Source organism: Patagioenas fasciata, chromosome 1, assembly GCF_037038585.1.
Source record: "Patagioenas fasciata isolate bPatFas1 chromosome 1, bPatFas1.hap1, whole genome shotgun sequence".
Lineage (NCBI taxonomy): Eukaryota > Metazoa > Chordata > Aves > Columbiformes > Columbidae > Patagioenas > Patagioenas fasciata.
In genome coordinates, this window is record NC_092520.1 from 118645233 (window position 1) to 118917157 (window position 271925).

Sequence of the window (271925 nt, forward strand, 5' to 3'; positions counted from 1 at the left end):
GGTTTTAAAGGCTCTAAAGGCACTAAAGGTCCTGTTGAACATTCTTCCTCTTGTTTCTTGCATATCTGATCGTAAGTTAAATAATAGCATGAACTCTGAGACAGTCATCATTAGGCTTCAGAGTCAACAAAATATTGAAGTGAAAGGAATGAATATAGGCCATTCCGAGCTGCTGTCTCCAGTTATTACAGAAGCTAGAGGCAACATGGCATCAATTTGCTGTCAGTCCAAGTGGGGAAGGCTATTTTTGCAATTATATGCTAGAGGCTATTTTTAATGAAGGATTAGAATTTGGAGCACAAGATGACAGCTTCCTAAAACAATAGTTCAGCTGCTGTGAGCCAACATCACTCATCCACTGAGTCGTGGCCCTGATCCGTCAAAGCACTGGATCTTCAAGGAGACTATTTGCATATTTTTTAGGTTTATTACTTCAGCACCTGGGAGCTTTTTGTCATGGGCAGGAGTACCACTGCGAAGGGCACTGTATAGAAAAACAGCCCTGTTCCTAGCACCTTACAGTCTAAGCTTTCTTCAGGTTTACGGTTGTGTTAGATTAAGGACTTTCTGCATCTCCTAATCTGTTTCTAGTAATGCAGATGTTATGGGACAGTGGGCAAGCATGTTATTTCTGTCTTCCAAACTGCATCAGTTAAAAAAAAAAAAAAGAACCAGGGAGAAATTTAAAAATGACAGGAGGAAATCCTTACTTGGGCTAGAATACAAGTAGGAAAATGCAGCTTATCAGCCCATAATGCTGAATCCAAACTGGTATTTTTTGTATTTAAGAACGTGCCCTGTAATACTCCATTTTGGAAAGTGTGTTCTCTTCTAAGAAGTCTGCAGTTTGGCTTCCAAAGCCACCAAGATCTTTACTATGTAATTAATTTACTCCATTAAAACATACTGCAAATTATTTGGCTGAAAGCAAGTCTTATTGAGGGGGTGAGTTGGATTCTCAGCTGCCAACCCTTAAGCTTAGTAAAGTAACACAATTAAAATGGGCTTAAATTGTCATTTTTGGAAGAGCACTGTTTCCCTTAGTGTTTTGGCTCATCACAACACAGACTGTTGACATGCACAAAAATCTAATGTAACATAGTGAGTCAAATTATTTGGCCAGTGTCACTCTGCAGAAGTCTGTCACTGTGTTAATACCCAGATTTGATAGATTTGGGAAAAACGTCATTATATATCCAGTGCTCAAACTCCTTCTGCTGGGAGTGTAGTGAAAACTATTGGACCTCTTATGTTTCATAAAATACTCTAGCAGGCAATTACCCTGGAGTTTTATGGTCATAACTTACCACGCAATTACGGAGCTTTACACAGAAATGTCTGCAGATAAATTAAAATAAACAAACTCCAGTGTGACTGCTGCTCAACAGAAACTCAAAGTGTCTTACAGTGGCAAAGAAGCACAGCCCTCGTATGCTTAGACTGTGGAGGCAGGAACAACAGAGGGAGGTTTAAGAAGGAAATGGAAAATGCAAAGCATCCCAAGATCTATATATATCCTGGAGAAAATGCTTTACAAGGAGACACTCTAGAAGCTCAGTGTATTTATTTTATTCAAGTAAGACTGAGAGGTTATATGATTTCAGCATGTAAATGCTTTCTCAGGTAGCAAATGCTGTTCAAAATATTAGAAGAGAGATATGTTGCAAAACCCAAAGGCTGAGGAGCTGAAGCCACACAATTCAGATCAGAACAAATGTATCTGGTTTTAATGCCACAGGACAGCAATTAAGCTTAGGAACTCTACACCACTAGAAATGGTAGGTTTTTAACATTTTTTGGCTTTTTCCATGTAAGACTGATCGCCTTTCTGAAGATATTATTTCATTGAAATACAAGTTATTTGCGTTTTATGTGTGTAATTTGGGATATGTAATGGTCTGTGATAATACAGAAGGCTAGACGAGATTACCACTTCCTGGCCTTCAACTCTATATGTTCTGGGAAACAAACAGATATAATTTCTTACAGCAAGGGGTTTCTCTTTGTACTAAAACATTCACATTTAAAATAAACTCTTTCTGAAGTGCCTAAGTCTGTCTACTAAGTAAAATGGGAGCCTTGGTTGACTAGTTCATGTTTAACTGTGTGATATCAGATCAGAAAATTCTGCCTACTGGTAGTGAAACAAGATCACCATCCCACTCTGCTCAATATTATAGAAACAGTGAATAACAGATAGCCACTACTCCCAAGAGCCCACACTTCAAACCTGACAAACAAGGGAAAAGTACAGCATTATGTCAGCAAATGTTCTGATAATTCTCCAGTTATTTTTCATGAAACGGCAATGTAGTATGGACAGTACCCTCCTAAGGAAACAGTCACCCACTTTGTCTGCATCATCTTCAATCTCCATGGTCCTCGTAGTGGGACTACACATCAACAAAGGCAAAAAAAGTTACTGCAAATAGGTGGAAGTCATATGTTTCTCCAAGAACTGCTCGATGTCCACTGGCAAAAGACATTTAATTCAGCCAATAAGTAATTACGCATTACAAAAGAAAGAATAAAAGTACAATAAAGCATAGTTACCAGTCTGAGTTCTACCCAACTGAGGTATTCCAATAGTAGTAATACAGAAGAGTCTCACTGAATTCCCTGCATTGGTTTCATTGGATTTGCACTCCTGTAAGTGGGAGCATAACTTAGGGTATTCTGTGCAATCATTTGTTTAACATCAGAAATGCAATAAGATATATGTTTTCTTTCTTTTTTTTTTTTTTTTTTAATTTAAAAAGAACATAACTTTGTGAACAAACAGACACTTCATAAAAGATGGACTGTCCCTGAAGATTTCCGGATGAAGATTACAAAATCAAATAGAAAATGTAGGGGTTTTTTACTTCCTTATAGTGCCATATGACATTTTCTGACTGAAAGAAAACTTCTGAGCTAAACCAACGGCTCGCAGTGAGGAAAATGCACACAGTAGGGAAATGTCTCCAAATACATCTCTAAAATATTATTTAGAGCATAATTAAAAGGAAATGCTATCCAATGCAATGAAAATAACCTTCAAAGTGTTCTGAAAGTTCAGAGGACCAGGATGGTAGGAGGAAGCAGACCTTCTAGAGGGACATGTCTTGCACTCAGTGTCCTGCTCCCCTCTCATTCAGCACAGGCACAGGACTGATGTTCTTTACTGCACGTCACTACAGGAGTGCTGCAGCTCCGGTGGCACTCATATGCATTACTCAATACAGACTTTTCCCCAGCTAAAAAGATGCATCATAAATGCAAAGCCCCATAATTGTCTCCTACTCAGGTTTTATTTGGATGATACATCATGTAACTGGTTATTGCAAAGGACCACACCTCGAAATTATAATTGTTGCCATCCTCCTGCGCCATATTTGCCCTAAATGCTTCCAGTGCCTTCCAAATTTGCTAATACATTTGACTGGTGTAGCAGCTTTTGATTGAATGTGCATTTCGTGTGTGTGTGTGTGTGTGCACCTGGGGCACCTGACCACTCCCTAGAGGATGCTGGGTTCACCCCGAGGGGCTGCCCAAGGCCCCCCATCCTGACTGCAGTGAGGGCACTGCCCCAGGCAGTGCCACAGCGAGGGAAGTGTTTCAGAGAGAGCCTTTGGCTGATCTGCATCTGCCCCATCACTCCAGCTGGAGGAGCAGGCAGGGTGGTTTGCCCCTCCATATACATAGGGGGCAAACTGGCAAATCTCTTCCACCTAGATACTTATTTCCTCATCAGACACCCCTGAGCCTGATGTGATATGCCTCTTTGGGGGTTTTAAATTACAAAACAAATAACAAAAGGTATGAAACCAACATAGTTTTGTGTCCTTTGAGTGCAAGATTTTCAAAAGTGACTAGTGATTTGAAAGGCTTCTATATGACACATTCATCTCCAGCAGAGACCTCCTTAAAGTGACACAACTTCCAGACACCAGGTACTCGTCATTTCCTAAATGTCTAGAGTCTTTCAAAGGTCTCAAGATGAGCATTCAAATGCTGATACCAATAAATCACTAAAGTGCATTGGAAAAACCTGAGCCCAAAATGTACCTAACTGCAAAAGACTGATTTCGGCTGCTTGACATCAGAACCCACAAGTTGCATTTTCTGAGGCCAAGAGCAAGGCTTACTTTCTCTGATAAAGTGTCTTGCAAAAGGATCTCATTGCATCTGATGGAAAATTAACACAGTGCAAAGATCACAAAAGACTATGACCTTTCTCCTATATAAATATTTAATCAAGTACTTGACCTCACTGGATTACAAATTAACAGTAATTGGGACCCAAAAGGTTTTCTCCTCTTAACAGTTTTTTTTCAACTGAACATGTTACTAAATTGGTTCAACTATATTTTTTTTTTAGTAGAAGTGAATTTGTTACTTACAAAAAACATATTGAGGGACATTAGGAAGACTGCCATCCTTCTTATTAGTTTAGTGAATCCATGTATTCCTCTTCTTCTGCACAAAGGTGGTCACCCATAGTGCCTAAGCTTCACCTGAAAAGACTGTAGACATGAGGCACAATGTTGTTTTTCCTGGACCCCACTCCCAGACAGCAGGTGAGATGCTCAGCGACCCATGTTAATATCCTCTTTTCCTGACACATGTACACAACAGAAACAGGAAAACTTCCTCCAAAGCATTTGAACATTTCCCAAAGCAGCAGAGGATGGATTTTTATCTAAGCTGGGACCTCAGATCTGTTCATGATGATTTTTTTAGTCTGGATATTTTGTTTGTAATCATCCTATTAAATAATATGCACATGCTGTAAAGATTATGTGGGCATGCCTGTCCATTCACACAGCTCATGAGTCCATAATCTGCACTCAAGCAAAACTACCACTGAAGTTTCCAAGAGGATTTTGATTTGCCCCAGGCTTTTTGACTCAAAAAAAAAAATTCTTTCTTTCTTCATTACTGTAGCAGTCTCCACTACTTATGTCGTGTTTTTATCAACAATGCAATTATTCACCCTGAGTTTTCAAAAGTTCATAAAGCATACAGAAAAAATTGATATGAAAGGGAACAGCCAGCACGTTTTTGGGAGAGGACTTTTACTGGAATAAAATAATTTGGTTCAGCTGTGTGCAAGCTAAAAGAGAAAAAAACACAAGTATGTCAGTTTTGTGGGATCAGTTGCTCTTTCTTTATATCTGTAATTGTAAACCAGCTTTGAAATGACAACTCTGTGTTAGGACAGAGATTCATTCCTGTCTGCCAAGTGCCATGGGTGTATTTAGTACCTTGCCCTACAAGAAAAATCACTGCGTGACAATGATGTCTATCCTCCTGAACAAGAAGGGTCACATCCCCTAGGACTGCACATTTGCAGCTTCCATCTCAGTTGCAGCCTTTTAGATCTAGCAAAACCTGCTCTGGATGACTGGAGACTGACCCAGGTACAGAACATGAAGAGGAAGACTATGGAAGGAAGAGCGCAGAGTGGCCACAGTGTAAGTGAAAGGGGAACTCAAAGAAATGACTGCGGGAAACAGGTCTTCAGATTGATTCAACTATTCCCCAAGTTAACCTCACTGCAAGGGCTGATGGAAGTACAAAGGTGACTTTGTGCTCAGTCTTGACTGATAAGTACTGGTGATCAAAGAGCCATGTTGTTCTTGAAGCTCCTGAAGACCAGAAGACTAAGGTCATGCTTACCTTCACCCTGGCAATAGACTAATCCATCCTAAACACCAGGCCCCTACACACCACATGTGCTGCACCAGGCTTGTTCTGGGCTAGCTAATCAGGAGAATTCTTCAGCTCTTTCATAAGGTCACCTTGTAGTTCTAATTTAAAAAAGAACAGGGCTATCAGCCAAATACCAAACCCTAAATAAGTTTTCCTGTAAGCACAATATCAATATGAGAAGTTTGTCTGTGAAGTCCATTCACTGGCTCCAATCCCAGAATGTAAACCAGGTGATGTATCTTCACTCTTCTTTTCTGACAGCAGCAATCTTGCCGAAGTCTGTATTTCTGGGCTGTGGCAAACACCTGGTCACTGTTACAGTTCTGTGTCCATTTTGGCTTCTCTAGGCTGTTTGCCAAAAATCACAGTTATATGTCGTTCTTCGATTAAGGCTTGTCTCTGAGTCTCAGATATCTGTGCAGACTTCTATGGCTGATTTTCCCTTTTTTCTCAGGGTTGTCTTGGAACAAGTGTATTCTGAGCAAATTCTTTCCTATGCAGAGAGCATGCTCTGTTTTGCCTCTGGATACCTATAGTTAAATACTCTTTGAGTTGCTCATATATGGGTACCTATGGGATTTGGGACACCATCCACCATGGCCCCCAGCTGCCACTCTAGTAATACACAGTTCTCCTTTAAGTCCCACCTCATCGCTTGTGGATGTTTTCGGCATGTCTGTGGACCTTTAATGGAACAAGAAGCTTATATGTGGGTAAGTGAATCAAGCCTTTGATGTGTTACGTTAAAATGCATACACTGTAGAAGCATTTGGGAGCTAAGAATTAGCAAACTGGAGTGCAATAATATCTATTCCCTTTCTTAACAGTTATGTATCAGATGTAATGCATCTGATCACAGCTAAACCTGTGGTCTTTTCAATTAGTTATATGCCTTGAGAGATGCTATGCTTATCCACAAAAATCATGTTTCATTTCTGGTTCTGGAACCTGAAGTGTATGAATAATATAGACATTACAGTCTAACTTACAGAGAACTACTTGATGCAGTTAAGGTAGTCTTTATTTTTGTTCACCATTTATGACATCTTTCTTCATCTGTGACTGAAGTACAGCTCCACTAGCATGTTTGTAGAGTACTGATTCCAAGGTGTCCTTGTTGAAGAATGTCTTCCCTACATTTTCTTTTGCCTCACTGTGATACCTGCCATTCTTATACTTCTTGCGACTGATCTCCAGATGATCCAATGTGAGCATGAGAAGTGTTGTTTTAATCATTGTCTGCTTATAGTTTGTGTGACTTCTTGCATAACTCATCCTACATTCAGGATAAATACAGAGCTTCATACATTTGTAGCCATCATACACTCTGTTACAGCTCATTCTCAGTCACCTGGTTGCACGTCATTAAGCAAAGCATATCATCATGACAGATGACTGCGGTAAGTTTGGTAATGCTTCACTGAGTCCTTTCTTGTGTTTCATAAAACAGTGATCTTAGTGTCTTGTCTTTTGATTCTAAACAAAATCACAGAACTTTCTGTGGCTGTTTGCATGTTCTATTTAGAATATGCATTCATACACCTTTCCCGTATCACTGTCGAGGCCCTTGAGGCCACTGCTGTAGATGAGTTAGGTATCACTCATTTTGTGGTCTATTTCTCTCATTAGCTTGAGATGGACAATTTGGTGTTGTTCAGTTTAAGGTTATTTCTTCTTGCAATTTCCAGTATTCTCCACAATCACTCCTGATGTTCAATAGTGATGCTGCCCCTTTCTATTATGTCATTCACACATATTTTCATTCCTGGGAGACCTCCTTGTGTTTGGGTTGTTGTGCTGCAATATGCTTCTGGTGCTAAATGGATTCCAAAAAGCAATCTCAAGAAGCAGCATCTGCAAAATAGTGATTTGAAAGCAAATTTTGAAGTGTTCAGTGTCCAGGGAATCTGCCAAAACCCTCCCTCTGTATCTAATCTTCTGAAGAACTTGGCTTCTGCCATCTCAGTGAACATTTTGTTCCTTGAGAGCAAATGGAAATGTTTCCCGTTCTAAATGATCTTGTTCAGCATCTTGTGGTCACTGCAAAATCTAAGACCAACACTTTTTGCTATTTTTCTGTGCAGCTACAAAGAACAAACCCGTTTTACTGCCCTGGCTGATCCTGTGAATGAAGCCATCTGTTGTCATGTTTTGCTGCACTTTATTAGTGCCACATGTAAGAGATTCTGTATCTTCCATTAACTGTACCTTGAATGTCACCAGGTGACCCCTTTTTTCTGCAAGTACACTTCACTTCACGCATTGGCACATTCACGTCTGGTTCAGGTTTGTTCCTGGGGTTATGAATCTACTGGGCTTTGGCACACAAAAAAGTGTGTGACGAGACCAAGCTTATGCCCATGGACTATTTGCTCTCCTTAGTACATTACCGTAACGTCTTGTTTTATTCTTCGTGCCTTTGAACATCAGTGACACTTCACACTTGGCCAGGCCTGGAATTTGTCCCTTGCTTTCAGATTTCAGTCTCACCTTTGACTTCTCCAACTTTATACTTTCTTTTGAACAAGTGTGTTTCAGTTTCTCTCACTTCTTTCATTTGTGCTCCTGGGCTTAATTTGTGCATCACATGGAGGCCATTTGTGCTTTGTTTTATTAGCCATTCTTTTGACTTTGCAGCATCTTTCTTCATTGAGCAAATGCACAGCTCACCTCTGCACACTATTTATCCATTTCTTTACCTGCTCTCGTCTGAGTTCTGAGTGCTTTTGCAAATGCACGGCTTCTTTTCCTTTCTTCATATTGGCACACATACTGGCCTTTTTACATTCCTTTGCATCAACTGCCAGAGGTATTTTTTACCTTTCTTTTAAAAAAAGTATCTGCATTTCTCCTACAGAGCCATTTGACTGGTGTTCCCAGTCATGGACTCAAACATTTATTCTGAGTATTCAGAGAACTTTGAACTGATCCACCACAAAGTGTGTGGTTTTGAAAAAGGGCACTTTTCAATGGCCTAAATTCACAAGGACTGGTCTGGTAGTTTTGAGTCTGTGATAAATTACTCTATTATTCCTTCTATATTATCAATAATACCTCTTCAAAAGTTGTTTCTCTTTTTTTTTTTTGTTTTTCCCTGGGGAGACTTGAATGATCAAATGTCCATTTCTTCCACTTTTCTGTCATGAAAATTATGGTACTTCTATGCAACAAACTCAGTCAAAAATTGTGTTCCTCATCTGTTTTATTTGCCTTTACAGCTTTCATGTAACCTCTACATATCTGTCTGAGCTTTCTCCTTACCTGTTCAGCATTCACTGTGATTTTAAAACATTGGAGACTTTTATCTACTCCAGACACTGACTCTTTAGCAGGAAGAAAAACAAACTTCTATTTTGCTGCTCAGGGAACAGCCCCAGTTGGCTCTGCTTTTGTTTTGTTTTTCTAAACCCTGAAATAGATCCTCTTGGTGGCCTGCTGATGAAATTGGGGAGCTACTCTAATTGTGCCTCTATGCGATGAAAGTAGCATCTCCAATCCATAAATCAGAAACAGCCCCATAAGACATCCTGTGAGCGATCACCACATTTCTAGCTCTCATGACTCTACAGGCAATCACAGAAGATTTGCAGACCTGCCAACTCTCCATCGGTTTGTGAAAGTTAGTCCTAATGAGGACAGGGAAATGTCACACCAGATTACATTGTCCTGGATTTTTTACCAAATCCAAACCCCTCTGTTTCACTTCCCTCTTCCTCTTACCACTTGTCCCCTTTCTTGGACTCTGAACACCCTTGTTTGTAATACTCACACAGGCAGACCTTCAGCTTGATGCGCCACTAAGGCACAGTCCTAAATTTGGAGGTGCAGCAGATACATCAATACTATACAACAGGCATCACCTGTAACTTCATGCTTTTAGTAATGTATTTGCAGGGAAACCTATGGCATTATTTTATAAGTCAAACAAAAACAACCATGAAAAATGATGAAGCTGTGTAACAGAAGATTTGAAAGATTTGAAAGGCAAATGCATGGGCAAGTATTTAATATACTGCAGCTAACCTGAGTCAACCTAATACAGTTTGTCCCCCCCCTTTCTCTGAAACTGCATTGCCAACCTTCCTGCCAGGCTTTATGCTCGACCACTTTCAACCAGAGCAAAATTATTTTGTCTTCTCTCCTGTGTAAGAAAAAAACCTCACTGACCATCATGTCTGTGAGCTATTTCTGTTTCTCGGAGTTCTTTCTGTTTCATTCACTTCTCTCTGTATTGATACTGAGTTTTGCTTCATATTTGTTATCAGCACAGTGGCAGAAATTTGTATACGTGGACCAGAAATAGCTGAGAAGTTTGGGTTGGAGATTTTTTTTCCTCCTTATATTTTTTTCCTTTTTTTAAGTGGGAAAATTGTTGTGAAAACAATAAACTGTATCTCTTCACAAGCCTAGTATAAGCACTCTGAAGTTCACTTAGAGCCTAATCCTTAGTACTAAATTAGACCAGTTTATCCTGGAGAAGGACTCGCCATGTAGCTTTGGGATTTTAACTGTCATAATGTTCTTCAATAATGTAGCAGGCGGCTGAGGGCTGAAGTATTATATTCAGCCCTTTGAAGTATGCAGCAGGGTAGGTTGTATTGCTGAAATGAAAGTGAGCGTGTCAGAGGGGTTACAGGGTGGGTGGAGTGCTGTGGTGATAGGGAGATAATGTTAGGACCATTGTATTTTGTTCAGCTAAAGTCTTCTTTCAGACTTGAGGTTTTCCTGGTGTGCAGACTGCTCTGACGAAACATGCTTCTGATGAATCTTTATTTTATATATATATATATATATATATATACATGTATTTAAATTTTAAAAAAATACTGTTCCAAAGTAAGCATGCAACAATGATCCCAAATGATGATACTGATGTACACTAATTCCCTTAGAGTGGTTTCTTCACTTGTTTGCTTTTGGAAATGAAAGAAATGAAATTCCAGCTTTGTACATCAGAGAGTGTATTGTCTTTCATGTTTAATTCTTTATTCTCAGGGTTTGGCCTTATTTTAAGAGTCAAAATATTTGCACGCAAGGAAAAGTATTCATCTGAAACCACTCCAATTATATAGGTATACTCTAACACTAAAGAATCTCTGGGTACATCATTCAAAACCACCCAAGTGACTTAGGTGCCTGTATGAATTTCCAAGATGGAACTGAAGGATTTGTGAGTGAGGGAGTGGGCTGAAAGCCCAATCCAAAAAGAGGCATCAATTTTTAATCTTGCAACAAGAGCTGAACTCTAATTTAAATTTCAATTTCATTCAGTGTAAATATTTTCAAAGATTTTGCATTTAATACGCCAGTGATAAGCAGGAATTTTTCTGAAGTCATTACCATCCAGATATTGTAGTGTAAGAACAGCAAGTCATGAGCTATATGTAAAAAAAAAAAAAAAAGCTTAGAAGCAAAAATGTAAGATTAACTGGTCATACATGCTTTCCAATAGGGATAAAAAAATAAACTAGCATAAATAATAAAAAGTCACTTTTTCCCAACTCTTTACCTCCTTCATGATATTTGTAAAGCTTTTTTTTTTATTATTTTGTACACCATTTTATCCCTGGCAATATTTTCATGATAATTGTACTTAATTTTAACACTATCCACAGCCACACCCTTTATGCTAAAAATCCTGTTCCTTTGCATGAGCGTCTCTTGTGTTAAAGTAAAAATATGCCATTGCAATGCAACCAGTCCATCCCACTGTGCATTTCACTTGTGCATTGAGTGTTCTCTGTAAATAAGAAGAAAAACCTACAAACTCTTAGCATCCAAACAATTGTTCCTTTTAATGTAGAAACTCAAGCTAAGGTCTAGAATAGGCAGATATTAAACACGATTAGTCTAAATATGTGCCTAAGGACAGCTTTATGGTAATTCTATGTAGCGCCCCCTCCACAGTTCATTGAGTTAAATAGAAAAGCACAAACATGAGGCAAATATGGAAAATGCCATTACAGTATTTTGAGAAAAGCAGCAACTCAGTGTCTATGAAAATTTAATAACCATTGACTTTTTTTTTTTTACTATTATTTTTTACTGTGAATCCAGGACAAACTTTTATTTGACAACCGTATGTCCTTTAAAAGAGATCCATAGGTCTTCAAAGAAGCCAGACTGTTCTTCCCTCTCTCTTCCCCTCTCTCCCTCTCTCTCAATCTCTCTCTGTCTCCCTTTTTAATGCCCACATCTCCACTATCAGGAACAAATATGATTTCTGATTGAACATCACTTTATTTGCCAGTTCTGTGGTCTTTTCTTATCTTGTTCCACACTTCTCAGGCTTTGTGGTTAAATTATGTATTAAGGTCAATGTCAAAACACGGAAGATCTGTAATCTACAGGGAGCTCCCTTTTATTCGTTATTACAGTGAAGGCTGAGCGCAACTGTCAGGGAGCTTGGGATGTGCTCAGCATGGAGGCTTGCTACACAGCAGGGCTCTACAAAGCCTCTCTCCTTGTTCTCCCAGGACGAACCCTTGATAGATTTACCCAGATAACCCATCTCACTTTAAAGCTCTCTTGTCTCTGCTTCAATCTGAAAGCTGTCAAGTGCACCTATATAGTAATGTCATAAATCAAACGTAAAATGTGTACACTGGAGACACTGCGAGTGTCATGTATTCACTTGTACTTTGAGATCTTCTAAAGTAAAATGGTGTCAGAATAAGGAAGGCTGGGAGGAATGCTTTTTCCTTAAAAACGACAGAATATTTGAAAAGGTTAGTTGTAAACTTTTTTAAAAAACTTTTGTTGTTATAAAGCCAAATTCTCATTTATCCTAAATTAATCAGGGACAGCTATTTAGTAAAAAAAAAAAAATAAAAATAGAAGTTGCAAGATAACTATCTGTAAACAATGTGATTTAATGCAAGACCATGTATTGATTTTGTTTCTTTGGTTTTGTTCTTGACAAGCATTTGTCAACACGGATTTGTATTAGTTCCCAGGTTTGTTTATTAAAGACGCATCATTCTTTCCCTGAACTAGAAACAATTCTCTTGCAGCAGGAGTAAAGCATCAAAGAGAGATCCTAAAACAAGATGCCAAACATGACAAGAAAGAACAGGAGCCTTCATTGTAGAAGGTACCACTGCTGAACTTAATTTTTTTCTTATCCTCAGATACAGGGAATTTTAATTTTTTATTGGCAAAAAAGGCTTGCTGTTTCTTATTTAGTGGACTCCGCTTTTTTTTTCTTTTTCCTTGGGGCAGGGAAGGGTTGCATTTGCAACATCCTAGTTGTCTCATAATCAGATAACTCCTAGTAAAATATCCTACAAAACTGGTCCCACAATTCAGACTTTCTTGACTTTAAATGTTCTGGCTCAAAGCATTTCTATTTTGAGGCCAGTTTGCAGATGATGCTTAATTAAAGGTACCCATGAATCACACTATATTGGGAGGTCATTAATCTATACATTCCATACTGCATCCCAAACAAGTTTGACAAGTTTGCATCATTAATCTGCAAAGAGCACTAGCATAACTTCGAAAGAATCTCACCCATAGAAGCCCTGAAAGAGGATTGTCTCTCCTTTTAAATCATCTGGAAGTGAAAAGTATCCAGTTCAGCTGGGATCCAGAGTGCGTGCGCTTTCTGGTGGAGGGCGAGGGGAGGCCCAAGAGGTGTTCAGCTCTGGAGACAGATGTGTGAGACTGAGCTATAAACCAGCTGGTGCCAAAGGTCACCCCAGAGGGTGCCAGATTTTTTTAGGCTGGGGAACCAGCCTGAACAGGATGTGATACTCATTTTTTCATTCGCTCTCCTACTGATGGCTCCATTTCTTTGCAGCTCCTTCACCAAACACACCTATGGTCTGCTTAAGTTCATGGAGGTACTTGGATCTCTTGAAGCTATAAAATCATTCGTCTTTATTTCTGTGTACATCACGCAATATTTCAAAAGGCTTCAGGTATAGGCAGTGACTTTCTCTGTAGTCCATACTACTAAAAGAGACATCTTTGCTACATGAGGTGTTACTTTTGCACTTTCCTAATCTATATCTTTTGTCTTGTTTTCATTTGAAACAAAGGTCTTTCTGCATGATAGCATCTGTTTCCTCCCCTCTGAGTTTGAAAATGCTGCAGGATCGCTTTGCCATAAAGATCTCAACAAGATTTCTCAGGAGCCACAATACAAGAACATAAGAGTGACCATGCTGGATCAGATCAGAGGTCCATTTGCCCAGTATGCTGTCTCCATCTTTGGCCTGCCAAAGAGCATAGAACTGTAGAATCATTTTGGTTGGAAGAGACCCTCAAGATCATCGAGTCCAACCATAACCTAACTCTAGCACTAAACTATGCCCCTAAAAACCTCGTCTACACGTCTTTTAAACACCTCCAGGGATGGTGACTCAACCACTGCCCTGGGCAGCCCGTTCCAATGCCTGACAACCCTTTCTGTGAAGAAATTTTTCCTAATATCCAATCTAAACCTCCCCTGGTGCAACTTGAGGCCATTTCCTCTCGTCCTATCACCTGTTACTTTGGAGAAGAGACCAACCCCCTTCATGGTACAACCTCCTTTCAGGTAGTTGCAGAGTGGTAAGGTCTCCCCTCAGCCCCCTTTTTTCCAGGCTAAACAGCCTCAGTTCCCTCAGCTGCTCCTCATCAGACTTGTGCTCCAGGCCCCTCATCAGATTCATCGCCCTCCTCTGTACTCTCTCTAGTACCTCGAAGTCTTTCTTATTATGAGGGGCTCAAATCTGAACACAGGATTCAAGACAGGGCCTCACCAGTGCCAAGTTCAGTGGCACGATCACTTCTCTAGTCCTGTTGGCCACACTATTCCTGATACAAGCCAGGATGCTGTTGGCCTTTTTTGCCACCTGGGCACCCTGCTGACTCATGTTCAGCTGGCTGTCAATCAACACCCCCAGGTCCTTTTCTGCCAGGCAGCTTTCCAGCCATTCTTCCTGAGCCTGTAGCGCTGCCTGGGGTTGTTGTGACCGAAGTGCAGGACCTCGCACTTGGCCTTATTAAACCTCATACAATTGGACTCAGCTCAGCAATCCAGCTGGTCCAGATTCCTCTGTATGGCCTTCCTACCCTCCAGCAGATCAACACTGACACTCAACTGTCATCTGCAAACTTACTAAGGGTGCACTCAATCCCCTTGTCCAGATCATTGATAAAGAGATTAAACAGAACTGGCCCCAATACTGAGTCTTGGGGAACACCACTCATGACCGACTGCCAACTGGATTTGGCTCTGTTCACCACAACTCTTTGAGCTGGGCCCTCCAGCTGGTTCTTTATCCATTGCAGAGTACAGCCATCCAGGCCATGAGCTGCCAGCTTCTCCAGGAGAATGCTGCGGGATACAGTCTCAAAGGCCATCTGAAGTCTAAGTACACAACATCCACAGTCTTTCCCTCATCTACTAGTTGAGTCACCTTGTCATAGAAGGAGATCAGGTTGGTCAAACAGGATCTGCCTTTCATAAATCTATGTTGACTGGGCCTGATCGCATGGTTTTCTAGTATGTGGTTCCCCAGATCCTCCTTCTGTCCCTTCTTGCAGATGGGCGCCATGTTAGCGAACTTCCAGTCAACTGGGACCTCTTCAGTTAGCCAAGATTGCTGATAGATAATGCAAAGTGAGTTAGTGATCATAGAAACAAGTCAAGTAGTGATATTTCCACCAAATTGCTCACAGTCCCCAACAATTTGTTATTTCACAACCTCCTGAGCCAAAGATGGCATCTTTGTATTTAATAGACATCAATGGATGTTTCTTCCACGAGTGTGTCCATTCACTGTGTCAGTTTTTAAATTCAAGCATCCACAGCCTAACTACATACTCTGTCAAGAACTGCCCCACTTCACACTTTTGAACAGCTCACCCAAGATCCATAAAGTGGAAAAAAAGCAGACAAATGCTAAAAAACACCTGCCTTAAAGGAGTCTAGAAGGGGTTAGAGGCTCTCTTGTTTTCTTGTAATTTGAAATATTTTTATTATTCCAAGCAGGAGAGGACTCTGTGCTTTGTACTTTGAAGTGCATCTAGACCTACAACTCTACTAGTGTTGTTGTCTGTAAAGACAAGGTTTTGTAAGGAGAGCATTCCCAATTTGTGCATCTCCCCCTTTACTAGTAGAATTTTTCTTGTTCCCTCTTAAATATTTTATTCATCACTGAAGATGAGAAAGTCTGAAAAAAGCTTTTTTTCCCATCATCCTTCAGCCAGATTTCTTTGGGGTGATCCTCAAGTAATGTCAATTTTCTGTGCTACTGAAAAGTAAATGACCATGATATCACCATTGTATCTCTGCGTTGAAGGTTTAAATTCTACTAAAGGCATTGGCTATGAGAAAGAAAATATCTTGGCTGGATACCTCAATGTGTGAATCTTTGTACACTTTCTCAGGTGAATACCACTCTATTGAGGGTGATTATTACTAGAATTAAGGATTTGCCTGTTGATAATCATGATTTTCCAGACTGATGAATTTTAGAAAAGGTAAATAGAGCTGTGCTTTCAGATAAAAGTACAGTTTAAGTTTTCCAAAGAAAATATACTTTGTCTAAAGCTATTCATTAGAATAAAAATAATTTCACTTTCTTTAGCTGTCCAAAAAAAAAAAATAACAACCCACGTTCAGATTTTACAGAGCCCTTCCTCACAGAAAAGTTCTTGTAGCCTCTCAAAAGTATCTCTGGGTTCCAAGAGTACCGTGAACTTTTCTGCTTAATGTAGTAACAACTAGTACAACATAACTTTTTTTCTCCTTTTTGTTTTTAATAAAAGACAAGTAGGTTTGTTGTTCAATGTTCTTTTTGTAGAGGTCGGAGAGTACATCCTAAAAGTTCATGGTTACATTATTATCAGCAGGAGCTGATCAAGAGAGGAATGAACAGTCAAAAATACAAATCACACTATCATCCATATTTTGCACCTGCCAATTCTTTTCACTGTCAACATTCCTAAGTGGGAGCAACAGTAAAGTCCCTGAAACCCCTACAGATTTTTTAACAGGTCACTCCAGAAAGCAAGTTTAGGGCTTCCTTTAAATTCACGTTTTTATATTCTCAAGCCGTTGAGTGTCAGGCTTACCACTGCTCCACTTTATATATATGCTTTCCACTTCAGAAAGAAAAGCCATGGTGCAGCTGAAGCAAACCCTATCTGAAGAGCCATGAAAATAACTTCTGACTACCAGGCCTAATTAATGCCTCCATGCTGACCTCTACATCCAGCCCATATCAAAAATGTTACAGCAAAGCTGATTCAACATGAACTCAAGATCAGGCAAGACCTGGTATTAATGAATACTAATGAACAGTAATTACTGGAACTCTGCCACAAAAACCCACTGCAGAGACATATGCTAATGGGCTTTACACAACCAGGCACAGGACTTCACATCCACTAAGAAACTTCTGCTGGACTAAGAGCAAAAGGAACCATATGTCACAGGCAGCCCTGTTTGCACCTATTTCCTCCCTCACCCCCTTAAGCCTGACATCCAGCTTTTGCCCCCTATACAGGCCAGCTCAGCTCCAGCTCAGTTCTGGTTTTCTTGGCAGGCACAGGGGGTCATTTGCATCAACGTGGTGGCTGGGTTTGCCTTTCTGCTCTTGTTTCTCCCTCAAGACGGGAAAAAACATTACCTGTAGAGGGGAAAGGGATTTTAGTGGGACAGCTCTTGGTCCATAACAATTGTGCAGATAATATTACCTGCCAGTGGGAAGACATAATGAGAAGCTGGATCAACGTATGATATCTGGACGTTCCCTGATATATTTAATGGAAAAATTACCCTCCAGAAGGAACACACAAGATATTTTTAAACATGGTGGTGGTCAGTTTGACAAGCCTCCTCCCTTCTGTAACGTCCAGTGATGGACCTACCCCACTGAGAGGATGCCTCGACCGCAGTGAAAATTGCACATGAGATGACTTTGACTTTCTCTTAATTTCCGAGGCCTAATCCTGGCAATAAAGGAATAGTCACAAGAGTAAACGTAACATAATCAAGCCCCCAAGTGAGCTGTTTATGCAATAAACTTACTATTCTTGGTTAATGAAAGAGGTCAGCATGCAAAAAGCAATCAGACTTAAGCCTGCATCAAGCATCTAAAGCTGTGAGTGTGGGACAGCATGGAGCAAGAATACCCCAAACTAAAGATGGAAGAGGGATTATCTATTCCTTTCTGGACCCACAGATGCTTGATTTGCACAAGCTCCATTATCTGTGTTTTTTATTGAAGTCTTAGCTCCTGGAACGATATAATTAGGTTCTCAGCTTTCATTTTACTTAGTAAGCAAGTTTCTAACCCTGGTGGGTGTGGACAAAAGCTTGTAAATACGACCCATGTGAACACTAATGGCTCCAAAGCAGAGTGCTAATAAAAAAAGTCTAACGTTCATTGGCTTGTTTTAATTATGTGATTTAAGACAGCCTCCTCTTTGGAGCAGATGTTGAATTGCAACACTTAAAATTTAGGACTATGTGCAAGCTATGTAGGGATTGGGCTGAGACTGCTGCCTGCCAAATGATTTGCGCTCATCTTTGAGCACAGCACATCATGACTGGCCCTGCTGCTTCCCTCTGAAACCCCTCAGTTACCAGGTTCTTGCTGACCATACTTCACTCAAGCTGTTTAACATGCCCTGAATTTGCAATCTGTTAGTGACAGCTATTGTGCTGGTCTTTGTGCCCATAGAGATAGGAAGGAGTTTCTGGGTGGAAAAATTGACCATCCCTGACCATTTCCATGGAGACACAAATAAAATAGAGAGCATAAGGGTACAGGGCACAAGGGCACAGGTTTACCTCTTCATTTGACTGCATGCTCCTACCCATACCTTTAACATTTGAGAGGGTTTGACTTTTGTCTAGCATGAGATGAGAGCTTAACTTCTTGACATAAAGAAGAGAAATGACCAACATGACAAGCAGCCACACGCTGCACTCTGTAGGGTCATGAACACTAAGAAACACAGGGAGCTTGCAGTCCGCACTGCCGGTCGTCATGTACCCAGCCACTGGCTTAGCTGTCATTTACCACACTGTCCATCCAGATTTGTTGTGATTTGTGACTTTGATGTTCAGCTCTTCTCCAAGGGTAGTTTGGTGAGCTGGGGATGGAGAGGTTGTTGTGTTTTGAGGGGTTGCTTTAGCTGGTGTGTTCACTCTGGAAGAATGTTGGCTACAACTGCTGACATTTAAAAGTTTCTAGCCTTCTGGTTAGCACAAAACTATTTCCATTTTTCCCCCTTTAAACAAAAGCCTAAACTCTACAGAATATGAACCTACCACATCATCCATAGCAACGCACCAAACAATAGAGAGTCATCCCGTGGGCAAGCTGTTTGATATCTGGTTCTTCTGTACTTTTCCATCTCCTCTCCAGCCTCCTCCCTTCTCTTCTCCCTGCTGCATTCATATCTTGCTAACTGAAATTGAACTAAACAGGACATCATGATGTACCTGTAACAGTCAGCAGAACAGGAGGTATATTTGCCAGCTCTAACTATTTAGGAAAAACATGCACCAGCCAGCTGAAAGGCCTCAATACACTTGACCTTCAGTCTGAAATTGCAAGCAACAGAGTTGTTTTGCTACCACCCAGGCAACACATGAAAATCCATACTTCTTGTCCTCTAGGATGTTAGTGGAGTTATCCATTACTAGAAATTAAGAAGTCCTATGCTTTCCTTGTCTCTTGACCAGCACTTTTCTGCCTAGCACTTTGGAACTGCTCTTGCTCATTTAAGTACCTTCTGATATTCCCCACATTGCAGAGTTTATGGAATGAGATGTTCTTTTGTTTGTTTGTTTGTTTGTTTTCCCCACAAGCAGAAATGGTTTTTTTTTCCTCATTTTCTCTTGTCCAAAAGTAGGAAATCAATTTAACTACAGGTGGCTGGATTGTTTCTGGAAGAGATCCACAGTATCTTTAATTAGCTACTACAAGCTGAAGGAAAAAAATGCAGTGTCTGTCTGGTTTGGCTGTAGAGCTGCTCCTCCTCATCTGCTCACCAGAACAAAAGCTTTTGTGTCAGTCAGCTGTTAAGCTAGAATTAGATTTTCTTGATCAAGCAAGTTTTACAGAATTGAGTACATTAACATTGTTGGTCATCTTTATCAACATATGCCTTTCTTCCAAGTTTTTCTCATATGATTTTTCTGTAGCTGAAACAGACAATGCAGTTTTCATAGGCTAGACTTCAGTAGTACAAAGGAGGTACACAATCTGTGAAGTCTCTCAATTCAGCATAAAACATTGTAAGCATCCATTACCATTTTTCAAACTATTAAAGGGTAATTAGTGAGGTACAACACCTATTTAAGTCAACATTTAACCATCTGCTTATTTCAGTGGAACCAGCAAGTACATCTGATGGAAAGTGCTCTTGCTACCAAGGTCAGTCACTTGTCAGGCATATAGACCCACATCTTGATAATTTATCCTTAGAGCTGTTTAGTGTCCAGGTAGACTTTAAGGAGGTGGGGTTGAATCTTTTGATATATGAAATCCTAGGCAACACTTGCCCTGAATCTTGTCAGCTGTCCTTTTCTTCTAGCAGAGGGCAGCTGCATTTGCAAAGACCGTAGCAGCAAAAGTCAGCTTTGAAGACAATTTAGTTCAGCCTACTAGTCACAAGACACAGGTGCAGATTTGCTAGAGGACAGACAAGGACAGCAGCTCTCAAACAGCCAAGGCCACTGGAGCACAGACATACTCCCCGTCACATTATGTGACGTTACAAACAATAAAACCCACTTTTCTAACTTGTCGTGTAGTGAACATGCTACATTTGAGAAGCTTTTGAAAGCTGGCCTCTTCCTAAACCTCACCTGCTATTTCTGAGCTCTTCCTTTTTGGATGTGGTGAAACTTTACCTGTATTTATGAAGGGTTTCAGGTTCCAAGGAAGCATGTGAGTCTGGTAAGTACCTGAAATGCTTGGATGTTTCAAAATACAGCATCTTTTAAGCATAAATGAAAGGTAGCTTCAACCTCCAAAGTCAAAATGAAACCCACAACACTGGTAACATGTAGTGTTGCTCCCTCCTGAGCCTGCTCCCCATGTCATGTTCTTCAAAGAGCTGCACGAATATTAACAAAGCTCCACACTTCTCATCACAGACTTTTTAAATATGGTGGAATTCATGAGGGATGAAAGATTTAAGCAGTTTTAACCACACAATACATCAATTCCAGATTGGGACTCAAGCATTAAAACTTTATAGAACCAGATTGCAAGTTAGTTCAACACATCACTGCCAACCTTTAAAATATGGGATAAGCATAGAAACTTTCCATGTTCCAGCAATGGAAACAAATCAGATGCTCAGCAGGTAGGATTTTACATAGTATCAGTCATGAAGCACTTGAGCGATTAATATTTTAAGGGAAGATGACACAGTTTTTGTGCTTGAAATTCAAATCCTTGAAGGCCAATCCAAGGTTATCAAGATAAAGATCAAGTCAAGGTGAAAAAGCACAGAACTTGCAAGCCAAGTCACAAAGCACTGCACAACTACAATCCAAAGCAGAGTAGAATAAAATATAAAGTATGCCAGATGTAGCTATTTTAAAAAGCTAAGGAAAACTATGATCCTACAAATCTTTGGCTGACATCATTTCAAAACTAGTAGACTCCAACATACCCTTCCCATTACTAGCTGGTTATGGGAGTGCTAAGCTGTTAGCAGTCATTACATCATCAAAGAAGACATCGCTTTAATATGCTGTCAGAACAACATGCATCCCTTAAATATTCCATAAAGAAATGAGAGCACCACTGTGAGGGGAAGCAAATGGTGTTTTAAGATATGCCTTGCTGGTATCCTTGCATTGCATCATTCAGGGCTCAGTGAGCAGGTGGTTAAATAACATATTGAAATCACTGAGGTTTCTGGGCTGGAGGTGGACCAAAAGAAGTGTGTCATGAAAATGAATCACTCATCTTTTATGCTGTGTTGTAGATAGCAAAGAGAAAAATCTGGACTTGATAATCAATGACGAAAACATTCTACTAATTCTGCAGATTTAGTGAATAGTAAGACTGGCTGCTCATGTTGGTGACTGCCTAAAGAGCATTGTTATGTGCAGATGGTTGCCTAAGTGAGTTTTTCCGCTGACTTCACTGTGCCGTAGACCACATCCTACGGTGCTGAAATCTAATTTGATTACAGATAGATCAATGAGTTTTTAACTGAATCTTTAAAGATATGTTCACTCAAACTCAGTGTTCCCATGCTTCTTTATTCAGTCATAGCTTGGTGCTATCGTGTTTTACTGCTTTTGACAGGAAATGTTATTAGAGCATTTTAAAAAATATTTTCAAAGGGTGTCCTTCGCATGGTGTCTCTAAATTCAAAAAATGTTTAAATGCCCAACTTACAAAAAATAATCTCTTTCCCCATTAATTTATTCATCTTCTTTTATCCTTCGATTCTTTCCTTTGTAAATCTGCTGAAGATAAACCTCACTTTGAGCCACCTGGTCAGAATATATGTTGTAACTTGCCAGACAGAATTCTTTATACTGATAGTAATTTAATTAAAGCTGTTATCTTGCAGTGTTAGAGAAGTTTCTCAGTATATAAGTAATGGGCAAGTAACTGTGCAAACGATATCTGTCAGTAATGTGGGTGGAAGGTGTGTCATGAACCTCTGAAATTCCAGTTTTGTACAAGGAAAAGCTAATTAGAGGTGTTACTTCTGGATCTCACTATGCCCCTGCCTAGAATCTTGATTTCACATTTAGGTTCTCTTTCCTTTGATAGATACCACATTTCACAGTAGGCAACACAGGGATAGTCTCCAAGTATATCCGTGTTTCTCGTCTGAAGGCATGTGTGTTCATTCTTGACAGCTGTTACTTGCTACTTGTTCATCTTCACCCTAATGAGGATGGATACTTATTAACATTAGCAGAGGAATTGTATTTCACCCATATATCATGTGCATGTATGTGTATGCAAATGGCTATACTGCAAATGCAGCAACTTTTTGTTGTTAGGTACCACAACAGAACCCACTGAGGTTTTTCAGTTTCTCCAACTTGTATAGTCAGCGCCACCAGTAATAATCCACTCCTCCAGACAAGCTGTATCACCTAGCAAAGCAAAAAGTTTCCAAATAACATAGATTTTTGCTTTCATCTCTCCCATCTCTGTTGGAGGATTGGTGAGGTGAATGATTATGTTGCAGAAAGTGATTGCTGATGTGAAGGAGAAAAAAAAAAAATTACGTGTTCTGTACCCTGTTTCAAATACAAAAGCAGACAACAGATTCACAGTGTTTTTTCCCCTCCCTTAGAATACACAGGTCCTGGAAAAGGTCATTGCTTGGTACTCTTTGTGGCATTTCCCATCAAGATGCCCTGTTACTGAGAGTTGTACAAACACACAATTGTCTTCTCACAGTAGCAAAATGTAAATCAAGGAAATGAAAGTGAAAGAGAGCTTCTGAGAAGCTCTTTCCTCAGAAAGAGCTTGTGGCCAGATCAGGGTGAGAACTGAGCCGGACATCTGAGATATCAGACCTGTGTTTTATCTGTTCATAGCAGTGCTCAAGTCACAGGGAGTACCTGATCAATGGCACCTCCCTGTCTATGAAAGAAAAATAAAGAAAAGGGAGATGCCTTGACAGAAATCTGTGTTTGCCAGTAACAAAAAAACCACTAAGGAATAATGCATTCGCTCTTTGGCCATGAAGCTGTTCAGTTTGTGTTCCCTTTTTTTTTTTTTCTTCTTTATAATGTTCCTGCCCTGATCAAAAAGTGTTGTCAGTCTGTGCATACAACAGAGATTTCCAGAGCTTTAGCACCAAACTTCCGTATAACACCTCCCTTTGTTTTGCCACTAGCCTTTCCGCATGCCAGGAAGTACTGTGGATCCAGGGTGCAGGCAGTGAAATCGTAACACCCAAAACATTATGGAGAAAGAGCAGAATTTTCCCTTTAGTCAATCCCTGACTATACTGTGTTGTCCCTGAAGATACCATCCTGCTCTTTTCCCATTGTATCCATATTGTCAAAAGTGATAAGCCAAAAACTTTCTTTTATACAGCTGAAAAGATATATTTCCCAAGTCTCCTTTCAGATTTTATTGCACCGTTTTTGTCACAGATGCGATTAATGTGTGTATGCAAGCACTCTTCATTCTAGATTCTTTATTTTTTATTAAAACAACCATTTTGCATTTTTTCTATAACTTCTTTTTACTCTTAACAAAGATCTTCCTGTTCCTTTCTCTGTTTCCTTTCTGAACTCAAGTATTCAATCCAATTAAATTATCATCTTTATCCAGTATTTAGCATGAAGAGTCTTACTGTTTAATACATGCAGTCATCTCTTTCTTCTGTCCAATACTTAGTTTTTTCTTTGACTGTTTGTACCTTGAGGAAGATACATATTTCATCAAAAGATTCAATAACACATTAAACATATACCCCCTCCTACCTTCAAAAGATCATGTTTAACCCCCTCTTAATATGGTGAGGTATGCAGCCTTCATCCAGTTTCTACTGAAGACAATGAAAATATAAATTCTGTCTTTGAAGCAGATAATTCAAGCTCTTGACGAGATCCTTCAGCAAATTCAGGGCATTTCCAGGAGGAGGCATCATTTTCATAAATGGAGAAAGTCACCAATCTTGAAGCTATCAATCTGATGTTCTCATGTGCTTAAAATCTATTAAAACTACTCCTTTAAAGAAATAGAGATAAAAAGCTCAGAATACCATGTGACATAAAATAACCTATCACGGCAATAAATCAGAGGTTCTGACTGTGATTACAGATATTATCTCTTATTACCTGCAAACGAAAATATAAGCCAGATACCCTATTTTGTATCCAGAATGTCTCTAGCGGCTTAGCAGCTTTCTAATGAATATCAGCTTAAAATAAGCTCATCTCCTTAGAGATCTGCTTCTGTGAAGGCAATATTCCCAAAGAAAACCCATGACTGCTAAGTAACCTTTGTTATACTCATATGGCAATGATCTATTGGCCAAGGAAGCATGTTCACTTTGTATAATTCTTGGTAAAAGGTATTTTTTTTCCCTGGGAGGTTTTAAGAAAATATCCCTTTAAAATGTTGATGTAAAACTAATTCTCTTTCCTGACTGATTAATAAAAAATATTGCTACCGTGGAGGAGAAATGTCAATGAATGTGACAGCAATCTGGGCTTGATTTGAAAAACAGTAGAAGAAAGGAGGAAGACTGTAAGAAAAATATATAAAGGTAACACTTTTAAAACAATCTACTCTGATGGAGTCAAAGTTTTTAAAATTTTGCATGTGAAACTTAGTTTTTATCGTTTATGTGTACTTTGCATCAATTTATATTGGAGAATCCTAGTGGGCTCATGATGCAATTTTTATTCATCCCATAAAAGCTGTCAAAAAATCACCATATAGTACCTTTTGCTAAATAAATCAAATAAAAAGAAAACCCATTATTTTACTGCACTTTTCTGACAGCCACCATGCAGTAACGGCAAACTTTTTCAGCAACTAATCTGTATCCAGCATAATTACAATGTTTAATAGTTTAGTTTTGACATATTTGTTACTTACCTCATTATCTCCCTATAAACCTAGATCATCACATTTAATGATATTTCAAAAATCCTACATCCATGTTGAAAAGTTTTAGGCAACAGCCTTTCCCTTGCTCTTTCAGTACCTCTGGATTTTGTTGTTTGATTAGTGGATTCCCTGTCCTCGTTTAAATATGCTAAAACACTCACCTCTTCTGATTAGCAGAGCCTGCCATGCAAAGCCTTTGTGTTGTACTTTCAACTGATTTGTACTGTATTACACCGAGATCCAAGTATGTGCCTGCTCTTTTCTATTGAACTCATTTATCTTTGACGGTCAGCCTCACATGTGCATTTGGTGTCAAGTGTTGGAGAGAGAAGCAGGCACAGAAATGCCTCTTCTCCTTACTCTTAATTTTTGTACTGAAGGGAATGTGGATTCAATGCCTAGCAATCGCCTTTCAAGTCGGCAGCAGAACCACAGATAATTATCAGAGTTTGGATTTGAAAACACCGTGCCAGACAAAAGGCTTCTTGACAAGTCTGCCTCTAGGGGATGGGAAAACGTAGCAGGATGAAAATCACAGCGGTCTAGTACAATGAGCAAAAGTAGTGTATAACCAGTTCTTGGGTCAAGCTTCCATAGCTGTTTAGAGATGTTGTTGGTACCATTCCTCAACCAGGCTAGAGGAGGGTTGAGGAGGTGCTCTGTGTCTTTCTGTGTCTGTATTTCTAGGGTTTCTAATAAAACAAAAGGACTTCTGGCTTTTTTCCAGCTGTTTATCTTCCATTTTGACTGATTTCAATGCAAATAAAGCAGTAGTTACTATATGTTGCCTATTACAATAACATAGGGTAAAACCCAGTTTGCTAAGGCAGTCAATAGCTCAGGTGGAAAAACTGAAGCCTCCAGCATCTCTATCCCTGGTACACCTTCTGTGCTAACTGAGCAAATGTGGCAGCTCTGCACCGAGCAAGGCATCCAAGCAGAGAAACCGAGGTGAAAGACTATACTCGGAATTATTCTAAGAACAAAAAGCTGGACCTCTATCTTCAGCTCCTTTGTACATGTAGACAAACTTTTGGATAGCGGTCAGATGTATCTCTCTGCTGAGATACTGTAGAGCTGATATCACTCAGGAGTCAGATCTGAAACTTTAGTACAAGCATCCTTAACACCAGTTCTGTTAATATTACCAGCTTCATGGGTCAAGCTTCAAAATGGTACACCTACTTTTTTTATCTAGCTGTCTTTGATTACCTCAGATGAGCACTTGTGGATTAATGTGTGGTATCCCTGAAAGGGACATGAGGCACAAGGCACATCTTACTGACTCAGAGGAGTCATGCTGGCATCTCTGAGGTCAGAACTGAGCCTACAGGCTGTAAAGCACTATCAGCATTCATCAATATGCTGTTCAAACCATACAGCTGCACTGGAAGCATGTGTATGGGCAGCATACTGTGGTCAGCATAATCCATACCAAAAAGCATACTGCCTGCAGAGCACCTACGTCCCAACACACAGTTCAGTAGCTCCATTGCAGCAAGACTAGGAATGGTCAGTCTTCCTCCAGGATGAATAGGTGATACAAGTTGCCTTTATTCTGACCACATTGCCTGCAGCTTTCTCAGCCATGTGTAACAAACATTTAACACCCCCCAAAATCCAGTTGACACGGAGACGGTACAAAAGCCTCTTCGATTTCGGTTCTTCTATCCCTGAAAACAAAATCAAGTTTGGTGCTAATGGACAGTCAAGTAGAGGCAATTAAGACGGGGGAAGGGCATCCCTAGCTCACTGATTATTCTGTGTCAAATGGACCATATACTAGGGAATTAATCCCAGAGGAGAATGCTGAGTTTCCATGTGGCAGCCTTTTAGGAGGGAAATCTGGGAATCACTAGAACCTGAATGTTTCCATGTCTTGATGAAGATATTATTTTTCAATGTGCAAAAACAATGAAAAAAAAAAAAAGAAAAGGGGGGGAACCAAAGGAAAACACTTTTCCCCTATTAAGTAAGTCTGATAAAAACTGTTCTTTCATCTGGCTTTTGATACTCAAATGCACTTTCCCATTCGCAGTTGGATGGAGATTTTTTTTCAAGTTCAACCTTAATTTATTTATCTTAAAGCAGGCAATGTACTGTAATTTTACAATAAAGGACTCCCAATCAAAGCTTACCTTATCCAGAGGTAATTAATACAAAGATTGTTGAATTAAAGATGTGAGTCTTGACACTTTGGCGGGGGGTAAGGGACATGGTCTCAAAGGCCCAAATTATGCCTGAAACAGACCAATTAACACCATGTATCTTCTTTTATGTTAACTTCAATTAAGGTTTCTTAAAATTTTTAAAGTTATTTTCTTCTTTACAATCTCAGAATGTCAGAAATGTACATCAAAGAAAAACATTTCAGTGTGAACACCATAGGTAACGCTCATTTGCACACAAATCTGCATATTGCAAAGGAGTTCAGAGCCCATTTTGCATGAATTATTGCCGGATGTGAGTCAATGAATTAAACAGATAAAAAATAACAACCATCCAAGTGATGATAAGCTGCACCTACTTATGTTGACATAATGAATTTCAAAAAAGAACGTCAGAATTTGAGTTAAGTTACAGCGGAAATAAAGAGGTGATTTAAACTACAATGCTAGCCAAGCCTATGTATTCTAAAATACTTTTCAAATTCATTTTGCTTATCATGATTCACAGTTCCTGCACTGGAAAAAGGATATTCTTTTTTCTACCAGATGAAACAGAAATGGATAAAATTTCACATTCTTTTCTGTCTTGGTTTTGACAGTAAATCCATTGACTTTTTTTGAGCGTTAGATACAGCATGTCTTCTATGTAGCTTTTATTCTGCAGTCATCTATCTATAAAATCAGTTTGTCCTTGTACAATTACTCTTGCAAGATGCCATCTCTTCATTTGCCATTGATTTGCCAGAACCTCATTCTTTTCCTTGTGCGGGTGCAAGCAATGTATTTCTGAAAGTGTCACAGCAGAAAAGGAACATAGGCTAGCACGACTACTGCAGAAATAGCTGACTAAAGAAACAGTTGATTCTTCAAAGAGTCAGATTTTAATGACAAATAAATCACCAGGTAAAAAGCAGAAATCCAAAGGTTTTCAATGTAAAGCATTGGGTTTTAGAGTCAAATTTATCCCTTCTAGAACCTGTATGTTGCTCCCACTGACTCCGGTATGCTCTCTCCTAAATCAGAACAGGCTGCAAAGAATGGATTACTCTGCTGGGGACTTTTCTCTTTCACAAATTCTCCACACATGGAGCAATATATATATATATTTTTTTTTTCCTAAGCTTGTTTGCTCTTTGTAATTGTTTGACTGATTGCTTATGAATATATTTGGGTTTACTGATTTTCCACCAGTATTCATAACAGGTGTTCCACAGGGTTTCACCATTTAGAATTCAAACCCCAGATTATGTGAGTGGTTATATATGTCAATTGGCATGCTGCTTCTCTCCTCATCAGATGACATCCCTTTTATAAAAAGAATGGTAGCTCGAGAAGTCTGAAGTAGACTGCATTTATTAAAAAAAAAAAAAAGGGGGGGGGGGCTTTCAGGAGAAAGTAATAAGTAGGATCACAAAAATTCTGATTGTACATAAGGGGAAAATATTCCACGGTGAGAGGGGTTATGAATGGGAACAGGCTGCACATAGAGGCTGTGCAATCTCTCTGTCCTTGGAGACATTCAAAATGTGACTGGAAAAACTCTGAGCAGCCTGATCTCACTTGGAAGTTGGGCCTGCTTGGAGAAGGGGGTTGGACCAAACATCCTCCAGAGGTCCCTTCTGACCTTAATCTGTCCATGACTCTAATCTGTGACTCTACAGCCTCAATATTAATGGGAAAAGAATTGCCAGAATTTGACTGGGCCAAAAGCCTGATGTGGTTAACAGCAGCGTCTACATTTTCTCACATATTCTCTCTGCTCTCCTAATAGCTGCCACACTCACTATGACATTTAAGCCAGTGACAACCCAGAACGCATGCCCAGAGCACAACCTGGGTGGTTTTGTGAGTAGCAAGTCTACTGTGGATTACACTTTTCAATAGTTTATTACATTTATTAAAGCAATTATAGGAGCTTGTCCTTTAAAGAGCTTCAGGAGAAGTGGAGCATGACCCCAGCTTCCACTACATTAAAAATAGCTTAATCATTCCCAACAACCACAGGAACAAGTAATGGTTAAGGTCAAATGCAGGTTTTGTATGCACTTTACCCTCTGAACACCCTCAAAAGTTTGGAAGTTATAGTAAATTTTACACCTGTACTACCTCCATCATTTTATGTTTGTGATCACAGGGCAAAAAGAAAAAAAAAAAAAAAAGGAAGAAGAAAGAAAAAGCCAGCTCAGCTCAGATTTAAGGGCTCAAATTCCATCTGTTTTAACTCATTTTTTCTCTGAGCTGTCAGTATTTTTTAAAGACCAACTGTGATAAAAATTATCTTTGATCAACAATTCTGAAAACACTGGCCCTTGGCCAGAACTCATCTGTTTCTCAGTTTGGGCTCAATTCAAAAGTCTCTACTTTTGCGTGAACTCTGCCATGAAACTCCTAAAGAACTGCAAACTTCAATGGGAGGGAACTATCCTGTTGGCATGGCAGAAAAAGTGTCCTACCCTTGCTACCTAAGCCCTTTCCTAAAATTGGTCATAGAGCCTCATTCTTCCAAGCATCCCAAATCTCACTCATTGGGACAAAGAAAATATCTTGTTTGATTAAGTGTGAACTTTGCACTTAGTAAAAGAGACATCCTAATCTCTTTTGGTTTTAAACCAGAAAAATTCTGCCTGTAATATGGATGTTTTGTTCCTCAGCTGCAGACTGGGAAGAAAGACTGTGGCAGCTGACGTTTAGCCAGCTGATGGGATTGTATCAGCAAGCTGGTGTTTTCAATGTTAAGCCTGTGTACAGAGATTCAACTGTGAGGAATGCAGGTGATCCACGTGCTAATTTAGGACTGACAGTGGACCTTTGTCCAAAAAGTTTTAAACCACTGGTTGAAACAACCACCACTCCTACAAAGAGAAAGAGGTGCCCATTTAGCATCCTTTTCAAAGAACACAACATCTGACCAGGAGGCCCAGCCATTAGTGTTTTACCACTGTAATACTGAGTATGAGTCTAACTCCTGCTCGTTTAACCTCAAAGAAAGGAAAAGAGCTAGAAAAAAAATAGGAAAAAAATATTCTATCCTTCTTATGCACTCTTCCTTATCAGAAAGTTAATAGTAAGTATAATCTATGCTACTGTTGGTGATCTGCAAAAGGGACTGAGAGGCCATTGGGCAAGTGGGGCAATCCTACAGAGTATGGTAGCAGGGCAGGGTAGTAGAGGAAGGACTAGCTGGCTGTGAATATTCATTTAGGGACAGGTTATTAATGCTATTTAAGCACCTAACCTCCCATTAGAAATAAGCTGTGAGGCACCTGAATTGGTGCATTCAAACCTCAGGAAAACACTGAATGCTTTAATTTATGGCCAACCCCTTTAAAACAGAATTGCAGAATTCAGTCTGCAAACATCATCATGAACTAAACCCTACAGAATTCTCACAAGTATTACTATTAGGCCAAGTAATCATCTCCATAGGTAAATGATGGAAGCACTGTTACTTGAGTTATTTAAAGCTAGATTGGACAATCCTCCAGGGATTATTTTTGAGGGAGAAAGTGAGGACTTTGTTAAGATTAAACTGAGGCTATAAATAGGAAGACATTAATGCAGTGCAGGATTACTGAAACAGCAATGCTGTTTTGTGAGTATTTTATAATCTGAAACTAGGGAAATTCTCACTTCCCACAGCAGTCTCCACCATCCCCAATTGCTCCTATTACTTTGACCAGTAATAACACCCTGTGGCTTTTCATTCATTTTGCAATGTTGTAACTTCTACCTTTCTTCTCATCAGATGTTAGACAGGGAGATCTTGTGCTGTTCCTGTGAGCCTGTGTGTGGCTTTTGATTTCAAGGTCTCCAACCCACATGCGTTTGGTTGATTCAGGAGGGCTTGGACCCTAAGAGCAAAAGTCTTAGAGCAATATGGTAAAAATAAGCACAATTTGGCACCTCTGTGCTGTGCCTCCAGAATGAGGAATGCATTAAGAGAGTCTCCAGTCTCTGCAGTGAGGAGCAGGTAAAGATGTGTTGCTCATCCATTTAAAAGCAGGCAGCATTTCAGTCTACATTTCAGCAGTGTTTGGAAGGTGTCATGGAAATATATTTTGATTCAACTAGCTGGCAGAATAAGTTCAAGGTTAACAAAGTGGTCATCTGGAAGCGGTTGGTGTCTCCTCAGCTTCCTGCCATTGTAAGAATTTATATGTATGCAAGTGAAGGCAAAGCAGAAGTAGAAAATCATCAGAAAAAATCTGTAGTATGTTCCCCCTACCTGAATGTAAAGACATGCACCATGTACAAAGCCCACAACAGCAAGGATTTTCAGGCAATATGTGCTATCCACAAAGGCAGGATTTAAAAGGAACCCCTCTCAACATGAGAGCTTGATGGTTTGAGGAACCCACTCATCTACTTCTTCTGTATCTTTTTGTTTGTTTGTTTTAATTTAGAGTAACTACTTCCTTTGCCTGACTTTGTGGAAGACGCTTCTTCATCAGATTTCTAAATCATGGGATTTCTAATTCTGAGCCATAGCATCACTACAGGCATGAACATACAGTACAGTTTATCATTAAAATAAACCTTTTCTTCAAGTGCCTTCTTTAAATGGGGTTTATGTGCCTGTCAGCGTGAGCCAGAGTAGCACATATGTGCACCTCTGAGATCCATAAGGTTGATTCTGAATTCGCTATGAAAATGAGAGGTGACACACAGCACTGTGGGATATTCAATCATTTCTGACCCACCCACATGCTTGGCTTGTCAAGACCATGTCATTGTGTTCTCCACCAGCTTCTAATAGGCCTGCAAACAGCACTTGGAGCAGGAGCTTGCTCTTTTCCCCTTGGACTTTAGTGTGTAGGTTTAAGACAAAGCTGAGGAAAATATTCCATAGGCACACGCACCAGAGCTGGTCAGATAGCTTCAATAGGCTGGGTGGCATCCACACACGCAAACAAACATACTTGAATGTGCACAGGAAAACATTCAGCTGGCCTAATTTCCAATCCTGCTCTCGCCCATCTTTCTTGTAATGTTGCTACACCCGTTGAATATTCCTGTGGGCATAGCGGGTGAGCTGTGGGGACAGGTATGTGAAATACCTACAGGAGTCCTATCAAGAAAATTACTGTTCATGAAAACAAATAATAGCAGCACTTCCGCTCTCCCCATGAATGCACAAGGGGACACATTGTGAAACATGTCAAGCCATTTACTAGCTCTTGTCTCGGTTCTTGCCATGAGTCCTCGTTGCTTCTTACTGAATACTAGTCCTTTCTAATAGTTAAAAAAATCCTTGTTACTGTGGCATTCCAGAAAGCACAAGCCATGCTCAGACCCCTCTGCTAGTGCAGTCAACATCTTTCTTCTTCTGCCTGAGCAACAGCATTCAACTGCAGCTCACACAGAAGAAAAGCCCAGCACCCCCAACACTGTGACAAGTAGACCCTCAGAGACCAAGACCCACCCCTTTCTACCACTGCTGTGTGTGGCCTTCAGGCTTAAGAACGCTTTTCTATTGCTGTAGTCACTACTTGTTTTAAGCCAAAATTTTACATTAGATGTTAGCAAAGGAAAATGTTCTTCTAAGCATTGTTTGAGTACCCAGGGTGAAGTAGATTCAGTGCACATGATGCTATGGAAATTGTGAATCACCCCAAGAGAATAAATACCAACCTTGCTTTTTTCTCATTCTGAAAACAAAAACAAAACCACAACAACAACAAAAAAAAAAAAAAAAAAAAAAAAAAAAACAGACAAAAAAAACCCTTTTCAAATGTAAAAACTTGCATTTCACTTCCCATCAGTATTATACATGGTCAAAGTCCTTTCAGTAGCAGTAGTTTGATTTTTATTTTAAGGGCAAGAATGCACAGAGTGCTTTCTCCTCCGGACTTGCAAATGCAGACATGCCACAGGACATTTTCCAAATCCCTCCTGCTAAACCTGGTTTAAAGTCAGCACACAAAAACTGCAGCACACACAAACTGCAGCACACAGGCTACAGTTGCTGTCCACATCGAAGACAGAATTAGCAGGAAGGCATTTCCTCATCGAAAAGACATAAAAAAATCACTGTTGCATCTCCTCCGTCACAGATTCCGAAACACTGCTGTGTGCTGTTCTGAACACTTTTATTTCAAATTATTTATCTGAAGGACCTCTCAGTTCAGCCAAATACAGGTCCCCAGAAGAAAACAAACTCAGTCTATAATAACAGAGAGTCACTGAGTCCACTCATCACAGCTTAGTCTTGCCCAACAGATTCATTTTTCCATTTCCATTCAGCTCTATGACCACATATTGATTATTTCCCATAGTTCTAATTACATACATTTGTAGCACGGGTATTTTCAGAGCTGCAATTTCTGCCAGGAGAATAATACTGAGAAAAAGAAATTCATGCAGCTATCAGGCTAAAAACATTTAAGTCTCATAAGAACTTGTTTAACAGTGAACATTGGTGTCAGTGTTCAGTGGCACTGCTATGCTAGGATTCTGAACGGGAAACTGTTTTACGAGATGTTGCCATTGCAAATATCATATGATCTGGCAAATTTTAAATGTGACCTTTGGAAGGCAAAGGTAAACTTCTGAAAGTCCATGTTAGGAAACTGAAGCTCTTCCTGCAGTCTACCTAGCCTGGTTTGTTGTACTGCTAACTCTCATCCCCCTCAGAAGATTTTAATTTGACACTTTTCAGCTATTCACCACTCTTCATCCCACAAGTCCTGTACAAACCTCAAATTGTAAAGTGAAAAAAAAGTCTTGAGTTTATTTTGTAGTATTTTGGGGCTTAGATTCTTCGGCACTTTTTATGATACTATGAAAACGTGTGTTATAGGTGACTCCTGCGATGGAGTGTCTTTTTCGCAGTGCTGAACAGCCCAGAAACAAACGTCAGCTACAAAGCAAGGTCCAGTAATTAAGTAAGTCCTAAAAGCCATTTGCCGTTGAAAAAGTGCACTTTCTATAAAAGCTGTGTAGCAGAAGGTTAACTAACGCACAGGTGACTGCCCCAACCAGAGCTGTAATAGCAAGGCTGCTTCTGTCATTCAACTGCCATTCTATTCATTAAATTAACAATTCTCAATATGCTTTGGATAAAATACCACAATTGTCAAGCTGCAATTGAGAAAGGTAAACATAAACATTAAAAGCATGCAAAAAGTCTTCTGTAATTACCTGCACCTTTACATTACAGTTATTCAATATTATTGCACAAGGCAGAGGAAGGAGCAAGGTGAATATATGGAACATCATTTAACCAAGAAGCCCAAAGTTTACTCTAAACACTTTTTCTTTAACTCTTTGAGAAATAAGTCATTAAATAAGCACAAGAGAGAATATACTCATTACTCAGCTTAGGTTAAAAACAATAAGATACTTTCAGTCTCTTTTCAGACCAGTTTGCTAGTGTTTCTTTGGTGTGATGTTTATGTGTAATGCAGTTAATAAAAAGGGATCTGATTCACCATGTTCTCTGCTCCCGTAGACACTGATATCTGAGAAAAGCCCTATCAAGCCAGAAGGACAACATACAGTGCAGATAACTACCAGAGACACCGGGCAGCATGAATGGGAGCTCAGGGAGACATTCAGAGGTGAGTTACATCTAAGTAATTAGGAATCTTTATTTCTTACATTTTTTTTCCTCTAGTGCTTGCCCAGGACTGTGGACAATATTTTTCCCTTTCCAGGTAACAGGATTTAGGATGGAAAAAAAAGTAAAACAGATCATTTTACTTTTTCCCGAAGTCCAGTGGGCTCTGCCTGGATGCAGCGAAATAAGTCTAACAAACCACTAGCGCAAAGAACAAATTCAATACTATTATGTATTGAAAAGCCCGTTTAGGTACCATATCAGTAGATTATACTGTCATCTAGTGGCAACTACTTAACTTGCACCCCAAAATACTGGAGACGGTCTGCAGGCCGTGTATAGCTACTAAGGAATTTTCTCTTGACCAGCTTTCTAAAACAGTGAAATTATCAAGGACACTTTCAAGGAATATCACCATAATAATGGAAGACACGGAGACACATTGTGGACTTGATGCTCCTGCATACATTCAAAATAAAAGGCCTCTAAAAAACTATCTCAGAAGATGCAGAGCCCACCTAAACTTATCCTACTTACTGAATAGTAGAAGGTAAAAACCATGAGTTGAAAGTCAGAGAAAAGCCAGAGCTCTCTATTGTGATGCAAAGAAAAACATATAAGTCCCTAACACTTCGCGTTAGAGACTAGTTGGTGATATTTTATTCTTTTTCACAGGAATGCATTTTACGGGATGTCACTGACATAAGAATGCATAAAGCCAAATATTAACTTGGAAAAGATTTAGAAATAAAGTCAATGGGATTTCCAGATGTTCAGAGAACATAAGCTAATGGAAGGAGAAGAACAAATTAATCACTAGACAAATATGAGAAGTGGTTTAAGCACAATTAAGAACCCACAGGCCTATTTAAGAGCCACAACACTAAGTGTTCCCCCCATTCTAGCATAAAACTGCCTATAAAATATTTGTTTAAAGGATTGTTAGAGTCAATCTGCTATTGACAGAGCCGGTCAGAAATAGTGCAATGGCATTGAACAGTTTATCAAGCTGATGTACTGACCAGTCTGCCCAGAGAAACACCAGATTTGAACATCAAAGCACAAAATTCTCCCCCTTTCACCTGAAAAAAGAAATTGGGTTTAAGATCATTGTAAGAAACTAATTTAGTTAAATTAGGTGGAAGAAACAGTGGCTTTCAATTTTGTTATGTCACCAATGAAAGTACATAGCGTGTAGTATTCTGCTCTTACCTTTCTGAAGGATAGTACAGATACAAAAAAAAGAGTCAGAATAGAAGTCAAAGGAGGAGAAACAAAACTGCAAAGAAACAAGAGGCTTAGCCTGAGCAAACACTGAAGGATGGGCCTGAGGGAAAAACGGACAAGACCTAGAGGGCCAGATGCTGACTGAAAGGGAGGAGTATGGACACAGATACTGTGTATTGCTCTTTAGTCCATTCTGGTGTCCAGAGACAGGGATGGGTAAGACTTGGGGGAAGAGAGGATGCACAGCCCTGTGGCTGTGACCTTGTCCTGTGACAGACACCCCCTGCATCCTTCTCCCATGGATAAAGCTCTACCTGCCCAGGGAAACAGATGTTTGTACATCCAGATATGCACCCAAGAAGCATCTGCTCCTGTGACTACAATACCACAGATTTAACCAAAGTTTTTGGACCAGAAAAGGGTCGTGACTCTAACACTCACATTCTGCCCATAGCTCACATATAAAGCATCAGTGTAAGAGAAAGTAAACATGACAAAGTTATTTCTTGCCTGCAACAAGAAGGCTGCCTTTCAGAAATGCTGCTGTTGTTTGTTTGTTTGTTTTTCAGGCAGATGGTTATACTGTTCTTCCAAATTATTTTATATTCCATTTCTTGCACATCCTGATATTTTTTTCACTTTTGTGAATTGCTGTGGGATGCTAATACTTGCTGGACTAGACGTTCGGGTTGGACTTGTGCGGATGTCCTGGTTGTGAAATCCTGCGTAATCCATTGTCTATTATCCATCTCCCAAGCCATTCAGTTTACAAGTGAATTCTCTTTTTATGGCTGTAGCGAGAAAACTTTCTGCCTTTTACAACTCATGAGGAAAGACAGTGTTCCCTAATTTATTTATACTTATATTTTTGTAATTTGCACAAATGAAATGATCTACAGGAAGGGATTCTCAGTAGTATAAATACATGTTATCACAAAGAACACATTTGTAATAGCATTAAAGAAACTTCAAAACTAAAAAGCATTTTGATTGCAGCAGGCCGTCTAATATGCATACCCCTCACTGAAATTAAGTTACATTAGCTAACCAGTGAAGAAATAAGAGAAGCAATATCTTGGTGTGAATTAACAATGCTGGTTCTGAAAGACAGTTAACTAAGATCTGAAACAGGCAATTACAAATAAGAAACCAAAATATTAAGAATTAGTACATGTTCTGAAATTTGACAACACTTCCACTTAATGAATATTTTTTTAATCTTTTAGGTAAGAAAAGCATGACTAAATATCAAACATCAAGGGAGGATAATTCATTAATCTAGCTGTGGCTGTAGCTCATGTTTACAGAGGAGAAAGGTTTTTTCTAAACCCATATTATCATACAGTTACTGCTACCAATACTCATTGCCCCAAGAGCAGCAGCCCCGAACAAGAAACTCCAGTGCTAGGCACCACACAGGAAGAAATAACCTTCATTAGATGCTGTTCAGGAGACAACAGATGGATGGAGACAGACCACTGACTGCAAGGACGTGATGAGGAGGCAGGAGGAACCGCTGTTCCAGAGCATGGACAGCCCAGAACCTCTCTCTGCTTTGAGAACACTTAATCAAGGATTCTAAAACCCTCCACAATGAGATAATTTGATGGATTTTCTTCACTTCATAGATAGTAAGACAATCTCAGCAAAAATACTCCCTGAACAAGTATGTTTTACATGTACAGATGATAATTACTGTACTGCTTTTGGGGACCCATGCCAGGGAAGTCTGTGGTGTCCCACAAAGGTGCCTCATTGCCCAGATACAACGTTCAGAAAGCAAAAGCCCTACAGCATAAGCAGCCCCTTGTGCACAGGTACATCTCGTCCACGCACTGTGCCCAGCTCGTGACAGAGCGGAGGACTGGCGCGAGTCTGCCCATTCTCAGCCTCTTGCTTTAACAAGTGAAGACAGCCACTCTGCAACACATATCCCTCTGCTATAAGCTCATAGTTTAAGACACATCACTCGATAGCTTTAATTCTAACTGCTGAAACAGTATAAGCATCATATTTCTATGGACCAACCTAATGTTCAGTTTGTATGCTCTTATGATCTTGTATTGATTACACCTTGCATTTTTCCATTATTTTTTATATAATGAACTCTCAGCAATGGGGGAGGCTGGAGACAGAATAACTCAGACAAAGTAAGAACATGGATAATACAAAACAGATGTAAATTACATTGTAAGAACAGAATAAATATGCTTAACTTCGAAAAATGAAGTTGATATGAAGAATGAGGTAGTAAGCATAATGAAAATGAGGTGGTAGGGGGGAAGTGGTTAATCCACAACCCAAATAATCTTCATGCAGCTAATCAGAAGTTGATTGTCCATGTTTACACCTGCAGTAAGGCCTGCTTCTGCTCTTCTGACCAAAAATTCCAGCCCTTGGCTTGTGTGTGCCTGGGACTGTAGCAACTAGGGGGTGAGATTTGACATTTGATCTGTCTTGAGGAGAGACATCCAGTCTTCCATGGATATAGAGGCTTTCAAATTGTAATTAGTGAAGGTGGTAATCATGACTGGTACCTAATGCTTTGCAGGCCACAGATTTCTAGCAGACCACAGACATTTGGAGGTGGAAGCTAATGGAAAGCAGCTCCCAGGTTCCATGTGCATGCTGCACTTTCTTCAAAACATCCTCACTGATTGCTACACTGAGACAAATTCCAGCCTGGCAAAACAGCCATTTTTGATGCACTTCTACAAAATCAAGATGTGCTTTAAACCCTCAGAACTTTAAAAAAACCAAACAAACAAACAAAAAACAACAACAAAACAAAACAAACAACGGTTAATACATCCTGCCACTGCAAACAAGAGATTTTGCCCCATCTCTTCACACTACAGATATCAGTTCCTCTGTCCTACAAGTGCAGTCACAGATAGGTTTTCATGCTTTGAGTTTTGTTCTAATGAAGTAAGAGCAAGAAAATCAGAAAAGCCGTGGAGATTTTATAACATTTTGAAAGCTGCTCTGAAAATCTCCCATGCTAAAAAGACATTATGTCCTATCCAAACCATGGTCCCCAAGGCAATTCCAGAAAACAAGGTTAATGAAGAAATTACTTAAGATCATAGCACCTGTTTTCAATAGTGACTGAGAAGGGCAGGGAAAAAGTGCCAAGGGACCAGTCAGTCTGGAAGATTTTGGAGTTGGAGGCTTCTGCTGCAACACAAAAACTTAATTCAAGAGCTCCTTCTAGTTTCTGACAAAAGCACTTGATTATTCCAAGAGGTTTTGGGTGCTCTTGAAAAATCAAATTTATTTATTTACACTGCTGCAAAGACCTTTGAGGAAAACTGGAAATGTGCCTGGTGCTGGATAAAATCTCAAAGAATTTACAACCAAAATGGATGGAACAAATGCATTCGTTTTACAAACGGCAAACTGAAGCCTCAAATTACACTGAAAGACCATGATAGAGCTCAACATTCAATTTACGTTCCTAAACTGACTTAATGTTTTACGTACAAATACCTTTGTCTTTTAATCGTGCCAATTTACTTAGGTTTACAAAGGTTATTAAAATTGACAATGAGAGTAAAAACTGACACAGTTTAAAGCATGAAATAGGAGAACAAGCAACGCAATCTGGTGTCCAGTGCAGATTCCTGGAGCCTAATTTCTGCTGAAGTTCACCAGCACAGGAGTTCCTCTCAACTAGGTACCAGTGATAGTCTATGGTCAGCCGAGGAAGACTAAACAGCACTCAGCTGACTGAGACCGGCACAAAATTAATGTGACCACAACTGTGTGCCAGTATATCAACACTTGTTCTCATTTAGACTACCTCTCTTGTGAGAATTAATGACCTTGAACAGAAATATCTTAGCTATGAGAAAATCAGCAATGGCAGAGGCGAAGCAGAAACACAGATGACATTAATACTAGCCATATATATTTAAAATTTACTTCCTTAGTTTATGTGAACACATCATTTTTATTAGGAGTCTGAAAATTAGATGAGATCAAGTCCTTTCAAGCTCCATTACTTTCAGGAAATGCAGAAACAAAGACCAGTTCAACTTGTAAATTACATCAAATTGTTGTAGCTTGGCTCCTTCTGCCCTTTTAACTCAAATCTGCACTTGCGTTGATTGCACTTAGTAAGGCTACATCCATACAGAACTCCCAACACTCCAGTACCACAGGTCACACAGCCACCCCAGGGCAAAAATCGTTTCAGCTGCAGACCATATCCCACAGCACGGATGTTCCTCTCACACTTCTGTCTAAGGACCTTTTTTTCAACAGTGGTCATAAGCAGATCTTTCAAGGAGAGTAAGTGTGAGCCAAGCACACCTGATGCTTCATCCCAACCTCTTCCAGCCTCCAACTGTTTTCAGTTCAGGGAACTTGGTGTGGTTTGTCAGTCTGGAAACTCCAACAGATTTCTCTTCTGAGCACTCACTCTCCCCTGAATCACATGACAAATTTTGGTTCCAACTAAGTCCACTAAGCATTGAATGAAGAACAACCAAAAAAGTCTGTTTGTTTTGAACCTGGCTACAGACCTATGTGGACCTCCAATGTGACCCACTACAGCTGCTCTTATATTCTTGTACAGACACCTGGTTTATGAGATAAAATCTGAGGCTCATACCTAATTTTATCATATAACAGATGGAAAAGAGCTGGCTACTTCAAATGAGATTCCCAGCAGTCATCTGGCCCACAGTGTTAGCGAAATTAACTGTGAGGAAAAGCTGGAGAGAAGGGTGTTTAATAGAACCACTGACTTTTCAGGCTAAGGCCACAGGGACACATCTATGTCAGATGAGGATTCATATAGCCCTCACGCTTCTGCTCTCTCACCACCTCTGTCATTTGCCTCCAAGCTACAAGAGGCATCAGTTTTCCCTTCTGCAGTACAAGAGGAGGAGCAATTTGACAATATCACCGGAGCTGGGATACTAGTTCAGGATGAAGAAAACACTCAAATTCTGCCTTAACCTTCCACATCTCTTGTCTCCCAGGAGAGGGCTCCAGCCACCCAGCAGCAGACCGTATTCGTGGCAAAGTGCTCTCCAATCATTCATTCGCTGCCAGGGAACTGTGGCAGGAGGAAATCCAAAAAATTGACACCTGGTAACACAGGCAGCTGCTCTTGGCATGCCCCATGTGAGGTATGGGGAGACAGCACTCCCATCCCTTGTTCAAATGCTGCTTCTGTATTTCATGCTGAGTACCCTGGGCAGGTACTCACATCGTGAAAAATCCCTAAGTCTTAGTCATGAGAGGCACACAGAGATGCAGATACATGCCGGGGTGGTTTCAGTCCTCGGCATTCACAGGAGCAGAAGTTCAGGTGTCCATTGTCCACCTGTAAATATGCAGTGCTACTTGAGATGTCCCAGGGTACCTGGTTCAGCCTCCAGCTGCCTCTCCAGAGGCTGCAAGTCTGCCATAGGACCTGAGACATGATTGCCAGGCTTGTGCAAATGTTTCCTTTATCCACTGAAATGCTTCAAATGTTCTTCAATGTCTGGGTGTAGGTAACCACGCTGAGCTCTCCTGTGCTTTCCCTAATCAGTGGAACTTCACAGTCAGTATTGGACACCATAAGATCAGGCATAGGATTTGAGGTCTGCACATTGCACATTAATCCTCCTTTAAATGCTCCTTAGGAACCTATATTCTCCCACAGAGCAAGAACTTGCTGGCTGCCACATCTCACAGTGAGGGTGTAGGCTAGGTGTCCTGCATTGCTGATGGACTTTCCCATTCTCTCCTATGCGGTGCCACCCTGCTAATGAAAAAAACATGGAAAGTAATTTCTACTGGATGTGATATCTTACATTTAGGAGCCACAGTATGGTATGGCTATGAATCTCATGACTCTGCTTCATTTTTCCCCACTCTGATTGCAAGAAGTTTCTTATTGTACTAATAAACTATTTCTCTTTAAAGTGAGTTCTTGGAATAGGTTTAGATTGGATAGGTTTAGATTGTTAGTCCTCAGAAGAAAAGCACTATTTTTCATTAAGGGACAGATCCACCAGAGAGACATGAAGTGACATCCTCATGAAAGGTTTTTTTCTAATAAATTTCCAGACTTTAGCTAAGTATACATAAAGGATAAATCTCAGCAATTTGTTACTAACTGGAGAATGATCCCACCTGTGAAGGCTGAATTTGTTGTTCAGGATGTTCATGGGGATTGCTGTTCAGGACCTTCACAGAGATTTGTTCTCACTTCAGAGCGTGTATCTGATCTGGTCTCTCTGAGGCATGGAGAAGATTTGAGCCAGGCCTTTGTAGTCAAATAACATGTTTCACAGCTATGTATCTTTTAATAGTCACAAAACCCACATTTCCTGCATATGATGTTGTTTTAGGTAGTCCTGCAAGGGACAGGGAGTTGGGCTCCAGGAGCCTTATAGGTCCCTTCCAACTAGACATATTCTATAATTTTCATTACAAGTAGAGCATCTGACACATTAAGGTTATTTCCTTGATTATGAGCCAGCTCTTATTCTTACTGATGTCTTAGTTCTACCTAGTTTGCTGCAAATAGCTTGGACAAGCAGGAGGTGGTTTGCCTGAGTTATTTGAATACATGATATTTGTAATTTGCACCGAGTGATCCTTATCTTAAATCAATAATCAGACACTTCTCCTCCTTCATTAGATAATAAAATTCAGTGAGAGAAAAAGGTACAAATAAATAATGCAGAATAACAACTGTTTACATTAATATTGCATTACATATGTCACACTAAGACATTAACAAATCCAATGTCATTGACAAGCCACAAAGTCTGAGAGGGACACAGACATTGACAAACACAAGCTGAGTGTAACGGAATTTTTGCCAGGTCCTTACATTGCAGCATCCAGGCAGCTGTAGCCTGTATTGCTGTGGTATCTAAAAAAATAGGATTATTTGTATACACCATTGAGTTTTTTTATAAGCCACAGGGACACAAAATTGTAAGAGTCTCTTTTTTCTTACTTCTTTTCCTTTCACCTAAAAATTACACTAATTCAGTGTATTTCTGCAGAAACCTTACTGAAGGTTTTCGTTAAGTACTTTTTTGAATAAGGGCCAAAGATCATAAAATTAAGAATTTAGGACTGCAGAAATCAAATTAATAATCTGGTGTGCCTGGGGGAGCGTACAAGAAACCACCATAAAATAATAACAATAGTAATGGTTGCATATGTATATAAGAATGTGGGGGGAGTGCACATGTGTGTGTGTTTATATTTACAGCAGAGAAAGGTGTATTAGGCAATATATATTAGTAAAACATCCCTGAAAATTATTTGTAGAAGATGCAATGGAGACCATGCAGAACATACTAGTATTAATAGCTGTCAAGAACAAAATCATGCATCAAGCAAACTCTTTCTCACGTGCCTCTCATGCAACTACTTGCAGGACTGAACACCCAGGATGTGATGGGCTTTTGGGGAGATACTTGCTGACACAAAGGCACCACCTGAAGGGACCTTCACATTCCTGTGGAGCTGGTTAAAAGCCTCTTACAGGGAAATTTATTAGGACCTCTGTCATACATAACTTAAACTTACACATAAACACTGATCTTGATCCAGAGTCCACTGAAACAGTGAAAATGTCCATTTTCTTTGATGAGTGTTCTATTACCTCTCTTCTTTTTTTTTTGCTAAGTTCATGCTTCAGTTGAATCCAGCTCAGCTATTCAACTGTATGACGGCAAAGCCTAGTTCCACAGAACATATTCATGGCTTCTAGAAATTAATTTTATAACTGAAAATTGTAAGATCTTCAAATAGTCAAAGTATGGGGTGTTTGCCTTCTGGGTTTTAGACCCTACAGAGCCAAATGCATTTGCATTCCATTTTTAAGTTGCTCCTACTTAGAAATTCACTTTGCTTTTGTTAATGAAAATGGGGTCTCTTTTATAGACATTTGCTGAGGATCTAAAGCTTAAAGAAATACATATTTAAAGAAAGCACAAGGGCTAGCTTGTGTTGACTTGCAGTTAACTTGTGTTAACTATGCTAAATGAGGTTGAATCACAAATCTGGGGAAAATAGTATCATTGAACAGTAAATTTTACAAAAACTGATTTTCTAAGGAGGCAGAATATTTACCAATCCAAATCAACTCTTACAGAGTCTTTTAGCCAGAAAAAAAAAAAATTAAGAAAAATTGTCATCAATGTCAAAACACTTCTCAAAATTTTTTTTGAGTGAAATGTTTTATTTCAGAAACATTGACACCTTGTATCCTCATTTTCCAAATAGGACACTGAAATTTTCTATTTGGAAAGGCACTTTTTGCTTACAAATTGAACTGAGCTTCAGAAAGGAGGCATTAGAAAGGGTTAAATAATCTGATAATTAAATACAAGTAATTGCCTCCAAGCAGGTGATCTTGGCATTGTTTTTTAAAACAAAAAATCTTCAAATCCGTCGTGACTATCTGTGAGGAAACCCATAGCTGCTTAGCTGTGAGGAGATGGCTTAGTAGTTTGAAATGGTTAAGAAGGACTTGTCTTCCTAAATTTGACTGCCAGTTTTGACAATGTTTCCTCAATGACCTTGAATACATCACTCAATGCTCTGTGCTTCAGCTTCCTCGTCTATCTACTTGGATTTTACTAGGATTGTATCGAAATCATCTCGTGTCAAGAATATTCATTTGCCATCACGAATTGTCATTTACTTATCAGTTTATCTGTGACAAGGCTGTCCTGTAATGTCATCATCATCTTATTAACCAGTATTTTTATCCCACTATGGATTATAGGAGTTTGGTTGGTGTGGTTATTTCCATTCCTCTAAGTAATCAAGTGATTTTTATAGTGTGTTTTTATGCATTTCTGAAATGTTCTAGCTCACATTTGCTCCTTGGTAGTGTTTCCTTCAAAAATAATTTTATTGAGCTGTGGAAAAGAATGAAAAGAAATATCACGTATGCATGGTGTGGATGCAATTCCTTCCTTCATGAGGGAAGGTTTCTCACATGACCTACTGCATGCTTATGCTTTTTGCTTTCCTCACAAGGAAATTAAATGAGTTTCCACAACGCAGATTTAATTGCCAGTAAAATCCCAACCCGCTGGCACAGGGCATTACCAGCAAGGCAAAGCAGCTCACACAGGAGGTACTTGTGCTTAATCTGTGCTCTGGGACCTCTCGGAAGTTTTGCAATATCAATCACTGGGACTAAGCCGTCAGGAAGCTATTTGCACACAGCAGGTTTCCAAATTCCTATTCTCTTTGCACTCCACTTGGTGGCCCCTGGCAGCCCGCAGCTGCCGGGTGGCACCTGGACAGGGACATGTGGGGCCTCCTCTCCCAGGGGACCCACGTGGGATGTGGCACTGCTGCAGGCACAGTGACAGCTCCAAGTAGTGTGGTTTCTCAGGCACTTGCTGACCAAAAGTGTCTCTCTTCCAGCAACAAGCAAGGGACAAAAATACTGGACAATTCCTGGTACCCATGAGTTCCATTTTGTAGCAAATGGAAGCATCTTGCTCCTAAACTATAAGAACCTGAACAAATGTATTTATCTATTTTACACATGGATTATTTTTGAATTCTGGATACATTTGCACTCTTTCTAGGACCAGGGAAACCCCCCAGCTATGTCTTGCCAGGCTCTGCCTCAACTTCTAAATAAAACAGCCCAGGGACTATTCTCTCTCAAATCCCCATGGTTAAATTCTCCCCAAGCAGGGTGACCAAGTCTGAATCACCTTATGGGAATAGTCCCAGGCAAGCATTGGGCTGCCTGGCAGAGGATCCGTCTGCCCTGGCCAAAATTGGTGCTCAGCCCCTTGCTAAGGCTCCAGCCCCTGTACTGCAACTGGAGCATCTTGGAGTCACCAATGAATCTATCCCAGAGGCAAAGGCAGAATAACACTGCTACCATCTTAACGGTGGGACACTAACATTAGCAGAGTTAAATTCACAGAATCATAGAATAGTTTGGGTAGGAAGGGACATTCAAAGACCATCCAGTCCAAACCCCTGCACTGAGCAGGGACATCTTCAACTAGATCAGGTTGCTCAGAGCCCCGTCCAGCCTGGCCTGGAATGTCTGTGGGGATGGGGCATCTACCACCTCTCTGGGCAACCTGGGCCAGTGTTTCCCCACCCTCAGTGTCTTCATGTCTCACCTGAATCTCCCCTTGTCCTATTGCAACTGGCCCTGCTAAAAGGTCTGTCCCTTTCTGGGAAACCCGTTCCAGTATTTTACCACCCTCATTGTTAAAAATCTCTTCCTTATGTGTAACCTGAATGTCCCCTCTTCTAGTTTAAAAACATTACCCCTTGTCATCTCATAACACATTCTCCTAAAAAGTCTGTCCCCATCTTACTCATAGGCTCCTTCCATGCCCAAGATGGCAGCAGTTTCCTGTGGGAGAGATGGGCAAAGTCCCATGTCACTGTCTGACCACCCAAGAGCTTTTATTAAAAAACTGTTCTGGAAATGAAGAAGAGCCCCAGTAGATTCCTATAGCCTCTCTAGAGCACAAATTATCACTTGAATGCTTCAAAAGCTTGAAGGGGTAAATCTTCAGCTGGTGTGAATTCAGTTTAGCTACGGCAACATGCACAAACACAGTCAAGGGAGAAACTGAGGGGAAATTCAGGTCACTTGTGGACCTAACTTTTGTCTATGGAAAGCAGAGTGGCTGATTTCATAGCTTAAGGACCATCTATTTCATGGTTTTCCAGTTTGAGATGGTGAGCAATGAACAGAAAAAGCTCTTCCAATTACAGTACATATGTGATTTTGAGGATGTTATTCGTTGAATACTTTAAATTAAATAACAAGTTTGGCTGACAGTAATTTTGTATGTGGCTTCATAGTTTTTATTTAAAGCCAGCAATGATGCCTCACAAATTCTTTAACAGGACCCTGGTACAGGCCCAGCTACTTTGCTGAACAGAAGTGGGTTTCATCACCCATCCAAAGATGAGCAAATGCTTCATTCCTTGAATTGTTCCTGGCAAAAAGGTCGGAAAAAACATGAACTTCCTTTTTAATACTGATCTATGTTTCTATTTTATTCATTTTTCCATTAGGACCAGTTCCAGATTTTTCTGTTACTCGCTGAAACATTCACAGAATATCTTCTATCATCTCATTCTCTTACAGAAAGAAAAAGTATACTTAACTCCGTAAAAGATGTGTTTAGCATGAAAACCTGTAAATTTGACTAGCCATTTTTTAATATCTCTTTCATTGCAGGGACCTGTTTCTGGAAGAGCAAATGTGCCCAAGTTTCCAAACTAGTAATGCATATTTTCATACGTTTGTATTTTTTTGATAAGGGCTTTGTTTTCTAATGTGATGCCCAATGCAATAGTCATACAAACTCAGTTTTAAAGCTGCTAATTTCGTACATGTTGGAATTAAGGGCAAAAATTGCGGTTGAATCTTCCACTAAATGTTTGGCACCTGCTTCCTTTCACTGCATGCCAGCACAGACAACCTTTCATTCAAATACTTAAACTGTGTTTATAACCTCCCATGTTTTTCTGAAGACGTCACAGAAGACAGAGAACTAGTTTACATGCTACAGCTTTTTTGGATCCTTTTTGCTGCACGTTGGGTATTTGCAGGGTTCCTGTTTGTCACTGCTAAGTACCATCAGGGCTGTACTTATGCTTGCTGGGTTCTTCCTGCTATTATGATACCCAGGTGGTTTTTTAACATAAAAAGACCTGGATTTTACATAATTAGAAGAAAGCATGTTGATCAAAAGACTGAGTTTTGTATTGTACTTTCAAAGAAGTAGGTACAGACAGAGCTTGTTAATGTAAAGCATGAAGTTGCCCTGATCTTCAGAGACTCCATTTCCTCTGAAGGGACATCTCTCACAAGCAAATCTTCCATCATCGTTTATGTTCCGTGCCAGGCCAAATCCCAAAGAAACCAGTGGAAGCTCATATTCATTGTCTCTAAGGTTGGTCCTCCACTGACTTGACAATGTGGATGATCAAACTATCAGAGATGTCTAAGGAAACACACACGCAGTTGCTGCTGCAGAATGGCAAAAACAAGACACACTAACATCTACGCTGCTACCGCTGGACAACCAGCACAGCCCAGCAGAGAAGATTCTTAAGCAAAACAGACTTTTCTCTGGATGTTTCATTTGCCTCAGGGTGGCTCAAAGAACATTTTCTCAGAGTGTGTGCATCTTTAAAATTAGGGCAGTACCTCTGCAAGAAAGAAGTATGGTAATAAAAAAAGACACCTGGAAGTCTGTTTTCTTCAGGAATTGTGTTCTCCATCACTGGCGTTCACTTCCCCATTGGCCTTGAGGAATCACTGCTGCATATATTTTGGCTGATTACCAAAACCAAGCAAGAAGGACTGCAGGTATTCAAAATGCCCCCCGATCTTTTCCATTACACCACGATGAATACTGCAGTCTGTTGTACACATAGGGTCTGGTTGCATTCCCATCAAAGTTAGAGGTGAATTTCCCATTGATTTTAGCAGTGCAACACAGGGCCTTTACAAAACAGACAGGACACCTTTGTATTTCCTACTGAATGTGAAAAAGCAAAACCTGAGTACCAAAGTGTTTGATCAAAAAGAAAACAAACACCTTACGGACTTTCTAATAACTTTTCCCCCAATAAAAAGAGTTAAGTTGGTCTGAAATTATTATACCTGTTTGAACAGAAAGCATATTTTCCTCCTAGCTAGGCATTATACCATTCAATCTATGAACACAGAGATGTAATATAAAGTAATAAAGAGGAAATAGAACATAAAGTAAGATTCAGACATATTAAATTGTTTAATGAAAACACAAGAGAAAAAGAGTGAATAGAAAATTTGTTTTCCTTTATTGAGAAAAATCCCTTTTCAAATGCTTAATCAATAATAAGGTTCATATTTCCTGACTTGAGCTATTTTTTACATTTATTATTTTTAGAAAATTATTAAATATCTTTAATAAATATAGATTGTCATTTTTCTGCAGCCCAGCCTGGCAGTATCCTGGATTGATTGTTCTCTGCTTACTCTGTTTCCTTTTTGTAGCTGTCTACAGGCTATTAAATATCTGGAGTCTGGTGATAAGGATATAAGAATGTAAGATTTCCATCAGTGCGTGAGGCCTTAAACCCACCTACTCCACCATCTTCTGCCCGAGTCTCTATGGTACAGAGCACTTCTCAACCTTCTACCTCCATGGTGTGGAATATCAGAATTGTCACTTAACCCCTGGAAAGCTGTGGAGCACACATCTTCTCTCAGGATGCAGTGGGAGCTTTCCATATTCTGCTCAGTATGGCCAGCTTTCTCCCAGTACCGGGCTCCAGGCACCCAATGCCAGCACCCATGGCCGGCACCCAAACCTTTGCATGCAGTTCTCAAAGGAAGAGGGGGGAAAGGAAAAGGGAACAGAAAGTTCCCAATGCCTGGGAATGCTGGAGTGGAAAAGGAGGCCCAAGGTATCTGCAGCAATGGTGCAGGGAGAGCTGTGGTTTGGGGAGTTCTAAGAGGTAGGTGTGTAGACAGGCAGCAGTCAGGCGTGCTAGGAGAGAAGTACCACCCGCTGGTAATAGGTGGTGGGCACAAAGGGGGAAAGGTGCAGGTGGCTCTCAGCCATATGAAGATGTAAAATTGTGGTCACTCGTGGAACAGCTCATTTCTTCTCTATTTGCTTTGTGATCTGATGTCAAGACAGCAATCCAGTTCCTACAAGTATGTGAGAATCACTGTTTTGGACAGCAAGTATCCAAAAAATGAGTCCAGGAGAACTTATGGAAGATGGAGGTCCTTCTGGATTGGCACCTGATTGCCAGTTGGGAGGCTTCCAGCATGGCACCTATGCTTAGGTTGTACTTATTCTTTGGCAACTGGTCCCTTTTTTTTTTTTTTTAAGGCTTCTATAGTGACAACAGTTTCTAGAGGGTGTGTGATCTGCAAATAGCCAGTTCTCCACATTTCCCCACCCCAGACCACCAGGTACGTAAGCCCACCACTCTCTTTCCCTGGAAAATACCCTGTGAGTACGTCTTGAGAGAACATCAAAATATAGTGAATATCGGCTGAGGTTCCTTTAACCACATTTTAAATATAAATAAATGGGTGGGAAAACAAGTGTGTGCAGAGTGGGGTGCCTGGTTTGAGCTGCACCAATGGCCAAGTGGCAGGTGGGTCGGGGGGCCGGAGTCCTCCACGTACTGTGTCTGCCATGCAGCATCAACTGCAGGGCAGGAGAAGCTCCTGGAGATGCTTTGGATGGTTGTGGTGAAGTGAGGGAAGCCACAGAAGGGGGTCAGGTAGACAGAGAGTAATGCACCCTAGTGTACTGAAGTAATCTTATTTACATATCCCAGTTAAATTTGGCTGTTTTCTAAGGAGTATCACTATAGGCAGTATGCACGTATCACCTGGAGCATTATCTCCTTCCATCATAAACCTCTAATGATGGTTTATAAACAGAAATGCGGTCAAGCTCGAAATAAGCTGCCACAGAAAATGCTGACATCTCTAAATACCAAGCGTATGAGAGAGGTATTTTTTTCTCATTAAAAATATTGCATTTGTTTTTCTCAGAGGAAGCAGAACTCATAAGACAAATCAACATCACATTACCTAATCTTTCTCATTTTCATTTTTAATTCCCCCAGCACAGTGCTGGGATAGCTCTGCTCCTTTGCACCCAGTGCCATGACAACCAACAGACTCACCAGGTATGTGCATCCTGTGCTGCTTGTTACCTGGTGAAAAATGTACACACCAAACACTCAAACCCTTTTAAAACTTACTAAATATAAATAACTAATATGATTTGACCCAGATAGCTGAATGTAATGTATCATAACATCCTGATACTATTAAAAAAAAAAAAAAAAAAAAAAAAAACAAACAAAACACCACACAACTAAGTGTAAAAGTATTTAAGTATTTATATAAGTGATGGAGACTAAGTAAAGTTGCTACAATGAGTTCATCAGTTGTACTATGTTTTAAGAGAAACTCCTGAAATGAAATGCTTTCAAAGTGTGAAACAGAGAAACATGAGTACGGTATTCAAGACTTAGGTACTCATTTTATGTTATAAACACAAATTTTCATGAACAGTGTAGTTAAAGCATTTTGAAGGTGTACTTTTACAAATTGTATACATTACAAATCTGCATTATTCCTATCCTCAAAGAAAAATGTATTTTAAGTTGCCTTTACAGCTCTAGCTTTTGCACCTTATTGAAACCTAAAGTGCACAGGTAAAATACTGTAGTATTTGGCTATGAAACCAACTGTAGTCACATACAAGTTTAAACGCAAATAAGCAAAATAAAGAGATGTCAATTTCCTGCAACTAGCCATTACGCAAACACCATTTATGAATACAGATGTACCCAACTCAACCACCAGTCTTGTGTTTCTCTTTCATCTTGCAGTTGACATGTGCTATAAATTTCATGTGATACTAATGTCCAGTTTGCATTTGATGTGCAAACACCAACAACATGTCCAGCTTTACTTCCTGTCCTTATAAATTATGTTAGCATTTTCACACATAACATATTTAAATGTCCTGATGTTTTCCCTAAGAAGCACCATCGCTCTGGCAGCTGGCCTTTGCAAGAGAACGTAAGATTCTCGTCCGAACAACGACAAAGAACTATAACACCAAGCCTCACACTGTTCACCCCACTCAAGACTTTCATTTAATTGGCATGTCCTTATCTCAGCCAAAGTTAAATGAATGCATTTGCTGGTAATACAGGAAAAAGGCCTAGCATTGGTACCCTATGACCCAGGTAAAAAAATTGCTTTAAAGATGAAGAGTTTGAGCTTCTCTGATTGATTTTAACCTTATTCAGTTTAATTCTTGTGTTCTCCAATCAGTATTTACTCCAGTGTTCTTCCCTCATGTCACTGAATTGCCAAAACCTTTACTTTGTATTTGATTTTATTTTCTTCCCTTACATGCCTCTGCAAACACTTAACTGCTTTTTCAGTTTCCCAGATAACATCCAGAGATGTTCAGACATTAACAGCTTTGCTTCCAGCTACTGACCAGCCATATAAATCTGTTCACACACCACAGCTCTCTTAATGCAAGTTGGGTTCAACTCTGTCCCAAACTCCAATACAAAAACTGTTTGAAATCTGCTGATTTAAACCAGTGTTCCACTAAAAACACAAAAACAACCACCTTAGTGACCCTGATGTTTTTTACACATTTGAATCTGTCAGGAAGCCCAAAACAAATTAATTTCACTCGTAGCTGGGAGACAAATAAAATTCATTTGTGTGGAGGTTTCCCAGTAAACTAATTCCATTAGACTCACCACTGCCTCTCATCTGGTACCACACTCATTCAGCTTTTGCTCAGAAAGAGGAAAAGGCAGCTTCTTCTTCTGCCATCCCTGATTCACACCACATGAGCTCCAGTGAAGACGCACAAGTTCACTTGAGGCTGGAATGTGGCCCACAGGAGCTGGTGAAATCAGTTTTTCTCTGCTTGAGATCAAACTACACTCACAGAAGGGCAGCAGAAAGAACGGCTGTAGGAAAACATAACTGAACTGCTTGTACGTGATGTCCTCTGTGGAATGTTTTATAAAGTTTTTATTCCTCTCCTTCATGACAGTCTATGTGGAAAGAGGAAGATAAACATTTAACTAACATGTGAGAATACTTCTCAAGGTCACCCCAATTAACTATTATTGGAACTTTTTTCTTTTCTTTTTTTCTGGTTTGCAGCTGTTGCGAGAGAATTCCTTTCACTGAAGTATCCGCTGGCTGTAGTTTCCAACAGAAAATCTATTAACTGGAGTTGAATATCAAGACTAGCACGTATGTACAGCTGCACTATTGAAATGCATGTTTTCTGCTCATCTCTTGCATGCTATTCCACTTTTTTTAAGTTTAAATAAGTGTTTGAAAGAAGAGGATGGGGTTATAAGATTGAGAGAAAATATACGTAGAAATGAAAGCATCAGATAGTCCCTGTTGAAGATATTTATTAAAAAGGGAACCATAAAAATGAAGCTACATATATGAGCCAGGGTTGATTGTACTCAACTATCTATGAAATGTCTGTACATTTCTATGAGCAGAAACAGAAGCGTGAGAGAAGTGTGTTTTCAGCAAATGAGGAAGACTGACTGAATGATGCACAAGCACCATTAGCCACAGTCCTTGGAGACCCAAACCAAACAGATCACTGCTCGTGTGAGAAGCAGCAGCTAAATAGCATAGAAAATTAAGAAGCTCAATGAGCAGGACTATGGTCTGACATTGTAGAGGATAATAAGCAAAGGCAAACAAAGACAGTAAGTGATGTCAAGGACAGAGAAATCAGCTGCTTTTCACATATTCACAGATCTGGCAATTCTGCATTTTGGAGCTGAGAATGATTTTTGCTGAGCCAGTGCCTACCAGACTGGAATGGTGCTCTTTTACAGCTCCAGTTCTGTATGCAGTAGTAGTTGCAGTGTCTCTACAGCAAATTCCTTTCCAGTTCTTCAGCACACCTGACAAAATACTTGCTGCTTCTTCATCTGCACAGTGCTGAAGTTTCAAACAGAAGTTACTTTAATTTATTCAGTATGCTGTCCTCTTTCCCACATTGCTGTTGCACTGGATTGCCCTAAGCCCAAGGTCACTCTGTGTTTCCCAGCTTGTCATATATTAAAGTTGGGGCAGCCTCCTCTAAGCCCTGTTTTACACCTGCTCCTTGGGATTAGATGACCACCTGGGGATCATGTGAAAAATAATTAAATTAGAAACTCCTCGCCCTCCTTTGGACACATAAAACTGGACTTTTGATGGGAACTATTCCAGGGAGAGCACACCTCAGGGACTGCTCCAGTGGGCGAGAATTCCTGAGCTCTCAGGAGCACATGACAGGACAGAAGCACCAGCCAAGCTTCTCAAATCTTTCAAGCCCAGGCAGGTGTCATAGGAATCCAAGGCCCTGTTGTGCCATGTTTACATTTCAAACCCCCACTACATGTACCCCGTCACCTTTTTCAGTGAATGCAGCCCACAGGAAAGCAGATACCAACAGAGTTTTCTTCTTGCATCACTGCAGTCAGCGTCACAGCTTCTCTGTTTCTTATCTTCAGCAAAGCATTCAGTCTACCAGTGAGAACCCTAATTTGAGGCTGAAATGAGTGAAAAAGGAGGCTTGATACAGTATTTGCTAGGTACCATGTACGCATGAAAAAGAAAGAAGAGTAAATTTCTGCTGCATTTAAAGATATAGACTTCAGCATTTTAGTTTTTCTCCTCTCTCTGTCAGCTCAATGCTGCTTTTAAGCATGTTGTTTTCTGGCCATCTTAATTTTCAATGCGCTATTCCTGTGTCATTCTCACTGTCACAAGAACCAATATATGGTAACAGCATTACATGGGCAGGGGCATTAGCATTGCAATAGCGTCTGGAGACATGTACACGTGGTTTATTATTTATCATATATTTTTGACTGGGTCTTTTCCCTTTTACCCCCTTGCCCATCTTTCAGGACTTTGTGCTAAGGCTGCACAGCACTGAGAGGCTATAATGCACATCTTTGTTTTACTTAGATGAACTGGTCAGAAAAAAGAATTCTGTTCCTACAAATATAAAATCACCTTGGCTAAATATGACACTAACTTGTATAGGCTCTAGGAATGACAAAACCTGCTCCCTGGTTTCCAAGACAGATACATATGTGATCACATCCTTGCTCAAAAATTCAACAACTAAATCCCTGTGACAATGCGAGTTTTGCCATACAGAAAATGGAAGATGGATAGTTTCTCAGCAAGTGTCAGTTCCTTCTCCTAGCCCTGGAAGAAGCCAACAAAAATCCTGAGAAACTATTTACAGCCTCATTTACAGTATTTTATTCTGTGTTACAGCAGAATGCAGTTAGAAGGGAGGCACATGACTGTATTATCTTCTTACATGATAAAACAGACGGACTGAGAAGGCAAAATTCAAAGAAGATATGTTACTTGAGTTTCACATAATAATACTTCACAAGCAGCAGTTTTTTACTTTTAGAAGTATGTACATTACTTTCATTACTGCCACAAATGTCCAGGTAAATGAAACCAGCTTATATAAGGAATCAGACCAAGAACACCTGCTACTCCTAACAGCAACTGTCTGTTATATTAATATATGCTGCTTATTGACCTGTTCCATAAACTGCATTTAATTCTGTTTATCAAAGTTGTTTATGTGAAACTAATTAAGAACATCAAGACTGTTGTTTCATAGTCACTAACACATAGACAACAGAAATGTCATTTAAAAGATGTGTTAAATAAAACACTGGTTTGGTTTTTCAGCTCTGGCTGCCTAAATCTGTACTTTCTGGAAGCATACAGCATCATGCAGACTTGTCAGTGCTGCACATCAGGGAGAATGAATGCAGCCAACTTCTGGGCTGCCACCAGCAACAATAAAGGACACAAAATGACAACAATCCTTCCACATAAACACCATTTTTATTTTTGCTGAGATCTAGACTTCTTGTTTCATGGTATTTTTATAGACTACAGTTCATATGCATTACATTACATGAAGCAGTTATGATGTAAGAATATTGTTACACTCCCTTTTACAGTTACATTATGAAACAGTGCAAAATGAAAGGAAAAAAAATGCTTTCAGTACAACACTGAGCCAGCATTGCACTTCAGGAGAAAAATACAGTTCAGACCCCGGCTTGTAGCATTCAAAAATCTTTCTTCTGCACAATCATGGATTTTATTCAGATATTCAGAATGAGGAATATTCTGCTATAAGAGACATAGATGCCATTTGTTACTGGGAGAAAGGTCTTTTACGAATGCTAGTATAAGACAGCTTTATGTTCCTCCAACATATATTTACCTGATTTGCCGTGAATGTACTGCTTCTTCAAGTACCTCGAAAACAGCAGCAAAAAGAGAGGCATGGTCCATTGGTCCCAAGAGTACACGCATTACTGCCTCACAAAACGCTGGAAGACTGAAATTTCTGTTAGAAGAGAAAATAGATAAAGCAATAGATCGGAATTGTTAATTTTAACTCTGCCTAGCCCATCCCAAATAATACAAAAATTTTCTTGTGATTTGAAAATTACTATACAATTTAAGTGAATTAAAAAGGTGATGAAACATTACAAAGAGATAGAGAGGCATGTGTCTTTTTATATAATAGAAGAGTGTTTATATCATGTCCTTATCATTTGTGAGAGACAGACATCTATCTGACACATTGACTTTGATAGGAAGGAGAGAGATGATTCTTCCTTCAATGGATAACATGAATATGTACATATCTTGCTTGATTCACAAGTACAAATATACTTGCATGTCTTCTGACAGTTCATAATGCAATTTATAAGCTTCACTTCAGAAACAGTAAGTCTAACACTCCCAGTAAAAGTTTAAGAATTTCTTAGTGCTGATGATGGAACATATCACTATAAATGCGATCTCAAGTAACTGCAGTGGCAATAGGGGAGATACAGCGTGTGCACAGCCTCTGTTACATGCATGTATAGAAAGAGAAGCGCAAAAAATCTTGTCCCTTTGCAGGTTCACATTGTTCCCATTTCCTAAAAAGACAAGATTAGGCATGTGCCAGTTACACCAGTTCCTACAATGCAGGAAAACAGAAAGGATCCTTTAGCTGTGGCAGTAATGAGAGATACTTTATATTTTTCATTACTCAAACGTTTTTAAAAGTTGTCTTGTAACTGAGGTCAAGGTTGCCAGTGAGGTTAATACAAGTTTCCACCTGTGCTAAGAAGTGAAGACTCATGGGAAATGGAAGAGAGTTTTCTTATTCTCTTCCAAAGCAACATTCACCTGGGAGGCCTTCAGAGACTCCAGACAAAGACCAGTGCCTCACTCCTTTAATACGGCTAGAAGTATCCCGTCTTGATTCTATGGCATGAAGAGGAACGAGTACCACAGTAAAATGCACAGATCCTTTACATCTTAAGTTATTTAGAACAGATGAATTTGAAGCTTCCTTATTCATCCTCAGAGGAGTTGTCTAAGAAGTTCAATATTCAAAGTTATGTATTTTTAAGCAAAACACTTAAAATGGTATCAGTAGCATACCAGATGATGGGTGTTTTGTGCCCTGTTCACATAAAGGCCCTTTCAACTCACTCTGTTTCAGCCTTTGGGGACAGCAGGAACGGAGGCTTTGGCTGATGAACTGCGCAGAGGTACCACTGAGGAATCCATGCACACATCTCTAGCAATACAATTTTCATGTTCTTTCTTCAGCAGAGAGCAACATGGTCACTAGAGAATATAAGAATGAGTTTCCTAAAGCTTAATAGGCTTCTTTTTCGCACATCTAGCAGTAACTCATCCACAGTAAGCCTTTGTACTTTACTATGGACCACCAGTATGTGTTTGGTCTACTCAGTTTAGACATTCTCATTTCTCTCACACTGACTGTACTTTTCTCTGTCCTGAGAGGATGCTGCAAAAGTCTGTAAAACACCATTTCAAGTTCAAAACTCAAGAGTTTTCACCTGGTATTTAATCTTTCACTTTCTCCAGTTGGGATCTCCCTTCCCATCAGGCAAGGCTGGCAAGTCCATCAACATGCATATGTATTGTTCTCAGCTGAATTGTGTCATTGGCAATCAGATTATGGCAAATAAAAGGTATGGCCTAGAGGGAATTCTGCTTTGGCTCTTAGTTGCGTGTGAAACAGAGAAGAAGGGATGGGATGTTTCTTTTCTCTTTGTAAGAACCAGGTACCAAAAGAAATAATTAATTGTAGAAATTCTATACCTAACAATCTGATATATTAAAAAAAAAAAAAAAACTATACTGTAATATACTCATGTAATGTAATTATAAGTTTGGGGTTACCTTTTTGTGTGTATTTCTTTCTTTATGATTGCAAGCTAATCATTGCACTCTGTACTTACGCAAAGCAACCTCTTAGACAAGTCTTGGTTAAGAACTTTACCAAATGATAGCTGTATTTCAATAAGCCTATGATCCAACAGACAACAAAGTAAACAGGAAAAGCTCTGCTGGAGCCAGACTCTCTCTGGGTTTTTAAGCTGTTTCCATATGTAAAGCAAATACTACATGCATACATATTTATGGACAGGACAGAACAAGTTTAGATTTAACTGTTGATATGCATGTGTGCATACCACAGTATGCAACTTGTTGTTAATAAAAAAAAACTAATAAACAAGGCCTTGTGAGTTTACTTTTTATTAGAAAAGTTCAATAAACACAAGTGCTGGCTTTTTCGAAATTTGCTCTCACCTAATAACCTCAGCATAACTTATTCTACCCACTGAAAATTTTCACTGTTTATCAGTTTAAAATTGATCACTCTTTTTGGTTCACTCTTGCAATAATGGCTCTGCAGCTGAAAGAAAAGGTGTTTATTCTTATAAACAAAAGGAACACAGTTATATTCATGTTAGGATATTTCCCTCATATTGTAGAGTTACAAAAATGGAGAACTAAACATTTTGAGGGAATTGCCACTCTGCAAATTTCTATTAAATGGAAGAAACAATTCCACAGAGCATGGCTACCCAGTTCTGGCAGCTTCTGGCTGCTTTTATTCCGCTTACATTTTACCGAATAAAACTGTCTTCTACTACACTTGCATCTTTATTTGTCCCACGAAAGTAGTATCCCGCTGGCTGCAGCATTAAGTTTCGCCAAGACCGTTAACAGCTCAAGGTGTTCAACATCTCACTTAAATTCTGATCCAAAATATACTGAGATAACAGATGTATTCCTTCTTATCAGAGTACATTTCGCATCACAGTTCCCTGGGCAGGCTCTTTTTCCACCAGGTGGTCTCTTAACACCATTTGCACCCGTGGCTGTTCAGAAATCATGTTGTTGCCATGTGGGTAGGAAATCTCCTTATATCCGATGTGTACACACCTGCATCCTGCTGGCTAAAGCCATGCTCCCTTAAAGTCAGAGATGAACCCTCCAGCAATATCGACAGGAGATGGAATGGATCCTTCGGACAGCATACCGTGGCCCACAAAAACAACAGTGTTTGCAAGTTGCTAAAGTTGAAAACATCAAGGTTAAAATTATGTATTATGTGTACTGACACGGCCATAAAGATACTGTCACCTACTCAAGAGAGCTCCCTCTGGGTGTCCATCTCCAAAAAGATATCTTCCACTCTTTGTGGACTTTTACAAATATCTTGGTAAACCAGCAACAAACTGAAGAACAGTTTTGTAAAGGGCAGTCCCATACTGTTAAGCATTTGATGCTTATTTTCCATGAGTCGAGTAAGGGTCTTATGACAGACAGTGACTTTTTTTTTTTTAATACTTTTTTCCCTCCATTCTCTCACTTCTCCAGGGGCAGTACAGCCACAGAGGGACAAGGTGGGAGTTGGAATAGCTCCAAGGAGCCTGGATCATCCCCTGGGCTGCCATCCATGATGCAGAGTAGTAAAAATTGCACTGTCCCTTCACCAGCATGCACTTTGACGCTAATTATGCCAGCCCAGGAGCTCAGGGACATATAGCACCACGTGGCCATGTTGCTCTAGCAAAGTACCTTGTCTCCTGCTCCATCTGTGTAATATTTTCCCCATGGTGAAATACAATAGTGCTGAGCTTACTGCCTTGCCCATTGGGAAATCTGGACCATTGAATGCTTGATGGTATAATCCTATCACTGTGTGGAAAAGCACTTGTAATATTTAAAAAGTCTTCCCAAAAGTATTTAATTAAGTAGGTCATTCTCTTACCTAGATGACATATTTCCTTCACTTCACTACAGAGCAGTCATGAGGTTGTGCTTTCAAGCAGTGTTTTACTATTTAAGCCACGGGTGTCAAACTCATTTTCACCGGGGGCCACGTCAGTCTCACAGTTGCCTTCAAAGGGCCAAAGGCCATTTTAGGACTGCATAAATGTAGAAGTAGTTACATTTATACAGTCCTAAAATGGAATTCGGCCCTTTGAAGGCAACTGCCAGGCTGACGTGGCCCCGGGTGAAAATGAGTTTGACACCCCTGATCTAAGCAATTTGCCTGCACTAAGCTACCAAATGCATACGTGGCCTTTAACTGTTTCTCTCTGACTTTCTACACCATTTATTTGGCCTTGCAAGTGCATGCTGGTACCCAGGCCCCAATTCCCATAGAGTTCATCCAAGCTGAGGATTTCCAGCACCTTGCAAGAGACACACAGTGCCAATCATCCTTAAGCCTTTTGTATAACCCTTGTCTTTCTTTGCTGCCACCATCCTCCATTCCTAAAGTGACACCTCTGAAGGGAACTGAAGGTTTTCTGCTGTATCTTCACACATTCACAACATGTCTAGTTCTACTTGGTGCCTGTCTCTGCCCGACCTGCTTTACTGCATAACCTCTATTTTGCTGTATTCTCCAGCAACCCACAGTCCATCAAAGTTAATGAAAAAGATGAAGTTCCTCTCTATAGTCCAGTTGGTCGACACTGGTGCTCATTCTCTTTCTCAGATCTTAGGAGTTAATAATAAAATTTCTGCAGCAGGTCAACTGCACAGAACTTTATTACCAAACACTGAGGTTTAAGTTTGCTTTGAAACATCCAGTGCATTAATTTTATTTTACATTTATTTTCACATTATTTTTGTATAATTTCTTCTAATTCTAATAAACACTTGGTTTAATTTTCTGCACTGTATATATTTTCCTTTGTTCCCACCACCCAAGTACTCGTTTAATGGTTAGCTATAAATTTGCATTTGTTTGATCTCAGGTGTCTTTCTGCCTAAAGAATTAATGGTGCTTTTGATAATATATACTCCAAAGGTATATTGTTTTGAACAACTCTTTTGACCTACTTGTTTCCATAATGTTTGAGGTTTCTGTCAATGTGATTTCTCTTTATCATTTTTCTTCCCTTCCCTTTACCAGAGGCTGATTTTCTTCTAACAACCTATTTCATTTCAGTTCAGTAAAACTCCCTTTATTTTTTAATTTTCTTAGGTTATTGAAGTCCCTAGATTCCAAAAACATTAATTTTACATTTTGTCAAATAGAAGGAAGTTCAGTAGATTCAAATAGAACCAGACTAAATAATCTTACCTATGTGACGTCCTTTTTCCTTCACTTTGAAAAATTCAGCAACTGTGGATGAAATTCTTGTTCCTATGTTAGGTTGAAAAGAAAATTAAAGAAAGTCTTATTTCAACTTAAAAAAAAAATCAAATCTCTATATAAGTAATATGCAGACACTCCTTATCCATCATGTAGGAATTTTATTTTACAAAGAACCCAATCTTGTAATCCAATCTGAACAGAAGAGCACTTTCGTCTCCACTGAAAGCCAGTGAATCTATTAGGCATTAGGCTTACAGAGGTGTTCTGGCACTCGGAAATACAGACAGGCACACAGCAAGAGCTTAAAAAAAAAAATGTACAGAAAATTAATTCCCACTGAAATAATTTCATTCCAGCTCATTTCAGTGTCTATAACACAACTCTTTATACTTAGAATGAAACAAGCCAACAAAATTGAACCACAATTTTGTTTTACAAAATATCCAAGAATTGAGATTTCTGTACCGTGGAACCAGAAAAGGCCACTTTGGGGAAGGTTCAGGCCATGTGTTCTAAATGACCTCTGAATTTAGGGGAAGATGATTCATTTCTATGAACTCTGTCACACGTTCAGAGATGTGTTGAGTACTGTGTCATTGTTTCTGCTTCCTAACAACACTGAGTGCATGTGCTCACAAAGCAACAGAAGTCCTAATTTCACATGTGCACATACAGTCCTTGCATGAACAGAGAATGAAGGTTGTGAATGCTAATTTCAGTTTTTTAAAAGGGAACTATTTTGTTGAAAGGCAAAATAGCTTCATAGTCAATATAAAATGCTTTCAATAATCACACAGTAGTACAAATACACCAAAAAGGCAATGTTCAGGTTATTACACTGAGTCTGAAGATTTGCTTTCCAGGTTATACCTCAGGGACAACTGTGTTTGCCTTCAAGAGTAACAACATTTCCAAATTACTTTTCATAGAATATGAGAAAAGTTTCACTAAGTTCTAGCTAATATTGGATCCAACCCAAACTCAGAACCAGTACTTGCAATATGAATGAAGTGCTCCTTAATATTAAAATGTATTTGAAAGGCTGGTTATGTATGGTAAAGTCTATTCTAACTAGGCAGATTATAAATGGTTATGTATTGATAAGCTATTAAAAATTATCACTTACCCAATATAGAAAGGTGTCTCTAAATACCATAGTGCTTTCATCTTGGAAAGAACAAAAGCTTAGGAAATGACTGCACACAAACCTGACAAGTACAGACACAAAAGAAGAACCCCTGAGCTATCTCAGGCTAGTATGGTAAATCCCTCTATAAATTACACAGCAAGTTCAGGAAGTTGCTAAATTAGTGTTCTAGGATCTCACAGGAAACCTTTCCGCTAACAAATGCCTTCCACAAGAGGAAGTCTACCCTGAAGGCACAGGTGTAATGGTGGCAGCAACACCAGTCACACAGCCGAGAACTCGGCAAGAGAAGCTGTTTGCTAAATCTCTTTCTCCGTAATGGGTAACATTTCAGAAGTGGTCACATCAGACAATGTCTTGTTCATTTTATGAGTTCTCAGAATCTACACTAAAATAAATAAACACTCAAATAAACCGAGATAAAATGAAGCATTTTTATGGCATAATGCCACCATGCCTCTACAATTATTTTGAACATTTATCATTTAACAAAATAAGTTAAGGAGGGAAAAGTGCAGAAATTGTCATAATAAGCTGCCTTAGAGGGGAAAATGATTATAAATATTTGAGAATTGTTCTTCCTTAACAAGACAATTTTGTGCATATAAATTTTTGCAATTAGGTATTCATTATTTCTCCTGTACCATTGATTAACAAGCTAAAACTGCAATGGTTAAGACTATGAAGAATTGGAGACTCCATGTTCACATGGACTTTTACTATCTCTTTATAACTGATTGAGAATGTTTTCTCATTTCTGTTTTTTTAAAGAAAAAAAAAAAGTTTAAACTGCTTGACAAATATTTCATTGTCCTTATGCAGCTCACTGCTGCCACTTGTTTGGAAAAATGAAAGCTAAGTTGAAAAATGCACCTTTTCCATTTTCATCTCTAATTGAATTCTCTCTTGACCCCCTTATTCCCCATGGCTGTATTTCAGGTTTTGATGATAAGAAAAAGAATTTTGTATTTGGATAATACAATTTTCTCACTTGCCTTCAGCGACCTTCAGCTCAATTTCCTCTCCCCAGAGACACTGTATATTACAGAATTGAATCAAATTCCTTATTCATAGGAAAAAAGTTCCAATTTAATCTGAATATTCAGCATTTTACACTGGTCAGGGTGATGGATGGCAAATTGAAATGCTTTTGGTTCAGGTAATCAAATGGTAGAATTTAGGCTTGTATTGAAAAAAATAATGAAGTCTATTCAATATTCTCATAAGGTGCAAAAAATGCACATTACATGGTCGAACTGTTTTTTTTTTCTTATTACCTAACCAATAACATCTCCATTGCAAAAAGTACAGTAAAACATTAAGAATTTATGTAAGTTAGAAAATCTGAAAAGCAGACACCGTTGAGGTAAAATGCAGGCATCTTCCCAAGAGTGCTCAAATGAACAAGTACAAAACCGGGGGAAAAACAGATCTGTTTCCAGTATGTACTTGCAGTGTTCAATGCTGGTTTACTGAAGCCTTTTAGTATGTTTTTAAGTGCTTTTAGAGAAAGAAACAGTCTTTTGAATTATTTCAAGTTGTGTGGTGTACTGAGCTGTTGTAATGCTTCATTTCCATGCCCAAATTTTTTGTTAATTAGCAGTATCAGGTATCTCATTATTTCTGAAGGACTACCCGTTTCATTTTGGAACAATCTTGCTGCTTTTGAAGTTCAACCCCAAAACAACAATTGATTTGAGCAACTTCAGCTTGGCACTACCCCACTCACATAGCATGTTTGGACACTTGGACAAGACGTCTCCAGGAAAACAAGGGAATAACAACTATGCATAAATATGGTTTGGTTTAAAAACTCCATCAACAGTCCTTTCTTTACTTCTAGAGATGAATGGAATTATGGAAACTATTTTGGCTTTAAATACTGAATTAAGGTTGTTTTTTATTTATTTTGAGTATTTAAGTCACAAGGAATGCTTAACTGTAGGCACCACTAGCATTTAATTAAAATTGTGATGCAGCACCTAAACATTATTTTTTATAGGTTAAAGTGAATAGATAGTGAATAAGTACACAAAGGAATAAAGCACAGGGTGTTTTACATAATCAGAAATAAAAAAATGAAGTTAGGATGTCATGGAACAGGATTTAAGCACATGATTTTGAAGTAATTCAAGTAGAAGCTTGCATTCTGTCCTGAATAGGATGGAAAGTAAGTGTGTACTTCTGAGTACCCTGTTAGCTGCATTTCAAGGTCCAGAGCACTAAGGACATTTGCTCTATGTAGTTACTTCTGCTGACATTTATTTGGAGCTTCTTTTGTGAACACCTCTGTGGGAATATAAAAACTGTGAGACGCACACACAAAAGAAATTTGTACAACATAGTAAAAAACAAATTAGAAAAATGTTTCAATTTTGTTGAAAAGTTGCATTTGGATCTTGATCCTTCCAAAAAAGTTCTTGTACACTTCCTTGTAGAAGGCCTAGGTAGGGAGTCAGAACAGTATGGCACTTAAAAGTCAGGAAATGCTGGCATTAAAATACTAATACAATCTGGTTTCACATTAACATGGGGAATATTCCCAAAAGCAGTATTAGCCTGTGGATGCTAAGCCCCATAGGAGAACTTTCACAACTAAGGGGTACCACCAGGCTCTTCTGGAGGGCAGTTCAGATCTAGAACCCAGCCCAAGCCCAGCAAAGTCTGCAGCACTCAGATAAATTTGATCCCCATGAATGTTCCCCATACGTTCAAATTATATTCTTTAGCCTCAATTATTTTCCCCAGTACATATGTATGACATTATGCAAGCTTTATCTTTTTTTAGTCTGCACTTTTCTCATTTCCATAATAGTCCAGTATTCTAATGACTCAGATCTTTATGAGTTCAAATATTGGATCTACATCTTGGCAGTTGCTGACTGCTGTCACATTTACTTCTCTTTCCAGCTGATAATATTAAAAGATGAACATTAATTACAGGGACTATTTCTCTAACCTTGTCTTGGGGACAGACGATTTAGTTGGGAACAGTAGAGTCTGTCACAGCTGCAGTCTATTTGATAAGTGCTGCTTAAAAGCCAGACTACTTGTCTGCAGGGTATGCTGCCTCATTGACGGCTGGGGGAGACGGGGGCTCTTAAAAGGAGTAACTTGGCTCAAGGTAGCCGTTCGATAGTGCACCTCAAGTGCCTTCTTCAGAGAGAAGGACAAACAGCATTGTGACAGTGCGCAAAATACTCTGATCCAGCATTTCAAGGGCTTTTTTTCTTCCTCTGTGGATAACGCCAGTAAAGCTGGAGGGGAGCAGAGGCTTCCACGTGAGCTGGCACCCCATGGTGTGAATGTAGAAACACAGAATCACAAAACAGTTTGGGTTGGAAGGGACATTCAAAGGCCATCTGGTCCAACCCCCTGCAATGAGCACGGACACCTTCAACCAGATCAGGTTGCTCAGAGCCCCGTCCAGCCTGGCCTGGAATGTCTCCAGGGATGGGGCATCTACCACCCCTCTGGGCAACCTGGGCCAGTGTTTCACCACCCTCAGTGTCTTCATGTCTCACCTGAATCTCTCCTCTTTTAGTTTAAAACCATCACCCCTTGTCCTATTGCAACAGGCCCTGCTAAAAAGTCTGTCCCCATCTTTCTTATAGGCCCCTTTTAAGTACTGCAAGGCCACAATAAGGTCTCCCCAGACCAGCTTGGGTAGCAATTTAATGAAGCAGCTGAAGCTAATGCCATTTTTTGGCACCACATAAGAGAGTCTGTTGTAGGGTCACATATATGCATATAAGGGGTCATGTACCAGCAAATTTTCAGGAAATAGTAGACATGCACATTATTAGACTGAATTGCTGTCTGGCTCCAATATCTGAAATATGTAACCAACTCTTAACCCTAAGTCTCAGGGCGCTGATGCATTTAAATCACAAAAACGTGTAGGTTTTTTCTGTCTTAAACTAAGTTTCATGAGTAGGAAAAAAATATCACAAATCTAGCACCAGGTTCTATACAGAAATACTTGTAGAGCAGTCCTGCACGAATTAGTGCCAGTACTGACACAATATTTAGATTAATAAACAATTCTCAAAATCTGAGATTGCTTCTAAAATCTCAGTTTTAAAGAAATTAATCTGGAGGTCTTATACTTTCTTAATCAGATTCTTGAGCCATTAATTTTATATTTTCAAGACTTTCTTTGAAACCATGAGGGCTCTCAACATACATGTTTAATGGAAGATAATATTATTTCATAATCATGGAACTCTGGAGCTGGAGCTTTATAAGAAAAACACTAAATCTTATTAAACTAGTGATAAAGTTATTGGTGTTGGCAACCTTGCAGACATATTCCTAGAGCTGTACAGTGTTTTCCTCCTCTGACAACTGTAACTAAAAGGACTTTAATGAGAGCAAAAGAATGTGGCTCTGCCTATCCAGGATCTTTAGGAATTTTCACTTTTCTCTAATGAAAATGAAAACAAATACGTGCTTTTTTGTTTTCTATGAGCTTTTATGGACATCTGAACTGACTTCTGTAATGAAGAAGGATTAAGCAAACTCGGAGAAATGATAAATGTGGTTTGTACTAGTGTACTAATTAGCTCATAAATTTAGAAATAGTTAATCTTTAAGTTTTGCTGAATTAAAATAGCAGTCAAATCACAGATCAGATCTTGGAACCAGAGTAATGCAGTGGTGAATTAAAACCCCCTGAGCATAGGTGTCTGATCCCATAGTATTATGAAAACTTGAAATGTTGCTACTGGCTTTGAAGAGCACAAGGTGAATTTAAACAAAGTTGTAAAATATTACTCAAGCAGCCAGATACTTAACAGATAATAATAAAAATATGTGATTTATTAGGTGTGTGCTTCTCATTGTGTTGTATTCCAACTATTAACTATGCTAATTATTTTTAGTTCAGTGTGCTAATCAGAGCATTGAGAGCTAGCATAATCCCGTGTTTTAGTGCAGTTTCCATTTCATGTGTGTGTGTGTATATATATAGATATACACACAGATATTCAAAGACCATGCCCCAGAAATACACGTTCTCTCAGAAACAGTTCTGGGTGCCAAGTGATAAAAATATACTTGCCCATTAGATGATTTACATGCCTTTAGAACAGTCAAAGCAGAAAAAGTGTATAGGCACCATCTGTTTTACACTGCCCCCTTGATAATCTGACAAAGACTGCGCTGATAAAACACAGGAAAATGTGTATTCTATCCTAAAACAACTTTGGATCTCAGCTCTTCGGACTGGTCCTAGCCAGCTGGTGGAGATGCAAGTGCCAAGCATCGGGGCATGGTTTATGGTAGGGCAGCAGACACGTGGTTGGCAGACACTGCATACATACATAAACAATAGCTCAGAGTCTGCTCTCCCCTGTAATGGTTGCACCAGGACAAGGTTAGAAGAGAACTGGGCTCGGTAACATTCAACGCGAAGAATGAATGGACTCCCATTCTCACACCCCATAAACATCCTCCTGCACACCTTGTTAAACACCACCCCAGAGACTGCTTTTCAAGCAGTTTTTCGTAAACTCCATGTGACCTGGATACAATGCTAGATAAAACCATTGGATAAAATACAGCACTAGAAATATGTGAACCTGGGATTAGAAGATCAGGGTGACTTAATGAGGAACCAACCTTCACATCTGGACTGCTGTGAACATTGCCCAATCCAAGGCCCCTGTGGAAAATAAACCAACACATCGATAGTAATTCAGTAAAATGTACAAGAAATGTTCATTGCTAGCCCTGCAGTGATATGCAGTAGGAATTAATCTAAAAACATGATGGTAAACAACTGCTGAACCAATTTTCTTCTTTGGCTTGCAGTGCACCTGCTGTTAAAATCTCTACATTTTACTCTCTTTTTTTCTTGCAGAAATGTAAATACTCCCACATTAAATCAACTGCTTGTGTAAAGAGATACACAGTGACAAGGCCTTAGTCTATCTACACAGTGTGACAAGGAGGAAATAAAACATGTCTGCAAGTACAGTGTTTAAATGCCTGTACGCATAACACAAGCTGGCAAGTTATAAACCAATTTGTAATTATACCTCCAACTTGCTCTGAAGGACATGTGCAACAGCAAACTATTAACCAGATCCTATATTACTGCAGTATTTCACCTCAAAGTGGTAGCAGACAGAAAATTCAAGACTCAATATCAGGCTCTTGTGAGAGCATCCCTGGCTGCCAAACATGTGCACCAAGCCAGCATTGCTGACAATATTTGTCTGCAGATGATGCTACTTCTGGAGGCCAGTAGTTCACCATCCTAGATCTATTTTTGGTGAGCTGCTGCAAGAAAGGATAAAGTGGTATGGTTAGCTGCTCTGGGTGCCTAGTTTAAGGAACTCCTTGTTATTACCATTGTCTTATCCTGTCCCTTCAGTTTCAGTGAGGCTGCAAAGGGCACCAAAAATCTTCTCCATTCCCCCCAAAATAGCACCAGGACTAGCAATTTTTGTTTGAGTGACAGAATGCTAGACTTTCTATTTCACTAAGTGGAAAGCCACATTTATACTCCCCTGAAGTCTCTCTGATTGCATACCATAAGCAGGTTGACAAGGAACATCACCCTGGCAATGCAACCTCAATGAGCCCTTCTGGCCAAAATTTTCAATTACGGCAACTTAAATAAAAGTGACCAGCTTGTCAGAGATATTCAGCACACTTACTTTCAACTAAGTTAGCACATTAGGAAATCAGGACACGGTTATTTTAGTGCTTATATATAGGTTAGAACCGAGCTTCAGATGCCTAAATTTGAGAACTGTGAAATGTGTCAGCAAAAGCACTATAAGAAGCCTGATCAAAATGCAATATTCTCCTTAAAGCAACATCCTAAAGAGGCACTGTAGTTCTCTTCCATATATGACAAGCATATGAAAAGCTCTAGGATAAGGTCTCATTAAGATGCTGCAGTGAACTGCACTTTGATCTCAAGCACGTGTTCCACCTCAACCACATACTCCATGCAATGATGACTCTACTTTTGAGACGTGATGAAACAACATCTAACACAGCCCTGTGCAACCAGCTAAACATAACACCGCGACACATTTATCCTACCTAACTCTAGACTTCTAAAATGGTGTTGTGTATGCCTCAGATACTAATTGAGATTCTTATTAATTAAGGGGGAGAAACAGGCACTTTTAAGTCACGACACACGTGACTTAGGTTAGACGTTTACATCAGGATAACATTAATCAGGCCTTAGAAATGCTGCTGTACTCCCACCAAATACAGAGGGAGTGGAAACCCTCTTTCAAACCCAGACATCTAAGTTGTACATATTACAGAAGGCCAGGCCTCATTGAGAAATGCTGATCAAGAACAGGAATCTTCCCAATGAACACTGTTGTCCTGTGTCACTGTAACAGTGACAGATAAAGACAAAGCAGGACTTTGATATTTAGCCACTAGCGTATATTGGCAGTACTTCTAACACCACACTGTACGTCAAGACCAGTAAAACAAGATCAGAAACCAGCTGTATGCAACAGAGCCAACAAGAACTGGAAGCTAGTGTGGCTCTGCAGATTCTGCAGCAGGGTTAGCACCTACACGCGCTACATGGAGGGAGGTACTGTGCTACATGGACATACTAGTATGGGTGTACTAACTCCACTGCATGTGTAGTTAGGCCCAAGCACTCCTATTATTAATTAGTACGAATGATGTGGGCTCTTATATCTCTACAAACACACATCCCCAGCAGTAGATACACTGCTGAGCAGACCTGATCCATTCAGAGACACATTCAAAATAACCCTGTCAATTGCAAATATCAGCATGACCTGGTGATGATGCCCAAAGCACTTTCTGTTTAACAGAAGACATGTGGAATTGATTCCTCTCTCATACCAGTGTTAATCATGATAAAGCCTAATAAAGTCAGAGTTAGAATTGTTTTGAATATACACTTGCATACACCAGAGAATACTGCAACTGTGTGTATTTCTCAGAGGGTTTTTTTCATTTCTTTTTTCTTATTTCTCCCTTTCCTCTGGGAGATCTCATTGCCAGTTTCAACAAAGGGCATCATCTCTATGCAGATGATATCCAACTCTACAACTCTGTCAACTCACTCTCTGATCCCTTTCTTGCCACCTGTCTTCAACATGTCAATCAACAGATGGCTACAGCATCATTAAGGAATGCTTCAAAGGCATTCAAAATGTTTTAAAAGTCCTCTTTGTTCCATGTCTGTGGCTCTGCTATCAGTCTTCTTAATTCAGCTCTTCAGTTCTCCGCCAAAAATCTTGCTGCTATCCATAACACAGAGGTTTCATTTCCTCTTCTCCTGCTTTAAAGCTACTTCCATAATATTTACAAATGTATCCATACTGTGACATCTGCTTCTGCTGTCACATTGAATGCTTTACTCTAGTTTAAAATAATGCCATTTTGTCCACTTCAGTTTTCTAAGAAACATACTTTCTAAACTCCACTATCCAATGGGCAGGAAACAGAGTACTACTCTGCTTCAAAAAGTGGAGATTCCCTCAAGAACTTTCAATACTCTACAGGTTTTCTTGAATGCAGAATCTAATTTTAAGACTTGTGAAAATATATTTCAGTGCCTATATCAGTAAGTCAAAGCCCTCTGATATACTTCGAAGAGTAATATGGGTTTTGCCAGAAGACAATAATATTTTGAATATTATCAAGATATAATTGTGTGGAACTGCACCAGATCCCCATTACGGTAGTTGTCTTTTGCTTCGCCTCAGCCCTTTCTTACCTTTTTGTCCTCAGATCTCCAAGACCCCAGAAATAAGAAAGTAAGCCCATTCCTTCACTTACCTTTTTTTTCAGTATTGTCTGCATTTTTAGGCCTTCCCTTCAAGCCACCATAACAGCAAACGGTGACAACTCTGGCACAACCTGTTCCACAGTAGTAGTTGGGATAATAGCCCATCATAAATCTGGATCACCTCTCACAGTAAAGGAAGAATGTAAAACAAACAAAAGCGAAGTGTACCTACATGAGGAAAAGACAATGTAGTGGAAACAGGGATCTGATGTAAACCCACAGACAACTCGCTGACATACAAAATATCAAGGAAAAGAATGATACGAGGCAAGGCTCTTCCATGTAACACCCCTTTGACAACTGCACCTGGAGAGCTTCACAGGAGTGCCTGTGAATGCTGGCAATGACAAGTTCCCAGTGTATGTTGCCCAGTGCAAAAAGGGTCTCTGAACAGATTGACACACTTTGCTCTCTAAATAAGGGTGCTATCTTTTTATTTGCTGCTGCCTCCACTTCCCCCTCATTTGTAAACCTGTAAGAGCAGTGACAACAATTGTTTGTGTAGCAGTACAACAGAAAAAGAATGATTAAATTTTATTTATTATTATTATTTATCAAATTATATTACATAGCTGTGGGATTCAAGGGTTCTCACATACTTCTACATATATGTGTCCTTTTCCTTCTGTTCCTTTCACACCCTTCTTAGTTCTAATGACACACTCATTTTGTGTAGCAAAGAGGTGTTTTTGTCAGATTTTCGCCTTTACCTACAATATGCTGTACATTTACCCAGGAAGTGGTCGAATCACCATCCCTGGAGGCAATTAAAAAAAACTTGTAAATGCGATGCTTAGGGACACGGTTTAGTGGTGGACTTGGCAGTGTTTGGTTGACGGCTGGACTCGATCTTAATAGTCTCTTAGAACCTGAATGATTCTACAATTTTATGTCCTCGTCTAATGGGATTTAGCAGCTGGAACAAGCAAAGGTAAGATCACGTAATCCGTCAGCTCCTCTCAGAAAGCCAGTGAGGGAAAAGCAGCCTGAGAACTGAGGCTGTGTCAAAGCTACCCCGTTCAGCGCAGGTGACAGCACCGGGAGCAGAGGCCATCGCGGGACCTCCGCAGCCACACAGCCCCCAAGCCCGCAGCGCAGGGCGCCGGGCGCCTCAGCACTAAACCCGCAGCTTTTGGGCGGGAGGCCCAACCGCCCAGCCCGAGCCCCTCGCTCTCCTCGCCCTGTCCCACAGCGCTGCAGTCTCGGCCCCGAGAGGGGCTCTAGCGACGAAGCAAAGGCCGATCCACCAGCTCCCCAGAGACATAGGCTGATTCCCCCCCCGCCACCCCTGCGCGGCCACGCCGGGTGCGAACTCCCGACCCCGCGCTCCCCATTAAAAACAGCAGTGCCGCAAGGGCTGCTGGGAATGCGGGGGATGAAGTGTGGGCAAAAACTAGCCCCTCCCCCTCTCGCTACCATGGTGACCGTTCGCCGCGTCGCCGTCACGTGGGAGGGCGGGCGGAGCTCTCGCGAGATGTGGGCGGGCAGGGCGGCTTGGGGCAGACCGGAAGGAGGCGCGGGTTTGAAGGCAGCGGCGGGAGGGGCGGCGCGGGGCAGGTGGGTGGTTGTGCCTCCTTTTCGCGCGTTCCCCTCGGGGTCGCTGACGCGGCGTGAAGCCGCTTCGTCTCTGAGCTGCTGAGGAGAGAGGGGCGGCCTCTGCCCCTCTGCCCGCCCGCAGCCGTCTCCTCGGGGAGCAGGTGCCAGCAGGTGTGTGGTGTCGACGGTAGTGGTTCGTTCCGCTCCTGGGGCGGTGCCGCCGTCATCCCGCCTCGGCCTGCCCGTTCTGGGCTGGCCTTTCCACAGAGCTGCCCGCTCCCCGAGGCGGCCCCCGCAGCTGCCACCCCGCGCCTGCGCTGCGGCTCGGCTGGCCCTGAGCCCGCCGCTTTTAAACGGCCCTTCGGTTTTGGCAACGTAATAACTGCTATTAGACATAAAGGCTTAAAAAATTTAGCTGGTGCAGTATTGTAAGACTTATAGTTCTGCTATGGGATGAAGACTGGGCTTCGATTTTAATAGCACATTCTATTGCTAGATGTTATTCATTCACGTTTTTGAGTGTTTAAATTAAACTTCTTTAGCGATGTAGTTGCATATCTTTGCTGCCTTCTACATATGGATCAAATAATGCTAAAGGCTTAAAAAAAAAAAAAAAAAAACAACACCAGGAGGAAGCACAGGGTTTAGTTAAGCTGTGCCAGATCAGATTGTACTGTACCAGATATGATTGTGGTCATGGCAATAGTAACTTGGGTTCTGTTCTCAGTATTTATCGCTGTCTACAACTTATTCCTGTCTGCAACTACCTGAAAGGAGGTTGTAGCATGGTGGGTGTTGGTCTCTTCTCACAAATAGCAAGTGACAGGACAAGAGGAAATGGCCTCAGGTTGTACCAGAGGAGGTTTAGATTGGATATTAGAAAAAAAATTCTTTATGGAAAGGGTTGTCAGTCATTTGGACAGGCTACCCAGGGAAGTGGTGGAGTCACCATCCCTGGAGGGGTTTAAGAGACATTTATATGAGGTTCTTAGGGGCATGGTTTAGTGCTAGAGTTAGATTAGGTTATGGTTGGACTTGATTATCCTGAGGGTCTTTTCCAGCTGAAATGATTCTGTGATTCTGTGGTTTAGCTCCAGTCCTCTGTCCTCTGGCTCTCTAAAATATTCTGGATGCTTCAGGTGAGCACCTGAACCTGAAATTGTACTATCTCAGTTCTTGAGTCATATTGGGTTTCACATTAGCTTAAAAAAAAAAAAAAAAGTGAATGCCAAACAGATCAGTTCTTAAAATATCAAATGACTGTGCAGTACCAAGTGGGCAGGCAAATCAAATTCTGAGGAAGGGCCTTTAGGAATTCAGCTGGGCATCACTCACATGGGAATGCATCTTGTGCTGCAATATGCAAAGCAAGATTTTAAATTGGAAGCACAGACTTCAGAATGAAATTTGAGCCTTTGGTCTTAGCTCTAAATCTCTTGACTGAAAGACTCGCTTCTAAAAATCTTAATTGTGCTATCACCAAGACTTCACGTGAACTGCTGAGACACTTAGTTCTTAGCAAGTTCAATTATAAGCATTTTTGGGGGCTATTTGTTATGATGAATGTGTATTTTAATACATGTTCTTGGAAAACATTTCTTAGATGTTCCTCTTAGAGAGAACCTGAGTGCAGTTTCTTTCTCTGCAGTCTACATCATTTGCACAGTATGATTTTAAAGAAATTATCCTCTTGATTTTGCTCTGACATATTAACGGCTTATACTTCCAAAATGTTGTTGTAGTTGTGTGTATATTGCAACACCTGTTGGTATGTTGAGGGAGTAAATATCAAAACTTTGTTAAAACTGTAACATTAAATAATAGTATTTTTCTTAACAGGAATCCTGAAGTTTGTGAAACACCGAAAGTCAAGTGGAATAAGTAGATGATTGTCAAACTTTTGGTTTGAATTTGATCCAACAAAAAGGGATACTGATAGAAAATGTCACCTGGGAAAGTTCTGAAACCTGTACTGAAAATGAAGGTGGATGAACTCTTCCGGTGCTGGTTAAGTCAGCCTGCAACTCAGCTGGCACTAAAGGACTGCTTGAGAAGAATCAAGAATGAGGAGAAAGCTGTGATTAGTAATGGAGATTCAGGCAATGGTAAAAATGAGAGATCTGCTAATAAAAATTCCAATTCCAAGCAATGCATATTGGGAGATACTGGGTTGTCTTTGATGTCTCTCAATCCTCCTCAGCTTTCTACTACTCTTCCATTGGCAACTCCAGCCACCCCAAGGAACATTTCTAATGTTAGAGCAACGCGTCGATCCTCAGGAACCAGAGTAGTAAGTTTGTTTTTTACTCATTAGAGCTATTTGTTTAAATAGAAGTGAATTTTGTGTTTGTTGTATCAGCAAATTATTCAAGTAATTTCCCCACAGGAGGTGTCAGGAGTGGAGTGAAGCAGTGGCGCTGAACACAAAATGTCCCTGTTTTTGTGTCATTAGCACTAGTGGCTAGGTGGCTTAAACTTCCAAAAGCATGTCTTGACTTCTTGCAGCTCTGTTGCTTTTTATAATCCACTCATGCCTGACATAAAATGAGAAATTAATTGTTTTCTAGTTGCAATAATTTTTCTGTCAAGAGCAATATTGCCCTTGTTCTTTAAAACTGCAGGGGCATCTTAAAAATTCCATAGCCAGTACAGCTGATTAGATTTGGTATTTCTACCTGTGTTTTGAGCTGTTGTTTCAAACATCATGTTAGACTGATCTGTGTTGCAATTAATTTGCATGTTATGCTTGCTTCACTGGGTGAAAAGTCAAAACAAGTGATTCTTGCTTTCTGAAGTATTGCCTTTCCTATGCAATAAGGTTAGGGCTAGTATCTGCATTCTTGTGGTTTTTAACAGTCATGAACAAACTAGAAGTGGTGGAAAAGCTAGAAATAACATCATTATAAAAATGCAGTTTTCAATAATGTCTTTGTGTCCACTGAGCCCTCCAGAGTTGGAGAATGAAAGAAATAATTGTAAAAGCTGAAACTTGGCTAGATAGGTCGGATAGGCATGACTAACCCCATGTCATTTGTGAAGTACATATCACACTTAATATTAAAAGAAAAATCTAGCATTTTATTAGATATGGTAGTTTACAAAGGCTATTTAGTTTACTAAATAGACCACAGTTGCTGGCTACCTCTTGTTTACCTTAGTTTTGTCAGAGGTAACCCAATCCAGATGTTGATGTTTCAGATGCCATGCTTTCAGTAACAGGCCCTTCCAAATGCAATGTAATTGTGGATAAATGTAAGTCCCTGTGTTTGTTTGCAGGGTTATTTTTATAACATACTGCCTTGACTGCAAATATTCCTTTGTCTACTGATACCAGGCACTATTGTTAGTACAAGACTCAAAGAATATGCATATTAACAAAGTGGTTGTTTTGGTACTGCATGGTACACTCAATGCTTTCTTTCTAAGAAGGTCTTGGTTTATAATAGACAATGCCTTTTATGCAAGAATGACACCCCTGCCCCCAACCTGAGATTTTTTTCTTAGCATTCAGTTCAGGTCAACCTAATTTCTAGCCCTTTTCAGAAATTGTAAAAACAAAACTGGATAGAAAATGATGTGGTGACAGACAAAACTAAGCATCGTGTGTATAAGTTACCTTATATTAAAGGAGTTGTTAAGGTGCATGCTGTTTCTGCTATAGGACTATAAAATCATATCATTTGATAACAGTGGTAAGTTGTAAGTGGTCAACAGTCCAAATCACTCTACATACTTGGGTATCTAACTCAATACACTGGGCAAACCTCCTGGTGTCCCAGGGAAGCCTTCTCAGGTTGGTAATGGTAGAAGTTAGAGCTGAGGATGTTTGAGTCTTGGTTACTTCTTGTCTGTTATTGGTGTGTATTGAATGTATATATTTACCTTTCCACCCACAAGAGTAACGATGCGACTGTGGTTTTGCACTAAGACATTTTATCTGAAATGTTGCATTGATTTTATAAATATTAATATTCAAATCTAGCTTGACAATTTGGAGTCCCGACTTCTTAATGTTGAGACAGCACACTTCCAATCTAAAGTTTGTCTAGATTGACTTGAAATTAATAGGGACTTGTGTTTTATGTGTAATCACTAGCCAGACAGCAGGGCATGACAACTGTTTTACTTTTTTTTCTTTATGTTCATACCATTTTATTTCCTGTTCTAGTGAAATGCAGAAAGTGAGCAGATGCACAGCTTATTCTTGTATTGGATAAAAATAAGCAATGGAAGAGTTTCCATTAAAAGCCACTGTTACTTGATGTACTTGATTGCTAATTTGTGTACTATAATTTGTGTGTCTTCGTTGATGTCTTTAACTAGATCCCATAAAGAACTAGGAGAGATTAATGAAGTGTTATATTCTGTACTTAACTGGAATTCCTTTTGTAGTGCTGAGGGAGAACCTAGAGGGCCAGGTTGTTGGCTTTGTTTTGGTGGGTTTTGTTGTTGCTTTTTGGGGTTGTTGGTTTTTTTTGAGAAGTTTCCAAGCAATGAGAAACTTATTTGTGACTTTATTATTCAGCTGAGCTGAAGCTTCATCCAAAAGTTTCTTAGTCTTCAGGGAGCAGGCATCAGCCCTTAAAATACCACCAAAGTTGCATAATTGCATGTTCTGCCCCAACTGTGTATTTTCTCATAGAAAGCAAAATATAACACTTTTCCTTCTCATATATCCATAAACTAACTGCTGCAGTGTCAAAAGTAATGCATCTGGTTTTGTGTACTTAATCATGGTTCACAAATCAAGCCGCAATGGTTTTACCTACCTCATTTAAGGAAGTTTGAGGTCCTTGTCTTATTTATATAAATGGAATCATATTTTTCAGACAGCTTTTTAAAAAATAAAGCTTGTACTGTAGGTCAGATAATACAGATTTAAATTCTATGTAGCAGTCCTAGAAAATGCTAAAAGTTAACATGCTTAACCTTGGGTGCCTGAGGGTGATATTAGGAAAGAGCTTTTACATTCAGCTATAAAGAGCTGGAGAATTACTTCTTTCAGGACTATGTAACTCAATTTAGGCATCTTCTTGTTAAACTCTTTCTTACTGTATACAGGAATTCTCCTAATGCAGTGTACAGGCAGTAAACTCATTTTGGCAGGATACGTTTTCAGTATCACTGAACTGAATCAATACATTTGATTATCGGTAAGGTTGCTGTACACCTTTTCCAGTTTCTTAAAATGCAACTTTTTTTGAAGGACACCAAACAATAATGCCGATAACAGAAAGCTGTCATCATCAGGTTATTATTAGGTACTAAGTATGAATGTGTAGGTTTCCGTACTTGTTAGAAAAACATGTTTTGCAGAATGGAAGCATTCTTGGAAGACTTGTCTGGAAACTAATCAGATATTTAATCTTTTAGCACCTTAAACAGTAGCATATGAGCAAAACGTGTTGGTGTTCTGATGGCAACTGTTAAACAGTATTAAAAGTACTGTAGCTGACAGCTATTCTATTCAAGGAGATCTTTTCTCTTTTTCAGAGGTTAGCTTGTAATGGAAGTTTGAGGGTTATTTTTATCCAAAATTCAGAAGTTGCCATGCATTTTTGCTGAAACATTAATGTCTTGTCAGAGGAGATTTGCTGTCTTTCAAGATTGTTGAAGTCCTCCAGTGATTAGTGAGTCTAAAGTACTTTCTCAGACAGTGAAAGCACCTACATGGTCTTTATGTTAAAGAGGAAACAAAACCTGAGGTGCTTCGAAGAGGAGTTTGTTCATCTGAACAAGGCACTTAAAGCCATGTTCTGGAAAAACACTAATTCAGAATAAACTGTTGGATTAATCTACACGTACATTTTGAAATCTAGACAGAACTTTACCAAGAAAATTCCTCTTGTGATGTATGTTACTGCAAGTGAAAACAAAACAGTGTTTGTTTAGGGTATGGGCTTGTTTTGTTTTCTTTAGGGTAGCAGTTCCCCTTCACTTGCATAGTGTCATTCAGAGTGAGGTTGGTCTCTGGCTGCATCCATTGTACCAACACTGTAATTGCAAAGTTCTGGTCATCTTCTTTATGTGATGTGAAGTGCTTGCTAGTGCTCAGTATTCTGCAAGTAGTCTTGTGATTTGTATATACTGAATGTCTTAAAACAACAGGAAATCAAAGGCATAGAAAAGTCTCAATGTTTAAGTCTTGAATATTTTATGAGTATGCTCTTGTAAAGAAATTCTAGAGCTGTGACTTGTGACTTTCAAACTTGTCATAGCTTTCTTCTAACCCTTATCACTACTGTACATGGATTTAACAGCATTTCTGGCACTCTAGATTATCTTAAACATATGGGGTGTACACAATTGCACACTGTTCATCATATTGTCAAAAATGCCAAGCCTCAAGGCCTAAAAGATGCCGCAGGCAAGATGTTTAATCCTAACCAGCTGGTGGGCAAGGCATCTGGGGAAACAATTCACAGAATTCCCTTTGGGCATTTTAGGGGGTGGTGGTGCAGGGAGAATGTGATATGATCTGAAATACTTGAAAGTTATTTTCCGTTTCTCTGCAGGGTCAACCTTTAAGATAAAGGTACTTCTCAGACTAGCTTCTGTATATCCTTTGCTGTTCCTGCTTGTTATCTTGTGACTATTATTAAAACTCATTGTCCCGTATTTCTGTAATTCATAATTTTTGTACTGCTTTACTGTATTGCTGCACAGCTTTTTTCATCGTTACCACTCTTGCCAAATTATTGTTAGCAGTTGATTCAAATGGAGTGGTGCTACTATAACCGATTTTAGTTGGAAGGGAGACTAGAATGAAACCTGTAACACTGACAGAAGTTTGAGCATAGTAACAGTTGCTTTTTGAAACAAATTAGTTCTGAGGACCTGAACGAAAGGCTAGCTGGGCTTACACCTACATCTCTTAGACCAGTGGTGGACTGTCTCTGTGTTCTGCAGGTGTGCTCTGTGTCATAAAACATCAGAAAAGAAGAATTACAGTGTTTGAATCCCGACAGCTTTTCACTGAAGTAGTTACTAAGCTTTGATGTCAACCTTGAAATTTCAACTGTCCAGTCTTACGTGTTGTCTGCATCCGAGTTATTTACTATTCCTTAATACTAGTAGCAATGTCAGATACTAACTCTGGGCTTTGTAAGCTGTATTAGCATTGCACTGCACAGAACTGAGTGTGGTCTAGCACATACGCTCCCTAACTCCGTATTATGCAAAGCTTGTGTTAATAGTGCTGTGTCCCATCATTAAGTGGGGAGGATGGTGGACTTGGCTTCCAACTCAAGCCCGTGACTTAAAAGGCAGACTGTAAATAACCTGTTATCAAACTGATGTACTTTTGTGATGATAACAGGGCACTATGACAGATGTCAGCACTAATGTGTTCACAATAAAGGACCTTCTGTGGTACCAACAAAGGAAGGACAGCCAGAACTTCATATTAATGTCTGGAAGAGTACAGCTATAGGTGTTCCTAGAAAATAATTATTAGTTTCAAGTGTGGTGAAATAATAGTAGTCAGCATAAGCAGCACTGGTAGTATGTTGTGTTATTCTTAAGCTTTGCTGTACTGAATAGCTTGGAATAGAAGAATCCTTATCCTGATTAGAGAACCAGGTATTCATTTTATGTATGAGAAACTGTAAGTTATTCGCTGTTGTAGGTTTTCAGCAGTGCTCCTTATTCTAACTGCATGTTGTACCCTGGGACATAAATTTCACACATTTATTTGTAGTAGTATTAAATTTGTTTACACATTGTGCTTTGTTAGAAGAAATAGTGATCTTTTGTCCTCTTTTAGAGTGGTAGTTGCACTTGAAAGATATCTCTGTCTTTCTGGAAACTCAAATCTTTCTTACATGCTGCATCCAGTCTTAAGAGTTTTTGGCATTTCCAGTGCTGAAAAATTGAGTTCAGAATTATACGTGGCTTTCTTCAAGTTTAAAATTCACCTGAATCCTGACACAGGACAAACTCAAATATTTGGATGAAATTTATTTATCACAGGCAGTGCCTCCTGTGTGAGTGACTGTCATGTAAAAGCAGACAAACAAAAAAAAAGTTCATAGCTGTATGAGATCATTACTTTCTTAGAGTTGCTTCTTTCTGCCGAGTCTTTCAAAACATTTAAGTTTAATTATAGCTTTACATAAGTCATTTGAACAGTTCATTCTTTTAACAGGTGGTCAGTCTGGGAGGAAATTAGATATTGATATAGAGGAGATAGCTTTCCTTTTTTCCTTCATGATGCTTGGGAACTCATCTTACATTTTTGAGAACCTCTCCATGTGCCCTACACTTATTCTGTCAGCAAGAAATAAGCTTGAAGGCAAAAGTATGTATGGGCTTACTTCATTACAAAACGATTAATGCAGTTCATCCAGAGAACTACTTTATTCAATGGTAGACCTAGTCAATGACTGCACAGAATTTTCCAGCAAGCAGTGTTATGAGAAAAATTAGATGGCTGAGTCTTGCAAATTTAGATGCTTCACACACACAACTGTCTTGAAAAATTGGAAGTTAAGCAATTTAAGTAGTTGCATTGCTTCGAGAAGATATCAGTTAAGTGTGCTTGTTGTTTACAGCAATCCACAACAAATGGTTACTACATTTAATGTTTTAACTGTGGTATAATATGTAAACAGTTCCCTCATGCTGGGTTGGATTAGTGTGGTGTTCTCATCTTCAAGTTAGCCAGATTGTACAAATGTCTTGGTAGATAAGATTAGTTTGTATTCTGCAAACAACAAATATAACTTAAAATGGGTCTGTAGAAAGCTAGCCATTGATCAAGAGATGTGTTCTGGTACTTCACGTTAAATGTGCTCCTTTTGCATAGCAATTGCTATTCTATATAAAAAGAATAAGTAGCTAGAAACCATAAGAGCCACCCATGTACCATTCTTTGACCATGGGTTCTTGCAGTGATAATGGGCTCTTAGGGCTTTTGGCTTATTTGCTTAAATAACTTTGTGCATACTACTTAGTTTCGTTTCATATGGAACTAGCTTTACCTATTTGTTCTATGCAAATCTTACTAGAAACTTGCTGATTTCAATGCAACAAATAAGACAAGCTAGAAGACTACAAGGAGACTTTCCCAACATTTGTAGAAATCCATATGCAAGGAAGATGTGGGGAAAGACCTGAGTAGGTGATGAGGGGAAACATCGCAAAATATCTATAAAATTGAGTTGTAAACGTGCCCACAATGAACAAGGTTCAACTGGGCCGCCTTCATGTTATCTGGACAAAACAAGGCTTGTAGACCTTATGAAATTATTTGACCTGATCTGTTTTTAGAATTAAGCAGAACCAGGAGAACAGTTTCTAAATAGTTTTATTTCTTCATAAGCTAGATTTGTATTGATAAACAGTTAACATTCTAGAGTTCATAAATATTTCTACTAGATATGATCCTCACTGATGTATCGTATGTAATCATCATCCTTGTGATATACTTCATCGACTAAGAAATAAACTATTTGAAATCGGGTAATGCTGAAAGCACTTGATGAGCTAGATTTTTCTTCCTTCTGTCTACTAATAGCCTTTATGAATAGTCACCATTTACAGCAAATACTTCTTAAAAGCCTTTTGTTGTAACTTAAGATTTTAAACAAAAAAAAAAAAAATCACTAATTTTATTGTTACTTGCTGCTAACACACTAAGGAATACCGTGTAAAATTTTGACTACATGCTTATTTATCAAGTAACAAATGTAAGCTTAATATTTTAGAAATATCTTCTAGAATGTTTGAAAAAAAAAAAAAAAAATCACATAAAGACTTCCAGTGATGGAGAATGGAGGAAATGGCTAGTCATAGAATCCTAGAATAGTTTGGGTTGGAAGGGACCTTCAAAGGCCATCTAGTCCAACCCCCTGCACTGAGCAGGGACATCTTCAACTAGATCAGGTTGCTCAGAGCCCCGTCCAGCCTGGCCTGGAATGTCTCCAGGGATGGGGCATCGACCACCTCTCTGGGAAACCTGGGCCAGTGTTTCACCACCTTCATTGTAAAAAAATTCTTATCATAGAATGTCCTGAGTTGGAAGGGACCAAGAGTACTGTTGCTGTTCCAGCAATGTATTTGTATTGTTGCACCTCTGCAAGTTGTCTCATTTCTTAAGTCTTATTACCTCGTGTGCAGTGATGGGCCCTTCAGTTGTCATACTGGAAGTTAAAGTTCAGTTTGTTGCCAGTGACCAGCTTCTGGGCTCTGCCTTCTTTCTGTGCTTTGTCTGTACTCTGCTTGCAAGTTTAGAAGTGTGATTATATTTATTTATTTATTTATTTATTATTCACCTTTAGCTCTGTAGAAACCAGTGCTGTTTCTATTGCCTCTCCATTTCCTATACCAGCAATGATTTCATACTGATTTACCAATAACAAGATGGTCAGTTCAAGAGTAAGTCTCTATAGGGGTTCTGCCAAGAATGCCATTGTCAGTTGGTGAATTACAGTTTGCAGTCTTACTGACTGACTTGTAGAACAAGGTCTGTATCTTAAGTTTCCCTGTTTGTTGGTTTTGCTTTCGGATCTTCAGGGAGGGAAATCCCAAGTGTATAAGCAAGAAGCTGTCCTGCAGCTGTCACTGACTCAGAATTATTGTCTTGTGATTTCAGGGACTAAATTGCATGTCATGTTAGCTTGTGATGGTGGAATTAAAGTAGTGGTTGTACTTTCATACACCAATCATTCTAGTTTTGGAAATGAATAAATTCCAAGATATGTGTTTTTGAAAGGATTAATTGAAAATTCAGTTCATGTCAAAATGATGAAGTACTGAACAGCTAGTCCAATGTTTAAATTAGGTGCTGGACAGTTATAAAACATTGTCATTCATGTTCTTCATACCGGATTACTCTGTCAACTTCTAAATTAAGGTGACACAAAGTAAATAATACCAATCTAGAAATTACTAAATATCAAAAATGGCCTGTGCGACTTTGAAAAGTTGCATAACATCAGACTCCACTATAAAACCTGCTCTCTCCAGCAGGAAAATCTTAGTGGTATTCTGAATCAGCCTAAACTAATTCTTCATCTCAACATATTTTGCTATTCAGAGGCTTACCTTGGTAAAGTTACAAATGTGAATGTTGTGGACTATAGCTTCCTCTGTGGATAAACTGTGTTCACCTAAAAATGCAAAGTCTCAGCATCTTATTAGAGCAAGTGTGAATTTAATTTGTATAATCCATGCAGGATATTTTACTTATGTCTTTCTCTGTTAAATAGCAGCCTTGGATTGGGGCTACCTGCTTTTCATGATCGGATAAATAAGGTCATCTGAAGATCATGAATGATAAATTGGTTCCCTCTGTAGAGCACCATTCCAACAACCTGTTTCTGTTAAAACTCTGTTTATGCTATACAAAAATAAAATGTAAACTGATAATGTTTTCTGAAGATGGCAGAGAATATGAGAATTGTTCTGAAAGGAATATAAACAATCCATTAGCTGCCAGGCTTCAGTTTAGTGTTGATGCTTGCTGAAGCTAGTCTGACACATGCAGTGAGCAGTGTCAAAAGGCCCATGCAATGTCTTTGGAGTCCAGGCAGTGTAACCATAGCAAGGTGACATGTATCTTATCTTTGTTATAATCTGATAACAACCCATGGCATGATGTACATACATGGCATTCTTTTGGTAATGTGCAGAGAATCTGATCGGCCCATTCTTCCTGGGCTACCCATATGACTTATATCTCACATCTAACTGATGTCTTTTTATTCACCATCTTGCCTCCTAAAAATTCTGGATTCTTCCAGCAACTGTGGAAAGAACCTCCAGGCATTGCTGTAATCCAAGAGTACTGGCAAACATAAGCAATCATTAGAGAAGGCATGTACATGCAAGACTTCCAGGTTTTTTATTTGTCTGTGTGTTCTACAGGAGAGGCATTGCGCCTTCCAAGAAAAACAAAATATGCATCTAGACCCAGGTTCACGTGGACTTCCTTCCAAGGCCAAAGGATCAGTTTCTCCCTGTGAATTTGTATTTCTGAACTACACAGTTACAACGGGTAGCAGTTCATAGTTGTAGCACACCATCCTCAAAACACTATGTATAACTATAGAGCAATCAATTTAGGTAGCTGGTAGTGGGGTGAGAGTATAACAACTTGATTCTTTCTGTGATCTAGACATTGTAAACTTTGTCTCCCTTGAGTTTTGTCAGTGTACTGCTGAAAAGGGGTGCCTCATCCAAAGGGGAGTTAGGGATGGATAGTAATACTTCATTATTCTGTTTGACTCGCAAGTGCATTGTCCTCTTGTTCTCATCCCCTACAGAGCAGTTAGAAATGGGAAGTCACTAGCAAGAAGCAAGTTAGGTAAGTGTCTGAATAACTGAGAAAACTCATTATTTGGGAATCCCATTAAACCCCATTCCTTATGCATCAGTATAAGGGTGGATAGGTTTCAGTCTTATGCAACCTTATTTCAGGATAGAGTCAGGAGGTTTGGGAAATTGAATTCACAAATATTGATTTTTATTTTAATATTGAAAAATCAGTATCAGTGGGTTTCTTTGCCACTCCCAAGTGGGCTACCTTGTCAATAGATGTTAATGTTCTTGATTGCTTAGGCACTTAGATGGATAAAAAGCAGAATTTTCTTTGCTACTTCAAATTTATTCTCGTATTTTTCCATTCTCTAGACATTTCATGTTTTATAGTACCTGCTGTACTAAAATTCAAGGTCAGTATATCTTCCTATGTACTGTGGTCTCCTGAAACGGGAATGTTTTATTTATTGTTCATAATAATGTAAAATAACACACTTGGACAGCTGAGACTTTAGTCCATTGCTATAAAGAGGTTTTCCTCTGCAAGGGTCTTTGAAGACTTCAGAAAGAATTCTAAAACTCCCTCTCAAGAGAAGCACTATAATTCTTCATTCATTTGTTTAGACTATGTCAATATTGGATGCTGTTATATATAGTGTTAAGCTGAAAGCCACCAAGCCGGCCTAAGTTGTGTGTTCTCACTTTGTAGGTCATAAAATCAAGTCTGACTGAGATGAACATTGCCTTCTAATCTTTCCACTCATTTTTCACTGCTGTTAGAACCATGATCCACAGGCTACCACTGGTCTGCAGCAGTAAATTAAAGATCTGCAGACTAATGTAAATAATGCACCTAATCAATGAGCATTTTGTTTACTGAAGTACAATGTCACTTGCATCTACTATTATGCAACATCTTTTGCAGAAATTGAATCAGGTTTGTTAGAAGTTCAGTCTGACTGTGGAGCTTTGATCTAAGGCACTAGGAACCAGTTAATTACCAAAAGCCCAATATTTATGCAAATAATGGGGCATATCTAGTTCCAGCATCTTCCAGTAAATGGAAGGCCAGGTATAGACTATCTGGTCAAGAAATAACTCTTGATAATATTAAATAATGGTGATAGTTTAGTCACAATCTTTTGTGAAGATTGAGGGGAAAAAGAGAACCCAGCATTCCAGGGTTCTTTGTATTGTTCGCTTCTTTTCTTAGTCTAGCAAAGAACTGCTGCTTTCATTTGTCTTCTGATATATTTATGTAATTTCTTCTTTGACTTTCTTTCCTCGTAGTAGCTGTGTTCTACTCAGCATTGTTAGCTGCTTGGCTTCTTTTACACAGATCTAGATTTATAGATAGATAGATATACCTGAACTGTTTGATTGTACTAGTAGTGCCTTTTTTCCACCGTAAACATCTGAAGTATATCTGTAGTAATAAATTAGTCATACTGTTTCATCTCTTTTCTATACTGGTAACAATGCTACTTTGCCTTAGTTATCTTCACTGAGCTTTTCTGCCTTACTCGAGTTTCACAAGCCTTTAGCTGACTGTTGTGGAGACAGGAAAGTTCTCTCTCCACAATTAACCCAGGAGCTACTCTAATTTCTGCAGCATCTCAGGCTGAGGGATTCTGTGGGGTTGCACGCTGTTGCCATTGGGCTCGCTCATTGTGCTTAATTTAAACTGTCTCCAAAGACCAAACAGGCTTTCTGTCATCTTGGTTCACATGCTACTGGGTTGAGGACTGGAACCCAGCAACTAAAGGTTTTTGTATGACTGAATAAATCTTATTACGTATATTATTATTCATATATAATTATTAATTACTAATATATATTACATATATTGTTATTAATATACACATATTCCCTATAATCTATTAAGACTTTAGATCTGTCAGTGTGTGCTTCTGAACAGGAAATTGCATTTTTGTAGGCAAATGCTTAAGGTTTTTTCAGGTATTCTTCACGTTTCTATTTCTTTCACATTACCCAAACTATTAGTGATCCTCATCTTTGTCTCTCTTCAATACTTTTGTATTAAGGCCATGTAAATGCTGCACTGCTATTGTATATGTTCAGATCTCTGAAGTGGTAAACTGTTTAGCCAGAGTCCCTTGAGTCAGATCCATTCATAGTGTGTATCTTTAGCTTTGGAAGGAAGCTCTGAGCATGTACCTTCCCCTCTGTTTATCCAGGTAATAATAAGCTGCCAGGATACTTGAACAACTCCATGGCTGTCATCCAGCCCTTCACCCAGGAAAGGATTTTGCCATAGCTTTCACTGGAGAGAATTCAGATATAGAATAAATGTAATACTATACCTGAATGCTCCTAGTTCAATCTGGATGGAAGCTGACTTTCCCTTTCCCCTGGGGCTAATTCAGGACTGAAAAGGTTAAAAGAGGTCTTAGGGGGTTCTTGACCACATCACTTTACAAAAGATTGTATCCCCTCATACGTGGTAGTACAAAACTCTTTTCCATTCAGATGGTGAAAAGGAGGTGAGTTATAGCTGCCAGTGTAATTACCTTTCACAGTGTATTGCAACTAAATGCTCAATTGCATGTAGATTCTTTGTATATTACAGCCTGTGAACTACAGGTATGCAAACAACTGCTAGGTTTGAAACCAGACTAGCAACAATAGTGCCGAAACAATATTAATCTAACAATGGGATTGACTTAATAATTCACTGCCTGAAGAAGATATGACCAAAAAACACAGACTATTCAAAATACCAAACACAATATGCTGGTTAAGTGATGATGGACTCTGAGCTCCATTTGAAGAAGAAAAAGGGAAATATGCAACTTTTTCCAAAGTGGAGACTGGAACACTGATTTCTTACTGATGTTCCTTCAGCAGGTTCAGATGAACCGGAGCTCTGTGTCAGCTCTCCCTGTGGTGGTCAGTCATCTTAATGACGTGCTACAGCCACCTCAAACAAGGCTGTGAACAGGGCAGTGAATGTGAGCGCAACCCCTAGTGAAAAGGGGTGAAAACAAAAAGCAATTTAGGTGAGAAGATACCTTTCCTTACTTAAAAGTATGGCCTATTTTGCTGAACCTGAAATGCAATCTGCCTTGCAATACAACCTTCCTGACCTTCCCCAAACATCTTGGTCTGGAATGGGCATCTGTTGCCAGAGCAGGATTCTTCCCCTACTCTTAACACCTCAATCCTTCAGCTCAAGTTCCAGGCAGCATGCTGCTCTTGGGTGCTGCACACCCAGCTCCCTGCTGGCTTCCCTGTCACCCCACAGTTATCACAGGTTGGTTGATTTGATCTTCCTACAAGACAGTGAGTGACAACCAGTTTTGCTCAATGCAGTTTGATCGTCTGGTCATGCCAACCACAACATGTCTGACTCTCGCCTTGTCAATTCCTTTCTTGTTCTCCAGCTTCCGAAAGAAATAAATATCTTCATAACAAGTTGCAATAAAGAAGCCCTGGGGGGACTGAAACTGGATACTAAATGAAAAACAAGAAAACAGGCTTTTTGTCATCATTCACTTTCTAACAATAAACTAAAAAGGATCCAATTAAGACAAATCATGTTTCACTAGTACTCTTTCATTAACATTTAATTTCACTAGTACTCTTTCCTTAACCTTACCAGGATATTTACTGTGGGCCTTTAATATATTGTTACATGACAGAATGGCTATGAATGGATGAATAGGGCTAAAGATTATAGGTAACACAGCACAGGGGTAAAATAATGCTGTCCAGTAAGAGAAACCTTGAACTTTGTGGTGAAAGAGTTGTTTTAATGTTTCTTGGGCTATGTATATCTTTGTGTAACCAAGAAAGTGGCCTTATTTGAAGCATGAGGAATGAAAACAGAGTAAGACTGACCAAATCTTTCCCTTTATGCCGTTAGTAACGAAACTTGTGCATAACAAGTTACAGACTTGTAAAATACTGACATCTTAGAGAATTTGGGGGTGCTAAAAGTATTCACAGCTTGGACTGGAATAGCAAGAGTTGCTGTACTCACAGCTTCAATTGTGATATTTGAAAAAAACTTCATCAAAATAGCAGCATTTCCTAAAGATTGCTATGGGAAGGGAATGCTCATTACAATGTAAAATCTTCACCACTTACCAATTAATGTACCTAAAACCATAGAGGAGGAAGGGCAGAAGATCACTTTAATTTCCACGAAAGCTTATCAGATTTTTTCTAGGAAAAAGATTGCTGTGAACTAAAACATGGCCTCACCCCCCCATAAAATGTATTTGAGATTCAATAAACTGAAAATAGAGTAGTAGCTGACTCTAGCACTACTGAAATGTGACACGTATGCAATCTAGTATGTTAGTGTTTATAAAACTCCTGTCTAAGAAAAAAAAAGTATCCTGTCAACAACTTTCAGATTTTCATACATCATTGATATTTCTAATGTAATTTTACTGTGAAACACGATTTGAAGCAGCACTTCGTTATGGTAACGTTTGCCTCATTTCTGCTACTACTTTCTGACTTAGCATTTGAATTATTAGATTCTTGAGATGAAGTAAATTAGATCTAGATGAATGTAAAAAAACAAAACAAAACAAACCTATTTTGTGAAACTGTGTGAGCTGAAAGTCCATCTACAGCTCTTTCTGTCATTGCTTTCGTTTCCCCAGTGTAACAGGGTTCCTGCTAAAGGACTGCAGAGTTTAAAAGGAATTTAATTGTTGTATAATATGAAAGCCTTATCCTTCGGTGAGGTACTTCATTGAAGCTAGACAGTGAGCGTTTTGTGACAGAGGAAAAGCTGAGGGGGATGGGAAGGAGGAGGAGGAGGAAGCTACAGAATGACCAGGGCTAGCTTCTCTGCATTCCTGTAAGGCTTGCGTTTTTAAAATTGGAAGCTGCTTTTATAGATGCTTCTCCAAACAGGTTTGTTTTTTTCCGTACTGTCCCATTTAGACTTTGGAATGCGTGTACGAAAGGCCAGGCCCCCAAAGTGACTTTACAGTCTGTTTTTGCGATTCCAGCCAAGTTCCCTTTAATGTATGGAGCAGGCGAAGTTGAGCTGACTCTCTTGTAATATCACAGAACTCGGGTGCAGCTGCTGCTTTAAGTGCCACTGTGCGATAATACAACAGCTCTGCTATTTACTGGGACTCAAGTGCCTGGACTGGCACACAGAGACATTATATGAAATCCGAAAGCATGAGGATAAAGGAGATTTCTTTGCGGCAAGATCCCGACCTAAGAAAGGAGTTGGCATTGCTAGCTCGAGGATGTGATTTTGTTTTACCTTCTAGATTCAAGAAGAGACTGAAAGCTTTTCAGCAAGTCCAGGTTTGTCTTTCAGTTCTTATACCATTAAGTTACTGTTGTCAGTTGTACCTTCACAGCCACGCAAATTTCAGGAAATACATGCAAGTTTTTCATCAGCTAGCAGCATTTCGGTAGTCTGTTCCATATATGATGATTTTTTTGTGTTTTAGAAGACTGTGCAGGAAGTTTTCTGCAAACAAAAACAGAGCGTTTACTGAAGCGTGTAGCATAGATAAAGTATGATGTTTGCACAGAGGCATATGCAGTGGAAAGTTGGCACACTTAATGCTATTAGGCTTTTAAAGACTGTTTTACTTAATCTGCATCATTGTAATCTGCATGCATTTCCCAAGGGGTTTTCATTTGCCTTTTACTGAAACTGGGCATATAAAATATACCGAAATAGGCTGTAACTTTACTAACTCAAACATTATGTTAAAATGTGCTTTCATGCTTACATGATGACCCTGAATTCCTTTTGATCATGTTTATTTTGGACTTTGTATTTGGATAAGATCCGTTGTTGCTACATGGTTTGCACATGTACCTCTTTGCTGTTTTGCAGCAATGAGTTAAATCCACCATTTTAAAGTGAGCTCATAATTGAAAATAGAAGCATTTGAAACATGTAATTAGTAGGAAAACTACTTACAGAGTAAATGTTCAAAGAGATATTTTGAGAGGGAGAAAAAGCATACAACTGTCTTATTGGAGAAACTGAAAGTTGTTATTTGCTCCAACACACTTAACTTTAAGGCTTTTGGTGGTGTATGAAAGTATTCACTTTGTCCTTACCTCACCTTCACATCCAATTCATGTACTAAAAGTATATCAGTGATAAGATATGTGACTGTTTCTTTTACTCTTTATCTAAATCAAGGAAAGTTTAGCAGTTGAATAAAAGTTGCCTTATGTTCAGATTTCTGGTTTTTAAAATCATTCTAAATATAGACGACTACTTAAATTTTATTTCAGTGCAGTAGTGTCCCTTTCAGGTGACCTTCAAGAGAGGACTGTAGAGCCCTATGACCCTAAAAATGTGTTAGGCTTCTGTCTTCTACATTATTAGTTTTAGCTGAGCTATATAAGCAATGTTTATACTTCTTTGTGCAAAGCAGAATCCAAGTAGTGACCCTGCTCTTTTATGCCATTCAGCATAAAGCTGTGAATGAAAGGATTTTATGACTTGAATCTTTTGCAGAGAACTGGAGAGAGAGGAGGAAACTTGTTGACTAGAGATAACAGGAAAAGAAATTATCTTAGTTACCTAAAGGTAGCAGTATCAATTAATATTTAGACACCTCAGAGCATGAGACAAGTTTAGTCATGGCATCCTGTTGTAAACAAACAACTGTTACCTTGTGTGCTGCCCCTTAACTTGATCTGCTCTCCATCAAATGGTAGTTGGATCACTTGCACTTTTGCTGGGCTTTTTTATGTTGAACTAGAAGACATCTCAATGTATTATGGCAGTGCATATCTACTGGCAACTAAGTGTTTCAGTAAACAGCTTGTCTAATCTGTAGGGTTTTTTTCTGGTTTTAGCATGCTGCCGGCTATAAACTTACAATGCGAGCATATATATTTCATTTTGCACTGGGTAAATGGCAATTGTAGAATAATGTATGTTAAACCACCTAATTATATTACAGACAAAACTCTGTTGGCAAAACAGAGTTAACAGGAGAATAAAACTAAATTCTCATGTCTGCTTTTGCTCAATTTGTTATGTTTTACCTGAGGTTCCTTTTTTTAATGGTACTTCGCTTCAACTTCATGATTTTAAGGAGATCTAAATAAACAAAATATGAGTGCTGATAACTGTTGGTATAGACGAAGATGGACATTCTTTACCTCGCATTTCATATTAGTGTTAATTTCAAGTTATCCTTGTGGGTTAGGTGCCTGTCAAAGAATAGCTATTTATCATCTACATAATCATTGACAAAATTTCATGTTGAAATTAAAAGCTGCTTACAGCTTTTGTAGAATAACGTGACATTTTTTTCATGTTTCACTTGCTAAAGCTTCACTGCTATTGGAGTTTACAACCTCTTATATCACTGGAATATTCTTTCAGACAGAGCAGTTCATGACTATGATGTAAAATAAGATAAAATCGAGCAGAAATGAAAGACAATCTGTTTTTCTGTACTTATAAGAGTGTGGTATCATAAGAGTGTAGTATAATTTTTCATATCCATGTAGTTTCTATAACTTATTCAACAAATGGCAGATTCTCTTCAAGAGGTTTATTGCTATTAAAGCTACTCCTTTAAAATATGAGTAATAGTGGTGGATGGTGAGAGAACATGGGGCTCAACACCTGTTCTGAGGTGGGTTGAAGTGACTGGGTTTTAGGAATTCTAAGGCAGTGGCTTTTTTCATAGAGCCATGTGAGTATCTTTGTAGGTAATCCCTGTGTTTTGGGAGGAGTGGAGCATAGCAAATTGAGTTTGGTGAAAATCTTTAAGTAGACAGCTAGTAGTGAGGTGGGTGGAGCAGGCTGTTTCTCAGTGATTGCATTTATTAATGAAAATTGATAAAACTGAGCACAATAGGGCTTTCTGGAAAGATCAGTTTCTCAAAAGGGATGTGAAACAATACACAACTGTTGAAGTGTTCTCTCTTACTTAGGGGAACTGAATGTTTTTGATACATAACTGCATAAAACTCAGTAGACTAATTTCAGTCTGTCTTCTGTTGTTGCTTGTAAGAAAGACCTTACTTAGCTAATTTAATACCTATGGAATATAGTGAAAGCAGCACTTGAAGATGCACCGTGTCCATCTTGCTCATCAATTTCTCTGAAACTTTGGACAGAGAAGAAGCTATCACTGTGTCAAATGTACTGGCAACTTAAAGATGTGAACTGAAAGGCTTATTACTGGCTGATAGCTGAGTAGAGTGTTTTAGCCCACAGCTGCTGACATCCATACCTGTCAGAGATGGAATGTAAGCAGCATCATTACCCAGGCTATGTGAGGAAAATGTCTGAAGCTGGAACCAAAATGATAACAGAATAAAATACATCTGTGCACAGTGGCACAGTTATACCCATGTGTTACGACATGGCTGTGTTAGCTAAACTAGGAAAACAGGTATTTTTTGCTACTTAGAGGCCACATCACTTTGTAGAATAGTTGAGTTCTAGATTTAAAACTAGATTATTTTTTTTTTAAAGTCAAATCTGTGCTGAATGTGATTTTAAAAAGAAAAAAAAAAAGCTGGCCTAAGTCTTGAATTAATCCTCTGAATGTCAGTGTGAGAACTGAGTACTGGCATATTTTGTGATACTTTTAATGCCATACCTTTATCTACTCTTACTATTTGGTGATTCCTGTAGTTGCGTGCGTCATATCTCAGCATGGAAATGGAGAGCTGCTGGTTCCATGACCACCTGTTGATGATACTAAATGTTGCTCATGCGTGCTATTTATGTCAGCTGTATGAGAAGTATTTCTTCAACTTCTGCAGTGCCTAGCAAGTTTGGCTTTATTCTGAGTGAAGGAGGTTGAGACGTTAGTGCCTCTTATCACTTTTGCACCCCTCTTACCAAAATGCTTTGTACATCCTGGTGACACATTCAAGACGGCAACAAATACAGAGCCTGTGGGTGCTAATGCGTGCTGGGCTGGTGTGTGCTTGTGCTGTGGGGCACTGATTCTTCCCATCATGAAGATAACCTTCCCCTTTCTGAGGTAAAATGAATTTTAAGAAGTTTAAGTGAGGCAGTTGGGTTTACAACTGCAGTCTCAGAAGTGGGTTGTGTAATAATTAGAGGTCTGGCAGGCCAGCTTTCCTATTAGCATCAATTTTCTAATTTAATGTCATTTGGAGACCTTTTAACACCACAGAGGGAGGATTCAATGTCCATTTTTACATAATAGTTTTACATCAGACACACATGCTTTTTTTTTTTTTTTTCAAAGAACAAAACCCAACTGTTCGGGCTGAGGAGTAGAGCAGGGAATGGAAATCTCATTCTGAGTGTAGCTAATTGTTACACTTGATGCTAGTTTGCTGACATAATGCAAATTTTCTGGAGCAAGTGCCAGCATTTAGGATAGAATGAAAATATCTAAACTGCTCACTGAGACTGGCTAGTTATGATGAGAGGTTTTCCATAAATGATCCCTTGGTAATGGTTTGCCAGGCCTTAAGCTCTAGCCTCTTAAAGGAAGCTGTAATCAAACCGGTGGGTTCTTTTACCACTTCTGCAGTGGAGACTCCTGCTTCAAGAGTAAAATGTATTGGCTGCCTTGTGGTAGCAGCTGCTTTACCTGCTCATGGCTGGTGTAAAATTTATGCAGATGCATACTATTCTCTAGAAAAGCCAATATTGTTCAAGTTCATGTTACAACCTTCTTGCATGCATGATTTAAGAGTCAAGGTGTCAGTTCCCTCTGCAGCTAATTTTTTTCACCCAACAATTCAGACATTGAAGAGTTCAGATTTATTTATTTTTCCCTTGTATTAAAAGTTTCACTGGCCTTTTCTCTGTTTTAACATACTTCCCATACCTTTATAATCACTAATGCTACTAATAGCAGATGTTCTATGACTGTTGACAGTAGTACTTCGTGTGCTAGAAAGCATGAAACAGTTTGGCACATCTTCATGTAAAATATCCTTCAACTTTTACAGGATCAGAGGGGTAGGAGATTGGTTTTGCAGTTGTCCAAATGAGTATTTGTTGGGGCATTACCAGATGAGAAGTTGACAGAAAACTTGCTCCAAATGTTGATTTGGCAGCTTAGTCACAAGGCCAAGCTTCTTGATATTTTTCATATTTGAGCAGATTTTTCCTCAGCTCAATTGCATTGGGCAACTGAAACTTGTTTTGTCGTAAACATGGAAGGGTTGGAAGCTATTGCAGAGTTGAAGAATTAAGTGGATGTCTGACTTAGCCCCATTTGTTACTTTTGGCATTGAACTGGTGGCCTGTCCTGACAAGGGCTGTTTCCTGTAGGCGAATGTTAGAATTGCCTCAGGTGTAACTGACTGTCAGTTTTTCCCCATTAAAATGATGCTCAGGCAGTCAAAACTCCTTTGCAGATAGTGACTCCCAGTGTGGGCCATTGGCTATGTACAATCAAGATGATCATGTACTCAGAGCATCTTTCCAGCTTGTCTTCTGAAAGCCATTGGGGCAACAGAGTATCCTGGTAAAGAATAAGAGTAGTGATTGAGCCTACGATCGGAGTATATTCCAAGAAAGCTGCAACTATATGGCAAACTGGATATATTAGTGACTGGGATACTTGACATAATTTGTAAAATGGAGGCTGCTTGACAACAACTCACAGCCAGTGACTACAATTTTTGTACCACTTCTGTCTTACTGAAAAATGTAGAAGTTGCCTTTCACAGGAAAGATTTTTCTGAAGAATCTTGCTTTTTTTTTTTTCCCCCCATTTTGTAATCTGTACCTCTTTCCTTTTGTGAGTTAGCAGGGCAGGTGTAGGCAGCAAAAAGTATTTTCACTGCTCAGCCACAGCAAACTGCTAGAGGATCCTACTTCTTGTAAAGCCTTTGGTAAAAAGTTTTATCAGCAAATAAAGCAAGTTAGTCATGGCTTTGGGGCACAGATAACTCCCTCCTCCATTTCCATTCAACACCCATCCCAGGGCATTTCTGAATAAATCACTAAACTCTTTTTAACTATGTAACAGGAACTCTTTTGATGCTGAAGCTCTGTGTGACTGTACAAAAACCCTCAGCATATGCAGCCATGTTCGGAGGTGTTTCTCCAGAAATTATGCATTTAAAATAGCATCCTCCAGTTCCCAGGAGGACTTCATGATTTGTCTAGGTCAGCTATACCAAACTGCAAATCAGGAGAAATGTAGTATTTCCAAAATCAGAGTTGTAGAACTTGAGTAAGAGATCTGTTAGTGCAACATATGTGTTACTGTGACTGAGGAGATTTGGAAGTGTGTGCTACACTGGTTAGGTATCGTGCAGAAAAGTGAGAGTTCAGTCTTCACTGAACTAGTGAAAATCAGTTTTTGACCATTTGAAAGCTTTCCAGTGTTTGTTTATCGCATGCTACTTTTGTATGTGCATATGTAATACGACTTCTCTGTGGCGACCATTTACACATGCTTTTAGTTGAATGTAGGTTTAATTTTGATATGTGAGATGGTGTGTATGCAATATATTTCATGGTTCTGGGTGGAAGCTTTCCCTGGATGCCACTACCTATGGTCTCCTCCTACATGAGAATTAACACACTGTCCCAAATGGGTTTGTGTAGATGATCCAAAGTTTGCATGGTCTGCTTAAATACTGAGGCTTCAGTGCTTTCTCTTGAAATTTTGGCTGTTTAAACATGTCTTGGTTAAATTCAAGGGGAAGAGAGCTACTGATAGCTATAGCACTATTAAAAAAAAAAAAAGGAAATCACTTTTTAAGCTGTAGTAGGATTTTCAAGATTATCCAGTCATGGCCTTCACCACAGCAATTTCACTCAGACTGGGTGGGTGTGCTTCTTTTCGTAGCTTTCATGCAACTAGCTGAGCTACTTCTTACTCTCTTGTCTTGAGACTTAAAATAAAGAGAGAAACTATCTTCATGTATAACCTCAAAATTAGAAGTTACTATACAAATGGTACTTCAGTGATGAAGTAGACCTCAATTCTAGTTTGATAGTAAGCTGAATTTTCCAACATTAAATTTTGAAATGTATGTAGCTTCTTATCCCTGCTACTTCTTAGCTGTGGATACTCTAGAAGGATTGATGTTTTGCTGTTGAAATTGATGTTTGCTCTCAACATGGGCCACATTACTAGTGAGTTACTGCATTAAAGGTAGAGCAGAATTTGATAATTTGCCTGATTCGCGTTGTCAGCGGACAGAAGGGGGAACAGATCAGTTAGATTTGCCGTTTGCTTTATCTCAACTTACAGTAACATTGTCTGCGCTATGAACTTCTGAACACAGTGAGCTTGGCATATAATGAAATATACAAAAGATTCCCACCCTTCAGAGCTGTTTTTATATGTTTATCACAAATAAGAAATTGAGTATAGTTTTAGGCCATTCTAACTCCATCATATTCCTTTACATTTTACATTTCCTACATTCCTTTACATTTACATTCCTTTCCACTACATTTTAACTGTTGAAACATGAAGAAGGATCCTTAGGTTCTTCACTGCTCTAAACCTCACTGGATCTCTTTTCATTTGCTCATGGAGCTGCTACTTGATGGAACATGTCAATCCCAGAAATCCGGGGCTCTTTCATTCTGCCAAAATGAGACAGAGCAGTATATTGCTCAGTTTCTAGAGTAAAGCTGGTTTAGCATTGAGAATTATCATTTGCGCTGAATCACAAGACCAAATGACCATAGGCTTTTGTACAGCAATAGGCTTGAGTAAACTGCCAAAAACATGCATAAATGAAATAAGAACGGTAGCAGTAAGATCTGTGTAAAACTGAGATGAGGGCACAACCTGGCATGCAGGCAGAAGGTTCCCAACACGTTTTGTCAGAATTTGAAGGTGAACATGGAATTGCTAACTAGAACACAGGCTGCATTGGGAGGGTTGCTGAGCCTTGCTCCTTTGAGTTAATTCAGGTGACAAGTGTGTATAAAATTATAAACAGTGCAGTACTTTTTTTTCTTCTAATTCTAAATGGCTAGAATTTTATGGAAAAGTGAACTTTTCCATTTCCTTTCTCTCATTGTAGCACAAATTTTGAGTGAATACAGACCAAACTGGATCAGAGGACTGATCTAAGGCTAGCAGCAAAAGTAGGCTGGTCTAAAACTGCATCAAGGTTAAAATTAATAGATGTTTATCTCTTGCTGTGGAAAGGAGAGAGTAGCATGTATGATAAAATTAGTCTCTACAGCACATCCAAAAGCAGCTGACAGACAGTGACTGAAGGATAGCAAACTGAAGTCCTGGGATAGGAAGGAGCAACTGGGACTAAAACATTGTTTGACAGAAGAAAGACTTCTGCATATATAGCCTGCCACCTTTTTCTAGCATAGCTTCATGCTCTGAAAGGGTGTCTCTGAGCTTTTTCATTCACATATGTCTTTCTAATCAAGTTAGGCAAGATGAATCACAATCTTTGTCTGGTTTTAAGCCTAATGGAACTTATTTCAAACAATACTGCCACAGTATTCCTCTCATCTTCTTTATGTTAGCATCAGAACCATGTTACTTCTAAGTGGAATCAACTGTGTGAGATTGGATGAGGACAATTTTTTTAAAAAAAAACTTGCATTTTAGCTGTGTTGGTGACCAGAGGTGATTCACTGTATTGCTGCACTACCACTAATGCTGACAAAGATCAGCAAACTCTATGTGTGAGAGGGGGTGAAGATGCAAGTGTACGGTGGTGCAGCTTGCTCTATGCCTTGCTGTGAAACTTCATTATTAAGCTTTCAGAGCTGTTTTCAAGCTATTTTCAGGGCAATAGCTAGATTTGGAGAGGAAAAAAAAAAAAAAAAAACTTTGAAAACTTGAAGTTGTCAAAGGACCATCTTTCACAGAGGAAAAAATACTGTTCAGCATATAAAGCTTAATGGGAAGTGGTACAGCCAGTGAAGTTTTGCAATAATAAATCTGTCTTTTTAATTTGACTAGAAAAAGGCTAGTGAAAAGCATGCAGAGAACAAGGTACAAACATCACTTAACTGGAAATCTGAATGTCTGCCACAAGGTCGAGAGAGCTGGTGTTACAGAAGAGATGTTTCTCTTGGCTTGTCCTCAGGCAAGTTCAGGTAGTAAGCTTACTTTACCTATCCTGAAGCAGATCTTTTGAAAGCTCCTCAATATGCCAAAATATTTGAGGTACTGGAACAGATTTTTCTAAAGTAATGTCTTTTCCTTCCAAATAAGACTGAATAATTTTCTAGGTAATAGTGACATAAATATTTTACCTGTTGTCTTCAAGATTGAAATTCCATAAAGCTACTGATTATGTCACTTGCTGATGTAGAGGGAAATGTTGACTTTCACTGTGCAATCAAAGAGATAGTAAGTTAAAGAAGAAATATCCGTGTGACTTTTATTGGCCAGACTTAGACTAACAGCTATAAAAACAGAGATGGGAAGGTGGGTCAGGTACTCCTTTTGAACCTGCGTACTGGTAACATTTTCTTACATTCACAATTACCATCTAACTTTGACGGACTGTAAGACACCTTGTATTCTGCAAGAACTTCCTGAATTTAATAAAGGAGAGACTTTTCATTTAGAATAAAATAGTGTAGCAGAAGCTTAGAATTTATTTTCAAGTTCAGGTGCTAAACAGCCCTTAGGTCGCATCAGTACCACCCTATTGCTCTCTGGGTCTCTGTGTTGACTTGTTTTTTACTGTGTATTGGGAACTTTGTTCAGTGTCTGCTTTTGTTGTTAGGTGGTTTATAAGCATTGTACCTGGGTGGTTGCTGGGATGTTAGAATTTAAAAGGCAGAATAGCATACTTTTGCAGAAAATCCTCAGAGCTCATTATGCACTTTGTTTTACCCAAGTAACATTAGCATGAAGTGTGATATATGAGAATAGAAGACCTAGTCTATTGAAGAAGTAGATTAACTTATGAATTGCACATGTGAAAAGTTGTCGAGGTTTGATTACAGGGTGACAATAAAATCGTGGTAGATTTATTGTTAGCCCTCTCTCTCCCCTTCCCACTCAGGACAGGCGATCGGGAGGGAAAGAAGGACTGAGAGAAGCGAGTTGGAAAAATTAAAAATGTTTTACTAATGCTACTAATAAAAATAGAGAAAATACTACAAAATACACAAAACCAATCTCGAAAGTCCCGGCAAATGCTCCAGCAGAGGTAGGGCTGGCACCCAGAAGTCCTGAGTTGGACTCTGCATCCAGCCGGAACTGGATTCAGTCTGTCACTAGGCCTCAGTTTGGAGGGGCGACTTGCAAGGTCCTTTCCTCATGTCGACCATAAGGGAAAGGGGATGAGATCCTGGTGATCTCCCACTTTTATACAAAGTATCATGTGAATGGAATGGAATGGAATGCTTAGTTGGTCTGTTCCAGTTCACCTCCTGCTTGCACATATGACAAGATGCATCATTATCAAATGATCTTGCATTCCATTGCTATGTCTACCAAAACATGTATCTAGCTTTTCAGAAAACTGCAGTTAATAAAAAGACTTTAGCTAACAGGGAAATTCACTAAAAGATAAACGTGTTTTTAACAAAACCAGGACAAAAATATTGCAACTTTTTTCTTAAATTCTTTAGTTAAAAATACTTAGGACATAAATGAAACTTTCACCTATTTGATAGGTAAAAATATAGTATTTACAGTATTTAATGCCATTTTTTTTGTTTGGGATTGTGGTGTATGACTTCTGAGTAAAAACTTAATGTGAGGTTAGATGTAAATGAGGTAGAGTTTTTGTGGTTCCTGTTGTTTTGACCCTGTTGTATGTATTCCATTGACATTTTTCTAATATGGCTATCCTTATGGAAATTCATGTCTAATAATACCAAAAGAGCTGAATGCTAACTCTGTAAATATGTTTTAGTTTTTTTTTTTAGAGAAAAAGGCATGAAGTGTTGGTGTCTGTCAGATATTAGAAAGCACTAGTGTTTCTGAATGAAGTTATCTTTTTTGTTGTAGTCATGTTCAAACAATGCGAATACCGTATCAGTTCAATGAGCATGTATCTCAATCAGTAAGCTGTCTAAAAAATACTGCATTCATAAACATATTTACCTTTTTTCCTTTTCCAGCAAGTCTTTTTTACTTGAGGTTTCACTCCCTTGTGTTTGAATCCACATCTTTAACTCCTTTGTGAGGTTCAGTACCTCTGAGTGGTAGTCTTTATGTGCAAATATTGACCGAGTCCAGTCTTAAAATATGTGGGAACAAGCACCACCTTCCTTTTTATTTCGGAAACACATCCTGGTGTTTAACAATTCCATCATAACACCTGCTCATTCTTTTATTTGAGAAAGATGGAAAAGGGCACTTCATTTTAAAATCTCTCTTCATTTTTGCTGAGAACCAAGTTAACTGCTGAGTGCAGCTCATCTGTTGGTAGATGTAAGGCGACTACCTAGCAAGAAAGCTGACATTCTGTCTTTGGAGTGAGGTGTATCTGTGTTCTCTGGTATATACCAACATATGGCTATCCTGTAAGTATAATAATGGTTTTATTTTCTGTTCACTGGCAACAGCTGGAAAAGTATCTGGATCCAGATTTGCAAAATCAAATGGAAAGTTTTCCCTTTGCACAGTGACCCCACTGGGATATAGATGTCCACTTCCTCCTTTGTAAAAGTCAAGGCAAGTAAGTGTTGGAGAGCTGTGGACAGTCCTTGTGGTTGTATGTCTGGAATGAGAACTGGTTATGTATTAAAGGTTTCCTTGAGTTCTTGTATAGACAAATCTTAAGTTTGTTTACATTATTATAAACAAGAGATTTTCAAGGAACCCTCGCTTGCCATCTCTTGGGTAAAACTTAAATAGCGGTGGCAGCTTTACAATAAATACACTTACAGCTTCTGGACTTCCCATATATTTATTGCAAAGGTTCATGTGTGCTATTCAGTCCTGACACTTCAGCACCCTCCTGTTTAGATGAGTTATTTACAAGCTTATAAAGCTGTTATCCTTAACTCCAAGCATGTTATTTTTTGTATTCTTTCTTGTCAAGTTGCAGTGAAAATCTTCACTTAACCAAACCAGTCTGCTTTGTCAGTTTGGCTTACTGGTAACAGTATTAAAGGTTTTAACTTAGAGTCATAACAAACTGTAGATTGCTTTCAAAATGTTAAACTGACCACTGAAATGGAATAGTTGTGTAAAAAGGCTTTTCCATTCAAAGATTCAGTGTTAGCAGACTTCTAGCAGTTCTTGTTAATGAAGAAATTCCCTGGATAAAGTTCTGATAAATTTTAGAACAGTTTTATCTCGCACAATTAGTGCATTTTGATTGCTTGAAATAACAGAACTGTCTCTTCTCATCAGCTGTACATCAGCTGCACTTCACAGAAGTAACTAGCTGAAATTATAAAAGCAGTGGAGCCTGCTGAGCGCTTTTAGTATCATGTATTCCTTCAGCAGAGCACCTTCAGTTGTACAAGTAGCCTTTTGGTTGTTGGATGGGATTCAGGCTGAGAGAAGAATCCCTGGCCCCTCAGGGGAAGGTGAGGAAAGAAAGAAGATACAACACTAACTTCAGGGTGCATTAGTTGGAGCTGATAGCTTTGGACAGCCAGTTTCTTTCTTTGGTACCGGCTCTTAGCCCTGTGTTGACTGACATTAACAGGACAATTCAGTTGTCAAACTGCGAGCTGCAGGTGGCATTTAAGAAGCATTTAAGTGCGCTCGGAACATCCGCGTGGCAGATGCAGAGCGAGATCCGAGCTCCAAGCTGACTGCTGGATATAATGTGGAATATTAAAGGGCATTTTGGGTTGTGCCCTAGATGGTATTCTCACTAGATGCCTACATGTAGGCACCAAATAAATCTATCAGGAATGATAGTGAAGTGATCATACACTTTCTAATGCAAATGAAGCGTTCTTATAGTTTCTTCTTTCACTGACTTTGAGAAACCAGCATGTAGAAACAGACAACATCTTTCAATACAGGGAGCGTTAATTCTTTGTCATTCAGTGAGAGTTTTGTATTCCATACTTGGTTTTAGAGTTGAGTATATGTACTGTCTTACAGATTAAGTATTGTGTATTTTCACACTAAGTATACTGAATTCAAAGTAATGCTTAAACGTAACATTTTCATCTTAAAAAAATGACTGATAATAGCAAAAAAAAATTATGAATCTGTTGGTCAACTTCTTCCTCATAATCATGGTCTGGAACATGTTTACAACAAAGATGAAAAATAAGTCTTTATTGTATAACTCTTTTAAAAACACTCAAGGAAGTTACATGTCAGGATTTGTAATAAGACCTGTCCTAGTACATCTCCACATGCATTTAAGTACAGCTATTACAAATTGAAATAGTTTGTTGTGTACTCTGAGGTATCTGAAGTAAATTAGTAGTTTCTGAAATAATGTAAAGTTTGCAATGAACAAATAGTTCTGTTGATAGACTTTCTTCTTCTCTCATGCCCTTTTCCAGTGTAGTCTGGAAACTACTCTTCCCCTACCTTTCCTTTTGAAATATACTTTCTTTTTTAATCTCAGGCTCTAAATTTTCCTATCTGTGGATTTTGAAAATACCTTGTCTGTCTATACTACATCTTGACATACTGATCTACCTCATGCTACCTGAAAAGTTCAACGGAGATTAGTAGTCCATAATTGACACTTACCCTTTTCTCAGATGAGGCACACCTAGTTGGGCATCTCTGAAGAACTGGAAGACCTGCCACTTCATTGGCAATTTGAAAAGCTCACACAGGGACAGCTATCGAGATAGATCTTTAAATGGATAAAAAGGGAAATGAAATAACTGTGCTGTTTGGGACAAACATAGCAGTTTGAGTAAAGATGGTTTGATTGCTGGTGCTCAGAAGCATGTTGACTGTCTGGCTGTGGGGTACTAGTCCAAGGAACAGGTCTTGAGTGTGTTTTGCATAGGGTAACTGCTAGGGCTCCACTGAAGTGCCACTGCTAGGTTTCTAAAACAAAACAAGGTGTTAACTATATACATTATTTGTAGTGACAGTGGTAATGTTACTTAGAGAATAAGATGTTACTATCTTTCTTCTTGCCAAAAGTTTGGAAGTCTACAGTTGGAAGGGATTTCTTGATGCCTTGTGGCACTTCTGTTCTAAGCTGACACCTCATTAGCTGGACCACTGAACTAACGATGAGGTAGCAAAAGTGTAATTTACAGGATTCTCAGAAAATGTCAGGCTTTGGACTCTAGGTATCATGAGTTCAAGTTAAATCTATGAAATAAAGCTTGTAACTCACTTGAGGTAATTCTGCAGTTGTGAAAAGGAATGCTGCCTCAAATGTGGAGGAGGGAGAAGAAAGGTTAATTCAGACTTTTTTTTTTGGCATGTGTAGCCTTCCACTGAAGGCTCCTGGGTTGGAACTCTGCAAATTAAAATCTGCTGTCTGTAAGCACCCAGATCTTTCACAGACTTAAGGAAGGATTTTGATCATGGTAGGAAAGCTGGATATTTTTACAGGCACTCTGACAGAGGTCATAAGGAGTAAAATGAGGGTTGGAGTGTTTTGGGGTTGTTTGGGTTTAATGGTTGTTTGTTGTGGTTGTCCTCCCCCCCAAATTCTGGTTGGAAATGAGAGATGAACATATTTAACACTAGGATGAGCCACCCTATAGCATTAACCATTGTTTTAAAATTTGAACAGTGGCCTTGGGATGAAAGACTTCATGTTTAATTGCTAATTTTGAGTTGCCACAAACTCTATTGTTACTTGTTATCTTGTTTCTCTCCCTTACTAGCCTTTCTTTTGGAAACTAAGTACAAGGTAAATTCTTCTTTACTGAAGCTAAATGCATTTAAATAATTTCTCTTGTTACTGGTCATCTATTTTTCTTAATAGTAGGGTATATAATGAATTCTTTATAAACACCTTTCTAAACACTCATGCCATAATTGTGTATAATTTACAAAAAATCCCTCTGCAGGAATCATATACTAACTTTATAAAGTCTAGCATTTTTTAGGATTCTAAAAAAAAAAAATCTTCACTGTAATGAGATTAAACAGGTTGATGTTTTGTAACAAAGTTGTCATGCTTATTTCAAAAGTTTGAAGTTGTGAAACTAGAAATATTTTAAAGGCAAATTTTTTGTGACCTGTCTGTTAAGTCAGAAGTTGAAGTTTTTTCTTCTGAAACTGATAGTATAACCTGAGTTATTTCAGATGTCTCCAAGAAGCTGTCGAGTGTATTAATCTTGAAACTTGATATGTTGAAGCCTGAAGTTGTTTTTATTAATTTTTTAACATCCTAGAAATCTTTCTAAATGACAGGTTTTGGAAATACTCATGAATTTTTCCGCTGTGCTCTCATTCTTAAATAGCTTATTCAGCTTGTCATCAGAAATCTTTTTGAAGGTGTGTTGTAACAGATAATACCAAGAGATTCAAGTCATCCTCAGATGACTGTTATATGTGAATTCATTGTACCTGACTGTCAAATATGTATTTATCTATTTAGGTTCAGACAAAGAAGGAAGAAACTTTGCCACCATCACTTAGTCAAAACATTCCAACTTTCTATTTTCCTCGAGGATGTCCTAAGGAAAAAGTGAATATAGATGCTGTGATTGCCAAAATTGAGAGAACATTCTCTGAGTTTCCAAATGAGAGGGCAACATTAGAAGACATGGGGAAGGTTGCAAAGGTGAGAACTTGCTGTCTCTCTGCTTTTAGAACTGTTCACCTAAGGAAAGGAAACATGAGTTCCACATGCTTTTTCTTACATTGTGTATTTTCATCTCCTACAATGTAGAAATTCAACATTGTTTATAGCACAGTTGTGTGGAAATCTTTGCATTAATTATGTCTTAAGTATCCCTACATACTGCTTACAAAAAGAAACAAACTTTACAACAAAACTTGAACTATTTTTTTTGTTGCATAAACAACCAAATACTGAAGGGCACATTCTGTGTTCTTATTGACCAACAGACTTAAGGCAAAAGCACTGTTAATATGCATTTTGTTTTCAAGTGTCCACAGTTTTTTCTTATTCAGCATTATCATGAACATCCATTGTAAAGACATTGAAGGACAGAATGGTTTGGTAACTTGAGATTATAGACCTGTCATTATTACTGAAGAGATAATTTAGATTTATGGCAGAGAATACTGAGCTTAGAAAGTGGGAAATATTTTTTTATTTCTGTGTAAAAGACAATAAGCTAGTTAAATTAAGTTTCTATTTTGTTACATTGAATCAACACGTTAAATACTACTGCAAGTCATGGTCTTGGTAATGCATCTCAGGTTCTCATCCCTGTTTCTGTCAGTTTGTGTTTAAAGTCCAGGGTCTAGAAAATAGAAACAAAGACTTTTCACAAGAGCAGGACTGGGGATTCAGAAACTCCTTGTTTGCCTCAGCAGAAGCATTTAACCGCGAAGCCGAATGATAGGATTCCTGCCTTCCACAGCTCCTTTCCATGTACAAGTGAGGAGAGGTAGAAGAGATCCTTCCCTTTCAACAAGGAAGGTGGAAGGGTCCAGTCCCCTGCGATTCGGTGGTGAAAGGCAGCCTCCTAAAGCATAGGGAAAATCCTCAAAGTCTGAGAACAGTATTCATAAAACTCAATTTTTTAAGATTTTTTTAAAGTACTGGTTAAAGTATGGCATGAGAAGTAACTGCTCCATGTGACCTTATACATCCTGCTGTATTCACGAACTTGTTTGAGATCCACATGAGATTCTCAGCGATGACAGCATGACTGACTACACAAAATCATAATTTTAGGTGAGAATCACAGAATGTCCTGAGTTGAAAGGGACCCACAATGATCATCAAATCCAACTCCTGTCCCTGCATGTGACAACCCCACAGTTCACGCCATGTGTCTGAGGGTGTTGTCCAGTGTCTTCTTGAACACTGTCAGGCTTGGGGCCGTGACACCTCCCTGGGGAGCCTGTTCCAGTGCTCCACCACCCTCTGGGGGAAGAACCTTTTCCTCATGTCCAACCTGAACCTCCCCTGGCACATCTTCCTGCCATTCCCTTGGGTCCTGTCACTGGTCACCAGAGAGAAGAGATCAGCGCCTGCCCCTCATCCTCCCCTTGTGAGGAAGCTGTAGCCCCATGAGGTCTCCTCTCAGTTGCCTCTTCTCCACGCTGAACAAACCAAGTGACTTTAGCCACTCCTCATACGGTTTTGCCTCCAAACCCTTCAACAACTTTGTAGCCCTCTTCTGGACATTCTCCAGTGGCTTCATATCCTTTTTATACTGTGGCACCCAGCTGTGACCCAGAGGGCCATGAAGTTGGTGAAGAGGTAGGTACTTACCTCTTATGACTGAGAAAACTTGGAGCAGACACAGAAACAGCCCTGTAGATATATGGGAGTATTGAAGTTGTGAAGGTGTGACTTTTGGGGATCCTGAAGCAAGATCCTGCTGCTCAGGGCAGGCTGACCTACCACTTAAAATTGGGTAGAAGACATGCATGCATATGCAAGGATGTAGACAAGTTGAGCCATCCTCTGAACCAGACAAATATAAACTTGCTCCAGTTCAGAAGTTGTGTAACTGTTTGTGTTGTCTTGAGCTCAGCTTGAAGATATCCAGCCCTTTAGCAGAGCTTATTAATGTGGAGTCTGTTCAGCTGCTTGGAGCATGGACAGAGCAGACATGTGACTGCATTCATCTGTTAGCAGTGCTGCAAGTTGCCCTGTGTTTTGCTTTCCACTTTTGGATTTCAGCTTAAAGCAGTTGCTTAAAATTCTTTTGGAAAGTGCAGTTGGTCTCAGAGACAGTTTAAAAAAAATCTGTGCCTTAATGTTTTCTTCTTAACGCTTGGAAAACGTAATTTTTGAAAGATTTATAAATGAGGGAGTAACCCTCAGATAAGCAATCGATGAATGACTTCGTGTATACTTTAATTCTAGGCTTGTGAATGCCCGCTTTACTGGAAAGGTCCTTTGTTTTATTGTGCTGGAGGTGAACGAACAGGATATGTGTCAGTTCATAAATTTGTTGCGATGTGGCGGAAGTAAGTAGATTACTTTTTTTAGAAGTACTGCATTTTTTTAATTGAAATGTGATATTTTAAGCTCTGAATGAAATCTAATCTGTAAAGGGGAATAAAACATTTTCCCGTAATCAGCTATTGACAGCAAACTTGTACCTGGGAAAATGGAAGTAAATCATCACTTTAACTTAAACAAACAAATCTTTATTTACAGTGTTCATAAATTTGTAAAGTGTTTGGTAAATGACTGGCCATTTATGGGAAAAGTGAAAACCATGGCCATAACTTTTAGATGCCAGTTCTGGACAAATTACTTTTTCTTTTTTCTAGTTCTCCTTACGGTTTTAAGTGAAAAATGTCCTTTCACGTAATCAATAACATGGAGTACCCACCTCCTTTAATATAAATGTATGATACAGTACTGCTTTGGTAAGTTTACTTGGAGTGTACTTTGCCATTTGTAATTAGCTCTCGAATTAAATGTTGTGGTTGCCATTTCGTAGGCCTTGCTCTGGGATGCCCATACAAGGTAGCTTGAGCAATTTTCTGTGTAGAGTATTAAATGGAAATATTTACATTTCAGAATACTTCAGACCTGCTATGACGATGCTGCAAAGTTTGTTCATCTTCTAATGAACCCTGGATGCAACTACTTGGTGCAGGAAGACTTCATTCCTTTTTTACAAGTAAATTGCAACTAAAACTAGTTCTGGAAACACAACAAAATTATGAGCTGGCAGAGTCCTGGTTTTTGAGTTTGGTTTGTTCTTGTTTGGTTGTTTTTTTGTGTTGTTTTGGTTTTTTGTTTTGTTTTTCTTTTTTTTTAGCTAAACATACTTTTTCATGGTATTTGTTAAAGTTTATTGATAGTATTTAGTGTAACTCACTTCATATGGTCCACTGAGATGCTAATGAGTGACTTATTTTACAGTTAATAATTTTTTATAAAGTAAGACCTTTTTAAGAGCTATAGTAAGATGCAAGTATTTAAAATTGCTTGCAGGAATACTACATGTATCAGAGAGTCCTTATGGTTTAGAAAAGCAGGGCATCTTTAAGTCAAAGATGCCCTTTGACAGGCAAAGTGGCATATGAATTCCAGGCCTAATACAGTTTCTCTCAAAGAGTGGCAAACACCACCTTTGCTAATGAATGAACAAAACCTACGTTAGCTTTTACTGAATCATAGTCAGCCACAGAATTACAAGCTACAATGGTCAACAGTGTTCAAAATAATCTTCCCATATAAAATACAGGAAAGCTTTTGTTTATCTGGCTTCTTTAAAAGATTATTTTTTAAAAGTCAGCAGTTTTATTTGCATGAAGCATGTTCCAATTGTAATTATCATTAATGATTGTGGTAGTTAATTTGAACTGTTTTGGCTAAGGAAGCAGAATTGCTGTTCTGTGTGAATTTATATAGTCACTATTGAATACTGTTTGGGATGTTGTTATTCCTTTTCTTGTAGGATGTGGTGAATAGTCATCCTGGCCTATCATTTTTAAAAGAAGCAGCTGAATTTCATTCTCGGTACATCACCACAGTAAGTGATTTTTTTTTTTTAATTTGGAAAAGCTACTTTTTGTTAAGTAAGCAGGAAAAACAATTATTAAGATTAGTCAATATGTATAAACATCTTCATCTATGGAGAAAAGGTATATATTCTGTCAGTCTTCATTTCTTCATAACTAGAAATCTTGTGAAGAAAGACTCAATTTCTTAAGCGTTTTTTCTTAACTTCTATAAGAATTTGCTGAACTTAATACTAATAGCAAAAGCACTGAATTGTAGTAGTGTAGGATAAGTTAATGAACAGTAAATGAAGAGCAGACTGTTATCTTAAACACTTGATTGTGGCTATAGACTGCACTGATTAGAATCTTGACCTTACTCTTGGTTTTATGAAACGGAATTTTGAATGAAAGGTCTACGTTAACGTGATTATGTTCAGTATTAAGTAAAATAATGGTAATATCGAAGCTGCTTGCCACTTTACTCTCTTGGGATTTTTCTTTCTAAGCAGGTTTTAGACATGAAAACTTCCATTTCTCTCTTCCCAGGGTTATGTGACTAAAGTATTTGTTCTGCGCCCAAGGGAAAAATCAGTGACATTAAATTTTCTCATCTGTAGACTAGACAGCTGATTCCACTGAAGTCTCAGAAGATTAAAATTCTTCAAAATGACATTCAGTTCACTTTGTGCATGTGAAAAATACCTTAATGAATGTTCTCTGACAAAAAACCATGTAGAGTTCATCATCTTTTATCCAGTTTATACTTTGACCCAGACCAAACTGTGGCAGATTTTTGAAAGCATTTGGTTTTGGTTCCTCATATCCTTCTTGTAGAAACTGCCAGCCTATCAAGTATGTCTGACTGCATTAGGTTTTGCTTCTTGTTATAATGATTACATGAGCTCCCAGAACTTTCTTGTCAGATGTCACTGAAGGAAATGTTCTGCCTCTGAGTAGTTTTGTTCTTTAATGGATTCTGGGTTGTCTCAAAGCCTGCTCTGCTTAAAATTGTCCTGAAGGACCATGGGAGGGAAAATGTCCTGCCATTCGTAGTTACTTTTCTTTGGACGAACAGGTTAATTTGACTAGGCCTGAGTGTAGCAATATTGAATAAATTAGTGCTGGCGGTACTTTACTAGCAAAATTGAGTATGATCTTCAACAGAAATCTGTGTTAAATCAAACATTCCAAAAGTAAACTAGTATTGTTGTGAATATAGCAAGAATATTTGGAATACTACTCCATAGATCAAGAAACAGCAGGACTATCTGCCCTGTCTTGTCCTGTTTTAGGATGGAGTAACTGTTGCTCAATACAACCTTCTAAAATTCTGTCCTGCGCGTTATTAGTAATAATTACGGATGTTTCTTCTGTAAGATGAAGTAAGGCACTTCATACCTTCGTTCAAAGTAGCTTTACCTTGCTACGTGAAGCTTCATCTGAAGGATTTTGTCAGCATTGCAGTTGAATATGTAATGTCTGTTCATGCTAACTTCCAGTTACAAGATAAACGATCTGGTTTTCTGCTGTATTTGTTTGTATATACATACATGTATACCTGAGTATGCATATATATGTCACACATGTCTCTTTAGTGAAGCAGGTGTCTTGTAAGTGTTGTTCAACTAGTCAGTTGTCTGCTGGCATATGGTTTGGTTGGTTGGTCAGTCTAGTGTTCAAGATAGAGCTGAAATATATGAAAGTTCAACATATGTTCAGGATAAAGCTGAAATATATTAAAATGCTTTCCCAGACAAGTGAGATATTGCATTTAATCTGCCAGTATGTTGTGTACTTATCTGAACTATGAATTATTAAAATTGTAATCTCTATATTGCACCAGTTCCTCTCCGTTCAGACAAACCACTGTGCAGCATAGTAAAGAAAGCAGTTCTCTGACAATTTGCTTATATTCTGCTTCAGTTCTCTTTAGAAAACAGGGGTTTTTTTAAGTCTGTTCCCAGTTGTCTTTAGCAAACATTCAATTTGGGTTTTATTTTTAGACCAGTTAAATGTGTAACAGATGAGATAATGACATACAGATGGATTAAGTTGCAAAGCTAAGGCAAAGCCTTTTTAGAAAAAATTGCTTTGTAGTGTAAGCCAAAAATGGGCCTTTCCTAAACTCACAATTAGATTTGAGCTAATTAAGTTTCAGAAGTAGTCCAGTCTATTCTCTTTTCTGGATTTACTGAACCAGCTGTTCTTATTCAAAGAAAGAGCTGCAGAGCTTGCTCTGTGCTACAGTTTAAGCTTTATTTTCAAACTTTGTTACTCTTCTATTTGTGATTTAGAAATGATTGGTTTGTTTAAACTATTGACTTACTGCAATTAAAGTCTGAAGTGATTAAAAACTTAAATAATAAAATCTTTCTTTACTTTGGAAGCGGTTTTATTTGGGGGAAAAGGATTCCTAAAGAGGTGGGGTTTTTTTGGCTAGTAACGAATGTGTTGTAAATGAAATGGTACACTTGCAATATTTGGTCTTGCTAATTAGCAGGTATAATCTATCTTCAGTTAAGCACTTATAGTTTGTAATACGTTTACATTTTCTTGTCTGCTTTTGTTAGTGGTGAATGACTGACTTGAAATGCATATCTGATTAACTTATATCAAACTAATTAAGGTGCATACTGAATTCAGTTAAGAAACAGAAAAAAACTTTTTTAAAAGTCTTATGTTTGTAAATTAAAGCTAAGCAAATTATGCTGAATGGATGAGTTTATCAAAATAATGTATGTGTCAAACTGATTTAAACAGATGTGTGGGATGCTTAACTGGATGCATTTGTTTCTGATTCTGATATTAGTCAACGCACAAGAACTAATTGTCTTTCTTGCATAGATTTTTTTTTTTTTAATGTCCTTCAGTTAGAAAACATTTATGTACTACTTTTACAGTTTGGGGTTTTTTCCAAGTAATTTTAAATAGAATAAAATTAAATGGAGAAAAGCATATTCTCTCTGCAGTTGCAGGAAGTATTTATGTCAAATGTTGATTTAAGAAGCGGCAACATTCCCCTGTACTCTGATCCTTAAACAGTCCCAATCTATTTCTGTAACTTCATAAATGAAGTAAAATACTCTTATAGTAAATATAGGTCTTTAAATCTGAAGTAATGAGATCTATTAAGAGGTTTATTATATCATAACCTGTAGGTCTCAAATACTGGGAGACAGTGAAATTGCCAATAGACATATTCTGGATTGCATACAAGTATTCTGTAGCATTACTGTATGAGATATGAGTACTGCAAAACTGAAATAAGACTTATCAAGATTAGTTTAAATAAAGATTTAGAAGTGACCTGGTAATATAAGAGAAGCACCAACTTGCTAAGTAACAAGAATGGACATAAGGGGAAGATGGAGTTCTGTAATGCAGCTGATCGAAGACTTTTTTTGACAAATGTTTGGGAGGGTATTTAGTTAGCATACCTAAGATCACCTTTCCATTTTCTATTTCTTGCAGGTTATACAGAGAATATTTTATACAGTAAATAGGTCCTGGTCTGGGAAAATAACTTGTAACGAGCTCAGGAAAAGCAACTTTTTGCAGGTACGTAATGTCTAAGATTTCACAAGACAGATGTTTCTACAAGTTTAAAAACCCCATTAACTAAATGCTTAAGTGAGTAACATAAGTAGCATTTCTTCCTTTTCCAAAAACTAGTGAAGGCTCAGTTGCATTAGCTCTCATACACTAGAATATGTTTTAAATGTCATCTTCTATCTGAACCTGTATAAATGCGTAGGTGATTAGCAGAAGTCTCGCTGATCTCATTCTGCTGTGGACACATTCAGTTTCTACTTGGTGTGTTCAGTCCTTGCTGTCATGCTGCATGATGTGCACTGTCTCTGCAAGATAAAAATTGTTCTTCTGAAATAGTATTAGACATTAACTTTGTTATGAGAACTCAGATCATTCAACAAATGTCTTACAAATTCTTTAATGTGTTCTGTTTATCCTTCTGGTAATAGAATGTGGCATTATTGGAAGAGGAAGCTGATATTAACCAGCTGACAGATTACTTCTCGTATGAGCACTTTTATGTTATCTATTGCAAATTTTGGGAGCTGGATACAGACCACGACCTGTATATTGACCGGAAGGATTTAGCTCGACATAATGATCATGGTATGACAAATAAAGCACCTTCGTTTATGTGTATTAAATGTCCTGTAAACTTTCAGTGGAGGAAGTGGTTGACTGCCAAGGCCAGTGTTCACAAGTCTCTTGGCATAGCTAATTCTGCTGACTAATGAAATAGAGGACAAGTCATCTGTGATGCTGCTTTGTGTCTAGCAATACCAAATTTGATGAAAATTATGAATTTTGAATTCTGATCATTTAAGTCTCGGTATATTATAACCTCCACTTGGCAGTTTTGGGTTGTTATCTTGGAAACAATCCATTTTACTGATATTATTCAAGTGGTGTGGTTTTTGTGGCAAAGTATGGAAACAGTAGAAAAGGGAAACATATGTGCAGGTACTTTGCTTATTATAAAGTTTTGCTAATTCAGCTGCAGTACATTTTATTTTAATACTGTTTAGCAGCTTTGTTTTCTGCATTCACAATATACAGTCACTGTGATTCTGTAGTCTTGCACACTTGTACCTATCTTAAATAATCTTGTAGCATTTATGGATCTGTTGAGATTTTTTCAACGTTTTGTGTCCATTATAATCTTAAAAGTCTCTTCAGGACTGGAAAGCTTACTTAAGAAGAAAGATTTTGGAATATTATCCCACATTAGAAAGAATAAAGACAATTCTGATGGATTGCTTCTGGAAACTTGCTCACTGAAGTCTGACAACGCTTTAGGAAACTGAGAAGGGAAAGCTTCTTTCGCTTGATTGTTCTGCTTAGTACATTCTGGAAAGGAAACAGAACTAATACTACGCCACTTCCAGTATAGTTTTGCACCCTTTAAACTGTGGAATACTGGTTAAAGCTTAACAGCTGCTGCTTAATGAGAACTAGACTAAATCAGAGCATAAAATGGATATGAAAACCCATCTTTAGTCTTACATTTCTATTGTTTGCATGTCAAAATGAGATAATCAGGTTTCATAAATCCCTTCCTTTTGTACTGTCACTGGTCTAAAATTAGGCTGCATCAAACACTTAGTATACTAAGAAAAATATTAATGTATGTAGCTACTGTTCAGAAGGTTGAACAACTTCAGTATTTCAAAAGTAGATAAGAAGCAGCAGCACATATGCCTGAAACAAATTTACTATCCTGTAGTTAAGCAGGGACTGGTGTCCTTACTAGAATAATACAGTTAAAGCTTCACCGTGAGTGTATAAAACAGATGAATTGTTTGAATGGTTAACCACCTGCTTTAATTATCAGTATTTCTACAATGCTGAAAAAATATTACAGAGCTAGAATTATGCACAGTAATTATTCTGTGAGAATAGTATCATGTGCTGCTTTGAATACAGTCCACAAATTCTTCAGGATAAATTGAATATCCTTTACAGAGGTAGTGCTCAGTTAAGACATGTCTCTAAAATCCCTGAAATGGTTTCAAAATTAGAAGCCTGGATCAGAACTATGTCAAAAATAGACCCGTGTCAGAATGAGTTAGGTATGCTCATTATGTATTAACATGCCAATTCTATTTTGGCTCTTTGTCAAAACCAAGGTCATATAAACTGTAATGGCACTTCAAAACATGATTTACTTGTCAAAGAACTGGTAAATGCTGTCTTACTAATTGGTCAATTTCATGACTGTTATTGTGCTACTATTTCTGCATCAAACCTGCATTCAAAGTTGGTTGGTTCTAGCTTTGCTTTGGAGACTGCGTTAAGTGATCTCCAAGAGACCTCAAAGGGATTAATGAGAGGTGCACTTGATCTTTCTCACAGATGTGTATATATTCGAGGTTTCCAGTAAACTCGGCAACTGACAATACAAAGCAAAAATAACTTGTATTTAATTGACACTGTTTTAAACCTTTTTCCACAGCAATATCAAATAGGATGATAGAGAGGATCTTCTCAGGAGCAGTAACAAGGTACTTACTTTATATGCTAAACTAAATCCAATTTAATATTTATGTATTTGCTTGTTGAATGAGGTGTGACATTCCCAGAAAAAAAAACACCTTCCTCTTGAAATGGAACAGTGAATTTCCAGATTTTTAGTATTGTGGTTTCAACTCTAGTAGTACTGGAGTGCCCTTGGAACCTTGGCTTAGTACAAGTTCAGTCTTCTTTCTTTACCTGACTGAAAACTCACCATAGGATATTCTGTGGTTTTGCGGGGATGGGAATGAAGAAGGGAAGAAATGTTTGCATTGTCATTTTTCCATCCCACAAACCTGCCAAATTTTCCAAGGGAACTGGGCTTTTCAGTACTTCTGATAGAATCAATGCTTATTGTATCAACAGATATTTTTACAGTATCTCCAGTTGAGTTTAGTCACATTTTTGACAGTCATTCTTCATTGTTCCCACTTGGATTGGCTTATTCTTGTGTAGTTACAGCATTTAACTCACGTTTGAAACATTTTGCTAGCACAATTTCTGCAGCTAGAAAGTGACTGATAAACAGAAGTAACAGAACAAAAGCTGAAGATAGTGAAATGAGGCTTGACTCCTTTATGCAAGTTTTTTGGGCAAGACAAAACATACTTCTTATGTTGCCGAGCATTTTGAGAATAAAACAGCAAAAAAGGGATTTGAGGAATGAAATTCAATATGACTTTTTACTAGAAATATTGACTGTATATCTTCAGAAAGTATTTGGATGATGTGTTCTGTGGTGTAAGAGTAGAAACAGACAACTATGTTCTTGCCACAAACACTTCCTGCATGTTTTTATTTCATCTTTATCTTTGTATTTCCGTTCCAATACTTTTACCTAGTAGAGTTCTGTACAGCTTTAAGATCTCATCACTTTCACCTGAATAGAAATTGTAAAAAGCATGTCTGCTTGTATATTTATATATATGTATATATACACATATATGTATATATGTGTGTGTGTGTATATATATATTTCTATTTTTTTTATGAATTGATGTATTTTTTCTGTTAACAATTAAGTAGTGGTATTGTTGCCTGTGAAGGAAAGCTATAAGTCCTTCTGGACAGAGTGCTGCCTTCTTCCAGCTGCTGCCTTCTTCTTTAAATACTCGTTGCAGTAGAAACAGAACAGAGTGCACAAGCTCCTTGTCCAGAATGATCAGTGTTGTTTATGATAAGTCACCTGAGGAAACACTGCATCCTTTAGGATGCACCAAGGAAAGTAATGTTTAACTTTGGTTAGTGAAAGCTGAGTGTTTTAAAATAAATTTTCTATCTTTTCCCCTATTGACCTTCAAGGGGTAGGAAAGCACAAAAAGATGGAAAAATTAGCTATGCTGATTTTGTCTGGTTTTTGATATCTGAAGAGGACAAGAAGACACCAACTAGGTAAGAATGGATTTGTGTGTTAGCAGGTTTTCCAGTCCTTAAATAGCAACCACTGATGTTCAGTGGGAACTGTACTAGAAGAAGCTAAATGATAAAAACATGAGTGGAAAGCTGGCCCAGTTCATAGCATCATTCTTACTTATCAGTGTCTCCTGTTGTTGCTGTTGTGAAAGTCTATTTTAATGACTTCTAAAGGCTAATTAACTGTTACTGTTCCATATGCTGTGTGTGGCCTCCTTAGAGACAGGGTCATAGACATGCAACATGAAGGAAGTTGCAGCTGCTCCGTGATGCCAGTGACTTTGGGAAACCAGGCAGCCAGCATTACCTGTAGGATATTGATAAGAAAGCTGTTGAGTGATGTGTCGCTGCCTTGTTCAGTATGAAAACAGAACTTGCATTTTTATTCATGATTCATTTTCTCATTGGCTCCCTTGAGGTTTTTATGTAAAGCCACATGTTTTAGTTGTCTCCTCTTTCACCCACCCATGTGTGTTTTCAAATGCAGTATCATATGGCACAGCAAATACCTGAAACTCCTACCACAATAGGTGGTGTTTAATGACTTCCTATGGTATAAGTGAATGTAGTCTTAATTCTAGTTTTGCATCTGTAAGTAACATAGCCTTTAAAACAGGCAATAAAAATTCTTAAAATTCTGTTTGTGTAAACAGTTCTTTGCTTTTAATTACTGAATTTCAGCATTGAATACTGGTTTCGCTGCATGGATCTTGATGGAGATGGTGCTTTGTCTATGTATGAATTGGAGTATTTTTATGAAGAACAGTGCCAAAAATTAGATAACATGGCCATAGAACCTTTGCCATTTGAAGACTGTTTGTGCCAGATGCTGGATCTTGTGAAGCCACAATATGAAGGTAATAAAATCTGTTTCCATCTCTAGCTCCTGTTTCTCTGGGTTAGGAGATAGTGCACCCTTAAGAGCGCTCAGTTGGTCACGTGAAGAATATGGCTTTGTGTTGTCTTTTCTCTGAAGTCTGTTAGAGCTTGTTAATCAAATGGTCTTCCAACAGTAGGCAGGTGTTCATTTTCATACTAAAATGTAGTATGCTGCTTTTGAATTCTATGCAGGCTTTTATTTTGGGCTTGTAACCATGTTTAGCCTTAAAGGACATCTTGTCACTATCTGGCTGAGGTGGTGGTTTCAAAAAAAGCTCACGACTATTCTGTTCACTTCTCTCTTACCTGTTCCAGCATTCATTTAGTTGAGATTTCTTCAGAGAGAACAGTTTCTAAACAGTGTTTTTCTCTGTAGATCAGTAATGACTTATTTGAGGTTAGAAGCGTAAACTGCCCCTAGGAAATTCCTGTCAAGGGGCATAAAGATAACTGAATACTAAATTGGTTTTGGCTATTTTTTACATTAATTTGAACCTTCAGCAACCTGCATTCTACCTTCCTGCATTTGACATATATGATCTTTAGCTGATTAAACTTCACTTTATATTTTACACCTGAAAAAAAAAACGCATTAAGTGAGCATGGTGCTCACTTCATAGTTGCTCTTCTGTGCTGCTTAATACTAAAAATATTTTTGTATGCTTTGGTAAACATATTACTGTGGTGTCAAGAGGGATATCTTGCATGTTCATGGCCTCCACCTCTGATACTTGTGTCACAAGTTGATAAAAGCCGTGATGGATTAGTCTTCAGGAATTTGTTGAGCTCAACTGAGGTCAGCAGGTATCTAAACTTAATATCTCAACACTTGACCACAGTTAGCACTAATAACCCTTATTATAGTTGTTCTTTTCAATGTGAATTTCAGAGTGTAAAAGGACTTGGCATACAGTCTGGTTGCTATGATTGTGCGGGCTCCACATTGCAATAAATTTAGAACTTGCCTATTTGCTCTTGCGGTGTTTAATAGGAGCAGCAACCTCTATCATGTATACTAATGTTTGCCATTTTTATGGTAAAAAAAAAATGCTGACCATCTTATTTCATGCTTTTGTTTAGCAAGTGTAATGTTGTGCTAGTGTTTCACATTTAGACATTTCTAGATGAAGCGCTGAGTATTTCCAACTTGAATTTGAATTTCATTTTTTTTTTTGGTCCTTGAGGGATGAATAGTGGTAGTCATCTACGTGAGTGTTAGCTGTCTAAGCTCCCACTGCAATAAATGGAAACTGGAGAGCAAGTCAATGAACCAAATATAGGTGTCTGACTTAAATGGGGAGCTTATATAACTGGGATTCAAATCAGTTGCTTGGTTGTGGAGAGCTGCTGCCACTTGAGATGGCCCAACACATCAGACATCTGTGTGGGCCTGACAGATACACCACAGGTGCCGTGAGGGATTTGTGTCGCTCTGGGGCGCCAGCTGTAGGGCAGGAGGGACACACTGAAGTACTTCAGATGGTGACAGACACGAGCGTGGTGGCCATTTCCAAATGGGATCCTTCTTCTGCTTCCCTCTGGTGTCCTTGAGTTATACTTTGTTAGAGGCTGGGACAGTAGACTGAGGAAATACTGTTCTAAGTCTGCTCTTATTGAGCTCTTCCATGACATCTGCAGTTAGGCCCTCTTTGACTGACGACAGAAGGCTGCCTGTATTTCAGGTGAATCAATAAAGCAGAGTTTTAAGGACAGACTTTCCTTATATGTCTGGTGTCTTTCAGTCTTCCTGCAGAAGCTTAATATTGAACTTTGAAATAAGGTAACATTTCTGAGCAACCTGACAAATACTTCTAATACTTGACAGATCCACTGATCTGAGTCTTTAAAGTGTCACTTTATAAAATACAAACAAAACACCTCTGAGCATTTGGCTTTCTTCTCAAGCAGTAAATATCCAGCTGGACAAGTGTAGCAAACTAGTCCCTATGAAAAATTCATTTGTGTGGAGCACAGTCACACAGTGTCATCTGTCACATGTTTGTCACTTCAAGACTGGAGGAGAAAGGGCCAGAGGAGATTCCTATTTGCTACCCAAGCACTGCTTGACAAGGAACAGCTAGCTCAGGGGAGACTTCTACATCTTGAAGAAGCTTAGAGAATTAGCTTAAATTATTTTTAATAGCTATGTGAGGCAGACTGCATGTCACTCCAGCACATTGAAGGACAGTAGGATGACAGCTAAAGCAAGTGACAAATCTGAAACATGTAAAAGTTCTGTCCGTTGTGAAGGACACTTCTCTAGGTGTGTATTTCATCTGTTCGCTTCTCTCCAATTGTGTTGAGCATCAATGACAAATGTTCTTAAGCATAATGATGACTTAACTTTTGAATAACATTCCTCCTTTTTGGAGAAAAGATAGTGTCAGTTCTAAACATGTCTCGTAATCTTCATTATAGGAAAAATTACTCTGCATGATTTAAAGCAATGCAAGTTGACAGATGTGTTTTTTGATACTTTTTTCAACATTGAAAAATACCTTGACCATGAACAGAAGGATCAGTTTTCTATGTTGCGGGTGAGTATGAAGCTTTAAAAGTGTGTTTAGCTATGTGCTTAACAATTAATATGTGTTTTTATAACCTGCAATGTGGTTGTTTAGGATGGTGAAGGTGAAAGCCAGGAGGTCTCTGACTGGGAGAGATACGCTGCTGAAGAGTATGATATCTTGGTAGCAGAAGAGGCAGCAGGTGACCAGTGGAATGACGGGTAAGAATGTAGCAGGAGGGCTGGTACAAATCCTCGCTATTAATCATCACCATCACTATCATCCTTGATGCTATTTCTGTAGAACGTTGCTGTTTGTTACATTTCATGGTGTGCTCAGTAAGGGAGGAAGAACCTTGCTTATATCTTGCATTAAATATTACTTGACAGTTTGTGATCACATTGGTTTTGTCAGAGGTCCTACTTTGAATTTTGGAATTAAAATAAGATTTGAATAAGCTTCAACTCTAAACAAAATACAACATCAATTTTTGTAGTTCATTGTTAAATGAATGAAGACCTTCATTAAGAGATTTGGGGAGAAAAAAAGTCTTACTTCTGAACTCAGTTATATCAGCTTGGAAGTATTTTATCAAGGTCCTCTAACAGTAGATAAGATAGTAAATCTTACTGGTTCAAAATCACTCCTTTACTTTTGCTATGTAGTTTCCAGAACCTCTTGGAATCCAAAGTCCCAAATTTGCCATTCATTGTTTCCCTTATTTAAAAAGATAAGGAAAACAAGTACAAATTTAACATGGTTTAGGCGTTAGATTGATGAGACTGTCTACAGAAAATGTATTTTCCTGCATCAGTATTCCATTTTAAAGTGTCTCTGATTCTTGCCAAGCGTTTAGAGAATGACTAACTCAATATTTAAGAGACTAAGGGAAGAAGGTGCATCAACAGGTGAGACTGAGAGCCCAAGCTTGAGACAGAACTGACTAACATTTAGGAGCCTTGAGGTACTGTTAAATCTGAAGATCTTAAATCTTAACTAGAACCACTTTCTCGATGTTTTCCACCTTTGTTTTAACCTTGTTTTCTCTCTTGTGCTGGTCAGTTTGTGCACTTCTGTTGCTGTAGTTCTGTCTCCACCTTCCTGTTTTAAAATTCTGCTGCTGTTTTGATTTTCTAGAATTTGAGCGGTAACCCCATTTAGCCCATTTTCAGATGCAAAATTGTGAAATTCAGATGGGTTGTGACTAAATTTGTCTCAAGGTTACCTGAGAGTTGATGGTTCAATGCAGATTTCCTGGATTCCATTAAGATCCTATTATTCTACCTTGCAGCTCTTAAAGCCTCTTATATCTTTGCTGTGGAATTCCATAAGAAACCAGTTATTTTGTCAATTGGGATATACTGGGGGTTCAGAAGTATTCCAACTGGTCTGTGAAAGCTCATCCTTCAGCTAGATTGGCAAGGAGGGATTTCAGCTGGTCCTGTGGCGTTCTGTCCCGAGACCTCATGCGGTGTCACCAGCAACTGAAACGAGGCAAAATATCCTTTTGACATCAGTAGTAAGGGACCTGTGTGTCAGGAAAGCAGGTTGACTCTGTGCCTCTGGTTAAAGGTTTGAAATTGCTGGACTGTGGTAGACAAGTGTAATTTTGTAAAGTTCTGAGATAATGTTTAGGCACAATTCCACTCGCAAGTGAAAAAGGGATATAAAGCAAGAACCTCAAGATACTTTTATTCAAGTTCAGTTATGAGTTCATTGACTGCAGCTGTTTCTCTGAGCTAGAAGTATCTCTGTGATTATTGCTTAGACTAAGTTGTTTTATTTTCATGTATTTCAGATCACTTCTTTTCCATGAAAAATTTATTCAAGGTGTACCTGAAACTGTGGTTCTGTGGCTTTACACAGAAAGTGGACAAAATAGAAACTAAAGTACAAAATGTCTCTAAAGTTAAACCTTTGGATTATATTTAATAATTTACCTTAAATTTTCACTCTCTGGTAAACTTCTAACAGGTCTTAGACACTTATATTTTGAGGTACTTCCATGATGTTTGTTCTCTCAGCAGCACAGGCACAGTCTTCTTTATATGTCCATGCAATTACAGCCTAAGTAATACAGACATTATTCTGGAACTTATGGTATGTAAAGCAGAATCCTAATAACCCTAGAACTGGAAAAAAATGCACTTTCACTGTAAATGCACTCCTTAAGGAAAGCCAGCATGTTATTCTAAGAATATAGTGGAGTGTGCTGGGATATGGAGATGTATGATGCTAAAACATCCAGTTTCTCATTACTTTTGAGCCTGGTCTTTGTGAACGCAAGCATCGCTTTGGTTACAGGTTGCCTCTGCTTCTGGTATTAGTAGAAAAAAAACCTGACAATTCAAGAAAAATACTGCATCCTGTGGAAGCACAGCCCCAAAAATCATGCATTTTATGAATGTAATGACTTTCTGTAAACTACTTGGGTTTGATGCATAAGCCATAGCCTAACTGGTGGCTCTCCACACAGAAGGGTAAAAACTTCCATCCAAGTGTTCCTCAAGTTTTGTTGCTTTCTTTCCTTGGAGTATAGGTTGTAATGCTCAATGTGTCCTTTAACTACCACTTAATAATTTGGCCAAGTGTTTCAAGTATCATATACAAAAACCACATGTCAGATGTATTTGCACGGACTAAATAGAAACAAACAAGTATTTCGCTTCATTTTACTGGTTTCTGCAGACCCTTACATCAGAAGGTTGTGAAGGCTGTTGCATTTCAATGGCTGAATTGAGGGTTTTTTGTTCTTATGAAGAGTAAAGGTTACCTTCCAAATTGTTTATCAAATAAGCAACTGAATCCTAGCTCTGAGCAAAAAGAGGAAAATCTAAAGAAAATCTATTCTGATCTGTCTCAGGGAGACATTGTCAAATCTGACTTAAAGTTTCAACACTTCCTGAAAGTGAAGGTCAGCAAATGTCTTCAAAACTTAACACTGAAGCAGGACTGTCTGAATAATTTTTTGCATACATGTGTCCTGAAAAATGAAGTTTATTTTCTACTGCTGAAGCTGAGAGAAACACAAGCCTACTAAACATTTTCTTGCTGCTGTTAGGAGAGTTCAATGAACAAAAATATTTACAAAAACATAGTATGGGCATTTCCTTAAAATCATTTACTGCTTTTAAAGGGTTGTAAGGCCTGTCCAAACTGAAGTGACTGTTTGACAATCCAGTATTTTTTAATTATTATTTGATTACCTCTGTGGTAAATATTTTCCTGACATTGCTATTAAAACAGTTGATCTGAAACTTGGGAGTACACAGAAATCTAGAAATAGGCTCATTTCTCTACATTCCCATGAGCTTCGGAAATGTGAGGAGGGGGGGAAAAAGGACTTTTTAGAGGTGTTTTTTAGCAGGATGTTTGTATTTTTTTAAAAAACCTCCATGCTGGGAGGGAGCGATAGACTTTCTAATACTGTGAGAAGTAACCGAAATCATTTCAGTGCCCAGATGTGTAAAACTGGAGCAGCGTTTCTAAATTTTCTTGACTTAAATATCTTGGAAATGGGTGAAAGTGACATTTCATGAGGCCACTCAAGCTTTGCAAGAGAGTGGGATTTCCATTTGATCCAATAATGTTTGAATAACAATCTTCTGAGTAGATGGGACCTTCAAATGGTATCTCAGATATCTTCATGCTGCCATTTGAATGACTGGAGAAGCTGCTGGCCCCTCTCTGTAGCACTGTGCAATAAACAAATCCAAAAGGTGCATTCAAGATGTTTCTATTTGGATAGGAAAAAAAAAAAGGCAAACAAAAACCCCTCAAAAAGATGAAATTAATTGTGTAGAAGACTATAAATGACAGATTTGTGAGACAAAACTGTTGTTAGGGCAGAATCTTTCTTCCAAATCCTTGTTTTCAAATGTGTAGCTCAGTAAAGTAACTCTCTTAGAATGACTTTTGTTCCCTGTTCAAATCAGTGGTGAACTTGTGGGAGAAACCCAAGGCGTTCCCTTCACTGCATGAACACTGATGGATGCTCACTCAGTTGAGGCTTTAATAGCCCGAGAAGGATAAAGTAATTAAAAAAAAATCAGGAACTATTTCTACTCACTGTTTAATCTTTACCTGATGTTATCAAAGCATCTTTATTTTGCTAGATTTCTTTTATTCAAAATAATGCTGAAGCTGGCTTCAATTTTGTAATAGTTTATCTACGAAGAGTGGCTTAATATGTTTAATAGTTTACCTATGAAGTGTTTCAATAGACTTGCATTCACAACTGAAAATGTTCTGCCTCCCATCTCTGCTACTCTGTTCTAGTGTTCATAGAAAATCCTTAGTATTTAACTCTTCTTTGCACTTATGACTTTGTCTGCAAGAACACTTCTCTCAGTCACCACATAATGCCATTATAGTCCCATTTGAAGAACAGGTGCTGCAGTTTCTAAAGCTCCTTTCTTGCCTGGTCTTGTCAAGCAGATGGAAATGATCCTGTGCTGGGATGAGGTTCAGTAGCATTTGGGAAGATGTGCAAAAAATAGTCAACTGCACCCAGGAAATGGTCGATTCTTCAATCTGATGTCATAAATCTCTACAGAGATTTATGTTTAATTTTTTTCAATGGCTGTCAATGACAGATTGATCTCACCTAAATGATGCTGAAGCAGATATTCTTTGAATCATAGAATAGTTTGGGTTGGAAGGGGCCTTCCGAGGTCATCTAGTCCAATCCCCTGCAATGAGCAGAGACATCTTCAACCAGATCAGGTTGCTCAGAGCCTGGCCTGGAATGTCTGTGGGGATGGGGCATCTACCACCTTCACTGACCATCAACCTTCACTGACTTGAGTCAGTTAAACATCACATTTCATTCTCCATCTGTTCATTTTTATCAGCAGCAAGTGGTTATCAGTAATTTCACGTTAAACAACTGCCTTTTGCTTTCTGTCATCTGCTTTAAATAAACAGTTGGTTGCTATCACTTCCTGTGCTCTGTCTATTTTAATGATAGTATTCTTTCTCTTTTGTTGTATCTACTACAGGTGTAGCTTGTTCTACCTAATTCAGCATAATTTCAGCTTGCTTGAAAGAAATGGGAAGGGTTTCTGTCAAGCACTTGTCATGCATTTGACCATTTCTAACTTAAGAATAGTCCACCAGAGCAGTATGTGCTTGGAATCCTTTCAGTAGTGCTGTGTATCTCACTAAGTTCTGCATGTGATGGAAGAGTAAGCAAGCTTACATTTAAAGTGATTCTAACAGAAAGCTAGTGCTGCTTCAGCATATGTGTTTACTATAAATACAAAATATTGGAAATTATCTTCTTCCTGCAGGTGTCCTGTTAGTGCTCTAACATTTAGGCACTTCCCAACATAGCTAGGCTCTTGCATTTTCTCTCTTTGCCTGCCCGTAGGTATGAAGCAGAACTGAATCCTGTAGACCATCAGAAGGCCAGTGTCCTAAAGTATCAAATGGAAAAAAGACCATTTTTTGAAATGCCTTCCCATCTGGCTGGTGTAGACTTGGATGAATATGACTACGAAGAGGACTTTGAGTAGTGGTTACTTTCGGTCAGCACTTGCATAAGAGGAGGGACAGTCTGCAGCAGGTCTGCTACACACCTGTACATTTCAGTGGGTTTTGGTTCCAGGAGGTCAGCTTAGTTCTGTGCTAAAAATATTTAATCACTACACTACCTTTTAAACAAAAGAAGCGCGTTTGTATGGAATGATGAAACTTTTTGTATTTATTCAATAGTCTATAGTTTGTAAAATCGATTAAAATATTTATTTACAGATGTTGCGTAATTCCTTTTTGGAAGAATAACAATATTTGACTTTAGAGAAAAGTAATCTATTGCTTTTAAGAGAACTGTATAATTCTCTCTAAGTTGATGTGTGGTGCACTGACCATCTCCATCCCATACGTGAACAGCTATTCCTGTCTTGCTATGGGAGGTAAGGAGGCAATTTATATATACCTGGCTTCTGATGCTTTTATGCTCATAGACAGCCCAAGGGTGTTTATGCCTTGGCAAGGAAAAGACATGAATGTAAGTGCACAATTCCGTGCTCACTTACTGACAGAGTTCCATTTGACAAGCTGGGCATATCAGTGCACAAGGAAAGCAAACGCCTGAGAAAAGTTGCTTCTCTTCTCCATGTAGTCCTTGTTTGCCCCCATTTTAATTTTGCTTGCCCTTTTGAACTTCAGTCTTTTCATCAATGTTCATTATAAAAAGATTGAAGTCTGGCTTAGTGTTCATACTTGATCCAAAATAAGTGTGTTAATTCATGTAGAAGGAACCAATTTTTTTAAAAAATTCCTTTGTATAAATGTTACTTGATCAGTGATGTGCACTAATTTGTTGTGGGCATTCAGTACTTTTGTCTATCCCCCCTTCAGTTGTTTGCTATTGACACATTCCATGGATATTCATCAGTGTCACAGCAGCTTCAAAGTGTTGCCTCACTCTTACTGTTAAACAGATTTTATTGAGAAAAAAAAAAAAATGTACAAAAAGATGTAAGTTATTTTTTTGGTTGCAGTGTAGATCTGTTAAAATGTTTTAAAATCATGTTTGTATTTTCAAATAAAGATTTTCATACATGTAATTTATCAGTTCTCATTATTATGTACTGCATACAATTAACTTGTTACTGTTACAGAACCATTTCACATGTATGCAGTCTGGTTGGACAATTCCACCAAGCTGCATATTCAAAGCCATCAAGCTCTACCAGGTTTCTCCTCACCCCAAAGACACTGCTGAACAGCTGGATGTGGCACAGAAAAATCTGTTCCACTCAACCCTTCACACAGTCTCAGGTAGAGACTTACAAACTTGTGTATCTTAAGTAATGAAACTCATCACTAAGATCTGTTAGTGAACCTTAACCAAGGAACATTCAAATCAAAGGATTTTTTTCAAAATGAAATCAGGGTTGATTATTCCAATTTTAATGGAAACTCATCACATTTTCCAGTGTTGGTCAGATACCTTGCACTACTTGCTTGTGGCTTGGGTTTTTTTTAAGCAGCAAAGAGATAGAGTAGCTTTATGTTACACTTTGTTCCCTTCGGTGCTGTGGGAAAGGACCAACTGACTTTCTGGCAGATGATTCTGAATGTCCATCGTTGCTCAAGGGGTGGGGACTTTTCCCTACCTGTAAACCTGCAGCTGGAACCCCCCTTCTTAAAGGGGTTTGTAAATGGGCACATAAAGCCAAGGGCTTTCTCATCACAAGGGGATGTTTCTCCATTAAATAAACAGCCACAGTGGAAGGTAGATTCCCTTCTGCAAAACCTGTAGCTGTTGTTGCCACTGTGTGTTTAACAAAGTGCCTGTTAAATCCCCCTCCCTTTTTTCCTAAAGGATTTGAACAGCTGTAGGATAGTAAATCATTGTTGTTACTGTGGAAGTGACTCTTCTTGCAATACATGAACTAGAAAGATTACCGCACCTTCGCCCAGCAGGGTAATTCCCAGCCCTAGTCCTTCATTACAAGAATGAAAGCATAGAATCATGGCATGTCCTGAGCTGGAAGGGACCAACTCCTGTCCCTGCATATGACAACCCCACAGTTCACACCATGTGTCTGAGGGTGTTGTCCAGTCTCTTCTTGAACACTGTCAGGCTTGGGGCTGTGACACCTCCCTGGGGAGCCTGTTCCAGTGCTCCACCACCCTCTGGGGGAAGAACCTTTTCCTGATGCATCTCCATGTGATGCCATCCCAGGTGTGTTTTCTTAGTCCAAGTCCAGCTGTACTCTGCCTACCTGGTAAGTATTTAGGCCTAGATCTACAAATTGAGGTGGATGAGGGAAACATCATAACAGTCCAGGGGAGTCACAGGGGAACTGAGAACAAGTTGATCTGGCTGATAATCAGCATTATTTAGGGGAGTGCTGCCCCTCTCCTCTTATCAGCCTATTGGCACTTCAGGATACCCAATACTGAGAGACATTCATGGGAGCTCACTGCTAACTCTGTTTAGTAACATGGCAAACTAGAAGGCCAATAGCACTGCTGCTCTGCTTTCACCAGACCTGGTGTGGGAAGAGCACTTGCACTTTCAGCACTAATGGACAGTAATGACTATGTAGATTAATTTTACACACAATTAAAAAAAATATACAAAATTAAAGCTTGATGACAGGATTAGTGCAGTGTACAATTCCATGGAGCAGTGACAAAGGGTCAGTGAACACAGCCAGCACTCCCCAGCCTCCTGCCTCTGAAACACTCTCATTTGCAAATTCTTAATGGAAAAACTACCTTTGAAGGGCCATGTTTACAGTCTATTTACATCATTGTCTTTTCAGGCTTTATATTTTCAGAGTAAATACTGCATGATATATAAGGAGTTTCTTCCAGAGGAAAATAGTCAACTGGTCCACTGTTTCTTTCTTTGTTGCTTAGAAGCCTTGATACAAGTCTCCTGCAAGCATGTCCTGATCCTCACAGACCACTAACCACATCTCCGTCAGCACTGGAATTTAGAAATACTTTCAGAGTATTTGATTCAGGTTTTCCATCTTACAGGCAGGAAATGGTGCTGCCAAGTCAAGGAAATGAGTAGATACCCATCTTATCTCAAATGATGGGTGATACATCCAATAGAACACTGCCCCCTATTTCAATAAGTGTGACTCAGCTAGTTTGCAGAGTCTTTGACTCAATATTTGTCAGTACCCTGATTCCAATCCTTAGAGGCTGGGAACTGTTCCAAAGCAGCATCGAGGACCAGGATGCAGCAGAGTAATGATGTTCACAATGCCCACAACCTCAGGAGCACAACAGCCAAATCAGTAACACCACAAACAGCAACATGGAGAAATCAACTGCTGTGCTGGTGTGCAGCTGGTTCTGGGTGGGTACCCACGGGCACAGATTTGACTTCATCCACATCTCCTGCTGCCTTGGCTGATGCCATCACAACCCCATTTTCAGGTAAACAATTTGCAGAAAAAAACGGCAATCTTCTTCACTTCCATGTATCCTCTCAGCTCCTTAACTGTCCTTTACCAGAAAAAAAAAAAAGATTACATCAGTCTCATACTATCAAGAAAATGTCATGTAAGAGCACATGAGGAATCAGAATAAAAGTGTAGCCTTCAAACGTTTAGCAGCGTGATCGCACCTGGCTCTCGACTTAGCTTCCACAAAAGGAAAGAAGCTTTTCTATACCGCAAGGAACTCAGAAAAGGCACTACAGGAAAAGGCCATATACTAGCGAAATAGCGCAATTCCTGTATGGTGTTCATCTTGGTCCAAAGATTTAAATTATAATTTTATTATCTATCTATCTATCTATCTATCTATCTATCTATCTATCTATCTATCTATCTATCATCTTCAATAGGAGCTACTCCAAGCATATGGTCCAAATAGTCTACATTTTAAAAGGCATATAACTGGAAGAAAAGGCAGAAGTCCTTTTTTCCTTCTAGTCTTCCTTAATGAACCCCAAGCACCACTCAGATATGAAAATAAACCATTTGTTCAGCTATGCTGGCTGCCACTCCAAGCCCACAGTGTTCCCGTGCTTCCCTTCAAATCCCCAGCTGGTTTGGGGACAATTTAATCTCCCCAACAGCCTTCACTGGAAAACAGCAAGAAACAAGGGACAATCCAGTGAGAGCCCTGGGCTGACCAGTGATCAGACACATCCTGAGTCTTTCCATCTGAAGAGCACAATGCAAACTCCATTTTTGAAGGGGACGTTCCCTGCAGGCCTTGCAGCAGTGCCATCTCTGCAATGGGTCAGTAACGTGAAGCAACTGCAGCAAATGGTTCTTAATCAAGGAGCTTCATAGTATGGGGAAAAAAGGAAACTGGATCCTCCTCAGAATGCACCCCAGCTGCTGTTCAGTGTACCTAAGGATGTCTAGATCCTACAATGAGAATTGCCTTAAAAATACAGATTGAGCTGAAGAAGGAGACTACAGCAGCATCTGGAAAGGGAAGAGGGGAGAAGCCCTTTTCTCAGTCTGGAAGGGGCCACAAAAGAGCAGCCGCTTTGCTGCTAGATGGGTACTCATGAGATTTTGAACTCACATTCATCCACCTCAACTACAGCTGTCCTCAGAGACAGAAAACATAAGATGGAATTAATTACCTGGTCTGCACCAACAACGTCAACATCAACATCTTCAATTGAGTCTTCTGCTTGACCCTCCTTCGAGACATCTTCCGTCTTAATCTCAGCTTTGCTGGAAATTGAAAAAACAAACAAACAAAAAACAAACAACAAAATAAGTCACGAGAAAATTTGTTACCGAGGTTGCACCTTGCACAAGCGTGCTTAAAGCAGAGCAGTTCATGTATTCAGATCTGCTGCAGAGATGATAGCCATGTAAGGTAGCCCAAAATTTCTGGCCCAGTATTTCCCAGGTACGAAAGAGGTTATGCTCTGAGGAATTTCCAATAAAGCAGTTCAGAAATAAAACATTCATTTAAACAGCAGCTGGATCTGTAATCACGTACATGTTTAATAAATTTTTGTTCTATGTTACATGTATTCACCAGGTCCATTCAACAAGTGTCCCAAATCCTAGAAAAATATACGTTGTGCTGGGATTTGTGTTCCATCTTTTAAGTTATCGATATGGGAAACAGAACACAACACCTCAATAAATGAACAGTATTAAAGGAAAATATTCCAACTGAGCACTTCAAGTGCTTTACAGAGCTCAAAAGTAGACTCCAGCCTCCCTATTTCTGCAACACCTCTTACACCCAAGTTCTGTGGGGTTTCACTCAGGTGTGTGTGCATGCTGCACACAGACACACGCCTCTCTGGATGCAAGTCACCAGATACACAGTACAAGAATCCTCCTTCATTTCCAGAGATGCAGAAAACACTCATCATCAGGCTGCAGCAAACAGCCAGCGAGTGACTGAGAGCACAGCCTCCTCATCAGGACCAGAGACAAGAAACATGGGATGGAGAACCCTTTCCTTGTCTTCTTTTCTGCACACTCGGTCTTAGTCTGAGAAGGTGCAGAAGCCCTGTGACAGTGGGGGACAATCAGGCTAAAGCAGCAAATGCAGATATTGGACTAAGGAAACAAAAGAAACAACCGTCTCTGGGACACAGAAAGACAGGAGGGGCACACCCCCTGTGCATTTTGCCCATGGAAGTATTAAAAAAAAACAGAAGCAGAGGTGGATAGAGAGACCATAGCCATGAACACCAGGGCAAGCGAAGAAGCTTGTAAGACAAAACTCTCACCAGTATCTTCTCTGCAGCCCTCCTGGACAAAGGAATGGCAAATGCTCCTGCAAGCACACCTCTCGAGATTTTAGCCTCTTTCTGCTTTTCCCCGCTACAGAGGCCAGCCGGGTAGCACACCGCAGGTCTGGAGCTTTGCTTGCTGCTTCGGTCTGGCTGGTTTCAGGCAAAGACCCTGTAACAGACAGTGAACAGGCTCGTTCTCCAGCCTCACTCACAAAGGTCTTGAGATGGACGTTTCCAACAGGTCCCCCACAGCGCTGAAGCAATGGGGCCAAGCTCAAAGGGAGATTTGGAGCAAAGCATTCATTTATTGAAGGAACCAGCTAAAAAGCCACATAAAAGAAAAGCAGTTTACTTTGCCCACTGGTCATTTTTGCAACCTGGATTTATGATCTTGGCTCTGGTCCACAAGTGCTATCAGTACTGTTGAGCCTATGTAACCCTCCAGAAAGGAGGGCCTTTGGGACACAAAGGAACAAGCTTTCTGAAGGTGGGTCAAAGATGAGAAATTAAAGGATGCTCTGGAAAAATTCCCTTTCTTCCACATACAACTGCACATGTCCATAGCATTTAGCATTTTTACTGGCAATTAGTTTCATTGTGGCTTTACTACATTTAACTAAGAAGTCCCACCATATCAGTGCAGTGAATACCTCAATACAGATTGCAAGTCCATGAGAGCTGTTAAAGCCTGGATCTAGCCCACCTAACTAGAACTCTTTAAGTGAGGAGTATAATCCTATAGGCTCCCTAGAAATTCAGCAGAAAGAAACACCCCAGGAGATTATTTGGCCCAGATCATCTGAATCACCTTCTGGACATACATCTCCTGTCTCAATTATCTACAAGGCCTAAAGCAACAACACCCATAACTTAACAACTGAAAGCAACGAACCAAGTCTCAATGGCACAGACAAATGCCAGAGCTCAGTGCAGAGCAGAATTTGAGATTATTTGAATTCAGCTGATGTAAAGCCTCCAGACCAAACTTCCTGCTATTAAGTGACGAACAGGTCTCTTACAACAACAAAGCTGAAGGCAAAAGCCACAGCTCAAACTGGAAAGTCCACAACATCCAATGCACTGTGGTACTGCTAAAGCAAAGCATGAAGTGCATTTTTGCTGGGACAAAGCAAATACAGCTGGTCCAGAACAGGCAAGTTATCATACCATTGGACAATTTCCTTTTAAAAGAAGATGTCTTGGATGTGCCCACAGAAGACGACTCTCCTGGACTGCCGAGGACAAAGCCCTCCTCATCTTCATTTGCCAGTAAAGAGTTTCTGTAGAAAATCAACGGCTGCCAGTCATCTCCTCTGCAAGGCAGTGGTTCTGCTATATACCTTTGTAAGTAAGTGTACCTGGAGAAAACCAAGAGCAAGCTTAAGAAAATTCAGCATCTTTCCCCTCAATATCTAGGGAAGTTATTGCTAGAAAGTTATTTTCCCTTTACCCTCCAAAGGTGCAGACAGAACTGTCAAAGAAAAAGCAAGGGCACCCCTTTTCTCAGAAATATCTGATATGTCTGACGCTTAAACGCGTCCTTGAATTTTAACATTAGAAACAACACTTGATTCACAGGAATTACAGAATTACATCAGTCTCTAGAAAGAACTTGCCATGCAGGAAAAGTCCCTGCCAGTTGCTGCTGCCACGAGCAGCCAGGACGGAGCAGAACTCTGCGAGGATGAGCCCCTTCTCCCAGCGGCCCTCTCTGCCTCATGGGCTGCAACACAAAGGAGATCCCAGGCAAGAGATGCTCCTTGTGATTCAAGCCACAGCAGGTCTGGTAATGGGGTATTTATGCCATGAATGCCTCTTTTGTCAAAATTTTTAAAAAGAACAACCAATAAACCCACTTTTCTACAATATCATCTCAAAATCAACCCAATTCTCCCATGTTCCAAATAAAATGTCAAGTGTCTGCAAGGAGGAGTTAACAGCTCTGCAGGTGTGGCAACACAGAGGGTGTGGAAAATGTTCATTCCAATCCCTGTTCTGCCTGATTCAACCCACAGACTTGAATCCCAGGTGAAGTCACCGCCTTTTCTGGAGCTAAGGGGTCTCCTTCAAACATTCTTTTTGAAAAGCAAGAAGTTTCTGACAAAGTCTTTTTGACCAATTCCTACTTCATAACAATAAGGAAAGAAAGCTAAAGTCTGACTTGGGATTAGAAACTGGATATTCACTATATTTCAGCTGCGGCTCATCACTTTAAAATCAAGCCCAGTGTTGTTAAAACAGACCCCATCTCAGCAAATACCAGAAGTGACAGTTTTAACGCCAGCCTGTACACTACATTATTCTTGCTTTGATTAGGAGTGTGGCCTGGAAAATATCAGACATTTAATTTGCTTTGCAAAACAAGAAAACCAGTGCTGGGAAGAGGTTAGGGTAAGCACTAACTCTGAAACAATTAGAGTCACAGACCCTGGGGGCCCCAGGGATCAAGAAACCCTGGTAATGGGATTTGTTGGTTTCGAACAAGACCGTATTGTAACTACTGCTTTAGGGTCTAATCCAACTGCTATCAGTGTCAATGGAAAGACTCCTACTGATTCAGGAATCAGGCCCCTTTGTGCTGCTTGTTATTCAATAATTAATTTCTCGTGTGCATTTTGTGGCACGGAGCAATTGACAAGTCAGATATTTTACAGCTACAGGCTGAGTAATTAGAGGGGAGGAGGTTAAAATCCATACACTTTGATGGTGTTGAAATATACTCCTTTCTAACAAATGCCCATATTCTGTATCTCATCTGTTACAGGTACATTCACATATGTTAACATACAGACCTGGACATCAATCCTATGATTAATAATAAAAATGAAAATAACCAGATGCTTATTTCTAAAAGTTCATGTTGACCTAAAACATTCCATCCAGTAATTTATGATGGAGCTAAACCTAAATATTTCTAAGAGGAAATATAATCTCCAGCCCCTGCAAGGCATCTTAGGCCTCCCAGAATAGAAACTGTTACTCTAGAAACATGGTCTGAATGTAGTTGCGGATAAACTTGCAATTTCCCCCCTTGTGAATTTGATTGTTTCCCCTTTGTTCCCAGCAGCAGTGGGAGGGTCCAAAGCAGTTAAGAAGTGAAGTCAAAGAGCATTCCCTGCTAGGTTCTCTATTTCCCACAAAAGTTTTCAATGAAGAAACCTACCTGAATGTACCTAATACATTCAGAAATACACTTCTGGAATACATGTACTGGTCAAAAAGTTAAATACAGCCCCAGGAAAAAATCATCAGGATTTAGCTTTAAATCTGCCTACATTAATCATGAAATATTTTCCCCCTGTTTAATTAAAAAATACTCCTTGGAGGTAAATTAAAACAGAAATCTACTTATTGCACAAGTGTCATCAAATACAAGGTAACAGCTCTTCAAAAATCAGGTAACATGGACAGAGTCGCACAGAAACTGCACAAAACCAATTCTAGTCATAGATCTCAAATGCAAGAACAGAAATAGAAGTTATGACTACCCATAGATTATCCACTTGAGATTTACTAGGGGCTGTAATCAGCATATGTCAAATATTTTTCTTCTGTATTTTGCATTTTGGATTTGAATCCATTTTTTCAATACATTATACGAGCAACTGGCAATCATTAATAAACTGTGTTTGTCATGTAAAGTAACAGGAAAGTAGACATTTTACCACTCTTGACCCATGGATGTTAACCTCCAACTTAAGACAAAGTGGCTCAAGTGCAAACAAGTTACACAGAGCTCAGCAATACGTAGTTGTTGGGGTTTTTTTCCCATTTCTGCTGACTACTTCTCTAAAGCGTAACTTTTCCTGTCAAGTACCAGAGTGATTTGTTCAGAAGTTCAAAAAGGCAGATGTGAATCAATGTTTCATCTTACATTCCCGTGTCTTCATATATGCTCTCATGAAGATGTAAATACCTATTAGATATTTTGCAATAGTTGTTACAGTATCTGTAAACAGAAGACTGAAGTGCAGAGATCCGGATCCAAAATAAGCAGCAAATAGAAGGAAGGTCAAATAGAAAGAAAAAAATTACTTCCTTCCCAAAAAATAACTGGAGTTCATGCAGGTGAAGAAGGAAGAAAGAGACATAAACATACGTCTCTCTGTTCAGATACATAATATCGCATGATGCTAAAATAAGGCTATCATTCGTATCTTATTAAATGTAAATACTTAAACCATATACCCTGGATCAGGGTATATTCCCCTATAAATAGTAAATTCTTGAATTTAAATATTCCCATTATGAATAGTGTCATGTATATTTCTATTCCAGATATATTCCATGGAACTCAGGTAATTCAGACCTGAAGCTTCGGAATTACAAAATAATGATCCAGGCATTACCTCTTCCTTGATCTTCTCAGTTTACTTTTCTGCTCAGAAAAGTATTCCTGGCACTCCACTAGCCAGTCAAGTTACAAATCTCTCCTACCAAGTTAACGTCTTTCCCGTAGAATTGCCACATGTGGCCACAACTATGTCTAAAAAGGATCTAGAATGCATACTGCACATACAATTGGAAATTACTACTACTACAAAATTCTACAAGTGTCTCTCAAACTAACAGCCTCAGGGGCAGATTAATTTCAAAAGTCTTCTGAAAAGCCGTTGAGCAGCTTCCGCAACACTGAAGGTCAAGTCTCCCAGTACAAGAACTTAACTTACACTAGTCTTTTGTCAGGCTTTAGCAGCTTGTTGGAAAATTCACTGATGATTAACAGAAAGTTCAAGTTAGGAGGTAAGCATTTTCCATCTACTCCAGCAGCTCCTTGAAAAGCAAATTCAATCCCTTCCCTATTGGAAGAAAAAACAGAGAGAGGTGAGAGTAATAAAACAGACAACTGACAAAAGCAATGACCATGGACAAAGTGATGCTACACGGCACATACTTGTGTATCATAGCCACGGATTCTCTACATTTCACCTGGTCCCAGCCAAATGTTAGTGAAAAGCGACGAGCGAGTTCTTTAATATTTGTGAAGGAAGCAGAGGAGAAGTCCACGTCACTACTTCTGTCCTGGCTTTCTGCATGTGCCTGAAACAGCTACAAAAGAAGTCTCCAATAAGCAACCATATGTAATCCTACTGGCAAACAAAGCACCAGGAGGGCGCAGAGATGTACACAGCAAGCAACAGCGAGCTTAGGCAGACAGAAGCCTTACAAAAGAGCAGGTAAGCCCACGACTGGAACAACAAGAAGGAAATGACAAGAAGGACACTGTTGTGCTTAACAGTGAAGCATGAATTATAAATAAATAAATACGTGCGTACACAGAAAACCGATTCCTGAAGATGTTGCTTTCACTGAGCCCAGCTCCTGTTGGGACTTCTGAATCAAGCTCAAGAGGCCTAATTTACCTGAGAGGCTTTCAGAATATCAGAATGCAGACAGAAAGTTTGGCAGCAGCATAGTCCAATTTCTGACAGTGAGACCGGGTCAAAAATAAGTCTCAAGCCAAATTAACTATGTTTGGGGTTGTTTTCCTCACAGAACATGGAGGCAGCTTATTCCCTTCAACCTGTTAACTTTCAAGGTCAAGCAAAGGCCAAAAAGGGCCTGTTGTCTATGTGATACCTAAACACAAAGTCCTGACTATGTCAGCAGAATATATGCAGCCAAATGCTGCTCGGCCTCATCTAAGCTCAGATTTCAGTGGCTTGTTCACAGATCTAAGCCCCTGGCAATGCCTGTGAAATAAGCAAAGCTCACGTATCAGTACCCCCCAAGGAGGAGCCCGCTCTGTGGCTCACGGCAGGACTTCAAGCTGGAAGCAGCTCTGGGCATTGGCAGCGCCGGCAAAAGCGCTGCTAAAATAGCTTAACTGGCCTCATCAGCCAGCAGCTGCAAGCCCCAGCAACTGAGACCCTTCAGAAGAGCTGCGGCACGCTTGCTTTCAGAAAAAAAATACTGCAGATACTGGGGATTAGAGCTGGTCAGCCACAGATGCGTTTGTGCTTCATCAGATTCAAAGGGAACTGAAGCTGTCCGTAAAACACAGGATAATATCCTTAACCTTTGTTAGGAGATACCTACCATGTCCCAAGAAACACTCTGTAATCTCCCATCAATCCTAACACTATGCATTTGAAGATTAAACACAAGACAAAAAAATGTGCGCAAAATTACATTTTTTAAAAGATGTAATGATTTTAAAGGAGTTTTAATTACAACATGCAAAACCAACATACACATAGGAAGTACAGGCAAAGAAACAATTTATTCCAGTAGGATTTTTAATGAATTTGAATAATTACAGCAAAGTAGGTAAAAAAACTCCAATATGAATACAGCTGTCATAAGAGCCCCTAGCCTCTTGCTTTCATCTTAACCTTACCTGCTGCAGGCAGAGAATCAGTGTCTTGGCACTCTGAATTTTGTTATTGTGCCTCGTCTTGCTTAACATTTCTTTAATTATGTCTCCAAAATCACTGTACGTCTATTAATGGTAACAAAATAAATAAGAATTATCATTCTCCTTCTTTAGCACTGGGAGTACATAAAACACGTGACTGTGTTCATGTTACACAAGAAGTTCATAAACATTCCCAATATCAGAACACCTCAGCTAAAAGATGAAAAACAGATTTTTAAAAATATATTATTTAATAACATATTTATATTTAATATATTTAATAGTATTTATTATTATATTAATATATTTAATAATATAAATATATATTATATCTATTTAACATATGTAACGCAATGTTACGGTCATTTAGGAGCAATGTGAGGATTAAAGTTACACTGAAATTCTTGAGTATTTATTATAACAGAAGAACAAAGCCGAATCAGGAGAGAAATAGAGTTTTCTGTATTTAATCAGTGCTCGTCTTGGGCCCAATGAAGTAAAGAACAAGATCCATATTCAGGTATTTCCAGAGTCCTGTTAGTTGACTCAAGGAAAGTGCCCACTCTGTGGTGTTCTCAGACCTCCTGAAACCCACTTCTGAGTGGCTGAGGCTTTACCAGTTGTCTAAACACCAGGATTCATGTGAAATCTGGGCCATCTGCACATGGACTGTGTGAGCTGTATAAAATAAGCTGACGCCTTCAGCACGAGAATCTCCATAGCTAAAATGCTCCCCCAGCCATAAACTGCTTCTCTGGAGAAGCCAAGGAGCAGATGTTCTGATAGACATGCCCTCTACTCAATTTTCACTTACTTCATCTGCAGGGAGGGACCTTTGCAGAGCAAAGAGGAGAGATTTGTCCCACTCTTGCTTCATTTTCTAGCCCTTTTGGGATTATACAAGGATTCTGAGCCATAAGACTATTAACCCCACAACTTTCACAAACACTGGAGTCACTTTCAAAAACCAAAATGCACTAATAGGTAAAGCAACCCTATCTAAAACATTACCTTCACATAATACTTATAGATCTCAGCAGCCGCCGTCATCTCTACCACATTATGCACTATTAACTTGCAATATGCTGCGAGAAGACTCCGCTTTTTGTGCAAGTCGTCAAGTTTGCAACTTTCATCCTTTCTCTCCTCCTCTTCTGTCAGGTCTAGGGAAACAAAAGCATTGAAGCTTTGTTCTACCGCTTTATTCAAGATATCTCAATTTTAATGACCAGCTTTCATGCAAATAGCACAGACTCAGCTGTTCAGTCAACACGCTAAGCAACAGATGCAGGCGCTCATTCCTGTGCATATCAGAAAACACAGGTTTATTTCCATTTCAAAGCTTACAGCTGATGACAGTGAAAACGAGTTATTTCCAGAGTCTTCTACTCTGATCTTCATAGGGCTTTCGCATCTCTACTAGTCAGAATCTCCTTGTACAACACTGCTCACAGCTACAGAACAGAACCAAACAGAGTGCAGAATAAAAGGCACACCAAATGGAAGAGACCACATTTGTTTTTTTCCTAGAATAACACAGATGCTAGAAAATCAGCACATATCCAATCAGAAAACCTACAAAAGTTGCCATACACAGTCAGTAAGAGTTCAGATGAAACTCTCCAAGTGGTTATCAGCAAGAGTGAAAGAAAAAAGTCATTTCATGCCATTAAGAAAAATCAGGTCTCTGGAACAAGGGTTAATTACTAGCTGGATAACTTGTAGAAAACAAATACTCTTAAGAGTCTTCCAAAAAGCTATGAAGGTGCTTGGGGAGAGCTTCTTTCAGCAGGAGAGCTGAGATACACTCTTTCCTGCTGCGGATATCATCTATCAACTGCCAAAAGGCTTCAGTCTTTGAACTCAAATTTTGATGTGGACTGTTTCTGCTTCTAGCATGACTGTGAGCCTGGAAACAAAAATAAGGCAAGTAACATTCTGTGATTCTGTGACTGATCAGAAGCATCTGCAAATCAGAGTGAAAACTAAAATGGATTAGCTGCCAGCTGTGCACAGGGACAAGGACACCCATAGCATGACAGAATTGCTCGTTCAGGAAAGAATCTGTGATGGGATGACAGGGAACCTTTGTGGGGAGGACTGAGAAATTGAAAGCATCATACAAAATGGGTTTGAAACAGATCTCAGGCCATCTAAGCCAAAACAGGATCAATTTTATCAGTTTCAGATACAAAACATATGCATTCTGAAACATAACCTGCTTCAAATACTCCCACTAGGATACTACAACCTACTTGAGCAATTTGTTCTATTGTATCTCCACTTTTATCAATAAGGATTCTCTTCTACTATCTCCCTGTTGCAATTCAGGCCCATCATTTCTGGCATATACACTGTGATCTGAAGAAGCATAGTGCCCAGAACTGACAAAGAACTCCATCTGAACAGCTGAGGGACAAGAGTTTGGCCCAGTAATCTAGAACAATGCTTGGTTTTTCAAAGCATGACACTTGAACTCAGCCTCAAAAACACAATGAACTAACAATCTCTGTTCAAAACACTCTCAAAAAGAAACCAGCCTTCACAATAACAGCCTCAATATGGCATCTGAATGTGGTCGAAAAAGAAGACAGAGCAAAAAGTACTACTTCCCACTAAATCTGCCTTCCCCCCAAAAATCAAAATCCACTAGTCCTTTACTCTGACGGCTTAGAAGTGTCCATGCCTTGACAGAGTCACACTGTTACACCGCAAGGCATTGTTCTACCACCACCATCTGTATCACCAGCCCATCAAATAGTTTTACATTCTTACCTATCCCTGCATCACATCAGCCTTTTCCATCCTGCCAGTAAATTGGCAGCTATTTCCTGTGCTTGATCCACAGCAGTGGATACAGACCAGTGAATAACAGGTCAGCCACTTTGTTTGTAAAGAGCCCAAACAAAAAAACAAACTAAAACCAAACAAACAAAACAAAAAATAACAAGAAAAGCAACAAAGCCCCAACACTACCAAAAAAAAGACCAGCCCCTTTTCCTATTACATTCAGTGCAGATGACAAAGTAGTAGATTGTTTCTCCAGTGATGAAGATGTCTAACCTTTGCTTTCCTCTTCTTCCTCCATGAAAACATGTTTCTGGATAAACAAAAGCAGTTTTTCCTGAAGTGATGTGCTAGGAAGATAATATAGAAGTCCGACTGCTTCTTCATTATCATTTGAATCCTGATGACTCAAAATAAGCAACCAGTCACAGAGTATCATGAAGGCCTGTATCGAGCAAAAACCAAAGAAGCATTTACAGACGTTACTTTTCACGCCAACTCCACTTTGCGTCTTCATCAAACAGCACAAGTCACAATCTGCCGTCTATCCCACTTCTTCCTCGCAAGCTAAAGATTTCTGTTTGCCTCAAGGTGTGGTAAAATGCCACAGCTAAGCCCTTCTAGAACTTGTACCTTAGGATACAGGATATACAAGCACCATGCATGAACAGCACCTAAAGCTTTTCAACCTTCCATGGGAAAAAAGAAAAGATCTCTTACGCTAGCAAATCTCTCTTTTAACACATGAATCACTAGACAATTTCTCCATTTTTTTTATTTTTTAAGTATTATTCATAGCAAGTTATTAATAAAACAATAACAACAACCAGTACACTGATCAGTCTAACCGGAAAACACAATGATTATCGACTGTTAAACTCAGTCATTCAGATTCAGGTCTTGATTCTGCAGATGGACTTATGCAGATATACTTCTGTGGTTGATCAAAGCACTAATTTCTGTATCACTTTAACTAACGTAACTTTAATTTTGCTTTAAAATAAATAGTTGAAGATTGTTTTCTTAAGAGAGTTATTCCTCTGCTAAGAGACAAAAAAATGCAAAAATCAATAGAAGAAAATACTAGTATGAAAAGAAAGGCAAGTATTTAAAAGGAGGACTGTAGATAAATTCCAGTTAAGTGACAGAGAAACACAAACCTTTTCTCTTACATCTTTTTCCTTATGGTGGAGGAACCACGTGCAAATCTGACTGAAACGTCTCAGCTGTCTTCTTAGTGCAAAAAGAGTCTCCTAAAAACATATTTAGGAAAAGTGACAGAATAAATACATTAGGGACTGAAACTCAACAGGGAATTACAGAACAAACAACAGTTCCATCTCTCTTCCACTGATACTATTCATTTAAGATAGCATAGCTGATGACATTAGGAAAGAAGCTGACATCTCACAGTGGCAAGAGCTTCCTAGTTATGAACAACTTTCAAAACATGTCATCTTCAGGCACAATATCTGGGATAGAAAGGTCAATCCATAAAAATATATACTTCCCCTCATACTCTGGTGCAGAAACGTTACAATTAGTAGTAGGACATGTGCATCTGTCACACTTCTGAGGCTAGTGATATTCAGCAAGTCACAAATTCTTTGTTTCTCCATCTGTAGGATGGGCAGCTCTAATAGCAGGTATTCCCTTATTCATTTATCCATTTCAGCTTATTCTTATAGAGGAATGATAATAATTTCCACTTTAGAGATGGAAGTAGAGTCTTAAGACTCTGGTCCATCCCAGCTAATTTTCAATGTGGACTGCCTTCTGGAGTGGGTCTTCTCTGTTGACTACAAAGGGAACGCAATTTAACTACACTTCTAACTTTGGCACTCAGGAACTTGGACACCTCTATTTGTTAAGATGGATCCAGCAAGAGACATTATTTGATTTGCCCACAGCCACATAAAAGACTTTCTGATCCTTCACCTGGTGCCAGCTGTTGCACTGCACTGAGCTCCGAGCGGTCAATAGAAGCGGAATGACCTTACAGGAGGGCTGGATTTCACGCTACGCAACTGTATAAAAAAGGAGATCCATCCCAGAGCACGCTGAGAAGCAGTAGAACATTGAGGGAGGAGGGGAGGGAAGAAACAGTTCTAGAGCTCCTGTCCAGGAAATGTTCTTTTTTGCTCTGGGAACTTCACTCTCTGCTGACATCCAGATTTGGCTCTGCAGAGTGGGCCGTAACATTGCGCTTCCAATCAAAATCTGCTCCCATATGAAAGCCTAAATTAAAAAAAAATATACTGCCCGATTATCAGTCAAGCCAACCATGTCTGGACTGAAAGGCAGAACATACGAGAGCAGTGAGAGATGCAGATGTCCACACAGGAATGGAATGGGACGGGAATAGACAGTGAATCAGTCACCAAACGGGTAACCTCCCAGCCAGCATTTCTCAGGCAAAACAAATGCCCGTGTCAGCGTCCTGTTCTGTGCACACAGGAGCACCAGGGGAAGGGGACAGAATGACAGAAGTTGCAGCACTCAGTGTGGCCAGAAAACACCGTAAAGAGGAGCCGCACAGGTACACATCCACACGTGAACCAAAACACCAAAGAGCTTTCGTCTCTGGTGTCTTAAACAAGTCTCTTTGCTGAAATACCTGCCAGAGCCTGGTGCTATATAAAACCCATTAAGAAAGTAAGTAGCCAGCTAATGAGAAAATTACCTCTTTCCTCCAACTTTCTGCCAGAAATATATAGGTAAAACAAGAAAATAAATGCAATACAAAGCAACAGGACTTCCTGGAGTTTTCACTGAATATTTTTTGTTGATTAAAACAACAAAACAACAAACTGTTTGGCAGTGGAACAAGTTCCTTATCTCCATCAAGCCCCAGGAATTCAATGCATGTGTTTTGCAATAAAAATAGAAGTGAACCACTGTTCACTTATTCTCTTGCAGACTGAAAAGCATAAACATTTTTTTTTGGGGGGTGGGCAAGACAGAGCGAAAATGCCTCAGCTCTGTTTGGTTTCCTCAAGAAAACACACAAATTATCTTCATGACAAAGCCGGTTTTCTTCTGGAGATCTGAGAACAGAAAAGCAACTTAAACTTCTAGAAGCACAACCCTGAATTTCAAAATCATGTAGAGTGGCCAACCTTGGGAGAATTTTCCAAAACTGCAGCTAGTTGCCACAGGAGAGAAAAATAGGTGCACTGGAGAGCTGGCAGGATCATCTGCAAATAAAAACATGCCCTTTATTTACATGAAAGGCTCAACAGCAAAAAGCTTAGGATTAAACAAATCATCCAAGCCTGACATTTTGCATGCTGCTTCCACAACCATTCCTGTACTGTAAAGTATTTAGACCGCAAAATAAACGTACTGGGTTTCTATATAAGGAAACGTTGCCTCCTGAGAAACTTCATTACCAAGGTGCTGCTTCTGCAGAACTCCAACGTCTTGACAAGTTCAGTGGAAAGTAACCATGTACCAAAAAGAGTGTTCACAGAGGCTAACCTTAGCTTAGCTTCTTTGGATTTCTCTACAGTCTTTGGTGAAAGGCAGGCTCCTCCAGAGGGCAATTCATAGCAGAAGCCAAACCTTGGCACTCTGATGCTCCATCTAAAGGAGTCCACCTCTACCCAGTGGCTGCAGGCTCTCTCTACCCAGCTAGATTTCATCCCTTTCCAAATAACCTCAAGTTCTCTCCTGAAAATGAGGGGCTGACTAATACCCATGACTGCTAGAGTACTTCACCTTGTAATCCCAGGACATTCCACCGTCTTGGCACGGTCAGTGTTTGAGTTGAGGCAACCAGGCAACCAAAAGGCTGCAGTGGAGACAACTGGTAATTACAAACCATCTTCACCGAGTCAATCTGCAAGCAACAGGTCTGACGTACTCCAATGTCTGGTCACCTGCTATCTACAAGGGGCTCCTCACAGTCCTAACAATCTCCTATGTACTGAGAGCAAGTCTGTGCAATCAATGGGAAGTACTGAGCAAGACAAAGGATCAGTCCAGATGTCAGTTGATTACTCTATCAGAGCTTCAGACAGTGTCCAAAATAAAGAACTCTATGGCATGAATCTACCGATTCAAATAACGTTATACCAAAGACCACCTCCGTTTCTCAGATTGCCTCATAGGACACTGATATATAGGATTATTTAGTATTTCCTAATTTTCCTGCTTTCAACAAGAAAAACCTCTTTCAGTGTTAAATATTAACAACTCACCAGAACAGGCAAACTCCCATGTTCCATTTCAAACACCAGCAACCTCAAAGTCTTGTCATACAGATTCCACTTGGTGAGATCATGGGCACTGCAAGCAAAAAAGAAACAATAAAGATACACTAAGCAAGAAATGAAATCTCACCCGACCAAACAGGTTAAATGTATCCTATTTTTGCCTTCATCTAATGTACAGCAATAACTGTAAACAACTAACTATGCATTATAAAGGGAGGGGAATGAAATTGAGTTTTTCATGATCCAACCCTGCAACCTTTAGTCCATAGCTTTACAGTTCGCATTCCTACCACAAAACTGCAATGTTGTGAGAAGGAAAACCAGTTTGAGCTCTGTACTTTTTCCTATACTCTGTCCACACTCTTTAAGTGCCCAAAAAGGTCTGTTGAAGAATTTTCCCACCCTGCTTTAAACAAGTGTTTCTATTACCCTTGAGTGTTCGCAACTCAACATTAGACTTCTCTTTGCAACAACAGAGCAGCATGCAGGATAGGTAAAAGACACACTGAGAAGAAAGCCCAGTTCCCCCACACTCTACTGTCTTGCATGATAATTTACTTGGTGAACAATCCCCAGTGAACCCAGCTTTTGAGAAATGTGTGTTTTAGCAAAAGAAAATCAAATAAACTAAGACAAAGCAGATTACATCTGCTGGGAAAAAAAGACTGCATTCACTATGCCCTCTTCAGACTGACCACCAGTGTTGAGAGTAAGGCAGGGCAAAAGCATCCAGCCAGGAGGGAGGCACCAGAGAGAGGATCTCTGTGTCCACTCTGACATCCCAATTCTGCAGCACACACTTCTTAGCCACATTAAGGCTGATGCTCCAACCTCAGTAAGGAGTCCAAAAAGAATGCCATATCCAAGAGCACAGTTCCGTTAAGAAGAAATCTTGGAGTAACTCTCAGAGGGATCATTTTCATTCTCTCATGAAAAATCTTATTAAACCAACCAAACAAAAGCAATTCTCACTTTGCACCTGCTAGGTCAACACTTCAGTATATGGAAGAGTAAACTGTGCAAATAAACAACTCACTTATGAAAAGCTGCTACTCTTGTCAAAGCAGAGTTCATCTGGGAAATCTCTCCTGCATCCATACAAAATCCTTCTTCCTAAATTACGAAAGTTTGGGAAAGAGAAAGGAATTAGCCAGTGCAGGGCAAGGTAACTGCTATGTTCTCTTCCCAACCAACCCACAGGCTTGAATTACTCTCCTCCAGCTCTACCCAGTCTCTTCACCTTTAACCACACTACTCATGTCCTTCTCTACAGTAAAAAGAAAACAACACATTGACCGCACAGAAATTTTGTGTAAGTTAAGGTCCCTGTCATTAATAAACCCACGGCATCCTCTCTGTATGACAGCATTGCTAACACACAAGGAAAAATTAGCAATCAGGCTAACACAGAAGTGCTAACCCTCAGACTCTCAGGCCATCCATGGTCCCTCACACAGTTGTTAGGGATCTCTGAAAAGCTAACTGTTCACATGCTGCTGACTGTCCTTGCTTCCAGCTGCCAGATCACATTCAAAGATAGCTAAAAATATATTAAATACTTTCCCATAGATGCAATTGCTGCAGTTTCCACAAGTATACTACGTGATTATGGGAGATGGTATATACAATCAGGAATTAGAAGGGTGGGGTTCCAGGAGAAAATCTCTTTATTTAGATATGGATCACACTATGAAGGAGTTGAAGAATCCCTGGTCTAGCACTTATCTTGTTTCTCGTAAGTGCAGATTCTCCCACATTGACATAGATATCTATTTGAGACCAACAAAATAAAACCAATCTGAGGTTAGAGGATTTTTTGGCTTGACACATTTTACAATATCCCAGTGTCCAATAAAAACCTACCAGTGTTAAGTCTCATACCATGACACCTGTTCATGACGGCACAGTTGATCAGATCAGCTGCAAGCTCCTGTTGTTCAGTTCAGCCAGCAAGCTATTCATATCACCAACAGCTGTTTCTGCTTTTTAGAACTAATGAAAAACTGTGAGGGAGACTCTGCAGTCCTCCTTCAAGGGGAAAGTCATCATTTGAAAGACTTGAAAACTATACAGTCTGCCTTACAGCCTGCTGTTTGGTTTTAGTTGTTGTAGTTTTTGTTTGGTTTTGGTTTGTTTATCTAGTACTATCTCTACAGCCAAAGTGATAGCACAAAGGGCATCTTGTGTACAGCCAAACATGCAGAAATTCCAAATTATACCTTTCAGGGAACAGTTTCATCACCTATAAATCCAGAGCACTTCTTAGCTGATCTTGCACGTAGTATTCTTGGCACAGTAATGAAGCAACTATGAAGCTTAGGTTGAGAATATTGAGAAGACATAAAATGACCTCATGCTGGTGTGGGCTATACCTCATTTATTATTTTTGCTACTCTATTCCTGCCAAAGCACATCTGCTTCACTAAAATGTAAACAGTTGATCTTTTCAGAGGCACAAAGCCATCCTTGAAAGCTCTGCTCCTCTCAAGCAGGGGGACAGCAGGGAAAGAAGAGTTTCATATCCCCCTCTTAATTTTTTTGTCATCTTTTTTCATAGGGAAACAGTCTCTTTATCTCCACCATGAGTCACACTCACTTTTTGCCAGAAGCCATCTAGTAGCTGGTTAAGCTGTCCCATCAACTCATCAATCAGTTGAGTTCGGGCACGATCCACCTGGCTGTAGATGGCAATTTCTTCACTGCAAAGGATATAGTAAGTCCTGGAGGAAGCCTCAAGAACAGACAGGTCAGAGTGTTTGGCCACAATGTCTTTTACCTCTCTCAGCAAAGCATCCAAGTGCTGCAAGTGATAAAAGGGATATCATAGGTAAATTGTACACAAATGCACTTATGCTTTAGATACATTTCACTAGGCTCAAATGTCTCTATGGGTCAATACAACCAACACGAAATAAATGCCAATCTAAGGAGCAAAAGGGCAGGATTAGAGGGTACAACCTTTTTTTTTTTTTCCCTCTGGATTTATAGCTCTTTTTTCATTATTATTGTCTTTGTATATTCTTAAAGAATGAAGCAACTGCTTGAAGTTGTATTTTAGCAATACATGTTTGGCACTACATAAAAATAAAGACAAAGGCAGGGAATAAAAACTGCCTTTCCAAAGGGCAGGTGTGTCTCCAAACAATGGAAGCTGACTCCCTCAGGAGGAGAGCATGGAGAATGTTTTACACCACGTCAGCAACTGAGGTCCTCATTCTTAGTGAGAGGAGGTAACTTGTGCTCTTCTGCTGACTCTCTCTCTTCCCCTTAACGTTTTGTGCTGAAATTAACCTAGGAGTGTTCGCCTAACATTACCTCCCTGTTTAAGAATACATTATGCTATTTCAAGGATTTCATCTATCTGTTTCTGACCACCCCTCTCCCACCAGCAGATACACTATCTCCATTCTTATCTTTCAGTTACTGCCATTCCCCAGCAGCTGGGAGTCAATCTTCAAGGAGAATGAAACCTATTCCGTAGGAAACTCCTGGGAGGCAGCAGCTTAGACACATGGCATAACCCACCCCCTCTCCACCCAACAATGAAAAACCCAGGGCCGAGCCTACCCACATGAAACCACAAATCATTTTCTCCCAGAGCCAGTCACAGCACATCAGAACTGACAAGCACTAGGGCTTTTCTTTGGCAGACCGAAATAAAAAAAGTAAAGGCTGAATAAGACCACTTTCCTCAAGGTACGAGACCATTTATTTTTATTTCAGTCTCCCGCTTGTTCCAAGTCACACTAAGCTTTGTACATTGTCACATCGCTTTAGTGCTTTCCACATGAACCAACTACCCCAATTTCTGTTTACCTTCTCTAGATGTCCTGTCCTGTAAACATCTAAATCATAATACTGAGGAATCTGTAGAAGATTTGCCACTTTTTGTGCATCTGTTGAATACTGCAGAGAAAAAAAAATAGGATATGAGTACACTGTAGGAATTGTAATGAAATATTTAACATGCATTCACAGAGCAGCTGTTAGTTACCTTTGCCAAGAGCCGAGGAAGCACCACAATAAAGTGTTCAGTAATTTTGGTACAATCTTCCAACTGTATTTTCTTCTCTTTTAGTGACACGATCTGCAGATACAGCATTTCATTTCAATTATAAAATCTCTTAGATTTGAGTGGAATTTTACATGTAACCCGCAGTTAACTGACACGCCTTTGTCTAAAGCATATCGAGCTAAGATAAAGATACTTTTCCATGGAGACAACCAGATGCTTTATTTTTTTTGTTAACCTTAAATTAGATGCAAATTGCTGAACAGCTATATCTCGTGGATAAAATGCTCACCATTTGTCAATAATGTGTTTCAACTGGCTTTCCTCTAATGCTTACCTCCTTCAACTTCCACTACTAATAAGATCTAGAGGTCAAAAGACACTGTGTAATTTCATGAAAATAAGCCATTTTATTTCCAAAGATGTACCTACAACTACGAACATTCTGTCTGGCAAAGCACATAAGGCAAAGAGAATGTGATTATAGGACAATAAATAAGACTAAGATGCACTGACTTTTTTGGTTGCGCCTCTGCCCACTGGAGGATGACCTTCAGCTGCTTCTCTAACCGTTGCGAGGATAATTTCAATGAGAACATTTTCATGGGCATCACTCAGTGCTGTAAGCAAATCAGTCTCCTTTCAGCATCGCACGAAAGAAAAATGAAGATGCAGCAACAGCTAATGTAAAGCCTACTAATTTATATGAGCAACTGTGGAAGGACACTACAGAAAGAACAATGCAGTGTTGCTAAATAAACACCTAGAGAGTGCTTGATTTAATTTGAAGAAAATTATTTTCTACATTTACTGAACACAAAAGCAGTTATTCCTCTCATGGCTAAACTTTTTAGGTCAGTTGGGCTCCCAAAAACAGGGGTAGCTTTAGTGAGGCCTATCCTGTCTGACTGCTATCTCATTTAGGACAAATCTGCTTCTTTGATTACCAAACTAGTTTAACTCACCGGGTCTACAAACTTTTATTTCAATCACACAACTACATCCTGTAATACTAAAGCAACTATTATTTAAGTTCAATATACTTCTACCAAAAACTAATCCTGTGGAGTGTTAGACATATACAAACTCAGCACATTACTCATTTTCTTCTCAGGTGTGAACAGTAGCCTGACAATACTGCACTTCAATCACTTAGTAATTTTTGATTCTTAAGTTTTGGACAAACAAACAAAACAAATAAATGCTATGTAAGCATTATGGCTTAATTATATAAGTATTCTTGCAAAGTTTCTGAACTTATTACGTCAATACAAAGTACTGAGTAAAACAAGTATGTTGATACAAATAACACATGGGCAGTGCATTGAGTTGCGTCTGCTTTGTGACCCTTGGGAACCACAATTTGGTATCAGAAGGTATTGCAACATGGAATGACCCTAAACTAGCTGAAGGTAAAGTTTAAGAAAACATATGAAGAGATTCATTCAAATAAAACTAAGCTCTTTTCTTACCCACCTTCTCCATCTTCTTCACCATTTCTTAATAGAAGAGTGGTCATGCACTCCCAGTCCTTCAGGAATTTGCCTGCCCAGTCCCACAAGCTGTCTATGAGGTATGCAACATGCTTGTGTAGCTAGGGATTAAAAACAGAAGCTTACAGAAACAAGTACATCATTAAAAGAAATACAGCTTCATATGTTTCTCTCCCTTTTTGCAATTACAAAGCTTTGTCATTCACGCATATATTCACACACAGTATTCCAATATATTTTGTTTGAGGCTAATAAACATTTAAACACCATGCCTTCAATGTGATAAAAAGCAGGAAAGTGAGGGGAAAAAAAAGCAGGAAAAGCAGGAAAAAAGCTTTACTTTTCTCCCTTTTTTTTTTTTGGGGGGGGGGGGGCGGGGGTGGGTTAGGGGGACAGGATACCTTTTCTCTGTAATTTAAGTAACCTTTTAAAACTAGCTTCTGCGTTGCTTTTATGTTGCTAACCATAACAGCTGAAAATCCAACCTTGGGACTAGAAATGAGTCAACATTTTAAGCAATGTCTGGAAAATTCTTTGCAGAAAGACTCAAAAACTTCTGTGCCTGAGACACTTTGGCCAGACATAGGTCTGCACCCCTGCAAAAGCCAAAGAGTGAAGTACAGCACTCATGCTGATACAACTCTCAGCGAAACTAAATGGTTCTTAATCAGCATAGAGCCATGGTACAGCAACCCAGATCTGCCTGCAGAAAGACAAGGACACATCAAAAAATCCTCACTTGGTGGCATTAGTCTTTTGGGCTGTTTTCAGAAGCTGCTTCAGCATTAATTCTCACCATCGGCATAGATGTAAATTAGTTTTAACACAACAGTACAGAAATGTCTTCATTAAAAGCTCATCCTAGAGAGCGACAACATCCCAAACACCAAACATTTCAGAGCTCACCACCAGCAAGAGCTTTCAAAAGGAAAGCAGTAGTTGAATTAACATGCAATACTGGATTTAAAAGGCCTGCTGCAGGGACTATTCTCCTCACCTCACTCTCCAGGGAAAAACGTATTAATCTTTTCAATTGGTCACTACTTGCCCCAAACTTCCCTCCTCCTTTGGGCTGAACTTCTTCATCTCCCTCACGACTAAGCAGCCTGCCAACAGAAAAGGAAGTCAGTCCACTCCTGCCACATTCTCCTTATGCTCTTTTGCCAATGTAACTCTAATTCTGTCAAGATCCCAGGGACTGTATTTTTTCAAAGTGTCTACTTATTAACTCCAAATCACATTAGACTTTTTAATCAGATGAAAGGAAATAGGATTAGATTGTTTTCCATTATGAGAGATCTGCTGTCTCTGTGGATGCAGAGACTATTTCTGACAGTTTCACAGGTACCCTGCCAGCTTTCTGGACAACAGATGCAGATTCCACAGGGTTGAACATATAATGAGGTAGGCATTTGCTCATGCTTGAAAAGGCGCTTGCTTTAGTCTGAATTTAAACCTTAATAACAGAGCAAAGATATTACTACCCGACCATTACATCATGGTACATTTTTGAACTGAAGCTTCTCAAAGAAAGTATAGTATCTGGTATTTGTAAGAAGCAATTTACTCAACTTCTCTACTTCTTCCTCTTCTGCTTGAAGTATGAAGCACAATCTGACACTTCAATTTCCATTTCTCTCTTTATCCAAAATGAGTGCTCAAAAAAAGTGCTAATCCCAGGATAAATACAGGAAGGTCATCCCCATGGATTAATGGAAGGCCCAAATGTCTTGGATTTAAGAGCAGGACCACACTACTCAATGTCAGTAGAAGCTTATACTTTCAGAAGGTGCTCCTGCTGGTATAATTTAGGCTAGCTAAGTAAGTAAATAAAGTTAAACATACAGACATTGAGGAGATTTCATGCAAACCAATGAGAAGGAAAAAAAAAGCATAAGTATTTATACTAAAATTTCTACCAGTATGACCAGGGAAAGGAGGATGTCACTAACAGTTCTATCACAGTAGAGCAAGCACTTCTGTACTGGCAAAAATGCCAGAGAGAACAACTGGGCAAACAAGAAAAAGGAAGAAATTTACAGGGTCAACGTGTCTACACTGCACTGGGAAGCTGGGTGGAAAAAGTAAAGTTATCAGGGCAACCGCTTCAGTGGTAAAAAACAGCGGTGTTCTGAGAGTAAAAACACCTGATTTATGATAGAATATTAGGACCAGCACAAAAGACTAAGACTAGCAGACGTGATAGAAGACTCATCAAAACAGAAATCTATCTTCATTTGTCTTTGTGTTGGACTTGGCTCCACAAACCCCAGAATGTCAGCAATTCAGCTAGATAGAAAGAGACAGCTAGGAGGCAATTCTGCATGTGTGAGAAACACAAATAATTATTATTTCTGAATTCTTCCCCACAAAAGTCTTGCCAAAATATTTTTATTTTCATTTCTCTTTGTAAGGCAAAATTATTTCTCTCAGCCATAGAGACAGCATATTTATTTCTTTTCTTTTTAGCATGCCAACTCCATTCACTTCATGCAACCATTGTTATAAGAAGCCCATTTATAAGAGTTACTCCTGGGAAAGATAAACCCTGTACTTCATTAACCTGACAGAAAATTGGGAGGGCTTCTTAATCAGCTGCTTCTCTCATTATTCAAAGCCTTTACAATGTATAAGGCAACTTCCAAAGGGAGAAGAGGAGGCCATTTTTGCAATTAATCACCAAAGCTACGGAAATCCAGCAGATGCCAGGTGATGAATTAGCTTGTAAGAAGCAAAGCAACGAGAAAAGAAAGTAGAAAGAAAGAAGGTATGCTCTCAACATAGCACGGCATCTGTGGATCAGTCAGTTGTTTCATATTCTCTGTTAGTCTTGCAACTTTTCTCATGCTTAACGTGCCAGAGCTGTGCAGGGGAACAAATGATTACCCCCAGACAGTATTTCCCTTCTGATTCAGCAGAAGAAAGCACATCTACTATCCTCGTGGTACACACTTCCAGCAGAAAAATGAATGCTTAATGTCCCTCTTAAATAAATCCACCTTCATTACGAAACGAATGAGAATATGCAAGAAATAGGCAGGCAGAGATACCTTTTATATAGGAATTCCCCAGCTGCTACTGCAAGCGGACGGTGTGTGGTATAAACAAACAGGTATAACGCTTCACAGTCTTCAGCTGATAACACATCCTCACAGTTCCTAGGCAAAGATAACAACAGAAGTTACAGTTCAGTTTTATCTGCAAAGAATATTATGAATGCTTTTACTAGGCCTGATTCTCCACAGCCATGCAACTTGTTTACATAATTAAATTTTTGTAGGACATATCTAAAAATACTATCAAACAAACTTGGCAATGTTCTTTTACTCATTTTGTAGAGAAACAGAGGTCTGCACAAGCCATGATGAATCAGGCCCACTGCATGCACACGAACATTAATTTACAGTATAATTACGGTTGATTAGTGGTCATGATAAAAAGAGTAACAGCAATAAAATAGGAAAATCATGCCTCTACTTTATGCTTAAATATTCACCGTAAAGGAAAATAAACAAGGAGAAGTCATCATTTTGCAGTACAAATTATTTTAAAACCTACATTCTGTTACACTAGGTTTATACAGAGTCACACGTAAAAAGAAATCAAAACACATTCTTGATAGCATGCTTTTGATCATGGCCTATCTGCACAAACACACTCCAGGACACAATTTTTTCCATTCAGGTACACATCTTGAGAATGCCACATGCCAACTAGTAAACCTAGAACACTCTGTGAGAGGTAGAAATTGCATTTTACAAAAAGGAAACTGAAGCAGCAAGGTTGAATAACCCACTGAAGAGACAGCACAGGAGTGAAGCCCAAAGCAAGGATTACAGTTTCAAAGTGCCCATTTCTTACTGCCATAGCAATGTCATTGGACAAAGCTACTTCAAAGAACGAAAGCAACATGTGAGATTCTTACACTTAATGCAACCAGGTAAGGGGAAGGTTTTTATTGATCACTACACTCAACCCTCAGGTAGCAACAGTTTTAAACCATCTACAGATGTGATCCAATACCTTCTCTAAAACCGGGGATTCGTGCTCTTCATTTGCTGGGGGTGATGTCTTACAAAAATTAGCAGCCCTTCCTGCACTTGCCCTTGTCTCCAAACCCATTGCATCCTTGAGCATCCTCACAAGTCACAAAGCCCCTAAACATCCTCCAATGTGACTGAAAAAAATAAATGAACTCACGTTAGGTGAGAATATCACTGGCGTAACCCTTGCAGGTATCTTTCAGTGCTGTCTGGGATTTTAAATCGGGGGTGAGGAGGCTGAGAAGAAGACAGCACCCATTTCTCAAAACCAGTAGCCTCTCATTTATAGAAGCTGATACCCCATGAACTTTAGCTTTACAATGTATTTACTCGTGTATCACTTGAATTTTCCACATTTTTCTGTGGTTGCTTACAATGGTCACTGGAACAGTAAAAAGGTCTCTAACTGTAAGTGCTGATGGTACATGTCCAAAAGCGATGGGTCAATCTCGTAAGATAATGCTTGCCCTCAACCAAAAATAAAGTTGCCTGACAGGCAGGTTTTGGTGGCCTCTTTTAACATGCGACTCCTCTGAGTACATATATGCAGTAATAGGATGTACAGAAAGTGCTCTGAGTGTATATATATCATGAAATCGGCATAAAGGAAAATATTTATGCCACTCTTATTCAACCATCTACAGAATTTGGGAAATAGACTAAAAATGTGTTTATTGAGGTTAAATAGTAAGAAACTGAAAGCGGTAACACAGTGCATTGGAGTATATGAATAAGCATCGGTGTGTCCTGGTGAAGCCATGAATGACGTATCAAATTTATTAAACTTCTACAAGTTTAACAAGTGAGAATAAAAGACTAAGAACAAATTGCACTTACAGGAGTAAAAATACATGACAGAGCAAGTCCTTATATTAAAAGGGTATGGGGAATTTACTGAAATAAACTACAAGTCTGACAGGTTTCTTTCATTCTTTTCAACATCAATGATTTTGTTCTTTTAAAGTGACAATTTCTATGAAGCTGTTCTTGCCACTTTCTCTCTACATATATTTTTTAAAAACTGTGGACAGCTTGAAAAAGAAATTTCTGTACAAACATACTGTGATGTACAGTGGACCAACAAAGACTCAACACAGCTGAGGGTAGACCACCTCTGGAGATGCCCAACTCCAAGCTCCTGCTCAGAGGAGCATCAGCTACAGCAGGTTGCTAAGGGTTGCATCAAACCAGGTTTTGAATATCTACAAAGTCAGAAACTCCACCACTCCTCTGGCAACCTGTTCCAGTGTTGGACCACCCGTGCAGTGAAAAAAAAAACATTTTTCTTATGCTTAAATGGAATTTCCTGTATGAACATGCCAGTCAAATATACACTTTTTTTAATATATGTTTGAAATTTTTATTCTTTCTATTTCAGGCTTTCTCTTCTTGGCACATTCATAGAAATAGTGAATGGAACACCTGTGTGTCTCTATTTAAAAAAAAATTAATCCTTGCCTCAATTGTTCAGATAGCTCGAAGAGCTCAGCAACATGCCTGCCCTCTCTTTGGGTAGAAATTAGGACTCTGCCTTTCCAGTACAAATGAAACTGTCTTTCCTTAGAAATTTCCTTTCCCTAGGAAGTGATCCTGGTGGACAACAACTTGAACATGAGCCAGCATTGCTGGATAAGGGAAGAGCAACTGAGGTCATCTACCTGGATTTCTGCAAAGCATTTGACATTGTCCTGCATGACACCCTTGTCTCTAAATTGGACAGATTGAGAGCAGCCCTGAGGAGAAGGACTTGGGGGTGTTGGTTGATGAGAAGCTCAACACGTGCCAGCAATATGCGTGTGCAGCCACAAAGCCAACTGTTTCCCGGGCTGCATCAAAAGGAGCATGGTCAGCAGGCCAATGGAGGTGATTCTGCCCCTCTACTCCACTCTCGTGAGACCCCACCTGGAGTGCTGCGTCCAGCTCTGGGGCCTCCAACATAAGAGGGACATGAACCTGTTGGACCAAGTTCAGAGGAGGGCCACAAACATGATCAGAGGGCTGGAACACCTCTCCAGTGAAGACAGACTGAGAGAGTTGGGGTTGTTCAGCCTGAAGAAGAGAAGGCTCCAGGGACAGCTTACAGCAGCCTTCCAGTACCTAAAGGGGACCTACAAGAAAGCTGGAGAGGGTGTTTTTACAAGGGCACATAGTGACAGCACAAGGGGCAATGGCTTTTAACTGAGAGTAGATTTAGATAAGATACAAGGAAGAAATTATTTGCTATGAGGGTGGTGAGGCACTCGAACAGGCTGCCCAGAGAAGCTGTGGATGCCCCATCCCTGGAAGTGTTCAAGGCCAGGCTGGATGGGGCTCTGAGCAAACTGGTCTAGTGGAAGTAACCCTTCCTATAGCAGGGTGGGATTGGAACTGGATGGTCATTAAGGTCCCTTCCAATCCAAACCATTCTATGAATGTGCCATCACCACAAGGAAGGCACATGGTACCCTGGGCTGCATTAAGAGGTGTGTGGCCAGCAGGTCGAGAAAGGTGACTTTTCCCCTCCACTCAGCACCAGTGAGGCCACATCTGGAGTGCTGCATCCAGTACTGGACCCCCAAGCACAAGATACTTGGACATACTGAGGAGAGTCCAAGGAAGAGACACAAAGATGATCAAGGGACTGGAGCATCTCTCCTGTGAGGGAAGGCTGAGAGAGCTGGGACTGTTCGGTCTGGAGAAGAGAAGGCTCGAGAGGGAACTTATCAATGTGTGTAAGCACTTGCAGGGAAGGTGCAAAGAGGCTCTGTGCAGTGACAGGACCAGAGGCAATGGACACAAATAGAAACGCAAGAGCTTCCCTCTGAACACCAGAAAACACATTTTTACTGTGAGGGTGACAAAGCACTGGCACAGGCTGCTCAAAGTCTCCATTGCAAGAGATACTCAAAAGCCATCTGGATGTAATCCTGGGCAACTGGCTCTAGGTGGCCCTGCTTGAGAAGGGGCTTGGACCAGATGACCTCCAGGGTCCCTTCTGACTTCAGCCATTCTGTGATTCTGAAATCCCAACCCCTTTAACTTAGTCTTCAAAGAGGCCAGTAATTTTCCCCAGTTACACTAATCTACAGCAGAGTTATTTCCTCCCTCCTGAAGACAAGGAGGCCAGCTGCAATAGCTCTGGCCATGTATGAAGCACACCCTAATAGCACAGAAGCCAAGGAGAGGAAAACAACCCATTTTCTTTGCAGCACAGGCTGACAGACACTCATGACACCACTTAAACACCTGTTTGGGTTTTTTTACTTCCTTGAATGGGAGGGAATACCTGTATGTACTACTACTACTTTTCACATACTGCTCAGCCACTTACTCTCTGTGATACAATGAGGTTTATGCTCATAATTCTCACTCAAATGAGTCCTTAGAGGTTTTACTTGCTTCTGGAAGTAGCAGCTACTACTACCACAGTAAATGGTGCCTTTCTTTCTACATATGTAAGCCAATCACCAAACATTCAAATACTTCAAATACAGCAATAATACTGCTGCAAATTTACAGCCCTCAGAATGCCAAGCAACAGATAGCGCTTAAGCCAGAAGTGCCTGCCAGTGTTTAGGTGCCTAAAAATAAACAGGCATAGCCTTCCACATACCAATGCAATGACATACCATTTTCTCTGCACTTCAGTGTGAAAATGTCATGAAGAAGAAGTTGGGATATTCTAGGGAAAGATCACAGACCCATTTTGTTCTGCATATGGTACCAGCTGAAAGATTTCATATCTTGTTTTTTGTTCAATTCTATTGTACGCAAGAGACATGACTGCTGGGGTCGCCTCTGTCTGCGCTATTGCTTGTGCCAAGGATAACCAACAAAATCACAACAGTAAAATAAAAATGCACCCGATGCACTTTTCAAAATTTTGCAGCCTTATTCTTTTTGTTTGTAACGGCTGTGCGGGGAAAGATTTGGCAGATATTATGGGGACATTGGTAATCCAAGCTATAGCATCTCAATCAAAAATAATCTGTTAATTTTGCATTTAGAATTAATTCAAGTTAAGCATCCAAATCTGCAAATATGTTATAAAACATTTATGCGCTGAGCACTATCAACCAAAAAATAAATGTTGAAAGTATTCTAATCTCCAAGATAAAACTTTCAGGCAGAAAAGTCAGCTAATCTGTTCTTCTATTTCCGTCTTTCTACTCTGCTGTCATTGCAAGTATTTCAAGATGACACTTTGGCGATCAGGGAGATGATAATATGGTTGCCACTACAATATAAAAAGTGTCCTTTCCCGCCACTTTAAAATATGACTAGCATGTTGCAATACACCACGATTCTATGATTATGCTGTGACAGAACGAAGGAAGATGCACATCTGACAGATGCTGCATGGCATGCTGTTTTGGTTAAGAAACATAACCCTAGGAGACATGCAGTTCTTGTTTTTTCTCGTTAGACAGGAAAGAGGAGACTTCAGAATAGATCAAGATTCTTGAGCAGAGGTACATGATGGCAGAAAATTCCTGAAGGTAACTTCCATGAAAGCACAAACCTGAGAGGATGGAAAAGAGGAGAAGACAGGGAGAAAGCACATGCCTTCGTTCCATTTTGGTCTTTCACTTTTGTTTGTAATAAGGCTTGACAAAACAATACCATAACTCCACCTGAATAGGGGTGTGATAGACCTGAAGCAATCACAGAGGAGCTATGAGGAGCTCCATGCCATTCACTTCTGATAGGACCTCATCTGCTACAAGCAAGTTACCAATGCAAGGAATCAGAACTGTGCCGTGTAATTTGCTTCATATGCTACTTCTGTCAACTTCAAGGTAACATTTATTTTTCCTAAAAGCCACTAAACAAGACAAAGGTGGCTTATTTCCTTATATGTATGCAAAGCATGTCACTCTCTTCAGCTTCTTTTTTACAATCACATGAAAACACTTATTATAATAGGATTTAAGCCTTCAATAAACCTGTTTCTCTGCACAATGTTTGTCTGAATAACCTTGCTAGATACTGTACATGGCTTAGCTATGAAATAACACTACAGAATCAGAGTTCAGCTCCTTGCTGACACTGAATTACTTGCCATGAGACATCGACATCTACCCCTGGAAGCAGTAAAATATATTATTATTTGCCATGGCATCCTTTGCCACAGCCGGTGTTCAAGTTTCTCCTACAGTGTAGCCCCTCCCTCTCCAAACTAAAACACCCTTTCCAGTCTAATTAACAATCAGAAGGGAGACTAAGATTTTTAAGCACAAGTGTGATGTAGCCCTACTTGACTTGGGCCTTCTGTGCCTGGCAGGACACTGGGAACTTACAAGCCCCAGTTTCTTGACTTTTAGGTTGGATTAACTCTACTGACCACTGTCAAAGCACTGTGTTGAGAATTAATGTATTTATCAGCTCCATTAAACAGGTTTTTAACTGTTTATGTGAAGTCCTCAACGAGTGCAATATATCCACAGTTCTCACTAAGGCAGCTCTTCCACATTTGAAAATTGAGAGCTATGTGTTTAGAAATCAGTTTAATTTCTAGTTACATTTAAGTAATGTAATACAAAGTCATTTTCCCCTTCGCTATTTACATACTCAAGATATTTCTAGATTTCTGCCCCTACCTGCACCACTTGTAACCTTCCCTTATTCATCTACTACAGTTACCTAATTACTTTTGCTGTTCTTTTCCAAAATCCCTCTACTCTTTTAGGCAGTTAAGCACACAAAAATGAAGATAATTGCCTGGCAGTAGGCACACTAAACTAATTTGCCTCCTAAAGGGCAATGTCTTCAGTAAGATTCCTTGGTTTCTCATTGTCACTCAAGTTTTCTCCCTCTTTATTTCCTTCCTAGTTCTATTCCCTCTCAGATTCTTTGCAACATTAATGCTAACAATTATGCATAATTCAGCAGCATTAATAATTTCTATTATGCTAAACCTCATAGGCTCATTTCAGTTTCAGGATCGCATCATGCTGTGTAAAAATAGAAAGCTGCTTGCCCAAAGACCTTGGCATTCAATTGAGACAACATGCAACAAACAAGAAGAAAAAAAAAATCTCAGCTTACAGAGACAGACAAGATAAAAATTAAAATATAAATATGGATTTGAAAAAAAAACCAACAGGTATATGCATAGCAAGAAGTTTTTGAATCAGCACTGGATTTTTTTTTTTAATAATGCAACATACTAAAGTGAATTGAAAAGATCAGTGTTTTCACTGCCTCTCTAGCTAGCAAGAGAAAGAATGTAAAGGCCAGCATAGCAGTTTTATGGGCCAGTAGTACACAGAGTAGTCAAGTATATTCTACAGGACTGGAGTGCAGTGGTGGTTGAGAGATGGTCAAAGCTGTTACTAAAGTACATGGAGCACAGCTCCACTGCAGCTGTAAGACATAACAAAAATAATTAATTGGCGACAAAGTCTTGCTACTATACTCACCCAAAGGACAGTTATGGAGGCCAGTAAAAGAAAGTTACTGATATTGCAAATTTTCCCCAAGAAAGTCACAGAGCATCCAACAGACTATCTGGAGGAAAAAAATTTACTCCTGGCCTCGCTTCTTGCCAACACATCATGAAACAACAAAAGATTTATTCCAAGATTAGATAGATGTTCTCAATGTCAGTACCTGACCAGTTAAGATCATATTGTTTGTTGAAAATAATCCATTATTTCAAATCAAATATAGGGAGCTCATGAGACAGAGGTTCTTGCCAGTATCTTTAAAACTAGAAACTTGATCTGAAAGGTCTTTCATGTCTCACTAAAAATGCAAGTTGGGCAACTAAAATTCAGGTGCCAAATTTGCAAGTGACAAAAATGAGCCATCCACAAAGAGGCCAGTGCAGCATGCCAAAAGCAGCAAAAAATTTGATGACATCAATCCATACATGTAGAAGTGCCATTTTTACAAGCTGTCATTTATTTTTCTTTAAAAGCAGGGGAGTTGCTGTCCCCCAACCCCATTTCATGCTTTACTGCATGTATCGAGCAGCATTACTGCTCAATATCCAGATGCTGGGTTTGAGCTATGAAATGCACCTATTTGAGACAGAATAGCCCTGAAATTTCTTTGCTTCTGCAATGCCAACAGTGAGTCCTGTCTGACTCTAGTGTAGGTACTGAGGCAGAAGCTTTTCCCCTGCTAGAAAAGCATCTCAATGCAGCATTTTATTAAGAAGTCTGTACATGCGACTGTCTATGCTGTCTGCATTCTCTTCACACAGGTTTTATAGACGGGTCAGTACTAGTCTTATCAAAGAGAAGAGCTGTCATTGACTTTGCTTACTGAGTCCCCAGTTCCCACTTCCATCACTCCAATAATTAAGCCAAATCAGCAGGGCTCAGAGCAACTGTGGAGGGGTAGGGGGTAGCAGGGCAGAGAGGAGAATGGCTTCACAACAGATGAGCAAAAAGAAAAAGCAGCATGTTTTTCTAGGCCTCCACACAGCCTAATTAAAAACAACTTCAAAATGTATTCATTTTACTTATGAAAACTACATTTTATGATGGAAAACTGTCATTTAGAAAACTTTAGAAGGCATTTGCTTGCATTGGAAATTATATTTAAGAAAAATTAGGAAAAAATTGTTTCAGGGAAAAAGAAACATTGATCGAACTTTTATAGCTGCAGCTTGCATTAATGAGAATGTGATCCCTTATAATAAAGCCAGAGGTGACAAACAGCTGCAGTGCCAATACAGCACTTGTTAGTTCAGATAGAGAACAAGGGCAGCCATGAGTGGTGTGCAGGATCTTTGTCCTTCAACAATGGTGTGCTGCTCCTCCTAGCACAGGGACACGTTACACACACAGATACAGCGTTGTGCTTTGTTCCTACACACCATGGAGAACCAAGGGATGCAGAAATGGATGTTGTAAACACAGAAACAATATAACCCTTACTACTACTAGGGAGGCCCAAACAATGGTTAAGGCCCTTCAGAAAAGTGTACTATGTTCACAGCATCATATGCTGCTCTGATGTGTACGTTGAAGTAGGTCTAGAGAAATGCCACTCAAATCAATGGAGTGTGAAGTGAGATAGGAGATCAGACTATAAAGCAGCACTTCAATATTATTTGGTCCATTAAGGTTTATCCTCATCTAGCAATGACCAATACTTCTGGCTTAAACAGAAAAGCAAATCCCACGAGGCTACTGGACAATGCACCATGCTGTACATGGAAGCAACCACCTGCATTGGCAGAATTCAGCTTACACTCAGACAGAAGAGAGACTTATTGAGTACTAACATGTCAACCATATTAACAATGAAATGCAGTGGGTTCTTTAACCTCATTTTGCATTGAAAAAGAGGGATGGATAATTTATTCTTCATGTATTTTGCAAATAAAGCCATTTCTAAAGTAAACATGCTGCTCAAGGATGTGTCAGAATAGGATTCATATACGTCTGTAACATTAGCTTAGTTTTTCCCCACACTTCCAACTTGCCATTATCCTACCAAAGCTATGGCTGGCAGGTAATTTCCCAAGAAAACAACTCTTCTGTTGGTTTTCCACTTCAGCCAAAACAAGATATCATACACTGGCTCATTGCCTGTCTGTCAGTCTGCTGTGGGCTCAATAGCTCCCAGGGTCTCTGCCATGGAGCCAAGAATCTGAAAGTCCAAATTTCTGCAACAGCCTCAAAGCTCAAGGCTTCCTGCATCAGGTGAGGAGACAGGGAAGGTGGCAGAGCTCCCTGACCTCCTGGTCAAGGCCTGGAAGCCTCGAGACAGAAGATGGGGTGGGGTCCCTATCTTTGGTGGGTACTTGCCCCAAGACAGGCAGATGCTCTGAGAAAAGCAAAAATGAAAGTGTGGAATTTCCTTTCCGAGGGAAGCATAAAGATATAAAAATGTAGTTTTCATACTGAATCTCAGCACAAGGGTTTTCCTGAAATTGGTATTTCCCACAGAAAGAAAACGCCATGTGTTGAGCATCTTTAACTGTAACTCGTATCCTGCCAGAAGCAACTGTTTCCCAGCAAGTAACTGATTACAGGAAGATTAATCAGGATTGTATCTGATCTTGTTGCCATTAAAACAATACAGTAAATTAAAAAAGAAATTATTTACTGTGACATAAGCATCAAGAGTTTCATGGCTTGAACTGCTACTTCATGGTCCTTGTCCAGAGGCATGGACACAATTCGATCCTAATGGATGTAAAATGACAATAAAAAGATGTAACATGGTTTGTTTTCAATAAACATGTATTTTTGCTACAGCTAGATCATCTACACTAGTAGAGGTTTATTTTTGTTTCAGCAGCTATTTCCTAAGAGATATAAGGCAACTTGATTACTACCATGTAGTTTCCCATCCCCTGAAAATTAATAGCATGTTAATTTTTTAACTGAATTAATCATGCAGTAATATGATATTTTTTATAGATGTAATGTATGCGTTCACAAGAAATCAACTACTGTCTACAAATTAAAAGTGACGGACAACTTGTTTCTAAGATGTTATTACTGGCACTTCAGTATGTTAAACGAAGATAAGCCTCAAATTACAAGCATTACATGATCAGTTCCTCCTATCAACAATGAAGTGCATGTACCTACAGGGTACAGAAGCCAGTGCCTTGCTGGAAAGACAATTAGGACTTGAGTCATAAAGGTACTTCATGGAATAGCAGCAATATTCCAGAATTCACACCGTTGTAAGTTGGTACACATGCAAACACCTCAGAAAACAGTGGAAATTTTCCTGTCCCAAGTACCCAAGAACTTGCACTCCTCAGTGCGGTCTGCATCTTTAAGGTATATATTAAACCTTTGGCCTTGCTTGTTTTGGGACTAACAGCTTTCCCACTTAACACAGAATTTCTAAAGCTCTAGATGCCTTTTACTTCCCACCTTCCTTACTCTCACAATGCAGCTGCAAGGTGTGGAAGTCCATGAATCCTGAGTTTGAACACTCAAGGAAGGGTAACAGAGGGAATATGTGAAACTCTCACTTGTGGGAAATGGATTGATGGTTATATGATTACATTTTCCATCACTGAGAAACCATGACTTAGATTTTTGGAAGATTCCATATCAGTCTCTGTTTCGTGTGAAGCTGTTTGTGTTTCTTCTGTTTAGAGGGGAAGGAGGTGTTGTGTTTGGGTTGGGTTTTTTGATTGGTGGTATAGAGTTTGCAATAACCCATTTATATAGCAACCTACACACAGAGGGAGATTGCAGTACAAGGCAGATGAGAGCTATTTCATCAGTCTGTGAATACCAATCCTGCAGTTGCTTATACAGCTTACAAAAACCTTCCTTTAACTAGAAAGATAAAGGACTACCACAAAACTGTTTAAAACAGGTTAAACTTAGATAGCCAAGTTTCAATCTCAATAATTTATTCTTAAGATATCAACATTAATCTATTTCTCGTTCTTTGAGGATGCGCTGTAGGTATTTTTCTACTATTAGCAACTGCTTTGACATACAGGTAAGCCCTGCACCTGTCACAAAAAAAACATGAATTACCACCACATGCAGACATTGATGATGTACTGATTTGGAGAGACTGAGATATCAATCACAGTACTTTGAGTTTTCCTATTAAAATACTGGAAAGGCCCAGCCCCATTGGGGCGAAAGTAACTGATGCAATCATTACCAATGACAGGATTAAAAAAGTAAAGGGCTTACTTCTTAAATGAGTCAGGAAGTTGGAATATGATAAAGGCAGTGTACAGGCTCAGTGCAGTCACAGAACAAGCTCTCAAAATTACAGTGTTATCATCTGACTTGTTCAGAAAGGAGATAAAGTATCCTTCTTCAAGATTCATACTGACATGGTGGATCAACAGAGAGCCATTCCCACATGAGTGTGATACAAGGACAACCAATCCAGTATCTACAAGGTTAACCCATGATCAGGAGCAGCAAAAAAGGGAGCTTTGGAGTACAAAATTCTTTGTCATGTGCCAAAGATCCTGTAAAAAAATGTGGACCATTCTGGATGAACGACGGAGATAACTGACCACAGTGCAATGCTAACACCATTTCATGTATGAACTAAAGTGAAGCAAAAAATTCCCCAGAAACAGAAGGAAAAATCTCTGCAAAACTCTTTCACCCACCCAGTCATGCAGGCTGTTTCTGCAAGTACTCTAAGCTTGGGTCAGTCAAGAGAGTGGAGAGATCAGCTCTGATCAAAACATCAGACCCTGTGTGTATACCCAACCCAGAACTGAAAAAGAGCAAACAGTAATCCATAATATTTACCTTGAATCTGCTAGTGAAGAGATCCATCCTGGAAACAAGTTCTTTTCTGCTATATATTCCTTGCAGTCCCAGAAGACACTTCAACCGCACTTCGGGTTGCTACAATGCAAAGACAAATTGGCCAACAGTTAAAAAATATGCATCTTTGATGTTATTCACTATTGGCATTTATATTATGTAAATAAGAGTTCTCTGTGGATGCCTACAGCAGACTACCCAAATACTGACTCATTTTCTTTATGAATGCTATCAGTACCATTTTGTTTGTGTGCACACACGCACATGTCTCCCTCTCACACACACAGAGGAGGCTTGCAGTGAGTCAAACTTAAAGGTAACATAAAAGTTTGTGTTAAGCTCCTTAAGAGACAAAGAAACTCTTCCGTTCCCTACAGTTAATGAAAGCAACAGAACGCAAAAGATGCAGTAATTGTTCTGTTCATCTGTTAAAGACATACAAAGACAAGAGTATGTATGACCTACTTAATACAATCAGTACTCTTCCGTACATCAGACTGTTTGCTTCCTTTCAACATCTGACTCAGACAATCATTAAACGCTGACAAGGACTCCAAGAAATTCTGGTCCAGCAAAAGTTCCCAGGGGAAGAGGTACACCTCAGAAATGCACCAGCTTATCATCATGAGTTCTCACAGATAATCAAATGTTACTCCTTCTATCGATTTCTGTTATATTTTAAGCATTCTGAGAAGTGTTGTTTTGAATTTGGCCTAATTAATTAACTTACGCAGAATCTATTTATCCCTGCAGGGTGTTGTTTTATACTATTAGTACTGCTGCTTCATAGATGCCTCAAAAAGAGGACTTTTCCTTATCCAGCCTTTAAATTATCTGCTAAAGCTTTCAAATTACAAAGCTTTAAATGTCATTAAGAAAGTAATTTTGAGGATCTAGCATAGAAAAATCACCCTGTTCTGGAAACTTATCATGCTAAGAATGTCAGCCAAGACACTTAAATGCACTGCAGGCTGTGAATCAGTCTCTTCATATTTCTTCCTTAATTCCTCTTGCTAACAATAGCCGTAAGAATAATCAAGGAAACCCAAGAAAGGAGACCACCTACACATAGGATATCCATTACTACAAGTTCCTGTTCACCTGCTTAGATGGAAAGCAAAGGATGATACTCAGTAGCAGGCTTTGACCAATGGTTTTGCATAAGGCGGCTTTTTGCTAGAAATACAAAATGAAAGATCTACAGGTGACAGTGAATACTGCCCTCTAATCTGCCTGTGACACACCAGCAGCACATGTTCGATATGGTACTTTAAAATCAAAGGTCTTGTCTGAGAAAGAGACCACATCTGCTGCTTCTTACAGTCACAAGGGCTCCACAGCACAGAACTCACTCACAAAACAGTCCCAACTTGGTATCCATCACTGCACACTGGCACGGACTCAGTTCAGCCAATGTATTGCAATCCTGGCCTCAGCTGCCCTCAGAATTTTATCATGAGGCTTTGCATGTGAATAGGGACTGTATTTGTGCTTGGGGGAAAGAAGGAAAAAAAGGAAAAAATGTTTGGGATGGTTTGTTGAATGGTCATGTAGACCTCGGTGCACAGCTAGTAACATCATTTGCATTTGACAGTCAGGTGTCTGCAGATAAAAAGTTTAACACATTAAACTAAATCACCTGCCTTCTAAGGTATTCTCTTCCTATCTGAAAGCTCTCAGTCATAAACTCATATGTATATGTTTCTTTTAGGTGTTGAGGAAATTAACTCTGAGAACTATGAACAAATAACTACTTCTGCTAGGTCTAGTTCTGCTGTCTTCCTATGTTTTCAGCTGCATTTTCTCCTTCTCAGTTACCTCTCCTTTTCTTAATTCATCACTCCTCATAGCTTCCTGATCCTTCAAAATTACTTCACATACTTCTAAAACTATCTCGCTGTTTACCTTTAGCTCCGTTCAACAGTAATGTAAGCAAGCCATCAACTCCCTTCACCAGAACTACCATTCTAATCTTGACAAAATTCCTGCCTGTTTGGTGTTTCAAAGTTGTGACAGGGTGAAGGGGAGGTATTTATAAGCACATTTTCAGGATATTCTGAACACAACACTGTCCCTCAACTGCATCGTAGTATATTTCAGCCCTGAGCTGCAGATTTCAGAAAACATCAGTAAGACATTGGGCAGCTCTAGTGACCTGAAGAGCCCTGCATGGGCTCCAACACTGCATAGATGCATTTAGTTACAAGATTTCATCCTCGGCGCTATCACAGGGATGGGGACACTAAATAAGCCTTACAAATACAGAAAACTGGAACAAACAGGCCTACTTCTGAATTACTCCTAAACAGTGAAGACAATCCGGCTTGCCTGTCCTACCTAGATAAAACATAAAAAAACCACCCCCACAGAAAGCATCAGTACATAAACACAGGAGCAGAAAACTACTATTTTAACAAGAACATTTGAAGAAAGAAGTATTTCAGAAATCGCCGTAACAACAGCATCAATTTCTGTAGCCATGCTGAATGGGAGGTCAAGCTGGAAACTCCTTCAGTTTCCCAAAATTTGCCAGGTGGGTCACATGGTTTGGACACAGATGTTAATTTCGACAGCAGGCTCCTGTTTCCATAGGATTTCTTTGGGTGGTTTTCATAGTCTAACGAGAAAACCTCAACAACTTGCCCTGAAGTTCCAGACAAAGCAAGTCTACCATGGTGGGAGGTGCCAAGTGTGCATCTACATTTTCAGAGTTTTGCCTTCCAGTCTGCTGGTTCTGCCTTCCACTTTCCTCAGCCTTATTCTTCATCATCTTGATTTTTCTGGTCTTTAACTCTGAACGTTTTACACAGCACTTACACAACACCTGCTGCTCAGATAAGCACTGGTTCGATTGGATCTGGACGCTGATTTAGTAGCTGCCTATTCCCTTGGAAGAACACTAGTGCTTTTGAACACAAGTTTAGTGCCTGGGTTTCACAAAAGCACTGATAGGTGACTGGGTTTATATATAACATTGTTCAACTGCACACAGCTGTCAGATTCAGTTTCACCTGCTGTGTGGTCTGCAAACATAAAAAGTTAAATTATTTCTAGCAGATTAACAAAACCTACTTAAAAATCTATAGCACTGTTCCACAACTCTTACTGGGCCAAAGAGAGATCCTCATATTGATTTCAGAGCATATTACCACTGAATTTGGAGCACCAAGGAAATAACCTTTCATATAAAAAACATGTTTCATATCAGGGTATAATGGCAAAATGGTCTCTCATAGAGAAGAAAAATTATTACATTCAAATAAAGGACTTTGGAGACAAAATGTTAATGTTATGCTTACTTCCCCCTCTGCTTTACAGCCTCCCAAATGACTGAACATAATTCTCTGTTTACAACATTGCAGATGATCCTGGCCAGGTTTTCCCCACTGTTAGAATACTTTCATGGCTGCTCCACTCTGGAGCCTAAATTATTTGGCAAACATCTCTACATCACATTCTAAAAGAAAATTGGCTCTGGGAGATACCAGCTTCTTGCCGCCCACCCTCAACAAGATGGAATGGAAATGCTTATTAAGGAGGAGGAGTGGGAAATAACATTCAGATGTGTGTAAAAGCACTGCTGTCCCTGTTGCTGCCAAAAATGCCCTGCTCTCATTTTGGAATCGGGCAATTTAACAGTGGCTGCAAATCACAAAGCGCAGCCGGGACCTACAACCACCAGCAGTGGCACAGTACCAGGCCTCAGCCAAATACGGAATGTGGAAGGCTTCTCACTTTACCTCACTCTGCTTGCGTCTGCACTGCTTTCAGATAATAAGCCGTGGAAAAACAACTATTTCCAGTTCCAAATTAACGGCACTGGATGTACAGCAATCAGAGACACCAGCTGTGAAGTTTTGCTGTGCAGCACTGGGAATGAAGACGCATCATCTTCAAAAATGACTTTTTCTTTTGAGAATTCTCTCAACTGAACATATACCAAAAAGATATTGGGAGCAGATAAAATTTATGCAGGAAAAGAGGGAAGATACTGATAAGATTTGTTGTTCTAAAAATCTAAACACTACCTTTGCAGTAACGGCAGAATGCAGGAAAATAAGAGGCTTGGTGCTCCCCCTCCTGGATTTGTCGTAAACTACAATTTTATGCATAAAAATATTACCTAAAGCCAACACAAAACTGAGCACGTTTCAGAAGTTATACAGAAGCTATACACACTTCAAAGGTGGCCTGCAGAAGTACAGCCTGCCAATTTTGGTAATTAGCCATTCACAATAAATATTCCTATCATCCTAAAATCTCTCAATGACTTTAGAAGCATGAGAAAAAGCATATTTTTGAGTTACTGTTTTCTTTTGTTTGTTTTATTTTGGCTTTTTTGTGTTTGTTTCTTGTTTGTTTGTTTTAAAATATGTCTCTACTCAAAAATAAAAAAAAACACCTTACTGTAAGGAAAAGGAGAAAACTCTCCTTTAGGAAATGACTGGAGACTCTGTAAATGTTTTCTATATCCATTTAGTTCCAAATGAGAAATGCAATATTGAAGACTATTTTACTATAGGTAAGAGTTGTTAATTTTTTAAAAACTAAAACAAAATTTTAAATGTAGACATCAAAATTAAAAGCAGAATTTTAGACAATGTTTAATGCTGCCTGTGCTGAAAGGATACAAGCCATTTTACAATTTAGTAATAGTTCCCAGTTCAGTAACATATAAAAATAACTACACACACAGGGACACACGCTGCTACAGAACTGGAAAAAATGTTCTCTGTTATTTCATGCTACCATGGCTTTAAAAATAAAACCTGAAATGGGGAAGAAAGTAAATTCCTTTTTGTACCACCACAGTCTTAAGTATCTGCTCTCAGGAATTTAAATGTTAAGATTCTTTAGGAAAATAAAAATCCCATCTACTGCCCCCAGAAAGAAAAATATACTTTACCTTATCATACAGCATCCATCCAATGTATTTTAAGTAGCTGTCATTTAAAAAAGCATCTGGATATGTTTTAATCCAGCTGCCAATTTCTTCAATGCAAGTTGCTCGGATCTCAGGGATCACATCACTGTGAAATTACAGAATTGTAATATTACTACATACCTACATGCCTAATATCTATCAATTATACTATTTGCAAGGTGTTTACTTTCTGAAATTGTAGAAGCATATATAATTTAAAATCCTTAAAATGTCTTCATATTAATGCTCTAAGTTAGTCTTCAATCAGCAGTCAGGCCGCTTTTAGTTGCAAATGTTTCATACAATAATTATTTTTTAATTCTGGGTAACTTCTCAATCACAAATGCACTGCTCTATAGCCAGCAGGAAGAACTTAAGAATCACACCTAAGAGAAGTCCTTTTGTAAGCCCAAATTCTTTAAAATAATTAACTTCTGCAATTTCCTTGGCACCATCAGTGCCTCTAGGATGTTCAACTTGATTCTGGTATCTGGACAATTTGAGCTAGAGTTTCTTGGGATTGCACATACACATCGCAGCTTTATTTTTATTCTTACCGGTACCGGTTTAGAAATGTCCCTTTGAAAATAGCATTCATCATGTTCTGTACCTCCAGAAGCTTCTGCTCATACTGAAATAGAAAGAGAACTGAATGTTAATATTGGTCCCACATGAAAAATGTGCATCAGTGCACTTACAATACCACTCTGGTGCAAATCACTAGCATTTACACATGGTACCAACATAAAATTAGTGGTCTGTATCTACACCAGCAACTGGTCTTTCTCTAGTTATGTCCTGATGAAAGATTTACCAGGTGCCAGCTGCTAGCCTGGATAACAAGGTACAGCATGTAATATGTTTGATATAATGAGTCTTGAGCTATCAATACACAGAAAGATACATGACAATTATTGAACAATCTTCAGATATAGGTCCAAACTCTTTTTATGCACTTAAGCAGAGATGGAAGAAAGGCAGACATGGGCATTTTCAAAAGGTACCTAATCCACAATGAGTATGTATCTTAACCGAGCCTTGAAAATCTAGTTTTGAACTTCTGGAAACCTAAGTCATTTAATAAAAACATCCATCAACAGCATCAGGAAGGGTAATACGTTTGCTTTTTGCCCCAACACACACATTTCCACTTTTTTTCCAATAAGATCAGACTTACCATGATACTAAAACCCAGTTGTTCCTATAACAGAGAAATCTGTAGGCACACAAAGCTCGGAACAGTGGTAACTGATTCTAAGGTCAGGAGAGAAGGAACTATGCTTGATGTTCATACATCAAGTCACCTCCACCCTCAAGCCAGGATTATTTATTACTGCTACAGGGCTGTCTCTGGGAGTTGATAAGGAGCTGTCTGGCTGAGCAAGGAAAATGACAGAAACTGACAGAAACTGAACAGCAAGAAACATACAGGTCATACTTAAAGATACAACAGTTTTTAGAACACTTTACCTTATACAGAGATGGCAGCTACCCTGTGTCCTTTTCCATTCATTAAAATTCAGTTCAAGAACTAACCTTTTGGCTTATAATTTGTAAAAACATATGCAAAACTGCACTCCCACAACACCATAGCTACTAATGCAATTACATCCATATTCGCATAGAGAACAAGGGCAAATGATACCCATTTAGAGAGGCAGTTAGTACAACAGACATCACAAGTTAACAGCATGTAGGGCAGTTATTACCACTTAATCTAGCCAGTCCCAACTGCTCTGCATCATGCATTAGGTAAAAATATAAACCTCAAAGAACTGCAGTAACCCAAAAGCAAGCTGTCAGCAATCCCTCTTTTTACATCTTTACACATCTCCCATGCAAGACACCTGCCTAACCTCTTTCCTTTTCCTCTCCAGCTGGTCAAGTCTGTAAGTGGTCCTCTTGCCACTTATCCTCTTCTTCTCCACCTCATATAATCTTTGAGCATTGTGCTTGTTGACATCAAGGTTCAGATGTACACTTACAACCGCTGTCAGAAGTTTCATTGCTAAAAAGGAAACAAACCAAACATACTTAGCTTAGCTCAGAGACATGTGGCATAAATGTATTCACTGCTTTACCACAAAAAAGGATATGGTTAGCTGAATCCAGTTTATTATCCAAAAAAATGAACACTACTAGATTATAGTAATTTGTTTTAAAATACAGTGTTTATTTTAAAGACAATGATCAAAACCAGAACATTTAGTGATATTACTATTTACAACTTTTGGCCAGAGTTCTAGTCAGTAATTTACTGGACAACTCTCATCTTAGTTCACATAATTTTGATTTTTCTGCAACAGAATCTAGAATTGCGGAACAGATGATTTTCAGTAATTAAAAAAAAAAAAAAAAACCAAAACAGCGATGCTGGCCCATAAAAGGTGGAAAATCTTATTTTACTTGAATTGACAAAAATTCATGTTCCTTTCAGAATCACTAGACGGTTTGCATAGATTCAAGTGCAGTTTTTTGAGCCTTCAAAGCAAACAGTGCACTTCAGAACAAATTATACTTCAAGTGTTCTTTGCATGGCAGGGAGGGTATTTACTGGCTTTGAAGAAAAAAAAGAAAAAGTAGTAGCTTTAGTGTTATCGTGCTGTATGAAACAAAAAACGTGTAACAAGCAATGTTCTTTTTAGCACAGGTACCACAAGAATAGAAGCTCTCCAAATGAAGCTTTTATAGGTGAAGCATTTAATGCAACCTCATCACATCAATCAGTGGAGCGAAGAAAACAAAACAGAAATCCGAGTGTGAAAAACTACTTAATGAAACAAATAATCAGAAGACAGCACAATTCTAAAGTTAGTCATGTCAGACATTAAAGAAATTCCTTTAGCAAGAAAAAAATGGTCTAGATCTACCATATCTAAAGCATTCAAATTCCATTCAGATACACACGGGAACAAATCATTTATTTTACAGTATCATACATTAGGAGGAAGGTACTGTCAATGCACAAGAGTACAACTGCTCCAGAAGAGAGAGTTTTTCAATTTTGAGCAGTTTTGTCTGTACACAAGTCAACAAAACTCACGGTCTACAGCAACCCTGGGAGTTATTTTACCTGCCAAAGTACTTGTGTGTCTAAATGCTCTGACCATGGAGTCTGCTAAGCCTGTAAGCAGTGAGATTATAGTATCCATCAAATAGCTGTCATACAGGATGCTGCACTGGCACTGTTGGACAAGCACTGCAATAAATTCACAGAAATTGGTCTTGAACTTCTTCCAATAGGGTCCTGTTCTGATCAGTGGGTAGTCTTCATTGTCCTGCACAAGTAAGAAGAGTCAACAGAAAATAAATCAATTAATTTTGTTTGCACACAACATTGACATCTCTCCCACTAAACGTCAGGGAGTTTTGCTGACAGCTTCACCTCAGCCTCCACATAACTTTGTTCATGATTATTACCCTGAAGTAAGGACATGCAACTAGGTTACAACTAGACACAGATACAAACTGGCCTCGCTAGTGCTACACTGTCATGACAGGTCACATCTGAAAGCCATGTAGGCGAGGTAGCTGTGAAGGAGCAGGTGGGAGAGGGCATGTGAAGCCACAGCACCTTAAATAGCTTCCACTGGTATAAACCACAAGCACTCCTGACCTCTTCTGCTACCTCACAGGTAGGAGTGCTTCCCCGCTTCCCTGTCCTTCCTGTTCCTGCAAGTGCATGGTAAAATCCAGGAGGAAACTGAAGTGACTGAAAAAGAACAGCTACTTTGCCAAATTGTTTTTCTGTACCATCAGCTCCCCAAGACGGTTCAGTATGTAATCATATAACAGTGTCCTAAACCAAAGATCTGCCACTGGGGAGGTGAAAATAAACAACTGTGGTGTGGGGCAGGATGGGGCTGTTTTCCTCAGCAGCACTTCCAGCTTAAGGAGTTCATCAGGCTACAGCTTAATGACAAATACAGAGTCACCTATACCACCAGCACCTAAGTCTCTGAAAACCTCCACAGAAACACTAAGTAGGCAGTACTTCTGACATGCAAAAGACAAGTTACAACAAAGCCACAAGAATGTTCACAGCACAGCTGATAATGCAAGGAAGAAAGCAGAGAGATGGCAGTTCAAATGACTTCTCACACAAAATGGGGCACCTCATGACAAGAGCAAACTAGGAAGACTTTGTAGATGCCAACCTCAGGCACTGTGAGCACTTATTTCACTTGCACCTCACAGATCCCAGGAATGGCTGTGAATATTCATTTGCATCCTGACGGTTCCCAGGTGGGAACGGAGATGGAGAATTCTAAAACTTCATTCACTACAGGAAACATCATCCTGAAAGCAGGTCACTACTCAGCTGGTCCTGCAGTTGGTCAAACACCTTCTCAGACATATTCTAACCCGCAGCTTCAAACCCAGAATCACCTCCCGCACTTAACAAAGTGAGCTTTATACTCTTGTCTTGTAACTTTATTTCCAAAGCACAGGATCTGCTGCTTTCTTGAAAAATAAACACAGACACAGACCTATCTCAGGGATGCCTTCAAACCAAAGGACATTGGAAATTTGAAATTTGGGATGAGTTCCTGAGCAGGTTGCAAGAGTTGGTTCAGAACCTAACAGCAGTAGCCAGTGCCAAGACACAAAGGGAAGTCCTTCAGCAGACCCCATTAAATGCTCCTTGATCAGCCAGCGGAAAGACAACCTACACCTTCAGGAAATACCCACTTGATCACAGTAGCTTACTCCTCAATCTGAAAAACAGCACAAATACAGGAAGACATCTCACTTTATAAAAGCATTTCTACTGTCTGTGTATTTCATACTGGGGTACTGTTAAATGGCAGTATGCATACTGTAAATATATAGACAGCAAAATGGGCACACCACCTAAATTTAGATACCTAACTTGAGATTTCCTTAGATTTCCTCTATAGCCAGCAAAGTAAGGGAACTCTACTTCCAGAAACCAAGTCAGATCAGGCACTTAACACAGATTCTTCCTGAGAACCATTGAAATCACTCAACTGAGGCTCCTGCTTTGACTCATCCTGGAAATGTTTCTTTCATACAGAGCCTATTGAAAGAAAGGAAAGTCAAAGTGTGAAGGGCCAACAAGGAGTTAAGATCAATTCCCCACAATGTTGCAAGTGTCGTATGGGAAGAGGCATTCCTGAAAAGCTGTTTCTGTTCTCAAAACATTCTTCCAGTTAAACGTTTATGTTTGCAAGAGAATGTTTTGATGAAGCCAGCCTCTGAACAAATGTGTCTGCCAAAACCTCTGTGTGCCTACATGTGCATGCAGGTGTGCATGCACGTGCGCCCGCGTGTATGTAGAGCTCGCTGGAGAGGATGGGGAACGCTCTTGAATACCACTGCAGTTGACACGCACCACTGTTTAAAATGCTGTGGGAACAACGCGTCACATCCAACTCAGCAAGTCGCCTTCACCCCCCTCTGACATCAATAGCAAGAACCGGGCACCCCAAAAGTGTGAGTGCGTTCAGCCAAAACAGAGCTCTATTATAAAACAGACCAGATGAGGCAGATCTCACAAGTGCATGACTAATTCCATTCACTAATACACAGTTTAAGTTAACATTGGAAACAGGATATACAGCCAGACAAAATGCTACACTACAGTTGCAGAGAACTACAAAAGAACCTTACCATGTCCACTGGCCAAGTAACTGTCAGGATCCAAGGATAAGCCATGAATTTCTTGTACTGCAACCCAGTTTCCTGTAATGCACAAGACCAAATTTTAAAAGCTTTGCAATGAAATTGCACAGTTAATTCATAAAGACAAAAACATCACAAACCATGCATTATCTTTAAAAGGTTACTAAAGTCTAAGACAATTTGTACTATATGTGGCTCATACAATCAAACGCATTAAACAAAATCTTATCCCTTCTCATCTCATTATTTTTTATTTATAATCAATGACAGAAGAAAAACACACTTTAATGTAACACCTGAGTTTTCTTGCTACAAGAGACAACTTTTTTTTAATTTATAAGCAAACATATACAAGGTACAATCACCATTATTAATTCTAATATATGCCTCCTCAGCAAGTGTAAGTAGATATCCCTTTCTGACATTCAGTAACTAGGTACTGTAAAACATCTAAGCCCTAGAAAACCATTCTGAGCTTTTCAAATTATAGATAAATGTTTTCAGCACTAGTGTCACTTGATTCAGAGATGTTTCCTCAACTCTGTGACTATTCCAAGACAGAAGGCAGGAAATCTACAGTTCTTTATCAGGTTCAGTGAAGCTCAACAAGTATTCCTATCCCCATCTGATTGTACTGTTATACATCAAATTTAACTCTTCCACTGCTAAACATTTCAGCAACAAAATGGGAGAGGGAAGGAAACCTATATAAGAACAAAGAAGTTCTGCAAAAAATAAAATGCCACATACAGGAATAAAAGCAGAAGAAGCAGGATAGTTTAAGAAACAGGGAAGAAAAAAAAAACACACACATAAAAACAAATAAAAACAACAACAAACAAAACAAACAAAAAACCAAGCAAACAAAAACAACAAGCAAACCAAACAAACGAAAAACCCACAGTGGTCCTAAAGACAAGCCTATCTCTCCAATGAAGAATACCGTGGCCCACAAAGAGGAAATAAATGCCTCTGAATTACTATATTAAAGCCATTTTCTGCTTCCAACACCAGTACAAGCATTCACATAATCACAGAAAGACTGTGAGGGACTGTTTGAGATCATCTAATGGTTTAAAGCTGCACCAGAAGGGGTTTAGACTGGGCATTAGGAAGCGTTTCTTTACCAAGAGAGTGATCAAACACAGGAACGGGCTTCCTAGAGAGGTGGTCAATGCCCCAAGCCTATTTGGACAATGCCCTTAATAACATACTTTAACTTTTGGTAGGCCCTGAAGTGGTCAGGCAGTGGACTAGATGATTGTTGTAGGTCCCTTCCAAATAAAATACTCTATGTTCTATTCAAATGCAACTCATCTGTTGATGCAGGGTTAGCCAGAGCAGGCTGCCCAGTGCCACATGTGATCAGTACCTCCTACTCGCAACCCCTGGAAATGTGGTTAGCATAACTAACACCATTTTACAAGGCAAGCAGCCATTGTCTGAGACTAAGCAGGTCATGCGTTCATTCTTTTTTCCTCATTATCAGGTCCAGAAGGTCCTGGGAACAGATTTCTTCTTCCCCATCCCACCAGCCTCAAGATGCCTGGGCATCAAGCTGATTACTCCCTTCCTTATTGGCCTTGAAGGCCACAGGCACTCGGCCAGCCAGGTGTGGTGACGACCCCTTCACAGAGCAGGGAAGCATAATAGCACACAGAGCACTGTCCTTGAAATCAAGTGGTTACAAGGCCTAAGCGAGGAAATTGGACCTGAGCTGCTGATGGACGATGAGACCTGGGACCCCTCAGTAGCCAGGGGTGCCTCCACCACCATCTGCATCCTGCAAGGACTGAGCGAGTCACTCAGATTCTTTTATGTTTTTCAAGTCTAGACTGTGATTGTTACATTCATACAGCAAAACATGTTTGAAGAGAGTGCAGAGGAGGGTGACGAAGCTGGTGAGGGGTCTGGAGCACAAGTGTGATGAGGAGCGGCTGAGGGAGCTGGAGTTGTTCAGCCTGGAGAAAAGGAGGCTGAGGGGAGAACTTACTGCTTTCTGCAACTACCTGAAAGGAGGTTGTAGCATGGAGGGTGTTCGTCTCTTCTCCCAAGTAACAAGTGATAGGACAAGAGGAAATGGCCTCAAGTTGTGCCAGGGGAGGTTTAGGTTGGATATTAGGAAAAAATTGTTCATGGAAAGCGTTGTCAGGTATTGGAACAGGCTGCCCAGGGCAGTGGTGGAGTCGCCATCCCTGGAGGTGTTTAAAAGGTGTTTAGGTCAGGTTCTTAGGGACATGGTTTAGTGCTAGATTTAGGTTATGGTTGGACTCAACGATACTGAGGGTCTCTTCCAACCAAAATGATTCTATGATTCTAAGATTCAGCCTCACAATGAAATCAGCCATCTCACTCAGCACTCCTGGGTACATTCTGTCAGACCACATGGTCTTGTGTCTGTTCAGTACATTTAAGTGTTTCCTAACCTGATCCTCCTCCATGGACAGTAAGTAGTCTTCACTGCAGGCTTTCCCTCTGGTCTCAGAGATCTGGTATTCCTGAAAGCCAGTCTTTCCAGTAAAGACAGAGGCAAAAGCCATTGAGTACTTTGGGCTCTTCTGTGTCCTTTGTCACCAGGGCCCCTGCCCCATTTAGCAGTGGGCCCATGATTTCCTTGGTCTTTCTTTTGCTATTGATACATTTGTAGAATCTTTTCTTGTTGTCCTTCATGTTTCTTGTCAGGCTCAACATTACTAACATTTCCCGCTAACACTAGTGAGAATTTTGGGAGGAAGCATTGCTACATGGATATAGCATCACACTTAATTAATCAAACAGTAAATTAATGGCTATATCACTGAAATGATCAAGAATTAAGAACTAAGGAAAAACTTAATTTTGCAATCCTCTGAATAATATAAACAATATAAATCAAAAGGCAAGATGAGGTACTCTAGCAGATATCTGGTACTATTCTCCACTTTCATTACTACCTTAAATACCATTATCATTTGTTTTCAAAAAATATTTTCAAAATCACAGTAGTCCTATATGGCACTACTTGTAAACTAACTTAATCACTAAGTCACATTTCCAACTTATTTATGAAAAAGATGAGAGAGCTACATGCAAAAAGAAACACAAATACAAAGAGGAAACAACTCACTTGAAAATAACAAACTACATTGCTCTTGTTCTTACTGTACTTTGGCTTTAAAATAAATTGGTTTAATCCTCAAGCTTTGTTCAATGACCTAATAACGGTGGTTAACAAAAATGCTTGCTTTGGGCATATTTTTTTCTCCTACATTAATGCTAGCTTAATATTACTCATCAAATATCATGAATAAATTAAACAAGCTGACAGATACTGTTATTAAAAATACTTAATTCTGTATAAATCATTTTAGGAGGGTTTTGTGTGTTTTTTTTAGAATCAGTTTATCTTTAAACAGAAAAAAAAATTCAGAATTCAATGGATTTAGAATTGAAGAAAACGCGGAAAAAGAAAGAAAAAACAGAGAGGCAATATCTAACACACGGATTATCACTTCCATCAGTAAAATATTTCACTATAGAAGCATGTCAAAATACTGCTCCAAACACAAAGTTACTTTAATTTTGTAGCATGCAGAATACAGCTTCTAAGGCAACTGTAGAACCTTCCTTTTTGCTCACCAGGACAGTTGAAAAGGTTGCAGAGCTGTAACACATCCAGGCTGACGATAACAATAATCACATCTTTGTACCCTCCCAAGTGCCTACCCTATTGTGAGTGCTATTCGGGCTAATTTAGTTGGGAAAGAAATGCCAGATTACTAATTCATATGGCCAGACACATATCAGATAATTTCTGTCAAAAATTAGCCCAGGTGCTACTACGCTTCTAAAATGAAGAAAACTATGTTGGCAAATTCATCCTCTGTGGGAATTCCTACAGCAGCTGGCCTTTGCAAGATGCTCAATTAAAGCAAAGCTCATGGCTGCTGCTTGACGAATCAATTCAGAGGTGGCAAATACAGGGGAAAAAAGCACAGAACCAACTGTGAGTATGCTGCAGAAAATTTGATGTTGGCACAATTAGCTAAGGAGCAGTAAAAACAGAGAAATGATATTGTAAAGCTCTGCATTTTTCTTAACAATCCTCAAGAAATTAGATATTCACTAATGTTTCAACAATTAAAAAGCAGAAATGCATTTTTCTTCTTTCATATAACATGGTTATAAAAATTCATATTGTCAGTGAAACAGAAGGAAAAGATTCCAAAAAATCAGCTATAAAATATCTTTGAATTAGCTTCTCAGAAGTCCACAATAGCATTTTTAAAAGGATCTGTCAACCAAATACCAAAGGAACAATTTACCTGTTGCAATGCTGAGCTAGATTTACCTCTATACAGTAGCTATCAAAAGAACTCCTAAGAGAAAGCCAGATTCAGGAAGATGGCAGTTAGATAGCCCTAATAAAACTGTGAAAATAAAAGTGAATTACAAGAAAAAAATATCCTGCTGCTGCTAAAGTGGGTCATTACAAAAACAAATTTCTCTTGTGAAAAACAGAATTGTTTTCCCAGAGGAAAGAAGTGGGACACAGCTCCTGATAAGCAGCAGGAACTCTGTCCATGTTGGCGATCAAGGTAAAGCCTATGGTTTATATAAAAATGGTGTGCGAAGTCAAGGATGTGCTTACCTCATCAAAGGTCTCTGTCATTTTTCGCATGACATCTTTCTTATGCAAACTTTGAAACATCTCTGCTGTTACCATGCCTAGAAAAGTAATGTTTTAAAAAGAAGAATTACTGACAACTGTATTATATTAGTCAAGTACAAACCACAGTAAGGACTTTATTTAATTTAGAAACACCAAGAAAGGGGGACTCAAACTGGTTTTACAGGGGTACAGTTAATGTAAACATGGGGAGACACACATTTATTTACAGTAGAAAATAATGACGAACCAAAAATGAAATTCACATTTAGAGAAATCTGCCCTGTGCTGTCTGGCATGGCTATTTTCTCTATCCATTCATTTACTTCAAGGATTTAATAAAATTTTGCCCACTGCTAGTCAAAGACCCCAAAACGTTTCCCATAAGAAAAGGCATATTAGTCAAAGACCTGGAAAAAAAATTGAAATGTAAAAGGTATATTCTAACTGCTTAAATATACTCAAAAGTTTCAAACGAACAGAATAGTCTTCTTAAAGCTCTTACTTGCCACCCGGAAGGATTTTGCCAGCAAACCGGACCCAAAAGTCACTGTGCCTCAGTGTTTGTTATAAAATAACTTCACAACCCTCTGGTAAAAGTAACTGCAATGAGGCAAGAGATTGCTTTTCTAGTCATCAAAGCAGGGAGCTAAGTTCACTAGGCTTTTTACTTTCAAACAAAGATACTAGCAAAACAAAAGATACTAAGAAATTACAAAACAAATTGCAACCGAAACACCGGATTTTAATTAGAATGGTCATCAAAACAATCTTCCTTATGTGGGGATTCTGCAAAGAGATGTGACAAGCCACTTCAGAAACCTAACCTTGCAAACCACGTTCAAATACAGCCCTGAGAGCTGGTATGCTGTAAACACAGAGTCAAAGAATTTAACCAGCAACGTTCTTTACTGTTAGTCCTGCCCGTCTGGAGTTTGTCTTAATGAACAGGACAGATTACAAGTGCATGATCTACTGGAGAGAAAAATTCCATTTTGGAAACCACACTTCAGACTACTCTCACTCACAGACAACTAAAAATGCTACTAAGAGGGTAAATTACCTTGACAGCCGGAGCACTGAATGAAGAAGTTGATCAGATCTAGAAGTGCCACATTCCTGTCTTGTTTATAAGCTTCAACCCAGTCATCTACTACAGACTAGAACAGATTAAAGAAACTCATTAGTCAGGAACTGAACACAGCATGCTGCACTCTGCTGAGGACATCCATAATAAAGGCACAAACTAACATTGTTCCATCTCCATTAAAATATAAAAATGAGAATAAACTCTGCACCATTTTCTTCCATTTCTAATAGTCCATGCGAAAGATTCCTTCTGGGGCAAAATGAAGTCTTGAACTGCTCATTCACAATTTCTGCTCTAGGCAATGTTGCCATTCATAGATGCTCTGCCCCTTCTTAACAGGGAAAATAACCACAGCTTTAATCAATGTGACATACAGGAAACAAACCTTCATTCTCCTGGTTTCTTTCCAGCACTGAGATAACAGTTTCATTCATAAAAAAAAAAATAAAATTAACCTCTGAACCATCTTACAATTAATATTAAATTAACATTAGCAATTGTTCCTGGAAGATCTCTTCTTCTTCTCTAACACCTGGTTTGCGTTGAAACAGTTCACATGCTGCATTTAAGCTAAAAAACAACTGCAAATTTCATTTCTAGGACAGTACAGCCTACAGCCTGTGACACAGGCCTGCTGGGACAAGCCACCCAGGCTTCAACCCACCTTAAGTGCCACACAGGTCTAATAAATTCCAGCAGAAGCAGCCTGGACTCAAGCTGCTGCCTTCCCAAGCCCTTCACATCTGCATTGCACAGCAGAAGCTGAGCTCTTCAGGGAGCTCTGCTGAGGTTAACACAGCTGTAGCATGGCAAAAGTCCATCCACACAAACATCTTGGAAAAACTGAGGTCTCACATCCAAAATATAAATGCACTTTTCATGTGTGCACACACAGAGTTTGCTTACGGACACTACACACTGGAGACAAATGTATAACCATGTCCAAAAATATTTGGAGCTCCAGATTTTAATCCTTTTTACAAACATAATATATACACATGCTCAAAGAGTATGGGGAGGTGGGCGTCCTCTCATCTGCCTACATAGATACACAAGGAACCTGATTATTATGCAAACTGCTGTCAAATTGCATTGGAACGGGGATAAAAGAAAAGGCAAGCTCCCAGAAGAAGATGCCTGATTTTCAGAATCCCAAACAACCAAAATTTTCTACTGATCAACCTCTTCTACATTTTTTCAATATAATTATCATTTCATATAATCAGACATTGCCTTAGGAAGACTGGTTTAAATACATATTTCCTTCCTCTTTTTAAATACCTGACAGCTACTTTTTCATTAATTTCTTGAAGATGAGTTCTTTTCAAGAGCCATGCTCATAATAGTTTTCCAATCAAACATGTTTCTTCCCCATCTATGCCCAAACAGAACAAAATTTCAACGCTCCAGAGTACAACTAACTGAAATGACTGCTGTTTATCCATCTTCCCTCCACCAACTCCCCTCAGAATTCAGAGCTAGAAATACCTGCATGGCCTGCTTCCCCATGCTGACCACTTCAAACAACGTAACTGCCTCAACCACTTCACCGTTCTGCAGCTGGCTCACTCTTCTGCTACTGGAGGAATTTCTCCGTATGTTTTCACACTGTTCTCGGACCTTCCGTTTCTCTCTCTGAAACAAGGTAAGCAAAGAAAGCACAGGAGAAAACGTGACACATAACGGCCACTCACAGACACATGAATTATCCACTAATAACAAGTTTATTTTACTCTCATTGTAACGGTTTCCCTAGGGTGTCAACTTTTAAGCTTCAAGGACATTGGTAAAGCCTTATCAAACACAACCATACTAGAAGGGGATGAAAGAAAGGATTTACCAGTTTGAATTTTTTCTCAACAATGAGTCGTAAGCATAGGAAGGTATAACAGGAAAGAAGTTTCTGAGCAGTTGTGCACTACCCAGAAGGCATTTTTCAGTGGCAGCTGTAATTTCTGAAGAAGAGACAACAAGCACAGAAGCTCTTCTACATCTTTTTATTCACAGGGTAAACACAAAACCTGCAAATTAACATCAACTGCACACAACGCACAGCTAAGAAAGAACACATGCTGAAATGAACTGACTGTTGAGAAGTCAGCATTGAGGTTCTGATGCCAATGGAATTCAAGGGCCAAGCTGTATACAGTGACTAGATTTTAGATGCACTGTGTTGTGATTGTTTTATATAATATTCAATTTTGTAACAATTGAATGAGACAGAAAATAAATTCCATAATTAGAAGGAAAAAAAAAAAATCAACTTACTGGTGTTTTCAGGTTGCTGTTTCTCACGCAGCTGCCGTTCTGCACAGTGGACTCAGGCACAGGCTCATCGTGGACAGCGTTCTCTCTAAAACAACAAACATGTTGAGGGGGTGACAACACAGAACTACACACTTCAGTACAAACAGAAGAAAATAAATGCATATGCATATTTTAATATTTCTAATGAATCATTTGGAAGTTACGTTATTTTGTTACTAAAAACCAAACAGTTAACTTTAAAAGTACAGCAGAAATTTGGGGCCTTTTTCAAACTACTGGCTTTCCTGTAAGATATGCTGATAATTAGAAAACTAGCAGAACTATCAAAGATATCAAGTAGAAAGTAGGTACACAAAACAGAGCACTGATGTTGACTTCAGGCAGCCTTTGTTGACTTAAGAGCTTTGCACCATGAATCACTAACTCAAGTATGCATTCACTTCATGAGTGCTTTCCACAAATCAATAACATTTGAAGGGTCTACAATTTAAAACCAGAGGAAGAAACCGGTTTACTTTGTCTATAAAACATGCTGAGGAAACAAGGTACATAAGAAATTTCATTTGCAGGTCATTGCTAATATGATGGACGAATAATGTTATAAATAAAGATGCACCTTCTGGGAGATCTGAAGCCATACATTTATATGCAATCAAATCATGCCTCTTTTCATCATTCCCAGTACTAACAATGTGCTTTGTTGAAGATCATGTTTGAGCAGACGAGCTGGATCCCACTTGTACAGCAGGTCCAGTATTGGTAGCCGGCTGCTATGGCCTCCTTTTTAACTATGGTGCCCAGGACACAAAGCCAGCTGACTTGTGCTATAAGAAGGCACAAAAAAAGCAAATATTACCGTGTACAGTAATTGTCATTTTCATGAGACTGCTGCAACAAGAAAGTGTACTAACACAAGTGACCACTTTATAAAGAAAAAAACAATGTATTACACTGCCAGATATAGTCTGCTCTCCAATATCCAGGGTTGGAGAACCCAGATGGAGAATTAACTGATGCAGAGCCAGCTCAACCCCAGATAGGTTTATCAATGCCAGGTAAGCACTGCTGTTGTTTTTCTTCCCAAGACTGTTTCAGCCAGACATTGCCTCCACAAAGCAAATCCTGAGGCTGAATAGCACCAACTGCAGGACCAAGGTCTTGATGTTATTTTACTCGTGAGAGCAGAGTGTTTTCTCTAAACACATCTCAGTTCCTTTTTAATCTATTGAGATGCTTCACCATAATCAATGTAGAATTAGGCTTCCAAAGACTTCTATAAAAATTCTATATAAATATAAAATTCTATTATAATACATTAAATTTCTAAATACCAGTTCTGCAAATGCTTAACTTCCCTAGAGAGAGAAGTCCAATAAAAATTAAATTCAATTAACGTGTTGTCATAGAAAAGTTCAAAATGTGTCACGGTATTTGACAGATAAAAGCCAAGAAAATAATTCATGGTGAACCAATTCTTACATCAGTTGTCTGAACTTCTGCATCTTGTAGGAGAGGGATCAACTATAGTTCACAATGGAGTCAGTACGCTATAAGCAATAGTCTACAAAAGTTTTCAAATGTTTTCTTTGATTTGCAATTGCGACCACAGAGATTAGGTATCTCAAGCACCAGCAGAGACCTCCTAGCTGAAAAGAAAGAGCAGCAAGAGACAGCAATATGTGCTGCTTTTCTGACCGCAGTTAGCCCTTTCCAGACTCTTCTACAGATGACAAATAAACAAAAAGAATCCAAACGTGTTTGTCAAGGAGCTGCCTCTCCTACATGATTAAATCCTTTCACTCTTGGTTTCAAAGCAGAATGCAACATTATGAAGCTGGACTAACTTGTCCTTGCCTGCACAGTTTCACTAGTACTACAACTCAGATGCCAGCCAATGTTGTGGTAACATGTTACCTGTTTCTGCATCACACCTCAACATAACACTCAACACACTCTCAAACAACTTTCCTGAATTGTTTGCATGTACTATTCAGCAACTTACTTGACTCCAAAACAAAAATAAATGCACTTCATTTGATTAGAGCAACTATAATTGAGTCCGAGTTGGATTAAAACATCTAAATAACAAAAAACAACAGAAGGGTTGCAGGACAGTTCAGTTTAGTACTTGTCTGATCATGTACTGCTTTTTAATATCTCTGTCTAGAATATACTTCTTTGAAGCTTTAACTCATGCATTTCTTTCCCAGGAACATCCTGAAGTATGACACAACAGATGGCTCTGTGCTATTTACTTTGTCAGCTTATGCCAGGCAAAATGAACCTGTAGCAAAAGGGGCTCAAAAAGTAAGTGAATGCCTGGTATATGGAACATCATGCTTGCCAAAGCTCGGCAAAACCTGAACGAATGAAAAGACCGTTGATCTACAGTTTCCTCACATTGTGCTAACAACGCCAAGTAAAATAGTATCTCTGTGATGGAACCAGTTGGAGTAACTTTCACACATGCACTAAGCATCTGTCTCAAATGCTCAACAAACGTAACTAAGCACTAAATACTAATAAGCCATTTAGTTTCTACATTGTTTCAGTTATTACTGTGCCACAGCACAGCGCAATGCCACAAGAAGCACCATGCTACAAAGACAATCTAAGCAAAAGCAGAGATTTTTAAAATCCAGACACTATCAATACTCACATTTGTCCTTTCTCTTCTTTTTTTCTCCTTTTAATACTGATGTTTCCAATAAGGTTATTCATAAGGCAGGTACTTAAACATTTGCAGAAACTAGAGCAGAGCCTAGAACTGAACCCCATGAAACCACTGAGAAATTAAATGAGATATTTTAATGTAGTTTTTATTTGCATAACTAAGTTTCTGTTGAAGAAACTGTAAACATAATTAAGACATTGCCTTATCTTCTTGAGCAAAACAGGAACTACTGTATCTAGTTGAGGATGACAAGCGATCACCTCTGCAGTGATCCTTACACGCAACTCCATTGAGCATGTTTTCAGCTATATGAGTGCAACAGTATGTTTGACACTAGTCTTCTATTTTTTTTTCTCCTATGTTAGTCTGCACCATACTGACCATTTTTTTGCTCAACCCCAATTCACTTCCTCATGCCCTGGTAAGAAACAGTTCTCAGCCATTTACTTTGTCTCCATCAGCAATCAGTCAGAAGGCACAGGCATAATTCCAACCCTATCTCATCCTAATTTTCACATGGCTCACAAGCTCATTTTTATCTCACATTCCTGACACCATACAATCTTTTCACTACTACTGATATAAAAACAGTTGAAGCAAGAAGGACACAAAGCCTTTCATCTAGTACTCATACACAGTATTGTTGTGAGAATTTCTGATTTCAGTTTTCTCATTTTAATAAACATCTGGAGCAGACTCAATGATGCATACTCAAAAGGAAAGCTACTTCTTTAGAAGAGAGATAACATTCCTTTAGCTGTGTAAAAGGAACAGTTAATCTTTTTTACTGAAGGAATCTTACCTGTAGATTTTTTAAAATATAAATTTCAAAACAACTGCTTCATCTTTTAGAAGCAACATAAGAAACTCAGTTAAACAACTGCCAGGTACCTTCCTGGCACTTCTGAAATTGAGAGGTAGGCTTCAGATGAAACATACTGGAAAGGATATAGAGGAAGTTGTATTAATTCCTTAAACATATAATCATTTAGGCTGGAAAAGACCTTTAAGCTCATAGAATCCAACTGTATGAAGCAAAAGAATGAAGTAAAAGACCTGGAGCAGACTTGCTCGGACTGTGACGGAATCAGCAAAGATTGGGCTGCAACGAGTCCAACACATGCAACACTGGACATATAAAATGCTTCACACTTTGAAACTTGATAAGATACGCCCAAATGTTTTAACTTTACCATTTAGTTATTTATGTCTGCTCTTTCTACTTCCAAATACCATTCTGTAAACAATGATGTGAATGTATTTGGCTTACAGATCATCTCAACTGATGACTGAAAAATACATTATGAAAGGGAGAAGCCTTGATGTACGCCTGGTAAAAACAGCTAGATAAGCAACACCCCCCTCAATGCTAACAGGAAGAGTACAAATTACTTAGCACTCTTCCCTCTCAGTGCCCCAAATTCAGCACTGAAATGAATGCATGTATTGACTATGAATTATGTTTTTTTCAAAGTAGGTTCATTTGCACTGTAGTAAGTAAAGCACAAAAAAAAAAAAAGCCTGTAAGGCAAAGGTCCATGTCAATCAGGGAAAAAAAAAAACATTAAGAAGATGCTAAACAATACATATAAAGTAATAAAATGGACACATTAGTAACAAGACACGGTGTACAACAAATCCCCCTTTTTCTTTTTCCCCTCCCACCCAAAATGACACATTGTAGACTGCCCCAGCATCTGTGAAGCACAAATTCAAGGGACAGCAGCCTAATTTGATACTAAATGTTAATAGGCAACCGTGCCAGGTCTTACTTTTGGCTGGGTGAGGTGTTGGGCTCGGCTATCATTTCCGCTACATTATTTCAGCAGCGCAGGCAACAGCTAATGCGGGCAGCACCGCTTCTCAGGAAACTTCACCAAGATCGGTAGTGTTAAAAACTCAACAAAGCTTCGGGTTCTTGCCGTCGAAACAGCCGTCAAAAGCTGCCAAGAAAATAAAATAAAAAGGGTTAATTCCGCATGGTTCTCCTAAAATAAAGTCAGAACGCCTCCCGCAAACCAAGTCTGCAACTTCGCGAAATAAATCCATCCCAAGGGGAGCGTCCGGAGGTGGCACCGCCGCACCCCGCAGGAGCCCTGCCGCGGCAGCGCGCACGAAGCCGCCGGCGGTCAGCGGGCTGGCAAGGGCCGCACGGCCTGCTCATCCCTCCCTCCTCCTCCCGCTTTGGGCAGACCCCGCAACGCCGGCGGCACCGCACCGCGCACCGGCGGGGCCGCCTCAGAGCCATCGCAGCTGCCCTGAGGGGCGGCGAGTCGGCCCGGGACCAGCGGGACCTTCACCCACCCGTGCACTCGTGTACATAGCCGCTCCGGGGGAGGCTGGGGGGCAGAGCGGCGGCAGCGAAGCGAGAGGGACGGCGGGACGAAGGGAGAGGGACGGCGGAGGACGCGACACTCACCTGCCCCCCGGGGACGCGCCCTCTCCCTTCGCTGCGGCCTCTCGGGCCCCGGCTCAGCATCAATCACGGCGGTGCCCGGGCACCACCCAGCCTATCAGAGGCGAGTATCGCTATCATGTGGTCCACCACAAGCGAATGGGCGGTGCGGGTTCGCGGTGCGCCGGTGCCTTTGGGGCTTCCGTAGCGGCCGGGGTGAGGGCGGAAGGGCGCGCCTGGGACGGTCCTTCCCTGCTGCGCTGCCCGCGAGAGGGGGTGGCGGCGATGGGGCTCGGCCGCCTCTCGCAGGCGCTGCTGCTGAGCTGCCGATGGGCGGTGACGGCGGCTCTCGGCGGGGCCCGCTGCCGCGGGGGGCCGCTCTCTGCCCGCCCGCTCAGCGCCGCTGTTCGCCTGCGGGCTCCTCAGCGGCCGCCGGGCAGGGGGGTGCCGCCGCGGGCGGGCGGCGAAGGACGGTGGAGGGAGGCGGAGAGCGCCGGCGGGGATGATGATGATGATGATGAAGAAGAGGAAAATGACAGTGATGAGGAGGACGACGCGGCGCTGGAGGAGCTGCTGGGCCCCTCCCCGCTGTCCGTGGGGCCCGGCGCGCAGCGCGTGGCCGTGGTCCACCCGGCGGTCAAGTGGGGCCCCAAGAAGTCGCCGCTCACCACGGGTGGGTGTGTGGCCGCGCCGGGACCGGGGCCGGTGGGGGGTCCGCCGGCGGGGTTGGGCCCCCGCGGGTGCCGGCAGCCCGCCGTGCCGAGCCGCCTTCCCACTGTGCCCGCCTCGGGTCCCGGGCTCGTCCCTGTTCTAAACATCTGCGGCCCGCGGGAACGCAGCTGGGTAATTGGTGCTGGTGGTGTGGGGGATGGAGCCAGGCTCTTCTCGGTGACAACCAATGATAGGACAAGGGGCAACGAGTACAAACCGAAACACAGAAGGTTCCACTTAAATATGAGAAGAAACTTCTTCTCAGTGAGGGTAACAGAACACTGGAACAGACTGCCCAGGGGGGTTGTGGAGTCTGCTTCTCTGGAACCATTCAAAACCCACCTGGACACATTCCTGTGTAACCTCATCTGGGTGTTCCTGCTCCGGCAGGGGTATTGGACTGGATGATCTTTCGAGGTCCCTTCCAGTCCCTAACATTCTGTGATTCTGTGGGTAGGGCCGTGATTACAGTGATAAAACTGCCTAATATAAACTCAGAATACAGGTCTAGGTCAGTGTAGGTGGATAACGTTTTAAAGAGGGTGCGCCCGGGTGGCTGTTCCTGGACTGCGACCTGTGAATCACGCTGACTTTGGGTCTCAGAAAGCAGAACCGCTTGGTGCACAGAGTATTTAGCTTGTTTAAAGAAGCAGCCAGGTTTTCCCCATATCAGCCACATGTTAGTGGCCTTCAGCCCTCAGTTGTGCTGCCTGGCAGGGGCAGGGCAAGAGTTCTTCAGCCTTACACTTACCTGTCCATAGAAGAAAGTGGTGAAGATGAGGTCCTATGTAACTAAGTCGCCCCTTGGACTTAAAAGAGTGCCTTTGTGTAGTTACACAGGGATGTAATTGCAAATTATTCCTTTAGAAGAACCTTAATTAGCATTGCTACTCTTGGATTTCTCTCAGAAATCTACGTAGTTAATACATATACATTTATCATGCACGCTTCAGATATATGATGAACGTGGCTTGATGTTGTTTCTCCAAGCACTCCTCTAATTACAGAGTTGCAATAGAAAAGATTAAGCGTTTTGTAAGTTTGTTTTATATATGTGGCAATTTATATATGATACTCCTTGTATTCAAGTTCATTATGTGATGAACCTAAATATAATTCCGTTTTGTTAGTGCTGCTAATTATAATAAATTATCACTTTGCAGAATAAAGTTTGTAATGTTTTTAGAACCTACATAAGTATTCCTATTTTACAACTGAAAAAAACCAAAACAAACAAAAAGAACAAAGGCACCTTTCTGTCCAGACATACAGAAGAATAGCAGTGATCCCTTTCCATTTATTTAGGCCCTCCAGATGAAGAGCCTGAAGTCTGAACAAATGTTTTGGAATGATTGTAGGAACACCACAGGTGCAACAGGAAATCTGTGCATTTTACAAGGAACACTAACAATATGAGGAGAAAGAGGATCATGATTATCTTTAAAAATATAATACCTTTTGGACCAAGGTAACCATTTTAATGCATTAATTATGTTTTGCTATCTAGAGAAACTTCACAAATCCAATGAAAAGAAGAATTTATTCTCACTTGGCAAATCAAAACTGGATCTACTGATCTGATGTCCATGTAGTCTTTGTGATTTCATGAAGTCCTCAAAAGTCAGTGCTCTGCCATGTAGATGTTTAAAATAAAATACCCCAAAATGACTGATGACTCAGAATGCGGGACTGGAATTGGCTGGTTTTAGCAAGTCATAGATCAGTGTAGGTCCTCTATGAATAAGTACCGGTGAAGTTGGCAGCAAGATAATGGTTTATAATATTGCCACAAAATGGCAAGGAATTTATCACGTGGCTTTGTACTCATCTAAAATTACAGAATTTATTTTCCAACTAGTAATTCATTTTACTTGTTGAGGCAAAAAGCTTGGTATTTTCTTTGCTGACGATACAGCTAATTTTTATTTTAAATCAGCAACCACGGAAATAACTTGTACTGGCAGAAAGATGCTTTCTGTGGTAAAACTGCATCAAACCAGAAGTTTAATTATTACGATAAGAGGTAAGACATTTTGCTCTTTGTGCTACTACTTAAAATAAAATACCCTAGTAGAATATCAGTGTAACTTAGTCTGTACCTATTCATGCATGTAATTATTGAAAAATCTGAGAAAGGTTATGTTGTTTTGTTGGTTTTTTTTCTGGTGTTCCTAAAGCTGAATTACAGATTGCTGAAGCTGTTGCTCTTGTCGATACCCTTCAGAATTGGACAGTTTTAGATAAAATAATTATTCCTACCAAAAATCCGGACAAGAAGTTTGTTTTTGGCAAAGGAAACCTTCAGGTTTTGACAGGTAAGGACTGAGATTTTTTTCAGCACTGTATCATTCTAAATGAAAGACTTCAGTAACTGAACTGTTTAAGGATAAGTATGAAAGCTGAAGAGAGAGAATTTTGTTTTTCCATCTTGCAAGTTTGCAAACAAAATTCAAATAATTGTTTTAAGATTGCAAAAGCAACACAGAATAAAAATAACCCATGCTCTCTGAAAATGTGTGAGACAACTCAATCTCTACGTTTATGTGATTGACATAAGTGAAACTGACAGCTGTTTTACATAGTACTAAATTAGTGCAAATACAACTGTTCTGTGAAGAATATGATGCCATTTGATATTTTATGAGCATTCTGCTTAGTGAAAAATGGTTTTCTGTATATTTTAAAAAGAGAATTGACATTTAACACTTTATTTTGTAATGGTTGTCTATCTTTTAGAAAAGATTAAAAAATTGCCCCATGTGACAGCTGTCTTCTTGAATGTGGAAAGAATATCTTCAGTAACAAAGGTAATTAAATATTGTATCAAATCGTATTCTTTACATCAGTATTGTTCAGAAGCTGTTGATGCTATGAGAAGTAGGGTCGGTTCTAACTCTGAATTTGCAAATGGTGATATATGAAGAGACCTAGACTGAGTTTTGTGGAAACTAAATGCCTGTTATATTTGTCCAGCTGATATATATGTTACCAGCTCTCATGCGTGACATTTTCCAGCAGCCTAATAGCTGTTTGACACTAGCTCTACTTAAAATGTTGGAAAAGTTACCCAAGATCTTTTTCACAAAATAAAGAGGTGATAACACAGCTTTTATTATGAAGAATGTCTACAGTTTGGATTAGTTTATGTGCACATATAGCACTATACTTATATGGATAGCATATTTTTCTATAGTTCTGTGAGTGCTGTATTGTATTTTGAATATGAGGTGTAAGTTCAGAGCAAGTTTATATTTCAGTGTTTTGAATATTTAAACTTTCATTCCTAACAGTTAAAAAGAAACTATATTTTAAATGGACAGATTACATTGAGGGGAGGAGCATGCTTCACTTTTTTAACAGTAAAACAACTGGTGCATGAACTGTAGATGCTCTTTCAAATGCTTAGAGAAACTGAAATACATACTTTTTAGGTTTTTTGCATGCACAGCATCATACAGGGTGTAAAGTGCATGCAACTGCATGCAAACATTAGGGCTTTGCTGATAGTTTTGAATGCTTTCCCTGATGATAAAATGGACAGAGGTATTAAATATCTCTAGAAGACAGTTATCTCAAGTGCTTCAATTTATGGACGAAATGAAAATTGAAAATGTTTCATTTCAATTTCTTAGTTTTTATTCCCTGATTTATAGTATGACTACTTTTAGCACTAGATCTTAAGAGCAATTTAACAAGGTTGATTCAATAAAGTGTTTGAGAACATACATAAAACACTAGCATTCTGGATTTTAGAGATGGCAAACTATTGCGTACTTTGAGTGTATCCTATCCTTTCCCATACCAGCACTTCATATTTATTTTTTGCAAGGACTTAACCACTGAGATTTGTGATTCTGAAATCCACTGTAAGAGCTGTTGCCAGAATCCCTTAAAGGCAATGGAAGGTTTCTCACTGAATTTGATGGGCCTAAACCTGACGTTCTACCTTCTAAACTCTCTTTTTCACCTTTCATCATGGCCAACCAAATTTTGCCTTTGCATGCTCGTTACCCATCCATTGAAGTGTAATCATGAGATCCTCTGAGTTCAAGTGTCCATCAGCTAAGCATAACCATAGTGCTGTATAGGACTTGGTGTACTGGTACTGCAGGGGACAGAAAACATGCAGGTTATTTTGTTTTACATGGCTAAAGAAAGAACTAGAAGATGCCTGGGGTGTGAAAGTCTTTGACAGATACACAGTTGTACTTCACATTTTTCGTTGTAATGCCCGGACCAAAGAAGCAAAACTTCAGATCGCATTGGCTGAAATTCCACTTCTCAGGTACCTCGAGCTGTACAAATCACATACTGATACTTATATATCCTAGTGACTATTTCTTCACAGCAACAAAAATAGTAATACTGTACTGTAAAGAAAAAAAAGCACTGTTTTGGTGCGTGTTTAGTATGCTCAGTGAATGATTAGAGCATAAAAATATTTGCTTTTATGTCATTGTTTTAAGCTTCTGCAGTGCTGAAAGGCAAAACCAGAGAGTGTTCAATAGATAAAAAATATATTTCTCATCAAAAGGTCTCGATTCTTTGTAATGCAGAAGATGGACTGCAAGAATGTGTAGGAACTGAATATGTGAGTCCCATATATAATATTGATGGGTTTAATAAGAGAAGTTATAAACAAGGAAGATTAAAGGAATTAATTTGTATCTGAATTTTCCACATTTCTACATTACATGGAATCGAAATAGTTGTACATGGAAGTTGGTGTGAGTTGCATGGATGTACTAGAGGCATCCTCAGCTCTGAAATTTCAGAATAGCCTTTATAATTTGCTAAGAGAGGTGCAAAATTTTTCAAACCACAGTCGAGGAGCGAGCAAGATCTGGATTTTTTTCACCAGACTGTTCGCCATGAGCAGGTGTTATTGAGAGCTCTGTCGTTTAGCGGGTTTATTTGTACTATTAGAATATCACTCCTGCTTCATATTTGGTAGGCATTGATTAAGAAAATTGCTTCTAATTAACTGTTACTCCACTGCCAGGTCAAATCTGAAAAATGAGGTGGCTCAGCTAGATCAGCAGAGAGGTGGATCAAGATACATTATGGGCTCAGGTGAAGTCTAAATATTCTCATTAATTAGATTATATTTTTCCTTCACAGCCTTTAAACCAATTTATTTGCATCTTATTTTATTTGCAGGAGGCCAGGAGGAAAAACTAGGAGTGTTCTGTATCTGATTAAGTGAACCTACAAAAATGTATTGGAAAGTAACTTAAAGTTTCAGTCTGTACTGGCTCAATAAGTGGCCATGGACAGAGTATTTGCTGCCAGAGGGGTCTATCATAAGTGTACATGGTTATTCTAGAATGCTTAGCATATGTTTGAATAATTACTTATCAATCTGTCTTAGGCAAGAGTACATGGTTTTAGCTGCTTATTTATAACTTCATATGCTCTAGTCATAACTCACTTGATTTCCAAATGCACATCATCACTTGGTTTACTTTTTCTGTTATAGACTGTTCTGCCAACTATTTGTTTGTATTTTTCAGGTGAAACATTCATGGAAACACAGAATCGTATCTTGAAAGAAAAGGAACTTAAAATTAGGAATGCCCTGGATAAACTAAGAAGAAAAAGGTCTTTACTTAGAACTCAGCGCAGAAAACGCGAGTTTCCAGTTATCTCAGTAATGGGCTATACTAATTGTGGTAAGCAAAAACTTGTGAAATTGTAACAAGAGCTAACATTGTCTAATTTTGAATTAGAAACTCTAACCAGAATTTCATTTCAGTGTGAATAGGCTTCGTATTTTAATTAGTTTTTAAATTGTGTAATTAATATGTGTCAATTAGGGTATGGTTAGGAAAGCAAATTATGCTTGTTGTAGTTAGATTCTTCTTTTTTTGCTGTCTTCAAGACATGTTTTGGAGAAATGCCTTGTACCTGGTGTGACAAGAGATTTTATATATAGTGCTGAAAACTGTACTGCTAGTGTTCCTTTATATGAATCTTTCTTACTTGAATCTAAATAAAGCTAAAAGTTTTTTACTATTCCTTTGATTTTCTTATAGCTTACACAGTGGATTCTTACACAAAGGCATAAATAGACTTTGGACTAGGTGTTTTTTCAGTTTACATTATTTTAAGACCATTTCATTTTCTTATCAGACCTTTATAAAAACGAACTTACCTTGTGCTAATTATGTTATCAGTTATGTACGCAAAGATTTGGATTACACTGTATATTTTTCTTAAATGTCATACTTCCATACTTTTAAAACTGAAGATTCAACAATGTGTGTGTGTGTGTGTATATATATGTATACATACATACATATATATATTACAATTTTGTACTGGTAGTTGAAATACTTTAGGGTTTATACTGAGCACTTTAGGTTAATGACTAAATTCTGTTAAATATTCACTGAATTAAATAAATGTCTCTAGTATTATGTTCATGAGGAAACACCCAATAAAGCATAAACCTAATAAGCTACCTATTACTAGTGCTTCTGTTTATTGTTTGATTTAACAAGTAAATATTGAATTGTTTTATTTGACAGCAGGATTACTGAGGGGGTGCATAAGTGTATGCTTCCTAGTGCTGTCCTGGCAGCGCTCTTCAGATAGTCTTAGAGGTGAGAGATGGGGGTAGGTCTCTTTGCAGGTCAGATCAGTCTTTGATCATCTGGTAGTTTTGTGGCATAGCTTCCAGATGTGGCCCTAAATCCACTTGCAAGTTATAAAAGTTAAGACTGTCATTGGATTTCCTAACATCCTATAGACAACTAATCATAGGTTAGATTGAAATTAGTGAAATAGAGATGAAAAAATGTGTTACAACTCACCTGAGCCTTGCAATTTATATATTTTTAGCTGAAAGAAGCCATTAAAATCTTGTCCTTTTTTCTTTAATTAGGAAAAACTACCTTGATCAAAGCCTTGACTGGCGAAGAAGGACTTCAACCCAGAGATCAGCTGTTTGCCACTCTTGATATTACAGCCCATGCAGGCTACCTGCCCTCACGTATGGCGGTCATTTATGTTGACACTATTGGGTTTCTGACTGATCTTCCACATAACCTGGTTGAGTCCTTTTCAGCTACATTAGAAGAAGTGGCTTACTCGGTAAGTAGTCAAGTATAAAAGTTGAGAAATCAATTAATTTCCTTTTCAATAGTCCTCAGCTCTTCAAAAAAGGGGAAGTTAATTGGCATGCTGTTCTTAGTGAAGTGTCTGGCTTACTACAGTACTCTCCTAAGATAATGAGGTAAATATCTTACCATAAGCCATTTTTCTGACACTTGAAATCATGCAGAATATGTAGATACTAAGAGATTTGAGAAAGGGTTTATTTGGAGTATATGTGTCCTTCTCCATGATATATTAACCAGCTAAATCAGATTTTGCTGCTTAAATGTATGAAAACCTAAACAGTGCATCAGAATAAGCTGAGGCCAGCTTTCTTGAGTGAAAAAAATGAATGAAATAAAGGCTCTGGAATGATTTTTTTTAACTTAAGGTTTCCCATAGCACTAGAAGTGGGCGATTGTGATGTGACGCAGGCAACATGTAATAAAAAATAAATGTACTTTTCCAATCATTATCTGATTAAAGTTAGTTTCCTGTCTTATCGCACAGTGTAAAGCTGCATATACACAGACATTTAAACAAAAAGCCTATATTGTCCAAGAGACAGAATTCAGTGGTAGCTGAGTGCCAAAATGCTGCTGAGGATTAGACTCTTCCCTATGTAGTATAATAATAGAACTTTCAACACCTGGGTGCAACTGTCCTGTTTGTCTCTCATTCTGAAGTGTTAAATGAAAGGCAATACATTTCCTTTCAGTAATTTTTGGAAGTTTGAAGCAGTATCTTGAGCAAAGATGACAAAACATTTTGAATGTAAATATTGAATTTGGTTGCTTGGATTTTATCATGGCAAACATGATTGTGCATGTACTTGAAGCATAACTTTTGTATAAAGCTTTCTAAGTGAAGCATCAGTAATAGTATCTCCAGTGCTAAGAATAAGGACAAGAAGAATTTTGAATTTCAAAATAGAATTACAAAGTACGTGGGATTTTTTTCCTCCATTTTTGAAACAGTTTTTCAACCATTATTCTTCTAAAACCTTTTTAGACTTCTCCAGTATTTTTGAAGCTTTATTGTTACACAGCCTTGACTTTGAAAAATTAGATCAGTTATTTTTTTTTAAATCTGAATTCTGTAACTAGCTTGATAGACAGAGTTTGTTTCAGAGTTGATGGAGTCAACTCGTACTCACTGTGAAGTGAAAGACTGAACTGCTTCAGATTTTCTTCCATCATGGTACAAAAACCAGTATTGGTTTAATACTGGCATAGTAGTTTATTTTACAGTGTTAACCTGCTAGTATATTATGTAAAGGATAGGAAAGTATCTTATATGAATTAGCAATCCAAAAATAGTATAAAATCTCTGCAACCTGATAACTGGTGTGTTTCATTGAGTAACTCTCTTGTATATGGATGCTTGCTAGGATCTGATAGTTCACGTGAGGGATATTACTCATCCAGAAACCAACCTCCAGAAAGCAACTGTTCTGTCAGTTCTGAAGAATCTTAATCTTCCCAGCCATTTATTGGACTCAATGGTTGAAGTTCATAACAAAGTGGATTTGATAGAAAGGTAAGCAGGAGATGCTAAGTATACTTAAACATTTCTTATGGTCTGGAAGCTTTTTAATTCTTAGACTAGAAAAGAGCTCCCACACTTCTAAATACATTTAATAATGTTTCTCAGTCTTTTACATATGTAACTATAGTCTTAAAAAGAATTAATTATCTTTTAATTATTACAAAAGAAATCACTTGAGTCATACAAGAAGTGGCCTCTGTAGGAAGGTGCTCTTATAAAGTAACACAGTTAAATTGTCTGTGTTTGGAATATTTTCACAACTCTAATCTTCATGAGCAGATGTGCTAGCAATTGTTACCTTTCAGGTATAAACCCGCTGAAGAAAATGCTTTAGCCATTTCTGCTCTACATGGACATGGTTTAGAAGAGCTGAGAGAAGAAATAGAGAAAAAAATTTTGACAGCAACAGGGAAGAAAATTCTGACAGTTAATGTCAACTTAGAGGGATCACAGCTAAGGTAAATAATTTTGAATTGTAAGAAGGACTTGGAGAAACATGAAACTCTTAGTCTTGCACGTCTTAAAATTTGCGAGTCATGTCATACTGATTTTAATCTGCATTAAGAATTACAGAGATAATCATCAAAGTTTTCTGACCTATTGAGAAAAAATATCCCCATTAGGTACCCTGGAGTCTGCTGCTGAAAGTGTCCTTCACAGAGTTCTGTGTGGTAGTAGAATAAAAGATACTTCCTGAAAGACCATGCCATGGGTTCTGGAGCCAGGTTTCTGCTAAAAACACAAATCTGAAAGATTTAGGAAAACATTATACCCTATTTCCAAACATCAAGTAGCAAATGAAAAGCTAAGCAAAGGACTTCATCATTGAAAGTGTTAAATTACCCAGACTGGGACATGTTGACCTAAAAAAAAAAAAACAAACACCACATTTTATGCAGTATGATGTCATACCTTTAAGATGTTAATATGCTTTTACTCTTACAGTTGGCTCTATAAAGAAGCAACAGTTCAGGAAGTGGAAGTCATGCCTGAAGATGGCACAGCCAGGGTTAAAGTGATAATCGGCAATTCTGCTTTTGGCAGATACAAAAACCTCTTTCCTAACAGTAAGATTTTTATGCCGTGAAACTGCATCCTTTTCTAGGAAAAGAAACTGATCTCATTAAGAAGATGTGAAATGAACTTAAGGACTTGTGTGTTGAAGTGTGTATTTCTTCCCCAGTTGATGTTTTTGATGCATTTTAGAAAGGGCCACTGCTTCAGAAAACTTCTGTATGGAAACGATAAGAGCTTTGACCTTCATTCTCTCGGCAAGTGCAAGGACAGCACTGAATGTTTAATGTTGAAAGAGTTGTTGGTGACAAGCTGTGGACCTAAAACACATGGAAATCATGGGAGAGCATCTGAATGAACATTTAGAAAAAAGTACTAAGTTTCTTATATAAAGTTTTTTATCCAATTTTTCAGAATAAAGTATATATTATAGCTAAGGTGTCTCAGATGGCCCTCAGAAAATGAAACTTGGTGAACAAAATGTCATTGGCTGTATAGAAATACTACAGATAAGTTAATGTGTTTTGCTTTAATACATATTTAAGTAAAAAAACTGCCATGTCTTACCGCAGTGAAGCAAAAACCATAGATTTGTATATTTAAGCAATAAACATAGTTAGCTCTGTACATCTTTTAGCCATACTGTTTTCTTGCCTACAGTAATTTATCCACAATACTTATTACTGTGTTAGTTCTAAAAGACAAGACATTTAAGTTACAGTGAACCATGGATTTTATGTGAAATTATTTCACAAAGCAAAAAAAACCAAAACCAAACCAAAACCTGATCCATTACCTGAGTTGCAAATTACTACTGGGAATGAATAAAACAGTTACTATCATCACAGAAAGGAGAAGCAAAACAATTTCAGTCCATATTACACAAAGAGATCAAGTTTTATTAGACAGAGTAACAAAGCCACTTGATGGTACAAAAGAGAGGCAGAAAAACATTCTGAGTGTGTGTAAAATAACACTTCATGCAGGCAGTGACTCAGAAAAAACAAACACCTGAATGACTGCTCAATGAAGTACACAGAGGTAAGAACAAGGATTAAAAGGATTTAAAAAAAGGCATTTAGAAAGTCTTACTTAATTGCAAGAGATTGCATGAGGAGGTAGCATCTTAGCCCTTCCTGCTGAGAAGTCTTGGGTAGGTTTGGTCCAATGTCAGGTAGCAGTTGATGTCAAACTCCTGCAAACCCCTAGTGCAATCGCTAATATCTTGCCAGACATTTGAACTCAGGTTTTGCATATAAAGTGCATCTAAAAAGTGAGGTATATTGATGAAGCTGCATAGTGAACTTCATACAATCTCTCTTTCTGTTTTAGTCCTGGTGCTTGCAGTTTCTCTTACCTTCATGATTATCTGTTATTGCACAGTTCATTTTTAAAATAGAAAAACAAGATTAATATGCAATGGCAAACAACATAAACCCCTATTTCTTTACATAAGCAAAAAACCTTATTGAGAGGAAAAATAACTATAGTGTTACTAAAATAGGTAAATAAATGACCAGTTGTGAAATTCTAAATCAGCATGACAGAAGCCAAGAACTTGTAATTTTAGGGCAGTCCGAGATTAGGTAAGCAATTGGTTTAATGTATGTTTCTTTTCAATGTAAGGCATATTTTTGGCTACACCTAATAAAACATATTTCACTATCACAGACAAAACTGTTCTGGGGCCTAGTTCTGGTATTGTCATCGCTGCAGAACTGGCATGAGTGATAAAAATAGTACATGTTCAAATACACACCCCTCTTACAAACCATGAAAAACGTTGTGACTACCCTGTTGGTACAGGGCTCACAAATGGATACAACAGTACAGCTGCTTCTAGATCTCTAATGTTAATGATGTGTCAGTGTATATATAAAAATCATGTCAGATAGGATTGTCAATACAGTAGCTTTGATATATCAAACATTTTTAAACTGATTCTGTTGTATTTTTAAAACAAACTATGAAACAGACAAGTCCATTTCACAGTGATATAAAATCCCGAGAACAGGGGTTGCAAGCACTGCAGAATATTTTTACAATTATAAGAAAGATATCATCAAATAATTCATGCAGCTACTGACATATTTCTCCTTGTTCATATGTAAAATAAAATAGGATTAAGTTCTCAGGACTTTCAATATTGTCAACTGTTGCAAAATCTAAGCACTTCCAAGTAAATTATACATAAACCATAGTTCTCTAGAGATTTCAGCCAGGTCTGCCTGCTCTCTTTTCTCTGAAAAGGCCTTGAAACCCTGATGATGTTGAGAGCACTTTTGTTACTGGGTCTTTAAAACACCCCTGGTTTGTTAACTGGACCTTTATGGGACTCAGGATGTTCAAACCAGGACACATTTAATGCAGACAAAGCATTTTCAGCTTTTCACAGATTAAGAAGCTGAGAATGAAATGCTATTTGTTCCAGCCCCTTTACTTTGACAGTGTAATGGAGGATTAATTTTTGTGTTGAGTTCTATCACATCTTTGACAAAATCATTGTTTCCTATGAAGTCTCCAGCAATGATGTTAATACATTCTTTTTTTGGTCCTGGATACTGCTGCTTTATCCAGATTTTCAAGCATGGAAGACCCCGGAGTGTCATTTTCTTCAATGATCCAAATGGATGTAGGAGAATATACCTTAAATTTTCAGTAAGGTTAATCCCCACTACAAAGAATTTTTCTGAAACAAAAATCAGAAAGTGATACATTAAATATTCCTTTGAGGAGAATAGAAGCTGCTCAGCACTGCATTAACTCCCGATCTCCTTCCTCTAGGAATCACTAAAATATCAACTTTATAATATTACTTTGTTGTTTCATATCCCTAGAACTGTTTCAGTAGACTGTCTCCCCGTCTTGCAACTGCATGCTGTAGTATAATAAAGGGTTACTGACCCAAGCTTGGTTATTGAACCATTCAATTTTAGCTAAATTTATCTAGGTAATTCATTGCAGACCAAAGGTTCTTCACTGGCTAGTTCTCCTTTGTAAATTATGTTTTTTTCTGCTTCCTAATGCTTAGCCCACCCCCATGGCAGACAGGAACTCAGGGTGCACCTGCACAAGCATTTTCCTTTGGCTGTGGAGTCTGCATTTGAAGCATTTCTCCTCTGCATCACAGAGCCGCAGCAGAGGTTATAAACTGAATTTCACAGAAACCTAGAATCAGGGAATAGTTTGGGCTGGAAGGCACCTTTAAAGGTTATCTAGTCCAATCCCCTGCAATGAGCAGGGAGATCTTAAGATAGATCAGGTTGCTCAGAGCCCCATCCAGCCTGGCCTGGAATCTCTCCAGGGATGAGGCATCTACCACCTCTCTGGGAAACCTGGGCCAGTGTTTCACCACCCTCAGTATAAAAAATTCCTTCTTCACATCTAGCCTGAATCTCCCCTTTTTTAGTTTGAAACCATTACCCCTTGTCCTGTCACAACAGGCCCTGCTAAAAAGCCTGTCTCCGTCTTTCTTACAGGCCATTTTTCAGCTCAGACTACCCCAGTGTGCTTGAGCACTGCTGCTTCCTAAGGTAGCTACAGCCTCACACACCATTCTTGTAGGAGTTTCTTTTCACAACAAGGGTTGGCATAATGCATTTCCCTCATCATCAGCACTGCCTAAAGCAGCAAGACTCCCACCTGTGAGAAGGGCACAACAGCACCAGCTAGCTCTTCTGTTCTGAGGGCTTCTTTTCCGTGGGATTGTGCAAGTGAAGCGGCTGCCACAATTTATGTAGCCTATATATGTACATACACTGATGCATGTATTTGCAGCAACGAAGATGAACGTTGCACTTGCCCATGGGTGGGCAGGACACTCAGCAACGTGGGCACATCTTGTGCACACAGCGTGCACAGAGTGGTTATATCCCTTAATGCCATGAACACCCAACTTCCTATCTGTTTTTCACTGCTGTAGGTGCCCCTTGTTTCCTCCGAGCGACCCATTGTGCCTACCTGGACGGCCCATTCGCTTCATGCGCTCCAAATAGTGGATAAGAGCACGAGTGGTTGTTTTGTTTCCCCACCAGTACGGGATGAGGGGCCACAGCTCACAGTGCTTCTCCACTTCCACGCCCTCTTCGTACGAGACTATAACCTGATGGCCACGTTGCCACATGGTCCGCAGCGTCGGCACCACCTATGAGAAAGCGTGCCCGGGTTGGTGTCAACAACACAGCAGGATCCCCAAAGTTCAAAGACTGACATGTGACATCGCCTTGGTAAAGGCACAGATTCAGTTGAAATAAAGCTTTTAAATGTGCAACCCAGTAGGACGTAGGCTGGGTTACAAGCTGCAGGGGCAATAGGAACCTGGAAACCATGGTAGATTCCTCCTTTCCTCAGTTCAACCATGGTAAAGCACATAATTCAAGGTTTTACACCTGTGTAACAAGAAACCAACCCTGTGTTGGCCCTCCTGCACATACCACCGCTGAAAATTTGTTGGGAGTCGAAGACACAGGCCACTCGGTGAAGAAGGTAGGAGTGAGGCAGAGCCCTACACCAGGGGTATCAAACTCATTTTCATTGGCGCCACATCACCCTGGCGGTTGCCTTCAAAGGGCCAAATGTAATTTTAGGACTGTATAAATGTAGGAGTAGTTACATTTACACTGCAGTTACATTGACACCGCTGCCCTACACCCAGGCGTAGGAATACAGACACAGATAAGCAGGAATGCTTTTGGCAAATGCCTCACATTGATCCAAATTTGTTACTGTAGCCATCAAAGAAAATTTAACTGCTTAAGCACTGAATGCAAGTCTTCAAGTTGTATGTTAATTCTGATTTCCCTAAGTGGAAAGTTTCTGAAATTGGGGTGCCCCAGACATTTTGAATTGAGAGAGGGGAAGACTTGAGTCAGAAACATCAGACAGACAGGCTGAAACAAGCCTGTTAAATCTTAGTGTTTTAATATGAAATGACATTTTCCTACCCTCAAAAGTTACCATCAGACAGAATTGTGGCCCTCTGACTAGTTTTATTTGCAAAACCAATATATTTAACAGGTATTTTTAAAAAGAATGTTGTGGTTAAAAGCTATGTGTTTCTTGTGAAAAGAAAACAGTGGCTTTTTGATGTTCCAATTAACTTTTTAATTAAAATAAAAGCCAAAGGCAGTTGAAAATGGTTTATGTAAATCTTTGAAGAGAGCAAAGAATTGAATGATCATGGGAATCCCTCTTACTTATCTGAGAAAGAGAGTGCAAGCCCCAATTAGGTCAGAAAATAGTGCAAAATTAAGACACAAACTACAAAAATCTATGGTTGGCAGAAGCCTTTGCTTCACTTGAGCTTCCTTTCCAAAACTAGTACCTCTTTAAAAAAAAAAAGGTATGTGGGATGAGAGCCAAAAAAAAATATGTCAGAAATGTGTACATGAGCACAGGTGCTTATTTTGCAAACAAAGCAGAAATAAAACTGTAGATGTCTAACAAGGGATTTTTAAACTCTAGTAATCCAGATCAAAGGAAGACACCTTGAATAGTTAAGGCAATTAAAATTTTAAATGCAGTGTAATGTTGTCATGCTGTGGCATGGGCCAGTACTGCGTACAGATCCCTATTTAGCATTTGCTTCATAAATGCTTTGCCACTTACTTTTGTACAATGACAGAGTTGCGGTCTTGAAAGACAGTTAATATGAGATTATTTTAGAATAAGTGAGCATACATTTGGTTATTTGGTGTTAAATCTGAATCTATGATCCTGAAAAACCCCACAGCTACCAAACCTGAAATGATATCACTTGCAAAAATGGTGAGATCCGTTGTGTTGGTCACAGACTCCGTAGAATCCAAGTCTTCCCGCTTGAGGGAAGTACTTGGCTTCTTTTTTCTTGAGTGCCTTTCCTCCCTCCCCTTGGACACCACTCAGAAATGTTTTTCTTTCTTCCATCAGGTGATCTCAAACCATTCATTTATCACCTTTTTTCCACAAACTATCAGCAGCAGCTTGCCCCTTTTGCAATTAATAAAGTTTTTTGTCTTTTTTAAGAGCTGGCCATGTGTCTGAAAGCAAATTTGACCATCTTCTCCAGTATCGTTCTGCTCATCCAGGACTTACGACTTACGCACCCTAGTCATTTGCGGAAACAATAAAACAGTGTTACTCAAGTCTTCTGTTATTCAGCTGAGACCTGGATCTTCACAATTCCCTAGTTTTGCTGAGAATTGTTCTATTTTAACTCTGCTGTACAAAATGCTTTGAAATGGTAATACTCACACACTACTGATACAACAGCTTCAAAGGCTGAATTCAAATCGCAAACAGGGTCATCATCATCCTGCACCCCTCACATCTCCAGAGAAAACCCTCTGTTCCTGTGCATCTTTGAAATGTTAATTGTTTAACTGCTAAAAGATCCCACACCTTGTAAAAAAGAAAATAAGAGGAAGCTAAACAATCTCAACTTCTAAAATTTAGCAATCACATTATTTCTGATTATTTAAATTAAGGCTTTTCTGGAGGTTTGAGTGAGTGAAAGCATATTAGGCTAGTCTGAAGGTCAGCTCCAGCTCACGTCCAGGAAAGAAAATACCACCAGAAATGCACTGAGGGCAAAGGTGCTCTTAAGAGGGAACTCAAAACGCTGGAGACATGGGCTGACAGAAACTTCACAAAGATCAACAAAGGCAAAATCCTGCACCTGAATGGACTAACCCTACGCATGATGACAGACCAGGGGTAGGTGGGTAGAAATCTTCTTTGCAGCAAAGGACCTGGAGGTCCTAGTGGACACATGAGCCATCAATGTGCCCTTGTGGCAAAGGTCAACTGCAAACTGGTCTGTATTCGTAAAGGCATGGACAGCAGGTCAAGAGAAGGGGTTCTTCCCTTTTCTTTGGCATTTGTGGGACTGCATCTTCAGTACTGTGTCCAGCTGGGGCTTCTCCAGTACGAAAAAAAAGTCGTTGACATGCTGTAGTGAGTCCAGCAGCATGCAACCAGAGTGAGCAGAGGCTGGAGTGACGCTCAAGGACAGACTGAGAGAGCTGGGTCTGTTCAGCATGAGGAAGAGAAGATTATGGACAGATCTTACTGCTGTCTGCAAATACCTAATGGACAGATGTAGTGAAGACTCCTCAGATATGCACAGCAAAAGGATGAAGATCAGCAGACACAAGTTACAGCAAAAGAGATTCTGATCCGATAGATACAAGGAAAACATGTTTACTGTGAGAGTGGTCAAATTTTGGACCAGGTTGCACAAAAAGGTTGTGGAATCTCCGTCCTCAAAGATGTTTAAGAGTGGATGGGACACAGCCCAATGTAACTTTGAGGCTGGTCCTGCTTTGCATGATGGGGTTGGATCAGATGACCTCCAGAGGTCACTTGCAACCTAAATTATTACAAATATAATAAAAAAACAATTTCTAGTTATTGCTGTGAAAAGGTAGAAAATTGATTCTCTAAATTCTATGAATATAGTATGGACTAAATTTATAACAGACACACCTTTTTTTTCTAATCACAACTCAGATGGCACAGTGCATGACAATTGTCCTACAACTCAACAGACATGACAGTCAAATTTCATTCCCTCCTCCACACTGTGAGATGCAGATTGGCTTTATCTCCTCAATTTTGTTAGGTAATGACCTATCTCTGATGCAGAAAATGTTACTCTTCCTAGGTGAAAAATACAGTGAAAGTAGAACATATCTAAAATATTAGAATGAGAGATCTCAGTATAATATATCACTCTTAAAAAAAAGAAAGATAAAAAAACATTATCATACTTACATTTCTGGGACACAGTTTACACTGGAAAATCTCTTTTATACAGGCAGTCAGATGACAATGAAGTCTCCTGGTTAATCCATCAAAATTCCTACAGGCTAAGATAACAACTTCCTGAGGATGAGTTTCCAACCACCTTAACACTTCCCACAGAACATCCTACAAGAGAGAGTTACCACAACTTAGAAAACCATCTATGCTATGGAGGGAAAAGGAGATAAAACCAAAAACTGATGGTGGGCTAGACTCACATTCACAATAATAATAAAAATCAGAGTAGGTTTCTACCTGACAAGGTGGTCCACAGAGATGCATCCCAGGAAAACTCAGTTTCTGCAGGTCTATGCTGATTTGCTTTGCATGTACACTATACTTAAGAGGTCTGTATTTTAATAATATCCACTAATCTCTTGCTGCCTAGAGGCAGGTTAGCAGTAAACCCATCTATACACAAGCTTCTTTAAGGACAAACAACATATTAGTGGCAAACTCAAAAACGGGGAAAAGCTCTGTGCTTGCTAAAACATGACAGGACCCATTTTCCCCATTTGTTATAAACGACAACTTCTTGAAGACCACTTATAATTAGCAGGGTAGTCAGGCACTACATCTAACTATTCACATGAGCATGCCAGTCACCATGAAATCTCAAAATGTGAAGGGTTCAGGTTCATGAGCATGAACCTGAAGTTTAGCCAGTTAGCCTACAAATGAAAAGCTGGATTAGGCAGCTGTGCCTGGCTATGCAGATCCTGGCAAACGGAAGGAAGATGTAAACCACTCCACAGCGACAGAGCACAGGCAAAGAGCAACACACAGTAGTTTCTTCACACTAGCTGACAGTAATTTCATCATGAGATCCAGATTCGAGTCTCTCTGTCTTACAGTGAAATACTTTTTCCTCAAAAAAAAAATCATTTCTGTGATTTGACTAGGCTTTTAGTACCCTCATTAATAACTTCTCTCCTTTCTGGAGAAACAGGATTGCCCTCACCTTGCCTAGCATCCTGGGACAACACAAGATAAACCCCAGAAACATCAGGCACTTGGTAGGGGGTAGGCAGTGGAGAGCAGGCACAGCAACTCCCATTTGGAGATTAGAAATTGACTGATGCTGAATCTTACTTGCAGCTGCTGAAACTAACCTCCAGCCCAATAACCAGCCTGTAGTTTGGCTTTCTCTAGTTTGAAGTCCTCACATTAGAGAATCAAATAAGCTAACCAGAAAACTTTGGGCCAGCATTTTCAGATTATAATTTCTCTTAAACAGAAGAAAGAACACTAGTTTTATAGCCACCCCAATAGGGACAAAGGACAATACCTGTACAGTAACAGTTGTGTAAACCATATGCACAAAGTACAAATTCAGAGATGGATCATCAGCCTTGTGGGCAATCCTGAAATCCAGATATCTAACTCCAGCCTCAAGTTGCTCCGTTACAGTCAGTACCTGAAAGGTGAAACAGAAGACAAAGGTGCTGAGAGCTTGGTACCAATTTGTTCCTTTAGTTTAGAAAGCTGGAATACGAGTACAAGGTTAGCCCTATGACATTTTTCACAGGTCTTTCATATCTTTAAAATGGAACTACATGGCTGCAAGTCACACTTAGAAGTATTTTACTCGCTGACAAGAGGGATCCCCATTTCCCTGTGGCATATACTGCAGGTATGGACTAGATTAGTTTAGGACCTCTGCCCTTGCTGTGTTCTGAAAGTTAAAGATCTATTAACCTGTGCATAAATATACGATCACTCTTCACAAGACTATCTGTATGAACAAAAATTGCAGGATCAGCACCTTAGAAATGCTGCATTTATTTTATTAGATCAAAGACTTCAGCATGGTTGTCTCTGTGGAGCTCAGTCATCCCCAGCAGAAGGAAAAACAAAACCAGAAAAAAGTACAAGCTGTTATTCTTTTTTTCAGGATAAAGTATATTTAAAAGTTTGAATTAACCTGTAGAAGTCCCACAAAACAGAGGTCCTTCCCTGTTTTCACTTTCCCTTGGACCTCTTCTACTGGATTTGAGGGGTGAATGGAACAGGTGATAAAGTGGAATTTCTGAGGCAAAAAGTCCCAAATGGTATGTCTCTTATCTATATCAAGGATCTCTTTGCAAAAGAAAATAGAATCAATTTAATTACCTGCATTTAAACATTAATTTGTCTCAGATAAACCTGCTATGGACAACACTATTAAGTTTCAGATAGAATACACTGTACTGATTTAAGTCAGAAAGGATTCAACAAACACTAAATCAACACAAGGTGTTGCGTCTGAATAACCACATTTGTAGCTTCAGTGACAAGACAGAGCCTCAACATACGGCAGAATGCTCACCTTGCCTAGCTTCAACCATCCAACTTTCTGTTCTTAGGACAGGAATTTACTCCCCTGGGCTGTGCCTGAGCTGCAGGACTGAGGAGCAGCCCAGCCCCATGTGCCCCAGGATGCAGGCACTGCGGTGGCTTGGGCCAGCAGCCCCCTCTGTGCCTGCTTGGTCCATACCAGGCTGAAGCAGTGGAAAGACTGATCCACGCCCAAGTTCCACCTTCACCCGGGGTGCACAGAGATGGGAATGCATATGGCTGTGGGTCATGTATAACCTTTGTAGCCAGAAAAAGCACCAGATGAAATAGACACTCTGAACTGCCCTTTGGATTAATTTCTCTCTTTCCCTTGACTGCATGGGAAAACTAGACAAATTAGACTTCCTGATTAGTCACCTGGATTTGGATACTGAATTAGACAGCATGAATGCTGCCCCCAGGGGTAAAACTTGAGAGGAAGCCTTGGGGAGCGATGCTGCTCAGTGCTGCAACCTCACGCCAGAGTGGGAGTTACACACCTGATGTCAGTCATTGCACAGGAAAGATTTGGGCCTCTAGACTGACAGGACAGCAACAGCCAGGGCTCGAGCCAGGCACTGCCTCCAAGGCAATGGGCCATCCAGGAACCTGTGGATCCTACCATCAGTAGGACTCCTTGGTGTCTGTTCTGGATACCCACGTATGGTGTCACCTCCTCCCAAAGAGAAGTCAAGCACTGCAGAGCTAAGGAGGGGCAGGACCGCAGCTGTGCCTCTTCCCCATCAGCACAGGGCCACTTCCCACTCAGCATGCTAGGTTTAGACCAGAAGATGACCATAATGATGTAAGGATCTTGTTTGTCACCAACAGGGTCACCTCACTGCCCAGCAGCCCACAAATTAGGAGGTATCTACATCTTTCATTGGCTGAAGTCTCAAAGCAAAAACCAGCTCCAGACAAGGTGCTGTGCTGAGTACCTTTCCACATCAACTCATCACTGCCCTTACATATTTGGTATCTAGTAGCATCCAAGACTCCAGCTGGCCAGGGCTGCTCTAACACAAAAGAAGCCTAGGCATAATTATTGCCATTTATCAATTATTCAGTTTTAGTTCCCCAATAACGAACTACTCCTTCAATAAGAACAAAAGTGGAAAATATTTTTGGTACCTCTTTGATGCTCGGAAAGTCTGTTTTTTAGAAAAATCTTCAAAAACTCTAGCTTAAATCATGATTCCCAATTTTGTCTTTGTCTTTCGTCTTGTGAGGAACAAAGAGATAACCATTAGCTTAATATTTAGACATTTAAAAAAGTAAACATTATGTGAGGGACCACACCTTCATTCTCTTAATCTTTATAGAAAAAAAAATCCCGTTCAACGAGATTTTTGTCTCTCCTGGTGGTGACATGTACGCAATACAGATGGGGAAAACAACTGACATCTTGCACAACAGTGATAGTAAAAATGGTAAGCATTACCTTCTGAACAAAGTATAGGAGAAAAATCTTTTTTGATTATCATAATATTAAGTGCTATTTGTAACAACAATAAACATACGAAAAAGAAGATGAGTTTCTAGTACCAAGCGGTCAGCTTTAAGTATCACCTTTGTCTGTGTATCATCCCTGCCTCACCTACATGCTTTTTCCCCACAAAAGAAGATTTGATATGTATTGACATCTATCTCATACTGCAATGTGCTGCTTGTGGATGTGACAGAGTTAATTTTCTTCATAGTAGCTAGTATGGTGCTGTGTTTTTGATTTGTGCTGAGAAAAGTGTTGATAACACAGGGATGCTTTAGCTATTGCTGATCAGGGTGTTCACAGAGTCAAGGTCTTTTCTGCTTCTCACACCACCCACTGGTGAGGAGGCTGGGGGTACACAAAGAATTGGGAGGGGAAGAAGGAGGAAGTAGGAATGTTTGGAGGGATGGTGTTTGTCTTCCCAAATAAACTGTTACACATGACGAAGCCCGGCTTTCTTGGAGATGGCTGAACACCTGCCTGCCCATGGGAAGTAGTGAATGAATCCCTGTTTTGCTTTGTTTGCATGTGTGGCTTTTGCTTTGCCTATTGAACTGTCTTTATCTCAACCAACAAGTTTTCTTACTTTTATCCTTCTGATTCTCTCCCCAATTCCACTGGGGAAATGAGTGAGCAGCTGCGTGGGGCTTGGTTGCTGGCTGGGGTTAAAACACAGCACCCAAGCACAGTATCTCATCAGAGCACAGATTTCTGGGCAACAGGCTATTCTTTCATTTTGCACAGAGGGTGTGACTGCTCTCAGCACTGCAGCACAAGCTTGAGCTTTGCCCAGGCCTGATGAGAACACCAGACAACACTTACCTGAGTTGTAGACCACTTCATGATAATGGGATGCACAATGCAGGGCATACATTTGTTTAAAAGCTTCACCAGCTTGGATTCATTGCCACTAACAGAAGAGCTTTTATCCAAGCAGTAGGTCATAGTGTCATGACTCCCTGTGGAATACAAAAATAAATGTACAGAAAATGTCACTCGTTAACTACTCAAGCACCACAATAGATGGTTATATTGTGTGCACACACCTGACATGCCACCCCATTTCCAAATCACACATCCATATTGCCTGACAGCCTGTGTAGTTACGGCAAAAATGTGGGCTCTTCTACACAAGTTGCTCACCTGACATTAATGAGCCTAATGCAAAATCCTCATGAAGGGAAGGCATCGAGACTTTTCAACAGAGTAGTCCCCATCTAACTACACATCAGTGTCATTTGCCTCAAACCACAATAAAATGGCCTGTTCCAAACAACATCTCTCACTGAAACAATAATCTTAATGTGAAAACCCACTTTTGTTCAGGAATAAATAGCTGAAGGTTGAATTTATCTAGAATTTGTCCTATTTTCAGAGCTGTCCAAATGTAGGATTTCATCCTCCAATCCCATCATCTCTGCAAAGAAAAATATGGCTGAAAGCAGAAATTAATCTTCCTATGCCTTCGACTGGACCAACTCCTAACTTGACACTTTGAGCACTTATGTCTTAAATATCTGCTAAAAATGCCCTCCTGGACTAAACACTCACATTCCCTAAAAAAACAACATAAGAGGTGACTGCTTGAAGATTTCAGAGGCAAATCCAAGTCTAAGTTTACATGTAATAGATGAACAAGATCCACCTTTTACAGACTTCAAAACTTACCTGACTCTTTCCAGCATAGTGAATTACACAGGGGCAGGCTAAGCATCAGAGCCAAGTACAGCCTGCTCAAATATTTGACTTCTTTGAAGACTTAATAAATCTGACACATCTCTTGCATCACATTTAGATGAAATTCTGTTGCAACTCACAATTTCTTCAGGACAGGCAACCAGTGATTTTGCTAGCTTTTTCTGTTCTATTATTTCTTCTAAGTTTATAAAGCATCAACCAGAAAAGCTAACAACTCAGTGAAGTGACTCACTGTGATCTTTACAGAGCATCTGCAAGGAATTTCCATATCATTTTGGTTTTTAAGCCTTCTGTCAAACAAGTTGTTCACTGGTGCTAAGAACTGTCTTCTTGAATGGTCAGTCTTACTGGTGCCAATGGCAACATTTCTAGTAGCCAAAGAAAAAGGACACTTGAAATAAAGGATATTATTTGAAACTGTCAATTATAGCTCAATGTATCACTCAAGTTTTTCACCTTTGAAAAGCAGGTTTCTGTCTATTTTCCTGCTTTAAACACCCAAACCAAGCTCATTGCAGATGAACAACCAATAATGAGGGCATGCGATCAAAGAAGTTTATCTTACAAGATGTAAGAGTTGAACCATTAAATATCCATAGACCAAATCCAAGTCTGACAGAAGTGAACAGGATTCCATCAATGGGTGTCACACCTCTTGATGCTAATCAGCAAATGGGTAGTAACCTTTCATTTTAGGAGTCTCCTTATGATGTCAGTGAGCTAGAGTAATGAAAGGAAGATGGGTCTATCCATGACACAATGCATATGATGTAAAGATAGTGAGCTAGCAACAAACCAGGTAACTTCAGATCTTGAAGCAACATCTGCCCAGCAGCACCATGCTGAACCTGGTGCAAATGCAACACTAATTGCTGACACTTGCCTCTGACTCCTTGTCACGCTTTTGGAATGCAATCTCTTACATTTCTTGCATGCCTTGTTGTCTTCTCCATTCAACATGAGCTTCCACTTCTAAACTGGGCTTCTCCCAGTCATTGCTCCCTCTGAAAACCTGCCAGAGCTGTCTTAACCTGGTTGGCCTTGATGTGCGTTTGTTCTGGCCTGGGCTGGACCAGTTTTGTAGGTCAGCTGAACGGTCACCAAAATCCTCCAAGCTAGCAGCCTGCAATGCTCTGTAAAAGTCCTCCAGTGTTTGCTGAAATGGGCTTGTCTTCAACTGTTCTTTTCTTCCTGCTTGTTCTCCATGCAGTCATAATCACAAGAACAACAAACATTCACAAGAATAACAAGGTCGCTGTTAGGAGAAAAGCCAGGAAGTCAAAGGCACACATCAGCAGGTCCTCAGCTTTCTACAATGTACATGAAACACCAATCTGAAAGCTTTTTAGAAACAACATGGCTCCTTTTCCACCAGAAAAAGACAATGAACATGCTACTGACTTTTTAAAGGATTTTTGCAAGAGGAAAGAGAGATGAGGAAAAAAAAAAAAAGGAGGGAGGGAGGAAGAGGAGAATATTACCTTCTTTCTTCTCTCATAAGATAGATACTAACTTTCTTCTCTTGATGATTAAATAAGAAAACTAGAACTTTTTAATAATATCTCTCCTGGGGTCTTCTTACGTAGGCTTTATCCAAGCAGAGGTACATTTATTTTGAAGTTAACATCAATTTAAATTACATATCCCAGAATTCACCATGAAATATGTTTCTGGGTTTCAATTTTAATCGAAACTCCACATTACATTAGTTCATGAAGGGCAGAAGAAAAAAAAAACACCACAGTTCTTGAGCCCTCCCAGGGCTCCACTCACTGAAGACAAGACTTGATTTTTCCCACTATCACTAAATATATCTTTGCCAAAGTTAACCTTCAATGCTGTAGCCTACATAAAACATTCATCTACATGCTGTGCTGCTTTCCACCCAAACTACCTGTTGCATCTACAGGTGTGAGGGAAAACATGGGCTAGACTTCTCTTTAGTACCGTTTCCATTGTGGAGGCGAGGGGTATCACGCAAGAGCTGGAAGTGCTCCAGTGCCTCCCAACATGCCAGTAAAAACAGGGACTCCCATAACTTCTTCAGACAGAAGGAGAAAAAAAAGTAATAATCTATTCAATGCAGCAGAGAAAAGCAATAATATGACCAAAGAAAGGCTAATGATACACAGGTCTGAATGCAGTACCAATACGGACACCAGTTATAGTGCAGCTGGATTTACCTATAAGAGAATAAACCCAGTTCTTGTAGCAGGGTCATGAAAAAAAGTAACATTCTACAATAATAAAAACATAATTTAGAAGTCTCCATTATTGTTTTTTTCATACCTTCACAGCCTCTTTTAAACAGTACAAAGAAACAAATAATACAATAAAATGTTATTTCACTCCTTTTGTAACCATTCTATCATTTAAGAAATGGTAAGAGCAAATTAGGAAAATCTCACCGTTGCCCAGATAAGCAAATGCTCAGATTATTAACACTGATCTGACAAGATGATGCACATGGATCATAAAAAAGTCCCTCTTTCCTTCCCTCAAAAAAAAAAACAAAAAAAAAACCCACACAACCTTTTTCACACCCCACCACCTCCCAAGAAACCCCAGACATTACAGACCAAAAGTATTCATATGTACACATATGTCACACAAACCCTCCCCCAAGCCCTTCTCCCACACACTGACCCAAATAATAAAGGTAACCATCCTGAAATGGGACAAACAGGATGTTCCAATGTTTAAATGACATGCTAACAAACCAGCAGAGAACAAAAGTTAATCTTTACCTGGAAGAGCTAAGTTATAGAGGGGAATGTCCCAGAGCTTTTCCGGTAGTTGTGACATCCATTGAGCATTTTCATGGCACATGCGAATGGAGGTTTGCAAAGGGGCTTCCATTAGTGCCTGTTATAGGACTTCATAGGATGTTCTGTGAGGAAAAAAAAAAAAAAGAAAACAAAATAAACCATTGCATATACTGTGGTTGAATTAATGCCATTGCACCTGTACAGAACAGATTTATACATACTATAAATCTGCAGCCCTTCTCTCAAGTAGTTGCTGAAAAATGTCAAGAGCTTCTCAGCCACAACACACACTGTTTTTGATAACACTGTCTCCCAGCACAATGTCAAGGGAGGGTTCAAGCTTCAAGCTTGTAAATTGACCAACTGAAAGAAAAAATAGAGCCAAGACAAATACGTGCAGCTTTGTTGGTATGGAGAAATGACTACCTGCATTGGCTATTGCAACATCATGAGGAGCAACCTACCTCCTGAGTGAAATAACATCTGTTCCTTGACCCTTTGCAGCCCCAGGACCAGGACAGGGGCTGGGTCTGCCATGCTCAGATACGTGGAGAACTCTTACCTCAAAGCATCAATTCACATGTCACAACAATACCTCTATGAAAAGCCCTGACAAAGATATCAGGTCATGCTGGCTTCTGAGGTCAAAGAGGAAAACTTCCATCTTCTTATTCCCTCTTTTGAGAAGATCTCTTGAAGCCTGTTCTTAACACCCTCCTACTGAGCTCATGATCACAAGTAGTTCAGTTTGGCCAGACCTTCCTGAAAACTTCTCTTGAACTGTTCTTCTTGGATATAAGCCTCTTTGGGATCTTCTGCAAAAATTGTGATCATCATGCAGGAATGCCAATGGATGAAAACCAGCTCTGAGAAATCACCAGGGCCTACTCCTTTTAACCTTTCATTTTATGTTCTCCTAAATGATGCAGAACATGAAGACAAGCTCTCCATGCCTTTTATTTTTTTCTCTAGACTGTTCCTGAAGTTCAGGTGATGTTTTAGGGATGAAAGTCTTCTGTCGTCTCACTGTTTTCAAGGCTTTAGCTATTTTTTTCACAGCTGTGTAGCAGCACATTTTCTTTTAGATCATGGCACAGTGATTATCTACATTAATATTCCTTCTTGTCTGCTACAGCAATGGCAGTCAGATATGTATTTGTACAGGTTTTGTGCTCTGCCAAACACCCTCACTGGCCCCTGGTCCCTTTTGCTGTATCTTAGCACATTCATTCCTGAGATTGCTTTTCCCCAATGTATTCTTCAGGTTGTTTCTGGAACATGGCTGTTTTTTCTGGATTTACAAGTGAGACATACTGCATATATGAAGAACATTTACTTAAACATGGCGCAATAGTATTTTTTTTTTGACATAGGGTCATCTCAAAGGCAACTTTAGGAATTGCATTCCTAAGTTTTCCGTACGTGCCACACAAAACAGATACAATCTGCTGTTATACCTGCCAATGCACATAGCATCACTCATCCAGCCTGCCTTGCAGTGCCTGCGGTGCGGTTTTCAACTGGTCTCTCTGAGTACAGCCATCCCAGGTAAGATAAAAATGGGACTGTGTTCGTTGAGGGAAATTCCCAGCCACCTTCGGCGCAGTGACACAGGCTGCACGTGTCTGGTGTGTAACTTGTGGCTTTCCTCCTGGTGAAGAGCAGCTGCCTCAGATGTTACCCATATATATACATAAGGCCATTGTGCAAGCAGGAAAGAAGTGGTTTAAGCCCTCTCTTGCTCCCTTTCTCTCCTTGAAAAAATAAAAAAATAAAAAAATAAAAATAAAGGCGAGCCTAGTGCAGAGCCCAGTGGAAAAAACTCCCATAGATTTACTTAAGGAAAAAAAGAAAAAAAAAGAAGAGGTGCAGATCTTTCCATCCTGCAAAGCAAACTGCCTCTATATGCCACATCTGGTATTCTTATTCTTGGAAAGAAGTTCAGATCTCATGCAGATCAACTCATCCATCCTCTGGCTTTGGAATGTCACATGCTGAGCTTCTGTCTCCTGCAGACCCCTTGCTCTGTCAATGGAGGTCTGCAGATAACCTCATCCCCTTTTGCTGTGTTTTGTGCTTCCTCAGACTTCACACCACTGGTCCCCCAGTGCCGCTCTGCTCCAGTCTACATAGCATGTAGCATCAGCGTGGACGCGGGCTGCAGAAGCTTAAAACAACGTTGCTATAGAGTAGTTGTAAAAGATTGGATAGTCTTTCTCATTCCCCAGCAACAAAGCTGTCAGAAGCTGCAAGGATGCAACACTGCAGCATTTGGCAGCACTTGTGCGGGTCCTGTACATAGACTAGAAACCTAACGGACAAGCACTGCTTTTTCTCTTTTCCTTGGGATCCACAGCTCCCTTTCCAGAGTCTGCAGGGCTGTCTAATTCCTCTGTCCCCCAAAGCCACTCACACCCCACCACAGTGGGCACAAAGCCCCTCCAGTGAGCAGCTGGGCCCCTGTAAGCGCTGCTTGCCAGCCACACCTCAGCCCAGCACAAGCTCCTTTGCATGGACAGCACTCCCAGGACACATCCGAGGGTGCAGGCTTCTCTGCTGCCACCCTCTCTTCCTGCCACATGCTCTCACTGCCTCACTTGGGCTAACACAGGCACAGTCTCCCAGCTACAGAAAAAAAGCTGTTTTGCTGCCATGCTAGTCCCTTATACCAGTTTGCCACCAAGTCAGGACAGCCCAGCGCTGGCCCAAGCTGTGGAAGCCCCTGGGGAGGCAGCAAGCCCTGCAATGCACTTTGTTGGGCTGTACAACAGACCACTCACTGTTGCTTGGCCAAAACCCACGGGCAGCAGGTTCTCAGCCTGGCACAAGCTGCCGTCAACGTCATAGGTTATGTGAGATCAGGACACTTCACGAGGAGGGTCCTACTAGGCCTGGGGAAAGCCAGCAGAGAGCAGAAACAGCAAGACCAAACCATGCTGTGGTCCTGCAAACACAGACATATGAGAGAGTCCCATCTCATCCTTCTCCTCTCTTCTTCTTCCCACCTCCTTCCACAGCACCCTGAGGCTGGGGATGGCAGCCACTGCTCCTGCACAGCAGGACCGGCAAGGCCACAGCTGTCTGCTGTGCAAGTGCTGTGCAGAAGCAAGTGGACCAGATTTTAGCTCGATCCTCTGCACAGTGCAAGCCCTGGATGTTCACACCACCACCTCCAAACTCAGCTGCTAGCTTGTGTTTGGGATGCAGAGTATCCTTTAGGGAGAAACTAAGGCTTGCCTGGAGGAATGAGATTACAACTGTTAGCTACTGCCTCTCATGACTAAATCCCAAACTCCACGAAGGAGAACTGCGTCTTTAATCCTTTTTTTCAGACAGGCAAGTCCACCCTACACACATTTTTACATTATTAACTACCCTCGCTCCCCTTGTTCATGCCAGCTTTCTGACCTGATCTTGGGCAGCCTGAGCACAGGCAGCAGATACATTCTGAGGACTCTACTGGGACACAAACAACAAATAATCAATAAAACATGCCAGGACACTAGAGATCACCATCCTCTAACCATAGGATGCCAAGAGCACTGGGTGGGATCCCAACAGGGTTATGCCCAAAGTGCACCTTGCACACACCGCCCCACCAGCCCAGAGGACCGGGTGACAGCCAACCACCATGCAGTTCCAGGAAGGAGACATAACACTCATTAGAGTGTTTGATGATGACATTAATTAAAACATTTGCTGCAGCCGACCCAGAAGCTAACAAACATTCACGGGAATTACAGGAAACCTTTTGACGAGAGCTACCCCGGCTGCCACAGCCAGGAGCCAGCCGCCTGCCCCGCCGGGCACTGGGGCCGCGCCCCGGGAGAAGGGCTCAGCGCCCCCAACACTGATGAGACCCCGCGCCCCCCACCCTGGGGACACCCCGCGGCCCGGACCCACGCCCGCAACCCGCTGCGTACCCTGCGGGGAGCCGGAATCCTCCCTCCCCACTTTTTAAAGTCGAGTTACTTACTCCGACGGAGAATTTACATTTCCATCTCAGCTCTTCGGGGGAGACTCGCACATCCCCGGCTCCCCCTCCCCGGGTCACCAGGCGCTGCCCTTGCGCGCCCCGCCCCGATCGGGTCAAGTGACCGCAGGTTTGAGGAAGACGAAGGAGGGGCGAAAGAGACGAGGAAGAGGAGGGCAGAGGTGGCTGTGGCTCCGTGGCGCTGCCTGCCCGGCGCAGGTGGGAGGCTCAGTGGGCTGAAGGTGTAGTGCTTTGGGGGGAGCCTGTGGGTAGGGGACAGGAAGGAGTGCCAAGGGGACACCATGTCATAGCATGTAGCCGTCATTCGACTGCATTTAAAATCTATTAATACAAAGAAACCCACAACTTCACACACACACATATATATAACTACCTTAATTGCCTGTTTTGTCCAACAGAATTTTCATTTCTTCGGTTTGCAGAGCTAATATCCGAGTCACTGATGGTTTCTCCTCATCGTTTGCTTGTACAGCCCCTCATCCGTGGTGAAATTCACTCGTATTTATAACTGCACATTGCAGAAATCTAGGCAAGTTCCTCAAAAAGGTTTACTGTGTAAGGGGGCAGGAGGTAAAGGAGTGAGTGGCACGTAGAAGCAAATATGCAAATCCTCAGCGTGCTTTTGGAAACATGGTCTTCTCAGTCTTCCCAGAGGCTCTCTAGTGTGGTGGAAAAGCTCCCCTACTTCATCTCCCTGTTCCAAAATGACAGTAAAATATGCAATTACATAAAGAATGGCAAGCTGAAACTGAAATGGAAAGAATGGATAGAGAAGATGAACTTCCCTTTCTCCACCACACGGCAGCATTCCCAGGGCGTCACCTACAGCAGAACTGTGATCTGACTGCTCTAGGATTATACTGCGGTCAGGACTAGCGACAATTCAGGCTGCTGCAGTGTTGTGCTTCTTAATGCAAGGATGTGCAGGGTGGGTGCAGCTTTTTGAAGCACCCTGTATTTTCCAGATATTCGTTTTTCACTATCTCATTTTTGCACGAGGCAGTGCAGAAGGAGGAACAGTTCCCTTGTGCAGAGCAAAACTTGCTGTGCCAACCACAGTGGCCAGACCAGGTTGTCATTCAGCTAACCGAGCCATTCCTGTTGAGGAGTCCCAGGTCAGCGGGGCAGTCAGGGCTTCAGCGTTATGCCACAGTTCAGACTGCTCTTTATATATGAATTTTTACAGAGTATCACAAAACTAGCTGGAGGTAGATGCAGCATAGATGTGCAACAGGTTGTAAAGCTAGGCACAAAAAGGACAAAATGCCTAAAGGGAAGAAGTAAAGAAGGTAGGAAAGAAAAGGTGCTATTTAAAGGTTGTGTTATTTTTCACTGCCATGATAGAAAGTAGCTGAGAACATTTAGGGAGAAATATTACTGTGTTGTTCATGGAATGAAACACATGGGAAAGTATTTCAAACAGGAAAAGTTAGGAGGAAAAACCAGACAAGAACAACTTAAATTCCTAATTTACTAAAAAAGTCAAGACTATGGAGGTGTGACAAAACAGCAGTCAGGTGGCCTCTGGATACTACCATGACAAACAGAGTACAGACAGACATGGGTCTGCTCTCGTAAAGCAAATCTGTGTGATGTTGTTGGCTCTAGTGGGGAAAACGTAGCTGTGGAAAGGAAAAATATAAAAGCTATTTTTGTGCTGATTTGAAATGAATAACAGAAAACTCAAAAAGAACTATGCAACTGAAATCCCAAAATGTTTTATTCTGAAGGCATTACAACAGGACTTTACACTGTGGTAGTGTAAATTGTCTGCTGACTGATGTGGAAACAATCTTGCGGGCCTCACCGCAATGAAAATACTCTATCAGAAAACCTCAAACCCTCTCCAAACCCTCTTAATTCCCACCATTTCAAGTCTAAGTTTGGATTTCAGTTCTTCTTCATTTACACTGGACTTACTAGAGATGTCAAGAGGGTTACTCCTGATTTTGTACTGAGATCACAATCTCTCTAGAGGGATTTAGGAAGCCCATAAAATGAAGAATGACAGGAAATTAATCAGCAAGCGATTAAGCCCTGAATAAGCATGTCTCCTGAGGAAGGGTCAAGGCAAGGATAACTTTTAGCAATATTTGCAGAAATAATGACAAGCAGATTTCAAGATGAGGAAGCAGGGGAATGAAAAAGCCCAAGATTTCTCAACTTTCCTCACAAAATAAATGTCTGCATTAAAAAGACTGATAGATCAGTTCAGAAGTATTGGACAGAGAAGAACTTACTCAGAAGAAGCTTATCAGATTTTGAAGCATTCAGTAGCAAAAAAGGGTTGAAGCTGATTGATAGCATCTGACCGAGTCAAAACAGGCAGATACAGAAACTTCAGCATGGGCATTGATGGAAATGCGGGTCTGATTTATTGGTATGGTTCCGAGTGAAATATTCCTGGTTTGTTAGTTACAGTGACAACAGTCACAGATCCTTAAACTGGACTTCATACATTTAAACATCTTTGGCTTCCTAAAATATGCTACGTTCAGTCTGAGGGAAATCAGTTGATTTTTCAGAGGACTTAGAGGTTTATAAGATTTTTTGAATGGTTCCAATATTTGGGATGTTGCATGAGACTTTTTTCTTTCATCCGAGTTTTTTATTTATAGAAATGGCACATCTTTTCTCTGTGTTTTAACATACAGAAATGCCACCAAGCATTTAAACACCCTTAACCAAATACCATGGATTTGGGGTGTTTGTTCTGGGGCCGTTTACGACGCCCTGGCAATGGGTATGTTTGCTCCTGCCCTGACTTACTGATAACTCCTATCAACCCTCACCTAATGTCAGTCTTTGGGAACAAATAGGCAGCTTAATATTTCTGAGAGGAGGTTGTATATCTAGTGGCAGCAGCCGTGATGGCTTCTGAGAGTGTGGAAGTTAGTGGGGAGGCAGCCTGCAGCACCAGGGAGGTCACCCTGGGCAGTAAAAATATCTGGGAATTAAAATGCAACCTAGGCCCACCATGAGCTGGTTTCTGGTTCCCTCTGTTTGCATTTGAGGTTACCAGACCATGATGGCTAGTCTAAACTTGCAGTGCTGTGAGCAGGACCACGATGAGGCTGGGGGACACAGTCTGGAGTCCTCCTTTGCAGCTGATGCCCGTGCTCAGGGTTTTGTTTCTAGAGCTCATTCCAACAGAGATAGAGAAACTGGGAAGACACAAACCATAAGTGTGTTTCTGTCCACTAGAAAGCATTTCCAGTTGCAGGGAGAAGGGAAACCTTCTCTCATTCCTCCCTTTGCTCTGTTAATTTGTTATCTAGTCCTTCAAAATTGGGTTGAAAAGGTAAATTCATGAGCTATTTTCTCACCACACTCCCTATTCTGCATGAATTTATCTTCTTCTTGTTGTTGTTGTGGGTTTTTGCTTTTGTTTGGTTTGGTTTTTTTTTTTTTTTTGGTAGCTGGGACATGCCAGAAACAAACCCATCCACTCTGACATCCTGACCCCTGAAGAAGCTGAAGCAACAACGTAGACCAACACCATTAATCAAAGAAGGCAGGTCTCAGAGCGGCACAAGGGGCAGCAGCCTGGGCAGGAGGAGGGCTGCAGCATTACCCTGGAAAAGACAAGACTACCAAGACACTGTGCCCTGCCCATGTCTTTCCTGCATGCAGCTCCTATCTTGGTGGCTGACAATGGGGGAAATGATGAGGAAGGACTCTTTTTTTTGCTTAAATTAATCACTATGGTGAAGCTGAGGCAGCAAGTCTTATGTCCTTCAACAGCCATGAACAACATCCCGACTTCTTCCTGTGATCAGTTGTGAAAACTGAGCATCTGTGTTCTCAGGGATAAATTCCCAGTACTTTTGAGAGTGGGCAAAGGTTGAAGCTAAGACTGTCTGGATCTTTAAGCCATCCAGACCTTAACTCCTGTGGTTCTCATGTAGGTTAAACCTTGATGGCTTGTGATGTATTGTAGGGAAATAACTGTGATTATTCTTCTAAAGTTGGTGGGTTCCTTTTCGCCCATGCATTGCTGATTTGTACTGTCAACCATAACCATAGCCTGCCGTGGAACAAGACCTTTTAAAAGCCACACTTCGGCACAGAGATGACTTGCAAGCTGATACAGGTCAGATAAACTGGATCCTCAATGCAGAACCAGCCCTATTCCTTACCATTCAAAGCTGTACCTGTCGCAGTTTCACAGCCCTGGTGCTTCTGTTTGGTATCTGCGTGCATTTCATATGTATCGGTGCCCAAAAGCATGCAAGGACGGACGTCTTGGGGGAGTACAGGCATGATCTGCAGTAGAAGTGCATCTTCCAACAGGACTTCACACTGCAACAGTACAAGTCACCGTGGTGGAGAATTTAGATGCAGGGCTGTTAGCAGCTGAGCTCAGGATGTCAGTCTAGGTCAAACATTGCTAATATTAAAGGCTAAGATCTACAACAGGAAAATGAGATAAGTTTCCAAAGGGGCCAGATAACCTAAGAAAGTACTTCATCTTTTATTACATTTATTTATTTTATTACAGGATAACAAAGCACCATACTGACCTCCCACACTACCGAAGGGCAGTAATTTATAGCACGGTCTTTTGTAAACTACTAGATATATATTACTGGGCCTTTTTTTTCTATCAACATGGCATAAAACCCACCATCTGTTGGTGGATTGTTTTCCACTGGTACTTGTTTCAGGAATGTGGAGCTGAAAAGTTGCACAAGATACACAAGGGCTGCAGCTACCAAGGCAGTCCCACTCATGCGTGCTCAGTATAGCAGTTGTGCTGGAAGTATATGTAAAAACATTCCAGTTAACATTTCCCACCGACAGACCAAGGCTGTGTTGCGATTTATTTTGCCTGAACTAATTAATCAATATCCATACATACATTCAATATGGCCCATCTTCCTGAAAGTTTATGAAAATAATGTTATAAGTACCCTTCAAGTTGTTATATGGCACTCCTAGTTAGGGGATGTTGCTTAGCACTACTGTGCACAACTTACAGACTGCAGTGTTGTCTGGCCACAAAAGCAGCTTTGCCAAGCCTCAAATACAACATTAAGAAACCAGTTTATATTAAAAGCAATGGTAAAAAGCCACCACAAAGCACTGGAAGCTCAGTAGCTGTCTGAATGAGTGTCACTGTGTTTGATGGAGGATGCACAACCAGATAGAGAGGAGCTGCTCTAGCAGTGACCAAACCCTACCTGACTGTCATTTGGTTTCCCCTGTTAATTAATTTTCCACAGCAATTTTCTTTCAGTTGGATTCAAGATGCACTAAAGCTTTTCTAACCAACCCTGTCCTATCAGGAAAAAAATCCACTGCCTCTTGTAAACAAATCAAATCCTCTACAAGACTTAAATCTGAAGACTATTTTGTTTGACAAATGGCTTTTCCATGGATTGGGGTGTACCTGACTGTCAGGTTTTACTGTAGAAACAAAGTTGTTTTTTCTTACAATCATATACCTCCACATTTTACCTGCAGTGATCATGGGAATGGCAACAAATCAATTCATAGTGATAAAGCATGGTAATAAATCTCACAGGAGCATTTGAGCACATTTATTACAGCACACTTTGGATGCTGCAGGGAGCAAGGACATTTGTGTCAAGTTGAAATGCAAGTTTTTCCTGCTCCTTGGTTGCAAGTGAAGGACATGATGGCACACCCACTGTGCACTGTTGCACTTATTAACATTTTATATGAATAGCTGTGCTATCGAGATGAGAGAAGTTTATTCAGTTTGTGGGCGTGATGAGAACCATCAGCTACAGATTCAGACGTTGCTATAAATACACTTGGAACATTTCTGATCCTGAAATGGTCCTCAGGGCCTATGATGTAGACAAAACTTCAGATCAGCCTACACGGAGAAACCTTTGTTTTCAATCTCTGCTCTATACTGAAGGGAAGCTCACATAAAGCAGGTGCAATGATCTAAGTAACCTGGCAATTTAGTCAGATCTGAGCAACCTGGGGAAAGCAGGTTAACATAAGCCCAAACAATTGGTAGTCTATAGAAAATAGAATTTGTCAGCTAGGCATTTTGTTTATTTTTATTTTGGAGTTTTTTTAAGGAAATGAGCTTTATGTAGTTGCCTTATCTTGTACTGTCTTTCTTCCCATTTTCTTACCCTCAGCACTTTTTAAGTCATGAGCTCTGTTCAACCAAAATTACATCAGCCATAGCATGTGACTCTTGAAAAAGAAAAGCCTTCCTTTAATGTTTTGATAACTTGATTAACAGACCCTTGGGTATTGGGCCAAATGCAGAGGAATGAACATTACTGGTTTGCCATGGAGGTCACACAATAAGACCAAGAAGGCAGAAAGTTTGAGAAAGTTTATTTTGTGTTTCTACCTTTTGCTATAGCTGGAGGGGACTGATCACCTTGCAGACACCTGTACACTGTAGGGTGTCCATGCTGCTGGGACCCTGTCTAGGAAGAGGTCCCAGAGATTCAGCTTTAGACATTTACCTTACAGGCCTTTACATCTAAGGTCCTGTAGTTGTTTCCTTAGGTAGCACCAAGTGAGCCGAGCCCTGAGCAGCCCAGTTTTGGTAGGAGGTTGGACTGGAGACTCCCCCCCGAGAGCCCCTCCAGCCTGAGCCGCACTGTGAGCCTGTGGCCACATCCCAGGACAGGAGACAGGACCAGAAAACAGGATTAGAAGGAAGCTCACACAGTTAAAGCCAAACAGTTGTAGCCTCATGGGACACAGACCTTGCCAGAATAATTTGATTCTTAGATTGGGTTTCTTTTTAGCAGGTGTAGTATATGCAGCCACACTATCATATGCCTATCTATCTCTCCTCTCTTTCATATCTCTTCTTTCGCCCCAGCAAGTTCTGAATGCAAGCTAACTTCCCTCTAAAGCCAGCAGAGAGAAAAGAGCACATCCAGCATGGTGTTCATCTAACCTATTTCAGATTGGCTCAGAGGCATACTGCTGTTGAAGTTTTCCAGCTGGTTTCTACCCCCTGGAAGCCCTTCCTAAGGGCATCACTTTACTGAAGACTCATGTTACAGGTGCCCTCACTTTTTCAGAGGAATAACCATGTTCTCCAACCTCACTTTTCTTCCGGCTGCTTGTCCATTTCCTTTACATTGCTGGTCATCTCAGCAAGGAAATTCAGACACCTTTCAAAATATCTGCTTTCCTAAATCAACCAAGGGGTGCAAAAAGTTCTGACTAATACATGTAAACTTGCTTCTTTCCAAATTTGCTTTCTCCCTCTGCATCCTGAGATGTGAAAGGACTATGCCTACAGCTTGGATACAAGGCTGTTTCTCAGCTCTGGGGTTGAGGAGCACAACAGACCCACACCAAGGTGAGATCCAGCCATGTACATGATCCTCTGTGCTTCTTATTTCTGTACAAGGAGCTTGAGCAGGTCCTCTGAGTTAGACAGCCACAAGAGAAAAGCCTGTACTTCAGGGCAGAGGCAGCCAAAGACATTGAAAGTTTTTTTTGCCCATGGTAAAAAGTAGGAAAAAATTACAATATCCAACCGTGGCTTACAGTGGCACTGGAAGGCAGGTAGGGAAATGAGTCAACTAGATATCACCATGCTAGAGTGGAATAAAGACAAGAGCAGGCAGCTGGAGGGCAAGCAGACAGCTAAAAACAAAATATGATTCTGCTAACTCTGCATCTCCATTTTACCCACCAAGTGGACTACTGGGAAGGGGAAGCACAGCTGTTGTGTTCCTACTACTGCAGCTTGAAAGCAGATCGTGAGATCATTAGTTAAAGCTATGATATCACTGTAGGCCTGGGCAAAAGAGGAAAACAATGATTCTAAAAAGATAATTTTTTTTTTTTCTGATAACGAATCTGTAAAGCATCAAAATATATGAAGCTCGCTCACTCTTCATTCAGCAGTCCTGAGCTTTCTCATTTTTAGAACGAAAGTGAGCATAAAATCACCCAAATGTTTACAGGCTCATGGCGGTTAGCAGGAGGTTGAGAAATGCAAGTCCCTTTGAGCTTACAGTCTCAGCTCCCTTTGCTCTCACCGAGTTCAGGAGAGATATTTAGGAAACGTAGGATACAGACAGACAAACACATTTATGCAGCGGTCTGTGTTCCCTTTCATTGCTTGTCTTGCCAAGGCGTGACTGCCTAGAGAACCACAGCCAGTGATATACCTGTGTCAAAATGCATGTGTACTACAGGAAAATGGTGAACTTGCAGCCTACCTTTGCTCGGGTGTTAGCTGTGGTCTCTGTACAGCACCTAGATTTGCCCTGATGGCAAGACTGGTGGTCAGGATGTGTGATTCTTCCCTCAGTTCCTCCCATGTGAGCTTTCTACCCATGCTTTCAAAGAAGAGCCAACCAAGAGTGGTGCAGATAGACAGAGCTGCTGCTTTAATGGCACATGTTAGTGGAACCACCCCAACAGCAGAAGTCCCCAGCTTATGCAAGGCCCCGGCATGATAATCATGGCTGAGCAGAAGAATTTGCACAATCTCCAGTTATTATTTAATCCACCATCTATGGAAAAATGTCAGACTATTGTCTTGCAAAAGTGCAGAGTGATGTCAAGAGTTGTAAAATTTCTCACATGAGCTTTCTCAATTCAGGCTCAGAAAAACACAAACAAAAATGTGACTCACATATTCTGAATGACAGGGCATCTGAGTCTCAGCTTCCACTTCCAGCAGCACATGCGTGAGCAGGCATGTCCCTATGTGTAACTGCCCCTCTTGTCTTGATTAGGTAGGTTTCCTTCCAAAACAAAAGCTAACAGTTTTGCTTGCTACATGGGAAATGAGGACAGGAGAAACGTTTTCTTACTTTGCTTCTCTTTAGAACTCATCTCCAACGGCTAGCCCACAGGCAACAGGCACAGCTTCTCTTTGAAATGTGCAGACAGACAGAAGTCTAAAAAAAATATGGATTCACATATTTTCCCACAGGACCTAGAAGTCTCTGAGGAGTTTCTTAAATACACACAATACCACCGCAGATTGTGCATGTAGGTGCCTCTGGAGGAATGGAGAGGAATACAGATATCTCCTAAACAGAAAATTCCCAAGTATTTAGTCCTTGTATGGACAGATAGCAAAGGAAAGCTCCTTGTCCTAGGGCAGCCAAAGTTCACATAGTCATCTCCCACTGTCATCCCTCCCTACACATACAGAGTCTTCATTTTCCTGAGGGTATTATGCTCCTTAACAGCATTTTGATTGCTTCACCCATCAGATCTTGACATCACCTGGAGTTTCATCTGAGGCAAACCTGGCATGCATCTGAAGTCATTCCCATTGGAGGATCAGAGCCACATGACAGAGGCTTTTGTGGGAGAGCAACCTCTAGACAGTCGTTCATCTCATCCCAAACTGACAACAGGCAAACTGCAGCCTGGAAATTCACATTTCTCTCTACCAGGCTCCTTTAATGCTTACAGAACTGGCTCCCCTGACAAGCTGTCTCCAGGAGAGATTAAGCTCTAATTGGGCCTAATTGCTCTAAGTTGCTTTAGGTTGTTGCAGAGAAGACATTTGTTGACAGCAGGCCAACATTGCATGAGCAGGCATGACTGATGGTACATGTTAGATCACCATCCCACGAGATGATCTGGCAGTAGAAAACAGGCTGGAGTCAGGCATGGGCATGCAGTTCACCATGGACCAGAGAATCTGACAGAGATGTTGTACATGTTTTTTTCTTTATAGCCTGGCTTTATGCCAGCCACAGAAGGACAGAGGACAGACAGCCAATACCTGGTCCATCAGAGAGCCTTCTGGTACAAGACAAACCACCCAGCTTTTTTTGCACATTTAAAACATTTGACTGAAGGTTTTTTTGAGAAACCAACACTGTGTGTCGTTGTGCTTGAACACTGTGAACTGATTGAAGACTCCCAGTGTTAGACTTATTGTGACATTGGAATATGGCTTCATCATGAATCAGTTCTGCCTCAGGTCTTGCCTCAGATGTATCATCTATTTTCCAGAGTATCAAATTCAGCATTTAAAAGGAGTTTCAGTAAGAAAAGATGATGCCAACAGAGGTCAGTGCATCACTGTAACTCAGTCCCTCTTAATCTTATCTGGTAAAAATAAGTCACATTGTAGATCATGATTTTTTTCAAATGGGGGATGTGATTTAAAAGATATTTGTGAGGAACATCTTTTAAGAGTAATCAGTCTAGTGACTAGGTCATCCTAAGCATATCAGAAGATAAATGAATAAAAAAATTCCCTATTTTTAAAGTAAAAGAACTTTAGTGAACCTAGCATTTTTTGACATTTCTTCCTCCTCCACTCCTCAACCACACACAAATTTTTAAAGCAGATGCTGAAAATAAATAAGAAGTTTGTAAAATTACCCTATGTGGTTTTAATTATTAGAAAGGTCACTAACCTGACAGGAAACACACCTTATGAACTATGGCTTGCGTTAGGACATGAACAAGGAACGATACATGGAAATGTGCCATTGAAATGGGTAAAGCAATATGTTAAAGTAAACAGGAGGTTTGCTTTTCACCCTATTGAGAAATCCGTAGTGACAGATTGTAGAAAACAGCAACCCTTTCCCAGTGACCTCCCTCTTAAGGAAAATCAAGAGCACATTCCTAGGACAGCCGCCTTAAAACCACCCCTGCAGCTTTGATGCCTGCATGCTGAGGGGAGATCACCTACACTGAAGAAGTGGTAAGGAGACACTCAGAGCTGACTCGAGTTGCTCCCACTCGCTCTTGTGAAAGTGGGAGTCAACAGACCTCATTGGCATGAGCAGCGAGTGGGAGGAGGATGGAGCAACAGCAGCAGCAGCCAGAGGAGGACAGACAGAATCTGCAGGGCTTGCTACCAGCTTTCCTGGACATTAATTTTTTGCATTCCCTTCTCTCAGTCTTTCCTCCCATTAGTGACCATTACCAGCCTCTACTGCAGTCCCCATATCACCAAAACTTCCCAGGTGTTAGTGGAGTAGGAGAAGGCAGACGGGGCTCTGCTGGGGCTCTCTGAATCTGCTAAAGATTTCTTAAGCAACCTTCTTTGTGCCTCAGTTACCCAAGAGTAGAGATTATAAAGCTGATCTCACCCCAGCTCCTGCAGGCAGATGGTCTTTATGTATCTGTACCAAGTTTTCCCTAGCAGGCTATCAGCTGTCCTTGGCATCCTTTACACCCTGCTCTTATACAAGCAGTATAATGAACATTATATGCTGCAAAGAGGGTTATTAATCACAAAAACAATGAAGCGCCTGTCAAATGAGGGGAAACAAATTGAGCAATACCAGTCTCCAGCATCCCTTTACTGAGAGGCATCCTGAGCAAATCTATGTAAACCTCCCTTTAGGAACAGAGCTTACAGGAGACCTCTAAGCACCAAGAAGGCAGAAGCACTGGTGAGGCCCCACCTCAAATATCATGTTCAGTTTTGGGCCCCTCACTACAAGAAAGACATTGAGGTGCTGGAGCATGTCCAAAGAAGAGCAATGGAACTGGTGAAGAGTCGAGAGGGGAGACCTTATCAATGTCTACAACTATCTGAAAGGAGGTAGTAGCATGCAGGGTGTTGGTCTTTTCTCCCAAATAACAAGGAATAGGACAAGAGGAAATGTCTTCAGGTTGTGCCAGGGGAGGTTCAGATTGAATATTAAAAAAAATTTATTCACAGAGAGAGTTGTCAAGCATTGGAACAGGCTGCCCAGGAGAGTGGTCAAGTCACCATCCCTAGAGGTATTGAAAAGATGTGTAGACATGGCACTTAGGGACATGATTTAGTAGTGGGCTTCGTAGTGTTAGGTTAACAGTTGGACTTGATGGTCTTAAAGATCTTTTACAACATAAATGATTCTGTGATTCTATGAACACTGTCAACACTCACCCTCACTGCTCAAAGGCACAAGCTTACACCATCGCTCAGTGATCTCCGAGGTAACTTTAATTTTTTGACCGATGCCGCCTACATTTGTGAGAGGAGTCCAGGTCACCAGAACATTAAGATGAGATTCAGCTCATGCAACTCCACAGATACCTGCAGCGTAGGCGTCTACTGATGTCTGCACTACTCAGCTAAGACTTCTTTTGCAATCAAAAGGAGTAAATAATTAGAAGGTGCAATTCACTAGCCTCGAGTAGACATCTAAAATCAGTCTGTTGAGTTACACCCTAGAGCTGCCTGTTTCTCTTCTCCACACAGTGAAGAATTTGTTGGTTTCAGAGCAATAACCTTTCCTGATAGAGCACAAAGACATGCCTGGAGAAGGGGAGAGAGCCCTGGTCCAGGTGGCCATCTGGCAGAAGTTGCAAGAGCACACAGCTGTGGCCCGTCATTGCAGGAGCATCACCTGCAGGGGGAGGATCCAGGTGCAGGCACGAAGTCTGACATAAGGCAGAACCGGCCAAAGTGCATCTGCCCTTCCCCTGCCTTGCAGCATCTGCTAAGGCATTCACGACCTAGCTCAAAACCCACCCATAGGCCTTTACAGATGGGGAAGAGCAGGAGGACAAAGGCCACTGATCAGGCCTTCTAGCAGGAACTGGTAGTATTTGCAACATGGAAAGCTTCTGGGTCCATACACACCCTCATTTTCCCAGAACAATGTTAAATACTCTCAGACCAGAGGATGCTTCCCAAGATGCCCAGTATCCCAAAACACAAACCAGCCCAGCACCTTATAGTACTGGCAAGGTTGCCCCTTATCTGCTCCAGACCAACCTCACACTGCTTGGCTGTAACTGCACCAAACTCTTATTGTAACCATGTCATCCCAATGGCATTGATGTGGGGATGACTCCATCATCCTCCATAGTCCTATACCCTGCCCTGGCACTCCTCACCACATTACATACAGATGGGTCCCTTGTGGACCAGCCTGGATGTTTGGGTCTGAGGCGATTTAAAAAAGAGGGCAGGTCTTTGCAAAAAGTATGAGAGAGGGAAGTTCAGCTTTTCCCCTGCCACTGTCTCTGGATACAAGAAACTATGAGCAGGCAAGGAAGGCCGTGCAGAGGATGGAGCAAGCATCCTCAGTCTCCTACAAGTCCTAAGTGTCCCTCCAAGTACAATTTTTCCAAGTCAAGCTTTACTTCCAAATAATGGAGCCTACCCTCCTGTCACTTGCCTTTTCCCACACCTGCCAGCAATGTGTCCTTCCCCTCCCTGTGCCTTCACATGTCTCATCATTATCACCTCAGCTTCCATGTTAAGTCTCACCTTTGGTAGCTCTTTCTCTTCATCTTAAAATCTTTCCAGTGTATCAATGCTGTGATATCAGTTCTTTCTAGAAGATATCACACTCTTGACAGGGTATTCACCCTTATCTTCCCTGACATGACTCGGGTACTGCTAAATGAAGAGTTGAACACTTTCTTCTTTAAAAAGACAGAAGCTGAGGATGAGGGTCTTATACCTCCTCAGATGTTACCACTGTCTGCATTTACAGCTTGTGTGAGTCTTATTTTGGTGTAGGAGGAGAACCTGACACCAACACCAAGTGTTCATTCGACTTTTGGTTTGTCAATACTGCAACACACAGCATAAACAAACTCAATAAACCAGTACTTTAAGTAGCTCAAGCAATCTACAATCTTAGACAAAATAAATTAATCCACAGCTACTTCCATTCTTCAGCTGTTCTTTTGCAGACACCCATGTGGCTCCCAAGGAGATGCCTCCCACCACTGCAGCAGTTTTCCAAGTCAGGCCCATCTGCTGACCAAACTGACTCCACAGGTCATCCAGTAGTCCTGTTAACAGTTCATAGGGCAAGTGGCTTATCATTTTCCAAGAGTATTTTCATGTGAATAGGGGTTCAAAGTTCAATGCTTCTCCTTTGTAGGCTTTGCATTATTACCCTCTGAAATCTCTGTACACATTGACACAGAGAGATAATGACAAGAAGGCAGCAAAGATCCGGATTCAGAGTTATGTTTGTAAGTTTGACATTGTTGTGAGTACGGAGCATGATAGGGTCAAGGTAAAATCAACAAACTATGCAAAGCCAGGTAATTTCAGCAGGGCGGTTACTTCTTTGTTCGGCCTATTCACCCACAGTAGGCAGCACTTAGAGAAATTTTTATTTAAAGCCTTTGTGTGTGTCCCCTCTCTCATTAACAAAAAGACCATCTTTAGGGTTTCTCTTTAAGACAAGAAAGATAATCTGAAAAATAAATAAATAAAGATTGCCAGAAAAATTATTATGTCTCCTTATCCAGAATTAAGAAATATTTTTACATCTTCTTTCCTGTCCAGAGTCCTAGGCACAACAGTAAAAGCTAGCAGAGCAAATCCTAAACCCCACATTTGCCAGTTCCAGACCTGTGGCAGCACATGCGTGCAGCAGCAATGCCATGGTGTTCAACCAACTTCATTCACATCCTAGCTGCACTTAGGAATACTTGGAAACCCTCGCTTTAGATTTATTAGGTTGTCTCAAAGACATGTCTTTTCAGGAAGGCAAGAAGAGGCAGCCAGGTTGTCCCACAAGGGCTGGGAAACACAAGGACCAAAATCTCTTCCCAGCTGGCAGCCCATTCCTAGCACACACAAAAGCATGCAAGGAAAGTAAGAATTATCCAGCCTAGTAGAGGTGAAATATAGTAGTGTACATTAAACATAGTAAATATTTAGAAAAGCTTGTAAAAGCCAGAATGTACAGAGCAACCCCTCACAAGAGAAGCCAGCTCCCATCAGTCACTGCAGTCTTGTTGACAAACTTGTTTATGTTGTGCTTGTGATCCATGTTGGGCAGATACCCCATCAGCAGATTGCCCCTGGGCAGGCAGCAGCCTCCCTGCTCTGCTTCTCACCATGTGGGGCTGACCCACAGGAACCAACGTACTCAGTCACCTAGAGACCATCTCCGAGTGTGTCCTCACCAAGAACTACAGATACCATATTGTTTCCTGCATGCACAAAGGGAATGAACCCAGTCCCATACCCACTTCCTTCACACCTTTGTCCTGCTCAAGGCAAAGGGCCTTTGCCTTACTTTGGTTCACACAGCTGGAGAATAGTTCTACTGAAGTTTTCAGGCAAGATTTTTTTTAGAAAGTAGAAGGAAAGAGTGGCTGGAGAGCCACTCTTGGATTCTTGGGGAAGCTCTAGAAAAAAAAGATGTATGAGGGTATTAAGGATTTCTCAAGAGCAAATTGTTTCAAAACTATATACTTTCCTTTTCTGATAGAGCAAATAACCTAGTGGATAGGCCATTCAAAAAAAAAAAAAAAAGAAAAGGAAGGCTATTTTTTATTAAATAAAGTATCTGCACACACTTCCTTGTTCTTTTTTTTTAATTAAAGGTTGGGACACTTGACTTGCCTCCAGACATCCTGCCTTCACATTCCTCTCCAGAATGGGTAAACAGGACATCTTGCATAATTGTCAGTGTTCCTTATACCAGTTTGCCATTGACATGGTGCCAGAGGGCATTTAACACCTTCACTATTAAAACCCTCAGCAGCTTAATTACTAGTGGAATTATGAGTAAGGAAAAAAACAACAGCATGGTTGTTGAGCAAACATTAGAATGAGCTGAACATTTTATTTCTCAATCAAGGTGTCTTTGTGCAGCCCTATGTACTCACCTCCCTTCCAGGGCAAGAAGGAGTGAAACAGAGTGATGGGCCAAGAGCCTTTATCCTGTTTTACCAATTATCTCATCAAGCAGCACAGAAGCAAAGTACTTGCTTATGACCTAAATTAATGATCTAGTATAAGTGTCTGAAAAGTACCTAATGTGCGTTTTACAGTAGACATCAGGTAAATGCATTGAAATAATGCACTTTGGAAAATCTTGTTTAATGGCCAAATATATTCAGTAGTCCTTAGTGAATGAAGCTCCTTTCTTGGCCCTCTGGATCTCAAATTTCTTTCTGGACTGTGGCTTAATTCAACTGGAGGTGCCAAATATGCCACCTACCTCCCGCATGACACATCATCCTTCAAAATGGGTAGGGCATTGCCATGGGACATGTGGATTGACCTGCCCTCTGCCTGATCAGAGTGCAGAACCAGATCTCCTGCTTGCTGGCAGGCCAGAAGTCTACCACATGAGAGAACTGGGCATTATGGATATTTTAAAAGGGAAAAAAACAACCCAGCTTGGTTCTTTCAGAAGTGCTAGGAGGGACCCTCGCCAGGAGAGGGATGCTGGCTCTGAAAAAAAAACAAAACAAAACAAAAAAACCAACAAAACAGCCCCATGGAAACTGTATTTAACATTTCTGAGTGACTAACCACAGTTTCTCTGCTCCTCTGTGCATGGATTATTGTGGGAGATTATCCTCAGGAGGCATCAGGTACTTACTCCCTTCTCATAGTGACTGAGGGCTAACTCAAGGCTTTGAATAGCAGCTGTGGAAAGGCCAAATACCTTAGAAAAAGACTCTGGAGCACCTGGTCTGGTAAATGATGAGTATTAGCCTCCTTGTAAGATCAAAAAGTGTCACCATTAAGAATCTAAAGGATCTATGTGTTGTGCATCTTTCCAGGCAGTAAAAAGACAGCAAATTCGATAAAAATGCTAGATTTCACTGGATATCTGTAGGTCTTAAGCATTCTCAAATAATTAAAGTAAATGTTTCCATAGAAAATAGAGAAATACAAACAAAAGACAGATTTAAAAGAGTTGATTCAAAGAAGATCCGTTGCACATGCAGTAAGCTTTTCCTAAGAAACACCTCACTGCAGGTGTGCTGAGGCCTTTGGGGAGACCCAAATTCAAGAATCAGTTTTGGTGCAGCCATTGGTGTGGGAGAGAACCCTGAAAAATTCAGGCAAAGGGAGAACTGTTGATAGGCCAGATATGCCCTCCCAGAGAAGAAAGAGGAGGTAAGGGTAATGCAGCAAGAAACCCAAGCAGATACATACAGCACTGAAGTCAGGGACAAGGACTTCAAACTCAATACTGAGCAATATGGACCACAAAGAGAGAGGAGAAAGCCAACAGCAAGTGAGATTATTCCAAATTCAGAGAGTAAACTCAGGGGAAAGAGGAGGAGGGGAAGGGAGAGGAAAGGAAATCTGAAGGAAAAGGGGAAAAGGAGAAAAAGACTTGAAACCTGAAAAGAAGAGAAGTCATGTATGTAATTAGAAGGTGAAGCCATGCATGCAATAAGAAGATATGGAAAGCAGAGGGAAGTCCGTATGTCTGTGTGCAAATACAACCCCTGAAAGGACGTCTCTATGGAGCATTGATTTTCAGTATTCTAGTAGTCTGCAGCCTGTTTGTGCCCTGACCATGTGTGGTCCTGAGCATTTTCATAATATCTGAATGCAGGAAAAAAAATCCATAAGCATATTTTAAATATGGTTGCATAGTTTATTTTCAACAGCATAAATTGTGTCCTAAAGACAATACAGAAGAATTCATGATAAGGCAAACGGAAGCAAGATAGTAAGGATGTAAAAATGAAGTCTGGATACTATGAATAAGTCTGATCACCCAGAAAATATCTCGAGAGGAGTTCCACAGCAGAGGAGCAGTCCGGTTCAAATCATGACTCTTAAAATGTCTATTCAAACCTGTCATACCATTGCTGGTACATCACTGTAACATGAAAAGACAAAACCAGGAGTCAGATCCTGCTTCAAGAAACACAGACTTGAAAATCCAGAGCTGGTCATCAGAAGTTCAACAAAACTAAGCTCGAGCTTGAAGAGGTTTATGGAAAGTCACAAAAGATATCAAGGTATAACATGGATTAACATTACCTCTCTAACCTACTGCATCATGCCACAGGCCCACAAAAGAAGGAATATCTTCCTATTCCAAAAAAGCACGCTCTTAAAGGTGGATTTAGAAATCCTCACATAGATGAATTCTGCAATTCATTGGATTTCTCCTTGTCAGAATTACTGCAACATGTAAGCATTTATTCTTTGTCATTTAGCATCAGTGTTCAAGCAGCAAAGAAATTCTGTGGGATCCCTTTCACACCCAGGCCTGTTATCTGTTTAAAAAAACAAACAAACAAACAAACAAAAAAAAAACAAAACAAAACAAAACAAAACAAAAACATAAAGGAAAAAGGATAGATCTTCAGCTCAGTATACCATTCAAATGTTGTATAACAAATATCACAGCAACGTAGCCCTACTTCAAGAGGAGCCCAAAAGGAGTCATTCCATGGAGTTCTTTAGAACTCTTTAAGTCTTAAATGTTATCAAGCACCACTCAACAATTTTGGTAATTTACACATTATCTGTAGACTTTACATCTGGTCCTTTTCTCTGTATTAACCAAAGAGTTCATAACAACTTTTAATGTGCTTGCTCATGCAAGACAAATGTGAGCTTGGAAAATACCAATTCACTTCTAGAACTGGAGAACTGAGGAAAAGACATAAGGCAAGGCTCCAAATTATCTTCTGGTATTTAACTCTTGTGTAGGCTCCTGAATTCTGCTGTTTGAGAAATCTAACAGTTCTTGGCCATGGGAAATCTGTTCCAAGCACTGCTTTGAACTAGAAGGTTCCATATCCCAGATTAGATCCCCATCACTCCTGGAACATGTCTTCAACCTATTACCAAATTGATAATGCAGTTTGGTTTATTCAGTTTCCATCATTTACAACCCTTCCCTTTCATGCGGTGGTCAACTTTCAGAGAATGATGGAGATTGCTGTTTCAAAACTGCATTTTATTTTCCTAATGTTTTTATTGATGGGCTGAAAAATTAAGAGGGAATAAAGTTTTGGATTCAAGACCCCTGAACAAAAATGTGGATTGTTAGTTACTCAACACATAGCATCCACTTTTAACAGACTAAAAAAAATCACAAAAGTTTTGGGACTGGGATGCAAAGCTTTGCCCTGGTAAATTTAAGCTTTTAATTTTAAAGGAGCAATCTGTGTTGTAAATATGTAGATTCCCTAGTACAATTAAAAAAAATAGGATTAAGACAGTGAAATTTCCAAAACTGATAGAAGTATAGTAATGTATAGAAGCAAGACCAAATTCCTTAAAATGCATTACAGAATATGCTATACAGGCAGACCCAGATGCACCAGCTGCCTTCTGATCCCAGCTCGATACCAACTTTGGGTAACCAACATATCAACACTATTACTAGAAATTTCTCCACATCTTCCTCCCAAATGCATGAGCAGCTGTGCAAAACCGGCTGTGCCTGGCCAGGGAATGAGCAACGTTTCTGGACCAGCACGTCAGGCGAGCAGGATGAATGAGGGCAGCTGGGGGGGCACCCTACTCTCCAAGCAGAAAGCTTGGCAAGTGCGATGTACAGAAAGAAGTCAAATCTCACCTTGAAAATCTCTCCCGCATGAGGTTCCTTGGCTAAGGTGGCCTCATCCAGTCCATCGTATGCAGAAGTCACATACATTTCTGAGTAGTCTTTTCCACCAAAGCAGCAAGAGGTGATCCTTGGAGTAGGCAGCTTCACAGTTTGGATTCTTTTTCCTGGGGAAAAAAAATATGTGATTGTTTCCTAATGTCCATTTTCTAGGAAGCATGTAATTCTGAATGTACTATTAGTGCAAGTGGTGCAGCTATGGCATTTACTCAGAAGGCATCTCCCCTTCAGACAGGCCATATCCTAAAGGACAATTTGTGGGGAAATGGAACTCTTTCATCTGCCTCATCTCTACTTTTCAGCCTCTCCCCTACATCTGTGAGGCTTCGTTTCCTTTTCTCAAAATGAAACAATAAAGTATTTGAAGCCAAGATGGGCAGAGACACCTGCACCTGTGATTGCTGTCATTTCCTAACAGCTCTTCCCAATTAAACCTTTCAACGCTAAGAATTTTTTTCTTTTTTAATTGAAGGTTTATAATGTTTCTTGCAATAGATATGCAGGGTGTGCCGCATCAGCAGACGACAGGACCAGGGGTAGTTGATGTTGGGAGGCAGCACAGGGAGCAGCACTCTCCACATGATTTGGGCATGGACCAGTGATGCTCATGGCAAGCCGTGGGGCAGAGATGAGCAATAAATAACACTTTCTTATTTTGCCTTCCAACCATTCCTCCTGGTTGCCTTTCCTCTTGTGTTTGTGGCACATAGGTGACACTCAATATACACATGCTGGGGAAGGCCTTACCTGTCTCTGGGTCTATACGAATGATTCTCCCGCCATCAATACATGCCACCCAGAGCTTTCCTTCCACATCAATGCACATCCCATCTGGCATTTGCTCCTCCTTTTCTAGATGGTATAAAAGTCTGGGACAGGCTGCAGGGAGAGTTATGAAGCTGGTGTTATATGGGCTGGCACCAGTTCTGTATCAGATCCCAGTCTTAACATTTTCCACGCTCTTGCAAACAGATAAGTTCATTTTCAGTGACAAAGATGTGCTGCAAAATTTATATCACATATGCATTTAGCAGATGTCTTATAAACCTCAGTATGGCAAAAACAGGCCACCAGTGGAGCCACTGCAATTTGAAATTGTACTGAATTTGGCCTCGTATTATTTTACGAAGAAATCACAGAATCATAGAACCATTTCAGTTGGAAAAGACTTTTAAGATCATCGAGTCCAACCGTTAACCAAACACTGGCACTAAACCACATCCCTAAGAACCTCATCTATGTATTTTTTAAACCCCTCCAAGGATGGTGACTCCACCACTTCCCTAAGCAATCTGTTCCAATGCTTGACAAACCTTTCAGTGAAGAAATTTTTCCTAATATACAATCTAAAGCTCCTCTGGTGCCACTTGAGGCCATTTCCTCTTGTCCTGTCATTTGTTGCCTGGGTGAAGAGACCAACCCTCTCCACACTACAACCTCCTTTCAGGCAGTTTGCAGACAGCAATGAAGTCTCCCCTCAGCCTCCTTTTCTCCAGGCTGAACAGCCCCAGCTCCCTCAGCCACTCCTCATCAGACCTGTGCTCCAGACCCCTCACCAGCTTCATTGCCCTTCTCTGAACTCACTCCAGGAAGAAAACAAGATGCCTCTCTCCTTGTTACCCCACTAGCAGGCCGCAATGCCACAACTGCTGTGAGTGCAGTAACTTTTCCCAGATTTTCATTGCTCATGACAGCCTGGGTGTCTTTTTATGAGCAACACTTCACATACATAATGACTTGAATTCAAATGTTTGTAATTAACAATTTTTCATGGGTAAAGATCAGGAACTTTACTTATTTGAAGGGCAAATCAAGCTATCAGTTTTGATTCGGGCTGGACACCAACTGCTAGAGGTCTGGGCTGCAGTTGGGACGGGTTGGTGAGCACATGCACAGACCATGGAGCGGTGCCCATGGGCAGCAGGCTGCCCGCTCTGACCCAGCGCATTATGGCCATTACGCCACCCAAAAATAGAGGGTCACCAGCACAAAGCTAAGGCCAGGAAACTCAAACTCATTATGTTTTTGTATCTGGGGGACAAAAAGTAGCATTAAATCTTCTTTAGAAGTCTTATCTCCAAAAATCTGTAGAAAAATATTTTCTCAGCAAAATGAAATCTGAGTAACTGTAATTATTTCTACAATTTTCACCCATGATTACACGAAGTCCACATTGATTAGAGTACAAAGGCAATTCAGGCATTTAAATTCCCATGGAGTATGACAGGTTGATACAGTACAAAAATATTACACTTTCAAAATGAGGTTACATCCATTTTGTTTGCACCTACATTTCCTGTCTGCAGACATTACAATAAAAAATATTTGTCTAGAAAATTAATTTAATTGAAATTTCCCCAATATATGAATGTAATTTTAATTTCAGAATTTGAAAACTTCACCCACAATGATAACTTGATTCTTTAAATACATTTCTGCGATATACATGCATTCACAGTCTGTATCTGTATTTATGGAGCCAGTACTATCGAAGCATTCCAGTAGATGGCACTCAAGAATAAACAGCATCCTATAAGGTAATTCTCACTTTGCAGTATAAACGGCTTCTTCCCTGCAACTAACTCTTTGAACAAGTCTAAATATAAACCATTTCTTCAGATGAAAGTTGGTTGAAGAACTGTCACAAATTTGTTCACCAAATACACCTGGTTCATAACTAAACTTGAGAAAAATCACAGCCTGCTGACAATCTGTAAGCGGAAGGTATGAGATCTGTCAAATAAATCACTGCATATTACACGCCCAGGTCTTGCTGCACAAAGATTAATAGCACTACTTGTCACCGAATTTAGAAAAGCAGGTGTACCGATCTTTCCTGTGTGCACATCATAGCTGAAGGCATGCACAGCATATGCCAGGCTGTCGATGTGAAAGAAGGTCCTGTGGTCCAGGGACCAATCCAGACCATTGGAGATGTCCACCTGGTCTAACTGTTTTATTACCGAACAGTCGGGGAAAAGGGTATAGAGAGCGCCCTGCCGCCTTGCTCGGACCCCCGGTGCTGTCTCTTCAGCCATCGTACCTGAAATGGGAATGGGAACACTGGTGAGAAAGCAGAAGCTTGTTCCTCATGCTTGATGAAAAACCTTCTCTATGCGTTACTAAGAGGTCCTAGGGACCAACCTAGTCCCATCAGATTGATGAGAAGGAGGAAAAGGAGCAAGTCAGGAGCAACTGCCTCCCACAGAGGGGATCCTGGCCAAGGGACCTCTGCATTGCCATGAGGTTTTAAGTCATAAACACCAAAGACCCAAAGGAGCACCACAAAAGCCAGGGGCTGAGGGTTTGCTCACAGCAAAAGCTGAGATGCAGGCAGACATCATGTGCTCTTTTTGTCATTGCTCTTTGTGGGATACTTTCATAATTTAAATGGGCTGTGACCTTAAAATACAGATGCTGTAAATCACAGTTATCTCAGAAGCAAGTGGAGAATACCACAGAAGTGAGATTTTTTTCTTAATGAATTTATGCCTCAGTGTTATGCCTGATAGTTAGTTTCTGACTCTCTCTTGTCCGGAAAGAAGAGAGCTCTGCAGTGACAGGATGGGAAGCACCTGAGGGGGCATTTCCACTTTCTTTTAACTGTGATAGTCTCTCTCTATCAGCCTTCCCCTTTAGAAGACCTCATAAGCTTGTTTTACAATGCTTGACCAAAATTCCTGTTTGAAAGCATTGATCCACCATGCACAGCTACAACAGGTGTGTAAGCAGGTTTTTCTCTCCTAGTCTTGCCCTTAACTCTAGTGACACATCAGCCCTCGAGCATAACCATGAGTCAAATATCCTGATTTTCAGCAAATTTGAAATAAAATGAAAATGCTGGCTGGCAAAACAAATACAGAGCCATTTTGACTCCCATCAGTCACTCTCCACTTCCAGCATGTATTTTTGTGCTTGGCTCATCATTTATATGGGAGGAGAAAAAGCACAGGGGGATCCTGGCTGCATTGCAACTGGTGGCAAAGGTCCCTCTTGCCTTCAGGAGGCCAAGGATCTCTCCCCACATCCCTGTTTCCCACAGGCTGCATGGGGGAGGCTGTACATGAAGGGTGCAAGCTGCAGCTCATCTGCTCTAGAAGCTGCATTCTTGTCTACACCTCTAGAAACCTTCCCAGCTGCCTGAACCCTTCACAGGCTTTTCACCTCACGTGCAAGCAGGTGTTTGAAAAACAGCATCCACCACAGAGAAGAGGAGCCTTCCTGATGGACAGCCCTTGTCAACAGCCTCTGTGCTCATTTAGGTCAGAGGATGCAGGGTCCCTTCTCCTCCTCCATCAGGCAGTAACTGAGCAGAGCATTCACAAGACAGCTCATGCTTGAGACAGTTGTTTTTGTGTGGAACTCAACAGAGGAATTGAGAACACAGAATAAAATGCACCATATGAAATACACTGTAATCAGTTTCTCTTTGTTTCAGGGGAAATTTCTGTCAGGAACTCACCAGCGAAAAACCTCCCCTTTGGATCCACTTTCCCATCATTGAACCTGTTGTTGGGTTTATCCTGCTCGAGCTCATGGATGGTGGTGACCTTCTGAGTGTCCCAGTCCAGAAAGGCAAACCTGTTCCCCAGGGCGATGACGTAGTCCCCGAACTGCCGCAACGCCACTGAACCAACACGAGCATCTGCAGGAGAGAGGGAGTTGGAAATGGCAGGTAGCTCCCTGGGCCACCAGTCAGCCCTACCCCTCCCCACCTCACCTTGGGCATCTGGGCTTGATTGGGACATTCTTGACCTGGAAAAGGCTGAGGTGATTCAAAGATCTTTCACCCCATGGGATCATTAGCACATCTCACCAGCTTTGTGTTTTCCAGATCTTTCTACCTTCTGGGCAGACACAGCCATTAGGACTGTACCTTTTCCTCTGAAGGCCCCAAATGAAACATGTCTTCCCACGGGGGCTTAGCAAGGGCAACATGTGCGCGACTCTCCACACCTGAGCATGGTCCTCTCTGCTCAGCTGGCTCAGGCCACACCATGCGCAGCAACACATCATGGAGGGACAGGGTGAGTGACTCCATGGAAAGTATAAGAGAACACCATGCTGGGTGAGTCCTACCAGAAGGGATGGACAGAGAAATCTCCCACAACGAAGGAGTGAGCATGGACTCTTACCCACAGACACACTCTGCACCTCATTGGTGAGTGGGCTCCAGCGGCAAACTTTCTGTGCGTTAATGTCCACATAGACAAGTGCATTCTCCCTTTCTTCCCACACAGGGCATTCTCCCATCCTGTTCTTCTCCTTCACAACGGATTCAATTTTGATGGAGGAGGACATGGTCTGAGAGGAAGAAGGTCAGTAATGAATGAAAAGCTCTTGTTGTGGGAATTTTTCACGCCTATAAAGCTTAAAAGCAAAGTTTGTAAATGGCAAAGCCCTCCAAATCCCACATGACAGAGTAATTTAGGAGGTTCCTATGACATTTCCATGGTGTGGAAAATACAGAGCTGCTCTTGCCCCATGGGAAGATGGGGTTTGGCAGCAGCCTGGCATCCACATGGCTCCCATAGAGGCAGAAAGTCACCAGATCTCTGGCAGCCAGTGTGTATTTGTCTCCTTGGCTGCTTGATCAACCAAACCAAGCCTTACAAAAGCTTCCTCTTCCCACCAGCTCTCCTTTCATTTACTGCCCCTTCTCCAGCTTCTACAGCAACAAAACAGGGGCCTGGCACATGAGCCACGGTGAAACACTGATTCACAGACCCATCCCACGTGAGGAGGATGCAATCACGCCATTGCCAGCTGTTTCACAAGGCCCAGGCAGGGGAGAAACCAACCTACTCACAGCAGCTGCCTGCTTACCCTTTTCATGTCCCCCCTCTGATGCTGCAGAGAACTGCCTTGTCCCACAGAGCCTCAGCACATGTCCACCCTCCTGGCTGCATGTCCAGCTTCTGCATCTCCCAACACCACCAGAGGAATATCTTCCATGAGCCCCTCCACCTGTCAGTTTTGTTTTGTTTTGTTTTCAAACAGCTGAATATTTTCGTTCAAATTTCCTCCTTGTTTTTAAAAACAGGGTAACTAGAGGGGAAGATTTGTGCCTTGCTGGCTGAGGCTTCACTAATTTTTACAAGCAGCTGAAAATTGAGGCATTTAACAGGAAGAGTCATCCAACCTTAAGAGGCAGTGTTGCCCTCCAAAAGAACCCCCATAAGCTGGCAGGGATGCAGCCCCTGGTCCCCCTCCCACACCCAATGGTCCACATCCCACAACACCCTCTCTGCCAGCACCTCATGGAGCTACACAGCAGCAGCGTTTCACAGAATACAGCATCTCGGAAGGAAAAATGAGGAATTTCCCAAAAAAAAGCCTTGTTCAAAACATCCTGGCTTCATCACTCCCCAGGCATCCTGCTGCCTGGCACCTTTTTGTGCAGCACGTTGCACCCTGCTTGCCGCAGCACTGACCCGTCAGAGATGAAAGTACGGGGAAGAAAAGAGCAATTCCAAGCACAAAGCACCAAATCCTGCTATATTCTCCCCAAATAAAATTCCTGTGGGTAAAAACATCATTTTCACTCTGACTGTATCCTCTCTGCAACATTTTATTGGTGATTTAGCCTCCTGGACTCATGCCTAAGCCTTTCATGGAGAGTAAGGTGCTGATGGTTGTCACTGAAACTTTTTCAAGTTAAACTGTTTAAAGTTATGAGAATTTGGAGACCATAAGAAAAATTTCCTGGCAGGAATGAAAAACTAATGTAAAAACATCCAGTCTGCTCTAAAAACTATAACCTCTTTCTGGTAGCTATTTGAAAACAGCCTTTCTTATCCTCAGTCCCCATGTCTTTTCAAATGATCTTGACAAAAACTGTCCGTTAAGATACAGGTAAAATACAAACAAATGACTGGCCTTAAAAGGTTAATTTGCAGTTTCTCTCCCTCTCTCCCCTGTGCAAGCACACATAATTTAATTTTTAATTTCAAGCTGAAGCTTTGAATAAGCAGGCAGACAGTTAAAGCTTTTAATGTGCATATAACAAAATAACTGTCTGTGTAAACCAAAGAATTTAAGAACCCTTCTTCCTCAGTCAAAAGCTGAATGTTTATACCAAGCTGGAGGACACCTATGCTAAACCGTGGTTCATCACAACAATGCACCTGCGGAAGGAAAATATTGCAAGACCTGGGCTGGTGTCTCTTCTCCAGCGCTGGTCCGATGAAACCAGCTGCTGGTTTTGGTGACAATTAAATACATGCAATAGCAGATGCTATCTGCACCGAGCCGGCAACCTTTCGCAGTTTGCATCCCGTCAGCAGTCACATGAATGCCCAGGCACAGATCAAAGCCCTTCTGAATGCTCTGGTTCATGGTGCCAGCAGCAAAACATGTGATAGGGAAAAATCCTTGCTCAGTATTTTTCTCATGTCACGAGAGGAAGAGAGGAAAACTGAGATGTTGCACCATTTGGTTGCCTTGAGGGCTAGCTCAGTCTTCCCAAATTTAGGGTCAAATGAACATCTCAGGTGATAAAACGGGAGGTTAAAAAGGGATGCAGAGGAGGGTTTTGTAGTACAAGTCACTTTCAATGATAATGAAAAAATATTTTTGTGATTAAGGCATATTGGCATCATTAAGACTTGACTCCTATTCCCAGCTGTGCCACAACTTTCCTGTGTGCAAAGTCACCTGCTCTCCATGCGCAGCTCCTCACCGTAAATATGCAAAGCCCCATTCCCTCCTCAGCGGAGAGCTCTGAGCTGCTGCCTGCAGCATGCCAAGGGAAGGGTTTTGGTCAGGGAGCCTTGGTGATTGCCATGGATGCTACAGGACAGCGATATTTTGCTTGGCTTTCAAGACACTTTGTTTTTTTTCACTTCTTTGGTATCTGCCATTTTTTTGTCTGTGGGAGGCAAAGGCAAAAGGTGGCGAGTCTGTTCTCCCACCCAGCCCCGCTCAGCAGAGGTAGGTGATACCACCAGCATTTTGGTGACAGGGCACCTCTCCGGGTCCTGCCTGCTGCAGCAAGGGGGGTGGCAGGAAGCAGGCTGGTGCTAGAGGTCACTGACCCCACCACACTCAGCAGAGGCAGATGCCACCTGGGAGGAATCAGCCTCAAACCAGCATGCAAAAGCAATGCATTTTTTTTGCCCGTGCAAGACTTAATGAACATTTTAATCTGCTGATCAAACGGTGCACATGATGAACATTTTTTCCCAGATAAGCAAATAGACGAGAGAGACCTAATACTATCCTACTGTAGTCACCATCAATCCAAATTTGGAGATTAAAACATTACAGCCCTAAGCCAGAGACAAATGAAAACATTTCTAGCAAAAAAGCCAGCAATTTTTGCAAGTCAAACTCCTGCCAAGGTTACTGCATTACAAGCAAAGTGGTTGTGGGCACCTTGAGGAACTTCCTCAGCCTTCCTTGCCCTTCCAGCCTGAGCCATCGGCTCCATCTCATTTCAGCAAAAATCCTCTGTCTCTGCTTGCTCTCACAACATTTTTCACATTACTCTCCGCTTTTCTTCTTGTAACCTAAATGATAACTTTGAAGAGAAGTTTGTGTAGAACAACGTGCATTTTTTTTTCTAAGCATTTTCAGCTGCAAAGGAAAATTCTGTTTTACAATTATTTTAACTGCTTTCATTTAAAAAGAAAAGCAACCAGTTCTCAACTGAAAAAAAAAAAAAAAGAAAGACTTTTTTTTTTTCTCCAAAATATTTTGCAAAGTGTTTTTTCTAAAGGGTTTTTGAGGGAGAAAACCAGACTTCCCATTCAGCTCTTTTCTTGTGGTGACTTGACTGACTTCCCCACCACAGGTTGTAGCAAAATAAAATCAAGTCATGCAGAAGGACGAAGCATTCGCCTTGCTACAACTTAAAAACATCAACAACACTAGGCAGGATGGCATAATCTCATTTACTCGGGTGGCTGCAAATGCTCTGGGGATACCCCTGTCATGTGTTGCACCATCTCTTATTCCTACCCCACCGACTTCTAGACTACCAGCACAGGTATCATATTTCCCACTCTCGGCACACCATTTCTACATCCCCCACGTCCAGTTTTCCAGAGGTCGGTCACTTTAGGAGGAAACACATCTCAAAGGCTTTGTGGATGCTGTCAAAGAGTGGTGGAACCCTGCAGTAGCAAGTGCACTAATCTGTTCCTAGCCAGCCAGATATTCTTTCAACTATTTCCACAATGTAAAGAGTTTGTTTCTAATATTACTGGGTTGCAAAACACAAGTTTACAGTAAAGTTGGCCAAAGGCAGCCACATGCCTCTCTACCTCTGCCTGGTGCCCCACCACAGCATCTCCTTCTGGGGTGGCTGCTTCTCTCCTTTCCCATTGCTTTGGTCTCCTCTGATTAAAGTCTTACTTCTTCTTTTTATAGTCCCTCGCTTTTATTGACATAGTGTAGTTGGGAGAGTGTTATCAAGGCATTAGCGCACCATATATATTAATGTGGTATTTAAATAATAGTATTTGTCTTATGTTACCTACAGGCATGTGCTCAGACAATAGCTCAGAGTTTGTTATTGTAGCTTTGCAAATACTTAATAAATCCATCGCTCCTCTCTTTTTTTTCACAACTCTCCAAATTACATTTGTGTCACTCATTCCCCGGCAGGGTCCACCCCAGCTTTCATTGCTATAGAAATTCAACTTTGCATGTAATTTGATTGTTCCAGTCTCTCATTCTTCACCTAGACGGACTCATCTTCTGCGCCTGTCTCCCTCTTGGGGACAACAACAGACATGGTTGGAGTTAATGAAGACACAGTTATTAAAAAACCCAGACAGGCACAGGTGTAGGTACTCACCCCAGCGATATCCCACTCAACAGTGTTGTCCAAAAGCAAAGCCAAGGCTTATCTTCTCTCTGCTTCACCCTTTTGTAGGAAGGGCCTGATCCCAATGGGTGCTTAAGATGAGAAAAACGGGAGCTCCCCAAGCAGTTGGTGCCAACTGCTTTTATTTCAGCAGAGTTATTTTCCCGGCAAAGGATTACTTGAGTTTACTCCAGCTTGGCTGGGAATAAATACGCTTCACCTACGACTATAGATTTGGTCACGAGGGTGAAGAAACCCTCCAGGGCACAGCAGCTGCTCCTCCTGATACAGCCTTTCCTGTCACTGGGTTCTTGCTCAACACTCATTGAAATCAGGGCAAGTCTTGGATCAAAGAAGTGAGCACCATTAATAAGCCAGGAATTAAACAAAAGTCAGGAAGCCTTCCTAACCAAGGGAACCGGTAACTGCTCAGCTCCAGTTTGCCAGATGCAGCACTCCATCGTGAGACTCAAGTCAAAACACACCAGCAGTGCCTGTTTGGGCTCCTCAGGGCTGGGGTGCGGGAAGCCGCTACAGCCTCTGCAGCTGGAGGCTGCGGCAAGGTGTACTCCCAGGGCATTTGGGCAACCTTAAATACACAACTCTCCTGGCAGAGTTGGCTCTTCCTGCTCCATGAGATGCTTGTGAAACCAGCATGACCAAGGCCAGTGAGCGATGTTACACAAGGGGGAGGTGGCATTTATTTGTGAAGTCTCTGCAGAAGTTTATTTTACCTGCTCCTTCTCCCCCACACACAGACACGCATGGCCCAGATGTCTGCCCAGGGCCACCCACACATGGTATGGAGGATGAGGGGATCCTCCCTGCATCTCCCAGGTGCCTCTTGGCCAGCAGTGACAAACTAATCTGTGACCAGATCTTCCATGCCCATATGAGCCATTGCTGTTACCTTTCTAGCACAGCAACAACAAAAAGGACCGGCAGGTGCCATTATCGTGCTGGCAGTCACCCTATTGCCATCGCGGTGGGGTGAGGGTGACCACGGGTACAAAACCTCACAACGCAGAAACCACTGCAACTTGATAGCAATGGTAGAGGGAGCTTATTTGTGTTTATGCCTGTTCATTTTCTGCTGCATCTCTGACTATCCATTAACCACCAACCACAGCAGCCCTACCACATGGTTCATGACTTCACTAAGACCAGAGACCTAATTTTGCAACATTCACCATCTCCCTCAACACATAAACTTTCCCTCTAGCATGCACTGAGATTATTTAGCAGCACAAAAAGCAAATTAAGGATGGTGGATGCTCAAAAGAGTAAAGCCCCAGCTTCCTTCACCACCTCACACATCTTCTGTCCTGAAGCACGGCTGCTTAAACCTCACATTTTGCCAGTGGCCGAGACATCTCCACATACCTCTGTCCTGGTTTTGTTAACAAACAAGTTTCTCTTTTAGTGAATTTGCCTGTCAGCTAAAGACTTCATATTAGCTGCATTTTCCTGCAGAACCAGATACATGTTTTGGTAAACCTAGCAATGGAACGCGAAGTTATTGATAAGCAGGGATGGACATCTTGTGAGAGGGGCAATGAGAAACAGGTGACCAAGAAACTGACCAACAGTGTATAACATCCCATTCACGTGAATACTTCATGTAAAAGTAGGAGATCATGAAGATCTCGTCCCTTTTCATCCCTTTTGCTTAGGGCCGACATTAGGAGAGGATCTTGCTGATCATCCCTGCAAACTGAGCTCCAGTTGGCTGCAGAGTCCAATCCAGGACTTCGAGTGCCGGCTCTGCAGTTGTCAAGACTTTCAAGATTGGTTTTGTATATTTTGTATTATTTTCTCTATTCTTATTAGTAGCATTAGTAAAAGATTTTTAATTTTTCCAACTCCCTTCTCTCTGTCCTTCTTTCCCTCCCGATCGCCTGTCCTGAGTGGGAAAGGGGGTGGGGGGTCAAGGGGGGAGGTGGGGGGGCAGAGGAGGTTAACAATACATCTGCCAGGGTTTGATTGTCACCCCGCAATCAAAACCCGCGACAACCTCAAAGAAGCAGAACAGTGACTTGCACACCCCTTGGTTCAAAGCAGCACCAAGGCCTCAGTGTGGGCCAGGCAGCTACTGACTCACCCACTGCCCACTCTGAGGGCAGAGCAGCCACAAGCAGACCCAGCAGAGAGAAACTGACTCCAACCACTATGTACCGATTCTTGGAGCTGCCTGCAGAGAAAATGCACAGCCTGGGGCTCTCTTGGCCGTCAGTGGGTCACCCCCACAGCAGAACGGGTACAGGTAGCTGTCTCACCCGGCATGGGAGGCGCACAGGCATGGGAATGTGTAACATGCCGAGAGCAAAATCTGCAGTTTAAAAAAACAACTGAGCTACATCGCAGCTTTTTCAGCACATACACACCTGAAGTTACCAGCAAAAAAGCAACCCAGTGAATAACTTGCCATTGACAACAGGTACCGTGAAGAAATTACAATGAAACTTCCCTTTCCTGCACTTTCATAGCAGCAGTGGCCGTTTGGGCCCTCTTGCCTCTCTGGGGGAGTTTGGTTCAGCAGGAAGTACGTGCAGGTGGTGTTTTCTTTTAAACACCAATAGCCAAGAACGCCTGATGCATTCCTGTCATCATGGATCTCCCCAGAACAGGCTGAGATCTTCAGAGGATGGACAAAGGTGTGGTTCTTGCTCCCAAAATTTGGGGTTATATTTAACAAAATGAGCAACATAATGACATATGATGGGTGGAGATGAAGATCGGCTCCAGATGATCAATTTAAGCACAATCACAGCTGAGGTCTTAAAAATGTCACGTAAAAATGAAACTGCAGACACACAGTAGTAGGTATTAATGTTTTAGTTGTTGAGAACATTGTGGGACAAACGAAGTTCCAGTTAAAGCAGCAGTAAGACCATAAATGAGGAACTTTGAAAATACCTGAAAGAGACACTACAAATAGTTTAATCTATAAATCAATATAGCAAATGAGATGGCAGGATAAACAATAAAAAGAAAATATATTAAAACATGATTAAATCATAAAAGAAAGTCACAATATTCAGTAGTTTATTAGGGTGAGAATCTTTTCAGTACAACAGAAAAAGCAGCATCAGATATTTAAAGCACTAGAGTTTAAGGGGAAAAAGTGATCAGCTTTAAAATATTCCATGTATTTCAGCAGTTTTTTCATCCTTTCCTGATGAGATATTATAATTGTGTCATGGTTTCAAAGCAAAAGATGCTCAACACCAGAGGAAGACCTTCTGACTTGTCTTGCTTATATCAGTCCTCTATAATCCATTCTGAAGAGTGTACATTTAACCTGCAAATGGATACGGCGGTATTCCTTTCACCCCTAGCCCCGTTATCTATTGAAACAGAAAGGAAAAAAAAAAAAAAAGAGAGAGATTAGTGCAATAATTCACCACTACCAGACACTTGCTTTTCTTTCACAACTAGACATGCTTTAATTTAGAAAAGGACGTGACAGTCTGCTCTGTTCTGCACACAGCAGCTCATCACAGCCAGGAACTTCAACCTGTGCTCTTTCTCCAGAGCCTGGTCATCACCGGCCAGAGTCCATTCCCCAGAAGCCTCTTCTCAGATACTACTAAGCCTTAATTCTGCAGTTCACCTTCGGTATGCACACAGAGCGAAGAGCAGGGCTTTAAAAAAATCCCAAGGTGATGAATTTTTAAAGAGATAATTTAGTTATAACTAACCAGCAAGTAAATAAAAGCAGATGTTTTTATCTGCCATTAAGACACAGAAGTATTTACACCTTCTTTCCATAATAAATAGAAAACTTGAACTGAGTTGGGAGGGGGAGCAGTAGAAAGAGCTGATGGCATAGAAAATTTGCAGTATCAGCATTGTTACAAATTTTAAGCCTAAAAGTATCTTCAAATCTCTAAATACATTTAACTTTCTCATCCTGCAACAGGTACCAGAAATACAAACAATAGCTTGATTCTTGCTTCCTACCATTCCAACTGTTTTGCTGTCTAAATGAAGGAGGGAAAAAAATGCCCCTCTAAAATGAAAGAAAAAATCATTCACCTTGAATATCCCACCAGCCTGCGGCTGCCGTGCAAGCCACTCTTTATCCATCCCATCCCTGGCAGAAGTCACATACATTTCTGAATAATCCTGTCCTCCGAAACAGCAGGAGGTTGTTTTGTCAACAGGAAGTTTCACAGTCTGGAGTCTTTTTCCTGAAGAAAAAAAATGCATACCATTTCCTGTTCGCCTACTTACAACAAGAAATTTAAACAAATTATTGCAAATAACTGGCATGGAGCCAGGTGTTCCACAAAAGCAGGTGTCAGGGCAGTGGCAGGTCCTATGCTGAGTTTCAGTACACTGATGAGCACTGCAACAGGGAAAAAGCAGATGCCTGTAAACCACGTTGTTGACAATGTTTCATTTGACAAGTCTCAATCTCAGTTATCACAAACAAATCCCACCTACTCCTAATCCGTGCCGGTCTTCTAATTAACTGCCAGCATCCACAGCACTGACATCTGCACCGCAGCTCACCACCGAGGCTGCCCATGCACTCAATGGAAATGGGGTGCAACTCCTCCCCTAAAAGAGGTCACATGAACCACATTCTAGACCTGCTGACTCTCCTATTTTTAACTACAAAGGATGCCAGGAGCAAGCAGACGTCGTCGTGCAGCTCTACCAAGACGTACCTCGTGCTGCACCTCTATTGCCTGCAGTTAAGGAAGACTCTTTCCTAGAAGTTTTTCCTGAAACATCAACAGCCTTTCAAATCAAGCTGGCATAAAATAGGGATCATGGGACACATCTGAAGTTTTTGCAATAAACTAGCGCTACCATAAACAATATTATGCATTTATTACAACAACAAACAGCTATAGTCCTAATGACAGTAGTAAACAGATTGCCTCCAGCCTTAACCAGGAGGCTGTCAAGAAACGTTACAGCAGATTTTTCTAAAATTCCTCCTAATTCTGGGCAATAACTGCTTACACCCATCCTGCCTATTTTATTTACCTACAACTTAATTTCTCTTTCTAGAAATATGCTAACGCCAATTAATCTCCTTACAAAATATGTAATTTTCCTGGCTCTTCATTTGCACGTGTAAAGGGCTTGGTCCCCTTACTGTAACTAACTGTTTAGCGATGTGTTGAAATAGCAGGAGAGTAACTTGGATGCTGGGAACCCTACAAGGAAAAAGAAGAAGTGGAAAGTTTGGCCCAATTCATATATATGAGAAGTTTTTGGTCAACTTCCGAATGGGACACCATTTCCCAGAGGATGCCTATCAAAGCAAGCACCTGCCTTTTTTTTAATGTGCTCTAAAAACTTTTCCTTCACCCATCAAGCTGTGCCTTGGTCACCTGCAGCACTGCAATGAACTGACATGAAGAAGAAATTTTTTACAAGGAGGGTGGTGAAACACTGGCCCAGGTTTCCCAGAGAGGTGGTGGATGCCCCATCCCTTGAGACATTCCAGGCCAGGCTGGATGGGGCTCTGAGCAACCTGATCTAGTCGAAGATGTCCCTGCTCAGTTCAGGGGCTTGGGCTGGATGACCTTTGAAGGTCCCTTCCAACCCAAAATATTCCCTGATTCTATGACAAAGGCACAGACCAAATGGCTCCACCTGTACCACAACACTAAGCAGGTCAGAAGCACAGGCAAAAGCAGAGCCACGTAATAAAGCCATTGGTGCAGTTCTAGTACTATTTTCGCCCACCTACTTGGGTATGCTGCTTCCCAGAGACAGTTTGGGCTCTGTTTTGATGTGGGAAGACAGTCTGGCTATGCAAAATAAGCTATGATATGCTATATGGTGCAAGGTAAAAGACATTTGCTGATTCATTTTACTTGCTATTATGGATGTAACTGGTACATCCAGAATACAGGACTGAGAGTGAATTGCCTTTTTTTCATCAAAAACCCTGACACGAGGGCTGGATACTTTAAAACTGTCTTTTAATCCCAAAATAAATATAATAAAACATTAAGTGAGCAGTGGTGAAAGAGCCTCTTGTATGCAGTAGCCAGGGAAGTTTCAGCACTCCAGATTCCTGATGCTGTATAATAAGCTCATTTGGTACACACTTTGACACACAGTGGCCAAAGCAAAATCAAAATCTAAGTAAAAAAAAAAAAAAATAAAATCAGTAGAACAGCATTTAGATTGTCAGAGATTATATTATACACTAAAGAGAGGTTTTCATGGAGCTTCCCTCAAACCTATCTGGGTTATCTCCCTAAATAGTTACAATTCACCCAGAATTCTGCAATTCTCAGATTTTAGATATCAGTTTAAAATGATAGCGCAAAGAGGTCAGATAAGCATGGGATATTCACAAAGAAGGTGGCTCTTTTTGACATGGACACTTAACCCATGAAACTTCCTGCTGCTGCTCGCTGTGGGTGCTGGGAGTTTTACCCAAGCAAGGGGAGACAGAACAAGTTCACAGAAAATGTGAAAATCCCGCAGCAGTTACCAACCCATTGAACTCACATCCAGTTCTGAAAGATCCCGAGCTGAGTGTGGTTGAAAGCTGGGAATGCACCATGGATAAGTACGTGCTCTGCTGTCCTTGTTCTTACAGTCTCCCTGTGCATCTAGGGATCTCTATGCATCTACTCCCATTAGCTTTCCCTTAAGAAAATACCTCCAAAAGGGAGGAGGAAAGGGAAAACAAGTGAAAAAAAGGAAGAAGGTGAAGCACACAGGGGGGAAAAGGTAGAAACTGAACCAGAGAGGAAAAATGTTAGAGTCCACTGGTCCAGGATGGTATTCAGAGGGCTGGCAGAGATCGCCAAGGAGCGTTCTGCCCACCAAAGTGGGGAGGATGTGGGACCAGAAACAGGTCCCAGCTGGATCTCTCCCAGCTGGATCTTCCTCCTCCTGGGGTTGGGGTGCAGACTCTGCAGGACAGGAGGAAGCCCCACAGGTTCGCAAGACCTTGGATGGGTAGAAATCAAAAGGTGAGGGGGAAACCACAGTCTGAGCCTCAAGCCAGAGGTTCCAGCAGAGTCAGAAGAGAGGCTGCAGCCTGACCCACCTGGTGCACGTGTGTGCCAGGGTCCCCTGTGCACTGCAGAGGAGGCACACCTCAAGAGACGCTGCCATCCCCCAATCTGCAGCCCCACAAAAACCCAGGACTTCTGCTAAGTCTGGACCTGGGTTCAAGAGACCCCAGGTGCAACTCGGTGCAGTTGTTCATAAACAGCATTATGCAAACCTGTGACGTCTGAGACCTGTCAAAATCATGCTCCCGTTCTCACCCATTAGCCCCTTGCAGACAGTCTCCCTGAGGTGCTACACATGTGTTTTTAACCCAGGCTAAATCATGCCTGGCAGACCACCAAAGTCCAAATTAGAGTAGCAATGAACAGGCCCAGACAATGGGCACACCCAAGACATTGCTGTGGGAATGATACAATGCTGTGGAATTAATGACATATATTTAATTAATTCAATTGCAAAAACTGATCATGTAAATGATTTTCAACAATTAAGAAAATGTTGCAGTGTCATGTGAGGTTTATATTAACCTCAGTAGGCTGTCCAACATAATACACTATGCTGAAGAAACAAGACAAAAAATGTCTTAAGTCATCTTTGCTATTTCATGGCTTATTTTCTTCCACATCATTTATCAATAAGGTGAACATGGATCTTAAGTTTGGAGGATGCAAGAGGATGCTACCTCAAACAATTCACAAGTATAATGGTAATCTCAGCAGCTTTACCTTTTCTAACACAGTAGAGGCTGGGAACAAAGGACACTTATTTACAAACCTAACTTTGAGAGCAGGGACATATAATTGTTTAAAAAAATAAACAAACAAACAAATATGTTTAAGAAGAGCAGATGAACCATTTCTGTGAAGGGAAAAAAAACCCAAAACACAACAGCTCTCATTTTTGCTTTTGTTTCTTTAAAAACAAAGCAAAAAGAAGTCCTTTACAATAACTTACCTGTCTCAGGGTCAAGACGAATCACTCTCCCACCATCATAACAAGCTACCCAAAGTTTGCCTTCTGTATCAATGCACATTCCATCAGGAATGCTTTCCTCTTTTTCCAGTTTGTATATACTCCTACGGTTGCCTGCAGGGTAGAAAAACCACAACAAAACCAAGTGAGACAGTTGTTAAAATTTTTATCAGTCACAGCCCAGTAGAGTCATTTGTACTATTGTTTTCAAAAGCTGTGCTGAAGTCCTGATTTTTTTCTTGGGAAAGAAACAGATTGTGTCTGCTACCCTGTTTCTTGAGACAGTTGCTTCTCAGTGTGAAAGCCTGCGGGTCTGTTTCTATCCATTCAAAGTACAATCCTTTTTTTCTGGTGTCCTTTTCTAGTGCACCCCCTACTTACAGCAATAAATTAACTGAATAAATTAATGTTATACATATATACAGAAAAAGAATTACTTGTTCTAAAAGCAGTTTGGATCATTTGAAGTATGGGTTGCTTCCAGTCAGAGAACTGGAGACTTTTCAAACGGATGGTTGGAACATGCCAATAATCACTGTACCAACAGAAAACTGACCTTCAGATATATAAACTGAGAGTTTATCTAAACACACAGTTGGGAAAAGCACCAACTTCAAAGGCATACTGTCAACCTAAAAACAAACAACTCTAGCTGAACTTTTATCCACTGTTATTAAACTAAAGCTAACTGTCTAACGTTGTTTAGTTTATACTCTGACAACTTCAATGTTTCTCATATGTAGCAATATTTTTAATGAGTTTCCTTTGTGTTAGCGGGGATTGTCAGATTGCCCACAGAAAGAAAAGGAGTGAGTGTGAGTGAGAAAGGAGAACCACCCTGTTTCCTAAAGAAAAAATCAATTGTAAGCCACAGCAGAGAGACATCAGAACAAGATGCTTACCCTAAAATGACTTTAAATTCACAATTTTAAAAGTAAATATTAAATTGACTGCGCTCTTTTAAAGCAAAATACTGCAGTCTGTGTACTCAAAAGCAAATTATTAGTCCAAGTCACTGGAATTTTTCTTTTGCCCAAGCTTGTAGAAGCCCTTAAGGGGTTGTTTTTTTTAAATAAATGAAGGAAGAAGTTTTGAGTTACTGCTTTCCAGTTGCTGCTTAGCTCTCTCTGCAGAATCTTCATCTAAGATCTTATATTTTAAAAAACAAAATAGGGTGGAAAAAAAAAATCTGGAGAAGCTAGCAGAGGTTTTGCACAAGACTACAAGCTTTTCTGCAATTTTCCTCTGCTGTCAGGAATAAGAAACACACAGCCACAGAAATACAGCCATGCAAGAAATACTTGCCCTTTTTACACAGAAAGATAGATATGCATTGTGTTCAGAAACAGTAGTCTAGATTACTACTCAAACTCCCCCATGCAATTTAAATATTTTATAATAGTACCAAAAGCCTCTGACTAGTCTGAGCCAAGAGCCTACGCAGGTACAGATGAACGTTAATGTGTCTTCTGTTGTTCTGTTCTACAGAGGTTTCTGAGGAAGTGTTCCCAAAGCTCTGGTCATTTCCGCATGATAAAACAGAATGGAAACAAACATCACAGTCTTTAGGCAAAACCCACTATTTTAGGATGCAACAAATGCATACCAATTTTTCCAGTTTGAAGATCATAATCAAAGGCATCCACTGAGTAGGACAAGCTGTCAATATAAAAGAAGGTTTTGTGATCCAGCGACCAGTCCAGCCCATTGGAAATGTCCACCTGATCGAAGTGCTTCACCACTGAATGGTCAGAGAAAAGTGTGTACAGAGAGCCCTGGTGTCTCTCCAGCACGGCAGGTCGGATCTCCTCGGCCATTGTACCTGTGCAGAGACAAAGAGGAGAAAGCAGGTTCATGAGTGAACGGGTTCTTCCCTGGGTTTGGTGGCAGCCTTGCATTGTGCTGATCACAGAATCACAGAATGTTAGGGATCGGAAGGGACCTCGAAAGACCGTCTAGTCCAATCCCCCTGCCGGAGCAGGAACACCCAGATGAGGTTACACAGGAAGGTGTCCAGGCAGGTTTTGAACGTCTCCAGAGAAGGAAACTCCACAACCTCCCTGGGCAGCCTGTTCCAGTGTTCTGGCACTCTCAATGTGAGAAGTTTCTTCTCTGATGACCGCACTGCCAATGTAGAAGGGAGCAGTGTGGGGGGCTTCAGAAATTTGGGGAAGAAAATGAGTTAGAAGCAAAAGGGAAAGGTAGGTTTCAAAAGTGTTTGCTTTCAGCAGAAGACTACAAAACACAGCCTTTGTTTTTTTGTTGAAGTGTGGCAGAAATGGTGTGCAGCATCATTTCTGCAAAGTGTTTCATTCACCCATTCAAATATTAAGAAAGGTGTGGTCAGCATTTAACTTCCCACTAATCTTAACATCTTGTATAACAGACTGGAAAAAAATTTCCTCCTCCCTCAGAATGAGTCTTACTAAAGCCTCTTCAAAAACAAATCTCATTGTTGTGGCTCGAAGTTGGCAGCTGAGGCTGGCTCCTGGCAAGCTGAGGAAAAGCAAGTTAAGGTAAGCTTAGTGACCCAACTAACAGGGCAGATTCACAGAAATGTATTTTAAAAACCAGGAGGACAGGATGGCCGAGGCCGGAGGACACCTCTGGAGACCATCCAGACCCACCTCCTGCTTACAGCATGCTTAGCCACAACAGGCTGCTCAGGGCAGTGCTGTGTCTGGAATATCTTCACAGATGAAGACACCACAGCCTCTCTGGACAACTTGTTCCGCTGTTTGATCACGCTCAGTAAAAGAGTTTTATTACGTTTAAAAAGAATTGCCTCTGGTCCTGTCACTGGGCACCACTGAGCAGAGCCAGGTTCCCCCTTCTTTGCTTGCTTTCCCCTGACATCAGGTACTTAGACACACGGGTAAGATCTCCCTGAGCCTTCCCTTCTCCAGGTTGAACAGTCACATAGTTTTTAGAAACAACATCTACAAATTCTGATTTATGAAGAACAAACCTTCCGGTATCATAAATTTCTCACTGCAAAAAGTATTTTCTATTGGCACTCTGCCAGTATTCAAAACACGCGTGCGAACAGGGAGGATGTAAGACCAGTGTCTCAAGCTAGGCAGGCTCTGAATAGTCGGCCTCTTTCAACAGAAATTGTCCTGATTAGATGGTGGCCGGGTGATAGAAACTGATTTGTAAATGGGATTAAACTCTGCTTGAAGACAACAACCCCTACCATTTAACTATGAACAACCACTCACTGCAGTTGCATGTTGTCACCAAAACCTAAGGGAACAGCAGAAGGAAGGAACCACTTGCAGTACATACCTGCAAAGTATCTCCCTGCAGGATCCACTTTCCCATCGTTGAATCGGTTGTTTGGTTTATCCTTGTCGATCTGAGTAATCGTGGTTACCTGCTGCTCTTTCCATTTCAAAGCAGCAAACCTGGTTCCCAGCGTGATGACGTAATCTCCAGATTTCCGGAAAGCCACAGAGCTCACGGGAGCATCTAGAAACAGGGTAAAATGGAAAAGATGCGTGTGCTGTGGAGAGACATTTATTTTCTGCCCACTTTAGACACGCAAGCAGTCACATCGAACTCAGTGAGACCACAGACAAGAGAAACAACCTACTTTTCTACCAACAAAACTGATATTTAAATACACAGAAACAGATCCTTTCACAAGAAGAATGCGTGCTTAATGCATACAGAAAGCGGCTACAAAGAGAATCACCACTCTGGAACATATAAACTCAGGGAACTTGAGTATTACCACCACTCCCAGGACTGATAATCATTCCCAGCACCTGGTTCTGCTAGGGGCTTTAAAAAGCATAAAAAGGGGGACAGATCCAGGCACGTATACTTTTTACAACAGGTTACCACATTGCTTCTCCCAGTGGAAAAACTGCTACAAGAACTCAGGAGCAATCTTGTTTGTTCAGTCTAGCTCTTGGCTAAATCAGCCCTGCATGGCGCATCAGCCATAACTCACGGTGCTGGGGAGTGACTCTGCGTTGGTAGAGGTGACACTGGGCAGGAGAGACACCCCTCTGCACCACCCACTGCCATGCTGGTCACACACGTCTCCAGTAGCAACAAAAACACACCAAGGAGTGGTAGAGCTTTCCAAGAGTTAAAGCAAAACAGAAAATTTGCAAACGCCCCATGGTTACTCTAGCACTCATTTGTGCTATTATACTCTAAAACCTCAGTTGTAGGTTATTTAAAAAGAATTAGCAGGAGAAAAAAAAAAGACCATGAAAATAACGCTTCTGTAAAAGCCAGGCAAAATATAAGGAAAAGGACCTTTAAACAGGGCAATAAAATCCAGGATAATATTTAACAGACAAGACTTAGGAATATGCATGAGACAAATTGCCAACTTTCTAATTTAAAAATAAAAAATTTATTGTATTTATAGATTTGCAGAGGTATAATTAGGCAATAATGTCACAATTATAATTGCCACCAGCCACTACTGTTGCTTAGAGGAGCTGCTCCTTCCTAGCTGCTTGCATCTGGCTCCTACTCCTGCTTCCATTGCAGCCCCAGCAGTGGTACCACCACAGTAGAAATTCAAATGCTATTTGCCCCCAACTCTGGAGTTGCACACCTGATTTCAAGCTCAACCCCAGCAACTCCTTCACCTAGAGACATCTGACCGCGCTGCTGAGGCTGCTGGTGGCCTGGGCTCACCTACACTGGGCAAGCAGATGCCACATCTCCTGCCAGCACAGAGAGGTCGGCACAGTCCCCTCAGGCATATGTGGCACTCACCAAAATAAGCCATTTTGCCGCAAATTGCTAGTAACCACGTCAATAGAAGTGCTTTCCTGCCTGCACAAGCAGCAGTGGCTTTGCTGGCAAAGAGTGGGAGCCCAACTCTCCATTTGCACTCCCAGCAAAACACGTGGGGCCATGGCCCATGGGAGCCCTCCCATCCTGGGGGGAGCAGCCCCCAAGCACAGCAGCCTGCGTACCCCTGCCTGCCTGTCCCCGGAGGTATTGTCGCCTGGAGTGTCCCTACAGGCACAAGAACAGCCCCACACCCTCCTGACAAAGCACCCCATGGGAAGGGGTGTATCAGGTTGGGGGGACAGATGCAGCCACCCCACTGTTCACTGCACAAATACAGCACAAGTGAGAGCACCGGCCCCTGCACATGACTCAGTTCGCAGCTGCCCTGGAGGGCTTTGTTAAGCAGCATCCACAGGAATTGATTTATTTTGCAACACCATTTTATGCTGAGCAGAAAACTGACCATAAGGTCTCCCCCTTGGCACAGTTGTGTGTGTAGTGGTGTTTTCCCTGTGGAGTTGAAAAGGGCAACTGAAGCTGTTGCAAAGTGTGGGGTTGTTGTAACTCTCTATAAGCTTCAGCAATGAGTAATTTCCCTCGGTTTCCACTTTGGACATCAACCTGCTATTTAAACCACATGGCAGCCTTTGGGTGTTCGGGGTTTTTTTTTTTGGTCTCTTCATCGTGGTATTCCCAAAGGCACAGCTATTAATTATATTACTAAACAGAGGAAACAATAAGAAGGCAGGGGGAAGAATAGCTGCTTCAGCTACTATTCCTTCTACATCTCCAGAGAGGCCACATGTAAAAGATTACACCTTTGAGACCAGGTCTGAGTTGGTGGAGGGGGGGGTGGCAGGGAGACGCACACTCCCTCAGCTAAGATAAGAGGAAATAAGTTTGGGAAGCAATGTTTCCAAAATTTGTATCAGGCCTTCTCTCATCTTAAAAGTGGTAACTACAGTAATTTGAAAGGCAGACAAGCCCAGAACAATTTATTGTGAATAACATTAAAAGCTTATGGGTAGGCAAAAGCAAGCAATTTTCACCATTACTGAACATGAGAAAGTAATAAATCTAATTAATTAAACCATTTTAGGAGCTGTCTTCAGACAGACAAATATTTATGTTATCACATCCAGAAGTAAATCTGCAACTCTTTCTTTATGAGAGTACTGGAATTCTGGAATACTTAAACTATTGAGGCTCTAACTGGTGACACTGTTACCTCAAGTATTATGGGCACTGCTCATTCAAATCAGTAACAAAATTCCCACAGATATCAATGGCAGAACTCTACTTCTGGGACAAAGAGGGGGCAAAAGAGAGTAGGTTGTAAACAACTTACAAGAAACAGAAGTAGCTCAAACTTAACCCAACAGCAGAAAATCTTAAGGCAAGTCCTCAGAGCTAAGTTTGGCTAGTACCTAGTGTCTGTGTACAAGTCCTAGTGTCCTCCTTGGCCTAGGGAAGTCAGATTTTAGGGAAAGGTCTCCAGAAGATGAGCACGGCACGGTGCAGCTGTTGAGGGATGCAGCTGCACCACCTACAGGAGTCCTGCTCGTGTTTGGCAGCGAGACAGCACCAAGTCGGAACACATAACTCTTGCCTTGAGTAAAGCGTTTTTCAAGCCATTCCTTACCCACAGAGATGGCCTGCACCTGCTGGGTGAGCGAGCTCCAGCGGCACACCTTTCTCCCCGTGATGTCCACGCAGAGGAGCGCACGCTCCTTCTCGTCCCAGACCGGCGACTCCCCAATCCTGTAGCCCTCACTGGCAACACACTCGATCTTAATGGATGACATGCCTGTGGGGAAAATAATTCTGTTTTACAAATGTCTGTCAAGAGCAAGTGCCTATAAAATCAGCTCCCCAGCTGTGAATGCTGAAAAATCAGTGTTTTTATCTGCAGCCAATTCAAAGCCAATTTTCAATTACAGAATAGTTTGGGTTGGAAGGGACCTTCAAAGCTCATCTAGTCCAACCTCCTGCAATGAGCAGGGACATCTTCAACTAGATCAGGTTGCTCAGAGCCCCGTCCAGCCTGGCCTGGAATGTCTCCAGGGACGGGGCATCTACCACCCCTCTGGGAAACCTGGGCCAGTGTTTCACCACCCTCACTGTAAAACATTTCTTCCTCATGTCTCGCCTGAATCTCCCCTCTTTTAGTTTAAAACCACCACCCCTTGCCCTATTGCAACAGGCCCTGCTAAAACATCTATCCCCCTCTTTCTTACAAGCTCCTTTTTAGTACTGAAACACCGCAATAAGGTCTTCCTGGCGCCTTCTTTTCTCCAGCCTGAACAACGCCAACTCTCTCAGCCTCAGTCTAGAAGGGTTTTACCTGTACAGAGCACTCACTGAGCAGCGGGGCTTATTTCAGCTGCTTGCACCGATCACCCGCTTCGTGCTTCTTAAGGACTCAATCAGGTCCAACAACCGGAGTGTGCCCATCCCCCTTTCCCCGCCGAAGCCTGCGGAGACCGCGGACCGGCCCGGCGGGTGGGTGCGCAGCTCGGCCTGCCGTCAGCCCGCACGGCAAATTCGTAGAAAGGAAAAAAAATAAAAGCAAAAAAAAAAAAGGTGGGGGAAAGTGGGTGATGATTGGGAAGTAAGAAAAGAAAAGAAAATAATAGAACGGCAGGCGCCGGGCCGGGGCCCGCTTGGGAAAGGCCGGTCCGCCGGCGGGCCCGCCCCCGCACGCCCGGCTGCTCCGCCGCACCTCCCGCGGCGGCGTCGCTGCCGTGCGGGGGGCGGCATAACTTAAACACACACATATATACATTTATATATTTATAGATGTATATCTATTTATATGAGAAAGGAGCAATAATGACAAAAGACACGCAAACGCCACGCCTGCCCTACCTGTTCCCAGCACCCCAGCCACAGGTGCCGGCCTCCCGCCACTGCCGCTCTTATAGCGGGGAAGGGAGAGAGGAGGCCGCCGCGCTCGGGCGTGCGGCGACCGGGCCTCCGGTGCCCTTGCCAGGGGCGGGTCCCCCGCCCGGGCCCCGCCTGCCCCGCGGGGTGGTGACGAGCGGCCATCTCGCCCGCCGGCCAAGGCCGGGCCCCCGGTCCATGGGGCAGCGCAAGTAAAGGGACACCGGCGGTCACTTGAGCAGGGGCGGCTCGCCTCCCCCAACCAAGATGTGCAGGAAGGAAGATGAGGGAGAAGAGACTTCTGTCCCCGGTGGCCAAGTTTCTCTGCTCCCCAGAAAAGCTGGCTTCCAAAAGGCTGGTTTTCTGCACATCTTCTCCTTGCTGCAGTTTAAGCGTCCACTGGACCTTCACCCTGACTGCCAGCACCAGGGATCTTCCTCCGTGGCTCCGGCAACACTTCCCTAGGCATCCAGAAACATAGGGCCTTCCATATGCTGTGTCCCCCTTTACTCCATTTCTTTCAAAAACCTGCAAAGGCACAAGGCAAATGGCTTAATATCAAAATTTCCATGTGCAGTTTGTTCAGTCGTAAAGTAAAAGGCACTTCGAAAATGTCAGCACTGCTCTCCAGCATCTTATGAGAAAGAACCTTTGACTTGAATTCAGTCATCCCTGTAGGGATCAGGGGTGTAAAAATCTCAGTGCCTCATACGTCTTCTCCTGCCAACTCAGGGTGGGCCACGTAGGTACAGGTGGGCTTGCTGCTATGCCGTCCCAAACCAGGATTATCTCGGCTGCTCCAAAACCTGCCTTATCCCCAGCCAGACTTGTTTCCAGCTGGAGCTTTTTGCAGCCCCTTTACCCCAAAGGTACAGCTCAGCACTGCACACCAGTCATCTCACAGCACCCACGGGACAACCCCTCACAGCTCCTGTTACAGATTTTATCTGTTCCTTATCATACACCTTCCTGCTGGCAATTATCTTCTACAAAGCATTTTTACTAGGTTACCTTTATTTATACAGCAGGTGACTTCATTTGGTCACATTTTTTTATTTTAGTGGTATGTTTGGAAAGTTCATGAGCTACAAATCCTTACCAACATGTTTCATAGACTACTAATGTGATATTTATTACCTTATTGTCACTTGAGCAGTTAGGCTTTTGTTTTACAAGCTTGAATTGCATTACCTAAGTGCCTAGCATTGATTTTTTTCCTTTTCTGCCCCCACTGCAGCGTCACACAACAAACAGCAGGATTTCACCTCAGACCTGAGGCAAACAAATTATCAGTGACTGCCAACACAGAAAACAAACATCCAGGAAAAAAAGTGCCACAGTAACTCTGTTTCTTTCATACATTTTACAACAAGAAGATCCAGAGGTTTGAAATTTGAAAGTATGCAAAGAGTTCATTGAGAATTTGTAAGTCACATTTTACCAAGCTCAGCCACATTTACTGCTCTCCCACTGTCCTCGCACACTACGAGGTTGCATGGGATATGTGGCCAACACAACCACTTATTGAATTCAGCAGCAGGAGCCACTCACACACTCAACCCACCTGGCCAGTCTCTCTGCTCCTTGCTGGCTTAAGCATTTGCCACTACAGTTTGAGGGCATCAAAACAAGCTGTGTGTTGGCACACACTTTGGGAGAAAATTAACAGCTTTTGAGAGTGCCAAGTTACAACACAAACTCTGGTCTTCTTCTGAAGTGCCAAATATTTTGAACTTTGATCTCTAGTTACATGGGACAGTGCTTCTGTTTTATCTTTTCTGTAATGGCTAATCTAGACTTGCTGAAAGTAGAGCAGGAAGGAATTTGAGGGGGGATGCCTTCACAGAGAACATCAGCTGAGGTCTTCTGCAAGTACAAGTTCACCATGGGAGAGAAGAGCACAGAAGAGATGGCTGCCAAAGGCGGTCCTGTCATGTGGCTTCCCCACCAGGAACTTCATCCTCTTGCATCACAGCCACAATATCTACTCTGCAGCCTCCAGACCCCTCCCCAGCAATAGGGAGCACTTGCAGCACCGCTGTGGCTTCCAAAGGAGATGGCTGGTAGCCCAGCGTTTGTTCCACAAGTTAAGTCACATTGCACACTCACTCCTCCAGCTTTGCAGGGAGCAGGGGAAGCACAATCTTATTATCACAGCCATGAAAAGCATAAGGAGTACATCTGCAGCATGGGAGGTCTTGTGAGGTGAAGTCTCAGCCCTCACCCAGCCTGCAGGTTCCCTAAGCCTGCCACAGGCTCTGACCCTTCTTGCCAGTCGGGAAGTGTTCAGCAGAGCTGGAGAATGGCCTGGTGTGCTGCAGAGCTGGAAAAATCCCCCCAGCCCATCAGGACTGGAGGAAAGAAGGGGTGCTGGACAATTTCAGGGGTTATAAAAAGAAACTGGTTTTTGCTTATGCTGGTTCCTGGAAGGTCACAGTTGTTCTTCTGTGTTTTCATGAGCCTCATCCTGTAATTTCTCCTTCTTTAGAGCCAGCTTCATCTTTTTTTCTTTCACCTTTAGTCTTGTTAGTCTTCCTCCCTGCTTTGAAGGTGGGAGGGCTCTAGGCCTCATCCATGACTGGTACAAAGGGCAAAGGCCATAGATCAGCTGTCCGTATCTTACAGCTGCCTCAAGCACCACATGAAGGAAAAACTAACAAACAAACCCAAAACAAACAAACCAAACAACAGCACCAAGCAAGAGCAGAGGTAGAAATCTAAGGTCAGTCACTGCAATCAGCTGTCTGGAAAGCAGGAGTTGGCACTGCCATGCACTTGTTTTCAGCCACATAGAGTTATTGGAATTGGCTTGTGTGTCCAGATCAAGCTTTTACTTGTTAGTAAACAAAAAGTAGGTCCAGGTGAGATCAAACTTCTGAGAAGTCTCAACTGTTTACTAATCCGGATGATCACAGTCATGTATTTAAATACTCATACAGTTTGAACATTTGCCAAAGTACATCATTTTCCTGCTTTGCAAATGTCTCCTTGAAGGTAGCACGAAGGTGTTAGACAGACTTGTGCCCATTGGTTAATTTATGTGTTACATCAACTCTAACACCTGTTGCTGTCACAGAAGTTAATGCAGAATGGATTAAGAATCTCAAATGGGGAAACTTTTCTAGAAAGAATTGCACCAAATTACTGTGAAGTCATATTGAAGCATTTAGCCTTAAAAGTCCAGTTTCTCTCACAGAACCAGCAATGGTACTCTCTACTTCTTACAGATTATTGGGCAAACTTCTTTCAGCATCATTCCTTATGTACTGGCCACAGTCTCATGAAAAAGCATCTCAAAGCTAAAAATGTAGAGCTATAAGCAGACATTACGTGACCCTTCCCAGTGCAGCCAGCTTCTCAGGTGTTTCACAAACACCCCTCACAGGTGCACCTCTAACTTCTTTGTCACAGGAGCACCTGCAAGTGCTAGTTCCTGCGACCTTCAGCTGCCTCACAAAGTCCAGCCTGTGCCTGTCCAACCCTCTGCGCTGCGCTCCGAGCAGCTGGGGAACAGGGCGCTTCAGAAAGGGTAAACGTTCTTCAGTGGAGCATGGCCAAGACATTTTTCATTAATGCCATACTCTTCTGCTCTTTGGACTCCACGTGATCTGGATTTGCATTTTGCTTGCCTCAGGATTAAAAAAAAAAAAAAAAAGAGAGCATTGATATGTGCTATGGCAGCTGCAAAATTACAGCCACAATGGAGGCTGTGCAAGGGGAGCCAGGACAATGCAGCATCTTTCATTCAAGTAGCTGGTTTAGCAACAGTGCTCTCAGTGTTTGCGGCTTTCAGGCACACAGGCCCTTCTTCAGGCGCAAATCAGAAGCAAACTTGAAATTAACTGCCGGTCTTGGGGCAACTGCTCTCAGCGTAATTTAGCATGTTCAACCAGACAATTTGAGAGAAGTCAATTTGCTATATTAGCTGTGTGTAGCGAGTGTAAACTTCTGCAAAAGAATTTGCAAGTGTATTGAAAAGGGGAGAATTGAAGAGAAGCTGCCAGATTAACGTATCCTGTGATTAAGTTATAAAAGATGTACCCATCATTAGCTAATTGACATGAGAGAAGTGCGTCCTGACCACCTGCAAAACGAGGGGTATTTTTTCAAGTTTCAGATCCTTCTGTGTGACAAGAGAGAGACAGAAGATTAAATAATACAATGTTTAGAAGCAGCATGCTTATCTTATATTTAACGAATAATTACTAGATGTATTGTAAGAAAGAAACTAAACAATTACAACTAATATCATCAATTATTTCTTAGTATAGATGTATGTCAAAATTTTCAAAAAATGTAATGCATATGTAATAATTATGTGAATATAAGCAACGCAAGAGGATCCAGTCTTTAGAGCACTTATGGAGGATGATTCCCAGAGCTCCCCAGCGCTGTCAATAAAGAATGTCACTTAACAGTGTAATTGACTCTGCTGTTAAGTTTATTTCTCTGTTTCACTACGATTTGCTTATGGATATTCTGCATCACCTGGCTCACCCAGCTTTTGGCCTCTGTGCTTCCTTAAGCCAGAGGACTAAGGTGGCTTGTAGAAGGAATAAACAGCAGGGAGAGGGTAAGGCAATGCCCCCACTCCATTTCAGAGGAGATAACAGAATAATGGCCATCAGTTTTGAAGGAGGGGAACTACTTTGGTCTGGCTCCATTCAAAGAGATGCAAGTGGAGCCTAAAAAGTCAGTGATGCCACGGCAGGGGTTCCCAAACTACTCAGCACCGCCCTTCTGAGAGAAGAGAGATCAACTGCAGAGGAATGCAACCAGACACCATGGTTTCAGGTGAAGTGGGTGGGCTAGTTTGATTATTCTTTTTTTTTTTTTTCCCCCCTCAGATATCTCATTCCCTCACTAGGGCCTGCACTTTAAAAGGTATAACCATAGCTATTTTCCCAAACAGCATGTAACACATTTTCTTTTTATAGGTACTACCCCAGTTAAGTCCACAGAAAATAAAAAGAGTGGCATATCATGGCATTAGTCACAGCTCTAGGGCTTTCATATGACCAGGAGGTTTCCTGAAGGCATCTTCCTTTATACGTTGCTGTTATGCTAGGTTTGAAATTCTTTCTCAGGACACCGGCCCACTGATTTGGCCAGGAGAACACCTCTGGAACTCTTATGGCACTCTGTCAAAATACACCTTGTGTCCCTGTCTTACCCAGTGCTCTTCCTCTGGTGACGGTGGGTGGGGCAGCACCTGCAGAAAAAAGCCAACAGAGACCATAAAAATGTCTTGAGGAGGGTTAGGTAAAAGAAAGCATAAAGGTGTCATCACTGAGCCTACTTGGAGATTTAAAACAATGTCTCAGATAAGGCAGCCTAGGTGAGGCTGATACCCAGCTTCAGGGCTGCTGAGAAAGCCATGGGAAAGCAGGGAGCGTCTGCCCAGCCTTAAACAAGAGTCCCAGAGAAAGGGCAGGGCAAGGTGGATCCCAGGAGGTTGTCCCAGCCAAAAGTCTAGTGGAGAAAGATTTATCTGGAAGCTGTACTCACAGAGGCAGGGAAACTAATGGGAAAATATCCAAGGCTGCTTCTCCTTACACAACAATGCAGTCATGCAAACTTACCTAAGCTACCTGCAGAGGGATTAACAGAAATAGGCATGAATATCTGCTATTTTCAAACCACTTACCCAGTTGCTATGTAATGTTTGGTTTCAGAAAACTGTGCTTGCAGTCACTTTAATCCGCTTCTGTCACATTCCTCCAGAACAGTCCAGCAAGTTGTCAGATGTGCTGCGTGGAGAGCCTGGGAACAGTTACCCCAGGATGGTCTCTGCAGGAGGGGTATATGTTGCAGAACTGCACCCCAGGAGAGGAGAAAGCCTGTTCAGCCATGAAGCTTGTAAAAAGGAAGATTCAGAAGCAGCAGTAGCAGGGCATCTCTCATTAAACTAGAACAGAGAAGTCTGAAATTCTTCCCTTCTTCCCAAAGAAGCCACAGTGAGCCATTCCATTGTTTTCCATCTCTGCCCTTCCCCAGTATTTTTCCCTTGCATGCCAAGGTCCCAGGTTGCACAAGCCACTTCCTTTTGTTCATTAATTCACATCCAAAGCCTGTTTTCCCAATAGATGTGTCAATTCCCTGCGGTGCTAAACCTTCGCTAGTACTGGGATCATCACAATTCACAATGATCAAAACGACGTTTCGGGGGATTATCTTTGCAGCTTTGAATACTTGGTAACGCTCAGTCCCTCCCAGATACCAGATACACACCATGTGCCTGCAGCACAGCCTGTGTGCCCAGGCCTAGTCACCAGTGCAGTATCACATCAAAATCCAGCGAATGCTTCAGGCTTGTATTTCATAGAATCGTTTCAGCTGGAAGAGACTCTCAGGATCATCGAGTCCAACCATAACCTAACTAGCACTAAACCACGTTCTTAAGAACCTTGTCTAGAGGCCTTTTAAACACCTCCAGGGATGGTGACTCCACTTCTATGATTTCATAGTTAAACATTTGTAATTTCTCCTTCTGTGGTTTGGGATTCATGGCATGGAGAAAACATTCTGCAGATGACATACGCAAGTTATAGCCAAGAAGCATTTCTCTTTGGACAACGACATAAATGTAGAAACTATGGTGCTGGGAATCACTGTGCAGCCCTTATTGGTGCTTGTGCAAGCTTGGCCCAAGTTAACGTCAACGAGTAACCACACTTATTTATTTGTAAAAACTCTACAAACCAATAGCAGCTGTTTCCAAAATAATGGGGATACCAATTTCCTTCCTTGGCCCTGTCTTTCCCACATCCCAGCCACAAGCAGACTGTACTTGCAAAGGGAACGGGAGGCTGCCAGCCAGAAAGTCAGAAAGTCACGAAAAGGAAGTCTGTTACTGGAATCTGCTGGAAGAACACCTTTAGGGAAGGAGAAATCCTGGTCCTGAAAACCAGCTGACAATCCAACACTCACTGCTTCTTCCTAGAGTGGGTTTTTCCACTCTTCTGTATGCACCTTTACTGCCTTCTTTTCTTTCTTTTTTTCCCCCCTCCTGTTTTCTTTTCAGTCAGAGGACTTGCTGCTCCGTTCCACCCAACTCCAGCTTCACTCCCAGCCTGAGCCTGCCTGCGGCCGCCTCCTGAGCCACTCCTGCCCCGACCCCAGCCCGCAAGCACATCGGCCGCTCAGCTCACGGCTCTGCCTGACCCGCCGCAGGCAGAAGGGTCCCTGCTGCCACTGACACGCCGATTTGCAAATCCTCCAAGCCTCTTCAACACTGCCAGCTACCGAGCCAGTCAGAGCAGGAGGGATGCCATCAGATCAGAGCAGGAAGGATGCTATTGGGTAGGTTTTTGCAGCAACAACTGCTCTTTTCTCTCCATTTTCCTCTTTTTTTTTGCCTTCTTCCCTGCTCCGGCACAGGGAGCAGCTCCTTTCTGCCAGCATGGTGTCTCACAGCACCAGCCTGTGGGAACAGGGGGAACTACAGCAAAAGGTCACACAAAACCGACACACATCATCAGCCCGGGGACTTGCTCGCACCGGTTTGTCCTTTGCACATACACAGCAATAGCTGCCTGTCATGTATTTATTTGTGCGTGTGTGAAAGCGTATGAGGGACGAGACATAAGGTGTGGCTA

At 40.4% G+C, this 271925-nt stretch overlaps 6 protein-coding genes across 12 annotated transcripts; 2 read left to right on the forward strand and 4 right to left on the reverse strand.

The window, feature by feature from the left end:
- The first annotated feature begins 72798 nt into the window (after positions 1–72798).
- Positions 72799–126822, forward strand: PPP2R3B (protein phosphatase 2 regulatory subunit B''beta). Of its 2 annotated transcripts, XM_065855200.2 has the most exons (14): positions 72799–72918; positions 74587–75037; positions 105397–105582; positions 107812–107915; positions 108478–108580; positions 109364–109438; positions 112881–112967; positions 113390–113546; positions 115393–115441; positions 116754–116843; positions 117546–117721; positions 120162–120280; positions 120365–120471; positions 125622–126822. In XM_065855200.2, exons 2-14 carry the CDS (start codon positions 74690–74692, stop codon positions 125764–125766), a joined length of 1746 nt encoding a protein of 581 aa, XP_065711272.1. In that variant the 5' UTR covers positions 72799–72918; positions 74587–74689; the 3' UTR covers positions 125767–126822. The 2 variants fall into 2 exon arrangements, with proteins under 2 accessions (XP_065711272.1, XP_065711280.1); XM_065855208.2 differs by lacking the exons at positions 72799–72918; positions 74587–75037 and adding an exon at positions 89858–90309.
- Positions 126773–189370, reverse strand: LOC136111186 (cohesin subunit SA-2-like). 3 transcript variants are annotated; one of them, XM_071813419.1, is made up of 33 exons: positions 189243–189370; positions 188596–188766; positions 184150–184234; positions 183370–183516; positions 181855–181951; positions 180774–180850; positions 176132–176203; positions 173571–173775; positions 172354–172505; positions 171055–171128; positions 170480–170603; positions 165556–165654; positions 163406–163485; positions 153368–153475; positions 151315–151423; positions 150301–150418; positions 149341–149444; positions 148807–148899; positions 148629–148718; positions 147409–147612; positions 145849–145925; positions 144798–144885; positions 143715–143792; positions 141768–141848; positions 140872–141040; positions 138820–138971; positions 137791–137892; positions 136345–136499; positions 136121–136249; positions 132618–132808; positions 131445–131619; positions 130329–130422; positions 126773–129229 (listed from the first exon to the last, which is right to left on the reverse strand). In XM_071813419.1, the coding sequence occupies exons 2-33, from the start codon at positions 188628–188630 to the stop codon at positions 129221–129223; spliced, it is 3573 nt and encodes a 1190-aa protein (XP_071669520.1). In that variant the 5' UTR covers positions 188631–188766; positions 189243–189370; the 3' UTR covers positions 126773–129220. The 3 variants fall into 3 exon arrangements, with proteins under 3 accessions (XP_071669520.1, XP_065711245.1, XP_065711253.1); XM_065855173.2 differs by having other exon boundaries at positions 141756–141848; XM_065855181.2 differs by lacking the exon at positions 189243–189370 and adding an exon at positions 189128–189231 and having other exon boundaries at positions 141756–141848.
- Positions 189371–189430: 60 nt separating this feature from the next.
- Positions 189431–200229, forward strand: GTPBP6 (GTP binding protein 6 (putative)). The gene is made up of 10 exons (XM_065855088.2): positions 189431–189891; positions 192107–192244; positions 192666–192736; positions 194084–194214; positions 194932–195002; positions 195443–195601; positions 196816–197024; positions 198418–198566; positions 198881–199033; positions 199521–200229. Exons 1-10 carry the CDS (start codon positions 189504–189506, stop codon positions 199660–199662), a joined length of 1611 nt encoding a protein of 536 aa, XP_065711160.1. The 5' UTR covers positions 189431–189503; the 3' UTR covers positions 199663–200229.
- Positions 200230–200467: 238 nt separating this feature from the next.
- On the reverse strand, positions 200468–220099 carry PLCXD1 (phosphatidylinositol specific phospholipase C X domain containing 1). Of its 2 annotated transcripts, none has more exons than XM_071813444.1 (7): positions 220010–220099; positions 215622–215764; positions 211999–212135; positions 208660–208788; positions 207342–207497; positions 203550–203733; positions 200468–202278 (listed from the first exon to the last, which is right to left on the reverse strand). In XM_071813444.1, the coding sequence occupies exons 2-7, from the start codon at positions 215731–215733 to the stop codon at positions 201986–201988; spliced, it is 1011 nt and encodes a 336-aa protein (XP_071669545.1). In that variant the 5' UTR covers positions 215734–215764; positions 220010–220099; the 3' UTR covers positions 200468–201985. The 2 variants fall into 2 exon arrangements, with proteins under 2 accessions (XP_071669545.1, XP_065711172.1); XM_065855100.2 differs by lacking the exon at positions 220010–220099 and adding an exon at positions 219619–219808.
- A 16863-nt stretch (positions 220100–236962) lies between these two features.
- On the reverse strand, positions 236963–244199 carry LOC136111550 (regucalcin-like). Its single transcript, XM_065855822.2, has 6 exons — positions 244034–244199; positions 243361–243543; positions 241726–241941; positions 239646–239777; positions 238851–239005; positions 236963–237537 (listed from the first exon to the last, which is right to left on the reverse strand). The coding sequence occupies exons 1-6, from the start codon at positions 244197–244199 to the stop codon at positions 237487–237489; spliced, it is 903 nt and encodes a 300-aa protein (XP_065711894.1). The 3' UTR covers positions 236963–237486.
- A 7330-nt stretch (positions 244200–251529) lies between these two features.
- LOC136104655 (regucalcin) lies at positions 251530–264449 on the reverse strand. Of its 3 annotated transcripts, none has more exons than XM_065843783.2 (7): positions 264313–264449; positions 263087–263251; positions 259969–260151; positions 258287–258502; positions 256663–256794; positions 252748–252902; positions 251530–252056 (listed from the first exon to the last, which is right to left on the reverse strand). In XM_065843783.2, the coding sequence occupies exons 2-7, from the start codon at positions 263247–263249 to the stop codon at positions 252006–252008; spliced, it is 900 nt and encodes a 299-aa protein (XP_065699855.1). In that variant the 5' UTR covers positions 263250–263251; positions 264313–264449; the 3' UTR covers positions 251530–252005. The 3 variants fall into 3 exon arrangements, with proteins under 3 accessions (XP_065699855.1, XP_065699864.1, XP_065699873.1); XM_065843792.2 differs by lacking the exon at positions 264313–264449 and adding an exon at positions 263806–263989; XM_065843801.2 differs by lacking the exon at positions 264313–264449 and adding an exon at positions 263789–263989.
- Between the last annotated feature and the right edge of the window lie 7476 nt (positions 264450–271925).

Coding starts and splice junctions, on each gene's coding strand:
- PPP2R3B (XM_065855200.2), top strand. CDS start 74,690: ATGTCACCTGGGAAAGTTCTGAAACCTGTACTGAAAATGAAGGTGGAT. Junction 107,916..108,477: donor TTTGTTGCGATGTGGCGGAA/GTAAGTAGATTA, acceptor TTTACATTTCAG/AATACTTCAGACCTGCTATG. Junction 108,581..109,363: donor ACTTCATTCCTTTTTTACAA/GTAAATTGCAAC, acceptor CTTTTCTTGTAG/GATGTGGTGAATAGTCATCC.
- LOC136111186 (XM_065855173.2), bottom strand. CDS start 188,630: ATGATAGCCGAGCCCAACACCTCACCCAGCCAAAA. Junction 170,604..171,054: donor ACATTTCTAAACCGGTACCG/GTAAGAATAAAA, acceptor GTAATTTCACAG/TGATGTGATCCCTGAGATCC. Junction 132,809..136,120: donor AAGCCTGACAAAAGACTAGT/GTAAGTTAAGTT, acceptor GGTTTTCTCCAG/GTACACTTACTTACAAAGGT.
- GTPBP6 (XM_065855088.2), top strand. CDS start 189,504: ATGGGGCTCGGCCGCCTCTCGCAGGCGCTGCTGCTGAGCTGCCGATGG. Junction 192,245..192,665: donor AAACCTTCAGGTTTTGACAG/GTAAGGACTGAG, acceptor TCTATCTTTTAG/AAAAGATTAAAAAATTGCCC. Junction 192,737..194,083: donor GAATATCTTCAGTAACAAAG/GTAATTAAATAT, acceptor ACATGGCTAAAG/AAAGAACTAGAAGATGCCTG.
- PLCXD1 (XM_071813444.1), bottom strand. CDS start 215,733: ATGGAAGCCCCTTTGCAAACCTCCATTCGCATGTGCCATGAAAATGCT. Junction 208,789..211,998: donor TGAAGTGGTCTACAACTCAG/GTAAGTGTTGTC, acceptor TTCACCTTTCAG/GTACTGACTGTAACGGAGCA. Junction 202,279..203,549: donor GAAGCGAATGGGCCGTCCAG/GTAGGCACAATG, acceptor TTTTTGTTTCAG/AAAAATTCTTTGTAGTGGGG.
- LOC136111550 (XM_065855822.2), bottom strand. CDS start 244,199: ATGTCCTCCTCCATCAAAATTGAATCCGTTGTGAAGGAGAAGAACAGG. Junction 241,942..243,360: donor AAAGGGGAGGTTTTTCGCTG/GTGAGTTCCTGA, acceptor TTCCCATTTCAG/GTACGATGGCTGAAGAGACA. Junction 239,006..239,645: donor TCGTATAGACCCAGAGACAG/GTAAGGCCTTCC, acceptor TTTTTTCCCCAG/GAAAAAGAATCCAAACTGTG.
- LOC136104655 (XM_065843783.2), bottom strand. CDS start 263,249: ATGTCATCCATTAAGATCGAGTGTGTTGCCAGTGAGGGCTACAGGATT. Junction 260,152..263,086: donor GGTGCAGGCCATCTCTGTGG/GTAAGGAATGGC, acceptor CCCTGTTTCTAG/ATGCTCCCGTGAGCTCTGTG. Junction 258,503..259,968: donor TGCAGGGAGATACTTTGCAG/GTATGTACTGCA, acceptor GTCTCTGCACAG/GTACAATGGCCGAGGAGATC.